The 246,509-nt window shown below is 44.3% G+C and overlaps 5 protein-coding genes across 9 annotated transcripts; 3 read left to right on the plus strand and 2 right to left on the minus strand.

The window, feature by feature from the left end:
- Positions 1–63,317: 63,317 nt before the first annotated feature.
- Positions 63,318–80,351, minus strand: GFRA3 (GDNF family receptor alpha 3). Its single transcript, XM_066614295.1, has 8 exons — positions 80,235–80,351; positions 75,890–76,171; positions 70,793–70,888; positions 69,102–69,435; positions 68,525–68,634; positions 67,651–67,785; positions 66,216–66,346; positions 63,318–65,966 (listed from the first exon to the last, which is right to left on the minus strand). Exons 1-8 carry the CDS (start codon positions 80,275–80,277, stop codon positions 65,841–65,843), a joined length of 1,257 nt encoding a protein of 418 aa, XP_066470392.1. The 5' UTR covers positions 80,278–80,351; the 3' UTR covers positions 63,318–65,840.
- A 13,264-nt stretch (positions 80,352–93,615) lies between these two features.
- CDC25C (cell division cycle 25C) lies at positions 93,616–116,727 on the minus strand. The gene is made up of 16 exons (XM_066612949.1): positions 116,537–116,727; positions 111,201–111,298; positions 109,262–109,295; positions 106,816–106,882; positions 105,979–106,068; positions 105,665–105,752; positions 103,292–103,309; positions 102,237–102,355; positions 99,847–99,927; positions 99,354–99,509; positions 99,010–99,111; positions 96,034–96,123; positions 95,673–95,771; positions 95,432–95,565; positions 95,197–95,308; positions 93,616–93,756 (listed from the first exon to the last, which is right to left on the minus strand). Exons 1-16 carry the CDS (start codon positions 116,725–116,727, stop codon positions 93,616–93,618), a joined length of 1,620 nt encoding a protein of 539 aa, XP_066469046.1.
- Positions 116,728–125,269: 8,542 nt separating this feature from the next.
- On the plus strand, positions 125,270–145,116 carry FAM53C (family with sequence similarity 53 member C). Of its 4 annotated transcripts, none has more exons than XM_066616685.1 (5): positions 125,270–125,288; positions 131,665–131,928; positions 138,116–138,173; positions 142,686–143,413; positions 144,687–145,115. In XM_066616685.1, the coding sequence occupies exons 2-5, from the start codon at positions 131,851–131,853 to the stop codon at positions 144,957–144,959; spliced, it is 1,137 nt and encodes a 378-aa protein (XP_066472782.1). In that variant the 5' UTR covers positions 125,270–125,288; positions 131,665–131,850; the 3' UTR covers positions 144,960–145,115. The 4 variants fall into 4 exon arrangements, with proteins under 4 accessions (XP_066472782.1, XP_066472781.1, XP_066472785.1 ...); XM_066616684.1 differs by lacking the exon at positions 125,270–125,288 and adding an exon at positions 125,396–125,550; XM_066616686.1 differs by lacking the exon at positions 125,270–125,288 and adding an exon at positions 136,390–136,562 and having other exon boundaries at positions 131,858–131,928; positions 144,687–145,116.
- Positions 145,117–147,702: 2,586 nt separating this feature from the next.
- Positions 147,703–168,927, plus strand: LOC136640253 (C-terminal-binding protein 2). Its single transcript, XM_066615233.1, has 9 exons — positions 147,703–148,038; positions 151,426–151,580; positions 152,268–152,412; positions 155,913–156,119; positions 158,695–158,909; positions 163,080–163,210; positions 163,324–163,451; positions 163,973–164,093; positions 164,573–168,927. Exons 1-9 carry the CDS (start codon positions 147,990–147,992, stop codon positions 164,739–164,741), a joined length of 1,320 nt encoding a protein of 439 aa, XP_066471330.1. The 5' UTR covers positions 147,703–147,989; the 3' UTR covers positions 164,742–168,927.
- Positions 168,928–169,918: 991 nt separating this feature from the next.
- Positions 169,919–233,033, plus strand: KDM3B (lysine demethylase 3B). 2 transcript variants are annotated; one of them, XM_066616047.1, is made up of 24 exons: positions 169,919–170,194; positions 187,489–187,656; positions 188,220–188,333; positions 189,759–189,864; positions 191,390–191,514; positions 193,239–193,307; positions 193,846–194,421; positions 195,162–196,407; positions 198,453–198,654; positions 202,483–202,697; positions 206,499–206,651; positions 207,472–207,579; positions 207,859–207,986; positions 209,086–209,368; positions 210,290–210,546; positions 219,774–220,040; positions 220,819–220,990; positions 222,450–222,540; positions 222,629–222,759; positions 224,379–224,498; positions 228,031–228,170; positions 228,363–228,539; positions 230,790–230,924; positions 231,821–233,033. In XM_066616047.1, the coding sequence occupies exons 1-24, from the start codon at positions 170,024–170,026 to the stop codon at positions 231,899–231,901; spliced, it is 5,235 nt and encodes a 1,744-aa protein (XP_066472144.1). In that variant the 5' UTR covers positions 169,919–170,023; the 3' UTR covers positions 231,902–233,033. The 2 variants fall into 2 exon arrangements, with proteins under 2 accessions (XP_066472144.1, XP_066472145.1); XM_066616048.1 differs by having other exon boundaries at positions 209,089–209,368.
- The last annotated feature ends 13,476 nt before the right edge of the window (positions 233,034–246,509 follow it).

Consider the following 246,509-nt stretch of genomic DNA (forward strand, 5'->3'; position numbering starts at 1 on the left):
CAGGGGACTGCCGTCTGGAGCTCCAGGTGAGCACCGTGTGGTGGAGAGGTAAGTCTGGGTGGAGGAATACCAGGGTGGGGGGAGGGCAAGAGAAGGTGTGGCGAGGGACTGAGTGGGGCAGGAGGGGGTGGAGATGGTGGCAGGACCTGCTATCATATCCTAACATACCTCCTGGACCAGGAGACCTGATATGGGTCTCCTTGAATCTGCACCCGTTCAGGGTAAGCTCCCTTACCCCCAAGTAGCCCCAGTGCTGCTTCCCAGCCCATGGGATGCAGCGGTAGCCATTTTGGCACCGTTACCAAGAAAATGGTATTTCTTGGAAGTCTGTGTGAGTGACATAAGGAGGCTTGAACCCTAGGTTCTTGGCTTCATAGCAGTTTTCCAGCAGAGGGTGTGTCTGTGTGTGCATGCGTGCTGTGGCATTCATGTGATGGTTGTCTGTGCATTATCATTGGGGCATCTCCCCGTGGCTGGTGGTGGTGGCTGTTACTGTGTTATTCATTCCTGGGGGCCACTAGTGGGGTACCACTTGTACCCCTGCCCCCTATTTGATTCACTTTGGTGGCAGTTCTTTAGCTGCCAGTGTTGGAGCTGGCTTGATTGTAGTGATTGGCGGCTTGCACATTGGGCTTGTTGACATCAGGCTGCCACTTCATGATAGGTGGGGTTTCCAGGGACACAGGTGGAGGTACTGGGGGAGCTTCAGGCTGGAATAGCCTGAGCTTCTGTTTCTCCCTCCTCTTTGTGCTAGACAGGCTTAGGATATGACAGGTGTTGTGCCTATGTAGCAGCAGCAGCTGTACAACTTTCGCTTAGGATTGTACCATACATAAACTTTTTCTTTCTTTGTAAAGCTATGGATGAGTGTGAAGCATTAATTGTGGGAAATTGTTTTTCATGCCATTCTTGACGTATCTTCTTTCCTGCATATGTTCCTATTTTGCCAGCACTCTCCAGAAGAGCAGTCTACAGTACGTCAGAGAGTGCTGATTGGTTTTGCAATCTCTGACAATGTTGAATGTCTCCATAGAGACTAAGGACTGAATATTATGGATTCACACCCCATCCCTTTGCTTCATAAACTTATGTTAATGTGGTTCCTGTCACCCCTTTAATGCTATCATAAATGTCATAAATTAACACTATCATGATGTCATAGGTGTGTGAATTTGGGTCAGAGATCCCCACCATTAAAATAAGAACATTGATTAGCATGATGTCACCAGGCTGTCTCTATAATTATCATAAGGGGGGGGGATATTTTCTGATTCTTTGAAGAAGCTATTGTGGAATTTCACATATTTGCCTGCCTCTAAATTGACTATACAGGTATGTAACTGTTTTCCCTGTCTGCTCTGCTGTTACTGAGCATTAGCTACATATACAGTATCTTATTTGTAAAGCATGTTGTGATTCACACCCACATTAATCTAGGGTCTCTTCTGAGGTGGATGTTGTTTTGTGTGATTCTGATCAGGGATCTTGGTGTCACATTTAGCTGCATCAAAATCTATCTTCAAAGCAAACAAAATCAGGTACTTAAAGCTGTCTTAGGGACACACTACACATTAAAAATATATGTGGGACCTTCCTGTTTGTTTTTTCTCACACACAAAAAAGTGTCAAATGTAAATGTCCCCACAAACAGCACTGAACTAATTGTGTATGGTGCTGTTATGGCAGAATTGGGGAAGTACCTGCAAGATACATATATCTGCAGTGCTGTAATCTGTTTTTAAACCAAAGGATGTCTGCAAAAGCAGCTAGCTAATTTCATTTCCCCCTTTGTGGAATTATTCCACAAAGATGTTGGTGATACCTGTGCCACCATCAATAGCTTCACTGATGGATTGTGTTTGGGACATGCCACTGCTGTTTTGAGAAGCGACCTGCTCAATGAATTCTCACAGTTGAATAGGTCTCCTCCCATAATTGCAGCCACACATCCCAAACAGATTTAATCAGTAAGCCACTACTTACTCTTTAATTGTGTCACCAGTGTTTTCATCAACAATCTATATCCCCATCTCATACATGCACAGAGCAAATGCCATTGTGAGATTAGCCAACATATGGCCCAGTCCGATTTGGATGCTGTGCCCTTGTTGCATGGATGCCAGCACAATGCTCATCACATCCTAAGACCAACCTGGCAATGCCACACCAATGCAACATGGGCCAAATGCTAAACCTGTCCTGAAAAAGCACTGGCACAAAGTAACACTCCCAACATCCATGGAAACACCCTGTTATCCATGGGTCGGTGTCCTGATGGCATCATGTCATTTCAGTGACATCGGTGTGTTATCACTGTGACATCGGCCAGTCATCTGTGTAACATCTGAGTGTCATCTCCGCAATGTTGGCCAGTTATCCATGTGACATCTGCATGTCATTGGTGTGATGTCCAAGAAGCCAATCACTTTATTCAATGAGCCTTAACAATGAAACCAGAGAAGCGCTACCAGGTGAAATGAAAAGGGTGCTGGCCAATGAGTAACCAATGCTTGGGGGATACCTCCCTGCCAATCAGCAGGAATGAATAACACAGTCACAGGCACCACCTCAACCATGGGAAGATGCCCCAAGAACAGCCCCCCCCCACACACACACGGATGCTACAACACACTTCCTGCTCCACAGGAATCACTCACAGTAGCATCAGCAGCAAAGGGGCAAAAGCAACAAACTGCTAGGGACCCTTGTACCCCAAGTTCAGGTCCCCTCATCCTGCCCATACAAGAACATATATCCAAGGAATACCGTCTGAGCAGAGCAGAACACAGGTAGGTAGATCCCCCTGGAAGAGGAAATGTGAAACAAACACACAAGCCCTTCCATAATAAGGGTTTGAGTCCCTATGAGTGTATTGCTAGCTGGAAGAAACCCTTTTGCCAGGGAAGGGTCTGGGAGGATTCACAAGGGGAGCCTCAAGTGCACTCCTGCAGAGTAGGATGCTCATGGCTCCCTGCACAAAGGCACAGGCTGGCAGCCAGGTGAGATGGGTTTGAGCCCTGCCAAGGTCTGTGCCGTAACTAACAAAGCATCCACCTTTTGCATGACTGGCCAGAAACTCCCATGTTTTCCTACCCGACTGCCTGACAGCCAAATCCTGAGCTTGCACCACAGGTGGTGAACGTTGCAAGATGTTCACAGCCCTCCACCAGATCCTGAGCCTCCGTTTCGGGCCACCAGCCTGACATGGAGGCTCTTGATTCTACAGTGACCCAGTGGTGTCTGTTAGAGTTTTTATACGATCTCTTGCTTCTCTCATGTGGCCCATGTTAATTTGCCCCTAGTTTGCTTTTGCTTTGGTCCCAGTTCTATCTTGATGGATGATATCTTTCAGCTAAAAGAAAGAGAGAGAGAGAGAGCTCAATAAGTTTTTCTGGGGGAATAACATAGACCTGTGAGGACCTGTGTGGTTATAGAAGCAGACACAGAGCCTAGGTGGAACCCAGAGCAGAGCTGAGTGTTAGTAGGATAAACACTACTAACTTCACTTCAGCAGCTGGGCTTCCAATCACGAAGGATGATTTTTCTAATTTTTCAAGCTGTTTTCATCTGCAGGTGGAACCAGCCCATATGCTTTCCCTGTGCTCCATTCCATTACTCACTGCTGAAGGAAGACTTTATCAGTCACAATTGTGTTCTGCTCTCCTTTCAAAGTCTTCATTGTGACATCTTGTAATAAACAGAATATTCAAGGTGGAGAGGAGAAAACCTAGTACAGATCTCCCGTCAATCATGAAATCCACTGGATGGCCTTGAGCAAATAATCTTTTAGCCCAAACAACCTCATGGGGTTGTTGTGAGGGTAAAAAGGGGGGAAATGCCATGTGAACCGCTCTGCTCAAGTCCTTAAAGGAAGTCTGGGATACAAATGTGAGAAATAATCAATCAATCAATCAACAGTATTTATATACCGCTTTTCAACTAAAAGTTCACAAAGCGGTTTACAGAGAAAAATCAAATAACTAAATGGCTCCCTGTCCCAAAAGGACTCACAATCTAAAAGATGCAAATGAATACCAGCAGACAGCCACTAGAACAGACACTGCTGGGGTGAGGTGGGCCAGTTACTCTTACCCCCCCCCCCCAAAAAAAGGAGCACCCATTTGAAAAAGTGCCTCTTACCCAATTAGCAGGGGAAAATTCATGGAGTTATCCCATTTTTGCTTCACAATAATCCTGCGAGATAGACTGGGCAATGACAGAGAGCCTGCCCAAGATCACCAGTGATTCTCACATTCAGACTCATTTTGTTATCAAAATGGAGAAGCCACCTCACACCCTACTTCTGCTCCAACATATTTTTTCCAATGAGAATCCAAATTAGGATTTTTGGATAATAGCTAAATTAAGCTAAACCATGATCAAAGTGTCTGTCTAGGGCTTGTCTGTTATGGCTGTGCCTAAAAGAGACTCATTGTGTGGGTCAATGTGTCTGTGTCACAGTATATGCATATACTCTGTGTGCACCTGAAAAAAGACACATCTCTTCATGCGTCAAAATGGTTCTGAGAATATATAAGCCTGTGTGAGTGGGTGCTTATGAGAGCACAAGTATGCTTTTTTTGGTGCTGTCTTGCCCTCCAGACAATGTAACATTGGCAATATGCCCAGAATGAAAGTGGCTCTCCAGCCCTACTGCGTGTCATAGGATCACTGTACCCTTCAGTCTCCTGCCCAAAGAAGCTAGAAAATGGCATGTTAACTTGGCAAAGGGACAAAGAAGAGGTAATTTTTACTCTGTGAGCTTTAGGGGATTGAACTTATAATCATCATTATCTTTGTGGGTAACTCACTTATCAGTGTGCCAGCTTTACTATTCCTTTGTTCTGAATAGTTATTAGGTAGCTGGTTAGAAGGTACTGCTGGCTAGTGAGTGGCAGGCATGCACCTAGAGCCGGGGGGGGGGGAAGCTGATTTAACTGATGGACAAGTAGATATAAATTTATAAGGCCTCTTTTAGCAATTCCCCTTGGACAGAGAAGAGTGCTCATATTATTTTTGGTTCCAGTTAGTGAGCAGAAGATGGCGCTTTGGGCTTTTCCTTGAAAGCTGGAGTGAAAAGGGTGAAAGGCTACTGATTGCTAAGAGTTCAGTAATCCAATTTCTCCAGACTAGCTTCATAATGAGAGCTCATAATTCATTCTGTCACTTTGCTGTGTAATAGATGCATCTTTTAAGTGACACGCAGGGCTGGCTTTTAAAGCAGCAGGCTAATTAAATAGGCTGTGCATGAAGCTGATAACATCTGAGAGAGCTGCAGATTAACTTAGCTGACATTAAGCGAGGAGCCGTCGTTGGAAAAGCAGAAGTTAGTTCATCACATCATTGCACCGCAGCTGACTTTAGGCTAATAATCTCTGCTCTCCCCTGAAACAACCAGCTAGCAAGAGAATGACCGAGAATCAATAAAAAGATGAAGGCTAATGTGCCCATTACATGAATAAATTGCTAAGATACAACAATCATTGGGCTATAAGGGTTTATTTGTAAGGTTAAAGACCCCAAGCCCATGGCGCATGGGGAAAGAAATTCAGGCCATCATAATCCTCGGGAGTGGCAAAGAGCATATTGCAAAGTGGACAATACTGCAGACTTGTAATTATGGGCAAATTTTGATCCCAAGAGGACTGGGAAAAATCATTGTCCTTTTACAGTAGCAAGTAATGCACATTTAAGTCTGCATTATGAGTGTTTTTTTGGTTAGTTGTCTTCATTTTAATGGATCTGACAGAAGCTTCTTGTGTTTCTAAATTCCACTTCTGTCCAAAGACAACTAGATTATGCTTCACCTTTGGTTACAGTGGTAGGCTTCTGACTGTGGACATCAGTGTTTTAAGTCTTCTCCAGGCAGTATATTTCACACTTCATCACAGGCTTAGCACTAGATCTTTCCCACTCTGATCATGTTTTAGCTTAATTTAGCTATTATCCAAAATCCTAATTTGGATTCTCATAGGAAGAAATACATTGGGGGGGAGGTGGATTCTCCATTTTGATAACAAAATGAGTTTTTGAAAGATAGGCTGCTGCAAATATCATTTCTATAAACTTTACTTTGTCTTTGGTAGAAATATTTTGAAACTTTTAAAAACTCTGTACAAAATGACACCTCTGTAGTTTATATATTTATCTTATGGGATCTGCGAAGGCACACAGCTTACCACCCAGCTCTATCTTATGTTTGCTCAGAAGCAAGTCCTGCTGCTTCTAATTGGCCTGGCTCTCTAATAAGTGTGTGCAGGATTGCAGCCTAAATCTAGACACTGAGATGTTAATGTCTTCTGTACTGCAGGAGAAAGGCAGGATATCATTTTAAATAAATGACCAACATTTTAAGGTGCTGCTAGCAATCCTACAGGATGTAATCCTTTAAATTCTGTGGTGATGGAAGTAGCGATGAACAAAAATAATCTCTGGCAAAAATAATCTCACCAAAATCAAATTGAGTCATGTTTTTGAAACCACATTGGGGAGCAAAACAAGATTTATATCTGGGTTCAGACTACCATTCTGCAAGCTAGTATGAAAGTCAGCATCATGTATGACTCTAGAAGAGGCTAGACAATGGTGACCTCTGGGGTTAGTAGGAGGTCATGTCATCTTATGGCAACATTTTGGCATGAATAATTTCTACTGCCCTTGTAAATTCCAAACCTCAGAAACAAAGTTCAGAGATTTGTATACAAGCCCTGTTGCACTAGAGCTCACACTTTTTTGGCTCGAGAGCTACTTTGAAACCCAGCAAGGCCTGGAGATCTACCAGAGTTTTTTTTACAATGTTCGCGCCATCATAACATATAACATTTATGTGTACAATGTATGTTGGTGTACCTTGAGCCCCACTGAGTATAACAGAACTTACTCCTGAGTAGACATGCCTAGGATTAGGCTGTGAGGCTGCAATCCTAGCCACACTTACCTGGGAGTAAGCCCCATTGAGTACAATGGGCCTTACTCCCGGCGTTTCCTCCCAGAGGCACCTGAAGGGGGGGGTTGGCACTCCGCGATCTACTCATTTTGCCTCGCGATCTACCGGTAGATCGCGATCCACCTATTGAGCACCCCTGCACTAGAGCAACATCATGAACAGCAGAATTATACCAATTATATCTTACTTTCTAAATCACAAGGCCAATTTTCTGCTCTTCTTTTACTTGAAAAACTTAGCATGCCAGGGCCAAACACATTATTAAAGTAATGTGTAAAGTCATGCACATTGGGGCAAAAAATCAGAACTTCACATATAGGCTGATGGGTTCTGAGCTGTCTGTGACAGATCAGGAGAGAGATCTTGGGGTGGTGGTGGACAGGTCGATGAAAGTGTCGACCCAATGTGCGGCGGCAGTAAAGAAGGCCAATTCTATACCTGGGATCATTAGAAAAGGTATTGAAAACAAAACGGCTAATATAATGCCGTTGTACAAATCGATGGTAAGGCGACACCTGGAGTATTGTGTCCAGTTCTGTTCACCACATCTCAGAAAGAACATAGTGAAAATGTAAAAGGTGGAAAAGAGAGCGACTAAGATGATTACTGGGCTGGGGCACCTTCCTTATGAGGAAAGGCTATGGCTTTTGGGCCTCTTCACCCTAGAAAAGAGACGCCTGAGGGGGGACATGATTGAGACATACAAAATTATGCAGGGGATGGACAGAGTGGATAGAGAGATGCTCTTTACACTCTCACATAACACCAGAACCAGGGGACATCCACTAAAATTGAGTGTTGGGAGGGTTAGGAGAGACAAAAGAAAATATTTCTTTACTCAGCGTGTGGTCGGTCTGTGGAACTCCTTGCCGCAGGATGTGGTGACGGCATCTGGCCTGGATGCCTTTAAAAGGGGATTGGACAAGTTTCTGGAGGAAAAATCCATTATGGGTTACAAGCCATGATGTGTATTGTGCAACCTCCTGATTTTAGAAATGGGCTATGTCAGAATGCCAGATGCAGGGGAGGGCACCAAGATGCAGGTCTCTTGTTATCTGGTGTGCTCCCTGTGGCATTTGGTGGGCCGCTGGACTAGATGGGCCTATGGCCTGATCCAGTGGGGCTGTTCTTATGTTCTTATGTTCTTAAAGTAACAATTGCTAACTCTCTTCTTTCATTCAGCTTCCTGCCTTTCCCAGTTCCTAAGTATTGCTAAAGTTTGTTCTTTTTTGCCTCCTTCCACCCACCACAAATACACTGATTTAGGGTGCAATCCTAACCCCTTATGTCAGTGCTTTCCAGCACTGACATAAGGGCAATGCAGTCTGAGGTAAGGGAACAAACATTCCCTTACTTTGAGGAGGCCTCCGTGAGTGACACCCAACTGCAGGATGCAGCACATGTCCCATTGGCACCACTATGCCAGTGCTGGAAAGCACTGACATAAGGGGTTAGGATTGCGCCCTTATTCTCATATTTCCCAAGTTGATTACTGGAATTTTCTTTTCTCTGGTTTGCTTCTTTCTCAGCTTCATCCTCTCATGTCTGTTTTTAATTCTGTTTCCTGGTTTTTTGTTTTTTAAACTATATCTCATCTTGCCCATATTTCTCCTTTGTTATGCTTTCATTGCTGGTGTCTGTTTCCTTACTGGACTCAGTCCAAGTTACTTCTTGTTGTTTTTAAATCTCCTTAACGCCTTCTTATCTGTCTTCTTGTGCTCTCTGTATTTGCTTTCTCATTGTCTTCACTTTACTAATACTTCTCTTGCTTGAAATTCAGGTTTCTCCTTCTATTTTATACATCTCTCTCTCTCTCTCTCTCTCTCTCTCTCTAATGGCACTCTTTCCTGGAACTCACCCCCCAGCCCCAGACATCTACCCATGCAAGTGTTCAGGGTCTGAAAACGTCTACTTCCTCCCCTGCTCTTTAACTTGATCTCTGCTTCTTCTCCCCTTTCCTTTTGTGTCCCTCCCCCTTTCCCAATGGCCTTGGTCCTTTTATTTAAATAAATGTAAGCATTGGCTTATTATTAGCAGAGTTTATTCTTTTTAACTGAATTACAATATAGCAGTAGTGAGTGAAGCACTTTATTATTATACAGCAAAGTAAGACACCCCATAAAAAACATAGGAGAGACCAAAGAGTGTGGGCTGGCCAGCTGTGCCTGCTCATTGGCCCTAAGCCTGCCCCTACCCCGACTCGGTTCAGCCTGGCAGCACGTGTCTGGCCACCAATGGTGGGGCTGGATGGATGTGGTGATTGACTCCTTGGATATCACACCGATGACACACCAACAACACACTGACATCAGGGTGCTGCTCCATGGATGATGGGTTGTGTTGGGGTTTTGATGGCGTGTTCAAAATCCGAAACGCTCCCTACAGACAAGTCATCCCTTAATTGTTTCCAGGCCAGATTAGTTATTATGCTACGGAATGAGTTTTTCGTAAAGCTGGAGTAACTCCTTTGTCTACCTTTTAATCCAATTTACCAGTGACCCCTAAGGTGCCAGGATAAGGAAGGGATGAACAAGGATATTGAGCAGAGTTTAAAACTTCTGAGCCCAAAACAAGCCACTGGAACTCTCTTTTTCTCTTTCATTGGTAATATCTTTAACTTCATAGTAGTTCAGCGTATTTGAATGTGCTGCCTGATCTTCTTTCCTTCTATGCAATTAATTTAGTGCAAAAGGAATGGTATTGATGCCTCAAATATGTACATACTTACTTGAGAGTAAGCCTCATGGCATGCTTCTGACTAAATATGCCCAGGATTGCACCCTGTCTTTATTTTCTCACTGAATGAGCATGCGTCAGCAGGCACACACTAGTGTATTCATTGTTACCAAAGAGGTAGAATTTGGAAACCATTGTGCATATGTGAGTGTGCTGTATATACAACTGACGGACATTATTATGAGCATGCAAGAAATGTAGAATCAAGGCTGGGAGATAAAACTTTGTTTTGCAAAAACATTCCAAATAACATTTTTCTGGAATTATATCCTTTCTATTCATTGTTACTGGTGCCTAAGTAAGTAGAATGAAACTCCTTACTGTATTTCCCTAGGCCTAGATCAATTTCCCTCATTTGTTCTTTGGCTACTATTGTTTTCTGAAAGGCCATGGAAGGTCACACTGGAGTTAACTCAGCCTGTTAGCAATTCCAGCTAGTGAGGTGAGTAATGAGAATCCCTCAACTCAAGAGCAAATACATGTCAGAACCTTGAGCTATGAATCATTTGTCAGGATTGTTTAACAACCACACAGAGTGGCTGTCGTGTTCCTAAACCTGAACAAAATCATAACAAGCAACATCAATCTATAACGCCTTTCCAGTTTTCAATCTTACAGGACGTTGCCTTGGAGAGAATGTTCAAAAGATAATCGTGGAGCTTTTGAAAGCTTCTGACACTCAATACCAAAGTCTTATGCAAGTTCCTTCAGAGCCAGTGGAGTGAAATGGCTGGGACCTAGATGAGGTTATCTTGGCAAATGTGTGTCCCAAAATTAGTGCTTGGGGAGAGACAAGACTGGGAAGGGAGGGGTCATTTCTAGGGCAGAACTAGCAGGCTATGGGAGAAATCCCTTTCGATACCCACTAGTTCTCACCTTCAAATGTCTCCCAACACCATTTTATACCCCCCCCCCCCACCATGTGGCTTGCTTCTATCAGAGCCCAGGTGAAAAAAAAGTGAAGAACTGTCCCAGGGAGGAGGAAGATTGCAGAGAACAAATCAAAGCAGGTGAGGTGAGGAACAGGTTACATCTTCCCTCTTGCCAGTGTTCCCAAATGGGAACAGTATTCGTTGGAGGCGGATAGGCAAATAACAGACAGGAGAATTCAGAGGGCTTCGGAAAAAGCTTTTAGTACATTTTCCAAAACGGGACCGCCAAAAAGATATGGCAGACCCCGAAGAGTTACAATGATGCCCGTTTTATAGAGCATTCTGGATAGAGGAGGGGTATGCAAGAGCACAAAGAGAGAGAGAGGTAAACATCCTTGGGAAATTAACAAGTAATCAGACAAAGAGCAAGATCAGCATTCTTATAAGTTTGGAACGCTCTGTTAGGAAGCACGGCACAATGTGCATCGACAGTTTATTTACATACGGGATGTCCATAATTGAAGGTTTGGTAATCAATTACACCACTTTACCCTAGTCCTTTCAGGGTCTCACATCCTTGGTCTATTTGTTTATTGCCATCTGTTCTTCCTTGGAGGCCCATACTAGGCTTATCTTGTTTAGCGAGCTTGTTTCTGAGAAGGATGGTAGATGCTGACTGGTAGCATTCCTGAACAAGGGTCAGAGAGAGGCTTAATCCAGAGAAGCTGGGCTTTGAAAATTGGGCCTTGAGGGTATTTCAGTGTTGTGAGCTGGGCATTTTGGGGACACCAGTCCTCTCCTGCAGATGCCCACTGATATTGAGTTGTGGGCTGGGAAGTGCCTGGTTTAAATCTCAACTCTGTTCTGAATGAATTCACTTTACTTGCCTAACAGCACAGTCCTATTTTACTGAGTAGGCAGCATAATTGTGCTTACTAAGAAGTAAGTCCCATGGCGTTCAGTGAAGCTTACTTTCTAGTAAACGTATTTAGGATTGCAGTCTTTGGAAAGTCACAACCATGCCCCCCAACACACTCAATATGCAATACAAAGATAATAATTCTGACTGCTTTGTGAGATTGTTGGAGGAATCACTTGTGCTTCAAAAATCCTAAAGAGGATATCGGTGCCAAGTATTATTAGATACATGCCATTGAATTAGCACTTGTACTCCATTTATTCCATTGGGACATGCTCCTGGTCAAAAAAGAGCTCTTGACTGTTCCACAGGACGACTGACAGGGAAAATGTGGGCTTCTGCTTCTGCTCCCATAACAATGCTGTAGCAATGAGAGAAATTGTACTTGCTCAGCTGAGGGCACAAGAGTACGTTTCCTGGGCAAGGAGCCATGCAAGTCTTTACATGTTTACTCAGAAGTAAGTATTACACTCAGAGTTGCAACTCTAGGGTTGCAACTCTAGTCTACATAAAAGATCAGCTGGCACTGTTGCCCTTGATGTACACATGCAATAGCAGATGATATGTTCTTCCAAGATATCAATATAGTGAAGTTGATATTATGCATAATAGATGCAGTCCACTGTGGCTCGTTCGCAAATTACTCTGGTAGGAGCAAACACTTGGATGAGTAATCATCAGTCAATAAATAAAACATCTACCTTTCTTTTTTATGTTTTCAAACTTTTTTAGATCTATACCTGAAAAAGGGCTCTGTGTAATCTCAAAACTTTAAAGGCTGGGTGGTCCAGGAAAGGTATAATCTCATTCAATCTATATGTCTTAGAAATATGATTCATGCACATATAAATGAACGCACATACCTATATAGAGTCTTCATAAATCAATCTTGGCCAGGCAATCACTATTTAAAAAGTAGTATTTTCAAATAGAAAAGATAAAACCTAGGAACAAAAAGCACATTGCATTTTGCTCAGAAAATGTGAACAAAAAGTAGGCTAGGTAAAATAACAACATCTGTATCTCATAATCTTTATTAAAATTGTTAGTAATGAAAAAGTAAACTGCAAAGAGACGCCAAGAAAGGAGAACGTCTGTTAACAAGATAAGGGAATAAACACCAATATACAAGTTTTGAGCAAAATTAAACCAAAAGTACAAGTAATTTTAGAGGCAAGAAGCTCCTTTTCTGAGCAGAGCCCTGCAGAAGAGTTTCATGTTGAAGGAACCAGGGATTCTGTCCTGACCACGGTTTCCAAAGCAGACTATTAAATGCTGTTTTTCTAGGTCTGTCTCTTCCCCTTCACCCTTCTCTGCCTGCCCCTGCCAACCCATGATCTTATAAATCAGGAGCTTTGCATAGCAAACCACAGAGGTCATTTGATTGGCTGTTGCCAGGATGAAGTTTCATGTGACCAAGGCACACATGTACTGTATACAAAGTCCTTAGTGGCGGTGATGATTAGCTGTCTGAATCTCAAACATCTACTATCTAGAAAGCCTGTTAACATGAGTAATAGAACACAGAGTTTGACTTTCCAATTATTTGATGCAGTGCTATCTCGTCTCCAGCCCTTAGGGGACAATCAATGATAGAATACACTTAAGGGAAAGCAGGGAGCAGCACTGATTGAAAACAGACCCTTCCTTATTACAGAAATGGCAGAAGCAAACCATTCATTGTAAGAGTTTATTTATTCCTGTCATCTTTTGCTGGCAAAAGGTGCTAGGCTGTTAGCCCTTGAGACAATTCTTCCATCTGCAAATCTCTAGCTTGGGCAGCAGGAGCAATATTTCATTGCCATTTCCAAAATAAGGATTACTTCTGCAACTGATAAAGAGACCTTGTCTCCATGGTTTATTCAGCCTTTCTAGTGAGATTGAGGGCAGGAAGCCAGTCTGTACAGGGTACTAGGCAGGGTTCTATGAAAAAAGCACACACAAGAATTACCCACAGAAAAAATATCCTAACCTTTACCCTTATTGAATTCCTCCACCCTAACCCATTTAGGCAAAGTTTGTGTGGGCTTTTTTCCATTTGGGATTCTTCTGGTTACCACTAGGCAGACCTGTGAACTAAGGAGACAGAAAATTTCCTTTATATAGTAAAAATTGTCTTGCATGGAAGACACCAGATAGAAATGGTTAAAAAAAAAAAAATTTGTTACCTTCAGTGTGAACCATAAATTACTCATCTAGAAATGGAAACTAAGAACATAACATAAGAACAGCCCCACTGGATCAGGCCATAGGCCCATCTAGTCCAGCTTCCTGTATCTCACAGCGGCCCACCAAATGCCCCAGGGAGCACACCAGATAACAAGAGACCTCATCCTGGTGCTCTCCCCTACATCTGGCATTCTGACTTAACCCATTCCTAAAATCAGGAGGTTGCGCATACACATCATGGCTTGTACCCCATAATGGATTTTTCCTCCAGAAACTCGTCCAATCCCCTTTTAAAGGCGTCTAGGCTAGACGCCAGCACCACATCCTGTGGCAAGGAGTTCCACAGACCAACCACGCGCTGAGTAAAGAAATATTTTCTTTTGTCTGTCCTAACCCGCCCAACACTCAATTTTAGTGGATGTCCCCTGGTTCTGGTATTATGTGAGAGTGTAAAGAGCATCTCCCTATCCACTCTGTCCATCCCCTGCATAATTTTGTATGTCTCAATCATGTCCCCCCTCAAGCGTCTCTTTTCTAGGCTGAAGAGGCCCAAACGCCGTAGCCTTTCCTCATAAGGAAGGTGCCCCAGCCCCGTAATCATCTTAGTCGCTCTCTTTTGCACCTTTTCCATTTCCACTATGTCTTTTTTGAGATGCGGCGACCAGAACTGGACACAATACTCCAGGTGTGGCCTTACCATCGATTTGTACAACGGCATTATAATACTAGCCGTTTTGTTCTCAATACCCTTCCTAATGATCCCAAGCATAGAATTGGCCTTCTTCACTGCCGCCGCACATTGGGTCGACACTTTCATCGACCTGTCCACCACCACCCCAAGATCTCTCTCCTGATCTGTCACAGACAGCTCAGAACCCATCAGCCTATATGTGAAGTTTTGATTTTTTGCCCCAATGTGCATGACTTTACACTTACTGACATTGAAGCGCATCTGCCATTTTGCTGCCCATTCTGCCAGTCTGGAGAGATCCTTCTGGAGCTCCTCACAATCACTTCTGGTCTTTACCACTCGGAAAAGTTTGGTGTCGTCTGCAAACTTAGCCACTTCACTGCTCAACCCTGTCTCCAGGTCATTTATGAAGAGGTTGAAAAGCACCGGTCCCAGGACAGATCCTTGGGGCACACCGCTTTTCACCTCTCTCCATTGTGAAAATTGCCCATTGACACCCACTCTCTGCTTCCTGGCCTCCAACCAGTTCTCAATCCACGAGAGGACCTGTCCTCTAATTCCCTGACTGTGGAGTTTTTTCAGTAGCCTTTGGTGAGGGACCATGTCAAACGCCTTCTGAAAGTCCAGATATATAATGTCCACGGGTTCTCCCGCATCCACATGCCTGTTGACCTTTTCAAAGAATTCTATAAGGTTTGTGAGGCAAGACTTACCCTTACAGAAGCCATGCTGACTCTCCCTCAGCAAGGCCTGTTCGTCTATGTGTTTTGAGATCCTATCTTTGATGAGGCATTCCACCATCTTACCCGGTATGGATGTTAGGCTGGCCGGCCTATAGTTTCCCGGGTCCCCCCTCTTTCCCTTTTTAAAAATAGGCGTGACATTTGCTATCCTCCAATCTTCTGGCACTGTGGCCGTTTTGAGGGACAAGTTGCATACCTTAGTCAAGAGATCTGCAACTTCATTCTTCAATTCCTTAATAACCCTTGGGTGTATGCCATCAGGGCCCGGTGACTTATTGATCTTTAATTTATCAATGAGGTCTGAAACATCTTCTCTTTTAACCTCTATCTGACTTAACTCCTCGGTTAGGAGGGGCCGTTCGGGCAGCGGTATCTGCCCGAGGTCTTCTGCCGTGAAGACAGATGCAAAGAACTCATTTAATTTCTCTGCCATCTCTAAGTCTCCTTTTATCTCCCCTTTCCCTCCCTCACCATCCAGAGGGCCAACCGCTTCTCTGGCGGGTTTCCTGCTTCTAACATATTTGAAGAAACTAGAAATTTCTTCCTCACTTGACAAGCATTAAGTAAATGCCTTCAACCATCCCAATTACTATGTTCAGTTCTAATCATTGTGAAACATTTTTTTTACTAGTACGTTTTGCTGTACAGTTTTTGACAGTAATTATTTACATATTTCTCTTGAGCACTCCAAGAGTATTGGCAGGTGCACCCTGAAGAAATAATCTGAAGTCCAAAACAGTGACCTCTGGGAGCATAAGAACATATGAAGAGCCCTGCTGGATCAGGGCAAAGGCCCATCTCGTCCAGCTTCCTGTATCTCACAGTGACCCACCAGATGCCCCAGGGAGCACAAAAGACCACAAGATACCTACGTCCTGTTGCCAGTCCCTGGCATCTGGCATTCTGAGGTAGCCTACTTCTAAAACTAGGAAGTTGCGTATACCCATCATGGTTTATAATCTGTGATGAACTTTTCTTCTAGAAATCTGTCCAATCCTCTTTTAAAGACATCTAGAGCCATGCTGACAAATTTCCATTAGCTCACTTTTCCACTGTAACTGCTACAACAGGTCAAACTAAAGGTTTTATTAGGCACAACTGCAGTTACAGGCACAAATGCATGTGCTTTCCCTCTCACAGGGGCATAGGAATTATAGCCGACCAATTGTTTTATTAGTTACAAGCATAAATGCTGCCAAATGTATAAGTGGTGGTAAATTTCAGAGGCTGGTCAGACAGAGCATGCAGCAGATTTATGGGTTGACTTACAGGAATATACTGCAGTATCTACCCTGTGCAGACTGCTTTTTTGCCAGTGCCTAAAGGCTATTGTGTGGGCTCCAGACTGGATACCATGGATTGGACTCTTCTTGCTACCTCCATGGTGTCATCTGGGAAGCAAGGGCAGTGAAGAGGCCCCATTAGCCTCAAGCAGCTGTAGCTTCCATGCTTGAATACTTCCCTGCATGTCACACAAGGAGGAAAAGAAGCAGTCAGCACAGGGATTGACACAGTCACCATGGCATCAAAGTGCCTAGCATTTAGAATCTGGAAGTATCCTTAAGAGACTATATTTGAGATCAAAAGCAAATTCAAATAAACCTGAGATTTTAATTCAGTTCCTCGAGCTCTATGTATAAAAGTCTGTCTGCACCAGCTCTCTTTGTCAAATGTATTTTTATTACAGTTTTTCCATTATTCTACTACTTCATGATTGACATGAATATGTACAGTTTAGGCTGAGGTTAGCATGTGAAGCCTGAACCAAACCAAGTCAGTAACGGAGAACTGGCTGGCAGTTCCTAGCTGCCAGAATGTGAGTAAACAAACAAAAAGATTGTTGTCTCTCCTTTGCTGGCCAGAAAGAACAGGCCACAAGAATTACAACCCATTGGAATGTTTAACACCTCAGTAGACTGAGGGGCGCCGGAAAGTAATGCAGCCATAGATCTCCAGTTGGGAGGGGTAAGAACTAGGAGGGCTAGCAACCGGACCCACTCCGAGAAGGTTCTGTCCTCAAAAGTTTCTGATTGGACAGTCTAAATAAGTATGAAGTCACCTCAGTACTATTAGCATAAGAAGTATACTAATGAGTGCCCCAAGGGGTGTGGCCGCTTCTTCTTGGACAGAGTTTTTGGGTGCAACATCCTGCACGCTGTGAGCTCCATTGTCCACTATGGGCATCTGGCCTCACAGGTAGCCTGGAGCTAAGAGATCTACAAGAGTAACTGACCCAGGTGAGAGATAGGGATTAATAGAGATAGCCAGCTAGCTTTATTATTTTATTGCTGATATGTTTCCTAGATGTTTATGCCTCTAGCATTTTCTGCCTTATGTAACCTTATGTACTTAATAAACTAAAATCTCTTTTACTAAGTTGTTTCATTGCCTGTTGGGGACAAAGGTTCAGAATCCTGCCTAGCCATTCAGCAAGCTACCAAGTGCTCATTAAGGTCTAGTAACTTGAGGACTGAAGCTTTAATCGGAGAAAGAGCTCAGTACCTGCAAGGAATAGAGTTAAGCCTAGAGGGTCTCAGTGTCCCTGGACTGAGGGCACTGGCACATACAGAGTGGTGGCAGTACTACTGGACGGGGGGGGGGCCTTGAGGGCTTTAGGGTTCGAGAACCAAGAACTCTGAGCACCCCAACCCCCCCCTCAAGTTTGCGACAATGATTTTCCTGTATTAACACATGTTTCTCCTTAGGACTTAGGAATGCCAAAGTTGTGCCATTATATCTGTGTCCCCACCTACACACATCAATATTTCCAAGGTGGTGTGCAAAAAAGAGTGGGGAAATATGAGATGTCCCCACTACATGCAAGGTCAGACATAGACCGTCCTCTCAGAAAACGATTGTGAAACTCCTCTCAGAAGTGATTGTGAGGAGCTCCAGAAGGATCTCTCTAGACTGGCAGAATGGGCAGCAAAATGGCAGATGTGCTTCAATGTCAGTAAGTGTAAGGTCATGCACATTGGGGCAAAAAATCAAAACTTCACATATAGGCTGATGGGTTCTGAGCTGTCTGTGACAGATCAAGAGAGAGATCTTGGGCTGGTGGTAGACAGCTCCATGAAAGTGTCGACCCAATGTGCGGCGGCAGTGAAGAAGGCCAATTCTATGCTTGGGATCATTAGAAAAGGTATTGAGAACAAAACGGCTAATATTATAATGCCATTGTACAAATCGATGGTAAGGCCACATCTAGGGTATTGTGTCCAGTTCTGGTCGCCGCATCTCAAAAAAGACATAGTGGAAATGGAGAGGGTGCAAAAGAGAGCAACTAAGATGATTACTGGGCTGGGGCACCTTCCTTATGAGGAAAGGCTATGGCTTTTGGGCTTCTTCAGCCTAGAAAAGAGACGCCTGAGGGGGGACAGGATTGAGACATACAAAATTATGCAGGGGATGGACAGAGTGGATAGAGAGATGCTCTTTACACTCTCACATAACACCAGAACCAGGAGACATTCACTAAAATTGAGTGTTGGGAGAATTAGAACAGACAAAAGAAAATATTTCTTTACTCAGCGTGTGGTTGGTCTGTGGAACTCCTTGCCACAGGATGTGGTGATGGCGTCTGGCCTGGACGCCTTTAAAAGGACAAGTTTCTGGAGGAAAAATCCATTATGGGTTACAAGCCATGATGTGTATGTGCAACCTCCTGATTTTAGAAATGGGCTATGTCAGAATGCCAGATGCAAGGGAGGGCACCAGGATGAGGTCTCTTGTTATCTGGTGTGCTCCCTGGGGCATTTGGTGGGGCCTCTGTGAGATACAGGAAGCTGGACTAGATGGGCTTATGGCCTGATCCAGTGGGGCTGTTCTTATGTTCTTAAAACAAATTCGCAGCTGATATTTGCAAGACATCAGTGGAAAAAGTGGAAACAGTGTTACAGACTTGCCTTAAAGCTACAGAATCTGAGGTTTGACAGAACATTCATGTTGCTTAATGGTCAGCAGATGTTTACGGGAGTTACTTGTTAGGAGATGGTTCTCTCTGGAATGTTGGAATGGGAACAAACATCAGAGTTTGGGGAAGATCACACACAAGCTGACTGGAGAGGTGAATATAAGGAGTAGGTGTATGTGACGAAAACTGTAGTAAGTTGTTGGGAACAGAGAAGTAGAGAAACAGAGAGCGAGCTGGTAGTTGGCAGAAGGCATCTTGGAACACAAGGTCTCTTTCTCTGGAGAGCTGATGCAAGGTAGCTACTGCGGCTGCTGTTTTGTTAGAGCATGCGCTGCTTGCCTCTTGGTGTCCTACTTGTAGATTTGTAAGGAAAGCAAATATTACTAAAATACCATATGTCTCCAGTGCCCTGTCCTCCAAAGGAAACTAGCATTCCTATGCAGCCCAATCCCATGCATGTCTACTCAGAAGTAAATCCCATTATAATCAATGGCACTTACTCCCAAGTAAGTGTGGATAGGATTGTAGCCTAAGTGATACTGCCAGATGTCCAGGAAAGGAAGATGTGCTCAGCAGGCAGGGGAAGCACAGAAGAGGAGCGGCTCTGTGATCACTGAATTCAGGCTCAGGGCAGCTCAGGTCACATGGGAGTGGGAAGAAAGATGGGGTAATAGAGCCTTCCAGCAGATGGAAGGGGGCAGTGAGCACGGGGGGGAGGGGCGCAGTGCCAGGCTGCTCCACAAGAGTGAAGTCCGGGGAGTTGCTCCCCTGCAGCCCCCCCTTAGTGACACCACTGATCTAGTACTTTATCCGGTCCAATTCCAGTCTCACATCATCTAAGCCATCAAGTGGCAGCCCGTTCCTCAGGTGAATTCTATGCTGTGCAAGAATTTTTGTGTGTGAAAAGTCTCCCCTTGATATAGGGGCTGCTTGGAAGCCAGTTCATGGTGTCCATGTGTGTGTCACGTGTTGGAAGCTCAGCTCAGGCCAGGCCCACATGAATACCTGTGCAATGCCTGGCCAAGGGCTGGGCTGGCAGGTGGGCTGAGGAGGGGGTGGTCTGTGTGCTGAAGTCAGGGCAGGCAGGTAAAAGACGGAGTGGCGGACTCCTGGGGTCCTCACTCCAGTGGCGCTTATTGCCTGGTAGGCCAGTGGCTCCCTCCAGAGACACATTCCAAAGCACCTGTTGGGAGGGAGTTTCCTCCTCCGACGGCTCTTGCGTTGTCTTGGCTGCCACCAGGGGTTGCGCTCCTTGTTACCTCTGCTCTGCCCAGGCGGCCCAGTGGGAGTGAGGGAGTGTCAGCTGCCAGCAGGAGGCGAACTCCAGATCACAGGAGCCTGGACCTCATCAGCTCTGCAGCCCCTCAAGGTGAACCACTTACCCCCAGCCTCTTCAGAACTCCCCTTTTCTTGTCCGGAGGCTGTGAGGTCATGGGGGCAGGGCCTCCTTCCTCCAATAGACTCTGCTCGTGCAAATGAGGGTGCTACTGGCATCCAGGTTGCTGTGACTGCATCCCTTGGGGGCAACCCCCAGATCCACTACCCCCTGGAACTTCTTACCACCCAGGGAACTGGGGAGAATGCAACAATATGCACAACAGTGTGTACAATTATTGCTTTAATTTAAGGGCTTTCTGACAATACAGGAGGAGGACCAACACAAGGAAAGATATTTGACCAGAAGGATCACGTGAAAGGTAGTACCTATTTCATGGGAAACTAAGTTTTTTCCCATGATGAAACATTAAATCAGGTATAATAAATGACAAGAAAGGCTGTGACTGCAGACCCTTCATGCTGTTTTCAGCAACAGTTTGCAAAAATGAGCTGGTGACACAGACATACCTTATTACCCTCTCTCTTTTGACAGAAACTACCAGGGCTGGGAAACTGACTCAGATGACTTGGAATCAATCGCAAAAATGTGTGATTTGGGGTGACTCAGCGACTCATGAGTTGCACACATGAAAGACTGAAAAAGACCCAAATCAGGACCCCCCCCCCCCGACTCGGCACTCATCCCCATGCAAGCGAACTCGAGTCTACCCATGTCTGGGGCAGCTTGCTTACTGTTTTCCTGGCATGAAAAAGCTTGTGGGGCCAGCTTTCCAACCGGGCGAGCAGCAGGGAGTGCCAACCAGGAGGCAGAAAAGAATTAATGCATCCAAGCAGGTGGGGGGAGGCAGGAGAAAGCTCTTTTGCTCATCTGTGATAGGAAGGAAGGAACGGCTGATCACTGACTGGATACAGGATGGGCAGTCTGGTATTTTTATTGGCTGAGGGAGAGCAGGAGGAGGAACCCAAGGGGGTTCTGGTCTTACATTTGACTGGATGGGGACAAAGGAGGTGGGGAAGCGGGGGGGGGGGGGGAGGGAGGCAGTTCATAGTGATCACGCTTTTCACCATTGCTGGTGTGTAAGGGGAAGCCTCATGGAATGACTGCAGTGGGGATTACTTCTGAGTAGGGCTGCAAAGGGTTGGATCATCCTGGTAATCCTTGCAGCTGCTGTGTATGATCCTCCTCCCTCTTGTCGCTTCTGTCCCTGCTCTCGCACAGTCCCTCCCACCCTGTTTACAGATGGGTGGGGACATCAGGGGAGTGTGTAAAGATAATTCTGACACACACACACACCCCTAGGCGGCAGCCCCATTTTTTCCACAGCTGGCTTTTTAGTGGGGGTGACTCAACTTGAGTCCTTTAGTGTCACTAAAGGGTGACTTGGCGACTCAGAAAGTGCCCGTTATGACTCATTTTCGAGTTGAGTCGCGGTGACTTGGCAATTCAACTTGAGTCAAACTGCGCTGGACGTGCCCATCCCTGGAAACCACCTTATCACATTTGCTGAAGATGATTTTTTAACTGTCAGTCCGTTAACCCACAGGAGTGCTTCAACAATTATTTGGTCATAGAAGACACCGTTGTAAACCACTTACTTGTGCGTCATATAATTGATTGCAATGGGCGTAGACACAACTGCCATCCTGTGCATATTTACCTGGGAGTAAGCCCATTGACATTAATGTAATTTACTTCTGAGTAGACATGCCTAGGATTGGACTGTAAGGGTGCAATCCTAACCCCTTATGTCATTGCTTTCCAGCACTGGCATAGTGGTGCCAATGGGATATGTGCTGCATCCTGCAGTTGGGTGTCACTCATGGAGGCCTCCTCGAAGTAAGGGAATGTTTGTTCCCATACCTCAGAGCTGCATTGCCCTTATGTCAGTGCTGGAAAACACTGACATAAGGGGTTAGGATTGTGCTCTAAGTGGCTCAACAGATTCATTAACCTGGCTAAATACTCTCAGGTTGCAATGCTAGGTTGAAACACTTGTGCAATTCAGACACAGTTGCATCAAGGTCTAATTATTCTGCCTCCCACTCTGCCTTTCTTTTTTTAATCTCCACTTTCGGCATTTCCTCTCAGCACTTAATTCCAGGCAGCTTATGATCTGACTCTGACTTCAGTATTACAACATGATGACTTCATAGTGAGGGTTCAGTGTGTTAAGAATGCTGTAAATCTTTCCTTGCTTGGGTTCATATGACTCTCAGGTGAGATGAATATCACTGCTAATAAATTGAGGCTGGATAGCTTAGCTATGGGAGCTATCTCTGGGGCATCCTGATTCATGTAGCATCAGAACAGCCACCTTTTCTTACCCAAGAATCCATTAGCAAATGCACAACGCCTGAGGGGGGACATGATTGAGACACAAAATTATGCAGGGGAAGGATAAAGTGGATAGAGAGATGCTCTTTACACTCTCACATAACACCAGAACCAGGGGACATCCACTAAAATTGAGTGTTGGGAGAGTTAGGACAGACAAAAGAAATTATTTCTTTACTCAGCGTGTGGTTGGTCTGTGGAACTCCTTGCTGCAGGATGTGGTGACGGCATCTGGCCTGGATGCCTTTAAAAGGGGATTGGACAAGTTTCTGGAGGAAAAATCCATTATGGGTTACAAGCCATGATGTGTATGTGCAACCTCCTGATTTTAGAAATGGGCTATGTCAGATGCAAGGGAGGGCACCAGGATGCAGGTCTCTTGTTACCTGATGCGCTTCCTGGGATATTTGGTGGGCTGCTGTGAGATACAGGAAGCTGAACTAGATGGGCCTATGGCCTGATCCAGTGGGGCTGTTCTTATATTAACACCTAAAGCTAGCCAGAAAACCATCTTTGTTACCATCACAATTGCATGCAGTGAACTCCCTCTAAAACCAAATTAGAATTCTTGGACTCAAATCCAGCCTCCTCCCCAAGGGAGTATTTAAATCCCTGCAAGGAAGAAAACAGTTTGGTAAATGTTACTTTGGAACAGAACTGAGGGTCATTGATTGGAGATGTTACATGTGCCAAGCTCTGCCCTTGTGTTGTGCAGCTAATAAAGGCACAAGGATGCTCTTCAAGGCCAGAAACTGGCAGTCAGAGTTCCATCTGCTCAGTGCTTTAGCCACCATAAATCCAAAATGTGGAACTAATAGAGAGCTCAGAGTGGTGGTCTGCCTTGCTCCACTCAAAAACAGCAGCCTTCTGGGTTCTGGCACACCACCACCTAGAGGCTGTTGTGCATATATCAGTCACACCACACCAAGGACCACCCACATGATAGCACACTGCCTGAAGAACTATAGTTGCTCCAGGCATGCAGCGTTGGCCTTCTAGAATAGCATTAGGAACCTGGCATTTTATTTATTTATTTATTTATTTAAAATAATAAATAAATAAATAAATAAATAGGCACAGGCCTCTTTTTAACTCCAATAGTCACCAAGGCAGCTTACAATTTCAATAAAGACAATTTGAACAGCCACATAGAATAAGTCATGGAGAATTATCTTTTGTAAAAAGCCTGCCTTTGTACAAAGGCTTTGTAAAAAGCCTGCTTGTTAACACAAACATTATGTTAACAGTGTGCTTCTAAAAAGCTGTAGGCAGGACTGGCCCATCCCTGAGGCTGGCTGAGACAGTTGCTCAGTCAGCAGCTTGGTGGGGGGTACCCACCTCCAGCTGCCTGTTCACTTCCACTGCTTCTCCTTCTCTTACTCTTTCAATTGGAAAAGGAAGAGGTGGAGCAGAAGAGGAAGTGTAGAAGAGAGATGGGCTAGACTAGACTAGACCATCTCTGCTCTAGCTTACCACTTTCCTCCACGCTTCCACTCCATTCCCCTCTTCTTTTCCCAGTCCAAGGAACAGGCGGAACAGAGGGAGGTGTTTTAATACCAGGTAAGGGGGGGGGGGGAACAGCATTTGGTGCACCGCCTGAGTGGTTAGAAGGGCTTGGGCGAGCACTGGATATTGTTTTCACAAAGTGAAAAGCCAGCATCAGTGAAATCTATTGTTCTTCCTTTTCATTCCCAAGGAACTATTAGGAAACTGGCAAGTTTGCACAGTTCTGCCCAGTCATTGAGCTCCCTGCTGAGGCTATTGTATTTGATCAGAGTTGGGCAACTAAAGGCGCAGTCCTAACCGGTAGTTATGGCAGCATAGGAGCCCCTGGAGGGTCGCAAACGTGCCGTAAAGCACATTTGTGCCTTCATGGGAGGAAGCTGCGGCGGCGCATCTAGATGCACTGATGCATGGAGGCCGGTGGAAGCCTCCGTGGCAGCTTCCTCCCCGCCACTTGTGCCAGCGCATCTGCACCGACACAAGCGGCGAAGGTAGGTGTGCAGGGCAGAGAGGAGGTGGGAGGGGGGTGTTTCTGGGCAGGGGGGCGGCGGGTGATGGGTGGCCCCAGGGGCAGGCACGCAGGGAGCCAGGGGGTGGGACCCAGCAGTTATGCCGGATCCCAACCCCCGTCCCTGGGGAGAACAGAGTGGCTTCAAGCCACTCCATTCTCCTCAGACTTGCGCCACCTCCAGAGGTGGCGCAGGTCCAAGGAGACCCATTGGGGCCAGCAGCCCTTACCCAGGGGTAGGGGGAAGAGCTTCCCCTTGCCTCTGGCTGAGCCGCTGCTGGCCAGAAACCCACGTTGGATGCAGCACAAGCCTCCTGGCTTACCTGCTCCAGCAGGTGTTTGGATTGTGCCCCAAGAAAGGCATGAACCAAAAAGTAAATACTGTACTGTAAGTGCAGCACAACTAAATAAAAGGAACAGTGGCAAAAAAAAGAGGCCACTCTCTTTTCAGTTTGTACAGGTGCAGCCTATTTATCCACTGATTTTTTATCTGATTTGTCTCAACAAGAATGGGGGTGGGGTACTGAAAGTCACACACACCTTTGCCTCCTTTGCCCTGCGCTGGTGTCTCACTCTGTTTCCAGGCAGCCCAAAACACTGCAAAAAGGCTCCGCCTCACCCAGGCAGGGAATAGCCCTGGAAGAGGCTCCCCTTTTGAAGGAACAGTAACATTCCTGGAGCCCCTGAACCAGCCAAGGCTGAAGAGGGGAAGGGGGGGGGGACCAAAAACCTCTGTAGCCAGAACATGTACAGCAAGGTGGAGCTCTCTCTCTCTCTCTCTCTCTCTCTCACATACACACACACACATACACACACAGAGGCAGGTGCAGTAGCAAAAGAGGGGATTGCTTTAAAAAACCCTGGGAGTGTTTGCCAGCCTTGGAGAGACAGGTGAGGGTGAGCAGAGAGCTGGACTACAAGTCCCAAAATGCTCTGGGGCAGAGGAGTTTCCATGATGGCTGTGGCCAGGGAGGGCCACAGGAGCAGCAGCAGTGAAGAGGAGAAGAACCTGCTGTGCTGTCGGGAGGCTGCCTGGGACACAGAGGACATGGCTTCCCAAGCAAGCTCAGGATCCCACCTCTGAAAGGGGAAGGAGGGGAGGGGATTGAGAACACCTGCCTTAGTTTCCTACCATCCAGAAGTGTCAGGCTGCAGGCTGTATTTGCATTACTCTATGGGATTTAGCACAACACGTTTTTTGTTAATAGCGCCGAGTCACGGAACGGAACTAACGCGGATAAATAGGCTGTACCTCTACTTATGAAAGGCATTAGACTGTCAGCATCCATATTGAGACACCCAGAGCTGTGAGTAGTCTGGGTGTGTGGGGCAGGCCTCTCAACTGTCTCCCCTCTAAGCTACCCAATTCTAGGACTGGGAGAGTGACACAGGCTGTCAGTTCAAGTGGGGCAGAGACGGACATAGTCCAAACAGGCAGACCAGTTCAGGCAAAGCAGGAAAGAGTGACCAGAGCTGTATAATTAGGGTCAGGCAGAAAAAAAAAATCTAAAGCAGCAGTAAGTCACACTCGAGGTGAGGCACTGGAACTACCTGCTAGAAGTGCTGGTTTGAGACACACACATGAGCATCTCATGTGTTCTGCGCAAAAGTTCAGATATCTGGCAAAGAATATGATATCCTGAAAATATGTTTTGTTTTTCTAAGTTTCAAGCCCTTCTGATCATAATAATGACTTCAAAATTAGTGTAGCGTGTTTAATGAAGTTTTAGAGGCTGGGGATGCATAGTGTGGGTGAACAAAGGTTTCAACAACCAAGAAATGGGGCTTCCCCCAGGCAAGACAGGCATGTTGCAGAGGATGCTGAGGTTCAAGTTCGTTCTCAAGATGTATCATTGGCACTTATAAAAATATTGCAGCTCAAACCAATTGTTTTGATAGTTTGGTCTTCCTGGAAGTTAGAAGCCTGGGCAGCTCCTTCTCCTTCTCTATTGGCTCTTGTTGCCCTGATCTTATTGCCAAGTTATCCTATTCTCCACTTCCTTTTATTGCTCTATTCTCCTCTCCAGCCCACACAGCCTTTTCTTTTTAAAAGCAATGGATTCACAAACACTGACCTGAAGGCCAGCAATCCCCACTCCTGGCCCACCCACCTCCCCAACATGCTGGAGGCAATGTGTTTCCATGTTCCCACCCAGAGCAGCTGTGGGTGGACTGACTCCCTCATCTCAGCTACTTAGCCATGCTATTTACAGTGCTTCAGACTTGGACTGTGATGTTGTGAGTGAGTCTCCACCTAAGAAAAGGGGCAAAGATTACAGTGTAAGGTGACTCATCCTTTCCCCTTTCCCCTGTGTGATTAGCATAACAAGAAGCTGGTTTTTAGCCTCTTTTGGGTGAAACAGAAAAAGACATTATCTGAAAAGGGCCCAATCCTATCTGATTTTCCGGTGCTGGGGCAGCCACAAAGCAGCCCCAATGTAAGGGAACAAATGTTCCCACCCCTTAAGGAGGCCTCTGTGACTGCCTCCCCACCACAGGATGCAGTGCATGCCTCATTGCACTGGCATTGGCAAATTGGATAGGATTGGGCCCTGAGAGTGGAATATGAGCTAAGAGGCTAAGCTAGCAGCAATTTCCTGATGTAGAAATGATTCTCTAGACAAATGATGTTACCTATTGTTACTTGTGAAAAGGATTGTGCAACCTACTACCATCCAATACTCAGCCCATATATATGTAAACAAAGCAAATACAGTGGTGCCTCACAAGATGAATGCCTCGTACACCGAAAAACTCGCAAGACGAAAGCGTTTTTGTGATTTTTTCTGGTGACTCGCAAGACGAATTTTCTATGCCGTGCTTCGCAAGACGATTTTTTAAAATTAAAAAGTTGAAGTTTTGTGCTTGAAATTTTTGAAATCCTCTGTACAGTATGTATGCCTTTAAAGAGCACTTAATAAACACTTTGTAAACCAAATTTGACTTTGTTCTGACTTTTTTTGCCCATAGAAACGCATTAATTAAATTTCAATGCATTCCTATGGGAAACCGCGCTTCGCAAGACGAAATTTTCGCAATACGAAACGACTTGTGGAATGAATTAATTTCGTCTTGCGAGGCACCACTGTATTACAAAGACATCATAAGCCTTTAGTGATCAATCTCCCTCAAAGTCAGTGCTGCCTCTAGTGGAAATGAGAAGCTAATGGTTGCCGTCTCTCTTAGAGCTGGGGAAAAAACAAGTAAATCCCCCATTAATTTAAATAAATGCACATTTAAAACTGCCTACTGTCTAGAATCATAGAATGTTAGAGTTTTAAAAAGTCCATTGAGATCATCTAGTCTGACTCCTGACTTAGTGCAGGAAAATACAACATCCCTGACAGGTGGCAATCAAATCCAGTATCAAGACTGAGCAAAACCAAAATTCACTCCCTCCCAAAGGGGAAAAAAAAACATTTGACCAGTCCAGCACTGGCAACCATGGCTGAATATCATGAGTTTCCCAGAAATCTTTGGATGGATAACACCCTAATGATGAGATGAGACGCTTTCAGCTAAACTAATTGGCCGTATTGGAATTCCTATTTTTATTGGCCGCATTGACTCAGATAAAAGATAAGATGGTACCATGTACATTCTCATCATGAAGCAGTAAATCAGCCAATAAGGTTTATATGCTGTCAGTACATTAGCAGCAAATGTAAAACTTATTTCCTGGATGTTGCTGTGTAAGATGCTGTATTAGGCAATCTGAAGAAAATTAAGTCATGAGTGTTGCAGTCTACAACATCAGCGTACACATTTTATGACAGTCATTGGGACTGTCAGAATGGATCAGGCCTTTCAGCTGTATTTTTAACTGTGATCTGAAATCCTTTCAGTCAGTCTAGAGAAATGGAACTTTGATGGTCAAAAAATCAACTAAATATGATTACTCTGAAATGCAAGTATCTCACAGAACAACTCTGGGCTGGGTTCATTATGTTCAATGGATTTGCCCTAGCGAGATTGTTGGAATCTAAAGCCATGTTAGCTTGGGAAGTAGTTGCTGGGGAACTGGGGCGAAGTCCTACATTGGACCCTCTGAACAGAACAACTTTGGGCTGGTTTCATGATGTCCAATGGATTTGCCCTATTGAGATCATTGGAATCTAAAGCCATGTTAGCATGGAAAGTTCTTGTAGTTGCTTGTGGTTGCTGGGGAACCTGGAGCAAAGTCCTGCATTGGACTCTCTGATGGACCCAATTGTTACTCCGTCAATATTTTTATTCTCTTTTATTTCAAGGCATGTATGCAATACACATATTTATGTGTGTACCTGGTACTCAGTGCCTGCCTGGAGAGCATGAGCCAGACCAGTCACATGTGAATTGATGGCAAATGGCCCCACAGGCCAGGAAGGCCACACTCTTTATTAAATCCCCCCCCCCACACACACACACACAGATCAAGCTGAGCTCTACCTGCTTCAAATTCAAATGGAGTCTTAACAGGTCAAAAATTCCAATGGAGCTGATTGGCTCAAAATCCTGTTGGAACAGGAGATTTTAACACAGCCAACTCCTAAGAGCTCCTGACATTAGGGAAAACAAGTTTAATAAAACTAAAGAAAAATCTCTGACTTCAATGATCTTCACCAACCCCATGACCAAAATTCAAACAAAGAGGCTTGTTTACAAGCCTGTGGACCTCTAGCCAGTGCACCTTCAACTGGATAGGAAGGGAGGCCAGCACATCACCCCCATGATGTTCCCATGTAGTGGGAAGGGCAACAACCCAGGTGGTGTGGTGATGTACCATCGCTCTGCCCCGCTGGTCTTTTGGCTATACTTTTTGATAGAATGCAGATATTGCAACACAAGTTTTTTCATTGCGTTCTGCTGTAAATTATGCATCAAATGTTATATAACACAATGTGATACAAACTGTGATTTTAGCAATTTTGGTCACTAGTGATGTCACCCCCCCCCCACTGAGGGTGTCGCCCTACTAACACTTTATCGGTTCCATACTTTGTCATAATAACATCTCATTGGCTCTTCGAACAGTCTCATTAGTTTGTATGAATTAAGGAAATGTATGTTTTTGTTTTGTTTTTTTGTTAGATAAGACAATTACATTTTTGTTCTCTGGTTTTTTGGCCATAACTTTTGATAGAATGGAGATATTCCACTCCAGTTTTTTTCCATTGCATTCTGCTGTAAATTACACATTACACATGATATTATTCCTACAATTTTTACAAATGCTAAAATCGTGATTTTAGCAATTTTGGTCGCTAGTGGTGTCACACACCCCCACCGTGCGTGTCATTCAGTGTGGTCCACACCCCCTGCATTTCCCTAGCAGTGCCACTGCCTAAGGACTTTGTTCTCTTCCCTCTCCTTTTCCTGCCTCTTCCTAACACCAGCTCACACTCTGGCTCAGTTGTGTGTGAATTGTTCAAAACAGCTTTCCCCTCTCTAACCATAAAGAGATAATTAGCAAGGTTATCTAGATGGCATTCTCTTTCTTTCTTTCTTTCTTTCTTTCTTTCTTTCTTTCTTTCTTTCTTTCTTTCTTTCTTTCTTTCTTTCTTTCTTTCTTTCTGCTGAAACACATGGCTGTGCCATTAGCCACTACACAGGATCACTTACATGAAGTTGTTTTCCCCCCAGGTGCTTGTGTTAAACATGTTTTTAATTGTGCTGGTAACACAGTACAACTTCACTGTCAGGGGGACGACGACTTTTAATGCACAACCTCAGTAGATTTCCTGCCACTAGGATAGGAAATTGGCACCCCAAAATCCAGGTAAAGCTGAGGTATCCTTCCTCATGCCATAACCCTGCCTAGGGTAAGCCCTCAAATATGCTGATGTATGGGAAGTTCAACCGTGCTCACCAAATGCAAATTGTGAGGCAGCACAGTTGCCTTTGGATGCTCCAACCTGCTGGGATTGCACTGCCAATTGCAATGGCCACAGAAAGGTTTCAGTGTGGAAAATATTTATTATCTGCCACAGGGCCTAGGAGAGGGGGTGTAAAGGGGATAATTTGTACCTGGGCCCAAGGTCAAAAAGGGGGCCCAGAAAGTTCCTGGGACTTGACATTTTCCTATCTCACCTGAACTTGCTGCCAGCGCATAATGCTGGGGTACAACCATGTGCATGCAGTATTTGCTGCTGCTGCAAGCCATGCCCAGGAATGCATCCAAGACTCCTTAACACAGTGTCAAATCTGGGAGGAAACTGGCCTGCTACAGTAGCTCTTTGGCTTGTGGATCCCATAACCATGAAGAAGTGCATAGAAGCTTAGGGACCCAGCTGTGGGGCTACAGCTGCTGCAGAAGTTCATTTTGATCCATTCTAGTGTGAGCCTAAATAGGATGATGCTAATTTTCTGCAATCGGTTTTCTATATTTCAAAACTTTTAGAGAAACTTAGGAGTGTGTTTGGTTTTCCATATTACTTTATCTAGCTGCCAGTACCACATGGTCAGGTAGACCTGAGCTCTGCATCAAGAAGCCTAGTAGACCTGAGTTCCAAAGACTATTGTGGCTGTCAGCACCCTCCCTTGCCCTATTTTGCCCCCCTTGTTCTGCCTGCCCCCATTGCCCCCCTTCCCCTTTGGGAAGGGGCCCAGAAGAAACTTTGTACCCCCTGACAAAATTCATCTCATAGGCTCTGATCCACCATAATCTGTTGAAGGGCTTAGCTGAAGGTGAACAAACGCTGGGCGTATTAGTTGAGCTGGAAAATGTGTATGGCAACTTAACAATTATAAGATGAGGTCTGTCAGTCAGATTTGCTGTACAGTGTTCCAAGAGCAAGGAAATGGGAATCAATGCCACCTATCCAGAATGCCTGATACCAGAATCTAAAAAGATTAGGCGTTCAATAGGACACAGTGTGGAAGCAAGCAGATAAGGAACTTCTGGTTGTGGAACCTGGCTGGGGGCAAAACAAAAACCTGAGAAGCATCTGCAGGGGATAATTGGTGGCAAGCACCCTGTCAATTTTAAGAGGGAAGCAAAGAGCAGAACTTTTAAAAAGTACGTTTTAGCATGTTGACCACAACCTTTATGTAATCTATGGGTTTCCAGATTTTATGAATAAGCTACAGGAAAATAAATAATAAACTATAGGGCTGTAGGGAGCATTGCAACACAGATCTGAAGCCTAGCAGTGGCTCAGTTTAGCTGTGGACATCTGGAGATCTGTCTGAGCTGAACATAGTTGCCCAGTGGGTGCCTTACAGGGGTTGAAAGCAATTCAAATAAACCTGCAAATAGACATGTTTGGTATGTTATTTTGGGGGGGGGGGGGCTCATTTTCTTTTGTGGTACCTCAAAGACTTCGCCATTTTATTATAGCATTTCTGGATTAAGGTTCACTTAATCAGATGCATAAAGTATTCTCAACACAAGACACTGCGGTTGGATTAGAGCTGTATGCAGATGCATGCTATGGAACAATGTGTCTCAAACTGTGGGTCAGGACCCACTAGGTGGGTCACGAGTTAATTTCAGGTCGGTTCCCATTCATTTCAATAATTTATTTTAAATATATTAGATGCTGCCATGGTATGTGACTGCATTTGGGGAAATGTTACTGACCTGTACTTTTAACAAGCTACTATGTATATTCTTTTAACAATGATAGTAAATAGGACTCACTCGTGGGTAAGTGTGGGTAGGATTGCAGCCTAGGATTGCTAAAAATTTGCCTGCTTGATTCTGTCACTTCCAGTCATGACATCACTTCCAGTGGGTCCTGACAGATTCTCATTCTAAAAAGTGTTTCCCAGTGCTAAATGTGTAAGAACCACTGCTATAGAGATATGCTTCCAACTGAAAGGACTACATTTTTATTTTTTGAAAAAAAGCCATGCCTAGGAGGGTGGGGGGAGAACACACACCTAACATTTCTTGCCCAAAAGAGATGTTTCCAGTTGGATACCATACCTGCCTCTGTAACACTGGTTTGTGTGCAATCTAGTTAGACCATAAGATGCTCACTTACAGTGTTATGAAATGATTATTGAAAATGCAGCAAGCAGCAGTTCTTTGTTTACTGTTGGGGAACCCCATAACAGCATCTTATTTAGCTAATGAAGAACAGAATGCCAGGTTTGATACCTATGGATAGGTGGTATGGAAATTTCCAGACAAACAAACGTACAGCTGAACTGGGCATTTCTCCATTCTTGCCACCAACAACCAATTATGTTAGGTACAGGCCCGGGAAAACATATCTTGTGTTGGATGGTGTAATGGTTTGGGAGTTGAACTTAGACCTTGAAGATTCAGGTTCAAATCCCAACTCAACCATGAAGCTTCCTGGGTGACCCTGGGCCACTCACTCTCTCTCAGCAAAAACCTACCTCACAGAGATGTTGGGAGGACAAACAGAGGGAAGGAACTATATATACCACCCTGAGCTCCTTGGAGGAAGGGTGGTATAAAAATGTGATAAATAAAATAATAAATACTATATGTTACTTGGGTTGTGATGGGGGTAGGGAGGGAATATAGAGGGGCAGTTGCTGCTCTGTCTGTCTTCCTTCCCATAACAGCTAGCTTCAAACACTCTCACTGACTAGAAGTGAGAATACCCACCATTTAAACTCTTAAATTTCTTTGCTGGAAGCTGAGGTGTAGAGTTGTATGTATCCCCAGCCATAATTGTACTTACAGTTATGTCAACGCAACAGATGCTCGTTTTGAGGTGGAATCTTTTAGTATCAGTCATGCCCCTTTGCATTTGGATAGAAGCCCAAGGGCCCCAGCAGGCTTTTAGCTTTCATTAAAATGAACCCATTTTCGACACAGCTTTTAGTATGGTCAGAGGATGGAAGTGAAAAAAGCTTTGTTGATGCATCATTATAGGGAGAACTGCACTTTCTGAAAGAACGAAAAAGTACTCTTTATAAGGACTGTAGATGATATTTGATGATTGCAATGACTTTGAGCCAAGAATAATACTTAAATGAGCATAGAAGAGCAAACAAGATAACTCTTACTAATAATCTGAAGGCTGAAATATAGCAATATTTTTTCAGAAATATTTTTGAAAAATAGCAATTTTCAGAAAAGAGAGATCTAGGAAAAGAAGACAAGTCCTCCCATCAATGCATTACCCCATAACTCCACCAAACCTTGTTGTATACCCCTCCCCAGCTAGTTTTAAAACAATATTCTGAGGGACTAAGGGCCCAATCCTGAACTGGGCCAGTGCTGGGTGTCGCAAACATGCCGTAAAGCATGCTTGTGACACCCTGCATTGCCCAGCCCCAGTGTGCTGAGCCCAGTGCTGGCTGGACGCCGCTCAGAGCTAGATAAGAGCTCTGGGTGGCGCTCAGGGCTTTGGGGAAGGGGGAGGCATTCCAGGGTGGGGTGAGGAAGATGAAAGGAGACAACAGTCCCCTTCTCCTGAGGAGATCATTGGCAGCTGCCGCAGGGCCACAGGATGCAGCGGTATCCGCTTTGGTGCCACTCTACCTGGCAGCCACCTTTAGGGTTGGGCTGTACCATAATCTTTGTGTCCAATTAGACTTTGGTCTACCACCATTATCCTTCCAAGAGGTTGACGTTAACAATCTGTAACACTTAAGATCTAGGTTTCGGAAAGATAACCAGGTCCTGGCTCTATACTAACCAGTGGGAGCCATTTCTTGGAACAGAACCAAATAGGTTGGCTCTTTCCTGATCAAGAGTCCAGCTCTTCTAAATTATTTTTCTCAAGTGAAAACCCACAGAACTCTGCAGAAATTGTTGTTCTAATTTGTGGTCGCTGTCATGTGCTGTCTATTAAACCACACATGCCCTGTTCCCGATAGGCTTCCTTATTATTGTGTCTAGCACCATTATGGAACATGGAGTGGAATTGTGGTCGGGGTTCACTTCACAAGAGTGCAAGTTGATTCTGAGTAACTGCATTTGCCTTGCTACACTTATATGCACCATCTGATTCCCACTTTTTGTGCATTCAATTCCTGAAAGCCAGATAAACTACTAGGAGCCCAGCAGCCACTGTGACTTTTAATCTATAGATTATTTTGAGGGGATTTGGTTGGGTTTTTGGGAAACTAGTGCATGGTATGTGCTTTCAGGCCTCTGCTGTGTGTGTGAACTCCTGACAGGAGTCTTAATACAAATAACCTGAAATTGCTAGTGGTATCTAGATGGATGAGAGCCAGGCATCACAGCTAGGGGCAAAGAGCAAACATCCACCCTGATTGTTTTTTTTTGTAGTTCTGAGTAACCAAACATAGAACTGGCCTGTTAGGCAAGTGTGAACCTCTTCAGTGTTACCAAATTGCCTATATGGCCACATAGTTTACTAGTTTAACTACGAGTTTACAACCTGAGTTGATTATCATAAACTATCTAAACTCTTGTATCACTAAATGGACGCTAGTAGATAAAATCCTATCTGCAATTAAATTGCCAGTCTTTTAAGTGCTTATGGACAGTGGCAGGGATTGGCATCTTTGGGTAGCTGCCAAGGCCTCACCACCTGGGAAGATACCTGCTACCCAACCCTGACTCAACATCTTAAGAACATAAGAACATAAGAACAGCCCCACTGGATCAGGCCATAGGCCCATCTAGTCCAGCTTCCTGTATCTCACAGCGGCCCACCAAATGCCCCAGGGAGCACACCAGATAACAAGAGACCTCATCCTGGTGCTCTCCCCTACATCTGGCATTCTGACTTAACCCATTCCTAAAATCAGGAGGTTGCGCATACACATCATGGCTTGTACCCCATAATGGATTTTTCCTCCAGAAACTCGTCCAATCCCCTTTTAAAGGCGTCTAGGCTAGACGCCAGCACCACATCCTGTGGCAAGGAGTTCCACAGACCAACCACGCGCTGAGTAAAGAAATATTTTCTTTTGTCTGTCCTAACCTGCCCAACACTCAATTTTAGTGGATGTCCCCTGGTTCTGATATTATGTGAGAGTGTAAAGAGCATCTCCCTATCCACTCTGTCCATCCCCTGCATAATTTTGTATGTCTCAATCATGTCCCCCCTCAAGCGTCTCTTTTCTAGGCTGAAGAGGCCCAAACGCCGTAGCCTTTCCTCATAAGGAAGGTGCCCCAGCCCCGTAATCATCTTAGTCGCTCTCTTTTGCACCTTTTCCATTTCCACTATGTCTTTTTTGAGATGCGGCGACCAGAACTGGACACAATACTCCAGGTGTGGCCTTACCATCGATTTGTACAACGGCATTATAATACTAACCGTTTTGTTCTCAATACCCTTCCTAATGATCCCAAGCATAGAATTGGCCTTCTTCACTGCCACCGCACATTGGGTCAACACTTTCATCGACCTGTCCACCACCACCCCAAGATCTCTCTCCTGATCTGTCACAGACAGCTCAGAACCCATCAGCCTATATCTAAAGTTTTGATTTTTTGCCCCAATGTGCATGACTTTACACTTACTGACATTGAAGCGCATCTGCCATTTTGCTGCCCATTCTGCCAGTCTGGAGAGATCCTTCTGGAGCTCCTCACAATCACTTCTGGTCTTTACCACTCGGAAAAGTTTGGTGTCGTCTGCAAACTTAGCCACTTCACTGCTCAACCCTGTCTCCAGGATAGATCTTGGAACCCTGTCTTCCAAGATAGATCTTGGAAGAAGAGTAGCAGCTCTGTGCCTGCCTTCTCTCTTTTGGGAGAGGACTGCAGATTCAGCCCTTTCTAATGATGCCTGGGAGGGGTGCTCATCACGATACATTGCTGAGGACCTACCTCTCCTCCCCAAAACCTGGAGCCATCCCCAAAGGTGCCACAGGACATTACTGATTGAAATCTGTTCAAGTTCAAAGAATTTGGGCTGCAGTCCTAACCACAGTTGCTAGGAAGTAAATATTGCTGAACTCCAGGTAAATCTGTTGAGGATCAGCCATAAGTCATCTTAAATTTCAAGTGCTCTGGTTTAACTGGTTTGCAGATAGAGCACTTCATCACATTTTAGATGCTGTTAATACTGTCACACAACAAATATGAACTGATTTAACTCTAATGCCCGGGATCATAGTTCTGAGGGTGAGAGGCTACTAGAGATCTTGAATGGAGAATTCTCTGGACTTTCCCAAACTAGAGTTCCCAGAAGAAGCCATGACCTTTAAAATAATATAAGACAATGTGTTTGCAGTGTTGATAGATACAGTACTTAATGTTTTTCTCCAAAATGTTCTGGCCGTTGCTTGCCTTGAGTATTTTGCTACAGAACACGAGCCATAGCTTTGCATTGAAATACTGAGATGAGAGTTTCTTATTCTCAACTGGTCTTGGAATCATGTACTAAAGGTCAGCCACATGATATTCTCCTCCTGTTCTCTTATCTTTCTATATAACTAGAACTGATATAATATCTTCTAAAGGGAAACACTTGTAATTTGGGTTTAGTTCTTTCTTAACCGTTCTGATAAAAGATAATGGCCCAAAAGGTATACCTAGACATCTAATGACATAAATAATTCAGTTTCAGAGACATAACAGTTAATAAGCACAGCAAATGAAAGAAGCCATACAGTAAACCTCCCAGGAGTCTTAGCTTTCATTGAGTGGCAGGTACATTAACTGGAGGTGATTGGACTGTATCCAGCCTGTTCATAAATGGAGCAGTCAGTGAGTCCTAGGAGCCCGTTGCAAGAATGTAAACACAAGATTTATCCCAGGAACATTTAATTAAACTGGAAGGCAATGGAAGTTACACTGTGTAGCTCATCCATTTCAGGGAGTGCTGCATGGCGCTGGATGAGTGGATGGATGAGCTGGATGGAGCATTGATAAGCAATTCACATTTGTCAAGTTCACCCTTAACATGCAGTCTGCATCTCATGGTTAAAAGCAGCAGGCTGTACATCACAGCTTTGGGGATATGTTTGTTAATCTGAGCTGCGTTTGGTTGATTTAATAAAGGGATATGTAGCAACTCGCAAAGTGATGCATCTTGCCATTTTACTTACTTACAATTGATGTTGTTGTTGTTATTGTAAGCCTGTTCTAACAGCACTTCCACTTCCACCACTCTCAAGATCTTGCAAGAATCTGAACAATTATAGATAGAGGGAAATAAGAGTGCATACACATCCTTGAACATGGACAACAATTTAGCCTCAAGTTTTTATTTTTGATGATGACTTTGCAGTCCACCCTGGACCTTCACTTCTGCGTAAGTGTCCTCTCTTCTCTTCCACTTGGCCCTGATAGCAGGTGCATATTGTTGCTTCCTCTGGAGGTTATGGCATGTCATGGCAACAGGCTTCTCATCCTTTGATAGTTTTTTAAAAGAGCAATTTTCAGAATGTACTGCTTTTCTCAGACCCATGAGCCAAAATATCTCTCCTTCACATCCATTAAAAATCCAGGAGCATAAAGCCCTGCCCTCCTTCCCACCTGGTCACTTTATGGCATGCCGTATTTGTCAGTCCAGGTAGCTTATAGCACAGCATTTCTCAACATTTGTCCCCTGCTGTCCCACCTCGCATGGTTCACCTATTGGAAGTACCACCAGAAGTATCTGGCAGTGATGTCGTTGCTGGTTACTTCTGGATTGGGAGGCGAGATGCAACATGATCATCACCAGTAAGAGGCTCAGGGTGGATGGGATGGTTTTTTCTAGTGCACAGAAAGTGCACACTGGAGCTATGCCCTCTGAGGTGAGCCTCCTATTGCTTCTTATCACATTGCATTGCTGGTCTCACTGTCAGGTGGTGGGGGTCTGAGGGTTCCACAAGTACCATTGGGCACCACCTAAAGTACCTCCGGTGGTACTAGTATCACTGATTGAGAAACACTGGTATAACACATTCTTGAAATAATGCTTAACTTTTGTATAGCTCTTTCTGAGTGTGCAAAGTACTTCAAATGTACTGGCTTGATATTATCCTTATAACAACCCTGTAAGGCAAGCATGTGTTATTATCCCCAAACTGCAGCTGTGGAAGCTGAAGCTAAGGTCAACTAGTGAGTTCATGCCAGAGGTGAGATTCAAATGGAAGGAATCTTGATTCACAGCTCATGGCCATTACGCTACACCAGTTCCTAATTAGTGCTTGCAGAATGACAAGTATTTATTCACAAACTGGTAGTGCATGACTTTTGCATGTGGAAGGGCCTCGGGTTTAGTCCTCTGACAGCAGGGATTTTCACCACATGGAGTTCTGAACTTTGCCACGGCCATGATTTTGCAGCAAATCACACTCCATGTACTATTTGAAGGAGAGAAAATAACTTCCATTGAAAGCTAATTGAAGCTTCTTTTTTCTCTTTAAATGGTTAAGGGTGGTGTAATTGGAAGTGAAACTGCTGTGTGGACAAAGTCCTAATGCCCCTCACTACAGTTTTATTCTCTTCATGCCCACTGTTTAAAAAAGCAACGCTACAAGACTCTGCCAGAAAAAGATGGTAATGGGCAACCCAGTTCTAACCAGTGCTGATACAATGAGGCCAGTGTGGCTGTGCTACATCCTATACTGGAATTTATTAGGGCACATTTGTTCCCTTGCCCCAGGGAAAGTCCCAGCCTACAATGGGTCTACTTGGACCTGTGCCTGCTGATTCGCTGGTGCAAGTCTGAGTTGAGCCATCTCAGGATTTCAGGCCCAAGGAGGGTGATAGGATACAATGTGCATGGTAACCATTGATCCTGCCCCTTCCAGGGAACCAAGTTGCCTATCCTCCACTTATCCCCACCCTCCCCATTACACAGCAGCCCACCTCCCAAGCCCCGCGCCTTGGGCAAAGGTCTGCAATGGAGCCCCCACGGGCTACCACCGCCCCCCCACGCAGAAATCCGCTCCCCCCACTCACCTGAGGATCATGGAGCCTTGCGCAACCTCCACCTGCGTTGGAGAAACCTCTGTGAGGTTCCCCGACAATTTGAACTGTGCTTCCAGAAAACCGGAAGCACGGTTTCCGCCTCTGTCGGGAGCCTCAGAGGGGCTTCTGAGGGTCCTAGCACCTCGCACCTGGGGCTTTGGACCTTGCGATAGGTCCACAACTGCCTTAACATCTCCTCCCTACCCTTCCCCAGTCCCTGTGCTGCTCAGAGCAGCTCTTATGTGCTCCAGCACGTTCCTTTTGTACTGGCACCAGAAGGAGAGTGCAGGCCTTCCTGCCGGTACCCCTGTCTTCCACATTTTTGCAACATGCTTTATGGTATGTATGTGATAGCACACGCTGGCACAGTACCATCATAGGATTGTGCTGTCATTTACAGTGGGATGCTCCCAATGGAGCATTTTGCTGTTGTCCAATGAATTTCAAAATGGGTGCTTCTTGAACAGTGAAGTATTTGAATATTAGGGACAATGTAACATTGGCAATTGAGTAGCAATGAATTCCCAATCAAAAGAGGGGAACGATAGGTGGTTGATGAACAAATGCTTTGCCAGTTTCCTTAAGTGAATGGTTTACCAGGACAGTACTCTGATGATCACCAATTATCTGTCCTACCCCAAAACGTACCTGAAAGAGTCATGTGTGAACTTCTGAAGTCCTGACAGTTTCTCCTGTGCTGAGTTTCTTCTGAAGAGAAAGAGAGGGCACAAGATATCAATGCATGAAGAAGGGCAAGATGGAATGAGAAGGAACCAGTTCTGTCATATGATTTTTCTTGTGGGGAATGAGGTTTGGATAGAATCGCCATCAAAAATGTTTGCACACTAAAACTTGAGGGGAAAAACAGGTGAGGAACCTCTGGTAGAGGGAAGCTCTGCTTCTGCCTAATGCAGATGTCAGTTAATTAGAAGAGAAGGTTATATCATTAGTGGCCAAATCGATACAAAAAAGATTAAGAGCTTGGACAGCAAGCTCCTGTGCTTTCCAGTACAGCACCCGGGGCTGTATTTAGCTAAAACTCAATATACATTAGCGAGGCAATCAATGTAGAGTTGCACAGGGATGTCTTCTTGAAATGCTTTAATTGGACTCTTTCTAGAATTATCAATGCTAAACAAGACGTCAGCTTTAAGCAGAATTGCTGTCATATATGATGGGCAGCCTGAAGCCTGGGAAGCCACATTCGCTTTAATGGCAACTTTTCCCTTCTTTCTGATGAATATTAATAGTGATTTTCTCCAACTTGGATGGCCTTGAGTGATTTGACAAGCATGCTTGGAAAGAAAGCACCCAGAAGTACTAGCAGTGCCCAGTTCTGCCACTTTCCTTGCCAAAGTCATAGCCAATCCTTTTCCCATACCAAATTTTCTTCTGAATAGATAAAACAACCAACTAGACTGTCCATCTCTTATCCTTGATTTATGTTCTGAAAATAACACAAATCAAAGTGTAGAACCTGCCTGAAATCATCAGGTCAATAAACAGAAAATGCCCAATCAATAACATCCATGATTGGCTGATATCTGACAATGCAATATTACATACTGCTCCACAAATGGTGTAGTACTAATAACACAGGGCTTTCTCTTAAAACATTTTCCATCATGTTTATTCAATACAAAAGTGCCGTGCAAAGGTTTAGACAACTCTGCCATCTACTCTGCACCCAAACTTACTAATCCTGTGCTAGATACTTCTACAGCAGTAGGTCGGCCCTGTCTGATCTGAGGAACAGCAACTAGACTCAAAACACAGGAACTAAAATTTCTCACACATTGTTGTATAGAAAGAAGCATTTCTGTGGAACACCAAACAAGGAATAGAAATCCAGACAAGCACCAGCTTTAACTATGTATTTATTTTATAAATAGCCCGATCCTTACGCGGGCTACATAGTCCTTTATGATCTTGGAGCACAGGTCCACTGTCAGAAATGGCCATACCAAAGATCAATTTCATTCAGGAAACTTTGGAGTTGGGATGTCACTACCTGCTTGATCACCATTCCCCAAAACAGGAAGTTAGAACCTGGCCTGTAATTTTTCAGTACGGTGGAACCCAGGGTGGATCTTTTTAGGAGGGCGTAAAAGTATCACCAATATCAAAGCCTTCTCCTCCCTCTGTGATGAATATACTAGCCTAATTATGTTATTATTGTATGTAATGAATTGCAGTTTTCCTTCATGGCACATGCCAATCTGCATCACTCTTCAAGTTTGCAGAATCAAACAGTACATTAACAACCATTCCCAATAGAAATATTGTCACCTATGGTATTCATGTACACTTTCTTTCTGTCCCGTTATGATCTCTGGTCAAACGAGGTTGCCACCATTTTTGTTGGCCCTGCTCCTATGGCTTTAACACACAGAGAAATGTAGCATGTGAACTTTTCCTACTACACTTCCACACCAGGCAAAGCTTCACCATAATGTGTGTGTCAGGCAGGCTATTGACCAAGGCACAGGTGCATTATAGTTTATTTTTTCTCTAGTCACCTGTGCCCAAAGTCAGAAAGCATTGGTAGGAAAGCAGTCCTCTTCTTCTTCTCTTTTAGCGTTTATCCCGTGTGGTGGTGGCAGTCCTATTTTAAACTATTCGTTGGTTCAGTAAAAGACAACCGTTTTATGTGTTTTATGTGCCATTTGTTCTATAGGACCTCATCTCTAGTTAGCTCCTTTAAAAGAGATACAAGAATGGAAGGAGTGCAAATATGAAAATTAACCATGATGAAATCACTCTTTTATCATGTTGTGAGAGAGCACGAAACAATATGCAGGGGGCATGACTCTGCGGTTTTGAAACATTTCAGCTTTGTCTAAACAATTAAGTAAATGAGATCCTTGGATAGAATATACTAGCCCTCTTCCTGTCCATTATCACGCCACAGTTTCCAGTAGACAATGGAGTAAAGGTGTGTCTCGGGAGCAATTCTGAAGAAAGCTTCAGTTGATTGCAGATTTGATGTGGAAGGTATTTTTTGCTCATCTAAAATAAAGCTCAGAAGAAAGAGAGCAAAACAAGGAAATGGCTTGTTGAGTCATCGCTTTGGGCAGCAAATATTCGGGGTGGCACATGTTGGGACAAATGTTTTGTTCAAAATGTGCTACTCGTAACTTCTCCATAATAGCGGCAACCCCAAAGAAGAGCCTCCAGGGATACACTGGGGAGACTTCCTGGAGTGATTGCAGTACTGTATTATAGTGGGCAGCCCTGATTATTCTGCTACCTGATGCAACCACTTCCTGTTGGCCTTATAGATGGGTCAGCCCTACCTTCCAGGGGCTTGACAATCCCCCCCCCCCCACTTTTGCAATCCCAGGCAGGCAGAAAAATTAAGAGATATAGTACTATTATTTTGTGATGAGCTGGTAGGTCACATTGTGCAAGGCTGCCTTAATGCACATACTGTATGGGGGGGGCAGGAATAGCTGAAATATTTTTACCAAGTGCAAAGCCCTTGAGGGCTGCTGTACCTTTAAGATTTGCCTTTTAAACATTCTACCAGATGTGACTTTTCCAATCATTGCAGCACTAAGATGGGAATAAAGGCACCTGGCAAAATTATTTTTCTGTAGCTCTTAAAGCTAGAGGAGACATTTCAGGATCTGATGCCTGGAAACTTTAAGGAGATGAGGGGGTGATCTTTCTTTTTTTTAATTGGTTCCAGGCCTGTGCCTTTAACAGCCACCTGATGTGACTCAGTGAAGCAAATGAGGCTTTTTCCATCACAGGGAAGAGGTCGTCACTTGGGGGTAGAGTACAGGCATTTGTGCAGAAGGCTGTGGCTTCCATCCCTGGTACCTTCAGGTAAGGCTGGAAAAGGCTTCTGTTTGAAACTGTGTGGACAGTAGCACCTGCTGCTGCTGAAGACACATTAGAAAGTAGCGTTCTGAGGGGGAAATGAGAAGAGTGCTGTGGAGTTGAACAGGCATTTTTTATACTGAGAAAGAAGCTACAGGATTTGTACGAATCTCCAGAAAATTCTATCTTCAAAGTTACCATGAGCTCAAATCAGTGGATGGACAAGAGGTTCCCCCCCCCCAGGAGGTAGCATCCAACTTGGTAACTACGCACCCAGTTCTCTTATTGCAGAAAAATGTAATTGCGCAGCTGAATTACTCCAGCATTGTCTAGAAATAAGCTGGTATTTACCGAGCACACAAAGGTGCTTTATTACACTTACGCTTGAAGATATTGCTCGATTAACCCTCCCCTGTGCTGCTTTTCTTCTCCCTCTTAACTGATGCCCTTGGAAACTGCAAGGCGAAGATCCGCTGCTTCAGAGGCATTTGTGAAGGGCTCAGAAAACCAAGAAGAAAGTAGTCCTGGTGATGGGAGACACTTCTCCGTCCACATCCTTTCTGATAGCAAGATATGAAGGAGGTCAGGGCTTCTGAGTACAGGAGCGAAGGGGATGTGGGTCACCACTGCTTGTCTTGTAGGCATGAGAAGAACTGGGGGTACACAGCCCCTGTCCTCTTTTGCATCTCATTGTCTGGTGTCAGCCAGTGTTTCTCTGAGGTGCTTACTCAAGCTGCCTAGGGCTACCTGCAGCCCAGTAAGGCTCTGCTTAAAATAAACTTTTAGATTCAAATCTGTAGAAGCAGAGCAAATTTGCTGGTCCGGCTTTCTGATAATCCTTGAACAGTGTGTCTGTTTGTTTTGTTTTCATTTAACTATGAAAAAGAACTTAAGAGAGTCTTTGAAATAATTTCCTAGCAGAATTAAATGTTTAGCTGTATAATCATATCCTGTGCTCTACAGCATAGGATAAGCTTTGCCTGAGGTGTGTTTGTTTTGTTTGTTTATACAGTGATTTATATTTCTCCTTTAGGCCATCTAAAGGATAGGCTCAGTCCTATCCTTCCCCCTCTGGTGCAGCTGCAAAAAAACAGGCACAGTATATTCAGCAGGAAGGGGGGGAGGATTGGATGACTCCAGAGGCTAAAAGGGATTTAAATTGCCTTACACCTCTGTAAGCCTCCCCACCTGCAATGGGTCTCCTTGGTCCTGCTCTAATGATTTCACTAGTGCAAGTCTGGGGAGAGAAAGGGGGTGGGGAGTCTGCAGGAAAGGGCAAGAGGTTCTGGTGCATATCATTATCACCATATCCACTCTCCCGCAGCCTCCCCACCTCTTCTCTGTCCAGTTTTGCCCTCTCCCCTGCCCTCCGATCACCCTCTTCCACCTCTGCGGCTGACTTAGTAGCTCCAGAGGGCAGTGGAAGAGAAAATGTTTCTGGCATCCTGGCAGGGTGTTACTGAGTGCACTGCCACAACGCACTTTATGGGACTTTTTCAGCAGCACTGGTATAACGTGCATTCCACTGACACTCACCACCCATAGGATTGGGCTGCGAGAGGCCCCCACAGTGGTTCACATAGTATAAAATTCTGTAACATAATCCATAAAATCCAAAATAAAACAAAGAAAATCAGAGGAATAGGTAATGACAGTAGAAAAGGAACAATAACAATGATCAACTAAACTGGCAGTGCAATCCTATGTATGTCTACTCAGAAATGTCCCATCATGCTCAGTGGGGCTGACTTCCATGAGGCAGCCTCTGTTGGTAAAACATTAGCACCGAAACACCTGGCATAATGAAAAATCTGATTAAATGTCACCATTGAAGGGGCTAGAGGGGTGGTTGTCAGAATTGAGAGTTTAAAATGTAAAAGCATGTATCTATACCACTGACTCCCTACTTCCGTGCTGAAGATTGGAGCAGAGGGTCAACTAGATGTGAAAAGAGCACAGCATTCATGCACCTGCCCTGTTGACCTATAAAGTGGGTGGATGGGAGGAAAATGAGATTGCAGGAGAGAAACAAAACCCGTTCCTCTCCTCCATCTTTCCTTGCTGCACTCCACTGATCGAAGCAGTTTCATCCCAGTCCAGCTCCAATGCTGGAAGTGAACCAGGCAGAGAGAAAATTGCCTAAAGCAGTGAAGTGCAGTGAAGTAAGGAATGGGAGGGGTAGATTTCACATGGGTGCATATGATGTGATACTCCCTGGAGAAAGCATTTGCTGCTTACATGGTGTGGCAGGCAAGGCACCTGCCTTAATTTTTCATTTCCATGCTCTTTACTGCATGAGTGAGTTTGTGCCCTAATGACTCTCTTAAATCAAAAGGGTCTCCCCCACCCCATTCGGTAACAGTTTGTCTACAGGAGTAATAGGGTAAATAAAACCCTAGAATGTTTAATTTTGAAAGGAGCAAACCCCATTCACATATTGGAAAACCGTTCATCAGATTTTCATCTGGTAGGATTTCAACTTCAGTGAATAGAAATCACGGAGAATATTTTGGATTTGACAAAACAAAGAATCTGGCTGCCCCAGTTTGGGGGTTGTTTACCCAGGGTGCCAGAGCCTGGAACACCACTTCATTCTGCCTCTGTCCTGCCACCTCTACACTACAGAACAAACCCTTAAGGCCCTTAACTGTGATCCTCACACACTGTTGTCAGACCTGGACATGCAGGACTTCCAGATTTATTTTCAAGAACAGCATGAACAAAGGAGCTGTCTCTGTAAATGAACTGGAAGCCCTGCACTTCAGGATTTGATGACAGCATGTGAGAAGCGCAGTAAGAAGAATGATCTGCTTCTTGCTTGAGTGTGTGGGAAGCAGACCATTTAGGCTTGCATCAGGGGCAAATTGGAGGGAGATGGTGACAACAGACTTGGGAGGAACAGGACCCTGAATCTGCCATCCCCTCAGACTCCTCACAGTTTTCTGCTGATGCAACCTGCATCAGCTGGCTTCATGGACAAGCCAGCCCTGTGTTTACCTTTTGGTGGGCCTTAAACACAAACACAATGGGCCTTAAACACAAACCCTGGCCTCTGAGCGGCCTGCTTGGAGGCAGGCTGTGCAGCATGGCCTTTCCCAGTTTGAAGAGACACCTGGCCAACAGTCTGAGGCCAAGAGGCAAAGAAGGAAGGCCCATAGCCAGGGAGACAGACCAAGGACAGACTGCACTTGCTCCCAGTGTGGAAGGGATTGTCACTCTCGAATTGGCCTTTTCAGCCACACTAGATGCTGTTCCAGAACCACCTTTCAGAGCGCGATACCATAGTCTTTCGAGACTGAAGGTTGCCAATAATAAACACAATGTGTGATTGTTTGATTGTATTTTCTTGAATCTACAATAAAGTTCTGGAATATCTAAAAAGCTGCGCATATTTAATTCTCAAGTCCAACCGTCTGGATTTTTGTTTTTGTTTTAAACTAGGTGGCAATTAGTATTTGAGATAAAATATAACTGCTCAGTATCATTAGGTCAACTCAACTGCAGATGACATTCCACTTTCCAATACCAGGGCACTCTGGTTTGCAGGTTTAATTCAGTACTGTTGCTGCATCCTTATTGGGAGATTCTCAGAGCTTACTGCATGTCCTCGCTATTTATCTAGCCCTGTGAGAACCAAACTGGGAATTTTAGCAGGAAACCAGCTCTTCTTCTCCTCAGCAATGTTACCGTTGCCCAAAAGCTTCATTGCTAAAATAAGATCAAGTCAGTCTTGGATCCCAAATACCTTGTATTAATTTATTTCCTGTTGTGAACAGGAAATAAATATCTAAGAAATAAATAGCCACAGTCCACAATTTCAACATACTAAATGAAACTTTGAAGAAAGTAGAAATTTGTGCAAAATGTGCAATGAACACATCCATTCAAAGAATGACACAAACATTTGAGTAACCTCTTTGAAGGAAGCAATGTTATGTGGATGTCTTTAGCTGGATGCAGTCTTCACTGATAGTTTATTGGTTTTCAGATTGATTTTTAAGATTCAAGGGGCATGCCTCAGTGGCAATGTCTGAGATGCAGCCTAGGAATAGTGCAGCTAACAGAGTTGCTTTAGCCCTAAGCTTGCCAGGTTCACTGTGGGAGAGAGTTCACACACCTTTCATATTTATACAGAGGAGAGCATTTAAGAATGCAGTTTCCTCTACAATATTATGTCTTGATTTGAAATATTTATATCCCACCCTGCCCCCCCCCCCGACAACAGGGCAGTATCATGATGGGAAAAGTTGTACATAACTGGAATTTTCTATTCTGTGTCATATGATAAAGGAACTCTATGATGCTGTTAGCATGTGTATACATGTAACCTTGGGAATAAAACAGGTACAGAATTGGCTATTACTCCCCACTGCAACTGTGCATACATGATCACTCATTTTCCACTGAGTAAATTGTGAAGTTGCGTAAACCTATGCTGTGTTAACGAAATACTAGCTAATGTCTCCAAGTATTCCTTGGATGGTATGCTTACTGACATGAAGGTTTTGGAATCTGCCAGAGATGAGATGATTGGCTGCTGTTCAGGTCAAGCTTCTGATTAGCAATGTGCTTAATAGCTTTGCATTGATGACAGCATGACAGATGAGAGAAACATGACTATAGTCACCTCAATGAAATCATTTCTCTTCTGCATCAAAGGATGCTTTGATGGCAGGGAGAGGGAGTAACTCAAGGTGTCTGGTTGAACATGTCCTTTTCACCAAACACAGAGAGAAGTGATCAGTGAAAGACTATTTTCAGAAACCCACAAATACCCTCTGCATACCACAATGTGTGGTGCTGTGTGTCTGGGCTGTAGGTTTGTGCCTCCTTTTGCACGTCTCCTGCTACTATTGAATGAAGAGTTGCAAACGGAAGCAAGCTACCTTGTCTGCACAATGCCATTAATAAAAAGGAGCGACAGACTTATACATACTCGCAGAGTAAAGAAGATGATGGCATTGAGCCAGTGCAAAAATTGAGGACGCATCCTTCTTTGTTATATCTGCACAACCTTGAAAAAGTTGTGCATAGGGATCCATGAGAATAGACGATCTTGGACAAGAAACCATTTTTCATCTGTTTTGTTATGCAGTCTGCTTTGTGAACTTTTTCTGTTGAGAAGCAGTATAATAATAATGAGTGGAGCAAATATATTGTGTGAACCAGCTTTTAGTTTCAGTATTTAAGAGACAGTTATCACCCTATGGCCATTAGAGAGCAAAGTAAACCCCTGGAAAGCCAGATTTCCAGTTGATTCTCCCTCAGGAAGAAAAGTACAGGAGAAGTACCTGCAATGCCATTTTGCAGAAAAGTTGGGTATATATTTCTGTAAGAATAGTAACAACAATGGCTGGTAGCCTCTGGAATTAAGTGGTCAGGTATCTATTTCTTCCGGCTCAACAGGTAAAGATTCTGGTCTTTCCCTTGCCTCTATCCCCCCCCCAGCATTTTTCTTTTGCCTAATTACTAGGGCTGCAATCCTATCCACACCTACCTAGGAGTAAGTATTGGCTATAATGGGACTTATGTCTGAATAGATGTGTATAGGATTCGACTCTAGGTGCCATAACGTCCATGTTGAGAAAGAAGATACCAAATAAATCCCCAGAATACTTTTTGAAAAAAGAGGATTTATTATGTTTCTAGTGATGAATAAATAACTGCACAACTGTGTGATTCTTGCAAGAACCATTTTTAAGGGGAACGAAGTAGGAAGATGAGGAAAAATGAAATGACACAAATACATCCATGGGCAGCACAATGGTCTCAGAATAACTGAGGTAAGGACACATGAGATGTGCTCTCGTACAAAAAATAAGTAGATACAAATGTACTATAACCAATGAAAAATTGTTGAATTTGATCAAAGCAAAATGAGGTGGAGGCACATCCTGGAATGGTCCAGGATTTGAAAACTGACAACATTGCATGTCACCCTGGAATTAATTTCAACAGAAGTTGTGGTTCTAGCCACAAGGTTTAATTAAGTCAAAGCAACTTGGGATGCTCAGAAGACATTTAATTTTTAGCACTTTGTTGTATGCCCCTAAGGCTGACAAGCCTCACTATTATGTCAGATGGGCACTGGGCTTCTTGCCATCTTCTAAGGAGGAAGTTTGCTCGAATAAAATTTGGCACATTCCATCTTTGGATGCGACCTGCCAAGGTTTTTTTAAAGAACCAGCTTGAAGTCTTTTTATTGAGGTTTTATCTTGGGTGAATATCCTGAGGGATGATTTTGACAATGATTTTGTAGGTCACAAATGTCATTAGTGTTCATGCTGATGTCCTCTGTTTTTTGCCGTTGGTCTAGTTGGGGGCAGGTGCATGCATATCTCATAGGACACATATAATATGTCACAAAAGTGTAAATTAATTTGGTATATTTTATAGAACTAGTTTAAAATAATCTGACCAATAATTCCTTTCGTCTTCATTATTTTTTTAGTGTAACTCTTGTCATTGGTTCTCTAATGACCAGGTTTTCACAAAATTAGACAGAACTTTAGACAGACAAGTGTTTTGGAATAGGGGAAAGGAATGAGGGAGGGACAAGGCTGAGAGGAGGTGGGACTGGCGGGGGCCTGCTTCACTGAATCCTAATCCTTATGGCAGGCTTGGAAGGCCAACACAGGGCTGCTCAAGTCTGCACCATCGATTTAGGGCCCAATCCTGTCCAACTTTCCAGCACTGCTATAGCCGCAATGTAGTCCCAAGGTAAGGAAACAAATTACCTCAAGGAGGCCTCTGTGACTGCCTCCCCACCACAGGATGCAGCACACGCTCCATTGGCACAGCAGCGCCAGCACTGGAAAATTGGATAGGATTTGGCCCTTAGCTGGTGCAGACTCAAGTGGCCCCATTGAGCAGGTTGGGGCTTTACTCAGGGTAAGGGAACAAATGTCCCTTGAGTCCCTTGGGGAGAAAGGCGATCTAGAAATTAAGTAAATAAATGTCCCTTTCCCCTGAGGAGACCTCCAGCCTGCTCACATCCAGCATAGGATGCAGCAGTAGCCATTTGGAGCTGCTTCTCCTGTGCTGGTTAGGATTGGGCCATTAATTTAAAATATATTGAAAGCAGACTTTCAAACTTTGCTAAAAATCTCCTCCCTTTATCCCTATCAGTGAAGTCTGAACTGTTCTGCACAGACTTGTTCTGTGAGAAAATAAGTCGATAAAATGGAAAATTAGGAGCTGTGGAGAAGTGACTTTTTGCAGTGAAGTGATTTGAAGGCAAGTCTTTGTGCCATATGACATTAAGCATGCCTGTCAGAAGAAGCATACATTCCAATTAACACAACTTCTGGCTTTCAATCACCACAATGAGCCGTTCAGGCCATTCTAGACCGCCGGCAAGCGACATCCATAATTGATAAACCAATGTTTATAGAGCCTGACTGATGGCCCCTGTCATCAACATGTCAGCTTCTTAAGGTGCTAACAAATGGCTTTCTGCAGAGTTGTGATAGGCATTTGTTTCTATTGCAGAATTCAAGTCCTCCAAATACAGAATTCCAGGAACTAAAGCTGCAATCCTACACAGGTACACACTTTCCTGGTAGGAAACTCAATTGAACACAACATGACTTACTTTTGAGTATACATGCATAGCATTGCACTTCAACGATCCAATCCTATGGGGAACTTCTGCCGATGGGACTACCATTCCATCAACAGAAAGCTTTCTCCATCAGTGTTGCAGACACAGCACCAATACAAGCAATGGGACCACCAGATCAAATAGCTGGTGACAATGTGTGCCACCCACCACTGCCAGAGGTGGTATGTTGGCAGTGAGGGTGGGCAATGGATGTGGAGCAGAAATAATAAGGTGTTTTGTGGAAGAAATTGGGGATCATGTTAGGAAAGGGAGGGGGTGGATCTGCTAACAGTCACACATGCCAAATCTTATCCCTGGTGTTTATGCCCACTCCTTCCCCCACTCTCCTTGAACTTACACCAGCTATATAGCTGGTATCGGTCTGAGGAAACCCATAGACCATCAGAAGTCTATGCAGAGGTAAGGGGGAAAAAATATTTCCCTTTAGCTGTCACAGGCTTCCTGAACGCTCCCCCCCTTTCCATGGTGCCCTGTGTGCTTCAGTTGGGGTGGGGGTAGGATTGGGTAGTAAGTGTGTTTCCTGGCTTTATAGCTTCAGAGTTTTGACAAACATCCTTGGACCGTGTTGCTTAACAGGGATGAAATGCCAAATTATTGGCATCATACCAGACTGAATTATTTTATTTATTTATTTAAATAACGTATACCCTGCCCTTCTGCCCCTGCAGGGGCCACCATGATATCTGCCAACAATTTCTCACTGCTGTTCCAGAAACTTCTGCATGCTAACAGTCTGATTGATCTGACTTATTTCCTTCAGTTATATAAAACCCCTATTGTAAAGAAAGGTCACATTCTTGGTTGAGTCCCAGAACTCTGAAAGCTGACTTGATGGGATATTCACTCTTGAGCTTTTTGATCCCAGAACAGACTTATGCAGTTCTTTCAGAATCTTCACTGGAGTGCTTGTTCCTTTGGAAAGCAAATGGAAAACATGGCGCACCCATCCGTTGTATGTCTTCTTGAACTCTCTGAAGACAAATGCTAAACCAACATGGTGGGACCATGGTAGCTGTAGATGAATTGCCTGTCTGAAAATTATATATCCCTCGTTTCCTTAATGAACAAATGCTGGAAAGTCATTGCTAACCTCATTTTTTCTGCTCTAAGGGCTGTAACCAAGGGAGGCAAATCAGGTTTGTCTCAAATAGGACTTGAGTCCAGTGGTGTCGCTAAGGGGGTGTGGGCCCCATTGGGTGACGCATGGGGGAGTGCAACACCACTACTGGCCAAAATTCTTTAAATCTTGGTATTTTCAAATAACACCGTCATGTTATATATAATTCAATGTGTATTTTTATGCAGAATGCAATGGAACAAACTGCATTAAAATATCTTTATCCTATCAAAAGTTATAGCCAGAAACCAGAAGAGGATGGGACGATGCCCAGGGCATTGTCCTCCCACTTCATGGGAGGAGGTCCATCATGGGGGTGACATGCTGGCCTCCTGTAGCAGGTGATGCAAACCCTAGTGATGCCACTGCTTGAGTCTCCCTGCCTTGCCTTCCTCCTCTTAGCAACAGCATTGCCCAAGAGCAGCTTATGTCATTTAAGAAGAGAGATGAGATGGAGAAGATAAACAGATTGTCATCTTGGTCCTGCTACCACTCAGCCACTTAAGTTCACAGATTTAAAAAACCTGATTGGGCACAATCCCTCTATTCACCCATTCTCTCTTCCTTTCTTTCTTGCTTGTTTGCATTTGTTTTTGACCTTGAACAATGTCTGGCTGCTTTGCAGTCCTGTATGAAATGTCTCAAGCACTGAATGGTTCACCTGCGTTCTTTTCTCTTCGTCTCCACCTATCATTGTTACTGAAATCTGTACAAGCACATAGAAATTTGTGTACGCATTTAAACAAAGCAACCCTAAGCAATGGCAACAACAACCCAAAGGGGGATGAAAAACTGCAGGGCTGGGGGAGGCATATTCAGAGCTGTGCGTACTCTGCAATTAGGAGAGGGGGAAAGCCATAGAACATTAGATTTTTGCAAGCTTCTAGCCTGTATGGCTGTGAAGATGTGCAATGCCATGTGGGCATTGCCTGGTCAAATCTCAGAAGCTAAATAGGGGACTGATCAGAGGGCAGGGTTTCAGTGTCTTGCATAGTTTCTTGTACCTCCCCCTGATGATAAAAGCAGAATAATTTAAGCAAAAGAAGAGAAAATACAAGCTGCTTATTTAGCATAATTTAGTTCAGCAAATCCAACTGCAGAAATTTGGCTTAACTTGGGAGTATAATGTTTATGTAGGTACGGGCCCACCTTTCAAAAGCTGAGTAGAAACACAATGCTGGTGTTGAACTGAAGTTTACGTTTGTAGAGGAAGGACTTCAGTGATCTGGCCCCAAGATCACATATCAGTACTGTCTACCCTGGCTTGTTCCTGTACTGCAGGCTAATTGAGCTTTGAAAGGTTTGTTTTTTGTTTTTTTTCAAAATCGCATTCATCCTCCATCTCTCTTTGCTTAATTTCATCTCATTATTTCCTAGTTACACTCCTTGGAACGCACCGAATAACAGCACTTGAAGCAGAACGACTAGGCTTGATTTAATTTCTGATCCATCACTCCCTTCTCTTTGAAGAGACACATGTGCATAATGAATCCTGTCACTCTGAGTTAATAGTGACCCAGAGTCTAGCTGCAGGCCTCAGTGGCAACAACGACATATTCCATTAGGCCGGGGCATGGTGCTTGCAGAAGAGGGGCTTTTTCCAGACCTCAGAACCAACAGACAGAAAGTAGCAAGAGGAGTGGGGAAAGCACAGTGCAGAAATAGTGCAGTGTTAGTAATGAAGAGTCAACTTTAATTTAGGAAAAAGTTAACAATGCTTTGCCTTGTGAAGCACCTCTATCTAAGGGCTGATGTTTAGCTGATTCATCCTGTTTAGTAAAGCGACAAAAATTGTAGAAAACTGAACATTGCTTGGAATAATCAAGGCTATGGAAGTCTGAGGGACATCTACATAACTCAATTACTGGTGAGTAACACAATTATAGCAAGTTAAGAGCCCAATCCCGAGCTCTTTAGTGCCAGTGGTACAACTGTAGCGTCGGCGCTGGGTGTTGTAAATGTGCTGTAAAGCATGTTTACTGCATCCTCTGTAGATGGACCACCAGTGCCAGTCAGTGCTGAGCCCAGGGCCGGACACTGCCCAGAGCAAGGGAAGAGCTCTGGGCGACAGTAAGCTTTGTCGGGGCGGGGGGAGGCTTTCCAGGGCAGGGAGAGGGTGGAGTGGGGTGGGAGGGGATGGGACTGGCGAAGCCTTACTCCACCAGATCTAGTGCTCCATGTTAGGCTGAAAATAGCCAGCGCAGACTAGAGGTGACCCATTGCGGGGCCTGCGCCCTTCCCCCAAGGAGACTCTGGTGGCTGCTGCAGTGCTCATAATGGTAGCCATTTTGGCGCCTTTGCTACTCTGGGTGCCGGGCAGCTTTGGATTGGGCTGTGGAACTAATGCAGACAATGATAAGAAATATGACATTGAAAAAATATAGAATAGAATTTCAATAGAATGCAACTGAAATCACTCAGCAGAAAAATCTCAGATACAAGAGAAAAATCATATTTCTACAAAGTTTCTCTAAGAAGAATGAAATGAGGCCAAAGTCAGAGAAACTCTTTCATCATGCTATGAGATATTTGTAGAACAACATATTTAGGGACAACAGTGAATTCTTAATGCTGCTAAATAAAACCACAACAGAAGCAAGAAAATGCCTTAAAAGCCATTCATCTTGTCACACACTGAGATCTTTTCCAGCCTGTGCCTGTCCTTGTAAATGCCAACATTTACTCATCATTGATGGAAATGAAGATGAGCTTGAGCAATTTACAGTCTTTAGTGGTTCTTAAAATGGCAATTCAGCATTCTCAATCACAGGGAGGATCTTTCCCTGTGAACCCTGTTTGTGTGTCCAGAAAAAAAGCTGTCCATAGAGAGAGGGTGGAACTTGAGGAGTGTGGTGGCAGCAGGAGGAAGGTTTGCTGGTGTGCTCACATTGTCCCCCACCACATGTTCTTGTACACACAATCCACAACTCCTGGACAGCATTTGATAAAGACATTCAGTTCTCCTGGGATTTGCTGATAGTAGTTGGCAACCTTCAGTCTCGAAAGACTATGGTATCGCGCTCTGAAAGGTGGTTCTGGAACAGCGTCTAGTGTGGCTGAAAAGGCTGATTCGGGAGTGACAATCCCTTCCACACTAGGAGCAAGTGCAGTCTGTCCCTGGTCTGTCTCCCTGGCTATGAGCCTGCCTTCTTTGCCTCAGACTGTTGGCCAAGTGTCTCTTCAAACTGGGAAAGGCCATGTTGCACAGCCTGCCTCCAAGCGGGCCACTCAGAGGCCAGGGTTTCCCACTTGTTGAGGTTCACTCCTAAGGCCTTCAGATCCCTCTTGCAGATGTCCTTGTATCGCAGCTGTGGTCTACCTGTGGATTTGCTGATAAATGTCAAGAAAATCTGTTTACCACAATTTAGGACATTTTTCACCCTCTGTTCAACTCCAAGGAGGTCCCCAAAGAGGCTCATAAAGATTAAAATGCACAACGCACTGATTAAAGTCCTCCTAATATGGCAGCTGGTGCCTGATATGAGGGCCATGATATGCATAATATGTGAGAAAGAGAGGCAAGTGCACACAAATCTGTTGGTTGCCTGGTGCTTTTCTGTGAATTCCCCTCTACCATTGGCTGAGCTGCTGTGATGTCATAGACTAGCTCTTTACTAATGTTTCAACTGCTGAAGAGAAAGGATCAGTCACAGAATGGTGACAAACAATGCACCTTGTATGAGGGAAATGGAGTTGGATGCTTAGGCACAAGAGAAATGATGTGCTCTTATCAGTGAGGCAGAGGGTGCAAAGGCAGAGATCTCTGCCTCTTCTCCCTCGAAGAGAGAAGAGAATCAGGGAGAGTTGTGAAGGAAGGTGGGAAGAGGGCAGGACCCATGGCAGCTAATGGACAGGACCATCAAGAAGGAGGGTGACGGAAGGAATTGTGGCAGAGTAGGTAGTCGAGAAACAGAAGTGTCGATAAGAGAGGAGGGGAGTTAAGGGGCCAGGTTCAACAGGCAAGAGAATGGTGTAAACAGGAAAGCAATCATCAAAGAACCAAGAAGCCAGGAAGAAAGAATTCCACTCACTCCCTTGAAAGAGCTAATCAAATCATTAAGTGCAAGTATCATATATAGTAAGGAAGATCACCTAAAGGTTTTGTTGTTCTGCATGCCTGCTAGACCAGGCTCTTCCTACTTCAGTTGCTGTCTAGACTAGCAAGAGGCTAGCAAAAACCAGATTTGACAGTGCGTGGTTGCCTGATACGTGTACTCCTGTTGCAGAGGCTGAAGCAAGCCAGCATAGTGGAAGCCCAGAGGCAACTACAGTACTGTATTGCTGCATGAAGAAGTCATCTATCAGTAAAGAATAAACTGGGTTGGGGAGTAGTAAAGATGGGTTGGCGAAGGGGTGGGCAGGTTAAGGACAAGGAGGACAAACATGAAAGAGAAGTAATAGAAGACCAATGCAGCCAATTGAAAAAGGGGGGGGGGATAGTGACATTGTACTTGTTTAGCTAGAGGACCAAATGTCAACCTCAGTCATGTGCTAGAATTGTTGTCTCTAAAAAACAGATGAAGGTGCTTGTGGGAAAGTGGTAGCTTCTCCCCAGCTGTCTCCACTAAACCTTGTGTTTGGATATGAGGGTATGTATTGCTCTGGAATAAGCTCTTCAGAAACACCAAGCTCCAAAGGCAAAGAGCCTTTGTCTAGCTATTTGTCTAGGAAAAATAGCCACTATAATTTCTCATTTTGGAAAAAGGAATGGAACCCCCTCCCCCCAGCAATTCTTTCTTTATTGCCTTGAATACATAATGGATCCCTAGGGATCTCTGACAGAACCAGTTTCTCAGAGCCACTAGCACTTAGCAAAATTGACTTCAGTTAATCAAAAGATTATTTCAAAATCCCTGGGTTTTCTGACCGCTAGTCTGGGAGGCTGCAAAATAAACTGTTATCTCAGCCATTTAGAATTCAGGGAAAACCTACCCCATAGGTCACATCTGCTTGGCCTGTATTGGAATGCTGTGGAGGGGGTCAAGTGAGTAACAGTGGGAAGAAGAGAAATACAGCATCTGGAATTTGTTTCCTTACAGCAGAAAAAGACTAGCATTCATCTGCAGTTAGACAAACCAGTTGGAGGGATGCAGTGCCAGACTCTGGGTGATAATCACCCTGAATCCACTTGTAATCTGCTGCTGATGCAACCCGCATCAGCTGGTTTCATGGATGGGCCAGTCCTGCCTACTCTCTATTTTAACTGGAAAATCTTGGGAATAAGCAATGGAATTACTTTTTCTCCAATTAAAGTAGCAGATTGGTAGTATGACTGGGACTGGAACTGAGTGGGCCCCCCACTCCTTGCCACAGTTTTACCCCTCCCTCTGCTTGCCATTTTAAAATGGCAATTTTAAGCCACAGGGTCACATCACAAGTTCCAGGTAGCACCTGCCTTAGATGCAAGTGGCCACAGTGAGGGCCTAATCCTATCTAATTTTCCAGTGTCGGTGCAATCGTGCCAGTGGGGCATGTACTGCATCCTGTGGTGGGGAGGCAGTCACAGAAACCTCCTCAAGGTATGGGAACATTTGTTCCCTTACTTTGGGGCTGCACTGCAGCTGCACCAGTTCTGGAAAGTTGGATAGGATTGGGCCCTGGGTTCTTCATCTTCTACAGTGTGATCTCAGCATTGCAGCTCACCATGCACATGTACCTAAAAGCAAGTTCAGCTCCGAAGCACCTGTTTAAAGTGCAGATACATAAAAACACACTTGCAAAACTGGACCAGAGGTACAGTTGGTACCAGTAGTGGTACTAGGTTATTGACAGTATTCATAGCCATCTTATCTCCATTCAAACTGTATCACTGGAAAAGCTGCAAATTGTTCAACCTCAGAATTCACCCCAGGGGAGAAAAGGACACATTTGGACCTAACAATGGCAGGACTTTCCCAAATCATTTGCACTGTTCTCCAAACATTTTGTTTGTCATCATTCGCATTATCAAAGGGAGGAAGAGGCCCACTCAATTTCATGCCAACAGGTTTAAAAGATATTGCACAATTTTTTCAGTGGAATCAATAAACAAACTTCACCACATACAAAATGCTTATTAGGCTTTTTGTATATTTACCCTCAGAACCCATTGAAGCAGCACAGGCTGAGATAACAAATTCAAGGCCACCAGGGAGCTTTAAGAAAGAAGTTGACCCTGGGTCTCTACTGTGTATACGTTCTCAGCATTATATCCACTGCTTCACACTAGCCCCCTGGACAAAGAAAGGCTGCCAGATATCACCTGTGGGCACAATCGTAACCAGGTCTACTCAGAAGTAAGTTGTATTTTGTTCAATGGGGCTTACTCTCAGGAAAGTGTGGTTAGGATTGCAGCCTTAGATGCTCAATACTGTGCCATTGATTTTGTTAGTGCTGCTGTGGTCAATTTGTCTTTCCCTCCTCTGCCTACTGCTCTCTTGAAAGTACCCAGGATCACAACAGGTAATAAAGAAAGCATGGAGGGGGAGGTGCTAACTCAGGCAGAAACAAACCACACTGTCAATGAGAAACCAGAGGTTTATCAAGGGAAGCATCTGAAAAACTGACTGAGAGCCATTGCCAGTAAGGTTGCCAACTTTTTTTAAACCATCCCTTCCACACTCATGCCTTCAATAGTAACCTGACACCTCGACAGATTGACGGAGTAACAGCACAATCCTATCTTGTGCTGGAGTAGGCAGGCCAGTGGGCCTGCACTGCATGCAGTGCAAGTTTGGGACCAGAATTGGCGCAACCCCATGCCACGCTGCACTGGCCCTAACGGGTCTTCTCAGATCTGCTCCTTACCACCCAGGAACAGGGTCAGGATCAGGCATAACCGCCAAATCTTGGCCGTACCTCCCGCACCAGGAATGCCTGCTGCCTGCCTGCTCTCTGTCCCAAAATGCCTCCTCCCTGCCCTGTACATTCCCCCCCCAAACCCCTGTGTTGGCCAAGCTCGGCTGACACAAACTTATCCTACTGGGCCTGGATCTGGTGTGGGGAGGCCAACGCAACTGGTTGCACTGGCCTCTAAAGTCGGTGCAAACATGCCTTATGGCACCCAGGTTAGCACAAGTGACATGTGCCAGCCTAACCTGGGTGTTAGGATTGTGCCCTTAGTCTGACAGATTAAGCTCTCCATTCCTTTACCTCCATGCCTGGGAAGGATCCCTGCTAAATTTCTGCATGTCAGGCAGCCATTACAGGCACAGGAGCAGGGCTAGTAAAAAAGCTGGCAATTCTAATAAAGGGCTAAAACTCATAATAAAGCTCAGTTGGTAGAGCTGCCGCCTTGTATGCCTGAAGATCTGAGGCTGCCAGTTCAAAACAACCGGAAGTACCCGAGAACTGACGACATGCTGATATACTGATGAGCTGACCCTCGGTGGCAGAGAGGAGTTGCCCTCAAGTGGAGTGTGGGAGGCAAAGGGCTAGAGCAGGGGTGTCCAAACATTTTGGCAGGAGGGCCACATCATCTCTCTTACACTGTGTCAGGGGCTGGGGAAAAAAAGAATTAATTTAAATTTAAATTTAAAATTTGAATAAATTTACATAAATTAATTTATTAGAGATGGAACTTATATTAATGAATGAAGGTCTTGCAGTAGCTCAAGGCCTATAAAAGGCCTTGCACAAAGCAAGACCAGCCTTTCCTTCACTGCCACTGCTGCATCACAGATGTGAAACAGCAAGTAGCGGAGGGAGCCCTCGTCCCACAGCTCAGGTGAGAGGTCAAATAGTTGTCCTCATGCTGAGAGCAGTTGCATCTGGCCAGCATGGGCTCCAGCAAGTCTCTAGAAGGCCAGAGGTTCATTGGAGACTGGGGGCTTCCTGAGGGCCTGATTGGGAGCTCCTGAGGGCCGCAAGTGGCCCCCGGGCCGGGGTTTGGGTATCTCTGGGCTAGAGAGTGGCCAGACCAGGAAGGAATCCATCTGGAACATGGAGTTCTATTAAAGACGAGAACTATTCAATTATAAAAATCCCTGCGGGGGTTTAGAACAGCCTGCCTATGTAAACCGCCTTGGATTAAAGTCTGAGGAGAAATCTGACAACCAAAGAAAGGCAGTATATAAATACCTGTATAAATAAAATAAAATAAAAACACACTATGCTGGCAGATAGTACAGGAAACCCAGATTGCTCTACACTGATTATCTGAGCTTAGGCTGCACTTTTCTGGCATCAGTTTGTATTGATGAGATGTAGCTGATGTTTCATTCTGCTGAAGGTTAACATACTACTAATTAGCTCTGATTCAGTTGTGCGATCAATAGAACATCCCTCCGTTCTTCATTTGTGTACATGCTTCAAATGGACGCTCTTTGGCTTGCCTGTACAGTATTCTGCCCACTTGGGGATGAATTCTAAACTTGACATTGTATTTTTCTATGCTGCAAAGCTTGCGTTTTACTAAGACAGAAATGACCGCGGCATCTTCCCACCCAAAGCTCCTTTTGCCAAGCCACAATTCCTGTCAACTATTGTTAGATTTAGATCCACATCTGACTTTATTATATCACCTTTACTAATAGTATGTTTTAGAAAAATAAATAATTTGAAGAAGTCTGAGTGAAGACCCTGCCAGGAATTACCCTGCAGGAAGCTGACGGATTGCTTCATCTTGCATCAATTCTTCTGCCCATAGGTAAAGGCCTAGTTATCTATATCATTTATCAGGTTCACCATTTCAGTACAACTGTTTAAAAGTAGGACAGAGTTCTGGTCCTACCTTAATTAGACAATAACTCATTGGCTCCAAGTGAACCTTCATCTTCTAATAATTTTGTACACAATTTAATGACATTAAACATATTTTGAGTGGATGAAATTGCTCTAAAAGCCTACACTCTAGTGCTCTAATATTAGGTTCTTGGCATCCATCCCTGTGTGTGTAAAGCAGCCAGTTTGTTGACCAGGAATTCAGACTCATTACAGGGCAAATTAGCAGCCAGCTATTAAGTCTGATTCAAGCATGTAACAATTACTGATCATATCCTCTTGGTCTGTGGATAATGGAAGTGATCAGCTGCAAATGGAAAAAAGGAAGGGCTGTTTGTTCTGTTTGCTTGTGGGCACCAAGGAAAAAGCACCAGCGTGAGGTAACCTCTCTTGACCCCCAGGCTTTGCAAACAAAAGACCCAAATGGGGAAAGGCATCCTGGAGAAGCATCTCCCTTAGAGACCAAAGTAATCTCATGCTCCTAAGGCAGGTTTTGCTCTAACAGAGCAGGAGTTCAACCACAGTGGCCCAAGGGCAAAAATAATTAGTTGGTGCAACTATCTACCACAGGGCTACTTCACTGAAATAACTGCAGGGTGACAGTAAGTATGGATTAACCTGACTGATCCACAGGACTTTAACTGCTCTCTCGCAGGCACAGGTTCAAAACAGAGGGCTCTTGAGGGTCCTGCAAACAGAGAAGCCACAGAGCCAGTTCACACAGCCAAGTTCATGATGTGGTTCAGTAAAACTGTGAAGAAATGAATGTAGACACAACAGGCAACAGTTTCTTCAGTGTCAATACAACATCTCTGGAAAAAAAAAAATTGTCAGTGATGCACAACCTGACTCAGGACACACTTCGAGACAGAGGGAGGAAAAGCTCAGACTACCCCTGGCAATTCTCCATCCCTATCTACCTTAAGGCCAAACCATTTAAGTGCCATTTGTCCCTGTATGTTAAACAACAGCTTTGAGAGAATCTGATCAGGACTGGAATCGTCCAGAACAAGAAAGGGGTGTTTAATTGTTTCCCCCCCTGCCACAATCCTAATAAAAATCACACCCTGAAGTTGCTATTACACCCCAGAGGGAAGCATCCATTGATGCCAATGGAAACAATGCCAATTTTTGTCAGGTTGGAAAAACCATCCTTGCCTATACTTGATTCTCCTCCCTTCCCTGGCAGCTCTTATGTAACTTGAATATAGCCAAGCTATATTTTTAATGCAATGTGAAATTGGACTCTTACAGCAAATCACATGAAATATTTGGAAACAGTGAGCATAAACCTTTGGGTTGGTGTGTGAGTCAAACAACATGCCTACTCCCTTAAGAAAGGCAACAGTAGAATGAGTGGGTATAGTGCAATCAGGGTACTATGCTTCCTGTGCCTAGTTATATAAACACAATTGATTTCTAACAGTGTAGGCCACTTGGAAAGAGCATACTATCTTGGACTGCATATACTTCCCTGGGAGCAAGCCCCACTGCACATAAGGAAATTTACTTCTGAGTAAAAATATATACTGTAGATCAGTGATTTTCAACCTTTTTCATCTCGCGGCACACTGGCAAGGCACTAAAATGGTCAAGGCACACCATCAGCTTTTTGATAATTGACAAGGCACTCTGTGCTGTCAATGGGGGCTCACATCCCCCAATGGTCCTATTGATAAATGACCCTCTCCCAAATTCCCGTGGCACACCTGGGGACCATTCATGGCACACCAGTGTGCCCCAGCACAGTGGTTGAAAATGGCTGCTGTAGATGCTCACCTATAAGGCAATCTCACAGATAAGGTGAGGGAAGGTTTTCAGCCAACAACCATAGAACATTCCATGGCCCTTGGATAAGTTGGGGGAGGTAAAACTTAGGGAATGGTTCTTGTGAGGAGCTATAGCTTCCCCAGGAGCCTGATTGAAAGGGGGAAAGAATCTGAGCCACATCACAGTTTTTGAAGACGTTAACAAGGTGTTTCTGTAGTACTGCGTGCCATTCCCCCCCCAAAGCAACAGAATTGAACACTGCAGTGAATTGCTTAAAAAAAATCCAGACCTGAAACTGCAGAAAATTTGCACTTTTATAAACCTTCCAAAACAAATGAAGCACCAATATAAAGCACCATAAACAGCTTACCTCAGCACCACATCCTGCTTCCAATGCTGCCGGACAACTTTTTATACTGTTCACTGTTGTTTTAAGAGGCACTCCTGTATTTGGAGCTAAGAAGCCTGCTCAGAAGACTCTACAATGGAGCCTCCAGAGTGTTTGTAAGCTGTCAGCAATCACTCAAAATGTACCTCAGAGGCTTCACCGATCTTCCGCAGGCACTTTTAAAGCCCTTCCAGGCTTCTCCTGGCTGCCACAAAATGCCTGAACGGCCCTGACCCCGCTGACCCGCAGGTAAAAGAAGATGAGATGATCTAGGCTTGATTTATTGGCAGAAATTTCTCACCTTATAGGTGATTATGGTAGGCTTGCACAGTTAATTTCATTTTCATACCTATCGTAAGAGTTGTGACATCACGAGGTAGAATTTAACATTTAGTTCATCAGCTGCTGAAGATAAAGGACAGAGACTCCCAGTATTGTAAGGTAAACTTTATTGTGGATATTATGGTCTGAGTCATATTTGTAAAATATTAGAATTTACATTACGTCAGCTCTGAAAGCTCCTGATTCCTGTTTACCACAAGTCCTAAATTGTGTGTTGAAGACACTTGAGAACATTGTATATTGCACTGCAGTATCCCATTTTGTCAGGGGCATGAGTTGCTGACATACTCAGTATACATTTAATATAAATGTTATCACCATATTAATTTGGAACAATGCAACAATGAAAAGTTAACAAAGACTCACCTCAGTTACAGATACTGGAAATGTGACTCACAGTAGAATGCACAGAAATAAAGATGCTGGAACATGATGTGGACCACTATAGATGTAACACCCACAAGTAAATGGATAGAGCTCAAAAGAGCCGTTTTCCCCACTTGCATTTACATATATGCAAAGTCATCTGAGTGATAGAGAGGTCTGTACATACTTCCCTACCCCCATCCAACCCCCCTCCTCCACTTGGTGCAAGTTACTGGCACTCTGAGGCAGGAGGAATTTGTATGGATGCAAGAGGGCGGGCTAGATGGGGATAGGGAGGCACACACATGGACCTAGGAGGTTTCCATTCTTTCTAACTGTCCCTCATGCTGCCTGGCTGGTGAAAAGTACAGGAAAGGGGTTCTACTGACAGCTCCGATCCCTTCATGCATGGAGTCCTGCCATGAACTGGACTGTGCCCCTGAAATCATTTTACAATAAGTACTCTTCCTAACAGTTCACATGTATGTTAACATGTTAACACAGTTCACATGTAACAGTTTAGGTATGAACTATCATGGACAACTGTAAATGAAATTTACAGTTACCCACAAAAGAAGTTCAACATTAGGTCTTTCCATGACTTTCCATTTAGGACTTGTCTATCCAAGGGAAGCATTGCGGATCACTTCGTGTTGAGAAACTTATCAGCTGGTTATACGCCATACATTTCTAACCTCATTCCAAAGTTTGTATTCCCACATTTCAAATACTTGGGGGCAACTAATATCTTGTTCCAGTAAAGGTACTGTCAACTCCAACTGTTAAAAAAGTCCACAAAGTCTTTCTATGCCACTTGTTAAATTCCTTACATTCATTTTTAAAAAGAAGCCATGCCTCTAAATATACTTGTACACTACAAACAGAATTTTAAAGGATGGAAGCAAATTCTCTTGTAATTGCCTTCACTGGTGAGTGGAACTATAATAATTACTGCAGAATGGATTAGCAAGTTTACAAAAGTTATACATCACAGTTCAATACTGAAGTAAATGTACACAGAAATATGGCAGATCTACACTGGTTAGCAGTATAAGTGCCCCTTAATGTGGCAACAGTAAGAAGAACCCATTCCTCTATGTACAAACATGCGAGAGGCAATATTCCCACTGCTAAATTTGATGGAGCAGAATCAGAACAGTTCACACACAGAACGGCTATGGCCCAATATTTGTACATACGTATGACTGCTGATTTTGGTAGCCATATCATCATACCCAAATGTACTCATTATCTTTGCATTTGAGAGAGAAATAGGATGAAGTACTGCCTGCATCTTCCACAACCAAAAACCTGCAACAGAAGTAGTTGCTAGAAATAGCTTTCCACTTGTTCCAAAAATCTAAGCAGCCAAATGACCGGGTGGTGGTTATATGCTAGAGATGTGAACTATTAATCTGTACTCAGAAATTAACATACCATTGCAGTACAAAAGAACAGCAGAACATCAGATACACTTTTACATCCAGAATTATGAAACTATAGATAAAAAGTCCATGAATGGAAAGGCATGTTAAGGGATGCTAAATCATTCCAGAAAGTCTTTGCTCTGTGGCTCAAGGCACTTGGTGTGCCCAGGAATCTGTGATGGCTAAAACCTCAGTAAACCTGCATGTGGATTCCAATGGAAGCTTGGAAGGTTCATACAATATTCGACAAGGAAGATTGTGTTACTGAGATGAATACAGTACAGCAGAGCTCAGACAGGATATATTTCTCATTTGTGGTAGTAACAGATGAAGACAGGTTGGGCAGAAAGGGACCAAGTACAGAAGCTACAATTCACCATGTTTTGTATGCTTAAAGAACTGTGTACAATGTGGTCTTGAAAGCCCCCAAAGGATAGAAAGTCTGGATTTTTCAGACAATCCTGAAGCTAGAAACAGCATTTCACTTGCTAGGCTATGAATGTGTTGGATTCTTCTCCTTCAATCAGAACCAAAACAGTTTTGAACACACTAAAAACATTTACTCTGAATTCAGTTTTTATAAAATAGTTTCCTAAGATCTCCCATCTGCCTGCCTTTTTCCTTGGCGGCACTGGAAAGTGAACTGGCCCCCCCATGCCAATTTGCATAGAAGAGCGAGTGAAGTGGTACAGTCCTGGCAGAAGGGTACATACTGGGAAGAGGCTTGCAAAGATCTGCACTTCCTCTTTGGCATGAAAAAATGTCCAGTTTCCCTTCTCTGGATGGGAAGTTACATAAAGGCAATGTCAGTTATATGCAGCTAAAGTGAAACAAGTAATAGAACAAAAAACGTCACGGTCACAGTGAGTGAGGAAAGCTGAGCAGAATTAGAAAATGATATTCCATTGGGCATAAGAACCTCTGGCTTTATCTTCTCTGCATGTTCCTAGAAAGGCAGAGAGAGAGAGAGAGAGAGAGAGAGAATTTAATGCCTGATTGGATACATTTCATTTGAGTCACACTATCTCAGCTGTTGGATACCCCTTCCTTCACAGCTTTCTACTGTGAGATCTAGGGACCTCCCTTGTGTCAAGATGACAGCCTCCTTGCCCAAACTGCTCCCACAAAAAAATTCACTGAACTGACAATCGGTAAAAAGGTCAACTTGTGCATGAACTGGCACAATTATTCATACCCAAACCATTTTTGCAGTGAGAACTGTGCTGGTGCCATCTCCCTGGATGTTTATGGAAGGTGTGAACTGCAGCTCCTCCTGGTACTCTGTATTCACCTGGTCTAGATTCATCTGAGACTGGATTGCATTTCCTGTAAAGCAGAGATTGTGAGAGGATCAGAGTCCCTCCGTATGAGTGAAGTACAAATTTAAGGCCCGCAGGTGGTCACTTGCACCTTTAGGTAGTAAATACGCTTAACTCAATAAATTATAGGATATTCCTGCATTAGTTCTCAACAATGCTTTGAAAAGAGAAAAATATATTTTTTCTGGCTCCCCTTTGGTTGTGCAAATGTCTACACTTTGCTTGATCTACATGAAATGCCCCATTGCTAGAGTTTCAACAAATGATCCACTACAAGTTACTCCTGATCAGTAATAAAGTGCCTTGTTGTTCACAGAATCTGCAGCTGTGCCACAGGCTTCAAGATTTGCTGGGGTTGTTGCTTCTGTGCAAAGTGCAAGGAACACAAAGTAGTCAGAATTCTCTATTGCCAATATTTGTAGGGGCACAGATTTTCCTCCCTGCCAGTAGGGAGAATAGAGTGGTTGGATCAGTGAGAAAGAGCTTGGGGTGTGTGAAGAGCTTATCTAAAAACAGACTTAAAACAAATTAAAAAGTGAGATTAAAATTAAACATTTAAATGAACAGGTTTGGTTTTTATTTGATGTCCTCTGGATGCTTTTACAGTCATACATTATTTAAATCTTAATAATGCCCAGCATTGTAAAGGGAAGTTTTGACCAGGATAGGTAAAGAGTGGAGGTCCTGGACCCAGCTGTAGCTGGCATCTAATTTTATTCCCTATCAATCAGCAGGATCAAGGAGCTGATGCTGTATCCTGCAGATACCTGAACTTCTGATCTCGGAAGCTAAGCAAGGTCAGGCCTGGTTAGTACTTGGATGGGAGACTGCCTGGGAATACCGGGTGCTGTAGGCTTATACCATAGTCTTTCGAGACTGAAGGTTGCCAACCAACCAGTTAGAACAATTAAAACTGTAAATGCTGAAGTTATTAAGAACACACACACATATGAAGAAACCTGCTGGATCAGACTAAAAGGTTCAACTTGCTCAGCTGCTGATGTATCCAAATTCTTTTTTAAGCCAGTGGCCATCACCACATTTGGTGGCAGCAAGTAAATTTTGCACTGTGAGAAGAAACACTTTTTGTCTGTCCTGAATCTACTGCCACACAATTTCACTAAATACTATAAACTTCCAGTCTTATGAGAAAGAGAGACTACTGAACTAAATGGGTCCAATGATATTAGGCTGCAGTGCTTACACACTTACCTGAGGCTAAGCCCCACTGAACCACAATGGGACTTACTTCTGCGTGAACATGCATAGGATTGTGCTGTAAGTCAGCTTCATATGTTCCTGTACACTTACTGAGGCATTTGTTGCTGGCAAATGAGCCGAGGATTTGGTCACAGTCCTCCTTCCGATTGCCACTGTTCTCACAGGAGCACCATAGCGTGACATCAACACTGGAATTGCTGATGTAATTGGGGGTCATGGATGTGCCTATTCCAAGTACCAAAAAGACAAGATCAGCTCATGTGTAGTCAAGGATGAAGGAGACTAGATAGAGAACCATCAGGCTAGGCGTGCAAAGGATTTCTTTCGGGCACAGAATTCAGCATCCTGAGAATTTCAACCTTCTTTCAACAAAACACAAGTCTATCAGTCATCACTTGGGGAGAAAAATCTAAAAACCCTTCTCTTAATTCTCCTTGTCAAGTCATTCCATGCTTTAAAAAAAAATCAAAATGATTTGAAAAGTTCAGTATAGAGTAAATTATGCAAAATTAAGCGCATGCATGCAAATATATTTAATGTATAGTATGTATTCTGATTACAAAGTAATTACAAATAGAGACATCAACAATATATCAGGGGTGAACAGCCTCATATATTGGTAACAAATTGTAAGAAATAAGCTCTACCTCGCTGGATTAAAGTCCTAGTCCAGCCAGATAACACATAAGCAGGGCACAATGATGATAACGATCTGCTGTTTTTGTCCCCAGTATATTTATTTTGGGAGTTGGGGTTCCATTTAGCTATCATAGCTAATAACCATATATTAATGCTACTGTTGCACCCTCAACCTTACAATAATTCAAGGAATAGCAGCTCACATTGTCCTTTTCTCTTTCATGCACCTTAAAAGCAAGGTATTTTATAGCTTTTCCTCTAGACATGTCTAAAGGCATAATCCACATCAAACTTCCCAATGACTTCCAATAGGCTCAATACATACCAATCATCCCCATGTAAGCTTCGAGGCATGCAGCATGGCTGGATTGAGAACAGCCATCAGAGGAAGTGCCTGAAGGCCTGCAATGTTCCTGGAAGTCAGCCAGCCGGGATCTGGTGGAAGACAGACTATCAGAATTCGGCCTGTCTCTCATCTATTCTGTATGCAATATGTAAAAGTACATATTTATATGTATCATTGGGCCTGACTACACATTCCATAACTGTGAAACCCTTACTGCTAAATAAGGCACCCAGCCTTATTATAGAACTGACTGCTCCTGGCTCACAAACAAGTAACTGGAGAATAAAGTGGTTCCCAAATATACAGAAGTTGCCCATCCTTGAGCCAAGTGACAGTGCTTCTTTTCTCTTTAAAAACAGCTACAGACAGCACTGTAAAAGTAGAATTTTGATACAGTCCAGCACTATATAAAATGTTAGGCTCTTGCACAAAGGCAGTTAAACTCTAATGTGAACGATGCACTTCATGAACTAGGAGAAGCAAATAAAACAGTATTGTGCACACAAAACCCTTAATTTATTTCCAGTTTGTCCTATGCCTTTGGCGTTAAACCTACTTGCAGACATTGTCCCTCAGGCACGAATCCAACAGGAGGAGGCAATTTGGTTGGGTGCTACTTTGAAAAGAGCACTCTGGGACAATGGTGTTCCGGCGTCGCTCCCCACAAAGTTCATCTTGACAGGGACAGAAGAGAAGCCTCTTGGTGAAATCCATATTGACCCTCTCAAAGAAGTGTCTCAGTCCTCTGTGGCATTTGCGCAGATCACAGGGGTGCTCTGCAGTGCAGGTGGAGACATACGATGTGCGCAGACGCACACACTTGTGGTCCAGGTGGCAAATTTGAGCAATGTGCAAGCAAGCACTAGGGTTGTCCCCAGCTATACCTGGGCCTGAAAAGTCACAGAAACACAAGGATAATATAACAAATTCAAGAGATGATTTCTCAGGGGAGGATTAGTGCTAAAAGATACATTATCCTGAATGCATAATGTCACCTGATAGGGTTTTAGTTTTCTTTATAAACAAACTAGTGCTGGGGTGTGAAACATGGCAAAAGGATGGGGGGGGGGGCTTTAGTACTTTGCCCTGCTGTGATTTTGATCCCAATTTACCAGTACTCCCACTTCTTCAAGTGAAAAAAGTCTTGCTGCTCACCTTTCACTGAATTTCTTTCCCCCACTAAAAATAGTGTAGGGAGGCATGATTAGGATCAAAGCCAACACAGGGCAAAGTGCTAAAGTTATCCTATCTCCCCACTGCAGTTTCATCTTTTGTGCCCCTCCCCCCATCTTTTAGAAATAAAATTAGAATTTCATCAGGCCATTTTACACACTTAATTTAAGTTACAGTTTGGCCCATTAAGAAGATCTCCACAATTCAGAGATCCATTTAAATAGGAAATCAAGAGGAGCAAAACAGCAATGGTGCATTTAAAAGCATTTCGCACCCAAATCTGTAGTACCGCAGGCACTCAAGTATAAGTCGATCTCACAGATAAGTCAAGGGCAGGTTTTGAGCCAAAATCATGGACTATCCTATGACCCTCTGATAAGTTGGGGATTAAACTTAGGGGCACGTCTGACTATAGTTTTGTCTAATTTTACCCGAGGCCAGATCCTGAAAAATAATCTACCAGTAATTGTTACCCAAAAACTATACAGCCTCTAATTTATTAAAAATATAGTAGAAGATCATAAGATACATTTTTATTCATTAACTTTTTTAATTTGGGTATTCACAACCTTTTTGTAAGCACTATCGGAGTAAGTGTACTGTAAACATACCAGTAGAACCATTAATCAAATTCTTCTTTAAGGTGCCTGGTGTGTTAAGCCAGAGCCTCTACATATAACACATAACCAGGAGTGTGCAATTCAATCCACAGTGGAGAGACATGCAACAAGGAATGAGCATGAGCAAACACAGCTACACTTAGTTGCAACCCTATTTACTCAGAAGTAGACCCCACTGCTTTCCACGGATGAGGAGATAATCTAAGCTTGATTTATTGGCAGAAATTTCGCACCTTATAGGTGAGTATCTATGGTATTTCTTGAAGTATCTGGAAGAAAGGTTTCAGCAAAGTTTCTTAAGTCTTAGCTGTTTTGCCAGCAAGCTAAAAAAAATTCTACATGATGATTAGCATTTATAGACAAAGCAGAATGATGCCAGACTATTCACTAATATTTTTCCTCTACTCTTGTAAGTGGCTCCAAAGAAAGAGAAATGAAACAAAATGAGCTCTACCTGAAACCAGAGTTGCAGCAAGTTTACTGTACTTGGACTTGGACAGTTCTTCATTTCCTACATCTTCGTATGGAGATGCCTCAAAACGAAAATCACCTGTGTTAGGTGAAAGATACATTCATATCTAAAATGTGTATCCAAATGTTCCCAGACATTTAAAACAGACACCAGCTTCAAGGACTATATTGTTTTCTCTCATTCTAGTAAAATCTCTCATCGAATTTATTTTATAATGACTCCCTCTCCCTATTTCTTTAGCTGACATTGCCCTCTTCAGCACTTTTTCCAGATTCTTCTATTCTGAATGAGTGACGTTGACTAGGTGGACTCTTTTCTTCCCCAACTCTAACTGTGCTTGGGTCAGATTAATGTGGACTGAGGATTTCAAAACAATATTATTACTAACAGAAGGTAAGATTGCTCAAATCTGATCTTTCTAGAACACAGTTAAGTGAAGCAGATAGCACTCATCTTTGGAAAATTTTACAAGACCTCACCTGGTCTGCAAATCAAGAAACTTTGCTAAATCTGAACTATGCAGATTTAGCCCTGATTTTAGAAATGGGTTATGTATCAGAATGCCAGATGCAAGGGAGGGCACCAGGATGCAGGTCTCTTGTTATCTGGTGCGCTCCCTGGGGCTTTTGGTGGGCCGCTGTGAGATACAGGAAGCTGGACTAGATGGGCCTATGGCCTGATCCAGTGAGGCTGTTCTTATGTTCTTACCAAAACTGTTAGTGAACTCCTAATTAGATTTTTAAGGTGGTTTTTCGGTTTGTTTTTGGTCAATGATCTAAGCATTTACAGACAGAGCAGAGTAATACGTACATGTACAATTCAGTCAAAAAAAGCATAAAAGGTTTAGCATCTTAATATGCTCAGTATTAGCAAACATTCAGGGGTTTTATCTAAAACAATGGAAATAGTAAAATATCCTGGTTTTTAATTCATTATTGTTCAAAGCATTAAGTGCAGAGTATGGGGTTAAGATATCTGGACTAGGAGCCTACATCTCCCTCATAAGAACTTAAGAAGAGCCCTGCTGGATCAGGCCACAGGTCCATCTAGTCCTGCTTCCTGTATCTCACAGTGGCCCACCAAATGCTTCAGGGAACACACTAGACAACAAACACAACCTGCGTCCTGGTGCCCTCCCCTGCATCTGGCAATCAGAGGCAGCCTGACTCTAAAACCAAGACCTTGCACATACCTACTATGACTTGTAACCCATAATGAACTTTTCCTCCAGAAATTTGTCCAATCCCCTCTTAAAGGCATCTAGGCAAGATGTCATCACTACTTCCTGTGGCAAGGAGTTCCACAGATTAATTACACACTGGGTAAATAAATATTTTCTTTACTCTCCTAACTCTCCCAACACTCAACTTTAGTGGATATCCCTCTTCTTCTGAAGTTTTAATGTTGACACTAAAAACCTTTCCTTTTTGAATGAGTATGGGGTTTTGTGCTCTGTGTACCTGTATTTGTATGGTTTTGCACAGAATTTGGCAAGGGCTCTGATTTCTTAAGGAATTCAGGTTTAATTTTAAAAAAGGTCTGGTTCTTATTACAGAGAAATATCATTTAATACATTGGAACCAGTAAGACATTATGATTAGTGCTGCCAGGCTGCATCCCTGTGAAGGTTCCCATATTCTTAGAAATCCAGCTCTTCATTTCCATGGAGGCTTGCACCATATCTCTTATGCAGACACATCCAGTGGCCTGTACAAGCACAAATGTCATTTATCTGTGCCTCTTTAAGCCACTGGAATATGTATGTAGAGGTGCACTGTTGAAACAGGAAGAACCAGGTTCTGCTGTCTCCTCTGTTGGTCTCTCTCTTTCACTTCATCACAACTTACGGGAGAGGTACAGTGCACGCTTCCACAGAGACAAAGGACTGGCTTCATATAGCACTATTTCCCTAAATGGAAAGAAAAGAAATGTAAAGTAACAAGTAATTAAATATTCTGTGCTCCCTCCAGAATAAAAGAATGAGAGCCTAATCTATGCATGTCTACTCAGAAGCAAGTCCCATGATAGTCATTGGGGCTTACTTCCAGGTACATGTGGATAGGACTGCACCCTAAATTAGGGGAAATTCACCAGCCATGCCAACAAGGGAAGCAACAAAACTAGTTGCACCTGCAAACAAGATTCAGCATTACAAAGGACCCCTGCTGAATGGAACTTATTTATGAGTAGACATATAAAAGCATCTTAGCCATGGGAATGGGAATTTCTAGATAACAAAGCACTATGTTAAATGCCAAGTGAAATTTCTGTTGTAATTCCATGTCCGGCTAATTGTGAAAAAGCAGTGCCTCAGCAGCACTGAAGGGCTCTAGTGTGGAAACAATCCTGAAGGCATGCAGGGGAGAGGGGTGCAACAGGCAGAAAGAGGAAGAATATACTCCTTTCCAATATTTGTCCTTGTTTTGTCCAATACTTTGTCCTCTATATTTGTATGATGTATTGTTTCAATATATTGTCTCTAGTCACTTGCCTTCCCAAACCTGGCAGATCCATCTGACAGCCAGTTCCATGGGCACAACAAACAGAAAAAACAAAAATATTCAAGGCCACTGCTGCTGTTTCCACAGGACTTCCTAGCCCTAGGAAATCTTAGTATTGCAGCACTGGTAGATCACTGTGCCTGCCCCCTACATGGAGCCAACAATGGAAATCAAAAATGCAGTGGAAACAGCAGTTTCTTCCACCCACTGACTCCAAGGAGCTGGAAAAGAGAAAGATCCAGGAGAAGCTGCTTCTAATGCCACCACCTTCAGGTATTTGATGGAAGCAGCTGTACCTTCCTGTTCCTCTCCAAGGAAAAGGCAGGTGAAGAGAACAAGAGTTTGAGGCATGGGCTGATGGCCTAGTGGGCTTCCTCCCTGCCCAAAACTCTAGTGCTCTCCAATAGCTGCTGAGCACTGAAGATGATGCGTCTGGAAGACAAGGTCAGTTGGACCCAACTATGAAAACCAGAGTGCAGCAACTTTGGTTAGGTGGACAGAATAGGTGACAACTTAGCAGTCCCCCTCCAACTTAATCTGTTTCAATTCTTGCTCCACCCCCCCCCCCCACATATGATAACATTGGCCTTATGGTTCAAGTCTAGTGCACATGTATTCACTGTGCACTGTTCACTGGGCAATCACGGAGTGCTTGCAGGAACCAGTCCTCAGTGCATTAGGTCTGTGATGGCAAACCCTGCACACTGGGGTACACATGTGTTCACAAACAGGTATCTGATGCACAGTATTGTTTTCTGACAACCTAGATAGTTAGTGGCTACTGTCAGGGCTCCCAGCAGTCTAAAGTTTGCTGTTTCCCTGTCCTCCCTCACGGCCCCTTGTTCCTGTCCTTACTTTGTGAACTTTTTTTTCCTTTATGATCTTAGCTGTTGCTAAAATAAACCTCCAACTTCTGCAATCAAATACACTAATTACATAGGATTATACAAAAACAATGCAACCTGCATTATGTATTGTGAGTATGAATGAAAACTGGGTTTCCATAGTGCAAAATTTGAGTGAACAAGGAGGAAGAGGGGAAGCATACCCAGTCTTGCAGTAGCATTTAGCATATGCTTCTTTTCAGTATCACACAATACTCCTCAAGAATGGTATACAAACTCTTTTATCCAAGGACAATAACAACCGCAATGTGTTTTCAAACCTCAAAGAACTCCACATCAGGAAATCTCTAACAGTACTGCAGAACCTATGTTTTCTTACTGTGTAATAGCTGATTCACAATGTCCTACTCCTTCTGTCAAAAATGTCCATAGGATGTTTCAGGTTCAGTTCCTGGAAACTCCAGTTAAAAGGGCAGACCTCAGGTAGCAGGCCTGGCAAAGGGTCGCTGTCTACTGCCAGTCACACAATCTTGAACTAGTCAGGCCAATGATCTGACTCTGTGCAAGAATGCTTTTATTTTAAAATGGTTTACTCAATTTTTCTTAAAATATAACTCAAAGCAGCTTGTATCAAACACTGAACAATACCATACTGACTAAAACAAAACGGAATATCAACAATGAAAATAAAGACAAAGCACATAGCCAACCCAGGAAAAACTCATAAAACAAACAGAGCAGAACACGGGCACAGAAAACAGTTTGTCTCACAGGCCCTGTGAAAGAGCCAGGTTTTGACCTGGTGTCTGAAAGCCCACAATGCTGGAGCCTGGCAGACCTCCCAAGGGACAGCATTCCACAACCAAGATCGCTTAGCTCCTAGACAGGGTCACCTGGAGCAAAACCTCAGATACAGAGAGAAGTACATGATGTTTGAGAGCATTAGGTACTCAGATTCCAAGCCATTTAAGACTTCAAATGCTGAAATCTTAGAAACTAACAGATAACCAGTGGGTAGATCATACAAAATCAGAACTACATGCTCCAATAGAAGGGTTCCAACTACCAACCTAACAGCAGCATTTTACATCAGTTAACCCTTCTGAATGATTTTCAAGGGCGGACCCAGCCCTACACAGAACACATTACAGCAGTCAAGCCTTTTTAGTTATCATGAGTCAAGGATTCTCTTCTCACAGGATAACAGCTCAGCTCAGGGTTGAGTACATGCTCTGCATGTAGAAAGTTCCACATTCAACCTCCAGGTAGGGAAGAGACAGATTCCTGTCTGGAATCATAGAAAGCCACTGAAATAGTCAGACCAACAGTCTGACTAAGTATAAGGGGGCTTCCTGTGTTCCAAGATTTCAGGTGTTGTTTAGGAGCACACAATTAGAACTCCCAACTTGTCTGCTAGTAATTCCGCAAAACAAAGTGTGACCAAAGCTTCCATCTCTTTCCATCTTCCAACCCCTACTAATTGGGTAAGGGGCACTTTTTCAAGTGGGTGCTCCTTTGTTTAGCAGGGGGAGAGTAACTGGCCCACCTCACCCCAGCACTGTCTGTTCTAGTGGCTGTCTGCTGGTATTCCTTGGCATCTTTTTAGATTGTGAGCCCTTTTGGGACAGGGAGCCATTTAGTTATTTGATTTTTCTCTGTAAACCGCTTTGTGAACTTTTAGTTGAAAAGCGGTATATAAATACTGTTAATAATCATCATCATCATCATCTCACCTGGTGTTAAGGTGGAGTGAACAGACCAGTAGATGCGCAGGCATTGCTCTTCCTGCTTTCGTGTGCGCCGGTGACACTTGCATCCTTGAAAATTATAGTTTTTAATTACTGTTTCTGCCTCTAGGCATCTGTTTCTGGCTTCATGGCCCAGGGACAAGAGATTGCTCTTAGAACAGTTTTCCAGAATCCGATAGGTGTCATTGCAGGCAGGGTCAGCAACACAAAGACTTTCAGCTGTTATGCAGTTATTTGGCTGTTCAGGGGACAGAGCAAGGAAGCCTCCTGTTCAGGTAGAGGAACAGCATTAGCATTTCATACATTGATACTGCAGTTGGCCACTGCTCTCCCTAATTGCACGTTTCTAAGGAAGCATGTTCTTTTCTTCTCAATAAATTAATCTGGAATTTTTATAATACTTTGGTATTGTTTTAACACACATTACCATGGGTTAAAATGAATCATCATTCAATTTCAAAAGCACTATCTCAAGACCATTTAAAATGGATTAGCTCATAGTTATGCTTTACCTATCCTTTTGTTCATATTACCAGGATAATGAAATAGAGGGTACCTTGCATTTTATTTCACTCTTCTGGAGTATATTTGTGGGAGAGTTTATGGAACTCTAGATTTATCTGTGCTTGCTACCTTAATCTTTAGTAAAAAGAGAAATACCATTATTTGCAATAAATGCTTTTAGAAAGAGAAGAAAATGCCCACACTTTAACCACTCTCTTCATGGCAGATTTTGTTTGTTGTAATAACATTGTCTGTCTGAAATAGAATGATGGTTTGGTGCTGAATTCTGCTGGAATTGACTTTTGGGTGAAAAAATATGCGACTCCTGGACACGTGTGTGTAGGATGGCTGATCTTCCAATCTGTTTGAGTCCAACACTCATCTCAAACACACATCCTCAGATGTCAACTGCAGACAGATTTCATGGTATCACCTCTGACACCTCACAACAGTCAGCAGTAAATGAATTTATTTCAGATCTGTCCAGTTGCTACAGTGGTCTCTTATCTGAACATCAGGGACAAGGAGATGGCAGCAAAATGAGTGATAATTGAAGGACAGGTGCTCTTAGCTCATTCTTGGGACATAACACAGAGGCAAAACTGTTTTTGAATTTCTGCCATATATAACCTTGGGCCTGTTCTTGAATGCTGGTGTTCCTGCTGACCATTACTCTCTCTTACTTTTTAGGATTTGGCTTTACAATCTGCAGTCTTCATTATAGGTTAGTTATAACTTTTAACCCCTTGCTGTACTTATTACAAACTTGCAAGGGGCCTTTCTGAAATTATAAGCAATTCAAAAAACCTCAGGGCAAAAAAAAAATAAGGCATTGTACTAACTTTATACCAGGTATTTTATTTTGAAGTAACTATGCTGGGTGACATTCAACATAGGAAATCAGTCAGTGTTTGTCCAAACTTGTATAAGAGAATTCATCCACACACTGTAATTGACATTTCACGGTTAAACACAACTAATCCATGATTTCAATATGACTCAGAAGTCAGAGACTTTGTGGTCACGGCTGGTCAACAGAACAAACTATCTCATAGAATCATATTTTTTATTTATAAATAATTTATACATTTATTTATAATCATTCACATGACAAACTGAGGTGGCCCTCAGGGTGGCCACCATAAATGTCTTTAAAATACATGAGCTGTAACCATGAAAACTAACATGTGAACAGTTTAGAGAAGTTGCAAGACTTCTATGAGATAATCATTACCTCCACAATATAAAAGTAACATTACATACCACTGACTATCATATTATCCATTACTAGTACCCTTTGAGAAGCAAAGAGATGAAAAAATAACAGAAATGGTTTAAAACTGATTTCTTGAATAATTTCAACGTAGGAGTGAATGAATATTGACAGTTCTAAGCTACTGAATTCTGTTCCCACACATATTGAAAATCAATAGAACGTTGCCAATAATTATTCTTTATTATTTGCAATAGGGAGTAACCACCACCTATCACGCCGCATATGACACAGGTATGATCTTACATATTTGCTATGGGTAGACCCTTTGTGAAATATTTTCAGTAGTATATACTCAAAATGTGTGTAATTTCTACATTCTGCATTATAATTTTGGTAATTTCTGCTTTGTTACGCATTCCTTGAGGAAAGATATTTCCTTCCCTGTAACAATGTACATATATTGCAGACATACATGAAGCAGTCTAGAACTGTCTTTCCATAGAAAACTTATACTGAATCAGGTCATTGGTTAATCTCTGGGTCAATACTGTCAACACAGGCTGTTTCCAAGACTCTGCCCTACTTGGAAAAGCCAGGGATTGAACCAGGGAACTTCTGCACGAAAGAGTATACTCTACCACTGAACTATTATCCTTCTACCTAAGTGAAAGACATCAGCTCACTGCCCAAGTCCAAAAATGTTAATTGTATTATAGCCTGGAATGAATCACATGCAAATGTTTTTAACACAGGGTAGAAAGCAAAATGGGGTTCTTGCTCATGACAGAATACCTTTGACCTGTGCATGTGTCAATGTTGTTAATGAAGAGAAAAGAAAGAAAAAAGCTATTCTAGCCAGTATGTATTTTATATTTTGCATACAACTGAAAACACCCCCCCCCCCCAAAAACAGGTTTTGATAATATTAGCACATATTAATTTGCATTGTTCTGGTGTCTGATGCAATGTTAAAGCATGCATTTATTGACAAATGACTCTCTTCCCAGGCTCATTGCAACATTGAAAGCAGAAGTGCTCCTGTTGGATGTACCCAAGGACCACCTAATTTAGCATCTGTATTCAATGATGGTCACCCAGATCTCCCTGGGAAGCTCAGCAGAAGGGCAGACAAAACTAATGTCTCCTGTTGCTTGCCCTTGAAACCTCGAGCACAGGAAGAGAGGCAATTTTCAATCCAAAGGCATACTCCAGCCAATGTGGAGTGGCAGGTATAAGCCAAAGCCGACAGCTTTCCATTCAAAGGAGCTCTCCGAAAAAGACTGCAGCAGACTTAAAATGCATGCCACTATATGAGAACAAGTGGTGACCCTTGCAGGCTGCAGCTGCCAGCTCTAGTCCTTTGGGGACGAAGCACCCCTGGTGCCTGCAACTGACTTGGCACAAACCCGCCCAGGAAAGTTGCCCCCTTGACTTAGAGCCCAACCCTACGCCTGTCTACTCAGAAGTAAGCCCCATTATAGTCAATGGGGCTTCCTCCAAGGAACGTGTGGATAGGATTGCAGCCAGAGAGCCCAAGCCTATGCCTGTCTACTCAGAAGTAAGTCCCATTCGCGTCAACGGGGCTTGCTCCCAGGAAAGTGTGGATAGGATTGCAGCCTTACTACTCAGGTCTAAACCCTCCGCCCGGATCGCCTTCCCTGCTGCAAAACAGTTGCCTCCAAGCGACAGACTTTCCCCTCCAGTTAGCAAGCCATTCGCGGGATGGGACGCGAGCGCTCTTGCCTGCCCTAAGCCCGACCCGGCTCTCCAGGCGCCCAGTCTCCTCGCCTCTGAACGCACTCCACGAGGGGAGCAGACGGGCACCAACGGTCTCCGCGCGCCGCCGCCTGCAGCTCTGAGAACAGCCGAAACGCTGCCTGCCTGGCGAGGAAATCTGGCCAGCCGCGCAGTCAGCCGCCCTCCGACGGGGGCAGGGTCGCGCCTCCGCGCCCTGCCACGGAACCGGCCCCGCGTGGGGTGCGCGGAGGTTTGCAGAGAGCCCGAGGCTCGCTTTGCCTTTGGCAAGGGCTTCGCGCGAAGCAAGGCCAGCCCAGCCCAGCGGCTGAGAGCCGACTGCGCCCTTGCGGTCCAATCCTAAGCATGTCTACTCAGAAGGCAGACTCATTGTGTTCAGTGAGACTTACTCCCGGGAAAGTACAGACAGGAGTGCAGCCTTAGAGCCCCATCCCATGCATGTCTCTAAGTAGTCAATGGTGCCAGGAAAGTGTGGGCAGGATTGTAGCCTCCACCCGCCCCAGGAGCGCTGAGGGGGCAGGACAGACGTGCCAGTGCCGGGACAGGCGAGCGAGGCATGCAGCCAGCCTGATCCCCGCTGAAGGGGCGCGCTACTCCCCGCGCCGAACGCTCCCGGGGGCAGCCAACCCAGCCAGCCGCCCCCTGGTGCCAAGCGCCCCGCGCAGCGCAGCGCAGCCCCACGGAAAAGCAGGCACGGGACCGGGCTGAGCGGCACTCTTCCGCACTTTTACCTGGGAGTAAGCCCCACTGACTCAAATGGGACTGACTTCTGAGTAGACATGCCTAGGATTGGGCTTGGAGGCTCCCTTCCCACCCAGAGCCGCTATCGACGGCGCTGGCTCCCCACCCAGTTACCGGTTCGGGAGAGCAGCAGCCCCAGCAGCAGTGGGAGCCCCATGGCGGTGGAAAGCACGGCAGGCGCGGCGCGTTGCAGGTGGAAGGCGCTCCCGCATGCCCCGCCGCTTCCGCGGGGACCTGGCTGGCTGGCTGCCTCCCTTGCTCGCCCGTCCGCACGGCTGGCAGGTGCGCGCGCGGAGGCAGAGGAGGAGGAGGCGGGAACTGGGCGCGAGGGGCGGAGCGCTGCTGGAGGGAACCGAGAGCGGGGCCTGACTGCTCCCCTGGTCTGGCGGGGCTCCGGAGGAGCTTCTGCGGGTGCCTCTGCAAGGGCTGGGAAGGCGGCGGCGGCGGCGCCCACCACAACCCCTTCCTTTTCCACGCGCGCACAGTGCCCGCACTAGCTGCTGGGGGCTGCACGCGCTCCACTGCGCTTCGGAATGGACTTGCACGGGGGAGCGCTGCAAATGGCGCACTCAGAGCCCAAGCCTGTGCATGTCTACTCGGAAGCAAGCTCGATTATAGTCAATGGGGCTTACTCCCAGGTAAGAGTGGATAGGCTTGCAGCCTCAGAGCCCAATCCTAGGCATGTCTACTTAGAAGTACACTCCATTATAGTCAATGGGGCTTACTCCCAGGTAAGTGTGGATAGGGTTGGGCTGTGTATCTAATCCACAATTTCTGAAAGAGCATCTCTGCTTGCAGTCACTTTTTGCCTGTGCTCTGGGCCAGAGGCATCACTAGAGTTTACATCAAGTCAGTTGATGCCAGAGCTCATAGTGTCACGCCTATGATGAACCTCCTCTTGTACCAGACCATACAGAATAAATTGCAATCCCATACACACAGCCGCCTAGATGCAGTGGCGTCACTAGGGTGGGTGTCACTCCCATTAGCTTTATTTTAATATAAGAGTACAGGTCACCCAACAAATCAATAACCAACAAAAAAACCACAGGCCAACTTGATGGCACTCGCACAACTGAATAAGAGCCCAATTCTTTGCATGTCTACTCAGATGTGTGTCTCCTTATAGTCATGGAGCTCACTCTCAGGAAAGAGTGGCTAGAATTGCAGCCTAAGGGTTCTAATATTGGCTCTAATATATGGAAATGAAAGCCAACTCATACTAACACCTTATTGGTTTCTTGCTGTGTCATACTAACACCTCATTGGCTCTCAAAAGAATCAGTCTCATTGATCTGTTTTGTTGAAGAAATTCACTTTTTGTTACATATGGCAGTTGTGTTTTCTCTTTCTGGTTAATTGGCCATAACGTTTGATAGAATGCACATAATTCAGTATGGTTTATTTCATTACATTCTGCATGCAATTACTGTTCTTGACTCCACCGTAGAATATCTGTGGGTTAAATTACCAGGCTTGTGCAGCGATGTAATACTGGGGGTATGCTATCGTCCTCCAGACCAGAAATCAGAAGGGGACCTTGAAATGAGGAAACAGATCAGGGAGGTGACAAGGAGGGACAGGGTTGTAATCATGGGGGACTTCAATTATCCTCATCTAGACTGGGTCAATTTGTGTTCTGGTCACAATAAGGAGACCGGATTTCTTGACGTGCTAAATGACTGTGGCTTAGAGCAGCTAGTCACAGAGCCCACCAGAGGACAGGTGACTCTGGATTTAATATTGTGCGGTACACAGGACCTGGTTAGAGATGTAAATGTTACTGAGCCATTGGGGAACAGTGATCATGCTGCGACCCGTTTTGACATGCACGTTGGGGGAAGAATACCAGGCAAATCTCTAACAAAAACCCGACGGGCGGACTTCCCTCAAATGAGGAGGCTGGTTAGATGGAGGTTGAAAGGGAGGGTAAAAAGAGTCCAATCTCTCCAGAGTGCATGGAGCTGCTTAAAACAACAGTAATAGAGGCCCAGCAGATATGTATACCACAAAGAAAGAAGGGTTCCACTAAATCCAGAAGGGTGCCCGCATGGCTAACGAGCCAAGTTAGAAAGGCTGTAAAGGGCAAGGAAGCTTCCTTCTGGAAATGGAAGTCTTGCCCTCATGAGGAGAATAAAAAGGAACATAAACTGTGGCAAAAGAAATGTAAGAAGGTGATACGGGAGGCCAAGCGAGACTATGAGGAACGCATGGCCAGCAACATTAAGGGGAATAATAAAAGCTTCTTCAAATATGTTAGAAGCAGGAAACCCACCAGAGAAGCGGTTGGCCCTCTGGATGGTGAGGAAGAGAAAGGGGAGATAAGAGGAGACTTAGAGATGGCAGAGAAATTAAATGAGTTCTTTGCATCTGTCTTCATGGCAGAAGACCTCGGGCAGATACCGCTGCCCAAACGGCCCCTCCTAACCGAGGAGTTAAGTCAGATAGAGGTTAAAAGAGAAGATGTTTCAGACCTCATTGATAAATTAAAGATCAATAAGTCACCGGGCCCTGATGGCATCCACCCAAGAGTTATTAAGGAATTGAAGAATGAAGTTGCAGATCTCTTGACTAAGATATGCAACTTGTCCCTCAAAACGGCCACGGTGCCAGAAGATTGGAGGATAGCAAATGTCCGCCTATCTTTAAAAAGGGAAAGAGGGGGGACATTTAAAAAGGGAAAGATGTTAGCCTAACATCTATACTGGGTAAGATGGTGGAATGCCTCATCAAAGATAGAATTTCAAAACACATAGATGAACAGGCCTTGCTGAGGGAGAGTCAGCATGGCTTCTGTAAGGGTAAGTCTTGCCTCACGAACCTTATAGAATTCTTTGAAAAGGTCAACAGGCATGTGGATGCGGGAGAACCCGTGGACATTATATATCTGGACTTTCAGAAGGCGTTTGACACGGTCCCTCACCAAAGGCTATTGAAAAAACTCCACAGTCAGGGAATTAGAGGACAGGTCCTCTCATGGATTGAGAACTGGTTGAAGGCCAGGAAACAGAGGGTGGGTGTCAATGGGCAATTTTCACAATGGAGAGAAGTGAAAAGCAGTGTGCCCCAAGGATCTGTCCTGGGACCAGTGCTTTTCAACCTCTTCATAAATGAATGAGCTGAAATGTCTGCGTGACTTCCTCTTTGCCGACGATGCAGCTGTCACTACCCACTCTGCCAAAGATCTCCAGCAGCTCATGGATCGTTTTAGCAAGGCCTGCCAAGATTTTGGACTGACAATCAGCCTGAAGAAAACACAGGTCATGGTTCAGGATGTGGACTCACCTCCCTGCATTACAATCTCTGAGCATGAACTGGAGGTTGTCCATGACTTTGTGTACCTTGGCTCAACGATCTCCGACACTCATTCTCTCGATACCGAGCTAAACAAGCGCATCAGTAAAGCAGCTACCACGTTTTCCAGGCTCACAAAGAGAGTCTGGTCCAACAAGAAGCTGACGGAACATACCAAGATCCAGGTCTATAGAGCTTGCGTCCTGAGTACACTTCTGTACTGCAGCGAGTCATGGACTCTTCGCTCACAACAGGAGAGGAAACTGAGCGCTTTCCACATGCGCTGCCTCCGACGCATCCTCGGCATCACCTGGCAGGACAAAGTTCCAAACAACACAGTCCTGGAACGTGCTGGAATCCCTAGCATGTATTCACTGCTGAAACAGAGACGCCTGCGTTGGCTTGGTCATGTCGTGAGAATGGATGATGGCCGGATCCCAAAGGATCTCCTCTATGGAGAACTCGTGCAAGGAAAGCACCCTACAGGTAGACCACAGCTGCGATACAAGGACATCTGCAAGAGGGATCTGAAGGCCTTAGGGATGGACCTCAACAAGTGGGAAACCCTGGCCTCTGAGCGGCCCGCTTGGAGGCAGGCTATGCAGCATGGCCTTTCCCAGTTTGAAGAGACACTTTGCCAACAGTCTGAGGCTAAGAGGCAAAGAAGGAAGGCCCATAGCCAGGGAGACAGACCAGGGACAGACTGCACTTGCTCCCGGTGCGGAAGGGATTGTCACTCCCGGATTGGCCTTTTCAGCCACACTAGACGCTGTGCCAGAACCACCTTTCAGAGCGCGATACCATAGTCTTTCGAGACTGAAGGTTGCCAATACAATACATAAATGACCTGGAGACAGGGTTGAGCAATGAGGTTGCAAAGTTTGCAAACGACACCAAACTTTTCCGAGTGGTGAAGACCAGAAGTGATTGTGAGGAGCTCCAGAAGGATCTCTCCATTCTGGCAGAATGGGCAACAAAATGGCAGATGCGCTTCAATGTCAGTAAGTGTAAAGTCATGCACATTGGGGCAAAAAAATCAAAAATTTAAATATAGGCTGATGGGTTCTGAGCTGTCTGTGACAGATCTGGAGAGAGATCTTGGGGTGGTGGTGGACAGGTCGATGAAAGTGTTGACCCAATGTGCGGCAGCAGTGAAGAAGGCCAATTCTATGCTTGGGATCATTAGGAAGGGTATTGAGAACAAAACGGCTAATATTATAATGCCGTTGTATAAATCGATGGTAAAGCCACACCTGGAGTATTGTGTCCAGTTCTGGTCGCCGCATCTGAAAAAAGACATAGTGGAAATGGAAAAGGTGCAAAAGAGAGCAACTAAGATGATTACGGGGCTGGGGCACCTTCCTTATGAGGAAAGGCTATGGCGTTTGGGCCTCTTCAGCCTAGAAAAGAGACGCCTGAGGGGGGGCATGACTGAGACATACAAAATTATGCAGGGGGTGGACAGAATGGATAGAGAGATGTTCTTTACACTCTCACATAACACCAGAACCAGGGGACATTCACTAAAATTGAGTGTTGGGAGAGTTAGAACAGACAAAAGAAAATATTTCTTTACTCAGTGTGTGGTTGGTCTGTGGAACTCCTTGCCACAGGATGTGGTGATGGCGACTGGCCTGGACGCCTTTAAAAGGGGATTGGACAAGTTTCTGGAGGAAAAATCCATTATGGGGTACAAGCCATGATGTGTAAGTGCTACCTCCTGATTTTAGAAATGGGCTATGTCAGAATGCCAGATGCAAGGGAGGGCAGCAGGATGAGGTCTCTTGTTATCTGGTGTGCTCTCTGGGGCATTTGGTGGGCTGCTGTGAGATACAGGAAGCTGGACTAGATGGGCCTATGGCCTGATCCAGTGGGGCTGTTCTTATGTGGTATTATTCATAAATACAAATTTTCAAATGGCTCCCATAATTTTGACCACTAGTGGTATCACCACTGCTGAGGTTGTCACCCAGCGTGGTCTGCACCCCACCCCCCTGCACTTTCTAGTAATGTCACCGCTCTGGGAGTTATGACCTTCCCACTCACCTTGTATCCAGCTTGCAATCCTCCATTTCCTTCTGATGGCAGAATGTCATTTGATGCATTGCCACCCTGAGAGTAGGGGCAGGTTTAGCTTTCTCAGTGCTGACTGATGTCAAGAAATTGCCAGATTCTTCCTGGCACAGGAAGAGCTGAGCCTTTAAGAGCCTGATGCTGTACATGTCTACTCAGAAGTAAGTCCCATTATAGTCAATATTGCTTACTCCTAGGTGAGTGTGACTAGGATTGCACCCTCAGTCACCATGATGTCACTTCTGTCCTGCCTCTTAATCTTAAATGTGTAAGGATAGGCTGCAATTACTCAGAGTATGCTAGTGGGCACCTTTAGTTATCTTCACTGTGGCTGTTCTAAAACTCAGCCCTGCTATTGTCAATAGCTAAAATAAATTATGGAAATGGGTCTTGGCACAAATTAAACCCTACACAGGAATATGTGTTAACTTGGCTCTTGTAGATGCAAAGAAAGCAAAGTGCTCTTTAGTGACTATATAGACAGCATCTAAGCTCCACTTACGTTATGAGATGGGGAGGGTTCTGTTCACAATCTAAACTGTCTCAAGTGAGAAATTGGTTGTCACTAACTTTCATTGAGAAGAATGGGAAGAACCAAACTCAAAAAGCAAAAAGGGAGGCAGAACTTTTTCTGCAGGAAGCTATGCAAACACTTCTCTGCTCAGATTAATACTTAGAACAATGTGGTCCTCATTACAGGGGCAGTAACAGACAGCCACAGCCACAGCATGCATTAGCACCTGTACCACACAGAATTATTAACCCCAAGTAAACAGCCCAGCAAAAGCAAATGTCAACAGTTGAAGGGCTCAAAACACAGGCACTTTTGTTTCTTAACATCTGTTCATCATCTACTACAAAAAGCACAGCCCAGAATTCAGTGCAGGATGGTCAGAGAGTGTGCATACATGTGTGGCTTCCCTTTGTTTTCAGAGTGCAAATGGGATGTACTGTATGTTACTTCAGACGCAGGGGTGTCCAAAGTTTTCGGCAGGAGGGCCACATATTCTCTCTGACACTGTGTCGGGGGCCGGGGGATAAAAGAATTAATTTACATTTGAAATTTGAATAAATTTGCATAAGTTTACATCAATGAGTATATTAAAGATGAACTTATATGAATGAATGAAGGTCTTGCAATAGCTCAAGGCCTATAAAAGGCCTTGCACAAAGCAAAGCTGGCCTTTCCTTTTCTGCCGCTACTGCATCACAGATGTGAAAAAGCAAGCAGTGGAGGGAGCCCTCATCCCACAGCTCACGTGAGTGGTCAAACAGTCGCCCTCACGCTGAGAGCAGTTGCCTCGGGCCAGTGTGGGCTCCAGACTCATTGGAGACTAGGGGCTCCCTGAGGGCCACATTGAGAGGCCTCGAGGGCTGCAAGTGGCCCCAGGGCCGGGGTTTGGGCACCCTTGTTTCAGAGTATTGTAACCTTGAGGTACTGTGGCCGTGAAATGAATAGAGAACCATTGCTTGTCATGAAGCTAAACTACAATCTGAACTTCTTTACACCAGTGTTGTTGATTCATATGGAGACTGTCACTTGCAAAGACAGAGCAACTGTACAAACAATATTCCAATATTTCCATCATGTATCATGATGAGAATTACTCTCAAAGTAGCACCAAGAGCCAAAAACAGCAGAGTCACAATCTGTTGGCCAGGTGGAGGATTATGCTGCCACCAGAGCTTCTATTTACACTAGAACAGATCTGGGAAAGATACAAAGCTTCTGTGAACCACTGGACAAGCTGCTGATTATTTTCTAGCCCCCAGCTCTAACAAACTGGTTTCTTTATAAAGAAACTAAATAATCTTTGCATTAAAAAAAAAAAAAAAGCACAAGGACGCTCTGTGTATACTTTTTCACTAACCATGCCAGCTCATGGCAGCATTGACCAGGGCATGAGTACTGTGAACATAGTTTAAAATATTATAGCAGGAAGCCCAGTTTTTCTTCCCTCAGAGAAGTTTCTCTGTCAAGTGTTTGTTAGTACAATTTCCATGTTGGATAATAACATGAATATTCTGTATATTTTTGAGAGCCTGGTATTTTAATCTGGAGCATTTAATGCAGTTTAAGTTTTGGGCCAAATGGAATAGGCATATGTTTTACCAGTTAAGTTTGAACTGCAAGATCTGAAAACCCTTCATATAAAAGAGAAGCAGCTATTCGTGTTGCAAGATATTATTCTTTTCTGTCTGCTTTCCCTCTCTTCCACAGATCTTGCAGTTTGCAGTTGTACATTAGGTTTAGCGGCACTGCCTCACTCCGTGCTGGAGGCGCAACTCACATGCACGCATACTGGCAAACATACAGAGAGAGATGGGCCAGTGCACCAGGGCTAGCAGCTGCTAAGAGGACTAGTGCACTGCAGTTCCCATGATAACTGAGAGCCTAGAACAGAAAGCAAGCCTTCCAAACCAATGTCATTTTAAAGGCATTATAGGACTGAGTGCCATAAAATATGCTTTCCACCACCATTTAGAAGCAATCTGGTGTCAGCTGTGGCTGTTAACAAACAGAATCACTGTTCCATGCAAATTCAGGGAGGGACAAATGGCAAGAGCGAGTGATACAGGGCTAATCGCTCACACTGCTATTGCTTTTTTGGATAGGCACAGCAGAATTGCTCCCCTATCTATCCTTATTGCAGCATGGACACCTGGAGAGGCAGTAACTTGGGGCAGGTGTTTGCCATTTTCTTTACTGGCATAACCAGAAGCTTCTGTAAGTTTCCCAGTAGAGCAGAGGCCTGCCCTTCCAGCAGGACTTTGAACTTCAACAGAATAATTGTTGTGCACACAAAGTTGGCATTTCTGAAATGGAAGTACATCCATCTGTCCCTCTGAGCAACTGAGGAGCACTTTTGTTTTAGTGATCCAGTCATCACACATAGGGTTTATTACCATGCAAGAGCAAAGAGGATTCTATATGCAAATGACTGCACATGTATGCATGTGCTGAACCCAAATGAAAGGATAGCACTGCTACTATTCAAAGGAAACATAGAAAGAAATCAGGCTGGCCACATAGGCAGGGCCTCCTGAGACTGGATATGAAGGACTTCTGTAGGAAGCACACCTCCATTTTGTAGGCTGAATTCTTCAATAGAGCTTGTGCTGGAGAGCTTCAGTAGAGATTAACAGCCCAGTCCCTTTGGGGCTGCTGCCCCGGAGTATAGCAGTGCTGAAATGGCTGCTTCTGCAGCATTCTGAGAGGCCAGGGAAGCAGCTGGAGGTCTCCTCAGGGTAAGGGAACTTTGGTCTCCTTACCCCATGTTGGGCCCCAGCAACTCCTATGGGTCTATTCAGATCTGCCCTAGCTCAATAGCTGGTGCAGGATTGAAGATCCTGTGTCAGGCTCTGAGGCCCAGGAAGGGGGATAGGATATGGTGGCAGCCAAGGCTGTCATCCCCATCCCCCTCCTGAACTTAAACCCTCCCATGGCCAGTTCTCCCCCCCATGTGTTCCTGCTGCCCTCCCCCACCCAGGAACGCTTCCCCACCCCTCAGTGGAAACGTACTGCTTTCAGGTCCAGGTAGGCTGCCAACTGGTGCAGAGGCCCAGCACTGAGTTGTAATAGTCTCCCCGCTAGCACCTGTTCTGGCTGCTACAACATGCCTTATAGCATTTTTGTGACAGCCGTTGCTGGGACAGTGTACAGCTGACCAGCACTGCCCTGCATTAGGATTGGGCTTTAAGCCTGCAGTCCTGTGCACACACATCTGCGAATAGGCTCCATTGAATTCAGTGGCTCTCTTCTGAATCAACATTTTAAAGAAATAATCTGACTGCACAATTCTAGTATCAAAAGAGGGGGGGAAAGCCAAGGATTAAAAAAAAACCATGGGAAAAGAACAGAAAAGAACAAAAGAATAGATACACAGCAGACCTACTACTTGGGTATAAAAGACTGAGAGCCCAATCTTATCCAGTTTTCCAGGACCAGTGTAGCCGTGCCAATGGGGCGTGCGCTGCATCCTGTGGTGGGGAGGCAGTCACAGAGTCCTCCTCAAGGTATGGGAACATTTGTTCCCTTACCACAGGACTGCATTTGGGTTGTACCGGTGCTGGAAAGTTGGATAGGATTGGGCCCTAAGAGCCCAATCCTAAACAATGCACTTCAGCTGATCACCAGCACGCACTGTCACAAACATGCCATAAAGCTTGTTTGCAAGCCCTTAGTGCTGGCTGAGAGCCGGAGCTAGCTGGCGCTGGGCTGGCGCCAGTGGATAGCCTGTGCTCTGCCACTCCATGGTAGCCCAAACCACCGGGTGGCGGAGAGGTACATGGAGGCATGGGGGAGAGGGAGGGGATGAGGCATTCTGGGGTGGGAGTGGGGCAGGAGGGAGCGGGATCGGTGAACCACAGCTTCACCAAATCCTAAACTCTGCGTTGGGCTACGTGGCCTGACACATAACCCTTTGATTCTGTGGCAGCTCCAGAGCTTGAATTGCACACTGCCAGTTGTGTGTCCTATGTAGAGCCTCTAAGTTAACACATCAGGCACCTTAAAGGAGGATTTGATTAATGGTTCTACTGGTATTTTGTTTACAGTGCACTTTCTCCAATAGCATTTACAAAAAGGTTATGAAGAGCTAAATTAAAGTTAATAAATAAAAATGTATCTTATCTTTTACTAGATGCTTGAACATAAGTTGAGCTCAAAACTTGCCCTCAACTTATCTGTGAGATCAACTTATACTCGAGTATCTACAGTGCTTCCTAGTAAATACATTTAAGATCAGGGCATTAAAAGGGACAAAGCAAAAGTGAAGGTGAGGAAAGGGCTTGATGAGGGAATAGCAAATGCAGGAATGGTAATAGGAGTAGTTCTAGCTCTAGGAGGGAAGACAATATTAATAGCTTATCTCACAATGACTTGAAGTGTCAAGCAGGGAATTGTCAAAGCAGGTTCAGTTCTGCAGTGCACTAAATGACTTCAGTTAACACTGATGTATGAAAACGCACTCTTCCAAAAGAGGACTACTGGACACAGGCATTCCTGGGGGGGGGGAACGGAACACGCTAAGTTTTCAGGTGCCTGAACAGTGGTGTAGCCAGAGCCAGTCATAGTTGCAAAAGCAAAGTGGAGGAGACACCTCCACTTTGCTTTCACTGACTCTGAAGGCAAGGGAGAGGGGCTGCTTTACACCAGGGTTCAGGTGCCTGAAAAACTTAGCATTTTCTCCCCCTCCAGGAATGCCAGTGCTACTGGACCAAGAGAACAAACAGCTCCTAATATCTTGCACATTCTCAGAAACATCCCACAATATTGCATGGCTAAAAGAGACACCAGTAGGTCTTCTACAATGTCCAGCATGACTCAAGGACACATTCACTATCAACCTTGAGAAATTCTTGCCTTATTAGGCTCTTCTGCATCATTCATTTCAAGAGACCCCAGGGAACTTATACCCGTTCATATTACTGCAAGGTGTTCCCAGATGTTGGAGGCACTTTTGGCCCTATTGAAATGCAGCACTGATATGAGCGTATGAGCAGCTTCTCCTTAATTTTTTATGCTTGTATGAGCACAAATTAGGAGACCTCAAAAGAAGGTAATTGATATCTGAGGCACCATATGACTGCAGTTTTCTGTTTGGAATTCATTTTGCTTCACTGGAAGTGATTTGCACAGAAAATTGTGAACAAAATAGTAACAGGTAACTGACCAGCATATCCTAGAAGTTGAGATCTGCATGGTCAATGGGACCAAGAAAAGGCCAAATGACATACCATCTTCTGCTCCAGTATTTCAAGGAGGAAGACATGCAAGGAGGAATCATCTTCCATAAACCATGTGGTTACCAAATACATTATTGACTCCAAGAGAAGAAAGATTCTGTTATTTGGGGGAATCAACTTTGAAGCTTTGGTCTGTTCATAACTCTTTCAAGCCTTTGTCATGAGTTGGCACTCCAAATAAGAAAATTGAACTGCTTGCTGTAGCATCGTCAGAGAGTTCTGCACATCCTTGCAGGGGTTACCTGTGTTACGTACTTCTGCTGTCTGCTTCTTTCTGAAAATTGCTACCCAGAGCTGAGAGTAAAGGTCTTGGTCTGAGTACTTTGGCTTAAGTGTTCTGGTAGCGCCATCTGGTGACAAATCAAGCAGCTGATTTTTTTTCCCCATGCACAGAACTCTTCCCCCCCATACCTCTAGTGAATTTATCCAATTTGCAAGCTTATTCAGCAACCCAAATTGGAGAGTCTCATTGCCCCTATTATTCTATCTGTCTGCCATAAACAAATTATCTTCCCATTCTTCCTTCCATGGCAGTAAAGTTTCCAACCAAAATATCCCTATATCTTAAACTCTCCTCCCAAGTTTGCATGGAAATCAGTTGTAGGAGAGACATGAGTTTACCGCATTTGAGCTCAAGAACAAGACTTCTTTCCCTCTCCTAGATATGCACTGGTGCACCTCTATTGTGGCATGATATTCAGAAAGCCAGTGTGGCATTGTGGATGTACTGCTGGAATGTTTTTCTTGGGCAGTCTCAGCTGAATCCATCTCACTAGGCTGCTGAGAGGGTAAAAATGATTGGGGGAGGAGAAACGAGTTTCCTGGAGGAAGGGTGGGATGAAGAGGTGGAATAATTCACCCTCCCCCCCAAGGATGCCACAGAGAAGCAGCATCAAGCTTCATTTCACTTTTGTCCAGGTACTCACTGATTTTCTGCACAAACTTACTTCTTCCTCCCAAATTTGCAGGCTTGATACTTTCCCCCTCTACCCTTACTGAATGTGTAAAGTTGCATTTCAGCCCCCATCATTGTATAGGCACAAGCTTTTTCACCACTGCCCTGGATCAGGGCTTTTCAGTCTCCGTGCACGCACACATTTCCAAGTGGTCAGTCTGTAATTAGAGATGGCTGCTGTTCACAGAAGTGAATGATACCTCCCAAGGTTGTCTCTGCAGCAACTGTTTGCTGCTGTCTCTTGATCTCTCCTCTGCTCTGCACTCTACCCTTCCCTTCCCTGACTGCCCCATCTTGCTGCAATCGATCTGCTGCCACTCCAGGCAGGATCAGGCCAGGTGAAGCAGTGTCACACCATCCCTCTGGTAGCAGGGCCATATGCAAAGTTGAAAAGCACTGCTCTGGACAGAAGCATCAAATTACAGGATTTGGCATGGGTTACACCAGTGATTTTCAACCTTTTTCATCTCTTGGCACACTGACAAGGCACTAAGATTGCCAAGGCACACCCTCAGGTTTTTGGCAACTGACAAGGCACACCATACTGCCAGTGGGGGGCTCACATCCCCATTGGCCCTACTAATAAATGATCTTCCCCAAATTCGTGTGGCACACTTGTGGACCACTTGCGGCACACTAGTGTACCATGGCACAGTGGTTGAAAATGGCTGAGTTACACCAACAGCTTGTGTGATTTTCTATAGCAAGTCTAGCACCCACTTTTTATGTCACTCTTCTGTATCTAGATGCTTCCCAACTAAGCACATTCAGAAGAGAGCACATGACCTTCTGGACAATTAAGAAATAGTTTACCAGACTTATTTAGAAGAGCATCTTCCAGGTAAGTGTTTGCTTTCACCATCTCCAAGCACTTATATCCAGGAGATTAAATGTATTTTCCCAATAATGTATTAAAATGGCTGCCACACAAGACAAGAATAGGTATGCAAATGAACCACAGACAGTTACATCATCTAGAACAGTTTATTCTTCTGTTAAAAAAAAAAATCAGACATTTAAGTGCAAAACCCTAAAGCAGCATTAAATAGTAATAAAGTCTTTTGTTAGTATCTCAGTTTCAAATAGGCTTATAAAACAACCTGGCCTGTTACCTTTGGACAGCACCTGGGAGACCACCTTGGATGCTGGCCAGTCCACTCTGAGTAAAATGCTTTCCCCCACATTATAGCATTGCCCATTCCACTGGGTCTCTTTCACTCAGATGTGTAACAAATGGGCACAATCTGACCCAAATGAGGCTTGTGGAAACAAGGTACTCCTTTCTGTACTCTCTGTGCTCTCCACAGCCCTACAATGGCCAGGTCTGCCCAGTCCTGGCACGCTCCCTTTCCTAGTCTCTGTGTAGCGTAAGCCATTACAGAGACCCCAAACTTAGAACAGTCCTCTTGGATACTGCCTCCAACCTTACAACTTCATGAAACGAGCAATTTGATCCCTCCTTCTCCGTTCTTCTGCCCATGTCTTGCTTTTGGTGCGGAATTTGAGCATCTCAGCCTTGAAGTCCTGGTGATGCATGGGACAGTAGCTCTGGGGCTCACACAGCTCCTGAGAGAGAAGGAGTCACATCAGCACATACCACCCAATTTGGTGACACGGAAACCAATGAATTCATCACAAACTAAAGACGTCAAATTGCAAATTAAAAAAAACAGCAGGTTGTTAGCCCTTAGTACGGGAAACCATCCTGAAGTGTGCCCTCCCCCATTAATAGTGATTACAGAGAAGGGACCTTCTCTGTTGTGGCACCTTTATTGTAGAAGACTCATGTCAGATGTCTCCCTGGTATCCACATTAATATGTTTTAGGAAGTCTATTTGCTCAATTAAACAATAATTGATGCATTATTGGTTACAGTGATGAGGCCACCAAGGCTTCTGCATCTGATCTTCCCATGCATTCCTTGGTTACCTCCCAACAAAACAAGAAGGATTGGTGCCAGGAAAAGACTCCCAAAGGAATGTGAGCCTCTTCCCATTCCTTGGCCTGGAAACCAGTTGCTATTGGAGCAACTTGGGGTTGGGTAGGTCAGTTGTTTCCCAACATTTCTTAGCACCCACACTTGCCCCATGTATGGAGAGCCGTGAAAGATAAGTCAAGGAGTGAGGGGCAGGAGCTCTCAGCTCCGACCAGAAGGAAACAGACAAGTAATTTATAAAAATATCAAAAGAGATTACCAATACACACAAGAGGCAAACATAAGAAAGGGGATGGGAAAAGGTCAAAGACAGGCACTTGAATTTAGAGGTAAACTGAAAAGAAAAACCTTAATGCAACTAACTAGACATAGCCCCACCTAGAGTGTTAGCTGCTGTTCCTCTGCTGTCCAAGGACTAGTCAGCAATGTACAGGTAAATCTCTGCTAGTGCTGGAACACAACATTCACTGGTTTGAAATGACCAGCTCCTTTCATTGGATTTTGCGGCAATTGAGATGTTACCCTTCTGATTGGCTAATCTGAAAGTGGGAAACTTGGGGTCAAACTCTAGAGCCTCTTTTTGGTCACAGTCAGGAGAATGAACTTGACTAATCAATAGGTGTGAGCTAAACCTAGCATAGTGTTGTCTGTTTCTGCCTGGAATATGACTTTGCTAGCATAAGCCTCTGGTATGTCCAATACACATCCTTTCTGGTGGATGTGCAAGTTATGGAGGTCCAAATGCAAACACTAACCAAGCACCAAAGCCAGCACCAAGTCTGACACACACACACGCACGCACGCACGCACACCCCTATTATAGTAGAGCAAAAAGCCCCATTACACCATTTGCTATTTAACCAGAGGGTTTTTTTGTTATATTTTACAATATTTATTGCTTTTTGTTATTCTAAGCCCCCTTCTAAGTTCTTTTGAATTCAAAAAGTGGGATTAAAAATACTTTGCATTTTTTTAAACTGCTGTTGCAATCTTTTTATTTGCTGAAAGCCCCCAGACTTTAAAGTGATGCATTCCTATGCAGTAGCCCTGAAGTCAAAGCTTGCTATTACCTTGTATTCCAGAAAGAAGTTCTTATAGCCACCCTGAAGGACATACAGTTCAGGATAGTGGAGTGCAGGATACTCATTCATGGCCCGGTCTTCTTTTCTCAGATACCGACACCTTCAGACAGCAAGTCAGTAGAAAGTCAAAGGGAAATCATCTAAGCAAGGAGCCTCCAAAAAAAATGTGTTTCTTCTGGCCTACAAAAGTTGCTCTCTGATATGTTCTTGAGACCACACTCACATTTTGGGACCCCTTTCAGAAGAAAATTCACAGTGGAACACAAGGATGAGGCGCTTCTGTGGTGTTGATGGGAGAAGGGGCTTCTTTAGGAACAATTCAAAGAGATCTTCTTGCTTATGAATATTCAGAGCCCCCTGTATTGGGGAGAGGAACGACATACGTAGGGACAACAGCCCTCATGCAACTCCCAATAGTTGTTTCCTTCCCCAAATATGGTTCATCAAGCACATAACTCCCTCACCTTGACATGCCCCCCACGATACTCATAGGGATAGCGACAGTCAATGATGCAGTACTTCTCTATAAGGCTCTGGAATTGATCGTGGAGCAGAGCTGCCACCTACAAGCACAGTAAAACAGTACTCAACTTCAGCTGCAAGGGTCACGTCTTCCATGCCCTACAGGGGCATACTGCCTGTTAGGCCAGTTAAACAGATGGGAACAGATTATTACACAAAAGAATGTTTAAAGAGACAGACAAAATTATTTTGCTATGGGAACTTCAGCTAGATTCAAGAGCAGGAGGATAAAGGAAGGGAGTGCAAAGCCAAAGTGCAGCGGGCAAAACAACTGAGCCAATGACACAGAGGGGTCAAGGGCACAAACAGCAGCAAGGGACCACCACTCACAGTTTCTGAAGTGACGTATCTCAGGTCCTGGTGCCTTCCTGCTACCATTGGCAATGCATACACCTAGAGAGAGATGCATACACAACCACATTTCATTTCTGCCCATTAACAGTTCTGGAGGCCCCTGGTTTTTCCAGGTATATAAATTCTGGCACAAGGCTATGCTCTTGAGTACACTTAAGATTGTGTGACGCCCCACTGAACTCTGTAGGATTTACTACTGAACTACAAAAGTTCAGGCTGCAAATGTTATGGCAATACTGAACATACCTTTTGACTTCCAGTTCATAAACTATACTCTGAAAAGCAGCCCAATCGCCTCTTAGTTCTTATGCTAGACTGCAACATTACAATGAAAAACTTAGAAGAAAATGGTTAAAACTGAAAACCAATATACTTCTACCAGAATTATATAAGTTGGGGAAGAACTTATATTCAAACAGCCAGAAGCAGACTAATGTAGATTAGGCCCCCAAAGGGCAATAATGTGGGAATGAAGAGGTACTTCAGAGTACAACTGTAACCATTTTGCTGAATGATTTGCCATAGTTGAGGGAACACCATTTGTTCTTTTCTCAAGTTAGTTTCCAGTTGATATGTATATGCCCTGACATTATCCATAATTTACTTTTCTCTGTAATCGTCCCTTTGGATTTGCCACTGTAGGGGTGACCCGAGGGAGAAGACGATCCCTCCCCCCACATAACTACACAGCTGTGAATGTAAGTGTGTAATCTGCGTTGTATTGATCCTTACTTCCTCTCCCCCCCCCCCCATTTCTTCTTGTCTCTTTTTTTAGACTATGGACCCTTTGGGATAGGGAACTGCCTCACTCCTTTCTTTTGCAAACTGCTTTGAGAACTCTTTGTTTAAAAGTGGTACAAAAATACTTTGAAAAACCAAAAATGAAAAATAAAACTGCTACAGCTAAGAGTTCAATTGCACTGTGTTGACTCAAGTACCATAGGTATTGGTTGCTTCGCTCTGAAAGCAATACACTGGTTAAAGAACAGCAAATGGTAATCATGTTGGTGGCCCTGAATAGCTGCCCAGGTATGCTCTAGTTAATTTGCTGAGAGCAAACACTTGTGAGTTAGGGAGTTTGTTTTGGTTGCTTGAATTCATTTTAAAAGTTTCAGGATTATATGAAAAAAAAATGAGAATGGTACAATATATTGGAAAGCAGTAAGTATTTAAAGGAATACAGAACTGAACCAAGAAGGATCTGCAGGAGTACAGAAAATTTATTCCCCAACTATTTCTGTGCTGTGCTATTGCGGTGCTTACAACTATTGCTTTTCTGAGCTTACAGCAGGCAGAGCCCATATGTTTTTCAGCTTGTATGCAAAAGGCCATGACTCCCTAGCATTCTCAATCATGGGGAGAAAGGTTCCCAGGGTACAGTGTTAGTCAGTGCAGACAAACACTGTATACATGGAAGGCTGGGGGTGGGGCTTCATGAGCACATAGGTAGAGGGTGGGGCTTGCCAGCTTCCTCTTAGAACCCCACCTCATCCCCTGCAATTTTGTGCAATTGTCATCCATGCAGTTGTAGATCTGAACAGGGTTTCACTGGAATATTATAGTACAACAGCAGTTACACTATATTGTGTCAATTGCAACATTCAGTGTCCATCAATCAGTACAGCAGTTCCTAAGGCTGCAATCCTAAACCTGCTTTCCTGGGAGTAAGTCCCACTGAACACAATGGGACTTACTTCTGAGTAGACCATAGGATTATACTGTGAGCATTTTAACATGAACACCTGTGTTTACAATTGTAAAGATTAAAGGCGCACAGATTAACAACTTCCCTAAAAATCTAAAGCACAAATTACACAGCAGGAGTGCTGAAAAACTTGTAAAAATAGGGTACTCCAGCAAAACTTGCTGAAGAGTTAAAATATTACAGTCTAGTGAAGACTTCCACTTTAGCAACCACTGATCTGCAGTGACAGAGGCCTGTGCCACACACAGTGACACATGAGGGTGACCTTTCTTGGGTGAAACTCCACATGCCAAAACATGTAGATTCCCATTCAGCACTGGTGGGGGCTGGGGATAAGAATAGGCCCTCAGTTTGGCTGTACTTGTCGTAAGAGGCGACTAAACAGCCACCGGGTAGCTGGGACTCGATAGCCTGGGAAGGCAGCTCATCTGAGAGAAGGAAAACTCTGATCCCAAACCTCCACTGCCTTGTGGCTACATCCAGTTATGGAAAAGGCTTCAGGAGTCAACCTCGAGGCAAAATCTGGAGCCGGAGTCCCTGAGGCAGTTCACGGCTGAACACAGTCACATTCTGGCAACTCCTGCAACGCCGCTGGAACCAACCGTATTGGCCTCTGCCTTTCCATTGGACCATTTCAGCGACGTGAAGAGGGGGGATTTGTTGCATGGGTAACAGCCTATCCTCCATACCTACTTTACCCAGGCTTCGCGCACTGGAGAGGACACTCTGTTCCAGAACCACCATTCAGAGCGTGACACCCTAGTCTTCCGAGACTGAAGGATGCCAACACACTGGTGGGTTTGAATCATGCCAACACAAACTTTCCAAACAAAGGGATACCATATTGGTATAGTTAAGATCTGGCTCAACAGCATGAGCTGCAATCCCACAAAAACATAATCGGAGCTTTACCTACACAGTAACCTTACAAGCAGCTCCCCAGATGGGTCCCAGAATCAGGACACAGTAAATGCTGCCTGCTGACATAAATTCAGTGCTACTGTACTGCATGCTCTGCCCCTACCCCTGAAGAGCAAGCATTGTAAAAACAGTGGCTGTTTAACATGTAGAAAGACTGCATCTCTCATCACTCTTCAACAAGCGGAGACATTCCTTACATCAGTCAATATCGAGGTCTCTCCGTCTTGGAAAACCACTCTCCCCCTGTCCCCCAACCACCAAGATCCATCCTTTCAGCTCAAAAGCTGGGAAGAACTCACAGTGGAGAAATCTCCAATCAGCTGCCTGAGGCCACAGTCTTGATCAAGTGCTCTGACAATCTCCAGATCAGAAAGAGAAGCTGTCTTCTTCAAAAGTGCAGCCTATAAACAAGGTGGTAATCATCAGCAAGAAGTAAGTCTATGGTTAGCTGCCTTGGTTGTCTGTCCCCACATTGACACACTGGGATTTACAACACCTACATCCTAACAGTTGACACCCTAAGATCTCTTGACACAAGCACCAGCCTGGGGTACTAAAGTCAGAATATAAATAGAGTTGCTATTTTGCCCTAATCCCAGCATTCAGGTCCTGGAGTTTGTACTTAAACCAAACAGGAACTTACACCAATTGGCTCCTCTGAGATTGGACTAGGTTTTCGTTTCACCTTGATGGAATTTTCATCATCTTGGCCCTTGACTGCCTTCCTGCAAAGTATAGGCCTATTCAGTTTTTCTGGCAGCGATGGAGAACGGAAGAGGCGGCTCTTGTTCATGGAGACCTGCTCAGAGCAACAGGTAAACAGGAAAGAAAGTCTGGAATATGGAAAACCAATCCAGCGCAATCGCTGCAGTGCCATCACTGCTATCAGTGCTTGGCAGCTCCCCTTAAGGCGGAATGGCCTGCTTCCAGTTGCGACCCACCAGTTTGGAAACCACTGCAATAACCCATCTGCTCATGCTTATCTTTGTCAGTTATTTGTGCCCTAAGAGGTTAAAAGGAAGACATATCCATTCCCTCTTGGAACACTTGGAGGAGAGCGTGAGTTTCTTGTTCAGAGCAATCAACCAGGTAAGAGATTGGATTTCCTATGCAGAACCTTAAAAACCTACACTCACCTCACTAACATTGATGTCCTGAGTAAGGAGAGGCCCAGACAGCAAGACAGCCATGCTGGAGAGGTGTCCAGCAGGTGGTTTCTAAAAGGAAAAGTACAGGTTGAGCCTCATTATTCACGTGGGTTCTGTTCCAAGCATTCACATGGATGGCAAAAAATGCACTATAGCAAATCAATTTTAAAAAAAGTTTCTTTGTTCTTTCCCTAAAAACAGCCTTGCTGACCTTTTGACTCTAAGATAAGAGTCATTAAGAAGACAGTCCATCAACCAGACCTCCTCCAAGAGCTTAGAAAGCTTCACTCAGCCCCTCCCTTCACCAATGCATAGTGATCCCCTTCCTTTCACTTGCTCAGGGAGAAGGGAGGGGTCTGCTAGAGAGAGAAGGATTGATGGATTGTCAGCCAACTGCCCTCTCTCTCATTAAGGAGGCTATTGTTAAAGGACTGTTCAGTTTTTTAAACTGATTTTAAAGGGGTGCATTTTTCCCCTTCTCCAGGGATCAGCACATTCCTTCTCATTTGCAGGGACCATTTGTGTTGAGTCAAATCCATGTATAAATAGGCTGGACCTATACAGCAAAAACCATCAATACAGAATACTTCATGGCACTGAATATGAAGATTAGGAAACAAGAACTGCTTTTGTTCCCAAGACGACAAACCAACCTGCCCTTCAGTTGCATTGATGTATACAAAATTACAGTAAACCAGAAATGAGGACTACTGTTTTTTAGTACCACAACATGTCAGAAATTCCCCTCGCCTTCTCCGTTTTGTGATATGAAGCAGAATGTTTCTATGGTGGTTTGGAATAGCATTGTGAGGTGACAATCAGCAGAAGTAATTTGGATCAGGATCTGGAGAGTTTTAACTAGCATTCCAGTTATTCATATGAAACTGTCTGTTGGCAAAGTACAATGCACAATTTTAGCAGAATTTAGTAGAAATTTTCCATATCACATAAAAAGTACTGAGCAGCAATGAGCTTGGAACAGATCTATTTCTGGACTGCAAGGAACCCTCATTTTATCATTTTACTGCTATTACTGCTGCTGTAGTAAATTACACAGGAGATGGCAATGGATTGAAAGTAAACTAGGACAGAATTTTGGATAACTGTATTAAAAGGGTAATTGAATATTGGAACTTCTGTAGGGGTTATGGATGTAGGAGGAGATTGATCACCATTCAAGGATAGATGCACTCTTAGTAAAATACACCTAAGCTGTTCAGCACAGGTAGGATTGCTTAGCAATAGCTGAAGCAAATTCAGTGATCCATTGTGGAAACCAGACTATTGCCAGTCTTTGGATCAGTGGCTTAGCTAAGGGGGTGCAGGGAGTAGCAGTCGCGCCAGGCAACAAGCTTTAGAGGGGCAACAAGCTGAGCTTGACACTAGTGGTCAAAATTGTGGAAAAAATAGCTATGTATGAATAATACCATCATGTTATATATCATTGGAAAGATGCAGAATGTAATTAAACATACCACATTAGAATATCTGTATTCTATCAAATGTTACAGCCAATTAACCAGAAAATGAAAACACAACTGCCTTAAAGAACAAAAAGTGGATTTCTTGAACTCAAAACTGACCTATGAGACTGATTGTTCTGAAAGCTAATGAGATGTTATTATGATACAGCATGCAACCAATAAGGGGTTAATATGAGTCAGCTCTCATTTCCATGTATCATAACACAGCTGCTCCTGCTAACTGGTAAAGAGGCACTTTTTCAAGTGCTGATCCTCTTATACTTAGCAGGGGGAGAATAACCATCCTCTTCACCCCAGCACAGTGTCTCTAACCAATAAGAGGCAGACTTTTTATTTATTAACTTAATTAAATTTGATTTTGTCATGGGGATCCCATGGTAGCAGATAGCAGCTATGCCACTAGCTAGGGGGAGGTGGCAGACCAAGTGGGTGGTGAACTGCTGGGGGGGAGGAGGCAGGTTTCCCCCCCATTTGCACTTTTCAAAAAGCCCAGGCATGATGTCACTTCTGGTTGTGACATCACTTCTGGGGCATCATTTTGAGCTCCGCACCGGCTACACATTCATTAGCTACGCCACTGCTTTGGATAAAATCCATAGTTAAGCAATTAACTTTTTATACATTTCCCTACTTAACAAGAGAGAATGTTTCCATTAGGCCTATTAATTTATGAGTTTCTCAGTGAAGTTACACACAACTCCATGACTTATCTCCTTCCAACCCCCCCCCCCCCAGCTAGTTCGCTCCAGGCATATCCATAGTTTTGCAATACGAACAGATCCAACACTGCTGTCTCAAGGCACTATGGCCATCCATGGCTGACAACATCTACTTTTCCATTTTCTAAGATTCCCAGATTCAACACATGAGGAAATCATCTCACATCCTTCTCACCTCAGTCTCTTCCTGCTCCTCAGGGCAGAGCTCTGGAAAGTCACCCAAGGCCTCAAGCATCATTTGTGGTCCGACAATTGGGCTGCCAAGATCTTTCATCTCATACTCTTCTAGACCTGCTGTTTCCTGCCAGGAGAAAAGATAACCAGTCTCAGAGGGGAAATCCACTGTTTGCCACAAGCATCATGATGATATATTCATGAGCTATAATAACTTATTTTTTATGCAAATGCTTCCACAACATGCCTATCTTTGTGACCTTGCAACCTGCAAGGGTATCTGCATCCTGAAGTCTGGTATCAGGAAAACAAAGGGCGAGAGTGAAAGGCTTCACATTCAGAAATGTTTAACAAGGAAGCATGTGAGAAAAATTAACACAGCTGGCAAAGGCGGGAGTGAACACACAAGGCATGCACAGCTAATATCTATATATAGTTATAGATTAGCAAATATATAGCTATATAATAGTGCTGCACATGGATAATTTTTTTGGCAAATGAGCTAACAAGGCCAGCCAGCCTAATCAGCTTTGGGGCAGGAGGACAGACACCCAGTCATTGCAGAAGAGCCCAACACAGAGAGGGCAAGAGAAAGCACACAAGAAAGTGGCAACCTGCTTTGCATGCATGAAGTTTCTCCCAGGAGAACGTGGTGATGGAGGCTTGGTTTGAAGCAAGGAAACTGAGGAAGGGAAAGTGTGGTATGGCTCAAAGGATGGGACTCTACTGGATCCTGAAGCTGGAGAGAGCACTTTGGGTTGAGCTGCTGTGAAAGAGGAGAGGCAGTGTGCAAGGATAGTGAAGTTCCTTTGTCCAACTAGGGAAACATTCATACTGCTCTCAAGACACTCTTCCCCAGTGCTTGGTCTGTCTAAGCAATACTGCAAACATCCCATAATGACAGAAGAAATGCAAGTGATGTTTATGGGACTATGCAAGATCACCTAGAGCAGTGGTTCTCAAACTTCTTGGGAGTTTTATTCCCAGGGTAAGACTTTGTGGGGGAGGGAGTGAGGGCAGTGATGTGATCCCTTGGGATCCCCCAGGAAGTCACACAGCCCTCCACAGAGCTCCCTGATGCTTAGAAAGTTGAAAAAAGCAGGCACAAAGAACTGGGGATTGCATCACTGCCCTCCCCCCGCCCCTTTAAAGAACAGGTGGGTTGTGACCCACCAGTTTGAGAACCACTGACCTAGATCAGGGGTCGGCAACCTTAAACATTCAAAGAACCATTGAGTTTGAGCCATTCTGGAGAAAAGAAAACCTCGGGAGCCACAAAACCCTTTTGACATCTAAAATGAAGATAACACTGCATATATAGTTTTTTTTACCTTTATGCTATGTATAAAAAAACTATAGTGTGTTGCATTTTTGAAATGAATGAACTGCTGCAGAGAAAACAATATGTAACATATTTTAATGTTACAAGATCACCATAATCTTAAATTTAGAATTACATATAAAAAACGAAAGAGCTAAAATAAAATACATTTAAATTAAATACTAATTTATTTTCCCAGGGCCTGCCCTAGCCAATTTGGTGCTATAGGCAAGACTTGGGCTGGTGCCCTCCCTAGCAGAAAATCCTGACCAACAGTAAATAGTCATCTTTGTGTCTTTTCCACAGTAATGTAAGAGGTACAATGAAATACAAAATCTAATGACTAGTATTTTTCAATACAATAAAGAGATTTATAGTTATTACTCCCCCTTGTATGTCCCAATTTATAATGCACTCCCCTCTTGTATATGCAACTTTTATAATGCGCTCCCCTCTTACAGGTCCCATTTTTATAATGTAGCCCCTTCTTGTAGCTCCCTTGTAGGTGCTGGGGCACCTTCCTTATGAGGAAAGGCTACCGCGTTTGGGCCTCTTCAGCCTAGAAAAGAGGCGCCTGAGGGGGGATATGATTGAGACATACAAAATTATGCAGGGGATGGACAGAGTGGATAGAGAGATGCTCTTTACACTCTCACATAACATCAGAACCAGGAGACATCCTCTGCCTGTCTCCTCAGAAGTCAGTCCCAGTAGAGTGAAGGGGCTTCCTCCCAGAGAAGTGTGGACAGGCTCCTCTGCCTGTCTCCTCAGAAGTCAGCCCCAGAAGAGTGAACGGGGCTTCCTCCCAGAGAAGTGTGGACAGGAATGCAGCTCACCCTGCTCCTTCCTGCCCATTGCCTCAGCAGTGCTGCGTCTCCCGCGCTTCTCCGGCCAGCCTCGCCTATTCCGTTCAGCCCCCTGCCTGCTGCAGGGCGAAGGAAGGAAGAGCGCAGGGAAGAGGTGCCCGGCTGCCCCCCCCCCCCGCACCTGCTTGCAGTGGGGTGGGGAGAGCAGGTCCAGGAGAGCACAGCTGCCCCTGCCTGCCTGCCGAGGAAGGAACTGCTGTGCGCGCACAGGGGTGCGCTTTGCAGGGAAGGAGCTGCAGCTTTGCAGGGAGGAGCGGCGCCCCGCACTCACCAGCAGCCGCCCGCAGCACATCGCGCCAGAGTGAGGCGCCCTCGGGGCTGGGCTGGCTGGGCGGAGGCCAAGGGGAAGGCACCCCGCTTCCAGCCCCCACTGGGGAGCTGCATCAGAGGACTGAAAGAGCCGCATGCGGCTCTGAAAACACAGGTTGCCGACCCCAGACCTAGATGAACCAGGAGTTCTCTTCAGATCCCTATTCACTCCCAAAAAGGAGACAGGAAAAGACAGTTTCTGCCAGCAATATTCAGCTCTATGAAGATTATGCCCCCAGCGAGGTGACAGAGCCTATGGGCTGCATGCAAAAGACTCAACAAGGAAGGCAGGAATGGAAGTTCAGGAGAGTGATGTGATTCTCTCCTCTCAAGTGCAGGGGGTACTCCTTCTAAAGGGTGGGGGAGTTTATCTGAGAAAAGGGCACTGACCTCAGGGTGTACTTCAATGTGAAGACTTCAGATTCTGAAGGGAGGGTAAGTCTGGCCTTTTTGTGGGTTAATGTGTTACTTTTGATTTTGCTACTCAAGAGAACAGGCAGTTGCTTTAGTAAGACTACTAATTTTAAGTCTTATCCTGCTCCAAAGGCACCTGCTTGTTGAGAAATATTCTGAAAGCCTGGTTCTCTTTATGTTACAGGCCAAGTGGTTCTAACAGTTGATCTAGATCCACTTGCTATATTAGTTTTCCTGCTTGTCTTTTGATATGATATGCCTGTAGGTACTATTTTTTTTATTAATATTCATTGAAAATGGATCAATATGTCAGAAAAGACACTTTTGTAGAAAGGAGATTTATAACATCATGCTATTCAAATTACCATATATCACTGTCTAGGATACAGGATGATTCCTCAAACCAACATTGACCCGTATTAAAACATCTAGAGCAGCCAAACACCTAATATCCACACCCAGACCTAGCTGAAATGTCAGACTAGCTATATTTAATATCAGTTCATCAGCAAAGCAAACAGTAGGTCACCTGCAACTGTGGTGGTCTCTTCCGCCTCAGAAGTGATCTGGGCATGTGCTCCCCTAGGTGCTTAAACAGGCCATCTTCCTGGGAGAAGAGAAGGAATAGTGCTGTGAGTTAGCCTTATTGCTAGAATCAAGAACATAGGTACGTTTCAGAAAAGCTAAAGCAAAATCTTCACCATGAAATGGAAAGGACATGACTGAATGCTTTATCTCTTGGACTAACAGGGACGTCCTGCTTCTGCCAGATCTCTTGGCTAGCTGCTTATGAATACTTAAACAAAACCCCATTTGCTGCAAGAGGCACTCACATTCTCCTTGTTTGTGGATGGACTGCTGATCTCATGGCTAACTCGGCGGACACAGCTTGGAGCATTCGGTGTACTGCACAGTACCTGGGACTGAAACACCAAGAGAGGAAAAATAAAAACACACTGCAGCCCGACATCCGCATGTTCCCTACAAGATGAGCAAATCTCATTCTGGCAGGAAGTAAATGCTCACCTGGGACAATTGGGCACATGGCCTCCTTGAGACTCTGCTGGGAGAAAGAAACAGCAAATCAGAAAGCTGGGCAATGCCTATTTTGCCTTGCCAATACCCAAAAGAGGTGTACTGATAAGACAGCACTATGCAGGCAGCAACATTTTTTCCCTATTGCTTAGCAAGAAGAATTGAAGCAGAATCTCCTATGCTTGCCCAAGACTAGTTAGAGAAGTGGGAATTCATTTTAATAATCCAGTCTTTAGCTTGTTAACAGGGTGCATTACTCTTCTGCACACTGGCTGTGAGCTCGTTAACTATGTACTTTTCATACTTCTAAGATCTGGGGTCAACCTGTAGAAGAATGAATAGCTTGGCAAACACTTAATATGCTGGCATGCCTGTATTTTGGCAAATGAGGAAGAACAAACAAGTGCAAGTGCTTTATATGGCTTTTTTGCCTATATGATCTAAGTATATGAGTAGCAGTCATGGAAATGCCACCCCAACCAAGGAAAGAAGATTAATGAGGTACATGAGAATCTGAATATGGACCAGAAATGCCAGAGGATTGGAATTTCCTAACTGAAAGCAACCAGTGAAACATGCTCATGAACGTACAGTTGGGCTGAAAGACTCAGTTGTCAAGAAGCCTCATTCCCTACCTTGGTGACCAGTAGGCATGCAAGTAAGCTGTAAATTGCTTTGAGATCCTTGAAGAAACAGCAGTTTCTTCAAAAAGATTTAAAATAAAAACAAGTATACCAGACAGGGGCAAGAGGTCTGGTCTAGAGGGTAGACCCTCCGTTAGCCCAAAGATAAACATCAGAAGGTCGCCCGTTCAAGGACACCGGCAGCTCCCTGAAGGGCTGAGAATGGGGAGACTTTGAAGCAGCTGAAAAGCCAAGCTGAGTGATTCCACCTGCTCTTGGTGTGAGCAAAAAGTGTCTTGGCTACCCTCCATGTGAGAGATGGAGCTGCTTGTCAGCCTGCGTGGGAGAACTGGAGGCCAGAAGTGAGACCAAACCAGGAAGATCCATTGGTTCTTGAAAGAAAGAACCTCTATAATTGTAAAAATCCCCTTGAGGGATTTAGATATGCCTGCCTATGTAAACTGCCTTGAATAAAGTCAGAGGAGTAATCTGATGACCAGAAAGGCGGTATATAAATACAGAGTTAATAATAATAATATTTATAATGCAGTTCCAATGCATTACAGTGCTCACAGCATTGATCAAATTAGTTGTCACTACACCAAGACAGGGTTTCCCACTTGTTGAGGTCCATCCCTAAGGCCTTCAGATCCCTCTTGCAGATGTCCTTGTATCGCAGCTGTGGTCTACCTGTAGGGCGCTTTCCTTGCACGAGTTCTCCATAGAGGAGATCCTTTGGGATCCGGCCATCATCCATTCTCACGACATGACCAAGCCAACGCAGGCGTCTCTGTTTCAGCAGTGAATACATGCTAGGGATTCCAGCACGTTCCAGGACTGTGTTGTTTGGAACTTTGTCCTGCCAGGTGATGCCGAGGATGCGTCGGAGGCAGCGCATGTGGAAAGCGCTCAGTTTCCTCTCCTGTTGTGAGCGAAGAGTCCATGACTCGCTGCAGTACAGAAGTGTACTCAGGACGCAAGCTCTGTAGACCTGGATCTTGGTATGTTCCGTCAGCTTCTTGTGCAGGCTGTGCAGCATGGCCTTTCCCAGTTTGAAGAGACACTTTGCCAACAGTCTGAGGCTAAGAGGCAAAGAAGGAAGGCCCATAGCCAGGGAGACAGACCAGGGACAGACTGCACTTGCTCCCGGTGTGGAAGGGATTGTCACTCCCGGATTGGCCTTTTCAGCCACACTAGACGCTGTGCCAGAACCATCTTTCAGAGCGCGATACCATAGTCTTTCGAGACTGAAGGTTGCCAATACAATATACAATACACCAAGAAAGGCATACACAAAGGAATCTCAGAACTGTCAAACTGTTTGATAGAAAGTGAATGAAATGCATCAGTGTGCACTTAAGGAAAAAATCAACACAGGAGAGAAATACTATTGATTTCCCAATAATGTTTTGGGTTTTAGTTTTTCCCAATGTTGCCCCTCAAACCCTATAAAAGTCAACACCAGAGGTCCTGGAGGCCTTGGCAAGCTGCTGTATTTGACAGGATCCCCAGAAAAAAAAAATGGTTTGCCTAAGTGCCTACATATTTACATACTTTGCACAATACTATATAGTATGGCATAGTTCACAGTATTTCCTCAAAACCCTCACTCATACTCAGAAGAGAAAACCTGATGGGCAAAGAACGCCTTCACACTTGTTATTCTCTGCTCCAGAAACACACTGATATTTTAAAGCCCAATGAAATTAGATCACCAGTTCCCAAACTTCTTAGTGCTGCAACTTAGTCTTTCGAGACTGAAGGTTGCCAATACAATAGTGCTGCAACCCACCTTGTCCTCTACAGTGGGTCGCAACATAATGCTCTTGGAAGCACTGCAATGCCTTATTATTGGGAGGCCCCGAGGGAGTCATCTGAGCTGCGCTAGGCCTGTGACCCACTCTATAGCTTTCATGGGCCTCAGAATGGCCTGCAGAAACAACCAGAAGCTACTTCCAGTTTGTGAATGCCACTTCCAGTTTGACCAAAAGATGCTTCCAGTGGCTTCCTCAGGCCATTCTGAGACCAAAAGAGTGGGTCATGGGCCTGACACAACCTAGAAGGGGCCTCCAGGACATCTAAATAAGACACTGTAGTCAGAGCCGAACTTAAGAGCTGTGGGGCCCAATTGGAAACATTTTTGTGAAGCCTCAGGTTTGCAGCAAATTTCAAAATACAAAGAATATAACACACACTACTGACTTTTTAAGAATTCAGAAGAAAATTAAAATTGTTGCTGTCCTCTATAAAACGTGAAATGTGGTATTACGTGTCTGCTGCAATGTGTTTTTGCATGTATTTGACAAGAGTTGATTACCCTGGCACGGAAGAAGGGACTGAGGTATGGGGCCCAATTGGCTTATAACAAGTCCTGATTGCAATGCTACTGGTAGCACATAGGCTTGCAACCTACAGTTTGGGAAATGTTGAGCTAGATGAATATGGATGCAGTACTTACAGCTTATCCTGGGGTTCTCTTGAACCTTTCAGACCTGCAACAGACAAATGGTCAGTAAAAAAAACAAAGTGCACTGAGGCTTAACACACAACTGACAAATGATGGAACAAAGACAATCCAATATGAGAAAAATTCCTAAGGCAGTAAGGGCCCAATCCTATCCAATTTTCCAGTGCTGGTGCAGTTGTGCCAGTGGGGTGTGCACTACACCCTGTGGTGGAGGGGTAGTCAGTCACTGAGGCCTTCTCAAGGTATGGTAACATGTGTTCCCTTACCACGGGGCTGCATTGTGGCTACACCAGAGTTGGAAAATTGGTTAAGATTGGGCCCTAAGTTAACCAGAAAGATAATAAAGATGAACATCAAGAAAATCTCCAAAAGATAATTCACAAGTTCAAGCAAAAATATCCCAGTATTTCAGATTCTACAGCAGATCTGTTACTGATGGATATTCTAGGTTTCCAAAATATATCTAGGTGCCTGTTGTGGGACTCTGCTAGGTACAAAACCACTGAAGTCAAGTTTGCCAAAGACACTAGCTAACTGACACAAGATTCACTCTAATCAGAAGCAGCCTGACATTGAGGCTATTTGATTGCAAGGAAAAAATACCATCAGAAGGACTGGACAGAACATAATTGGTACATTTAACCCCCATACTAAGGAACCACCTGCATGGGAGTTTCCTATGCTATTTGCTTGATGCTTTAGCCTTGAAGCACAAGTGCAAAATGTGGGGGGGGAGGGGGAAGGAAACTTTTCTCCTGTGGTGGCTCAGTGAATCCTGTCATGCAAATGGCTCACGTTGGTCCCACAACTGAACACAGACAGAGCACCATCTGCCACTGGATGGGTGGAGGATCAAAACTGGCTGGAGGCAATTATAGGGATTCAATGCATTTAACAGGCATATGACACTGCCTTATAGCAAGTTCAGTCCTTGGTTCATTTAGCTCAATACTGTCTACTCTAAACCAATTGCCAGCTGCAGGGTTCCAGACCCGAGTCTTTCTCGGCCTTAACTGGAAATGTCAGCAACTGAACCTGAAATATGTGTTCCTTTACTAAGCAGTGACTCCCCTTGCCACTTCAAGCACACACACACCCCACCTAGAACTTTCTGTGATAACCTTTCATTCAGAATCCAACAGGAATTTTAAGGTGGGCAAAATACTTTCCTATCAGGTTGCACTGTGGGTCCTGGGAAACTCTTTGGGCACTTTCCTTCCTAGCATACCATGAAGAGATTGTGAATCTACTGTACGTATATACAAGACTAGCTCTGGGAGCCTTAGTAGGGGCATGCCATGCAACTCCATTTGAATGCAGATGTAAGGTAGTTTTTGAACTGAACCAATTAAATGGTTATGTCAGCGCTATTCAAGGTGGTTGTCCATGGACCAGACCAAACAAATTTCTAGGAAAGAAACAACAGTAATAATATGGCACAGATATAGTAGTGGTCCCTGGCACGTTGAGAAAATATGCCAGTCCTGGCACACTGGAACAAAATTTCCAGTCCTGGCAGTTTATGGTTTATGTCATCTACCATTCCTTACACAATGTTATCTCATAATTTAAAAAAAAAAATGAGGTCCAGAATCAGGGATAGGACAATGTAGTAGCTATTTTAATAGCATGTAGCAGCACAACTCCCACACTGGAACTTCTAAACATGAGCTTAATAATGAGCACGTTCTGTAAGTCAGGTAAGATACATCACTTGGATCTAAATGAGCCCCATTAAAGAAAAAAGATCCAAATCAACTTAAGCCCAAGTATTATAAAGTGGTTTCAACGTTCAAGTTAATAAAAAGGATGGAAACAATGAAATGGTTTGACAGGCTTAGAATTTCCTTGTGCATTTGTTGCTTTTCAAACTACCAAAGAGTAGCAATAGATACAGAATATTAATTGTACTGCTGACAGCAGTTCTTACCAGTTTCCAGTGTTCCTGGGGATTGACTGAAGTTGAAGGCAGTTTCCTCTTCCCCATTACTGAGATTGGACAGATCTAAGCAGCGTCTTGGTGTATCCCTGCAAAAACAAAGAAAAAGGAATGGTTCAGAAAGGCATGCCTGATGCATCTCTCTCTCTCTCTTTCTCTCTCTCTTTGACAACCATATCAAAGATTTAGCTAATCTGTTTGTATCTGTTGCATGATTATTCCAAAAGTTTTTCTGTTCTCTGCATGCTGAGTGTTTCCAGAAGAGGTACTCAAAAGGTAACCCCCAACAAAGGTAAGTTAGGATTTTGCTCTGAAATGGTGCCCCAGAACTTTCATCAGAGAGGACCTGACTTGCACTTTTAGAAGGAGAGAAGGAAGGCACATTATTTTAGACTCACTGCAAGAGCATCACAGCCCTTCAATATCACAACAGTAGATATGAAAGGAGCATAAGCAAGTACAGTATAATTTTGTCCTAGCCTTGCAAAAAGAGTCATTAATTCCATCTAGAAAAGTTATTTCTTGCTTAAGCATGAGGAGCAACATCCATGTGGAGTTTAATGGATGCAGCACACAATTCAATTGCATAAAGCCTTACAATGCACTGTGGAGGGCACCAGAAGTTAATTAATCTCTTTAGAGCATATTCGGAACTACGGAAGTCTGAGTCTCTCTTCAGAAAACTGAAGCTTTGAATATTTTGGTCTGTTATTATACCATGGGAAAAGAACACGCATGAATAGAGTCATCAACTGACTAAAGGCCCAATCCTATCCAATTTTCCAGTGCTGGTGCATTCCTGGCAGTGGGGCGTGCACCACATCCTGTGGAGGGGAGGCAGTCACAGAGGCCTCCTCAGGGCCAGGGAACATTTGTTACCTGACCTCAGGGCTGCATTGTGGCTGCACCAGTGCTGGAAAGCGGGATAGGATTGGGCCCTAAATGTTCTCAGACAACATTCTTATTTGATTAAAATTAAGTACTAAGAGAAAAAAATATACAAAATATTTGAGTACAAATTATAGTTTATTGATATTGTATTGGCAACCTTCAGTCTCGAAAGACTATGGTATCGCGCTCTGAAAGGTGGTTCTGGCACAGCGTCTAGTGTGGCTGAAAAGGCCAATCCGGGAGTGACAATCCCTTCCACACCGGGAGCAAGTGCAGTCTGTCCCTGGCTATGGGCCTTCCTTCTTTGCCTCTTAGCCTCAGACTGTTGGCAAAGTGTCTCTTCAAACTGGGAAAGGCCATGCTGCATAGCCTGCCTCCAAGCGGGCCGCTCAGAGGCCAGGGTTTCCCACTTGTTGAGGTCCATCCCTAAGGCCTTCAGATCCCTCTTGCAGATGTCCTTGTATCGCAGCTGTGGTCTACCTGTAGGGCGCTTTCCTTGCACGAGTTCTCCATAGAGGAGATCCTTTGGGATCTGGCCATCATCCATTCTCACGACATGACCGAGCCAACGCAGGCGTCTCTGTCTCAGCAGTGAATACATGCTAGGGATTCCAGCACGTTCCAGGACTGTGTTGTTTGGAACTTTGTCCTGCCAGGTGATGCCGAGGATGCATCGGTGGCAGCGCATGTGGAAAGCACTCAGTTTCCTCTCCTGTTGTGAGCGAAGAGTCCATGACTCGCTGCAGTACAGAAGTGTACTCAGGACGCAAGCTCTGTAGACCTGGATCTTGGTATGTTCCGTCAGCTTCTTGTTGGACCAGACTCTCTTTGTGAGCCTGGAAAACGTGGTAGCTGCTTTACCGATGCGCTTGTTTAGCTTGGTATCGAGAGAAAGAGTGTCGGAGATCGTTGAGCCAAGGTACACAAAGTCATGGACAACCTCCAGTTCATGCTCAGAGATTGTAATGCAGGGAGGTGAGTCCACATCCTGAACCATGACCTGTGTTTTCTTCAGGCTGATTGTCAGTCCAAAATCTTGGCAGGCCTTGCTAAAACGATCCATGAGCTGCTGGAGATCTTTGGCAGAGTGGGTAGTGACAGCTGCATCATCGGCAAAGAGGAAGTCACGCAGACATTTCAGCTGGACTTTGGATTTTGCTCTCAGTCTGGAGAGGTTGAAGAGCTTTCCGTCTGATCTGGTCCGGAGATAGATGCCTTCTGTTGCAGTTCCAAAGGCCTGCTTCAGCAGGACAGCGAAGAAAATCCCAAACAAGGTTGGTGCAAGAACACAGCCCTGCTTCACTCCGCTTCGGATGTCAAAAGTGTCTGATGTGGAGCCATCGAAGACAACAGTGCCCTTCATGTCCTTGTGGAAAGATCTGATGATGCTGAGGAGCCTGGGTGGACATCCGATCTTGGGGAGAATCTTGAAGAGGCCGTCTCTGCTGACCAGGTCGAAAGCCTTTGTGAGATCTATGAAGGCTATAAAGAGTGGCTGTTGTTGTTCCCTGCATTTCTCCTGCAGTTGTCTAAGGGAGAATACCATATCAGTGGTGGACCTGTTGGCTCGGAATCCACACTGCGATTCTGGATAGACGCTCTCTGCAAGTACCTGGAGCCTCTTTAGTGCAACTCGGGCAAACAGCTTTCCTACAAATCTAAGGAGAGAGATGCCGCGGTAGTTGTTGCAGTCACCCCTGTCACCTTTGTTCTTGTACAGCGTGATGATGTTTGCATCCCTCATGTCTTGAGATACTCCACCTTCTCTCCAGCAGAGACAGAGGATTTCATGCCGCTCAGTGACGATGATCTCTTTGCAGCATTTTAGGACTTCAGCAGGGATGCTGTCTTTTCCAGGTGCCTTGCCAAAGGCAAGGGAGTCCAGGGCCACATGAAGTTCTTCTAGGGTTGGTTCACTGTCAAGCTCTTCCAGCACAGGCAGGCACTCAATGTTGTTCAGTGCTTCTTCGGTGACTACATTTTCTCTGGAATATAGCTCTGGAATATAGCTGATGGGACTCGTCAGCCTAGGAAGGCAGCTCATCTAAGAGAAGGAAACTCTGACCTCAAACCTCCACTGCCTTGTGGCTGCATCCAGTTGTGGAAAAGGCTTCAGGAGTCAACCTCGAGGCAAAATCAGGAGCCGGAGTCCCTTAGGCAGTTCATGGCTGAACACAGTTTATTGATAATGAAATACAAAAAGCCTTTATTAAGTATTAGTGTATCAATTTCTCTTTGTACTTCAAAAACCATGGGAAATTGGTCACCTTGATTTCCATGCCATATAAGCAGTAAAGACTTTGCAGTCTTGTATATTATGCAGGTTCTATAAATTAGGCTTTATGCACCCACGCTTTACCTTGGACTTTGAGCACAACATTGGGGTGAGAATGGAAGTGTAGAGGCAGAAATTCAACAGGTAAAGCTTCCTAATAATTTACTAGAGATATATCTGATGAATGAATGCCTGATAGTCAAGATCAGGGGTGGGCAAATCCTGGCCCTTGGGTCATTTGCAGTTCTTGGGGACCCCAAATAGGACCCCTAGGGAGCCCCCCCATCTCCAAGGGACATTTGGCTCACTGGAGACTTGCAGGAACCCTCACAGCCGTTTTATGACAGTTCCTGCCACCTGTTCTCAAAACTCCACGAGTATCTACAGGCTCCACAATGTTGAGGACCCCTGCTCTAAAGAGTTCAAGTCAACATATGCAGTTCTTCACCCATACATCCTCATACATAACCCTATAAGATAGGGTTGGGCAGAGACTGGCCCAAGTTAACTCAGTAAGATTCATGGCTGACTATAGTTTGGAACCCAAGTCTTCCTAGTCTTAATGTGACATTCTAATCTCAAAGTACTTCAAACTTAAGCCTGTCCTTTCCATAAAAATCTAAGGTGTGCAATGCTCACCAGCAACTTCATTATTTTTCAAAGATAGTTGTGAGTGTTACTTGAGGAAGTGAGCCATCACATTTCTCAGATTAACATGCCATCAGGTTTGGCTCTACCGGTGAAAAAGAAAAAAATCAACTCATGTAGCAGAAAGGGAATTAGCACTTATTCAGAAGACTTTGCGAAGGTTTCCAGATAACCAGAAGACAGCCAGGCTAGATATCTGAAAACCAACCAAGGATAGATGGCCAACACCCCCTCACCCACCCACCCACCAGAAGAGAACTATTCCAACTGCCAGTTGCCCAAGAACTGGGAGAAGCTGTAGAACAGTTGTCCCTCAACATACCACTTCACATGGTCCACCTGTTCAAGGTATCACTGGAAATAACTGCCAATGGCATCATCTCCAGTTCTGGGTTGGGATGCAGCAAACACAAGTAAGAGGCTCAAGGTGGACAGGAAGGTTTTTTTGAGTACAGAATAGCATGCTTTGGAGCCCTGCCCATTGAGCTGGGCCTCCTACCTCTGTTTGTTGTGTTCCTGCTCTCAGTGCCGGGTGCCAGGTGTCTAGGGGTCCAGCAAGTACCATCAGGCACCACCTCAAGTAGCACTGGTACCCGTACCACTGGTTGAGAAACACTGCTGTAGAAGCATCAGCCAAAGGAGATCCTGGTTGTTTTTTACTGTTCTGGAAACATTTTGATCGACATAGTGTGCAAATACATAAATAATAGGTTGAGAGCCATCTTGAGCACCTCCCTTGCTGCTGGAAAGGCAGAATGTGAGTATTTTTTTAAGAACATAAGAACCATCCTAGGAAAGCTTGGCTTGAATCAAGCCAAAGGCCCATCTAGTCCAGCTTCCTGTATCGCACAGTGGCTTACCAAATACCACAGGGAGCACACAAGACAACAAGAGACCTGCAGCCTGGTGCCATCCCTTGCATCTGAGATAGCCCACTTCTAAAATCAGGAGGTTGCACATACGTACCATCGCTTGTAACCATGATGAACTCTTCCTCCAGAAATCAATCCAATCCCCTTTTAAAGGCATCCAGATCAGGTGCCATCACCACATCCTGTGGCAAGGAGTTCTACTGACTAATTACATGCTGGGTAAAGCAATATTTACTTTGTCTGAACTCTCCCAACAACACTCAACTTTAGTGGATGCCTCCTGACTCTGGTGTTGTGTGAGAGGGAAAAGAGCAACCCTCTATCCACCCTCTGCATAATTTTGTGTCTCTCAATCAAATCTCTTCTGAGGCACTTTTTTTTCTAGACTGAAGAGCCTATTTAAAAATAAATAGATGAACACATTCCAGCACCAGGACGCAGCTTCCATTACTTCCAGGCAGCCCAAGCCTATGCATGTCTACTCAGAAGTAAGTCCTATTAGAGTCAATGGGGCTTACTTCCCGGAAAGTGGGGAGAGAATTGCAGCCAGTGAGCCCAATCCTCTGCATGTCTACTCAGAAGTAAGTCCCATTAGAATCAATGGGGCTTACTCCCAGGAAAGTACAGGACTGCAGCCTTACCCGGCGAACATGCTGAGGTTCCTGAAGCCGCGAGCCAGGCTGGAGAGCGGAGTCAGGGGCGGGGAAGGAGTGAAGGGCAGTGAGAGCTCGGCGTCCCGGAACAAGCCGAGCATCCTCCTGCAGCCGGAGCGGAACCCGAGGCGCCAGCGAGGGGAGTCCCCGGCCTCCGCGGGAGAAACGTTTTCAGACATGATGCCCCGCACAGAGGAGCAGCCGCCGCCGCCTGCGGAGAAGGCAGGGAGGGAGAAGCAGGCTCAAGCTCGGCAGTTGCAGCTACTCCAGCAGCGCTCCAGAGGCGGCGGTGTCAGCTCCTCTTGCCTTAAAAAGGCTTCCCCCTCTCACCGGGAAGGAGCAAACTTGAATGTCAACACCGTTCTAAGAACTCAAACCTGCCGCCCCGCCGCTGACCAATCAGCGACGCCGCTCCGGTCGCGTGCCAAAGAAGCCCTTGCTCGGCATTCTACAGCTTCCTTATTGGCTAGCTCAAGCCCTGTATGTCAGCGAGTACCAGAACGCCGATTGTGAGAGAATGTGGCGGGAGGGCGGGACCCAATGACGTCACTTGTTTATTGGCGGACCGCCGCGAGGGAATCCCCGCCTTCCTTTTGTGCCGGCTGAACCACCAATAGCGTGACGAGTGGCCGCCCTGGGGCTTCTGCTGCGCGATAGGCGTGTCCCAGCCCCGCCCCGCCCCTCCTGCGTACTGGAGGGGGATTTAAATGGTGGGAGGGGTGCAGTTGCTCCCTGCAGGCATGTTATTACTTGAGCATAAACTATGCAGCCTGGGAGTTACCTGCTGGATGCCTGGGTTCCTGAGGCTAGCAGGTGTCAGCGGGCTTGGGGGATGGAGGCGGTGCTGGGCTTCCCCAGAAACTGGCTGCTACTGGCTGTTTCCTTCTGCTCTCTTGGCCCCCTGAGTGCTGGGGGTTTCGCTGCACAGTGACTTGTTTCATGGTTATAGACTAGAGCAGAGCTGTCACTCCACCAGGGGTACTTGTGCCACTCAGCTTGGTGGTACTGGAAGTGGTGTCTGGTGATGCTCATGGGGCCCCAAGAGCCCTGCCATGCGGCAGTGAGGCCAGCAACACAATGCAACAGGCAACTGTAGGAGGCTCAGCTTGGTAGGCAGAGGTCCAGTGTGCGCTCTCTGCATGCTCCAAGAAAGCTTTCCTGTCTGCCCTGAGCCTCTTCACACGTTAATCTGGCCTCCTGCATCTGGAAGTAACTGGTGACGACATCATTGCTAGTTACTTCCAGTAGTACTTCCAAATGGGTGGATGATACAAAGAGGTACAGCAGGGGTCAAATGTTGAGAAGCAGTGGGCTAGAGCACTTTTGCAACCGCCTTTTTCTAGAGTAGGAAGTTCAATCCACCCAAGATGGCCTGCTCCTGCTCTCTGCACCCTGCCTACAATGCTGAAGTTCTTCTCTAGTAGGCCCAATGGAGCTGTATCGGCTCCCTCGCCTTGTGTTTTTTGAAACTTACAGAAATGCAGGCTGAGATAACCACTACACTGTTCTGGTGTTGTGTCCTGTTTTGCTTTGTTCAGAAATGTGACTTTGTGCTGCAGGTATGATGCTGCTACAGGAGTTTGCTAGTTCTGTATTATGAATGGGATTAAAAACTGTCAATAAAGAGTAACTGGAGGCATTTTCCCCCTTATTATTCAGGAATTTTGTTGTGTAATGCTTGGAGGTTATTTGGCAGGTATATAGTGGAGGCAGGGCATTTGTAACATCAGTTTCCATCTCACTCTTTGCTCTCAGTTCTCAGCTGTCTGGTTTTTGGGGTTTCAACTATGGAGACCTTGCTGCTGGAATATCATCTGTGTTGGAAAGAGGCAGGTAGACAATGCAGTATAGGATGACCATGAAGGGGTGTGTGGGGAGGTGAAGCCTGTTAATAGCAATGAGGGAGGCTCTTGCAAGCATCAAAGGTAAACTGGCTTCTTGTTTTGGTGCTATGTAGCATTTGCATTCAGGAAGGAAGTTGGGAATTCTGGGGTAAAGATGGTTGTAGTTGTAGGATATGAGCAAGTAACAAATACTTAAAGGATTTTTTTTTGTCTTTGCTGGAAGAAGTGTTTAATCATGAGTGGTTCCCAAACTTTCTAGAGGCTGCTGTCTGACTTATAAATGCCAAGGGATGTGGCTATAATGGTGATTAGGCAGCAGTGCTCTCCCCCAGTAGCAGCTTGTTTAACCCATGATGCACATAGCCTAATCTGCCTTGTCAGTTTCACAATCTAACAAAAAGTATAAAAACCTCCATAGGTTTGAAATACCATAGGAATGAAATATTAAGTGCAATAATTAAAAATCATAAAGAATTGTCCAAAAGAAACCATTGAAACAAAATGGGGAATACAACCACAAAACCCAGAAGCAACTAACTTAAGAAGGGAATACCAAGTGGAAAATGAAAGTCTTCAGCCATCACTGGATAAGGCTAAATTAATTTCCCTTATGTGTCTAGTTATAAATATACTGTAGTCCCCTTTGCTAGCTACTTAACTTTTTTTAGGTATCTTGTTCCCTGTACTTACTGAAGAGTAAGTGGGTGTGCCTTCCATGGACCAAGATTCCATGGCAGACCTGGTATAAATACCAGGGCATCCCTGTGCTTGAACTTGTAACTAAGTTGAAGGTGTCTTGGAATTGCCTAATTAGAGAAATTGAACCTTCCTGGTCTTTTAATCCTTCCTCTTTACCCATCCTAGACAAGCAGTTTTGGCTGCCCAGTTGGTAGGCACATGCCAGTAGGAGGTTTGGCTATTCTACACTTGGAAAAAGATTCCATATGAGTTAATGGTGTTTTCATACAAAGGACATGAGTTATTGCAGGAGGATGTCCTAGCAGATTTTAGGCTGCTGAAACAAGGCTTATGTCTGCCAGTTTTCTGTCAAAATAAATGCATGAACCTGTCAGGAACACGGCAGCCTCCATTGTGTAGGGAGTGCATGGTATGGATACCATTTTGTTTTTAAAATAACAGCGTTGGAAGCATGCTAGTAGCATGCTGGAAACATCACTTCCACATTTTTTTCTAGCTAAAAAAGTAACATAGCCTGACACAGAAGCTTGGGGGGAGGGGTTAGAAGTGCTCAAAAATAAGGGAATTTGGCAAAGCAAAACAATATATTAAGGCATTTGCCACACTTGCAAAATGAACTAATTGTGGGGAAACAAAAAGCAGTGTCTTGAGTCGATTATTCATGACTGTGATGGTATTGATTCTCATGAAGAGACTGAGATAGCAAAGAAAGGCCCATAGCCAGGGAGACAGACCAGGGACAGACTGCACTTGCTCCCACTGTGGAAGGGATTGTCACTCCCGAACTGGCCTTTTCAGCCACACTAGACGCTGTTCCAGAACCACCTCTCAAAGTGCGATACCATAGTCTTTCGAGACTGAAGGTTGCCAACACTCAGCATCATCAATCAATGCCAGCTTATATGTAATATAAATCGGATTGCAAATGCTAACCCTTTCTTTTTCACCCAGATTGTCGTACAGTATATAATATAATAATATAATAATAATATACAGTATTTATATACCGCCTTTCTTGGTCTTTATTCAAGACTTTATTCAAGGCGGTTTACATAGGCAGGCTTATTAAATCCACGCAGGGATTTTTACAAATTGAAAGAAGGTTCTCTCTTTCAAGAACCACCACATTCAAGATGTTACACTCCGATCTGGTTTAACATTCTGGCCTCCATCCTCCCACGCTCCGAGCAGATGGAACAGCTCAGCTGCAGCTTGCCAGCTGCTTCAAGGTCGCACGGTGCCGGTGGCCTCGAACTGGCGACCTTGTGGATGTTAATCTTCAGGCAAATGGAGGCTCTACCCTCTAGACCAGACCTCCTGCCCAGACCTCCAGTATGGTCTTGCATATCCAAAGTCAACGGGAATTTTGATTTATGTTGAAACAAGTTCAAATTGTGGTTCTCCATACTGTGCAGGTTTGAACTTTGAATAGCTGCTTTGCTTTTGAGCATCAGCTGTTACCCCTTGGTGAGAAATCTTTTGCCACATGCAGATTGAAGGAATCGGTCTGTTTCAGGTCTGTTTCCAAGGAGGGGAAAGGGGGGGGGAACCCACTCTTATGTAGTTCTTCCTTGGGAAGAGTGTGCTTTGGGTTTCTCTTGATTGCAGAAGTTTTTTGAGAGTAGTTAGATTTTACTCCCCCCCACCTTTTTTTTTAAAGAAAAGGTCCTATGGATTCCAAAGGACTATCTCATAAGTAGTATATAATTAAATAGTATATTGTATGCTAGAATTGGAAGAGTTTGTCATGCTTGTAGATTACTAATTGTGCAAAATAAAGTAATCCAAACTTATTTTCTTGGGTCAGGTCATTATCATCTCAGGTCTTGTCTCCTGGAATGAAGCTGGTCAGTGTGGGTGTGGGCACAAGGCCAGATTGGACAAGAAAATCCAGTACAGAATCTAGGTGAGTTTTATTAGTGATCCATCCAGCAATAGCTTATCAGGAGCTTGAATTGCTTCTGTTGTCACTAGTATTGGCTGTCTTCTGCAGATATGATGTTGAAACGGATGAGGCCATCTTGAAAAGGCGACAGAAACAGATTGACTATGGGAAGAATACTATTGGCTACCAGCACTTTGTCCAGCAAGTCCCCAAGTGAGCAATGCTTGCTTTTTTATTGACAGGCTCCTTACATAGCAAAGATTTAAACTCTACTATAGTAGTAGAGTTTTTAGTACTGGGACCCACTTTTTAGAATGACAGTTTGTCAGGACCCACCAGAAATGATGTCATTAACCAGGAAGTGATGTCATGGCTGGTAGTGACATCATCAAGCAAGAAAATTTAACGTCCTATATGACAAATTCAAATCAATTAAGAAATTAAAAGTTTACAATAAGTTTTAAAATTTATTCAAAATAAAGAAGAACCCTCCTAACCCTCTGAAGCATTTGTTGATCTGTTTAAAAAAGCAATTTTCCATACACCCCAAAGACTGCAATCCTATCCACACTAACCTTGGAGTAAGCCCCACTGACTTGTTGTTAAGTTGTGTCCAACTGTTTGTGACCCTATGGACCACAGCACGCCAGACCCCCCTGTCTACCACTAATTTCTGGAGTTTGTCCAAATTCATGTTCGTTGCCTCCACGACACTATCTAACCATCTCATCCTCTGCCATCCCCTTCTCCTTTTATCTTCAATTTTTCCCAGTCTCAGAGTCTTTTCTAAGGAGTCCTCCCTTCTCATGAGATGACCAAAATATTTAAGCTTCAGTCCCACTATTTAAGCCCCACTACTTAGGCTGAAGCCTCAGTGACAATCATTGTTAAAGCATATACTTGTACATAGTAGCCTGTTAAATGTACAGATCTGTAACATTTCCCCAAATACAGACACATATCATGGTAGCATCAAGTCTAATATATTAAAAATAAAATACACATTGAAATTAATGGGGACCCACCTTAAATTGGCTTGTGACCAACTTATTGGGTCCTGACCCACCATTTGAGAAACACTGCTCTATTACTTTCCCTTCTAAACTGTGATGATGGCTGACAACATGAGCCATTGGAAATGTTGTAATGGTCTACCCTTGGTTTTTACTTTGGTAGGCAGTGCTAGACTGAATGCAGCTTTAGTGGGGGAATGCAATTAATTTTCCCTGCTTCATTCTAGGACTGCTCGGCAATCAGGTGTTCATCCATGTACACCAAATAAATATAAGAAATATAGTCGCCGCTCTTGGGACATGCAAATCAAGCTGTGGCGAAGGGCGTTGCATGCCTGGGATCCACCAGAACTGAACACACAAGAACTTGAGAGGGAAGTGCTTTGCTAGTTTTTCTTGGTTCCTTTGATCAATTTGAGAGGAAAAGTTTTCTGAAAGATGGAAGACATGCACACATCCCGCAAACAAAATCCAAACAGTTTACAGTGGGCAACTGGCCAGTGGAGTTTATTTTTTGAGGGATCTATTCTTAATCTTGGTTTCAAATTGGGCAACTACTTTATTGTGCAAAAGTCTTCATATCCACTGCCAGTAACCTGCTGACCCATTTATCAAGTCATCTTGACACATTGTTCAGGAATCTCAGACCTAGTCTGTGTTCTCCTTCATATTTCATATCTCCATGGAGACAGAGCTAATTGTCAACAGAGCTGTCCTACTCCTCAGTAAAAGGCTCCTCAGAGTAAATGGCTCTTATGCCCATCAAAATCCTTTGTACTCGGTGAAATACAAATACCAGAGGTGTGCGGTTATCTTATACATGCAAAGTGCAAAGAGATGCAGGTGTGGAAATTAAGAAAATAACTATCTTCAGTTGGTTTGAACTGTTGCCTTCTAATAGATGTGTTCTGGCAGCTGGTTGAATCACGTGGGTGGGTGGGAGAGTTCAGCCTGTAGTTTCAGCTTACTATCAGTGATGAAGATAGATCTTGCATCTATTTCCCAATATGGGTACGATGTGAGGTGACTGCAGCAGGGAGCATATTTTTTTACTCTGAGGTATAAAATTCAAATCAAAACCTTTACTGGCATAAACCAAGGTATAAAATTAGCTAATGCTATTTGCCTCGTGAGTCAGTGTGAATAAAAGTGGTGTTTGTTCTCAAGGCAGGAACTGGTAACTGAGATGGGTCCTCTGCATGACCTTTCAAATGACTGGCTTGGTACCCAAGGGACCCTGGAAGACCTGTGTAACGAAGCCCCGAGAGGACAGGTATTTAGGTTATGTCTATCTCAGATAATCCAACTAGGTCTGCCATGAGAGTCTGCTGGAGAAATGTGAATTCAGCTATGACTGCCTCCTGAATTTAAATAGCTGGAATGACTAGAGGATTTTAGTCTTCCAAATTTCTAAAGTTGCTTGGGAATAAGTAAAGCTTCATAAGACTAGAAATCCCACTGAAACTGCTATCAATGAGGAAAGTAACTCCATGGGGGGGGTTAGTTTCCAAGAGAGGTAATTTTATTTAACTAGTACTTTCACTTATATTTCATTTGATTTCACTACTACAGTTCTGTTTCTTCTTAGTCTGCTGGACTGTCATCTTCTGACCACTTGTCTGCTTGGCTGTCTCAGAATGATCCTTCCAGTTGTGACCATTTTCAGGAAGATGAAGAAGACTGTCCATTCTGCTCCTGGTTGTGGATGTGATCTCCTGGCTACCTTAAGCAGCTGATGCCCTTGAAGAGGCAGTGTCTAAGAGGAGGAAAAAATGGAAATGAATCTCAAGTCTTTTGCCGTGTTCTTAGCTTGGTGTGATCTCAATAGTTATATGGGATGTATCCCACTTCCTTAATTGAATCATAGGGTTTAGGGCCACAGTATTCAATCTTCGTACATGCAGAATACTAAGTATCTCTACTTAATTCACTCATGGGTAATTCAGAGTCTTGACTATTGGTCGCTGTTATTGTTGAAGGGTAGGTGATAGATGAACAATTAATAGTGAATTTTACAAAAGTAGAGTACTTGTTTACAGTCTTCTGCATTGCAGATGGCCTGGAGAGAACAGTGGCAACCAACACTATAAAGGCTGGACCTAAATTACATGGAAGAATGAACATCCTATCACTGGGCTTCCCACTGAGTCAACTAGTTCAGATCGGTTTAACAGGAGAACAGTGGGGTGATAGCCTTGTTTTGTACTTGGTTCTGAGAACAGCAAGTTGCTTGGATGGCTAGATAGCAGCTGGGAATGTCTTCTCAAACTTGGGTGTGGTGAATTTGTAAGCATAAAGACTGGAATGGGATGAAATTGATAAAGGGAGGCATTTATGCCTTTTCATCAAACACAAGCAGTTTAGTCCTCTCATGTTAACAGTAAAACTTGAATAAAGTTACACCAAGGAGCTGTCCCTTGCAGTGTGGGAAGGCTATGGGGGTGGGGGGGAGGACTGATTATGACCTAAGTGTATGACTGACTATTCATTTATGATTTAGCATTGAGTATACAATGAGCATGGCCTAGGGTTTGCTCCCTAAAAGCAGAGCTTGAGGATGTGGTTATATGCTCCCCGGCAGGCAGTTCTGCAGTACAGACTGGTTTTGATCTGTCCGGAGCTGTAGTGGGGTAGCAGAAAGAGGTAGTATATTATAATTTAGTTTTTCTCTCTACTGTACTTCCACCTTTGCTATAGCTTTTCTAAGCAATTCAAGAGAACATCTACAGTCCATACCTATATAGATATATATATAACGTATAAACAATATAGTTTCTTATATTGGAGGTAGCTCCCAAGTTACCCCCATTCAAGGCATGACTTGCAATGTAGTAGCTCAGTGGAGAATATGGGCTCAGGTACTCTTAACAGGGGCAGACATTATGCCTTAGATATGTTTTAGTAGCCCATTACTCTAGATGTACTTCAGAGTGTATCAGCTGAGCCCCTCCACTGAAATCTATGCTGTGACTGCCTGGCTGGGATGAAAGTCTCCCCTGGAGGTGGAAAATGTGGAGGAATGAGCCAGAGGTGGGGTAGAATACCCTTCTCCCAGAGTCCTGCTCCGAACTACATGTCCCGTCATGCTTTGCCCGATGGTACGCTCCATAGGAGGGGAGAAGAGTATGGTGTCAGCGAGCAAGAGCCCGAACTGTAGCAAGCGAAGCCTCAGCGTTCCACCGCGAGGAAGCTTGTGGTGGGCAGGCAGTTCCCCCAATGTAGAATAATTGCCCCAAGGGCCACTCCTAAGCCGTTTGGTCTCCCCCTTTCTTTCTGCGCGGGTGGTTTGGCCTGAGCAGGTCGGTCCACTCCCGAGCGAAGGGGGAGCGGGGGCTCCTTTGGGGGGTGGTGGGGCCGAGAGCCCGAGCCGCCAGGTTAGGGGGGGCGGCAGCTGGACAGCGGAGGGAGGGAGGGGAGCTGGTGGCCGGAGACTTCAGGGACGAGAGCGGCTCCCACCGGTGGATGGTCGGTGCCGGTGCTGTTTAGAAGGGGGGGGCGCGCCTGCTCTGGCTGCGGCCCCGCGAGGAGGTGCTGGAGCCACCGCCACCTCCAGCTGGCGCGGTGGGTACCAGAGACGGTGGTGTGCGGTGAGGGGGAGCTGCGGGGGTCGGGGAATGCTCGGGGAGGGGGCTGAGCTGGAAGTGTGTGGGGGTGTATTGGGATTTTGGTGGCTGCAGGTGGGGGGGACTGTCTTTGTGAGGCATCTGGTGTTAGCATCAAGGGAGCAGTGAGGGCGAGGGGGGTTTGTTTGCCTGTGTGTGGGGGGATTGGTGGTGGGTACCATGGGGTTGGTGGGGGGTCAGATCAGGATGTGGGTTTTGGTGTGGGTGGGGAGGGGGGTGAATGAATGGGTTTGGGGGTTTGTAGTGGAATGGAGGGCCTTGGGGGGGAAGTGGATGGCTGGGAGGGGGTAGGAAGGTTCTGCTTTGTTAGGTCTTGCATCCCCTGTGGATGCATTCCTAGAACTAGGTTGATGGTGGGACCCATTCCTTGAAAACAGACACACACAGTTTCAGTCTCCTTGCATGGTACACAATCCTGTCATGGAGGCTTACTTACACCGGGTTTCCCTATCGCAGAAGCTGGAGGTCGCTTAAGGCCTGCGGGTGTTTTGTGTGGAGTCAGTGGGTAGCAACTATAAATGAAATGATGGAGGATTTGTGAAATCATGTGGGATGGGATGGGAAACCAAGGCAAGGAGGAAGAAGGATACTTGACTCAGCCACTGGAATGCCGGGAACTTGCAAAGAGAGACTTTTATCTGGGCTTTCTCAAGCCTTGTGGCCTGAAGCTATTGAAGTAAGTAGGAGTGGAGCAAGATGCAAAGTACTGTAACCAGTTGCCCAAGGGCAGGAAACAAAGGGCAAGAGGAATTTAGCAACATTTTTAGTGGGGAATTGCCACAAGGCGCTTGTCAGTACTGTACCAGGTTTTTATTTCTGTACATTTCTTTCCCACCCTATCCTTAGTGCTCAGGGCGGATTACTGTGAACCCTTTATTTTTTCCTTGCCCCAGCCCTGTCCTAGTGGAGAGATAATGACTTAACCAAGACTATCCAGCAGACTTCATATTTGATCAGGAGTCAGCCTTTCAGGTCCAAATCCTGTACTCACTGTACCTCTGACTTAAGGGCCCAATCCTATTCAATTTTCCAGTGCCAATGAAACTATGCCAATGGGGCATGCATTGCATCCTACAATGAAGGGAGGGGGGAGTTGCAATGGCCTCCTCAAGGTAAGGGAAATGTTTGTTCCCTTACCTTGGGGCTGCATTGTGGTTGTATCTGTGCTGGTGAATTGGATAGGATTGAGCCCTAAATTAGCCAGAAATAAAGTTTGGGATAAGGTGAGAAAATGGTTGATGACAGAAGCTCCCTCCGCAAGAATTTGCAGAATATTTAAGCCCAATGAGAGACCTTAGACACGTACACTGAATGGCAGGAGAAAGATTACTTGTTGGCAGAGTTCATATAAATTGAAGTGGAAAAACTTATGCAGTGCAATCCTGTACATGTTTACTGAGCAGTATGTTGCATTGATTTTGAAGGGATTTGTTCCCAAATAAACATCCATATTCTTCAGCCTTAGTAGATTTGGGATTGAAATTTAGGAAATGTGGGAACTGGGCATCCTTGTGGATATCTGTGTAAAGGTGTAGTGTTAAAAATTTAGAATAAGAAGTAGAGTGGATAACATTTTTAAAATTGTTTTATATGTATATCTAGCACCAGCATACATGGTGAATGTCCTCAGCAAACAATAGTGATTCCTGCTGTAATTTGAAATAGGTAATAGGAAGGACAGTGGAAAGTTGGGAAGAGGGTTTAAGGTGTGCAAGCATACTTGCTTATTGCAAGATTCTTGCAATAAGACAAACATCAGCTTCATTTAAGATTCTTAAATGACCTTTTCCCTTCATTGTACAGTATGCTATCCATCTTCCAAATATGTCAGCATCTTTTGCTTTAAGTTGATAACACTTCTAAGTTCCTATATTGCCTTGTGCTCTCTCCTCATTATAGGAAAGATTTTTTTTAGTATTTTACACTTATTGTATGATTTCAAAAAGGGTCTTATACAAGACAAATTGTAGATGAAATAAAGAGGATCTAGAAAACTTTGAGTCTATACAGGAACGTGTCCTGAAGTAGGGATGTAACATAGAAAACTTGGCATATAGCCATGGTTTTCAAAGAACACTCCCTGACTTTTCCCAGCTCAGTTCTTATTTCTTGATCAGACTAGAATTGGACTACCAATTCTTTTCTGGTTTTTTATGTAATGTTCTCACCCCACCCTGTCTACCTTGTTGAATGCACATTTTCTTAGTCTTCCACTGATCTGTCTCTGCCCTCTGTGGTTTTGGGATGAGGTTTCCTGATACTTCTTGTACATGTAAGAGTCATTTCCCTGTGTGCTAATAAATACAGCATATGAATTCTAGAGTCTGGGTTGCCAATAGAACTGGGAGCTTTGATTCCAAAATGGGATGAATTTCCACAAATAGCTGGATAATGCTTGTGAAGAAAAAAGAAGGATCTTAACAAATGTGAGTTAGTCAACATGAGAATTACTGTACTTTCCCAAGCTGCAGGCTTAGGGTGTTGGTAAGACTTGGTAGTTGGTGTTTGTCTGGATTCAGAACTGCTTCATCTGGTAGATTACCTGGTTGGCTTGGGGCAAGTCTGGCTTTTTCTGACATAGCAGTAGGCTATGCATGTGTACCTGGAAGTAAATCTAATTAAGATCATTGGGACCTACTCCCAGTAAAGTGTGTATAGATTTGCAGATTTAGGATGCTAAAGCACATACTGAAATCCTATACATACTTACCTGAAAGTAAGTCTCATTGAACTCAGTGAGACATAGGATTGCGATGTTAATGTGCTACCTGGTATTTTTTAAAATAGTTTTAGATCTTTAAATAGTTTTTAGATCAACTTGCTTTCCCTAGTTTAAGAAGGAGCACCATAATCTGCTCTGAGCGTGGGAGGATGGAGGCCAGAATGTGAAACCAGATCAAGAAAGTAACACCTGATTGTTGTGGTTCTTGTAAGACAGAACATTCTTTCAAATTGTAAAAATCCCTACGGGGATTTAATAAGCCTGTCTATGTAAACCGCCTTGAATAAAGTCTTGAATAAAGACCAAGAAAGGCGGTATATAAATACCTGTATTATTATGATTATGATTATTATTATTATTAAGTAGACTCCCTTACTTTGTAGAGATTAAAGGCTAACTTTCTTGGCTTAGAAATGTGAACTGTGACACTGAATGTCCCTGAGAACAAAGACTATACAGGAGAGATTCTTGTAAACTCTTTTTTTTTTTTCTACAAAAAATGGAAGAGGTTTGATAAAAGAGAAAATGGACAAATTTCTAAAAAATTTGGAATATATTGTCACAGAATGTTGAAGCAGAGAATTCATTTATCCATTGCTTATCTTTCTCCTGAATGATTCCTATTGATGCTGTCAATCGGAATCCAAAGCTGAGCATTTGTTCCTGTTAAGAACTTCAAACTGGGATAAATATTGTGATGGCAAATAATCAAGCACAGTTTGTAGTGGTCTTTGTGATGTCAGGTTTGTAGAGTGATGGAATGGGAGATTAAGGGCCCAATCCTATCCAATTTTCCAGTGCCGGTGCAGCAGTGCCAATGGGGAGTGCACTGCTTCCTGTGGTGGGGAGGCAGTCATGGAGGCCTCCTCAAGGTAAAGGAATGTTTGTTCCATTATTTTTGGGCTGCATTGAGGTTGCACCTGTGCTGGAAAGTTGGATAGGATTGGGCCCTAAATCAGGTGGAGCATGGATCTGATTCCGACTCTGCCCACAGTACTAAGTTCTGCTTTCCCATCATGGAACTTTGTAATTTTAAAAGCTTGTATTGCAGTTTCTATGTGTTTGCAGAATGTTTGAACAATAAGGTGAATTAAGTGATACTTTGGTAATAAAAAGCTAGTTCTCTAGGATGTGACTGAGCCATAGAAAAAACCTCTAGTTTGACATGGTTTAGGTGGAGGAGACAAGCAGACAGGCTTCTGATTGGAGCTGAAACAAAAAGGGAAAGGAGGAGAACACAAACTACTACAGTACTGTATATTTGTCCATAGAGCTTGGGCTTTTTTTTTTTTTTTTAATTTAGCACAGCACTTCTAGCAGTTAAGCACTGGTGCTTCCTTGATAATGCTGTGTATATGGGAAAACCTTTGATCTGCATCTTTTGTGTTGCACTAATAATAGTAGAATGGCTCCAACTCAGTTCCCATGGAAAATGGAAGCAAGGATGAACTGATCCAAGTAACTGAAGAAATCAGATGGCAGAGCTGGGAATGGAATCCTGAAGTCCTGATTCTTAGTTTTGAACTCCGGGCAATCAGATGTAGTCTGTTTGGGGCTTGGTGGGATTGCTGAAATCAGTAAAATTAGCATAGATATGCAACATGTGAAAAATGAACCAGCATGCTGTATTGGTTAGAATGTTGAACTTCAGCCAGGGAGACCTAGGTTCCAATCTCCTCAGAGCCATAAAGCTTACTGGCTGATAATGAACTAGTCACTTTCCCTCAGCTTTATCTGAGGGTGGCTGTGAGGATTAAAGGTCCGTGTATATGATTTGTTACCTCTGGGAAAACAGACAAGGATAAAAATATAGTACAGTCAGCCTGCATCCTGTGTGTGATAGACTTGAACAGATTCAAGTATGCGATTCACCACTTCCCATGTAAGAGAAAAACAGCACTTTATATAGTACACTTTAAAATTCCAGCACTTGAAATTTTCCCCACTATTCAACTTACTCTCAGTCTGTTTATGTCCCGGAATGAGCCTGAAACAGGAAAATAAAGTTGCTGTTCTCTCAGTACCACATGTCTTCTACTGTACTTTTAGTTCTTAATAATAATAGGACTGTTGGCAACCTTCAGTCTCGAAAGACTATGGTATCGCGTTCTGAATGGTGGTTCTGGAACAGCGTCTAGTGTGGCTGAAAAGGCCGATTTGGGAGTGACAATCCCTTCTACACCAGGAGCAACTGCAGTCTGTCCCTGGTCTGTCTCCCTGGCTATGGGCCTTCCTTCTTTGCCTCTTTGCCTCAGACTGTTGGCCAGGTGTCTCTTCAAACTGGGAAAGGCCATGCTGCACAGCCTGCCTCCAAGCGGGCCGCTCAGAGGCCAGGGTTTCCCACCTGTTGAGGTCCACTCCTAAGGCCTTCAGATCCCTCTTGCAGATGTCCTTGTATCGCAGCTGTGGTCTACCTGTAGGGCGCTTTCCTTGCATGAGTTCTCCATAGAGGAGATCCTTTGGGATCTAGCCATCATCCATTCATAATAATCATCATCATCCATAATAATAATAATAATAATAATAATAATAATAATAATAATAATACAGGTATTTCTGTACCGCCTTTCTTGGTCCTCAGATTTCTCCTTGGACTTTATTCAAGGCGGTTTAGGCAAATTTAAATCCCCAAAGGGATTTTTACAATTTGAAAGGTTCTATCTTTCAAGAAACCACAACATTCAGATGTTTCTTTCTTGATCTGGTCGCACATTCTGGCCTCCATCCTCCCACGCTCAGAGCAGATGGAATAACTCGGCTCAGCTTGTCAGCTACTTCAAGGTCGCACAGTGCCTGTGGCCTCAAACTGGCGACCTTCTGATGTTATCTTCAGGCAAACGGAGGCTCAACCCTCTAGACCAGACCTCCTTCTTAAAGAGATGGTGCGTATTTGTTGGACTTAAGGGAGTTTCAACTATATTCAATTTTAGCTTTACTCACCCACTTCACAACATGAAGTCCATAAAATGCAGGCTGACTGTAATAGTTCTGGATTGAACAGCAGTTAAGCCTGGCTTATAAATAGAATTGTTCTGCTACAGAAGAAAAGCACTGATGTTTGATAAGGAGGCTGGGAGTCTTATTTATCATATGGACTTTAAATCATATCCGTACTATGTACATGGATGCGCCTGGAGTTCTAGCTTCGAGAACATCACATATTTCAGGTCATATTTGTCTCTCATATTGATCTTACTGCCTATCTGTTGCACAAAAAGATAATATGAGGAAGAAAGCATTGCATTGTTCTAGTTTGTTTGGGGCAGTAGATCTGGCAAGAACAGGCAGGGTGTATGGTACATCACACATTAACATATCTGTCTGTTGCAGGGTTCCTGACTATGTTATGGAACTAGCTTGTGATGAAGACAACAACTTGGGAGGTGCAGTCACTGATGATGATGATGATGATGATGCTTGAACACTGCTGGACTTGCTGAGGGAGGCGGAAGGGTGGCAGGAGGCAAGAGCTGGAGTCTCTCAAGGGGTTCTGGTGTCAGGCTGCCATAGGAAGCCATGATCACCCTGATAACTGAGCAGCTACAGAAACAGAGCCTGGAGGAATTGAAATGCACATCCTTCAGCATCAGCCTGGTAAGATTTGCCTTGCTTTGCTGTGGCCTTTAATGTTAGGTTACTGTTCGAAAGATCTTTGCTTTTATGTTGAAGCACACTCTCAGTTTTGTAAAAAGACTGATGCTAGGCTGTAAGTGGCTGCTATGACCAGGATCCAAAGACCCATGAAACGTAGAGAGACTTTAGATCTGTTTTTCTTGGAACAATGTTTTCCTCTTGCTCCATGGCAAACTGCTTTTGAAACTGAGAGTAGGTTCAGAAACAGCTTGTGATATGATGTGAACAGTTTCTGATCAGAATCTTGTGTAAGGCAAAACCTCTAATGGGCTGGTACAAGTTCCTTGTGGAAGTCTAAGCAGCTGTTAGAATCTCAATCTGCTATTTTACATTTAGAGAGAATCAAGGTCATAGTAGGTTTTTTCCCCTCTGTATCCCTTTGCCACTCCCTTGCATCTGACATTCAGAAATAGGATATCTCTAAAACTTGGAGGTTGTATGCAGTCATCATAACTTGTAACCTGTGATGAACTTTTCTTAAAAAAGATCTGTTGGATGCCCTTTCAAAGGAATTTAGTTCAGGTGCCATCACCACATCCTGTGGCAAGGAATTCCACATATTAATTATGTGTGGATACAGTGGCGTAGCTATGCCATCTAGCCCCTGTGGGCCCAGATTTTTTAACACTTTCCCTAGCAGGCTTTCCAGGGCTCAGGAAGGCAGTGCACAGCCTCCCCGAGCCTCAGAAAGGCATACTACCCTGACACTTCCCGGCATGGCACCCATGGCAATTGACCCTTGGCACTCCTTAGCTATGCAACTGGCTGGATAAAGAAATATTTCCTTTTGTCTATTCCGATTCTTCCACTAGTCAATTTTAGCAGATGATCCCTGGTTCTGGGTGAGAGGGAAAAGAATGTCCTTCTCACTACTCTAGCAATCCCATGCACAATTTTATATGTTTCAGTCATGTCCCCCATCAGGTGCTTTCTTTTTTGAATGAAAAGCCCCAGACATTGTAGCCTTTCCTCATAAGGGAGGTGCCCCAGCCCACTATTCACTTTTGTTGTCCTCTTCTGCACCTTTTCAAGTTCCATTGTATCCTTTTTGAGATGTGGTGACCAGAACTGGACACAACTCTCCAGATGTGGCTTTACCATTGATTTGCACAATGGCATAATAATATTGGCATTTTTTTCTCAATCCTGTTTTTTTAACAAACCTGAGCATAAAATTGGCCTTCTTTGCCACAGCACACTTTCATCAAGTTATCCACCAGCACCCTAAGATCTCTCTCCTGATCGGACAGGACAGCTCAGAACCAATCGGCATATATGTGAAGTTTTGATTTCTTGCCCCAATGTGCATCACCTTACACTTACATAGAAGTACATCTGCCATTTTGCTGCCTGTTCCCCCAGTTTGGAGAGCCTTCTGGAGCTCTTCACAATCCATTCCTGGCTTCATCACCTGGAAAACTTTAGTGTCATCTGCAAACTTGGCCATTTTGCTGCTTATCCCCAGCTCTAGGTCATTTATGAACAAATTGGAAAGCACTGATCCCAAGGCCAACTGTTGAGGCACACTGCTTTTCAGTTCTCTCAGTTGTGAAAATTGCCCACTTACACCGAATCTCTGTTTCCTGTTTTTTAGCCAGTTTCTAATCCATAAGAGGACTTGCCTTTCTTATTCCCAGACTGTTGAGTGTTCTCAGGAGCCTTTGGTGAAGGACCGTAACAGATGCTTTCTGAAAATCTAGTTACAGTATATAATGTTCAAGGGTTCACCCACATTCACATTCCTGTTGACCTTTTTCAAAAAACTGAGAGGTTTGTGATGTTAGTCTTAACCTTACAGAAGCCATGCTGATTCTCCCTCAGCAAAACATGTCCTCAACCAATGATTAGCACCTCTGGAATGGATATGTATATTTTCTGGTGCGATTTATCATGGGCACCAATTGGAATAGTGTCCATGAAAAATAGCACACATTTCCCTTCCATCCCTGTCTCCTCATGGCCCCATCAGATGTTGTTTTAAAAAAAAAGTGTTCAGGATATGAAAGAATAGGTGCATATTGGTTCACTTTTTGGGGGGCATGGTGAGGGGGAAGAGAGATACTCTGATGTCTGTCCTGCTCTGCAGTGCCTTGAAATTAAAGAGCATTTTCTTTCTGTTAGAAGTAGAATTTAATAGACCAGGATCTGCTTTCAATCTCCTGTAGTCAATTTCACCATTCAATCCACTCAACTGTATGGAGTGGTGGAAGTGTTAAGAAAATGGTGCAAACAAAACCCACCTTGGCTTGTTACATCTTGTGCAATTACTACATTCCTGTTGCTGGGTTGGGTCTAATGCCATGTAGGAACAAGGAGGGAAACAACTCTTTTTTCTCTTCAGATATTATCACTTATACACTGTGTAAAATGAGAGATGACGCTCTACACAAGTTCTATAATGTATAGAACTCATTGCCAGTAATGATGTTTGCTAGGGCAATGCTACTCGAAGAGTCCACTGTCGCAGACTGGCAGTTCCCCCCCCCCTCGATGTGCTGTGGCACATAGACTGACCTTTCCTGCTTGCTTCTTGTGGCTTTTCAGAGCCTCTCACTAGGCTTGGTGCATGTCCAACTTGTGCAACAAGCCTTGGGGAAACTCTGAGTAGCTGGAAGAAGGAAGCACCAGGAGACATGCTACAGGTCAGCAGCCAGTTCACAGATCACAGTTTGAGAAACACTGTGCTTGGATACATAGATCTAAAACTTGCTGAATAGGCAGCAGTACATGTCCATATTTAGAGAGGTAGTACTTCTGACTATTGGATGCTGAGGGATCTACACAATATTGTCGTCATACCCTGTTTGTAAACATCCTTGCGCCATCTGGTTGGTCACTATTGAGAGAAAGTTCCATATCAAGGTAAAGTTCAGGGTATCATTGCTTTGACCTAACATCGCAATTCTTATGTTGTAGTAGTAGAGGGAGCAAATTTTATATATATAAAAAAAAAGCAAAGGTAAAAAGGGAATTAACTGGTGTGATCAGCCACAGAGGAAAGATGAGACTATGGCACTTTGAGAAGGAAAGCTTCAGATGATAAATAAAATTGAGTCTTAGCTTACTTGGATCACATAAACAAACCTATGATGTTAGCAGGTGCTTAGCCTGAGGCAGCAGCATGGATAATCATGTTCTGCTACCAGAAAATCCAGACTTTGTGATTGGAATAAATTAGAAGAACCTGCATATATTTCCTTCAGCCATGGAAATAATTACGGAAGGAGAGGCTACCTGCTTCTGCCCTCTTCCCACCTATTTCAGCTACTTTTACTCTTCATTCTCTCTCTGCCAGAAGAGAAAGCACAAGTGCCTGTGTTGTAGCTTTCATATCTGGGCAATAGGTTTATCAATCAGCTTTGCTATGGAGACTGCACCTGTGTGTCTCCCTCTTGTAGAGTTAGCACTAGTACCTCTTTGATGACCGAAGTGGGAGCAGGAGGCATGTGGTCATTATAGCAGAGTTACAAAGGATGCGTATATGGCACTCTTGTCTCCTGGTGTTGAAGGGTTATTGACAGTTCATTCCAGGGATGTCAAGCTCATTTCATACACTGGGCTGAAATTAGCATACATGGTGCCTGCTGGGAACTGGAAGTGATACCATTAAGCAAAAAGTGACGTCATTAAGCAGATGATGGCCAGAAATAAGCATTTTGTTCTAGCATAGAAACTCATTAGCTGCACATGACAGAAGACAAACTGTACAAATTTTGTTCATACTTTCAAGATATAAGAGAGCCCAATTATGCTGGAAGAACCCAGTTATAGTGGAAACTGGATAAATTCTTCTGGGGGCCACATTCGGCTTGCGGGCCTTATGTTTGACACCCTTGGTCTATGCTAATGAATAAGAGACATGATCTATCTCATTGTGTGGTTCAGTGCTGAATACAGCGTAGTACTTGTTAGCCAAACACTGAGTATGTCACTGCAAAAGGATAGTTTTGTCACGGCAAACGGATCGAGCATCTTAGGTGCTCTCCTGAGAACATTTGCTGCTTGCTGCAGGTGAGTGGCAAAATATGTTGCTTACTTAATGTGCAACTTTGTTCTAAATTACTCAACATGTTTTGAAGAGTTCTTTGGCAGAATTTGGAAAATAGTCTGAGTTTGGGATTTGTTTGTTTTGCAGATGGGGAGATGGAGGAGACATTTTGGGATGTGCAGGACAATGAGCAATAATTGAAAGAGAAAGATTGGGAGCTATAGGAAGGAATTGACTGAAAATACTTTGCTGTAATCGCTGCTCCCTACTTTGGGTAGGGAAGCCCTGCCCAGCACACCTCTTTTAAAGGTGGTAATTAAAGTCTGCCTATCTAGTGCCATCTTTTTCTATAATCATGAAAACAAGAATGTGGGGTGTTTGAGATTTTTTGTTTTAAACCCTTTTGGTCCTGCATTTGTTTATCTGCACTCTAGACAAGTGAGGCAAAACAGAGCCTGAAGCTTATCACCATGTGTGGACTGTGGTGTGCCCTGAATTAGTGTTACATCTGCTGCTGCTTCTGCCTCTCCTCTGAACAGAAAAAGGGCAACATGACTCTTGCCATTGCATGACTGAGAGCAAAGGAGGAGCACCGTCTCTGGGGAAGGTGATAGAAAGAGAATGAAATCTGGGGTGGGGAATCTGTGAAACTTTATTCAGGCCTTCTACTACAGCGATTGTCACTTCCAGAGCCTGAACTCTTTTCCTTAGTTGTGTGTTCCATGTTTTAGGACTTTTGGAAAACCTTCACAAATGAAAGTGCTCTGCAGTTTTTCAGGTCTCCCACCAATTTCTATTTTGTATACCTGTGTGTAATCTGCCTTGACTCGCAGTTACCCCAACCCAATATTTAATCTAAACCAATTTTGGGTCCATAATTCTAACGGGAACAAAATCAGTTGTACAAATAAATGCCCTCTAGAAACTATTCCTGTTATCTAAAAAACATGGCCTGATTTGGAAAACTGAAGGCAGTGCTTTTGTGTGTCCAACTTTAATTTAAGAGTGAGTGAGTGAGTGAGTGAGTGAGTGAGTGAGTGAGTGAGTGAGTGAGTGAGTGAGTGTTTCCTAATTTCAGTTCTGGAATGGTGGACATGATGTCTGGACATTTAATAAGTTAAAAAAAGTCTCAGCTTGTGCTTTCTGGGGGAAAAAAACTCACGTTCTCCATACAGAGGTTTGATTTTATGAGTTGTAGTCTTCTAATGATGGAATGTAGCCTAATGAAGCTTTCGCAGGGAAACTACAAGCAAGAGCTTATTGTTGTCTAACCAGATGGATCTCTGCAGGCTAGACAACGTTCCTTAGAGCTGAAAGGGCCTTCACCTCAACCTTAGATGTTTTCACTCACTGGATAATGTTAGAGAAGTATTGCTCTGTCAATATTTGGAATAAAATACCTTGGAAACTGGGGGTAAAGATGGCAAGAACAAACCTTTCATATAACTCTCTTGGTGCTCTTGTGATTTTGGTGAGGTGTTTGTCCACTGTCAAAACAGGAATTGGGGGTAGATAAGAATTTTAGCTTTCTGTGGGTGGGTCATATGGATGGGTCATAGTATGGCAGTGTATTTAATGTCTGGCTCTTCTCTATATTGAGAGAATTAGCATAGAGACAAATATTACATCCTTGTTCCAAACAGCTTTCAGTTGCCAAACAGTGAAACAACATGAAAGAATGAGGCTTGGTGGAAATTTGGACTTACTCCATTGTTATGATTTAGAATTTTTCAGTGTCTTGGTCTGTCTTGTCACACATTTCTGATGAAAAGTCAGATGTGGCTTTTTTGTTTTGGGTCTAGTATAGGTATGGTGTCAAGGGGGAAGTTAAAAGAGAGCAAAGCCTTATGTATGTGTATGAGGACAGCACCATGTAAATACCGGCTGGTCACACATGGCAAATCAGAGTTTCTCATTGATTATTTTGTCCTTGCCCGGTTGTCGTCATTTCAAATCAATGTTCAGATTAAAACCAGACCCGGGGGGGCGGGGCGGTGGTGGGGGCAGGAAATTCAGATAGAGTACCATATTGGTTGATGAAATCCTATAGCTGGTATCTGTTTATTATTTTTGGCCATATGGTGGGAATTGGAGCCAAAGGTGCTTGTGAGATGCTGGTCCTTGCTGTGATGTGGTGACTCCTTGTGTTTCCCTCCCTAGCCTTTGCCTGATCATGCTGATGTGGCCAGCTGTGGCAGCCCCTTCCAGATAGCGCCTGGTAAGAGCATCTGGCTGGACTTCCACCTTTTGTGGCTACATCCATTTCTCGTTTGTCCTTTTATCTTCTAATGTTCTCTCTATGTACTTCAATGCTAATAAGATTAGCCTGTTTTCTGGACTTGGAGGCCATCTATTTTGGAATACTGTCTCTACTCTTAAATGAAAAGTTGGTTCAAACATAGAACCAACTCTGGGTTCAAGTTAAAAGTTGTCAAAATCAAGGACAAGCAAGTATCCCACTAAATAATAAGCATGACTATTTTCAGTAAATAGATGACATACTTCTGAGGAACGCACAAGGCTGTAATCCTGTGCACACTTACCTGGGAGTAAATTCCACTATGTTCTGTGGGGCTTACTTCTGGGTAAACATGAATGTAATTGTGTAGCAAATCACATTTGTGTTCTATTCTACCTGTAAAGGAAAGCAGAAGTGTGGTTCTACTTAGCAGTTTTAAAACAAGGCCCTTCTAAGGTTCTTCTGTAATTTTGCAGTATCTATATCAGATGCAGCCTCTATTGAAAGGTTGCACAGGTGTTCTGGTTGGGTTTTTCATTTTACATATTACTAATAATTAACTCAAAGTAAAATTAGGCTGTAGCAAAAAGTATTATGGTGGAAAACCACTGGGGTACGTAACTCCATTTTAGCAATTGAGTCATGGATGTGCATGATTATTAATATTAATGTGGCATCCATTCACCCTGTATGGATAGTCATATTTTTAACTGAAAAACAGTATATAAATATGAATGAATATGCAGGTAGAATGGATGCCTGGTGGAAGAGAAAATTATGCTCCATGGTTTTAATTTAAAATTAGAACCCCCTTTTACAGCAATGCTGTTGGCTCAAAGAAAATGCTGGGATAGTGCATACAGTAATTAGTCTCAGCTGTGTGTCATAAAACTGCATGCACTGTCTTCAGGTTATCATGCTAACTATGTTCCTAGCACCTTAGCAACTCTTAAACACAGCAAAAAAAAAAAAAAAAAAAAAAGTTATTTTGCAGTCTATTCAGGAAATTTCCTCAATGTGTTCATAATACTGAGCTTGGACTAGAATCACTCCTAGGCAGTCATTCAAAAGTAACACCTTCATTTGCAGTACATTTTCTTCTTCAGGCACACTTCCCTACAAGAGAAAAAGAGAGAATTCCCTCCCAAAGTGAGTCATTCTTGCAACTGTTGTGGTCACCTAGGTTAGAGCCATGGTGTTCAGCAATCTAAGTATGACTCCTTTGAGCTTAGAATTAGAATTAGAATTTTAATGGCTTGTATGTGGATGGTAGGGTAGAGGGGGAGGAAGGTTTTTGTTTTTTTAACCCATTTCTATTCCACAGGTGTACACATTTGATCCCTGTTGTGTATGTGCAATGTTGTGCAGAAATGGCTTAAACCAGTGATTTTCAACCTTTTTCATCTCCCAGCACACTGTCGAGGCACTAAAATTGTCAAGGCACACCATCAGTTTTTGGAGAATTGACAAGGCACACTGCACTGGCGGCAGGGGCTCACATCCCCCAGCGGCCCTACTAACAAATTACTCTCCCCCAAACTCTCGCAGCACAACTGCAGACTATCTGCGGCACACCAGTGTGCCATGCCACAGTGGTTGAAAATGGCTGGCCTAAACTATCCTTTAGCAAGATAAATGACTTAACTTTAAATGTGTTAGCTAATCTTTGTTTGAGAGATGGGGCATTATTCACCTGCTTACTTTAGGATTTTGGAATGGGTAACAGTTCAAGGAGTGTTTTCCTGTGTACAGTAAAATGTAGGTGCAGTGACTCATGAGATAGAGGCTTCTGAGGTACCTGGAAGGCAATTTTTAGGCAACATGAGCTTATGAGAGCCAGAGTAGTGTAGTGGTTTGGGAGGTAGACTTTGACCAGGATGATCCAGGTTCAAATCCTCCCTCAGCCACAAAGCTTCCTGGGTGACCTTGGGCCAGTCACTTTCTCTCAGCCTCACCTAACTCACAGGGTTGTTGTGAGGACAAGAAGGAGGGGAGCAGCTATGTAAACCACCCTGAGCTCTTTGGAGGAAGGGTGGTATAAAAATGTGCAAATAAATGAATAAATAAATGAATGAATATTTATTTATTCATATCAAATATATGAAGTGGGTTATTAAGGTATAAATATCTAACTTGCAAGATATGGTAGATTCAAGGACACAGTCACATTTCATTTCATGTGTATTATAGTTAGTGTTAGTCTTTATGCATCACAGGACTCTTGTTGGTTTTCCCTATTACAGGTGATAGCTATGCTTTTAGAGCTCAGATTGGGTGTCTTCCTGTGGGGTTTTCAGGACAGCGAAATCCATCCCTTCTTTCTTGTCTGAAAGCGCAGTGTTGTGTTTCACAAGTCTACTGTCCTATGTCTACTCCTTTCCTTTTTGGTGTGGCATGTTTTGTTCTAGCTTTTGCATTGGTGGTCGTACTTCAGTTTGCAAGTATGACACTGATATGGCATTATTTGGATAAAATGGCCCATTTTTACAAAAAAAAAAGCCCTGTCTTGTTGTTAGAGGCAACCTTGAATCAAGTTCACGGATTTCTTCTCTGGTTTTTACTCCAAGGCTGTGTGTGTTCTGGCTTAGATGGTCACTTGTTGAGACTGCAATCCTATACCTAGGAGTAAGTCTCATTAAACACAATAGGACTTACTTCTGAGTAGATGTGCATAGGATTGTGTTAATGATTGTTACCCACTAGCTTTGATTACGTCTGCAGCTGTGTAAAATGAGAAAAGGAGTTGCCAGAAGAATTATATAATTGAATTAAGACCATATTTCTGGGGGAAACAGCAATGTTGGAAGTGCTACAGTCGCTCCTTGTCTTATGTGCAGTTGGCCTGCATGAATTTAACTACATATGGTCAACAAACAAACAAAAAGACCGAGAGGAAAAACAACAATTTAAACTGTGAAGGCAATTTCACTTACTGCATACAGTGGTATCCACTGGGGATCTGATCTGTTCCTACACCTCCCATAGATAAGTGAATCCGCAGGTCTAATCCAATATGACCTTTGGATGCAACCAGAACTTGTTGTCTGGTTGTGCCTGGAGGTGTTCCGAGGCCTCAGAAAGGCCTACAGAGGTGCCGGAAAGGCACTTCCGGTTTTATGAAAACCGGAAGTGCCTTTCTGGCACTTTCTGAAACCTGCAGAGGCCGCACATGGCCTCTTTGGGTCTCAGAAAGCCTCCTGGACACAGCAGCTTAGGTTGCATCCAGGAGCTCAAATCCGGCCCTCCACTGTGGGTTTGGAATTTGCAGTGAGTTAAATCCACAGGTTTCGAATCCACAATGGGGCATACCTGTACGTGCCTGAGAATGAGCCTGAGATCAGAAAATGAAGCTGTTGTTCCAGTCCCTGTCTGTTTCTCAGTTTTTAAAGGGACAGTATATATTTTCTAGTGTTGGGGATTTGCAGGGTAATTTTGAGTATAAGCAATGTTAGCTTTACATGCTGGCTGTGGAGTGTAACCCTCTCGTAAGTTGGAAGCGACTGTACGTTTTGTAATGACTGCTTTTCCCAAGATACATAGGAGTATGGCTGCAAGAGCTAACTACTTGCTAGTTATGGAGACACACTTCTTCCAATTATTTCATTATGTTTGTGAAGAATGGAAAGGAGAAAACTTCAAAAGCAGCCCTAAATCCTCAGTCATACTAAAAATGGAACCACTTGAATGAAGCAGAAAGTGTTAATACTCCAATTACTCTTCAGCCTCATTTGGATCTTTGTAACTAGTACTCACAGTTGGTCAGATAACTGTTTTCATTGTTCAGGTCCTCTGAGTGTGGCACTGTGAAAGTTCTGAGGCAGGATGCCTTTTATCTTTTCACCGGGCATGCCCCATGTTTAAGTGGGATATTACCTTAAAACAAAATTCCATTGTCCTCACCAGATTTATTCTTGCTTTCTGGTTCATAAGTCTTCTTACCATGCTAGAACAAAGACACAACTGCTTCTTGAATTCAGCGACCTCTTATGCATCACAGCAAGAAATGGGATGAGCATGATGATGATTAGGAGTCTTAACAGCACAAACCTAAGCATGTCTACTCAGAAGTAAGCTCCATAAAATTCAGTGGGGCTTAATCCCAGGGAAATGCGTATAAGATTGCAGCCGAAAGGAGCAAATGGTGATTGTCTGGAAGAACATCCCCATCATGGTGTTGCTGTACGTTACTTGAGAACAGTGAAGAATAAAGATGATCAGACCATCAATTCTACTGGGGAAATTAAAAAAGAAAAAAAAGGAACCATAATACTGTAATCGGGACATTTTTGATCTAACAGTATAGATAGAGCTATTGTTTGGAGCGATTCTGTGTTGGACACAATAGTTGTGGAATGTACTGACACTCAGAGGAGTGAAAGTAGTACCCAAATACCTCACATGTGAGTAGTACCCATGGGTATTGGGATATGGACAAGGATGACAAACTAGAGCCCTTGGTATTAACTTTTATTCTTGTGATATTTCTTGCAGAGGGAGCTTCATGGAGAGACCTTACTTCCTGTCCAAAGATCCATCTTCAGGACAGCACAGATCTCTACCAACACTCCAGTTTGAGCCTTCCCCTGCCTCCCTGCAGCCTAGACAACAGCCCTCAGAACAGCCTCACAACCCAAACACTGGCCACCAACTCACTAGTCCCAGAAAAGGCTTCTGTGCCCCCCTCCAAAAGACACTGTCGTTCACTCTCAGTGCCCGAAGACCTTTCCCGTTGGCAAGCTGTCTGGAGACCCCTGGGCTCTAAAGTCTGGACGCACATCAAACGGCGGGACAACAGTGGAGGGGACACTTTGGCAGTACGGCCACAGAACCTAGCCCAGGGAGTCATCAGACCTTGCTTCAATCCTGCCCCCAATGCCTCTCACCATTGTGTTCAGGATGGTGCTGGTGGGGGCAAGAGCCCACCTTTCTTCAGTCTGGCCCTGTCCCGAGAATCCCCTGCAAGCGTACCATGGGAGACTGGAGAGACTTTGCAGCCCTACCCTTTGCAACGACGTTTCTCCCTCTCACCTGTCAGATTCCTTCCCTCCCTGCGAAGTTCTACCACCTCCACACCAGAGCTTCTTCGACACCAGCACAGCCTCCCTCGCAGCCGCTCACAACCCTGTGACCTGGACACCAGGAAATGTGGTCTTAAGCGGCGCCATGATGAGGATGTGAGGTGGCACAGGCCCTCACTTGATTTCTATAAGATGAATCAGGTAGGTAAAAAAAGCAGACTGAGGATGTAATAAGAGGATTGTTCTCTTGGTATCCATTCTTGGCATCCATAACCTCTGCTAACTGAGTAAGAGGCACTTTTTTTTAAGAGGCACAAAAGTGGCTGCTCCTCTTTTTTTAGCAGGGGGAGAGTAACTGGCCCTCCTCACCCCAGCAGTGTCTTTTCTAGTGGCTGCCTGCTGGTGTTCTTTTGCGTCTTTTTAGATTGTGAGCCCTATTGGGACAGGGAGCCATTAATTATTTGATTTTTCTCTGTAAACCGCTTTGTGAACTTTTTGTTGAAAAGCGGTATATAAATACTGTTAATAATAATAATTCTTAACTGTTGCCAGTTATATGCTACTATTAAATGGCTCAAGAACATTGCAATGAATAGTAGGAAAACCTGGAAATCACATATAGCATGAAGCGTTCTGGACACAATGCCAGCATAACATATACTTTACATTTTTTTTTATAGTGTAGGGTTAGTGGCTGCACAAACCACAGAAAATGACAAAGACCCTGCCCCAAGGGCTTGTATGCTTGCATTACCAGTTTACCTGTTGCTGTATGATTCACATATGAGCAACAGTAGTTTGGGTATTAAATTAGTGCTGCAAGATCCTATGGTGCAAAGAATTGGAACAGAAATAGGTGGATAGGGCACCATTTTTGAAAGCACTATTCTCTATACTCTTTGCAAATGAATTTTATAGCCACTGCTTTTCTTCTCTGCCTGGAGCAAAACAAAGAAAAGCAGCAATAGATTATTTCCCACTGAAATGCAAAGTCAACAGTACTGAAAATAGCAGGACTAGGCTACTACAGTCTAAGAAGGCAGATGAGAATTAATGCATGGTTGGGGGGAGGGGCTATGGATTTAAATGAGGAAGGACATGAGTTAGTGGCCACTGGAGGTGCAATTGTTGTAAAGCGTGGTTCAGGAGAGTTTTCCTAGAATAACCTGTCAGCAATACTTGACTCTCGCATGACTGTTTAGGTCTGTAATTAAAGCAGTGTTGGAAAATTCAGGCATGTGGCTCAGCTTCACAATTCCATAGCCAACACTTAGCCTACAGTGGCAGTCCTCCTCTTTGGAAGCCAGAACCTGTTTTGTCTCCATAAAGGGAGTAAATGACAACAGTGAATTAGAGTGAAAAGTCCTCTAGCACAACTGATCATGAATATCATTATAAACTCTTATTAGAACTATGCCATGAAGTTAAAGATGAAATGCATGTTACTAAATATCTCTGTTGTTTTGCTTGACAGAAACCATTTGCAGGAGGTGCCTGTCAGTTAGACAGATCTGAGGAAGGTGGCTATCCATCATGGCTCTTGGCCTGCAGCCCACAAGCACCCTCAGCTCCCTGCAGTCCCATCAGTAACTGCATCCAGGTGCTGAGTGAAAGTGAAGAGGAGGAAGATGAAGAGGAAGCAGCAGCAGAAGCATCAAGGCGACTAAATTGGAATTTAGCCAGCAAAAGGACACTCTTCCAACCAGACTTTAGCGATCTTGACCTAAGCTTGATTGAGGAGAACTAGGGGTTTGATGTTTCTTTGAAAAACAGACTTGAGCATCAGCAGCAAGGAGGCTGCACTCCTGACTGAGGGCAGGGGAGTGGGGTGGGAGTAGAGGGAAAAGTGACAGTGGAACTGATGGGTTTTTGTCTGCTTGTTTCTTTTGTATTAAAAAAAAAGAAAAAGAAAAAAGAGGAAAAAATGGAAATTGTCGAATGAGAGTTTTATGTCTTTGGGATGGATGAAGAAGCCCTGCCAAGAGGTGAAAAAGAAATGACAACTTTTGCCAGAGATACTGGCCCCAACCCCTCCATATGTTCCCATTTTGTGTTGTTGACATGCCCCTTGGTCCTCCAGTCCTCAGGCTTTCCTCCTAAAGCAGCTCCCCCCTGGACTGCCCAAGGGCCGAATGCAGCATTTAGAGTAACCCTTCTACCCTTTGAACACAGCTTACTGTTCTGCCGGGTTGCCACATAACTTCTACTGTGATTGGGGGGATAGGAACACTTTGGGCAGTTGTATCTGCCCAGATATCCTGTCGCATAGCCTGCTGAGTCGCCAGGCAGCAGATATGACTGCCCAGAGTGTCCCTGTTCCCTGATTGCAGTAGAAGTCATGAGATGACCCGGTGGAATGATAAGCTGTGATTTGAACAGGGTCCACTTTTTTGTTACACAGTGGTTGTGAATTTAGGATCACTGCCCTAAAAACACATGTATTCCACGTAGACTTCTCTCCAAGATGCCATGTAGAATCTTTCATATATAGGGCAAAAATGGTGGAGGTAGGTATGTTCCCATACAAATAAAACAGGCAAGCTTACAGGCTCCTTGTGGGCTGGTTAGTTTTACTTTAGCCTTCATAGTGTTGCAGTGCTCGGAAACAACGTTTTCTGTAAAAACAGCATTATGTTCATTGGCTGAGCGCTTGCTTTTTGTCATTCTGAGTAATGACATTCCGCTAACAAATGAAGCTTTAAATTCTATCTCTATTTCTGATTGTATAATTTGCCAGAGAGACAGAGGGCAATTTGAAGAAATTATAAAAGAACTAGCGTATACCTGGCTGGAAAATAAGAGAGACCATTGCACAGATAGTCACCTAAACGGCAGTCCTCAATTGTTTAAGGTCCAGGAGCCCTAAAGTTGAAAGGTTGGCTATCCCTGGTTTGCGGGGAGGGAGTGATCTGGCATAGGCCTACAACATAGTGTTGGCCTTCAGCAGGAAAAACCACCACTACTGTTAAAAGGTTGCATAACACTTAACAACAGGGATATGTTCTCTGATGCCTATTGTTATGTGATTAGGTCGTTAACCTAATTTTTCTCCAGCCCACAGGTGTGGTCCCTGTTGTATATATGCAACATTGGGCAGAGATGGCTTTGTTGCAAGGTAGAAAGAAGGCAGCTCAAGTAATCTCCTTACTCAGGAGTGAAAGTTTGCAGGCTTTATTTTATTGCAAGCAATGGGCATCTCAAGGGACTCATGTCACAAAGCATTGAGAGCAATTTCCCAATATTAACTGGACCCTTTATAGCATTCTGGCTTCTTTGTTTGAAAATTTATATTTCCCATTGGCTTAAGTTTGACATCAAAGATGGGGCTGACGCTTCATAGGCTATAGATAACTTTAGAGACACCTGATAGGCTTGTTTCAGGTTAGTAGTTGGCAACCTTCAGTCTCGAAAGACTATGGTATCGCGCTCTGAAAGGTGGTTCTGGAACAGCGTCTAGTGTGGCTGAAAAGGCCAATCCGGGAGTGACAATCCCTTCCACACTGGGAGCAAGTGCAGTCTGTCCCTGGCTATGGGCCTTCCTTCTTTGCCTCTTAGCCTCAGACTGTTGGCCAAGTGTCTCTTCAAACTGGGAAAGGCCATGTTGCACAGCCTGCCTCCAAGCGGACCGCTCAGAGGCCAGGGTTTCCCACTTGTTGAGGTCCACTCCTAAGGCCTTCAGATCCCTCTTGCAGATGTCCTTGTATCGCAGCTGTGGTCTACCTGTAGGGCGCTTTCCTTGCACGAGTTCTCCATAGAGGAGATCCTTTGGGATCCGGCCATCATCCATTCTCACTACATGACCGAGCCAACGCAAGCGTCTCTGTTTCAGCAGTGCATACATGCTAGGGATTCCAGCACGTTCCAGGACTGTGTTGTTTGGAACTTTGGAGGCAGCGCATGTGGAAAGCATTCAGTTTCCTCTCCTGTTGTGAGCGAAGAGTCCATGACTCGCTGCAGTACAGAAGTGTACTCAGGACACAAGCTCTGTAGACCTGGATCTTGGTATGTTCCGTCAGCTTCTTGTTGGACCAGACTCTCTTTGTGAGTCTGGAAAACGTGGTAGCTGCTTTACCGATGCGTTTGTTTAGCTCGGTATCGAGAGAAAGAGTGTCATAAGTGGCAAGGTCATAAGCACTAAGAAACCCTCCTGTGCCTTTCCAGGCTCTGGAGCTGGAGACGTGGAGTTGCGGTGGGACTTCTCAGTGCTCCAGCCCCGGGTGGAACTGCTTGCCACGGACTTTCTAAGGAGCAGAGAAGGCCAGCGGGCTTGGGAAAACCCGAGCACCAGAAGGGAGGCTCACAGCACGCCTGGGTCCGCGCACTTTGCACACAGGAGCGCGTGCCTCCCCGTCCGAGGAGCGCGGCAATGACACCGCTGGAGCGCTAGGGGTGCTAGAGAAGCGGCGGACCGGAAGCGGACGGGATGTCCAGGGGCGCTCCAGGCGGCGCTCTATGGTCGCGCAGCCCGTTGCGCTCGGCTTTGACGGGCGTCCTCGGCGGACCGAGCCCGGCCCTTCCGCTTCCTCTCGGGAGGCCGGTGGCGAGCCGCTGTCGGGGGAGGGCCGCGGCAGGGGAGTGACGGGAGGCTCCGAGCGGCGTCCTCCGAGCCGGCCTCGCCTTCACCCGCAGCTGCAGGGCGTGGGCTGGCGACGGGGGTGTGCCGGCCGCCGCCGCCGCCGCCACCTGGGCGGGGACGAGCCCTCCTCCTCGGCCGCGCGCTGTCTTTGTAGCTTCCTCCTGCCGCCTGCGTCGGGCGCGGGCCCAGCTCGGCCGCCCCATGGACAGGCACAAAGTGAAGCGCCAGAGGCTAGACCGCATCTGCGAAGGTAACGCCCTCAGGCGCAGGCAGGCAGGCGGGCGGGTGGCTCGGCTCGCGCAGCCACGCAGGCGGTGACAGAAGGTGGCTTGTCTGGAAGGGTCTCGGCCCCCCGCCATTAAGCGACGCTGGGGCCGCTTTGCCGTTGGGAAAAGCTCATTCATTTTTATTTTTCACGTCTTTATGCCCCCTTCCTCCAAGGAGTTCAGTGGTGTACGTGGTTCCTCCCTCCTTTTTTCCTCACAACAGCCCCGTGAGGTAGGCTAGGCTGAGGGTGAGTGACTGTCCCAAGGTAAGTGCTGGAATGGTGGCTAAATCCGCCCAAGTACTGAAACCCCAACAAGTGATGTAGAGACTGGTTGGCTAGTAGGAATCCTTCCCCCCAGACAGAGAGAGACACACACTGTGGGAATCCTTCCCCCACAGACAGACACACGCGCACACGCACCCTGTGGGAATCCTTCCCTCACACACGAACACACACACACAAACACGCTGTGGGAATCCTTCCCCCGAAGACACACACACACTCTCTCTCTCTCTCTGTGTGGGAATCCTTCCCCCCCCCAGACAGACGCAGACACACTGGGAATCCTCCTCCTCCAGACAGACAGACACAGTGGGAATCCTTCCCTCACCCCTCACCCCCATAGAGAGAGAGACACACACACACACACACACAGTGGACCATTTCTTGTTCTTAGTAGTACTTGTCTCATTTCATGCAACTCATTTCAAGTGGCCCAACGGTTTTGTGTGCATCATCTCAATAACCACAATACCCCCTGCAAGGCAGGCCAGTTTTATCATCATCTCTTGAAGACAGATGGGAGAAGGTCTAAGATGTTGGTAGTGGAGGCACAGTCTGAACGGAAGACTTCTTATTTCACAAGTAGTGATGCCTAGATTTCCCAAGCATCTTATTTCCCAAGCATCTTGCCTAGATGCCATTAAGAGGGGATTGGACAAACTTTTGAAGGAAAAGTTCATCACGGGTCACAGGTCATGGTAGGTACGTGCAAGCTCCTGGTTTTAGAGGTAGGCTACCTCAGATTGCCAGATGCAGGGGAGAGCACCAGGACACAGGTTGTGTCTTGTTGTGTGCTTCCTGAATTTGGTGGGCCACTGTGAGATCTAGTCCAGGAAGCTGGACTAGATGGGCCTTTGGCCTGATCCAGCAGGGCTGTTCTTATATTCCCAAGTCCCCCCTTCCCTCTATTGCAGGGGCGTCCAAAGTTTTTGGCAGGAGGGCCACACTGTCTCTCTGACACTGTGTCGGGGGCCAGGGGGGAAAAAGAATTAATTTACATTTAAAATTTGAATAAATTTACATAAGTTTACATAAATGAATATATTAAAGATGAACTTATATGAATGAATGAAGGTCTTGCAATAGCTCATGGCGTATAAAAGGCCTTGCAAGGCCAGCCTTTCCTTTGCTGCCACTACTGCATCACAAACGTGAAACAACAAGCAGTGGGAGGGAGCCCTCATCCCACAGCTCACGTGAGAGGTCAAATACTTGCCCTCATGCTGAGAACAGTTGCGTTGGGCCAGTGTGGGCTCCAACAAATCTCCGGAGGACCAGTGGCTCATTGGAGACTGGGGGCTCCCTGAGGGCCGCATTGAGAGGCCTTGAGGGCCGCAGGTGGCCCCAGGGCTGGGGTTTGGGCACCCCTGCTGTATTGTAATGAGATAGAATGCTCCAAATACTGTAGTAGCATTTCCTTTAATTAGGAGGTCCATTAATAAAGCAGAATCAAAGCTATGGGTGAAAGATTAAACCATAAGATTCTGTGGTGTATGTTGAATTCCCGGAAAGCAGAATTTTGACTAGTATCAGAACATTAATACGTTGATATAGGGAAGGGCATAGAGAAGGATAACCATGCAATATTACAGTGTGGGGAAGGAGAGGTTGGTATTTTCCTGTAGTCAGGGCGTGTTAAAATTGTTCTGCAGGCGGGGTCATTAGGAGAGCCAGCAGCTGGCATGCTTCTTCTTGGGGATTCCCAGTTCACACTTTCAGAACTATGATCTTGTACACTTTCAGAAACTGTTATTGATGCTTCTGGCAGGTGCATCCTGAGCCTTCTAGAACTGTGTAGGAAGTTGAAAAGCAGCCTTACTGAAAAGTACAGAAGATTCTTCAGAGCTCTCTCACAAATTATCTGCTTATCTAAGTGCACATAGTGAGATGATACAGTGGCACTTGAGTGGTGGATCTGGCAAGTTTAGTTGATAGGGAGGCATTGTTTCTTTTCTGGGGCCAAGTGGCTATTTGCAAGGCTGTTCTAGACATGACAGAAAAGAGAGAGGACACTTCATGTGCACAAGTGCAAATATGTGAATAAGTGAAAGTTCAGGGAGTTGTGAAGGGAAGGATTATGTTGCTAACTCAGCTATTCTTATACAACTCTTAACACTCACAATGGTTGCATCATCGTGTGATTAATTCCTTAATTGCCTGAAAATTATATTGGGATGCTCAAGGATGTAAGGTGGTGCCATTGGTGTGGTGACCTAAAATTCTACTGTACCAGTCACCCCAGACCTATTTACCATCTTAAGGACACACAGAAATCTGCTAATATAGATGCAAGTGTTTTCCCTCTCCCTCTTTTTTGGTTTATATTGCAGTTGATCAAAGAAGCAAGATGCTTAACTATTCACTCCTTTCTAGTCTGCACCAACATTGATATGATTAGAGCACAGACTTTACTGTCATCTTCCCCCCACTGTTAATTAGGGAATCTGGGTGCTAGCTTTTTGGAAACATTTTGCTTTTCTGGAGTCCACCTTCAAAACATTTTTTAGGTTGTTCTTTCTGTTTCCATTTCCCCTTATTCATGGTCATCATAGGAGATGCAAAAATACTGCACTGTCAAATACTGATAGGCATTTGAATACATTGACACAGCTATTCTATCCTGCCTCTTCTGTCTTTTCCCCCTAATTACCTGGGGCTATGATACAGCTGTCATGTTGCAGATTATTCTTTGCCTCTCTGTCCCCCACTCCTGATCCACTCCCTGGATTTGTTTTCTTCATCTAAAGAAATCTTTGAAAATAGCTCTTTTTCTATTTTTCTGCAGATAACTCCCAAACTGCATACATGTGTGAATCAGTTATAAGTGTCTGACTTCATGAAATGTCTCTGAACTGCCAGACTTCAGAATGATATACATAGTTCACCAGCCTGTCTGGGCCCAGTGGCATGCATTAAGGCAATGTTTGCATACAGATCTGGACATGGAATTCCAAGGAATCTGTCTGAAAGCATAGACCAACCCTTACAATAACTCTTGGTCTCTGTATTGGTGCTACTGGATATGTACTGACATAAGTATTCTTTCTTGCTCGTATTTGCAACTGATTCAATTTTTGTTCCTTTTAGGAATAAGGCCTCCTATTGGTAATGGCCCAATGCCAGCACGTCCGCTGGTTGCCCTTCTGGATGGCAGAGATTGCACTGTAGAGATGCCTATTTTGAAGGATGTTGCCACAGTGGCTTTCTGCGATGCACAGTCAACTCAGGAAATCCATGAAAAGGTAAGTATGCTAAAGCTGCAATCCCATGCACTGTTACCTGGGAGTCAGTTCCATTGGATAATGGGATTTTTTTTCTGAACAGACATTTAGAGAATGCTATAAATGAACAAATAACAATCTCCTTTTCCATGAAGAATTGGGGTTATGATTCAGGGTTCCTCAAAGGTTGGCTTGGCTTGGCTTGGCTTGGCTTTTACAGGCAGCCATTATTTGTCATCCTTTCCCTTCCCAAACTTTGCAGAATCAAGACCAGCCTGAACTGCAGAGAATTTGGGGAAGAGAGGTGTATTTTCTTTCCCTCTGTGTTGAGCTTTTGCAGAAGGCATAGTTTGCACCTTACAGTTTCTGCTTTCTGCAGAGAAGACCATCAGGAAAAGAACCATCCCTTTCCTCTCAGTTTATAGTGAACTGCAGATAGCTTAGGAAAAAGGAGAGGTGGTTTCTCAGAAGGCACAAACACCACCTCACAGCTTTTACCAATAACCCATGAGTAATGGAGAAGAAACCATTTCCGCCTTCTCTGTAGTTCACTTGGGGGAAGGGATGTTTTATCCTGGGACAAGTGCAGCATTACTTGGTAGACTGGGAGGGGACATTTGTTACTGGCAGGTGGGTTTGTAGAACCCTGATCTGACCAGTTCTGATGCTGTGGAGCAAGCATTATTTTGTTGTTCTGTCTTCCCATAGGTGCTAAATGAAGCTGTTGGGGCTCTGATGTACCACACCATTACCTTGTCGCGCCAGGACCTGGAGAAATTCAAAGCTCTTCGAGTCATTGTGCGAATTGGCAGTGGCTATGACAATGTGGATATCAAGTCAGCTGCAGAATTAGGTATGATGATCCCAGTGCAATATTTAAACTTTAAAAAGTTAATACCTAGCATGAAAAACACATGCTACCTCTTTGTTTTCAGTTTTCTGGGTCTAAGCTGATGGAATGCTGACTGCTATAAAAGTATGTACGCATTTGCAGAGCAGTTATAGTATCTTTTAATTTTGTGTGCTTTCACAAGGAGCAACAGGGTGTAGGTTGCAACTATTTTTGTTCTTTACAAATGTAGAACTGAGGCTGAGAAATAGTGATTTGCCTAAGACATCACAGAGGATGAAGTCAAAATTGGACAGTGGCTGGACTCAAGCAAATGGCACATGTGAAAACGAAGATGGCACTGATGTCTCCTACTAATGCTTTTTGTCTTCTGTTTCTTTTGAAAACAGTAGCTTAGCATTCCAATCCTTAACCTGTTGATTTGGGGATAACTCGCTGATTTCAGCGACACTCATTTCTCACAAATGTGCATATAATTGAGGAGTTAAATTATTCAGATCAGTGGGCCTCAGAAAACCTACACAGTAACTAAACAAAGTATACAGAATAAGAACATAAGAAGACCCATACTGGATCAGGCCAAGGCCCATCTAGTTCAGCTGCTTGTATCTCTCAGTGGCCCAACAGAGGCCTTGGGGAGCACTCAGGACAACAAGATACCTGTATCTGAACAACCAGATACCTGGCATTCAACGATAGGTTACCTCTGAAACCTGGAGGTTGCACATAATCATCCTGGCTTATAATCTATGATGAACTTTTCCTCCACAAATCTGTCCAATCACCTTTAAAGACTTCTAGGCCATGTGCCATCACCCCATCCTGTGGAAAGGAGTTCTGCAGATTACTCACTGGATAAAATTGCTTGATTACTCTTCTTTTGTCTGTTCTAACTCTTCTGCCAGTAAATTTCAGTTGCTGTTCCCTGCTTTGGGTTTGTACAAGAGGGACAATTTCCCTCTCTCCACTCGATCCATGCATAATTTTATATCACAGTCACGTCCCCCCTCAGGCACTTTCTTTCTAGAGCAGGGGTGTCCAAACTTTTTGGCAGGAGGGCCACATCATCTGTCCGACACTGTTAGGGGCTGGGGAAAAAAGAATTATTTACATTTCAAATTTGAATAAATTTACATAAATGAATATATTAGAGATGGAACCTATATGAATGAATGAAGGTATTGTAGTAGCTCAAGGCCTATAAAAGGCCTTGCACAAAGCAAGGTCGTCCTTTCCTTCACTGCCACTGCTGCATCACAGATGTGAAACAGCAAGCAGTGGAGGGAGACCTCATTCCACAACTCATGCAAGAGGTCGAACAGTTGCCCTCACGCTAAGAGCAGTTGCTTTGGGTCAGCGCAGACTCCAGCAAATCCTCAGAGGGCCAGAGCTTCATTGGAGTCTGGGGCCCCCATGGGCCGGATTTGGGGTCCTCGAGGGTTGCAGATGGCCTCCGGGCCAGAGTTTGGGCACCCCTGTTCTAGAGTGAAGAGCACTAAATGCTGTACCCTTTCCTTGTAAGGAAGATGCCCCGACCCACAAATCATTTTGGTCACTCTCTTCTTCTCCTTTTCCACTACATTGGGCTCTCTGTATCTGCAGGGATCCGTTCCAGGCCTCCCCCCCTCACAGACAGTGAAATCTGGGGGGGGGGGCACTCCCGCAAACTGAAGTGCCATTCAGAAGCCTCCAAGAGGCCTTCTGAGGTATGGGGAGGTCACACGTGGCACTTCTAGTCACATCTGGGAGGTCTCAGAGGCTCTCCAGCTGTGGGCTCAGCATCCGTGGATATTCAAATCTATGGATAAGGAGGGCCCACTTTATATCCTTTTTGAGATGTTAGCAATCAGAACTGAACACAATGCTTCTGATGTGGCCTCATCATTGATTTGTACAATGGCATAATAATATTGGCTGTTGTATTCTCAATCCTGTTTTTTAATTATCCTGCACATGGAATTGGCCTTTCTTCACAGCTGCCGCACACTGGGTTGACACATTCATTCAGGGACCAGCTAACTCTCAGTTTACTTTACATTTACAAATGGGTCAAGGAATTCACCCCATATTTTTGTAGGAGCCTTACTTGTGGAGCCAAACATTCCCCTTAGCAGCAAGATCAAGGAGATCAGTCTCCTGCTGGTTATCAAATGCAATTTTAATTTCAAATACTCATTATCAAATGCAATTTTAGCTTTTCAGTGTTGAGCCAGCAACCACATGGCAACCAGCCTCCTTGGTTGGGAGACAATTTTCATATAACAGGGAAATATCCTAGTAAGGAGTTACTATAAAACTGCGGGTGGCCTTATTGGACAAATTTCACTTTAGCCATCTGTCCAGAAAGTGGATTTATAGCATATGCCAGAAATGATATAGGTCAACCTTGGTTTCTTGCACATGAGTCTGCCTGACGTATAAGCTTTTTCAGGGTGGATCTCTTGAGGGTTCCACCACTGTTGAAATTCCTGATATGCAGAATTCTCACCCTCTGGATATACCTATATTGTTGTCATGCTAATTGGCCTAAAGCCTCTTGAATTTTTGTTGTGCTCTAGCTTTGTATCTTTAGTCTGTACCATTTTTGGTGGTGAAATCATGGCAACTGAATACCAAAATAAATACTGTTGAGCTATTTAACTGTAGTGGCTCTTGAAATAATGTACTCTTAAAGACGCTTGTGTAATTTTCAAGAAACAATTGTGCAGAGGCTATCTGTTGGGGATGGGCCATAGCTTAGTGGTAGAGCATATGCCTTGCATGTTCAGTCAGTAGTATTTTCAGTTTAAAGGATCTTGAGTAGCAAGACTGAGCAGACCTCTGCCTCAGATGTTGGACAGCTCCCTCCTGTGAGAAAAACATACAATTGACCCTCAGCATCCGTGAGCGTTCTGTTCTCAAAACCCCCAGGGATGCTGAAACCCATAGATAAGCAAATTTACAGGTCTGGGCAGTCAGATCTTTGGTTGGATTTGGAGGTGTAGGAAAGGCACTTCAGTTTTTTGTGCCTTTTCTACACCTCTGGGGGCTTTTTTGAGACTTGAACATAACAGATGCAGCCTCTCTGGACCTCAGAAAGACTCCTGGATGTGTCTGGAAGACGCTTCCAGTCATGCCTGGAAGCTTAGGTGAGGCCCTCTATGTGTGTTCTGAACCTGCGGTGAGTTTGATTCATGAATTTGTAATGAACCAGCTAGATCATGGATCTGATCTTGTGTAGGGCAGCTTCTTATATATTCTTACAGCCTCCTTAGAACAGAAAGTGGTTTTGTTCAAAAGTTTCTACAGGTATAGAACTGGTGTTGATAGCAGAAACAGGATTTCAGGTTTAACAAAGTCAAGTTTGGGGTTCAGAAGGAGAGTTGACATAACAATGCTGCATAGTATGCTGTGATCAGTAAAACTTATCTGACTTTTACGTCTGGAGTGTTGGGATGTCTCTTTCTTTCTTGATATGTATTTGTTTGATTGTTTGAGAATCATACTAGCTTCTTTCTCCTCAGGCATTGCTGTGTGCAACATCCCTTCCTCTTCTGTGGAAGAGACAGCAGATTCTACCCTTTGCCACATCTTGAATCTTTATCGTCGGGTTACCTGGCTCCATCAGGCCATGCGAGAAGGAAACAGAGCCTCAAGTATGGAACAGATCAGAGAGGTGGCTGGAGGTGCTGTGCGTATCCGTGGTGAAACCTTGGGCATAATTGGTCTTGGTAAGAAACAGCTGTTTTTAATGATATTGGGAAATCAAACATAATAAAGTATGATTTGGTATATATGAGTTAGGAGCCTATATACACCTCTGGCTTCTTGAGGTGTCCTCCACCCCTTGCGCATGGTCATTCCTTCCCTCCTTTTCAGTTTGAGGCAAACCAAGGTTTCCCATTTCATCTGAACTGGCGAATTACAGTTGGCTTTTGCCCTGCAAATTGTGATCAGATTCTTGTTTCCAGTCCTGATTTGCAGGATACGCACAAGCCATAATTTGCTGATTCAGACAAGGTAGCTTGCCTCAGGCCAGTGAAGAGGGAATTGCTGCACATGAGGAGAGAAGGCAGTGCATGAACAGAAGTTCTTTGACTCCTTCAGGTAGCACCAAACCAACAGTCTAGTAGTTGAAACATAAGCCTAGTGTTCCCAAACTGGGTGTCGCAACAAGTCCCCATTGGCATCATGGGAGGTGTACCAGCCGAGCCGCTCGGCAGCACAATTAAGATGCGACATTTCTGTCATCAGGTTTTGTGGGTTCTTGACAGTGTAGTACTGGCTAGTGGTGTCAGAATTATGACACCGATTCTATACCCCTATTCATAGCTAGTGCCCAAAAATGTTGGCTCTCCCCTGCCACCAAAAAGGGGGACAGGATTCTGGCACCTAGGAATAAGAAAGAGCACTAGAAAATCATGTCTAACGGTTAAGCAGAAAGAAATGGAATGTCAGGTGCTGAATGACACTTGTGCTACTTTGCATTGACACACATGGGGATGATATAAGGAGCTGCCTTAGACCAGGGCTATCTGAACCCTGGCCTGGGGGCTGGATCCAGGGTTAGGACGAACCCATCTGCCCTGTGAGCAAACCTCACCGTTCTATCGGGTTGCCACGTGTAGTCCACCTCGATTGGGGGATAGGCACGTTCTGGGCATTCGCTTCTGCCTGGATATTCTGTCATACAACCTTCTGGGACGCCGCAACTGCCCAGAGCGTCCCTGTCTCCCATCAAGGAGGACTACATGTGGTGGCCTGACAGAACTGTAAGATGCGGTCTGAACGGGGGCTGCATTTCCATTGCACAACAGTGGTGAGTTGTGCAATGTCCCTGTCTCCTGTCTCCCAATCAAGGAGGACTACATGTGGTGGCCTGGCAGAACTGTAAGATGCGGTCTGAACGGGGGCTGCATTTCCATTGCACAACAGTGGTGAGTTTGGCCATCACTGCCTCAAACCATTTTCTGACTTGGTATACCTAGCCTAGTACTGTTGATTCTGACTGACAAGCACCCTTTCTCTAGCTGAGACACCTTCAGCAACCATGCTACCTGACAATTTTTAGTTGACAGTTCCAGAGACTGAACCAATATAACATTTTATATCTTTTTGTGTCTTGTAATTTTAGCTATTGTATTGGTATTCTGCCTCTGTTGCTTTATTATGTATTTTCATCATTTTCTTAATTTTTATGGTTTATTTGCTTTTATTGTAAGCTAGTTGCTTTGAGCACCCTATGTATTAGGGAGAAAGATGAGAAATAAATAAAACCAGGGGGCTCAAACAAGCAACTCAAATCTGTGAATTGCCGGACACACAGTCACTGAGATTGCCTGGAGCCCCCATTCAACAGGGCCCTACAACACATCTGTGTATTTTATCTAAAAGTCAATCCAGTCAGAGTGGATTTCGTTACTGTACAGTATTCCATTTCAGTCTCAAAAATAATTAGATAAAGATGAAACCTCTAAATCTGCGGTTTTCAAACTCTCTGGGAGTTTGAAACCTGCAGTAAGTCTTTGCGGGGGTGGGGGGAGGCAATAGGGACAGGGAGAAGGCAGCTCGGGGCGGCAGGGACTGGGATGCACCCTCCAGTCCCTGCAGCATCCGTCCCTGTGTGTGGGGAGCCCTGCGTGAGCACCTGCAGGGCGCCCCAGGTCAGGGAAAGGGAGAGTGGGGTGGTTGTGCTCCGCTTCCGCTTTTGTGGAGGCAGAGCAGATTGCCCCACTCTCCCTTTCCCTGACCTGGGGAGCCCTGCCAAAGACTGCGCAGGGCTCCCCACACCCCCAGGAGGCTACAGGAGGCTTGGGCAAGTGCACCCAAGCCCCTGCAGCCCCCCTGAGCGGTGCGATCCTGTGAATCGCACTGCTGCCTTCCCCCTGTCTCCTGGCTGCCCCCGCCCCTTAAGGGAGCAGAGGCCAGGACCCACAGGCTGGGGCGTCGCGACGCCCCAGTTTGAATACCTCTGCTCTAAATGCTTTCCGTGAGTTTTTATAAATCTCCTTGTCGCACCTATGAGTTATCATGTGAATTTGATGTGAGATCACATAATTTGTTAGTCGATTGAGAAATGATCACTGTGGTATCAGTGATATGGCTTGGGTTTCCTTGGAGAGAATAAACAAAAGTCCTTGGAAGAACCAATACCCGTGCTATCATCCTTTCTATTTTGAAAAGAGAGTATAGGAATTCTTCATGAACTCTGCCTCTTGGATCATTCCAAGTCCCCTTCCAGTACTTGGCCCTCTGTTAAGATTTTACTGTGCTATAATTAAGATGAACATGTTCTCTTTTTTTAAGGTCGAGTTGGGCAAGCAGTTGCTCTGCGTGCAAAACCCTTTGGCTTCAATGTTGTTTTCTATGATCCATATCTGCCTGATGGGGTGGAGCGTTCCTTGGGATTGCAACGGATGGCCACTCTGCAGGATCTGCTAATGCACAGTGACTGCATCACTTTGCACTGCAGTCTCAACGAGCATAATCATCACCTCATCAATGACTTCACCATAAAACAGGTGCAACCTTGCATTATGCTGGGAATACAAGTTACTGCTGTGAGGGTTGCCTCAGCTATTTGTCTTCAGCTCTCATGAAAGCTGGGACTGTGTGGATCTGGAGCTTGCATTTCTGCTGAGCATAGTTTGTTGTTGTATGTATGAATAGACTGATTCTGTGTTTAGAGAGAGACTGTAACAAGTAAGTGTTTGGTTTCAGTCTATATATAAAACTCTGTAACTGGCAGTACTAAGTCAGTCAAGAACAATGAAAGCAGAGTTATAACTTCTTCTAATAGATCTAGAATCTTTCCACCTCATGCTCTTTCCAGTTAGCTCATTTGTTGCTTTTCTAATGTTCTACACCTTTTGGATAGAACCGTTGAAATTTGTACTGTAGTAAGTCTTTGCTTATTTAATTGTAGGCTTGTTATGGTTCTCTTATATGGGCTTTCAACAGCATTTCTCCTTACCTGCCTCTGTCCATTGATTCATATACTGGATGGTCTCTCTATTCACTAAGAAGCAAAGTTCATTAGAAGGAAAAGTTGGCCAGTGGTTGGATAAGAGACATCTCCCACCCTAGAACCAGTCTTTCTCTTGCCTCTGTTTTGAATGCTTGTAGCTTTAAGTGTTAGATCTCCTGCCATATTTAGGATGAAGTTTAAATTTGTCTGTGGACCACATAGAAGAGCAAACATCCCTGAGAGCACTAGTCCCGGATGGACTCAGTTTGTTTCTTGCCCATAGTTCTGGAGTGCCAAAGGATGCTACCAGCTTTGCAGCTGTCTTGCATCTCCCATTCCTTTGTACTATAACAATGGCAAAGAAAAAAAAGTTGAAGGAGAGATATATATAGTGCCTTGTGATTTGGCTTTGCGGCCTAAGCCCAGGCACTATCTCCTCCTTTCCCAAGTTTAGACAGTAGCCCCTTGTCCCTATTCCTCACCTTGCATGTGGCGTCGCTGTACTTCTCTTTTGGAGTCTTCTACTCTGTATTGTCTTTTCTGCATTAACCCTTCAGCCTGAGTGCCCCCCCCCCGCAATCCTCCAACTACTGGCTGAACAGACACGCTATATTTGGAGGATTTAATAATAATAATAATATAATAATATACAGTATTTATATACCGCCTTTCTTGGTCTTTATTCAAGACTTTATTCAAGGCGGTTTACACAGGCAGGCTTATTAAATCCACGCAGGGATTTTTACAAATTGAAAGAAGGTTCTCTCTTTCAAGAACCACCACATTCAAGATGTTACGCTCCGATCTGGTTTAACATTCTGGCCTCCATCCTCCCACGCTCCGAGCAGATGGAACAGCTCAGCTGCAGCTTGCCAGCTGCTTCAAGGTCGCACGGTGCCGGTGGCCTCGAACTGCCGACCTTGTGGATGTTAATCTTCAGGCAAATGGAGGCTCTACCCTCTAGACCAGACCTCCTGCCCGACCAGACCTCCTCCTTAATCAGTCATTTTATACTCAATATAAAAGAATGCAGGCTCGGCATAATGCAACTGTGGTTGTTTATGGTATAAGCAGCCACAGTTGCATTATGCCAAGCCTGTATTCTCATTTCTTTACTGTTTGCAGCTTGTTTGGATCACAGCAGCATGGTTGCTTATGGTATAAGCAGCCATGCTGCTGTGATCCAAACAAGCTGTAAACAGTAAAGAAATGAGAACTTTCTTACATGTAGCTTCTCCTCCTGCTCATTTGCCGTTTCCTACTTGGTGAATCTCCTTTCCATTCATGAGGAGGCAGGTTTTTTGGAAGAGAGATTTGGCTAAGGGGTGAACCTTCTTCCCTAGGGTCAGTTACTACTGACATAGCAATGAACCTTCCCAATCAATGAATTATCCATAAACTAGTTGTGTAATAAAGGATACTAACCAGAATGCCTCTCCTGCCTGCTCCCTGCAATAATCTCATATAAAAAATGCACAAGGCTTAGAGTTGGAGCAGTTATGGACCACTGTTGAGTGAGCAAGCGGGAGCATCCTGCCTGCCTGTCTGCCACCATATAGTGCCCCAGATATCTAGGACTGAGAAACATTGCCTAGACTCAAGGCTGCAGTACTTTCTGAAGAGCTTTCAGCTAAAGCAAAAATATCAGTTCTGTAGTGTTTGATGAAACTGTGGAGAAACAAGCTAAGAGTGCTCCTGGCACAGAAGCAATATCATGCTTTCTTCCTGAGGTTAGAGCAGAAAGGATCACTCCGAGGACAAATGAGGGGTCAGACTATAACATAATATTGTCCTTGTGAAAGATGTAGAAGGCTGATTCAGCAGGTAGAGACAACTCTGGAACCCTGTGTGGCAAATGATCATAATATTACATGTTCTCAGAGGTTCTCTGGTCAGGGCTTGGAAGACAAGATTCGGTTTCCCCATTTCCACAAGGGGAAATATTTGAATGTCAGGCAGGGCCAGTGTTGTGGCTTTCTTATAAACTCTCTGATATGACAGCAGGAGCTGGGAGGCCCTCTTTTGCCACAGACAGGGTGATGCCTAAAGCCACCAACTGTCTTGGTCTCAGGATTCAGGCCCAGGCTAACCTGGAGACATGTCAACATGATAGGGACTGAAGAAAAGTAATGATTAACTCTCCTGTGTCAATATAACTGACAAGAGCAGACTCCGATATCCAGATAAGTTCTGGAAGGAGAATCTAGCACTGTAGGAGAAATGCCCAGGCATGCTAAGTCCTGCTTTTTCAACCTCAAGGAGAAGAATCACAGAAGCTCCACTTTGGGGTCCAAAAGGGCCAGATTCAGAAAATCCAGCCTCAGTGGTCTCTAGACTTCTGGACCCAAAATATATTGGCAAACTAGGGTCACCTGGGACCAATAAAAACCTCAGTTTCTTAGCAGGTATCAGTGATAGAAAGTCATATGCACTTTGCCCAATCTAGGTCCAATGCATCAAATTCTTCTGTGTTTTGATCTTTGGTTCTGAAGAAGAAATATGAGTACCTGTTGTCTCAAAATATTTTGTGCAAATATTTTAGTGATTTTATTATTTTACTTGAGCACCCAGAGTGTTTTTAATTTGGACCTTTGGGTCATCTTACCACTATTCAAGCTGAAACGGAATCCTGATAAGACAGATATTCTCCTGGTCCAGAAGTCCAAGACTCGGGTATTGGACTACCATCCTGCTCTGAATGGGGTTGCACTCCCCCTGAAGGAGCAGGTGCACAGATTGGGGGTGATCCTGGATCCGCAGCTGCTCCTGGATTCCCAGGTGGTGACTGTGGCCAGGGGAGACTTTGCTCAGCTTCGGCTGATTCACCAGCTGCGACCACATCTGAGTCGTTCAGACCTGGCCATGGTGCCCCATGCCTTAATGACATCCAGATTAGACTACTGCAATGCGTTCTATGTGGGGCTGCCTCTGAAGACAGTCCGGAAACTACAATTAGTGCAGAACGTGGCCGCCTGTGCAGTTGCTGGGGGTCGTCTGTTCAACTCATTTGGGCCGCTGCTTCGGCGGCTACACTGGCTGCCAGTTTGTTTCCGGGCTGAATTCATAGTGCTAGTTTTAACCTTTAAAGCCCTATACGGCTCGGGTCCAGGGTATTTGAGGGACCACCTCCTTCCATACAGTTCAACCTGTCCTCTCAGGTCATCAGAGGGGGAAATTCTGACTGTGCCGCCACCAGTGAAGGTGAGGGGGATGGCGGCAAGAAAGAGGGCCTTCTTGGTGGTGGCGGCTCACCGTCTGTAGAACTCCCTCCCCCTGGAACTGAGAACAACTCCCTCTTTAGAGTCCTTTCGGCAGGGGCTTAAGACCTTTTTATTTAAAGAAGCTTTTTAATGCTGATGCAAGGGGGCATGGCTTTTTATTATTTTTATTTATTTATTTATTTATTTATTTTTAATTTTGGGTTCCAAGTTTTATTGTTTTTAAATGTTTTATTTTTATACATATTTATATATTTTGTTTTTATATGATTTCTTTTGTAAGCCGCCTTGAGTGCCCTTTAGTGGGACAGAAAGGTGGGATATAAATTCTATAAATAAATAAATGTTCAGCTAGTATGTGAAGGAAAATACTTCCAATATGATCTCTCCTCATTCACAGTGACTGTCTAATGTTAAACTGATGTTCATTTCAAATGTAGTCATATTCAGGCTGTCATGTAGACATTATTTGTGCTCAGTAGCCTTGCCTATATTTGTCTCTACAGATGCGTCAAGGTTGCTTTCTGGTTAATACCGCTCGTGGGGGACTGGTTGATGAGAAGGCTCTGGCTCAAGCCTTAAAGGAGGGGAGAATCAGAGGGGCAGCCCTTGATGTGCATGAGTCTGAGCCTTTCAGGTAACAGCTACACTACTGCTGTTTAGTATTGGCACTTTTCAACATTGTACTTCTCTCTCTCTGGATTACTGGGGAATCATAACCCAAATCATGCCTGTTTCTCTGCATCACAGCTTTGCAAATGGGCCCCTCAAAGATGCTCCCAATGTGATCTGTACTCCTCATACAGCCTGGTACAGTGAACAGGCTTCCATTGAGTCCAGAGAAGATGCAGCTAAAGAGATCCGAAGAGCCATCACAGGTAATAGGTAGTGAGCATTGCTGGCATAGCTTCCCTGGATCAGATCTTGGTAGCAGGAATTTTTGTCTTGGTTTTTTAAAGTTGGGGCAGTTGTGGTGGAGTGAATATCAAAGAATTTTTTGTTTTAGTTCTTTAGACCTTTTAGAATATTTTGTTCTCTTATCCCAACTGTTGGCAGCTAGTGTTTTGGGGATATTTGGTGCCAGCTGAGTATGGAATGATACTGTGGAGGATTTTCTTTTGAGTGTGTGTCATCTGGTCCTTCACTTGACTGGAAGTGAAGTTCTCATAAGCTTCACACTGAGGAGTATACAAACAAGTTTTCCTCACACTGCACCACTCAGATACATTGTTCATGTGTATGTTTTTGTGGTGTGGATTTTTTGGGAGGCATCCTTGCTGTTCTGTAATAACAAGTCCCATTATTTCCCTGTTGGGGAAACCTTGCCTTGTGCTTATTGTGTACAAATACACTTTGCCACTGGTGTATTCTACCTCTGTTTTTCTTGACTTTGTCGTAGGTCACATGCCGGATGCTTTGAGGAACTGTGTTAATAAGGAGTACTTGCTTTTAGCAGCTCAGTGGTCCAGTATTGATCCTGCAGCTGTACATCCAGAGCTTAATGGAACTGCAGCTTACAGGTGAGATGCATGCATTTACCAATAGCTTTTTGCTTATACCTGTGCTTTCATAGGTATACCAGTGCACCAGGCCTATAATTTTTTGCATGCAGCTCTTTGACTGAGAATAGATCATTCTGGCAGCAGACTGGACATCATTGCTTTTCTATATATTCGTTTTTGAGCAGAGAACACCAACCTAAATGAGCCGGAGATCTTCAGAACCTTGCCCCCTCTGTTTAAATTGGCTTATGACTAGGGGCATTTGTTTTATCATGTCTCTAGCTCTGCAATAATTAGGACAAACCTGATTGCTTTCTTGCCAAAGATGATCTAATAAATGCTGAGTTACAAGGCTGATCTGGGATTATTATTTTGCACCCATCCACTATGCTTAATTTTTGAAGGCTTTTCACACTATGGTGGGGGGAGTGTTAGCAAAGAAATCTTCACTGGGATACTAAGTGGTCTCCAATTGCTGTGTTTTCTTTTTGCAACAGGTTTCCTCCAGGAGTAGTGGGAGTTGCAGCTCCTGGGTTATCAGAACCATCAGTAGAGGGGATTGTGGCTCATGGCATTCCCTCTGTATCTCACTCTGCACCGCATACCCCTTCTCCAGGAGAATCAAGCAAATTGGAGCCTGACAGAGAAATCTCCACTGACCAGTAGTATCTCTTTTGTCCTTTTCATCCCTCATAAGAAAGCAAGGAGGGTTATCCTGTTTTTAGGACCTATTGTGACACCCCCTGGACTATTTCCTGTTCACACTGGACGGGAGAATGCATTTCATTGTTGGCAAATTCTAGCTCTTGCCTTTAAACAGATACTTTATAACAGATTTAGTTTAAATCTCTTGGTGAATCTCTTTCCTTGTCTGGGGCAATGAAGCAGTGACTCTTCATCCTCTTGGTAATGTTTAGTTTGACATGCAAGTTCCCAAGCACCTGCTTCTACTGTGAAATGCAGGAGAAATAGTACCTGGCTGAACACTGAGAACTTGAGTGATTCTGGAACAAGACGTGTGAGTTTTTAAGCTGGCTTCTTACTTTGAGGATCAGCTAAGTCTCATGTACAGGTAACAAAAAGTGATCTATTGGACAGAGAAGCTGGGGGGATTTGCCCTGTTTGGTAGGAAGAAGGGGAGCTGTTGCTCACTTGTGGGCACTTACTGTTTTGATCCTGCCAGTATACTTTTAATGTATGTGGTTGGTGGGTGATTGGCTCCCAAGGAGGATAAGTAATAATTACTTATCTAGAGTAAATATGATTTTCTGCCTGGAATCTAATTGGTGTTCGAAAGGTACACAGAGAATTGGTGAAATTATCATGACAGTCAAGGTGTTTGTAATATTACAGGAAGGTAGGTTCAAATGGGATTTGGGCCCAGCTCAGGGAATGAGGGCTTAGCTCCACATAAGGAAGTAGGAGGAGTTTCACAACTCAAAGCTTCAGGTTCCATAAATGCCTGCACGCTCGTAGTGCAACTTTGCTACATGAAGATGACTATGTTGAAATCCTAGAACTTAACCTAGGCCCCAGGTTTCTGACCTGTTTCTGACCCGTGTAAACGCTAGGATTGTTCCCTCTGGCTTTGTCTAGTGTGAAATGTTCCAGGTGTGTGTGCTGAATTTTCATGTTTTTTTCTTCAATTCTTTTCTCTGAATTGAGTCCTCCTTGTCTCGCAACCCCTACGCCCCAACAAAACTCATTCTCAGAGCTCGCAGATAGCCACACAGAGTTGTCTTGAAAAATTTAGTTGGGCTATTCTATAATAGTTTATAACTTTTTTTCCTACACCTGGATGTTTTAAAGAAAGCATCTATTTTGAGGCAGAAATAGGGTTGTAAGTTGTGTATTTTACAGAGAAAAGTTGGTTTCCAGGCACAGTGTCCAAACATGTATTTTATTTTGAAACAATAATATTCATTATTGCTAGAAGTTAGCCCTGTCATATTGGATAGACTTTGCAGAACCTTTTGACCATGAAAAACAAAATTATTTATCCAATTTGCCTGAATATATAAGGAATATAAAGGAATTTATATTCCGGGAGAGTGGAATTCTGATTTTTCTCTTGTTTTTCAAACACAAATGTTAGCCAGGCAATCTGGAAACTGGATGAAGTAGAAATCCTAGTTTAGATCTGTACATGCAGCTAAGAAGTGAATTATGGGATAACCTGTTTGCGAGTTTCCAACAGTTCTCCAGACTGTCTGCGAATGTTGCAGAATTTTTTTTCCAATGCCAAGTGCTGGCAATTGAGCAGTTCCTTTAAATGAGAGGGAGGTGCTGAGGAAGAAGGAAATCTCACTTTTGTGTTGTCCAGATTTGGTTCTTTCTTTGAGGTGATAGATGGTTCCCTGATAGTATGTACTTTGTTAGAATGTGAGTGGGAAGTGTTTGGTGTAGTGTAGGCTCTGGTAATAGGGGAGGCACAATAGCTTTATAATCCCTTGGATGATCATGACCATGTTTTAAAATTCACATACCTCTTTGGTTGCTCAGGGTTTTTAGCAGTACATACATTATAGTGAGGGCACTAAACTGATGTTAGTGCTAACTGTATGGGGAGCCTTCACCTATTTGGGGCAAAAGGAACAATTTTGTTTTTTTAATCTAATCTGTGTGCTAATCTGCTGTAAGCATCCTAAAAATATCAAATGAGACTGATTTGGTTTGGTGCAGATGTGACATAATGCTGGCCTACCTTTGGCTAGATTTTAAAGGATGGGTAGTGGGCAGTGGGCACACCCTTCCCTCCTTGTGTGTGAATTTGCTCTCCCCGTTCCAAAAACTAGGTTTAGAATGTCCTCACTTCTGTGTTAATCAAGGTTAATGTTGATCATACATAATTCTTAACTAGGATAAGGGGGGACAGAGAAATCTATGTGAGAGGGGAGACTGAGCACATGATCCCACAAAGTGCTGGTGGCCTGTTAGGGCCAGTCTTTGCATGAGTTCTGCACCAGCCCTTAGAAAGATGTGCTCCCTGGTTGGTCAACTGGTCAATTGTAGGGGCTGCATGTGCTACTTTTCCTAATGTGGACTGGAGGGAGAATGGAAACCTCAAACTACAGAACATGTACAAATTTTTGATGCACTTGGTTCCCCATAACAACATTGTGTGCAACTCCAGAAGGAGAGAGATCAGGGCAGTGTGTATTCTGTGCCAACTTCTACCCTGTTAGAATTTCTCATTCACAATCAACAATGTAAACGGTGCATATATTTCTGCTTCCAGTAGGCTTTCATCATATTTGGGATGTTTTGCTATGATATGATGCAGGGAAATGAAGGGTGAGAAGGTTAAGGAGATTGGGATTAGTGAGTGAGTGGGTAGGAAATAGTGATGGAGAAAGAGCAGGGAACTGGAGGGTCATACAAATCTGTTGCACTGCTTCTTAATTTCTGGAATTTTACTAGATATTGGCTATGCATTTTCAAACTTATTGACTACCACCATAAGAGCAGGAATATTCTTTCTTTAAAAAATGAAAGCTGAGCTTCTCAGGATATTGTTTGATTACAGATTTTATGTATATGTGCATAATACACACTGCCTGGGGAATGGGGAAAGATGCCTCTTGATCATTTATGGTTCTTGCCCTGTTTGGAGATATTGGTGTATTTCATTGACCTGTATGCAATCCAACAAATATCAGTGCAGCTTTGTAACTGCTGCTTAAGTTCTGGCAACCCATGAGTTGAGCATCCCTGCTGTTGTACAGAATCAGGAAATTGATTGTCCCAGTGTTGCATTGTATTACAAACACAGTATATCAGCAATTTATTTTTCTCAACTTGCTGCTGGCAAGTCCTATCTTCTGTTTTGTAAGATTTTTAATCAGGATCCTCACCTTTAAGATTGCCTAGAATCAGTTCATCTTGCCTGTTTCAGGGAGTAGTGTAAGATACACATAATTAAAGGTGGCAGCCGTATATTAGTAAGCAACATATTTTTTACACATGAATACCTCTAAAGATTTATCAGGTAAAACCTCCAAAAGGAGAGAAATTTGGGAAGATCCCAGCTGGCTAGCACTGAGCCTCTTGTTTTTTCTAGAAACCCTGCTTGCTGATATACATGAAATCATGCTTAACAATGGTAGGGTTCTGTCAGCTTCTGGATGCTGGTGAACATGGTTTAAGCCTTAAGCCTTCAAAAATAACCAGTATTACTCCAGGCCTGCATTTGTCAATTAAAAAACTTTGAAACTACCAGAGCAGGCTTAGTTAATCAAGCTTCTTTTTCAGAAAGCAAGACTGGCCAGGTGCTTATGGAAAAAGTACTCCAGTTGCACATCATTTTGATGGGCAGAACTAGCAGCTGCCTTGAGAAAGGGTGAATCTTGAGTATTAATACTAGAGTCTTCTGACACCAAACAATGGTTCAGTGCACTCTTCTCATGTGTATAGATGTGCAACTCCGTGCTCCAGATTTTATGCATGCTGGGGGAGGAAAGAAATGAGATAAATAAAAACCTCATTTTTAAAATTGCCTTCCTTCAGAATTAATGTGGAGCTTAATCCCAAAGAATGTCTTTTCCTAACATAGAGGCAGGAGTGCCCTGGGTCATGCCAAGCTTATTTGCAGGAGGAGCTCACTCTGTCCTAAGGTATATTCTGCTTGTCAGGTTTGCTGTTGCTGACCAGCTTTTTTTTATAGAGGACTCAGAGTTTCAGAAATATATTTTTGTAGACAATAACTAAACTGTGAAACTTAAAATAAAGCATGTAAAAGCATTTCCAACAATGTTTCTTGTACAGATGTTTCTCCCTTCAACTCTCTCCTGGCTTTTGTTAGAAGTTTGACAGTTTCTTGAATATATTTTAATAAATATTTCCTTTATGGTCATGCAAGTTGTCTCATTTCATGTGTGTTGTACCTATTGTGTACTTGTCTAATACAGTATTCTTGCTTGTTAAAATGTTTCCTCTCTGTGGAATTAGTACACACGATGCATTTATTCCTGAAACAAGAGGAATTTGGTAAACATAAGGAGCAGAGTCTAGGCCATTAGGTAGAACTGAAAGGCATGTTGCAGATAGAAAGCCCTTATTGATGGGGTGCCCCTACAACTGAATGTATAAATTACCACCAGGAACTTGAGCACTGAGTGTCTTTAATTACCGAGTGTCTTTAAATGTAGTTTTTTCTACAGTTGGCAACTGGAAACTTGCATAGGTGAACAGTTATTTTGGTTGAAAGCTATTCAAAGCATAACATTGCAAAAATCAACAAAACACTTAAAAGTTGCAGTGAACTGAATGTAATGCTGCCCAGCTTTCTTCTCTAGATTTTCCTTCCATGCAGTGGCTCATCTTCATCAAACACAGAGAAAGTAGCTTTCTGTGGAATAGTTTGTGTGTTGATGTCCAAAAAATCATTCCTGGCTGCACCGCCCCCCTCCAGCTATGCCACCAACCTGTGCAAGCCCGTAGCAGTGGTGTCTGCAGAGCTCAAAGGGTGAACAGGTCAGCCCTTTGGTGCCTCATAGCAACTAAGGCGCGATGCTAAGCAATTCAGCCTTCCTTCTCCAGCAGCCGAAGGTGTACAGTATCCCTTGTGTGCACTGCAGTGGCCCTTGAGCAAAAAGGTCGTGACCTCCTGAGGTGCAGGGAAGGAGCCTTGGAACGCGGTGCAGGCAGGCGCGCGATAGCTGACAGCTCGCGCCGCACCACCAGACCAGGAGTGCGGGCGCCGCAGTGCATGCCGGGAGCGGAGAAGTAAATAAATAGAGGTGAGTGTGGTGCACGCTGGGAGCTCGAGACGGGAGGGTCGGGGAGGCGCGGGGTATGCTGGGATCGCAGAAGAGGCTGGCGCGGGGCACGCTGGGACCAGGGCGGGCTGTGTTCGGGGGGCCCAGCGCAGGGCTGTCGCTGGCTCGCTCGGGGTCTCCGTCGGCGACCGTTGGCCTCGAAGACGCGGAAGGGGCTCCTGCCCGGCGGGGATGGCGGACGCGACGTCCTCCCCGGTGGGGAAGCGGCTGCTGCTGCTGCTGGTGGCCGGGCCGGGCGGCGGTGAGGCTGCGGGGCCGGAGCCTGGGCCTGCGCTGCCCTCCCGGGCCTGGAGGAGCGGGACCGTGCGGGCCATGAGCGGGGCTGTGCCCCAGGACCTGGCGGTGAGCCCCGCGGACTGGGCGGGTGGTGGTGCCTGGACTGCTGCTGGGACTCTGGAGGGGGGAGGGGGCCGTCTTGCTCTCCGCCGGCCGAGATAACTGGAGCCCTCCCCACCCCCACCCCCACCCCTTATCTAGTGGCCGCGCTGCTGCTGCTGCTTGTAGGCGGCGGGAGCGGCGTCAGGAGGCTCCTTCGCTGCTTTGGGCCTCGGGTTTCAGGTGTCGCATTCCTGACGGTTCCCCTTGTCCACCAGAGCGTTGCGTGTTGAAGAGTGCGAGGGGGGCTGGTTTAGTGTGTGTTCTGAGGGGGCTGGAAGGGCGAAACTCTGCTCCCGTGTGCCGTTGCTGAAGAATGTTTATGATGGGTTGGTGGAGAGGGCTGTGGAAGCCCTTTGCTGGGGTAGTCCCTCTCCAGCTGCAGTGCGTTGCAGTGCAAAACAGTTTCTCATTTTCTGGCTTGGCTTCTCTGTTTCAGGTTCTGTCAGGTGGACACTTGGGAGGTTTCTCCTTGGGGTGCTTTACTAGTCACTGAAGTGTCCAGCAAAGTTGTGGAAATGCAGCCTTCCAAACTAATCTGTTATGATGTTTCATTCCCCCCCCCCATGGGATTGCATAGAAGGCATCTAAATTTATTAAAGTGTAGACAAAACGCTTCATCCAAGGTTCCCAAGCGTGTAGCCCTAAGAATTCTCTTTGAGGGGATGTTATGCACTGGTTTCCCATAGATGTGTAGCCTTCTTGTTGGGAATGTAGTTGTGAATGGAAGCGTGCTTTTGTGGTCTTGCCACTGTTGTCTACGCATGTCATCCAACGTGGTGTATATGGAAATCCCACACCACTTGGATCTTGATTGTGCAGGTGCATTGTGACTTCTTGTTCAACTTCTTGCAGGAGTAGATGCCCTGAAAAATAATACCTAGAAGTTCCCAAATCAACTTCATGCAGGAGTAGTAGATGCCCTGAAAAATAATACTGAGATGTTTCCAAAACTGCATAGAGACCCTACCTGTTTGTCTCTCCTTATCTCCTGGAACCTACTGACCTGGCTGCCTGTCTCTTCTGGTGCTTGAAAGGCTCTTCAGATCTTAAGAGCAGCCAGAGCTATTCTGCCTGATTCTTCTCATTTTATATATTTTAAGACATTCCTACCTTGCCTTGGGCACTACCTGAGGTGATTCACAATATAAGAATGTAAAAAAAAATAAAAACACAGTAACAAAAAACAACTAAAACCTGCAAGAAAACCATTTAAAACACAGGCAGCAGAAAACTACGCTAACTACGGTTTTTAGGGCATCTCCATGTAGAGTTCCTTACTGTAATCCAGTTTCTGTGGGATCAGTGCATGGGTCAGTATAACCAAATCTGACTGACCCAGGAAAGGATGCAGTTGGTACACCAGCCTAACTTGGGCAAAGGCGCTTCTAGCTGTAGCAAGCACTTCTGGGAATGCAGAAGCAAGGCTGGATCTAGTAATAGCCTCGCACTGCAAGCTTGGTCATTCAAGTGGAGTGCATCCCCATCCAGAACAGTCTGAAAAGCCATGAAGGAGCTACAAGTTTTCTGAGCAGTAGGATCCTGCAAGGATTTAATTTCAGTTTGTTCTCCCTCACCATAGTTAATTTTGAAAACCTGGCAGAGTCAGTTGGGCTACTACCTTTGTGCTTGGTAGCAGAGGTGTGAATAGGTACAATTTATCAGTTAGTTGTTGATTGGTGAATGGCAGCTGTTTTATCCTGTTGAATAGGAAACTCCCTTCTGTGGTAATCCCCTGAGGGCCGGGGATAAGAATAGGCTCTCAGTTTGGCTGTACTTGTAGTAAGAGGCGACTAAACAGGGTAGATGGGACTCGTCAGGCAGCTCATCTGAGAGAAGGAAAACTCTGATCCCAAACCTCCACTGCCTTGTGGCTACATCCAGTTATGGAAAAGGCTTCAGGAGTCAACCTCCAGGCAAAATCTGGAGCCGGAGTCCCTGAGGCAGTTCATGGCTGAACACAGTCACGTTCTGGCAACTCCTGCGACGTCACTGGAACCAACCGTATTGGCTTCTGCCTTTCCATTGGACCATTTCAGTGACGTGGAGAGGGGGGATTTGTTGCATGGGTAACAGTCTATCCTCCATACCTATTTTACCCAGGCTTCGCGCATTGGAGAGGACACTCTGTTCCAGAGCACTATTCAGAGCGCGATACCGTGGTCTTCCGAGACTGAAGGATGCCAACTGAACTCTGTGGTAAAAGAAGGAGCCCTGTTTGGGTTGGAAACTTACAAGAAACAAGGAATAGAAAGGCAGCTGACAGTGTCCTTTATGGAGCAGGGCAGGGGGAAGACTGAGTTCTGAAAACTTTCACTTACTTGATGCTTTATAAACAAGCCTTAATGATCTAGAGATACAACTTGAAATGTGGATAAATATGCAGCTGACACACTATTCAGTTCAGTGAAAACCAGAGTGGAATGATGAACTTGTGAAAATGATTTGCAGTCTAGGTGGCAGAGCAAAAGAAAGTTTTATTATTTTGTGTTAATAGCAGGAGGCAACACACTTCAGAATACATTACCATAGCACTGTAAAAACACTGATAGTATATTAGTTGCAATGAACTTTGGAAAAGCAGTTTATAAATAAATAGATATAAATGCATGCAACAACAGTCTCTATTTTGAGAGAACTTTTTTCAAACTCCCAACTAAAGGTATTTAAGTGTCGGATATTGTCCATTCAGCAAGCCTAACATAGGCAAGCCACATGGCTATTGTGCTGTCATCTATACTGACTGTATGTGAGTCAGCTGCATTAGTGAAGATGGCAACCTGAAAGAGTGATTTTTGGGGTAAACTCATCTGTGAGTTGATGGTACATGATTATCCTTTCCTCTTCTTGTTAAGCTATATAATGCAGTGGTTCCCAACCTTTTTTCAGTTGTGAACCACTTGGCAGCCCATTTCCATAAATTGTACCCTTCATATTAGCAAAATATTTGTAATCAATGTGGTTGCTGTTATTTCAAATGTATGTTGTAACTGTAAATCAGTGGTTCCCAACCTTTAGGAACTCGTGGACCACTGGGGCAGAAGTTGGAATCATTGTGGACCACATGTGGCTGTGGGTAGTCTGGTCTCCGCACACTCTTGGGGTCTGTCCCCCAAGCACTCCTCCACAGAGAGGGCAGGATGGACTGCCCATAGCCACAGCTGACACTTCAGTGGTTATGGTTGTGGGCATTCAATTCTTTGCCTTCATTGGTGGTCTGTGGGAGACTGCTTGCTCAGTGAGACACTGGATCAGAAGTCCCCCCCCCCCAGAAATCTTGTGGACCACTTCTCAGGGTCTTGTGGACCACTTGTGGTCCACAGACCACAGGTTGGGAATCAGTGCTATAAATAAATGGCCCAATAATGGGATTAAAAAGCTGGTTTTCAACCATTGATCCATATCTGATAATACATGAATTGAAAAATTTAATTTAAAACTTAAAATGATGTCAAACTACAATACATAGTGGAGGAACTTGCTCACTGAACACTGCTCACTGGACTGACTGAAGTGTCCACTTACCACTCACACAGGTATCGGCCTGACAACACTCAAATGTTTGTGAAGCAGAGGAGATGGAGAGCTGAACCTGGGAAGGGGCACACCTCTGTGCATGTGCACATATTTGCAACACACTGTTTAGGGAGGGGCTATTTGGCCACCATGTGCCAAAATAAAGCGAGGGAATGTGGGCTTTTCTCAAGGTTAAATAATGAAGAAAAACCACAGCACCATTTGTCATTTTGAATGAATTTCACAAGTTCTGATTTGCATCTTGTCATACGTTGATGTATGTACCTTTCCCCACCGTTATTGCTTTTTTTTTTTGCATGCCCCAGGTTGGGGAACCACTTGTCTAGTGTGAAATCGGCACCTAGAAATGTTTGTGGTGTGCTGTGCCTGCAAAAAGAAAACACAAGTGTTGAGAGTGATTATGGAACAACAAAAATGATTATTGAACAGCAAGCATTCATAGAAGTACCTAATATTATCTTTTAAAATGTAAGGTGAATTATTCATTGTTCTGTGTCATATGGAGAAAGCAAGTGAGGAAAAATATTAAGTGTTTGCATGTAGTTTATAAAGAGATCATGAACTCATGGAAATTTTAATGTAATGTTGAAGTTCTTTGCTAGATCAGGCTAATGTTTTGCCCAGTCCAGTAGCTTGTTGAAGATCCTTCTACAGGAACACAGAAAATAGAGAAATTAATAATCTGAAAGTTTAAAATGTACATAAATCTTGATCTTAGCAACTTAATTCTCTAATTATCTAGGCAAATACCAGTATTCTGTGATTTCTATGGTTCCATTAGTGCTTGCTTATTGGCACCATAGACACGTACTTGTATTTTGCTTGTCTCAAACAAGTTCGCTAAGTTCTTTTTTTAATTCTTGCTTTGTACCTTGGATAAAAGCAACTGTGTTCTTTTCATTTTTCCACATTATATATGTTAGACTCTTTGCTTAATTTTTTTCTTTTCTGAAATGAAAAGTTCTGAACAATAGAATATAGGTGTCTTTTCCCAATATGTTTCACTTTTATAATTTAGTGTTAGACTCTTCGCCCTTTCTGTTCTTGCCAACCTCAGTCCTTTACATCTGTGGATTATGGTAGACCATCATTTTTTGTGTCATGTTGGATACCTTCTTTTTGTAAAAGTCCCTGGTAAGGTTTTTTGTGGTGGGTTTTGGACTCATCTATGCATATTTCAAAGCTTTAAAACAATTCCTATGAAGGCGGTCATTTTTATCACAAGAGATCTCTTGATCCTTTTTATATGCTATTCTACCTCACTGTTCAGCATTAGTATGCCTCTGAATACCAGTTGCAGGGGAATAATGGCAAGAGCCCATATGCCTTTCTCTCTTGCATGTGGAATCCCTAGTAGCATTTGGTTGGTCACTGAGCTAGGCCTTTGATCTGATCCAGCAGGGCTACTTCATTGATATTTGACTGGCAGCTTTCTTATAATTTTTGGAAAGCATCCTTTTAAATTGCTGTCTCATTTGGTATTTTCAAACATTATATATTGAGATTGTTCTTAGAAATAGATTATGTGCCTAATCTGGTTAGGGGTTAAATTTTGTGTGTGTGAAATCTCTGTTGCTTTGTGCTGAGGCCCAAAATAGTGTACAACAACAGAGTTTTTGTAAGCTTTCACAAATACTAATCTTTTTGATTAGTATCTTTCTTTCACAAATACTAATCTCTGGCATTTTGGGGGAACATGTCATATAAGAGGAGAGTTCATATAGGCCAGTGATGATGAACCTTTTGGGCTTGGTGTGTCAAAAATTTGGGAAATGCTTAACTTGACTCTGCTGTTTGACCCTCCCTCTCAAACAAAAGAGAAATAATTCTTTATGCTGCTTCTCTCTGAAATGAAGCACATGCTACTCCTGTTTACTTCAAACAGAAGTATTGGGGAAGAGAGGCTACTCATGGAGCTTCCGTAAGTAGGCAGATAGGTGGACACCGTCCCACTGTGACTAAAGGAGAACAGGCACCTGAGCTCCATTTCCCTTTACTTACCGGAGCATCATGTACAACTTCCCTCCCTCCTTCACACTGTTTCTCTTTGCTCAGAGGATTGAGTGGGGGGGGGGGAAGAGGTGGGAAGCTTCTGGCAGGTCTGTAGCAGCGGCATTTGCTGGCCATTTGCTGCGCAAGTGCATGCGCAGGAGAGGGTAAGAGGGTGCGAAAGTGAAGGTGGGAACTGAGGAAACTATCAAATGTGCACCCTGTACTTTAATAGTCTCCAGGGCAAACTCAGGGGCAGGCAAGCAATGTGCTGGAAGTGCCAGCCAGTGGCTTGTTGATGATCTCATGCCACAATCCTAGTGTAGGCACCATCGGGGTAGGGACCAATTTGGTGCAGTCAGCTAAATTGGGTTAAAGCCAGCCCTGGGTGCAGGGTCTCATTTTTCTTATATTTTATTCAATATGTTTCTTTGGTAACTCAAATAGGGAGAATAGTTGATGGTGGATGCTGATGTGTCACCCAAAACATCAGGGCATGTCAACTTTGACACTCATGTCATAGGTTTGCCTTCACTGGTATAGGCAGTCAACCCCTTTCAACAACTTTTGAGTTCAGTACTCACACAGATATATCACATTTATCACTCTTACATCTTATTATATTTGATCCATACAATGTTAATGTAGAGGTTATGGAGAGAGATTTTATCTGGGGCTGTTTTTTCTAGAAATAATTTAACTTCAGATTTTTCTTTTTCCTGAAGATGAGGCAGTATTTCTTCATCTTATTTGTAATTGTATTTCTCATGCATTCTGAAGACATCCAATCTGCGTCTTTAGCTTTTTTGCTTCTGCAGTAAACTACTGGTTTTGTTGAGTTATTGTGCTAAAACATTTCACCAGAGTTCAGTGACAGCCCGGTTCTATACATGTTTACTTGGAAATAAACGCCACTGTGTTCAATAAGGCTTATTCCTAGGAAAATGTCTATAGGAGTGTAGCCTTAGTGTAGTTATAGATGCTGCAATTACTTGTTCATCCATGACTTTTAAAAAGTGACTGGATTTCCCATGCTTGGTCACCCTTTGGAGAGATGGACTGGAAGAGAGGAGGTCTGTCAGAGAGAATTCATGCTAGTATTTAGGAAATGGAAGAGATAATAATAGTAGTTCTGTTAATAAATGTAGCATGGTGTTGTTTGGTTGCAGTATCTAAAATACTTTTCTTGAGTAAGTTGGTCCGTCATATCCATGGGACTTGTACCCGTAGTTTCAACCAACTGTGGTTGCATCCTTTACTGGTACAGACCCATCTGAATATCTTTGCATTCTGAGCTCTCTGGCATCTCTGATACTTAGATTTTGCCATTGCTGGACTTGTGAGTTCTTCTGACATTCTCCAGGCTTTTAAAATGGACATCATTATTTATTACAGTGTTGTCAGTTTTGGTAGTAGTGTCACCAACTGGAATAACAAGGGGACCCCCTGTACTATATCTGCAATATTTATGTTGTAGTCATTAGTGAGAATACACAGGGCTATGAGGGGTTTGCTGTTAAGTTTGTTTATGCAATCTGGTAAACCATATTCTAGGCATCTTCATACTAAACCAGGAGACAATGGAAAGTTTAAGTGAGCTAGTTTTGGCACATAGCATTCTGAAAAAATATATTGCTCCAGAATCACATTCCCAGCAGGTGTCATAGCTCCTAATCCCACCAAAATTAAAGTGGTCCTGGTGATGACAATGATTAATGTGAGCCTAAAGAGCTTTACATCTGTGTACTCCCCCCCCCCCCAGCTTGGACAAAGAGCTGTGATGGAGGATCCTGTTAAACCGCAGCTGAGGATGCTATCTGAACACAGGGGTGGTGACTTACTGATTATGATGTCTGTACCAGGGAGCAGGAGGCACACAGAGCTGTGATTTAACAAACTAGGATTCCTTTGCAAGGAAGGGTTAGAGGGAATGTGTGGGCTCAGTGCTTCTTTGGCTTGTATTTATGATAAAAAAATATTGTTTGTTGCAGTAACTCAACCAGACCAGTGTGAGGGAAAATTTACTGTAGACTTTTCTGAAAAGGGAAGGAGTTACTAGATTATCTCAACCAGACCATTGTGAGGGAAAACATACTGTAGACTTCTCTGAAAAGGGCAGGAGTTACTAGACCAAACCTGGTAGTGATATCTCAAATCCTTTGATTTGCTTCAGCCTGCAAACCAGGAAGAACACTTTTATACGAGGGTCGCCCAGAAAGTAATGCACCACATTTTTTTCTTCAACAATTATTTATTGAACACAATGAAACTTACACACAAGAAAGAATGATGTTTCTTCTACACTCCCTATTTTTCCATGTAATCTCCGTCCAGTTCTATGGCCTTCCTCCAGCGAGACACAAGGGCATGTATGCCCTGTCGGTACTACTCCTTGTTCTGGTCACAAAGCCATTTCTGCACTGTGTGAATCACGTCTTCGTCATCCTCAAAATGTCTTCCGCGAATGGCATCCTTTAATGGCCCAAACAAGTGGAAGTCTGAGGGACCTAGGTCAGGGCTGTAGGGTGGATGGGGTAACACAGTCCAACCCTGTTTAGTGATGTGTTCTGAAGTCCTCAAACTTGTGTGAGGCCGAGCGTTATCATGTTGAATCAAACATTCACCTGGGTTGTTATGGCGCCGAAGTCGCTGGAAGGGCTTCTTGAGTTTGGTTAATGTCTTCACATAAGCTTCAGAATTAATGGTGCTGCCTCTTGGCATCACATCAATGAGTATGACGCCCTCACAGTCCCAAAACACAGTGCTCATGACCTTACCGGCGGGAGCAGTTGCTTTGAATTTTTTCTTCTGTGGAGATTGAGGATGACGCCATTCCATCGACTGTTGTTTTGTTTCGGGCTCAAAATGGTGAACCCAGGTTTCATCACCTGTCACAATCCTGGACAAGAACGCTTCCCCCTCATCTTCAAAACGTTTCAGCAACTCAGAAGAAATGTTTTTTCTGAGAGATTTGTGGTCCACCGTAAGACAGCGCGGAACCCATCGTGCACACACTTTTGAGTAATCAAGAGCACGGATGATTGCATCCACACTTCCTTTGCTGATTGACAGCTTTAGCGCCAACTGCCTAGTCATTATGCGTCGGTCCTTGCGAATGAGCACATCAGCAAGCTGCGTCTTGTCAGGTGTGACAGCCATGGATGGCCGCCCCGAACGCTGCAAATCTTGGAGCTCTGCCAAACCGCCTTCTAATGGCCTCACCCTCTGTGCCCAGCGACTAACTGTACTTCTGTCGACTGCAGATTCTCCATAAACTGTACACAAACATTTGTGAATGTTCCCAACAGTTTCTTTCTCTGCAGTGAGAAATTCAATGACGACACGCTGCTTGTAACGTACATCACTTATAGACGCAATTTCGAAACACTGCTGCAGCTACGCTATCTGTCTGAAGAACCCAAAAATTTGTGTGCGCACTCCTGAAAATTCAAATAATGTATATCTAAAGTTTCGCATTCGTACCATTACTGTAGGCTGAGAAAAAAATGTGGTGCATTACTTTCTGGGCAACCCTCGTAACTGAAAAGTCAAAGGCATAAGAAGAGCTCTGCTGGATCAGACCATGCTGAAATCTGGAGGTTCCATTCAGCACTTATGGCTTTAGGTCTATCAGTAGCTGTCAATTAGTCCAATTCTCTCTTAAAGCAATCTAAGACAGTGATCATTGTCATATCTTGCAGCAGTGAATTTCAGTAATCAGTTACGCACTGTGTAAAGCACTTTTTTTGGTCTCTCTTTAATCTATTTCTGGTCAGTTTCCAATTGGTGATTAGGTTCTAGTATTATGGGAGAAAGAGGAAAAGTTTACTCTGGTCTCTCTGCAGTCATACCTATGGGTTTTGTACCTGTGCGGATCATGGTTCAGGACTTTCTAGAGCTAGTTTGTCAGGCAGCACAATTCTATCTTCACCGGCGCTGCTTGGTGCAGCAACACCAAAAAGGCTACCACCAGGGAGGCTGCCAGAGACCTCCTTGAGGGGAAGGGGCTTTTGTCCCCTTATCCTGAGGAAAGCCCCAGATCCCACAATGGGGTTATTTGAGTCTGCGTCAGCTATTTTGCCGGTGCAGACTTGAGAAGCTCTATGTGGGGCTTTGCTTGTGGGCATAGCGGAGGCATCTTCCTCCACTGGTCCCATCCCCTCCCAGGCCAGTCCCTCCTTCCCATCCTGTCCACCCCCCACGCCGAAACACCTTCCCGCCCTGAAAAGCTGCACCACCACCCAGTGGTGCTACTTACTGCCAGCGGCTTGTTGTGGGCATCTTAGCACAGGCCCAGCACCAATGTTCCCTCTTCCTGGGTGCTGCAAATGTGCTTTCCTGGGTGCAGCAAAAGTTGCTGCCACCACCCAAAGTTAGGGAACTCCAGGTGGAGGAAAACCCTCTCTCCCGGGTTAGCAGATAGTCCCAGAATTCAGAAGTCTCCTTAATACCAGGCAACTGAAGGCAGGTGGTCCAGGAAGAAGGAGCAGTGGCTCCTTCCTGAGGCAAGGCAAACAGTAAAGCAAAAGAAATTTATTAAAATACACTGAAAATATACTAAAACAATGAAAAGGGAATGAAAGGGAAGAAACAAGGCACTTGTCCAGATTCGGCAGCTGCACTAGTAGCAATGTGTTGGGCTAAAAGTAGGCACAGAGGTGTGCTGAAATAAATTGAAACAAAAATGCATCTTTCTGAGTATTTTCCCTACTCCTAGGTGCTTAAGACTAGTCCATGATCTTGGTCCCATTTTGGAGGCTGACCTTTTCAGTTCATCTGATACTCTGGATAAGAGACCAGGGCAGCTGTACAAGGAACTATGGGGGACCTTTTTTATCATATCTGGTCATCTTAAATTTAACTGTGGGAGGGGGTTACCTGAGCCCCAAGACTTTTGTGCTTTCAGGGTATCAGATGGACTTCATGGCCCATGATTTTATGAAATCATGATTTCTTGACTCAAAATTAAGTCCCTTGCTTGCTAGTCAGTTGGAAAAGAAGAGGATCAAACAACAATAGAGGAAATAAGGCTACTGTACCCAAATGACTTGGCAATACTGTTAAGATGCTGATTGCATCCATACAGGATAAATGATAGAAAGGTGAAAATAGGGAGAAATCAGGAATTTTCTCCCCCCTCCCCCCTGCTTCCTGTTGTTCAACAAGATACTAATCCATAAGGGGACCTTATCCTATGACTGCAATATGCACATTGAGCCTTTTTGTCAAAAGCAATTCAAGGATAGCTCCAACTCAGAACACCACCCCTTTGTATTAATTGCAACTTTGCTTGAGAGGCGGAGCTGTGTAATCTTGAGGCAGTGCTTGGATATAAAAGAACTCAGCTGGACTTTGGCCTTCATTGAAATAACTCCTGCTGCTGGTTTCCATGTGTGAGCTAGCCAGTTAAGTACCTTTCCATGTATAGAATGACCTGGAAGTGAACTCGCATTATTCTGAACATGAGAGAGATTGCGTTCATATATGGTTTGGTTTGTTGTTGTTGTTGAAACTGAAATGAATGCAATTCAGCATTAGCTCTGTTCTTGTAAATTTGTGGAGATTTGCTTCTTGAGTTTCCTTATAGGTAATTTTCTAGGAGCTTACAGACATAATAAAAAATGCGAAGATTTTACTTTTGAGGTTTTTTTCTGACTGTTAGATGATATTTCTGTCTATTTAAAAGATATATACTCTTTTTCTAATACTCAAAGCAGTGTACAGCAAGAAGGTAAAACATCCAAATAAAAACATTAAAAACCAATTTAAATAGTTAATTGAAATGATACAGAGCAGATTGAGATGAAACACAGCTCAAAGATAATATAAAGCAGCAACAGGAATTAAAAAGGGGCCCTAGGTAGTTTCTCACTTCTCGAAAGCCAAGCAGTACAAATAGATCTTTAAACCTGCTGGAAGTCATGTAATCCAGGGGCTGCCCTCAAGTCTTTGGTATCTGATTCCAGAGACAAAGTACCACAACCAAAAGGCCGCGCTCCTTGATGCAATCTTCTTCACTTCAGATGACAGTAGTATCCTAAGAAGAGCCCTCCCTGATCTTAGGGGAGATATGGGGAAGGCCTGTCTGTGAGGTACCTTAGTCCTATGCTGCATAGTGCTTTAATGGTCATTACCACACATTGAATTGGGTTTGGCAAGGAACGAGCAACCAGTACAGCTGTTGGAGCAGCGGTGTAGCAAACTGCACACCAAGCCCCGGTGATCAACTGAGCCACTGCATTCTCTGCAACTTCCAAACTGTTTTCAAGGGTAACTCCACACAGAGTGCATTATAGTAGTCTAAACGAGATGTCACTAGGCCAGTGGTTCCCAAACAGATGGGTTGCAATCCACCAACCAGGAAAGCACTCAGCCGGGGTGGGGCGGGGAGATGGCAGCGGCACAATCCTGGGAATTTTGCAGGGGCACGATCCCCCCTCCCCTGCAAAAACCTACTTCGGTCCCATAGTCTGAGTAGGACTTTGGGAACCGCTTTTCTATGGTATTGACCACCAGATCCAGATCCAATTGATTCAGGTACAACCTCAACCAGCGTGCCAGCTGAAGCTGAGCAAAGGCCCATCTGGCCACAGACACTACCTGAGCATCCAGGGACAGCGGAGGATCCAGGAGGACTCCCAGGCTGTGAAACTGCTCTTTCAGAGGTTCTGCCCTATATAGAGCAAGCTGCAGATCTAGTATCTGTATAGCAGCCTTCTGTATCAAGAGGAACTCTGTCTTGTCCTGATTTAATTTCAGTTTATTAACCCTCACCCAGGCCAAAACCATTTCCAGACAGCACCCCAGAACTAACCATTTGGATTACCTGCCCAAGCCTGAAATGTTGGGTGTAACTATCAGGTGAATAAGTTCTTGTGACATTTGCCAACCCCCAGTTCTTCTTGACTTTACTGCTCCTTGATTATGCTGTTGGTGCCATTTTCTACTGACATTTAAAGGGCTACCGGGTCTCTTCCTTCTTGTTGTGTTAAAGAGCACATGTGCACTGTCTTGATTGCCAATCTCCACACTAAGCAGTGAATAGCACTGAGCCCTGAGTCCAGACAGTGGAGGTTGCATGAGCATCTTTTTCTCCCCTACTTCTAAAGAATCAGTCTTTTAATGCTGGACTATGCATACAGTCTCCATAGCCTTACTGTAGAAGTTGTGTGCATCAGTTGGTCTGTCTCTTAGGGTGCAATCCTAACCCCTTATGTCGGTGCTTTCCAGCACTGGCATAGTGGTACCAATGAGATGTGCTGCATCCTGCAGTTGGGTGTCACTCACAGAGGCCTCCTCAAAGTAAGGGAATGTTTGTTCCCTTACCTCAGAGCTTCGTTGCCCTTATGTCAGTGCTGGAAAGCACTGACATTAGGGGTTAGGATTGTGCCCTCAGCCTTCAAATGTTGAATGCTAGAAGAGGCCCACCCACAAGCAGGGAAGACGTGTTAAATCACCATAACATGGTTCTATACTACTACAGAATAGGTGTAAAGTAACTGTGCACGTAACTTTATTGTTATAGCAAGTACATTTTGCTTCTTGGGAGTGAATACTACCTTTCTGAAGGAACAAGCATGAGAACAATAGCATGTTAGCAGCAACCTGGCATAAGACTGCCTCTTTCCTATGTAGCATCTAATAGTGAGGCTTGCAGGACTTTGGAAACAGGGATAAGTTGTCCAGTCAATTGCAAGAGTGACTTTAATGTTTAAGATTGAGCATTTTTGAGACCAATAGCCACAGAAGCTGAATCTTGTGGACAGTTGCACAATTACAGTGGCCTTCTATGCATCTCTTTATGTGATTTACTGGTCCCTCCCTCACCACTGAATGGTGGGAAGCTCAGTTCAGGTATCACAACCCCCCTTTTTTTTGCTGATGCTGATAGGATGCAAAAGATCCTATTTTTTATTTATTTTTAATTTGTATTGTCAGAAATTGTTAATGTAATAGGTGAATATTGCTTAGAGAATGCTTGTTTTGTTGTGGTTGAAATCAAGCTCTTTCTCTTACAAGTCTTTACGTGCTCATTTGTGAGTAGCAACTTACCAGTTTCTGCAATTTGTCTGTATGGTTTCCTTTTTCTCCCTTGAAAAATGTTTCTTCTGCTTCCAGAATTTCACCTTCAGTGATACAGCATATAGCAATTATATTCATGCATACAGTCCATAGTTCAACCAAGTTGGATTGGTTTTTGCTATCCTTATGAATAGTTTATCAGATCTTCTGCTCTGTGACACAGATATGCAAGCAGGCTGGTAATTCTTTAGTATTCCAAGGCTGGTGCAGTCTACCTTCTGGATTTGCCTAAAAATGTTGTGCTGAACCTCTTGGGATTAGTAATTAATGTTTTAACCTTGAGAAGCAGGCTGTATATTGAAATCTGTCCTGGCACATCATGATAATTTATATAGAGAGAGATGTCCTGACTTAGTCACTCAACCACGCCCAGCCCAAACCCCTGGACTTAGAAACATGAAATTCGAGGAGTATATTCCTTTCATGATGTAAGCACCCACTAAGAAGGACTTTTTAGAAATTCAACCCCTAAAGGGGTCAAATGTGTTTTCCTGTTAGGCTTAGCTGACTTTTCCCCCTGTGCTACTGCCTGAGAAGGGCCTGTGGTCTCCATGGCAACTCAGGCCAGGCCGGCCCTTTCAGCTTAATCCTTTTTAAGACTAGGTGCTGTAAATAACAGCTGAGGGTGAACTATAGAACCCTTCCTAACACTTAGGGCTGACTGACTTTTCCCCCTTCCTGAGAGAGGCATGTGGTCTACATAACAACTGTCTATGCTAGGGGTGTCAAACGTTTCAAACCAAGGGCCGAATAGCATTCATGATGCCTGCTGAGGGCTGGAAATGATGCCATTAGGCAGGAAATGATGTCATTAAACAGGTCATAACGAAAAAGCACTTTTTCTCACTTAGGAACTCATTAGCTGCAAATGACAGAAGAGAAAATTTAGAAATCTTGATCATATTTCAAGATATGGGAGAGCCCAATTTTTCATGTGGGCTGCCCTTTCAGAAGTAACACCTCAGCACTGCTCAGCAGATGAGAGCCTGAGGGCCAGATAAAAAGCTTCTGCAGCCTGCATCCGGCCCCCTAGGCCTTATGTTTGACACCCCTAGTCTATGCAGTCTAGCTTCCTTCAATAAGAGACATAGCTCTGCTTTTCCCTGTGTTTCAGTAACAGGAGAGTTAGGAAGGGGCGCCTGCTCAAGAATTGTGTGGTGCAGTGTAGCTTCCCTCACAGGAGGCATTTTCTCTTGACTGTAGTTACTGTAAATCACACCTGAGGGCCCCTCAGTTTAACTCAGTATGGCATTTAGTTTTTAAATATTAATGGGGAAATGCTGCCTCACACTATTGTCCCCATTACAGGTCCCTCTTTTATCTTATGTATGACGCTCAGCTAAAGGCTAGGGAGATGCGTGAGCTCATCCTGAGGCACATGGTGGACAACTGGGAGGAGTTCTTCATAATGTCCCAAAGCAGCAAGGGGGACAACTACAAAAGGTCTAATGAGAACCTCATAAACATGTCCCGACCCTTTACTTATGGTGATTTATGTGAGCTGGTGGTGGCTAGGCAACTGCTCAAGTTTGTCTTTGAGGTTTACTGCAATGGTGAGCTCTTTGAGAGTCTCAGTGCGGAAGGTCACCCCATGAGGAGGTTACACATTACGCAGGACTTTCTAGGGAGCATTTCGATTGTCACCTGCCACATGAACCTGAGGAACACACCACCTCTCCCTTAGCCCAACTGCGCTTCACACCTGTAACAGCCATCACCTCTGCCTGTCCTCAAGAAGGCTCCTGGCAAACACTGTGCCAGATACACCAACACTAAAAGGAGGAAACAACTTAAGGATGTGGCAGTGAAATGTGTAGAGAGTAATCCTGTGGTGAGCTGTGCTGCTGTGGCCAAGTACAAACAAAATAACGCTGAGGTGCAGAGAGCCGTAGTGGCCAAGTACCAGCAACATCACCCTGAGCTCCAAAGAGCTGCACAGTCTCTGTATGATCAAAACAATCCTGGAAGACAAGTAGAAAGGTGAGTACTTCTATGGAAGGTCAGGGCTCACTCAGGCATCGCATATGATCCTGGCATGGCTTGTGAGAGAGACAGCACAGTAGTTCTGGGTACCATGAGCCACAAGTGTGAGTACTGCAGTGTCCTCAACTGAAAGGAGGATGCCCTAGCATGTGCTGCAGTGCTGGCAAGGTGCAGCTTCCACCCTTTGAACCTTTACCCAAACCTCTCTACAGCCTAATAATGGGCAGCCATCCTGAGCATGTTCACCTCATAGACCATACTTGGAAGTATAATGCCTGCTTCAACATGACATTGTTTGGGGTTAAGCAGGTTCTACGAGATGGCTTCATACCAACCTCCAAAGTTTAGGGGCAGGTGTATCTCTTGGAAGGAAATTTTTGCCAGCATCTTCTGGCAGACTCTGCCAGTAGTGCCAAGGGGAAATTGAGATGATGAGATTAAGGCATGTGCCACCACATCATATCTATGGCCCCTCATCTGGAAACTCTCAGGAAGAGCAAAAGGGTCCAGTTGAGAGGCAGTATCTCTTCTGTGCAATTCTCTGAACTCCTACTCAAAATAGGGGATGGAGAATACCCCAAGTCCGAGGGAAAGGTTACCATCCCTGCATGCCTGGTCTCAGTAGTGACAAACCTAGCAGACATCACAGCCAGAATGTACACTGATTATTGCCAATATCAAGGAGAAGTCCGTGGACTGGCTGTGTGGGCGTGCCATTCTGACCCCCAAGAATGGCAAAGCTACCATCATTATTCACACTCTACTTAACTCTCTTGAAGGGTCAGAATTGAGTACAGGTCTGTGGACTTGGTGATGCAGCTACCCTGTGAAGTTCCTCAGCATCCTCAACCCTCCTGGCTTCCCAACTCACAAGCTTCTCCTCAAAGTGAGGGCTCCAGTGATGTTGCTGTGGAACCTCAGCCCGCCGAAACTCTGCAATGGTACCAGGCTACAAGTGAAGGCCCTCCACAGAAATGAGGCAACAGTGTTCACCGGCTGTGCATGGGGGGGCGGGGTCAGTGTTCATAACACGCATACCATCAGAGTACCCCTGCCTCCAGAGGGTGCTGGGGGTGAGGTGTGGGGGTCCACAAACATCCGCAGTTAACTTAAACCATGGATATGGTGTCCGCGAATACAGGGGCTCCATTGTGTATATGTTTGAGTGATTTAAAAAAAACAAAACTTGTGTTACAAAGGAAAGGGAAAACTGACATGTACCAACTGTTGCTTATATAAAGATATTAGCCTCATTTGTTTGAATGATGGAAGCATGGTGAGAAGTAGGCCATCCAGAAGTGCTGGCTTATTGCCCAGAACTTTTGGTAAATATTAATGTAATTCATACAGACTAATAGTACAGTCTTTTACATGTTTAGTCAGAATCTCAGTAATATCTTACCGTGTTCTGTGGACCTTGCTCCCAGATAAATATGCATGGAATTGCATCTTTAATTGCAGAAAATGTTCAGTAACCTAGAAATGAAATCAGTGGGTTTGAAGTTGGGAATGTGTGGCTCTGTTTTTCTGATCACTTCGAACAGTTGTCCTATTTAGGTTGTTGCAGACTGCCCTTATTTTGCAATAGGTTTTTTTTTTCAAAACACACATTTGAGTGGTATGATGTTACCTACACGTGTTTGAAGGACACATTCTGGAATCTCTTGCAGATATTCGTGGAATTTGACCGGTGCAATTGGCAGCAGCATGCCTGGGTAAAAGTTCATGCTGAAGAAGTGATCGTTTTGATGCTAGAAGGGTCACTTGTTTGGGTCCCTCGAAATGACCCAATTGTACTTCAAGAAACTAGGGTGTCAGTTACACATTGGCCTGCGCTGGTGAGTCTCTGCACTGGGCTTATTCTTGGTCAGAAGCAACGTACTTAATTACACAGACTGGATGGTGGATTGTTTCTGTTGAGTGATTAAAAAAATTATTTGTCCAGACTTCTCAGTATTTGAAATATGGATCTGGGCTATTGTGGAATGCTTGCTAATGAATTTAAACTTGTAAAATTAAAGTTGTTTTATCAGTTGCACTATATTGTCTTAAGCAATTTATACCTTCAAAAGCTAACGTGCATTGCAGTTGCATCTGTATTTATCTCAAGCTACAAAATAACCATAGGGCAGTCCAGGGTGGGTCAGAGGCTTCTGTGGTAAATCTCTACTTTGCTAGAGAGTTTGTGTTTAGTTCCCTTCAGCAGATTACTGAGAAATGTTTCCTCTTTATTGTTTGTTCTCCAAAAAATGGCAGGAGAAAGTAAAAGGGGTGAAATGTTTAGCGCACTTTTAAAAGACAGAAGGCTTATTTGGGAGCTTGTAAATCTATGAGAGCATCTTATTTCAAATAAATGTGCTGCTATCTATTTTCAGGACTTAATTTTTGTTCTTATTTACAGACTTTCACTCCTTTAGTAGATAAGCTGGGTTTAGGATCCGTGGTTCCAGTAGAGTCTCTTGTGGACCGAGACTTGAGATTCCTGTCTGATGCCAGTGGATTACATCTTTTTCAGGTATTTAGAGATACTCTGAAACTGGAGTTACAGATTTCATTTGTTGGGCTCTTACTAAAAATATAGAGGGCAGTCTAATTTTGGCATTTGAGTGTACTGGTGGGCCCCCATTTCCATGGGAGATCTATTCTGGTCACTCCTTCAGATATGGAAATCACAAATATGGGGACACACTATGAAAATAACAGCCCCCTCGCCCGTTACATCACCTTATTACATCAGCCACCCCGCATGATTATTATAGTACCTTATTTTTTGTGTAGCTGTGCTGCAATGATGGGTGTTTCTTGCTTAAACATTCTTGCTGACATGAATAACCAAACGTGCAGGCAACCAGCCTGCATGCTAGAGGGCAGTTAACAGGCATCTGGACAGTTCCTGCTTCCTGGTAGTCTCTCTGAAGCATGCAGGCTAGTTGCCCGCACGTTCGGTTATTCATTTCAGCAAAAATGTTTAAGCAAGAAACACCCGCCCTTTCCATGCAGCTATACAAAAATTAAGACATTGTTATAAGTGTGCGGGGCGGGGGGGGGGGGCTGATCTGTGAATAACTGAATCCGCAGATACAGGGGTCCACCTGTATTTCTCCTAAGATTTCCTTCATCATTTCAAAAGAGCAGGGCTGTACCATAACTCATACACAGTTGTTATTGGCTGGGATCCAGAGAAATCTGCAACTAGTTTGATGCCCTTGACTGTCTCGGGTTTGTGTTTCTCAGACAGCTGCAGCTGTTGTTTGGGGGACATCCCCCCTGCAGTTTTCTGTGGCTCATCACAGCCCATTCCAGAGGGTCCTGTGAACCTTAAGAGCAGCTTTTGAGATGTGCTATCATGGAGAGGAGAGGAAAATTTGTACTCATGTCATTGCACACATATAAGTTAAGATGTAACCCCTTGTATTTAAGTGCCATTATAGTGAGTTGAAAAAAAATATTAAATGCATTACGGTTAAATGCACTGTGGACTGCTTTTCATGCTCTGTTTTGCTGGAAAAGCCTGTTCTACATGAATCTTGGTAAGTTGCTTTCACCATGAAAGTCAAAATGCCAGGGCATTTTTCCAAATTACTTTATAGGGGCATGCACTGAGTAAAAAGAGCTTCAGTGCACTCTCTGACCTTGTAGACCAGTTTCTGAGTGAAGATGAAAAAGCATTGCAGACATTATGAAATAAATGTCTGCTTGGGGTGCTTTTTATTCTTTTGCCTGCAGCTGTGTGTGGCAGAAAATTTATATGAAAATTTATATGAAGCATTTGAATATGCATGAGTGAAAGAGCAGAGCCATGTAGAACCAAAAAGACTCTCACTCATAACATTGTGAGAAGATACCACAGAATAGGAGGCAAAGAAATCACTTAATCATATAACTACACTTTTGTCCATCACCTGGCAACTTTTTTCATATTAATTACTCTTCTTGGTAGGTGACTACAGAAAGTCAAAACCAAATTCTCCAAGAACAGCCTCTTTTAAGGGAAGCAGTCAATACACTGATCAATGATCAGAAGCTTCAGGAGATATTTAGCAAAGGTAAGACCAGCTGACTTGAACTTTTGAAAAGCACTTTTAGTTCTTATTGTGTGGTAGAAAAGGACACAGTGCTTGGCAGTTAGCAATGGCTCTTTGTTCTCTTACTGTACTCTTCCTGTGGATCACACTGGGATTTCCTAGAATTAGACTGGTTTCTTCACAGCCATCACCCTTGTGAAGTCCATAGAGAAAAAGACTATCTTGGAAAAGCATCTGAATAGTAGAGCCCTCTAATCTGAGTGGTGTCCCCTGCAAGAGCAAACAGATGACTTGGGAAGTGTGGCAACCTGCTTTCTTCATGAATGAACTGGAATCAGGCAGGTTTAAAATAAATATTTAAAAAATTAAAAATGAGTTTATTAAAGGGCTGTAGTAAGTGAAACACTTTCTACTGACATTAAACTGAACAGTCTCCTTATTCTAATCCAGTGTATAGGTTAATCCAGTTGGATGAGAGTAGGCATCTCTACCTGCCCCTTGACCTTGTCAAGTGGGCTTGGAGCAATCAGCTATTGCATGCCAGTCCCAGCAGGTGGGCTGGCCCTGATCTACTGTTCTGGGGTGGAAGTCAGATAATCCCTAAAAGGACTGGTCTGTCCTATATGACCTCTGCAATGGTGCTAAATTCAAAGAATTTCAAGACCTTGGCTACTGTAGCAGTGTGTCTGGGTAGGTTTTTAGGAGGCTGAGACATTACAGATTGCCCTCTGGGGGCATTGTAAGGGTTAAAGAAAGGGATTTTTTACCACATTTGGGATTTACATTCTGCTTGCTTGAGCTGCTGCTTGAGAACATTTCTACTTTTAAAAAGGTCAGTTTCTCATTAGTTTTCAAGCTCCTCAAACTGAGAATACTATGGTGAGTGTATCTTAACCAAAGTTGACTTTGAGGGTGTCTCAATTAAAAAGTCCTAATAAAATAAGCCCCGGGGGGCTGGGGATAAGAATAGGTTCTCAGTTTGGCTGTACTTCTTGTAAGAGGTGACTAAACAGCCACCGGGTAGATGGGACTCGTTAGCCTGGGAAGGCAGCTCATCTGAGAGAAGGAAAACTCTGATCCCAAACCTCCACTGCCTTGTGGCTACATCCAGTTATGGAAAAGGCTTCAGGAGTCAACCTCGAGGCAAAATCCGGAGCCGGAGTCCCTGAGGCAGTTCACGGCTGAACACAGTCACGTTCTGGCAACTCCTGCGTCGCCGCTGGAACCAACCGTATTGGCCTCTGCCTTTCCATTGGACCATTTCAGCGACATGGAGAGGGGGGGATTTGCTGCGTGGGTAACAGTCTATCCTCCATATCTACTTTACCCAGGCTTTGCGCACTGAAGAGGACACTCTGTTCCAGAACCACTATTCAGAGCGCGATACCATAGTCTTATGAGACTGAAGGATGCCAACAAGATAATAAAATAAATTCATGTACTGGTAAAAGAGATTTGTGCTTTTAATCCAGACTTGTAGAGAGACTCCTTGGTGCAGTGGCAAAGATTTGACTAATGTTATTCTCATGTGGGAAATCTTTCCCAGGTCCTTACAGCATTCAGGGTCAAAGAGTGAAGATATACCAACCAGAGGAAGAAAACAGCTGGGTCTCTGCAGTTGTGAGCTGTCAAGATCCTATTACCCGCCTGATGGAAGTGGTTTTAACTGAGGTGTGAAGTGTGGATTTTTTTCTTGTACTGATTTCAATGCATGATTTCCTCATTTCACTGAAGCTGTATCTTATTTGGATGGTTCAGGTCACATTATTGTGTGGCCTATCAATACATACTATAAAAGCTGTTTATTTCAGTGTTAATGTTATGAAAAGCAAATTTTCTAGCTTTCATGGCTATAGGCTGGAGTGCAGAAGATCCAAGTGGCTAAGAAATGTAATATTTTCAAAGAGCAGAGCACAAACCACTCTCTGCTCTTATAGATTTTTCTAAGGCCCAGATCCTAACCCACTTTCCAGCACTGGGGAGATTGGCAACCCCCTTCACCTTTCAAAGTGCCTTCCATTCACAGAACTTAGGTTGCAACCCATTGTTGATGAAATTTAGACAGCGAGCCTATTAAGTAGCTTTATCACGAGAAGGTGATGTGAACAAATGTTTGATCCTTTTACCATCCAGTGAGCCTCCACAGTGAACAGTTGGTTTGATTTATATAGAAAAAAGATAGTCACAAAATGTGTGCATGATTATCATTATGCAGCACTGAACTTTCCAGTGATGCCTACTCTGTGGCTAAAAGGAGAGGTTTTTTATAGGCCATTCACTTATATTTTCTAGTCCACACTTCATTTCTTCAAATATTCTAAATTTTCTGACATGGAAATTTAGGATAATTGATGCAAATTTAACCATTTGCAGCATTAATGATCTGCAGCATTCTAAGCACATGATTTTGGTTTCCTGATTACGGTGGGTTGGAGCCAAAGATGCCTTTCTGCTTGTGAAAAGTTTCATCCATTTTCAGAACAGTTTTCTACCTTGAGGAGTTTAAGAAAAGTGAATCTAAGTCAAAAGACTTTCTTCTGCTTGTGGAATCATGAGAACTTTATACAACCTACCTTTACAGCACTACACATACAATTGCAACAGTATTTTCAGAACAGCACTTTTGGCTCTTTCCTTCTGCTCTTAATTCATTGGTTCCAACCCATTGTGTTGCCATTTCTGAGGATAGGTAATGAAAAATGTCTTCCAAAATTTCTTGGCAGCTACCTGATTTGACTATTGCCAAGGATGTGCAGAAAGCCAAAGAGTTTGAAAGGTGGATATTTCCTTCCGTAAAGTCTCACTCCTCGGTTTTATGGTCCCCTATGTCTAACCTGGAGATTCTTTTCTTTTCTTCTTTTTTTGGGTGGCATTTGCTAGTACATCCTTGTACTGAGGAATTCTTATTTTTCAGAAGTTCATTCAGGTTCATACAATGCTGCCTCTGTAGGATCACAGGTGGCTTTAGAGCAGCGGTTTTTAGCCACTGTGCTGTGGTACATTGGTGTGCCACAAATGGGTTCTCAGTTGTGTCATGAGAGTTGGCGGGCACTGCATCCTGCAATTGGGTATCCCTCATGGAGGCCTCATCAAAGTAAGGGAATTTGTTCCCTTGCCTCAGAGCTGCATTGCCCTTATGTCAGTGCTGGAAAGCTGGACATAAGTGCTGGACATAAGGGGTTAGGATTGCACCCTTAGTGGAATAAATAAAGGTTAAATAAAGATTAAATAAAGGTTAAATATGAGGAAAAAATGACTGATTGAGATGTAGATGCAAAGGGTGAAGTGGCTTGGAAAAGAGAAGTGAAGGAGGAAAGCTAAAAGATGCTTTATGACTAACATGTTACCAGTCTTTTAATATTGTCTTTCTCTTGTTTCCTACCACATAAAATCAGACTGGTGAAATCAAGTCAGTGGATCCCCGATTGATTCATGTAGTGATGGACAATTCTCCTTTGAATGAGGTACAGTGTTGCACCTGGTCACAATGCATTAATCTTTAAAAGTTTGTCTTTATAGAAAATGTTATGTTCACTTGAACAAACCTCTGTAGCGTTTTGCTTATTTAATGTTTTGACTTGAGAATAATCAAATGAATCTGAATTTGTTTTGGACAGCCTATTATACTGATGACTGTTGATTTTGAGATATGTTGAAAGCAGTTCTCTCCAGACCCCACAAAGTGCCTCCGTGCGCCCCCATTCCTTGCTGTGTCCAGCTGCTTCTGGCTTCCAGTCTCCAGGTAGAAGCTGCTGGATGTGGCAAGGAATGGGGGCGCATGGAGGCTTCCCCATTGAACAGTAAGCACCATCTGCACCGGGGAAGCCCTTGCTGGTGTGCAGCGGTCTCCATTTTGTTCTCCATTTTGGTGACCGCTGGTTTAAAGAGTCTTAAACTAGCTATTGGCTGAATGGCTAGTTTATCTACAATCTGTAGATAAGCAAGGGTGATAATTATTTTGGCTGCTACTTTGTAGTGATGTTTGCTTTTTATTTATTTCAGGGAGGTTCTCTAAAGGCAGCTAAATCCTCAAAAGGGAAAAAGAAGAGAGAGAGCTTAGAAGGGAAAGATGGACGAAGGAGAAAAAATGCTTCTGATGCTGGGTGTGATCATGCTACAAAGAAGCTAAAGGAAAGGGGTGAAGTGGATAGTAATGGGAACGATGGAAGTGATGCAAACAGGGGTGCTTGGAAGGGGAGTGCCAGCAGCGATTCTGCTCTGGATCCAAGGGCCAAGCAGCAGCCCTCATTTGTTCCTCAGATTAACCGCAATATACGCTTTGCCACATACACCAAGGAGAATGGCCGGACTCTTGTGGTCCAGGATGAACCAGTGGCTAGTGATGCTCCAATACCCTTCACTCCCTTTTCTTCTGCTACTCACACACTGCTGAGTGAAGCAGGAAGTCAAGAGATGACAAAATCCTTAGAGCAGGCTAACCAAGGTCTGGTGCCTGCTGCAGCAGTAATTACTACAGCTGGACTTACCCCAACTACTGTGCGGATCTCTGATACTGGCCTATCAGCAGTTACTGGACAAGAAAAACAGAAAACAGGTCGTTTGCAGGCCCAGGGAGAGGTAAGTTATCTACATTCACCATAATGCCTTACTATGTTCAAAACTGTTCCCACACATTATCTTGTAATCCTTGCAATACCCCTGTAAGGATGCATATAGAAACACAACTTGCAAATATTCACTTTTTTGGCCTAATATAAAAACTGGCCTGTGAGAATGAGGGTCAGAAAAACTTTTTTTGAAATTTATGGTGATTTTATATGAATTTGGAATGCTGATTCCAAAAATGGTATCAGTTTTGCCCTACCACATCTAGTTTTGGGCAATACAGCATAGTGTCATTAGTGAATGGTTGAAACAGCTAAAAAGGCAGAGCAAAACTGATGCCGTTTTTAGAATCGGCACCTCAAATATATGCAGGAATAGGTCTGACAGCAGACAGCAAAATGTATGCTGGCCTCTAATTAATTGATGTAGAATATTCAAAATTCTATTGTAGTAACTGTTAGAATCTTGTATGTCTCATTCCTCATGGGATTAAGTAAGTAAGTAAAGCTGGAACAGAGACTGCAGATTCTCTTAAAAATGACAGACAGGCAGACATGGTTTATATAACAGCATAGAGAAACCAATTAGAAAAGCAAGTGGCAATATACAGAACGGCAGCCAAATTTTAGAATGGCAGCTTGTATTATTTTTCTGTTACGTGCATCTTTGTTAGAAATTCTGATCAGGCTTACAAGAATGCAGTAAACCTTTGAGAGAAGAGCATAATTAGCTGATATCTCATTTTGTTTCAGAATCCTCAAAGTTCAGTGTTGACTTCTCCAGGATTTGGAGTGACACACTCTGATACTTCTCAGCCTTTGGTGTTTGACAGTGGGCGGAGCCAATCCAATGGAGTACAGGCTCCAGAAAAGAAACCTGTTGGATTTCCATTTGGAAGTAGTGCCAGTCATGAGGTCCAGAAAGACTCTGACTTGTCAAACAACTTGTTTTTTCAGTGCATGTCCCAGAATCTTCCCTCAAGTAACTACTTCACAGCCTTATCAGAGAATCTGGCTGAAGAGCCTGCTAATCAGGACTCTTTAAAAAAAAGTTCCGAGAGCCTGAGTTTGGGCATCTGCAAAAGTAAAGGTCTTGCAGGAGAAGCAAAACCCGGGACTCAGTCAGGCAGTTCTGTGGACCGAAAGCTGCCAGTGGAGTCTATGCCCACCCTTACTCCAGCTTTCTCACGTAACCTGTTGAGTACTCGACCGCCAGATAATCATGAAAATCTTTTTCTGCAACCCCCCAAACTATCACGAGAAGAGCCCTCAAACCCTTTCCTGGCATTTTCAGAAAAATCAGAACTCAGTCCTTTCAGTAGCTTTGCATCTTCATCTCAGCCAGGAGTATCCACTACTACACCTTCAGTTCTTGGTTCCAAGGCTGCTTCTGGCTGGCCAGATTTGCACACCTCAACAGACTCTCTAGCTAAACAGAAAAGCCTGTTTATAATGACTGATTCCTCCAAGATGTTACCCAGTGCACCTAACTCAACTCTTTTTGCTGGTGTTCAGAGCTCATCTACTCTGGGAAATGGCCGTTCCAGCTCACCTATTGGCAGCCTGACACAGCCTATTGAAATGCCCACACTCTCCTCCAGTCCAACAGAAGAAAAGCCATCTGTTGGGCCTGGGCAGCAGGACAATCCTCTTATGAAAACTTTTTCTAATGTGTTTGGCAGACATCCGGCTGGCTTTTTCTCTTCCCAGGCAGAATTAGCTCTGGAGAACAAAGCCCCCTTTGAAACTGTGAAAAGGTTCTCTCTAGATGAGCGAAGCATGCCATCCAAGCAGGATTCTGATTCTAGCACCAATAGCGACCTCTCTGATATGAGCGATTCTGAAGAGCAACTGCACACCAAAGCTTGTCTGAAGGGAATCCCAGAGCATCTGATTGGGAAGTTGGATCCCAATTGCGAGCGAAATGCTCAACTGCTAATGGGCAAGGGAAAAGGGAAACAAGCTCCAAAGGGCAGGCCTCGTACAGCCCCCCTTAAAGGTGAAGGTTTAAAAGGCAGGGTTTAGATATTTGGGGAAAGCTGAAAATGATACATTTTGTTATGTATTTGTATGTCTTAGGGTAATTGTACATATTGCACACTTGACATTAATCTTTCCTCTGTATAGCCTGCATGACATCATGAAATACATTTTTGGGGGGTTCTCAAAAAGAGTTTTGATAACCATGAGTTGAATTTGTGCAAAAGTATAAATTTAGGATACCATGTTACTCCTAGTGACTACATTATTCTAGGAAAGGAACTGGTGCAGTTTGTTAGTGGGATGTGTCTACATTTCTACCCTAATCTAAATTCTATAATAGGGAAATAAAGAAGTTCAGAATAAATTATGAAAGTTTTCTGTTTGTGTAAACTATATTTTTTCATTTATTTCAGTTGAGATTGTTTAACACAGGGGTGTCAAACATAAGGCTTGGGGGCTGGATGTGGCTCACAGAAGCTTTTTATCCAGCCCTCAGGCTCTCTGCTTCTGAGCTGTGCTAAGGTGTCACTGCAGAAAGGTAGCCCATGTGATAATTGGGCCCTCCCATACCTTGAAATATGATCGAGATTTGCATATTTCCTCTTCTGTCATTTGCAGCTAGTGTGTTCCTAAGTGAGAAAAAAGAGCTTATTTCTGGTTATGACCTGTTTAATGACATCGTTTCCTGCCTAATGACATCATTCTGACCCTCAGCAGTTGTCGTAAATGGAATTCAGCCCACTGTGTGAAACAAGTTTGACACCCTTGGTATAGCAGGAATATGAATGGCGTAGGGAAAAAGGTTCATAGGAGATATGTGTGGGCAATATTTGTGTAGGAAAAGATAGCCTGGGTACAAAAAGGACAAGGAAACTGTTATTGTGTGGGATAAAAATATCACTTGCTTGTAGAAAGCTCTGTAGTAATTTCTAGTATATCTCCCATAGTTTTGCAGGTATTATGTTCCTGTAAAATCAAGCACTGTGTGAAACAGTGCTATAGAGAGACATTCCTGAAGTGCAGGAAACTATTGCTGATTGACCTGCACTTTCTTTTTAAGGCCTTGGGAATTGATGCATGAGCTGAATGGAAATTTAGAGAAGATGACTATATGAAATGTATTTTGCTGTTTGCTATACTCAAGCGTTTTTCAACATTTGTCCCCCACTGCACCACTTCTCATAGGCCACCTATTCAAAGTACCACCATAAGTAACTGATGATGATGATGTCATCACCAGTTACTTCCGGATTGGGAGGCCAGGTGCAACATGGCAAGCAATGGTAAGAGGCTCAGGGTGGATGGGAGGGCTTTTCAGAGCATGCAAAAAGCGCACGCTGGAGTTCTGCATGCCAAACCGAGCCTCCTACTGCTACTAGTTGTGTTGCATTGCGGGTGTTGCTGCTATGCACCAGGAGGTCTGGGGAGAATCCCATAAGTACTACCGAACACCACCTGAAGTACCACTGGTGGCGCAACTACCACTGGTTGAGAAACACTGCTGTAATCAGTCCTAGATACTGCTGTGCCTTAAAACTCCTAATTTACCTACCTACCTACCAGTCCTTGATCTTCCCATTTGGAGGAAGAGATGGTTGTGGCCACACAGTAGCCAAATAGCCATCAAGAGTGCTGCACTTGATATTTGGAAGGCCTTAAATTAAAGGTAGGGATACGCAAGCCTTGCATAATCAACTGTGTTTGTTGAGGAGAGCATAAGCAGGATGAGGGAATGAGATTACACCCACTACCACTCATGCCTAATATTTACATATTGGACATTCCACTTACTTTGGGCACTTTGCATATTTAGACCTCTCCATGCAATCTGTACATAGATGTTGTGGTATGAAGATTGCACAGATCAGACCTACCTGTTTTAGCCCCTGTACAAATGTGATATCCCATTCAGATTTCAGGCATAGAAAATGACAGTGCTGCTCCTTCACCATGCATAGAGTCTATCAGGTAACCTCTGATTACGTTTTACAGGTTTCCAGATTAAGTACTACCTCCACTATAGTTTTATTGAAGTAATGTAATTGTTTGGTTATTCCATAGTTGGCCAATCCATACTGAAAGACATGAGTAAGGTGAGGAAGTTGAAGCAGTCAGGAGAACCATTCCTCCAAGATGGATCCTGTATCAATGTAGCCCCTCACTTGCACAAGTGCCGAGAGTGCCGGCTGGAACGCTACCGGAAGTTCAAGGAGCAGGAGCAGGATGACTCCACTGTGGCCTGTCGCTTCTTTCACTTTCGAAGGTAATGAGGCTCCCTCCATATCTTTGTGTAACAAGCACCAGAGTGTCTCTTGCCTTTTAAATATTTAATGGCACAATTTCATAAACAATTCTGTCTCTTGAGAGTCGTGGGCACTTCCTACATTACATTTATAGCTTCTCAGATTTGCTTCATCCTTGAAAGCTGACCTATAAGCTTGCAGCAACATCACAGCATGGATAAAAAACTGTGTTTAGAAAGGAATCAACCCCCTCAGATTTTAAATTTTTTATTTTCCCTTCTAAGATCAGTTTTGTGCCACTTAAAAAAAAACTTGGTTTATTATGAGATCTGAATGTAATATGAAAATGTTAAATTACACTCAGGTACTCAATGTATGACTGTATATCAGACACCTAGAGTTAAAGCTTGATGTTTTATGTTAAACAGGAAACACAGGAAATTTATTTCTGAGGCAAACATTATAAACATGATACTGAAGGTCATGCATATGTTGTGGCAAATCAAGAATATTTTACTTTCAACCAAATAACATCTCAGCCGACTTTTCCATCTCATGGAGAGAAACTTCCCTGTAATTATCACTCTTGCTTCTGGGCAGATCTGTGCATATGGTCTGCAATCTAGTACACCTAACTCTTCTGAGTTGTGTTTCTTATGTTCAAGGGTGGTGATGTTCCATAATGCCAGAAGCTGTGGTTCAGTGATTTTCAACGTTTTACATCTCATGGCACACCAAAAAGACACTAAAATGGTCAAGGCACACCACCAGGTTTTTGACAATTGACAAGGCACACCATGCTGCCACTGGGGGCTCACATCTTCCATTGGCCCTATTAATAAATGACCTCCCCCCAAATTCCTGTGACATACCTGTGGACCACTCATGGTACACCAGCTGAAAATGGCTGTTGTGGTTGATACTCGTAGGTAGTATAAAGATTTTCAAAACGAAAGTATTTTGTTTTAGCAGTCAGTTGATATGTAGGAAATGCAAGCATGAATGGCAAACAGGAAATTGGAACAATTGCTTTTTTTGGCAACTTTATATTTATTGATATATTTATTGATTAAATTATTGATTAAAACCATATTAACATAAATCTATCCTACTTATTAGATGGATTGGTTTTCAAGGGAATAGTTATGCAGGCATTTTGGAAATCTGTATTTTTTTTTAGTTGCTAATAGATGACTTTATTGCACAACTTCTCTTTTCCAAACAGTCATATCTTTTGTGTATTTCTCAAAAACTGTGAAGAGTTAAGATGTAAATAATATAAGCAAAAGGTTAAGTTGCTAAGCAGGAAGCTCATGTTGTGGAAAATGTGGCCAAACTAGCTTGGAACCAGTTCTGTTAGAGTGGCAAAGATAAGTTTATTCATTAAAACCATGCTAATGGATATATCCATCCTATAGACTTGAACCACACCTCTCCTTACATGTGAGTGCATGTTTTACAATTCAGTATCTGTTAATTCATTTGTGGAGAAGCAGTGAAAATGAAGCATGTAGGTTAATAATATTGTTCATGCATACTGAGATCTTTCTGGGTGATGTGTTTTTGTTTTGTTTTTGAAGACATTACGACTGCTAAAGAAATGGAGATGGTTTGTACTGGAGTGGAATGGTTCCCTGTTTGCTTAGAACCTTTCAAGCCTACAAGTTGACTTGGGAGGAGCTTATAAAAAAATTGCTTATAAAGAAATTGTTGGTTTTTTAATAGTTCAAACTCTTAATTTGGGTTATATCACTAATTGAAGGTTCAGCTGTGCAAATGCTAGGAGCTGAGCAACACTTGAACCAGGGATCAAGAGGACCAAGTTTTTTGTACCATGCCATTCCCTTCCTCCATGCTAGCTAATTCTGTTCTATACGTTTAAAACCTAGCTAATAAAAACTTTAGAAGAGCCTTGCTGGATCAGGCCAAGGACCCATCTCGCTCAGCTCATGTGGCCCACCAGATGCCTTATTGTCAGGATATTTTTTTCTGATGTTCAATTGGAATCTCTTCTCTTGCAGTTTGTACCCATTGGATCTAGTTGAGAACAAATTAGTTGAGATCAAATTTGTCCCTCCTTCTATAAGACAGCCCTTCAGGTATTTGAAGAACACTATCATATCCCCTATACCATTGGTGGTCAAACTTGCCACCACTGCGCAATGGAAAAGCAGCCCCCATTCAGACAGCTTCTTTCTGTTTCACTTTGGCACCACATGAAGTCCCCCTCATTCGGGGGACAGGGACGTTGTGGGCTGTCACGTCATCTGCCTGGCATTCTGGAAGGCAGCTTAACAGGATGTCCAGGCAGATGCAACTGCACAGACTCCCGAACAAGGGGGACTTCGTGTGGTGCCAAAGCAGAACAGAATGGTCCACTCACAGCGCAGATAGATTTGATCAAACCTCAGATCTGGCCCTCAGGCATGGTTCAACCAACCTTGCCCTATAGCATTCATGCTAGTTTCTAACTAAGGTCTGTTTCCTGTTAGCGCAGCAGAAACCTGTGTCTTCAGGAACATATTGATCAGTAGTGCTAGTTTCCAGAAGAGTGATAGAGAGAACGCCCTTCCTTCCTCGTTTTTTGATGAGAGATAAAGAGTGGTCTCTATCAGCAGTGTGCTTTTGGCCATTTTTTCTGATGCCTCAAATTAATTGGAGTTTTCTTTAGCATGCTTAACTTATATTTAATAAAACTTTTTTAAAAGCCCACAAATTTTGCAAGCTGTGTAAAGATCACAGATTTTTTTTCCCCCTGCAAGAATCACAAGTGCAGGTTGATTACCCTTTATTTGGATATGTGAAATCCATACTATTCCGAAATCCAGACAATTTTGTCCAAGGCTTTTTTTAACTTTCTGTAGTCCAGTGTGTACACTGGAAAGTCTTGTGTTTATTCCCACTTACAGTGCAGGTACAAGCTGTAATTTCTGTTATCTGCTCCTGAAATGAAATATTTGATTTGGAAAATATGCAGTAAAAGCATACCAAACATCTAGAAGTTAAAAGTAATTCTAAGCCTTATAAGACAATATAATAGGATACACTTCATTACACAATTTAAATATGAAATAAACTTAGGAAAAAGCTACTGAAATGGTTAACATACTAATTTTAGCATTCCTAAAGAGATTTGAATTGGTTTTATAGGAGTTTCCTTTGTAGAAGGGAAAAGGTTAATGTCCAACCTTTCAACCAATTAACCTCTCAGAAAGGTTTATTACAACAGTCCTGGTTTTTGCCACTTGCCTGTTTACCGCTGATGTCCTTCACTTTTGTGTAAATGAGTGGTTGATGTGGGGCTTCAGTTTTTCAACATTTTTCACCTCAACTCTGCAATCAGCACTTTTTTCTGTTCTTACTGTGTCTCAGCAGCTTCAGCAATGCTTGACATGCTGAAGTTGTTTCTTCTTGGTGATTGGCTTATGAAGGTCACTGTCATCTCTTCTTGGGATATACCAGGAAATTGCTGTATGTGTCATAAGGTCATTTCCTGGCATGTTCTAAAGATGAAAAGGTGGCACCTGACAAGACCTAGCCACCAGGAAAATTATTGGTGCCTCTGATGCTGTCTGGAGTGGAAAAACAATAAAAAAAATTCCTGCCATCAGCGACGGGGGAAGCCTTTGCCCCAGCATGCAATCTCAGATTTTTGCAGGCAGTTTTTGCAGAGGTGGAGGACTTAATGACCAGGCTGAGTTGGAACTTTGAAACTACCCAAACTGATTATTGTAGTGATATTGTATTATATTTTGTGAAACAATGCAATTTATGGGATAGAAAATTTTCTATTTTTGTACCACTTGTTTGCTGTGCTTTTTTTACTAGCTTATCCTGTTCTGTTTCAGACTGATATTTACTCGGAAGGGTATATTGCGAGTGGAGGGATTCTTGAACCCCCAACAGAGTGACTCTGATGCGATGAGTTTATGGATCCCAACTTCTTCCCCTGCAGAGGGGATTGATCTGGAGACTTCTAAATACATTCTGGCCAATGTGGGGGACCAGTTCTGCCAGCTAGTTATGTCTGAGAAGGAGGCAATGATGATGGTGGAACCACACCGTAAGCTGCTGGTTTTTTAACTTTGGGGGGGGGGGGAGACAAGAGTTGCCTTTCTCTGATATGAATTTGTCCAACAGATGAACAAAGGAAGAGTTTTGTGCACTGTTTTTTTATCTATCACTTATATGTATCACATGCACATTTATGAAAGTGTGACTAAGTTTTCACTCAGAACAAAATATATTGAATAGAGTAGATACATAGAATGTTAAGAGGTGAAAGATATATTAGAGGTCATCCAGTCCAACCCCTGTGCAGTGTTCACAACTGCTACACTGACTTGAAACCACTATCCTATTTCCCCTTAATTTTTTCTTCTCCAGGCTTAAATATATTAATAGCTCAATCCTGACTGCACAAATCTCCTGGGCCATCCCAGGAGTGTCACAAATGTGCCGTAAGGCACATTTGCGCCTCCTTAAGAGCAGGCTAGGCTGACACGAGCATCATCATCATTATTATTAATAATATAATGTTGACAACAACAGTATTTATATACCACTTTTCAACAAGAAGTTCACAAAGTGGACAAGCACCAGATCCCAACCAGGACTGAGTGAGTTCATGCTAGCTGAGGCAGGTTGGCATAGGGGGTTGGAGATGGTGGTGGAACTGCCTATAGTTTCCTGGGTCCCCCCTCTTTTCCTTTTTAAATATCGGTGTGACATTTGCTATCCTCCAAACCATCTATCACATCCCATCACGCTACCATTCCCAATTTCTTCTACTCTGCCTTTGTCTTGTTGTTCTCTAACCTCCCCATCCTCGTCCCATAGGGATGAGGAGTCCTGAACCGGATGCCCCTTGGCTCCTGTCGGCCTTCCCCCAGGGATCAGTTTAAAAGCTGCTCTGCCACTTTTTTAATGTTATGCGCCAGCAGTCTGGTTCCATTCTGGTTCAAGTGAAGCCCGTCCCTCTTGTACAGGCCCCGCTTGTCCCAAAACGTTCCCCAGTGCCTAACGAATCTAAACCCCTCCTGCCTACACCACCGTCTCATCCATGCATTGAGGCCCCTGATCTCCGCCTACCTAGCTGGCCCTGCGTGTGGAACAGGTAGCACTTCAAAGAACACTACCTTTGAGGTCCTGGCTTTCAGCTTCCTACCTAATATCCTAAATTTGGCCTCCAGGACCTCCCGGCTACACTTGCCCATGTCGTTGGTGCCGACATGCACCACAACCGCTACCTCCTCCCCAGCACTGTCAACCAGCCTGTCTAAACGAGAAGTGATGTCCGCAACCTTCGCACCAGACAGGCAAGTCACCATGCGGTCCTCACATCCATCGCAAACCCCCGTCTCTATGTTTCCAGTAATCAAATCCCCCACTACAAGAAGCCCTCGACCCCCCTTCTGACAAGGAGTATCCCGAGTGCGTTCAGATACGGGCCTGTCCCCTGGAGAAGGGGTCCCCCCTAGGGGATTGTTTCCCTCCTCTCCAGGATGACGTCCTCCAGCCCTGAGACTTCCCACCCGGGCAGTTGAGGAGCTGCATGCCTGAGGTTGGGACGAAGCCTGATCGTCCCTGGAAGTCTCCCCATGGTCCTTCTCTGCCTGCCTCTGCTTCTCCAGGTCGGCCACCAAGGCTTCAAGGGAGCGGGCACGTTCCCTGAGTCTCTGGAGCTCCTTGCACCGAGGATACACCCATGACATGCCCCAGAGGCATATAGTCATACATGTGGCACTTGATGCAAAACACTGGATAGCCCTTGCCCTGCTGCTGGCTGCCTGACTGCATAGCTTTTTTGTTGTTTTTATTTAGGGGTACTTAAACCCTACACTGGTTAGCAGCCCTCTTCTCAAGGGAAGAGAAGGGCAGTGTCTGGGGCCCTGGCTTCCTCGCCCTGCTGCTGAACTCGCCCAGATGCTAAACTCGCAGTCCCTTACCTGGCACTTTGATCCCAGAGGCACTGGGTGTCCCAGAGGCCATGCACACTTCTGCAGAGAGGCTCATGTGGTGGCAGGCACTAGCTTTATACCCCTAGCTAGCTCCTCCTCCCTCCCTCCTTGCTGATTGAAAGGGGGGCTGGTATTCCCAGGTGAGATTACAAAAACTCAGGAAGATAAAAGCCTGTTGATGGGCTTAAACCACTCTGCAGGCCCCTGAATGGGTTGCTTGGATTAGCCTAATGGGGCTCTTATCACCTCCTAAAGGTCAATGACTATGCTAAATTGCCCTGTCTGGTTGGGAACTGCCCCTTCCTAGGTTCTTACCCTCCTAGTTCAGTTCTCTTATGCTGGACTGTTTTTTAACCTAAAGCTAGTTTTTATTTGTGTTTATTGCTCTCACCTAGATCCTGTGTCCCAATTTACTGAACTGTTTAGATTATGTTCTAACTTAGATTAAGTTTAATTTGGGTTAAGTATAGGGTTAATTTAAAACAAAATAGAAAAACTTGCTTTTCACTTTATCCTCCTCTGTTTTATTTATTTTTCCAAGTTCCTGACCCTTGGGCTCTTACTCACGAGTAGGACTCTGCTCCTGCTCAGAGTAGACCTATGTACATACCTACGTATTTATTTTTATTGCCCTCACCTAGCTCCTGTGCTCCACCTTGCTGGACTTTAGATTCCCTCGCTTAGGTTAGATTAGGTGCTAACTTAGGTAAAACTAAATTTCAGTGTTGATTTAAGGTTGATTTAAAGTTAGAAGACAAGGAGTTGGAAAGACAAAGAGTTAGAGTACACTTACCTTCTCCTTCTTGTTGTCGTCCTCTCCTTCTCCAAAACTCAGAGGTCCACTTGCCTTCTTCTCGCCCAGATGCTAAACTCGCGGCGCCTTACCTGGCACTTTGTTCCCAGAGGCACTGGGTGTCCCAGAGGCCATGCGCGCTTCTGCAGAGAGGTCTGATCGGCCTTACATGGGTTGCTTGGATTTGCACCAGCAAATTTGCTGGCATGGATCCAGATAGCCCCATGGAGTGGCTGGTGCGTGACATGGGATGAGGGGAAAACTATCCCCTTACCCCAAGATGTGCTTTAGCTGGCACCTAACTTGTTCTGGATGCAACGCAGGCTACTCAGCCTGCCTGTTCCAGCACAAGTTAGGATTGGGCTGTAAGCTATTTTAACCAGTCCTCATAGGACTTGGTCACCATCTTAGTTGCCCTCCTCTGAACTGCTCCAGCATAACATTCCTTAAGATTTTCCTTCTCCAGTCATCTCCTTCTTATGTGATGCCCTAAACTAGACACAGTATTCCCAGAGAGGTTTAACTAGCCCAGAATAGGATGGAATTGTTACTACTTGTGATCTGGACTCTGTATCTCTGTTAATGCAGCTTAGCAGTGCATTTGTTTTTTTCCAGCCGCATCACACTGCTGGTTTATGTTCAGTTTGTAATCCACAAAGGTCCCTAGATCTTTTGCACACTTGCTGCTGCCACAATTTTTTAGGCAAGTTGGTCAATTAAATTTAGTAGAATGCTTCTAAAGTGTGATTAACCTTATATGCCGAACTTATGGTTGCATCATGTGCTGTTTGAATAACATAAAGTATCTTTTACCAAAAGCATCTTGCAAATATTTCTGAATCCAATACAAAGATATGCAGTTTGACCTGTTTGTTTCCTGAGTTCTTCAAACTGCAATCTCTCACCACCACTATCATCCTTGCTTGGAAAAAGAAGTGGGAGGGAAACCACCTCCACTTACATATGTAAATATATTTAAACCAAATTGTGAACTGTTTTGAGCATGTCTTGTAAAAAAAGCAGCACATAAATAAAATGTTCCCAAGTTTTGAAAAATGGCTGTAACGTATAATTTGTTAGCATGTATGTTTTTGAATTGTTTGCTTTTTAGAAAAAGTGGCCTGGAAGAGAGCAGTACGTGGTGTGAGGGAGATGTGCGATGTATGCGAAACAACACTATTCAATATTCATTGGGTTTGTCGCAAATGTGGCTTTGGGGTTTGCTTGGACTGTTACCGTCTCAGGAAAAATCGTCCACGCAGTGGTGAGTACCTGACATCTTTCTGAGAATGCTGTAAAATGTAGAGAGAAAGGTATGCTGTTTGGGTGGATGGAATGTTTTTTGAGATAGTTAAGCTGACTGCTTTGCTATGTTGTTTGATAGGAGAAGTGTTACAGGTTGGGAGTATTTTCCACTATTTACTCTGCTGTGACTCGTACTGCCTCAGTGCATTGTTGAGAATAGAGAGTTTCTCCCTGTTTTCAACTTTAGCCATGCCTCTCCAGGAACTAGAGCAACATACAGTTGGCCCTTGGTACCCACAGGGAGTTCATTCCCAGACCCCCTGCAGATATAGAAACCTGAAGCTGAATCTGTGGGTTGGGGCCATAGAGGACCTCTGGACACAACCAGAAGTGCCTTTTTTCGTGTCCAAAGGTATTCAGAGGCATAGGGAGGCTGCACGTGACCTCCCTGCGCTTTGGAAGGCCTACCCAGGCCTTCTAAAATGCACTTTGGTGACCCTGCGTAACTAAAATGCAATACAGTAGGACAGAGTTCCATACATAGTTTGAGAGCACTTCTCAACAGGAAAATGGGGAGTAATGTCAGTGCTAGGTTTGTTGCTTCTGGTGTTAATCTTGCATTGTTACCTGTAGTATTCAAGCACTTTCCAGTAGCATGTTAAGCACTGCACCTGATACCCATTATATGCTCAAGTTGTAAATTTATTGCATACAGTTTTGTCTTATAAAGGCTGCTCACAAAACTAAATTTTGACATGTTTGTGTTTCTGTTGAATTAGTCTGATGCTACTGCAGTAAAACGTTTGGAAAATTAAAAGATTTGGCTCTTTCCATTTCAGAGACAGAGGAGATTGGTGACGAAGAGGTTTTCTCATGGCTGAAGTGTGCAAAGGGGCAGTCCCATGAACCAGAAAACCTCATGCCAACACAGATCATTCCTGGCACAGGTAATACTTTGCAGATTAGCTGAAGCTAATTAAGGCAGTTGTTGAGATGTGATTCTAATGGTATTGCTGCAGCAAAGGACAAGCGTAGTACAGTATCTGGTTCCATAATACAAGGTCTAAACAGAAGCTGGTTATGTGCAGTGCTGTCAGTCACTTGAGGGACAATATAGGTATCTTGCTTTTGAAGGCCTAGACTCTTTATTCTCAGAGTAGATACTTGCATTTTAAGAGCTTCAATTTTTGTTATGGAATTTCATGCCAGTATTTCTAACTTTCCAGCACTATATAATATTGGAGACATGGTTCATGCAGCGCGTGGCAAATGGGGAATTAAAGCTAACTGTCCTTGTATTAACCGGCAGAACAAATCTGTACTGCGACCTGCTGTCACCAATGGAATTTCACAGGTATGTGAACTAAGAATATGGTCATATTTTGTGCTTACGTAATCTGTATAGAACTTTGGGCCAATCCACCCCATTCCACCATCCCCCACCCAGAAACACCCCCTCCCTGCCTCTGGACAGCCTGACTGCTACTCTCCCTTCCCCTCCACCACCTGGCACCACCACCACCTTACCTTCACCTGTTGCTGATGCATCTGATGCAAGATGCAGAGCCTGCAGGATGGTGAAGGCTTTTCTACCAGCACTGCTTACTCACTGGGTGCCGAAAAACACTTTATGGTGTGTTTACAACACCCAACGCTGCAGCCCCTAGGATTGGACTCTGAGTGCCATAATTCTTCCACCACCTGGCCAAAGATTATGTCTAAACTTTTACTTGTTACTGATTCTTAGACTATGCATTTGAAGTCTAGAGTCTCATTTCTATTACCTCTATAAGGTAATCATTGTCAAAGTGCTTCATACACACAGCCTTTAGTTTCTGCCTTAATTTAATGATCAACAAACAAAATCACGATTTAATGCAGAACTTGTGCATTTAATGCACATCTGTGCATCCTTTGACATAATGTAGTGCTTGAATATTTGGTGCCTTGAACTTGTGTAACTTTTTTAGTTTCTAACTGTCGTGTTAGGACAGAGTCTGGGAGATTTATGAGCAGTCTCTAAAGGATCAGAACGTAGGAGGGGGCCAGGCAAATATTTAAGTAAGCCAGTGTATGTGGCTTGAGTCTTATCTGACTCCCAGTCCGTCTTTTGCCTTCACCCTCTCCCTCAGTTTAATGCTTCCCTTCTTCTAGATCTGCCCTTCTAATCTCCTCTGTTAGCCCAGTTTTTGCTGAGAGAACTGATTTACTACCTTGTTGGATCTGGTTAGTTAGAACTCTACCTATAAGTTGTGAGAATGTTTCAGATATCTTTGTGGGCTTGGTGCTAATGAAACAATCATCATTGCTGTTGGAAGGTTTCATCCTACTCACAACCAGTCTTGAGCAGTAATATTGTGAACTTTAAAAAAAAATTTTTTGTTTTCTCTTGGTTAGTTAAAATATATTTCCAAGGCTACATTTGAACTTCTTTGTGTCTTTTCCTGTTTCAGCAGCTGCCCAGTATGAATCCTGCTGTACCAGCATCTGGAAATGAAAGCACGTTCTCTAGTGGGTCAGGGACAGCGGAGGGAGGGCAGCTGGATACTAATGCTGTTCCTAAGTCTGAAGCTCCAGAGGAAAAACCCGAGGAGGCTGTAAAGACAGAGGTTCCAGCACCCAGCAACAGTAGTGAAACAAAATCTAACAAGTCCCTGTGTCTAGAAACAAGTCCCTCTTCAGCACTGCACTGGCTTGCAGATTTAGCAACACAAAAGGCAAAAGAAGAAACAAAAGGTGAGCTGCTGGAAGATTTTAATTTTGTTAGAAACCTGGTTGTCATTCTGCAGAGAGGGGGATAAAAACAACGATTTTTGAGAAGTTCTAGATGTACAACAGTGAATTACCATGCCTGGTTGGATATCTGGTAAATGTGCCATACCACACATACACATAACATAATATGAACTCTGCTGGCTAAACTGTCCAACTCATTTTTGGCTCTGCTTAAATGGATGTGTTGCATTTGTGAGTTGAACCATGTTATAAGCCAGCTCGAATGTTGCTGTTAGTACAGCATCAGCTGGTTTAGTATGCAAAGGTAGGATTTTGTGTGTTGTGGATGCCACCCAGTGTTTTCAACATATTGTAGGTTTATGGCACACAGCAACATAGATGTGCTTCTGTGTTTTGAAGAAGATTACCAGGATTGCATAGTGAGACCTCCCTATAACTATTTTCCCTCACATGCTAGGGCAGAATCCTCTATGAATTCTGGAAGACTTGTCTCCTAAACTGATAGCCAGCTAGAACATACCTAAACCTTTGAAGGTCACAAAGACAACTGTGGCCCTTTGACATTCGCATATTGCATTCCAGGCTGACTAGAATAATTGTCATTTATATGACCACAGGCGTTATATTCACAACTGAAGAATGATCAAGCATGCATATTATTACTATTCCTGCAACCTTGCTTTGCCTTCATCATCTTTTTCTCATCCCTTCTATTTTTTCTGATTAAATAGCTGAATTAGTAGCTTATAAATCTTATGTCATAAGATGCTCCACTTACAGAAGTTCTTGTAATTATAGTCATAAAACTCTCTTACATGGCTGCCCAAATACTTCCATGGACATGGTTTTAAATATATATAGTGTATTATCACTTTGTGCCATCTTACATTTTTCATTTTCCTTGGTGTTTTGTTTTTCCAGAAGCAGGATCTCTGAGATCAGTGCTCAATAAAGAATCTCAATCACCTTTTGGATTGGATTCCTTCAACTCCAACGCAAAGTCCTCCCCCTTAACTCCAAAGCTTTTCAATAGCCTATTATTGGGCCCAGTTGCCTCAAGCAACAAAACAGAAGGTTCTAGTCTTCGTGATTTGCTTAACTCTGGACCTGGAAAGCTGCCTCAGGCCTCAGCTGAAACAGGGATCCCTTTTCCTCCTGTCTTTCCAGGCGCTTCCGCAGTAAGTAATATTTAACTATATAGGGCAAATAAGTATAGGTTGAGTCTCATTATTCGTGAGGGTTCCATTCCCAGGACTCACCTGGATGCAAAAATGCACTAAAGCAAATCAGTTTAAAGAACAAAGGGTGCAGTCCTAACCCCTTATGTCAGTGTTTTCCAGCAGTGGCATAGCGGTGCCAGTGGGACATGTACTGCATCCTGCAGTTGGATGTCACTCAAATTAAGGGAGTGACAAAGTAAGGGCCGCCTAAAAGTAAGGGAATGTTTCACCTCAGAACTGCATTGATCTTATATTGATAATGGAAAGCACTGACACGGGGTTAGGATTGTGCCCAAAGTCCCTTTGCTCCGGTGGTTTAAAAACAGCCTTGCTGACCTTTTGAAATGCACACAGAGGCAATCAGTCTCTCTCCAGGAGCTTAGGCTTTACTAGGAGGCAGCAATCCCTCCTTCACCAGGAGCCCTAGTGAGGGGGAAAGAATTGAGGAGGTGATAATCGCTGCCACTTAACCTTCTTTCATGTGCTCAGGGGAAAGGGAGGAGTGAAGCCTGCAGAGAGAATGACTGATGATTGTCAGCTGGCTGCCCTCTCTGGCATTATTAAATGACTGTTTCCCTGGAAGATGAAGGGGTTAATTCTGTACTGTGTGGGATGCCCCTCCCTCTGCATAAGACAGGACCGGACTGCTGACATCTCCTCCACCAGGGGACATCCTGGTCCCAGTCCAGTCCTGACACGATAAGGGACAGATCGCGTGTTTGCTAGCTCCATAGAGCTCAGCATTCTACTTTTCCTCCTCCTCCAGAAGACCTCTCCTGGCCTCTCTCCCTGCTCTTTTTCTCCCCCATCGCCCTTCTCTACCCAGTCCCTACTCCTGGGCAGAGATTGGGCCCGCCTTGGGGGGGGGGGTGCGTGGGCTGCTCTATGCAGGCCCTACCTCGCAGGTGGCAGTCACTGAACCAGCCAGAAGAGCACCAACCCTTCAGGGTGCATCTTTTACAGCGGGGGGAGGGGGTAGGCAACCCCATGGGCGAGTGCTTCCCTCTGGCACGCCACTGCAGGGGTAAGCCTTCTCCCTCTCCCCCCTGCCTCAACCTCCAGAGCTCTGGAGGTTCCTCCAGCATGCATACCACCGCGCGTGGGTCAGGAGAGGCGCCACGCAGTCAGGCGCACCTCGCCTCTCCCTCCCTTCCTCCAGCACAACAGAGGCCGCGGAGCATTCCCTTCCCGCCCAGGCCGTGAGGGAGAGGCTGAGTGCAGGAAGAAGGGGCAACTGCATACAGAGCACCCCCACCCCACTTTCCTCCTGCGTGGCTCTGAGGCCCCAGTTCCTTCCTGTGCCAGCCCCAGGTGCACACGGGGAGAGAGGCAAGGTGTGCACAGCACTCCTCCATCCCTCCCGGTGCGGCTGCAAGCCCCGGGGGGTGAGAGAGAGAGAGAGAGAGCGTGCCACAGTGCGGGCTGCAAAACGCCACCTGGGCCCCCTCCGGTACCATCCTAGACCCCGGAGAGCCTCCCACCCTGGTCTCTGGCTGTGAGGGGGAAGGCTACTTGCGAGTAGAACAGCAGGGCAACCAGCCAAGGAGCAGCACCCCGGCACAAAGGAGCACCTCCAGCCCGTCTATATGAGTAAGGGGATGGAGGTGCAGCCACTGGCAAGCATCCCATCCATGGGACTCCTGGGACATGGTGAGGGGGCAGATGGTGGACCCCAAGGGGGGGACAGCCCCAACCCAAGCCCTTCCAATGAAGAGGGACAGACAAATTCCCCCTTCCCCTGGATTTTTCTGCCATGGTCAGGGAAGCCATGGGGGGAATGTTAAAAAAGGAACTGCCTTCCCTCATTAAAAGGGCTATTAAGAAGGCTAAGAGCTCCAGGAAGAGGGATAGGTCACCAAATTCCGTATGCTCTTCCCTCTCCTCCTCCAGTGAGTGCTTAGGGGACTCCCCCCCCCCAAATCTAAACGCAGAAAGAGGGGAAAGAAGCCCAAGCTGACCAAGAGAGCAGCACAAGAGCGCTCTAAGAGGTGCTGGGAAAAGCCAGGGGGAGGTCCAGATCCCCCTCCGCCTCCTTATCCTCCCACACATCTGGTTTTGAGAAGGAGGAAGGGGAACTCTCTGGCGATGATGCTGATAGTGAAAGCATCAGTGATGATGCTGATGCCCCAGAAGGTGGATAGGCTCTACCCTATAGACTTGTTCCCCAGAGTGATGGGCAAGGCTTCCCAGTCACTAAACCTTGCTCCTAAGGGCGACGCCACACAGAATCAGGAGGGGGGGACCTCAGCTTGTTCCCCAAGGGACCAATCAAGCCCACAGTTGTGCCCTTCCCAGAAGCCTTCCAGCGCATGCTGGATGTGGAATGGGCTAATCCTAACCACTATAGACACAGCTCTCAGTTTATAGACAAGCAGTTATCCTTCCCCTGGGGGCTAGGGATAAGAATAGGCCCTCAGTTTGGCTGTACTTGTTGTAAGAGGCGACTAAACAGCCACCAGGTAGTTGGGACTTGTCAGCCTGGGAAGGCAGCTCATCGAAGAGAAGGAAAACTCTTGATCCCAAACCTCCACTGCCTTGTGGCTATTTCCAGTTATGGAAAAGGCTTCAGGAGTCAACCTTGAGGCAAAATCCGGAGCCGGAGTCCCTGAGGCAGTTCATGGCTGAACACAGTCACACTCTGGCAACTCCTGCGACGCCGCTGGAACCAACCGTATTGGCTTTTGCCTTTCCATTGGACCATTTCAGCGACGTGGAGAGGGGGGATTTGCTGCATGGGTAACAGTCTATCCTCCATATCTACTTTACCCAGGCTTCACGCTCTGGAGAGGACATTCTGTTCCAGAGCCACCATTCAGAGCACAATACCATAGTCTTCTGAGACTGAAGGATGCCAACAATGAATGAATGATACCCTGCCAGACAAGGTACTCCAGTCTTCAAAGGTTCCAGTGGTGGATGCTCCTGTGACAGCGCTATCATCCAGCGCAGTACTTCCCTCTGAGGGGGAAGGGGGTCCCAAGGATTGTAGTGACAAGAGAATTGAGGGCTCCCTCAAGCACAACTTTGAGGTCACCTCCCACACCCTGCGTGCAGTAGCTGCCAATTCCATTATGTCCAGGGCTACCTTCCTTTGGGCGGAGGAATTGGCAGCTTCAGAACATGGACTGTCCAAGAGGGCAAAGAGCTCTTTAAAAAAGATAGCCTTGGCAGCTGCCTTTTCAGCAGACTCATTGCTAGATGTGCTGCAGTTGACTGCAAGGGCCGTGGCTTCTAACGTGGCTGCAAGGTGCCACATCTGACTACATGCCTGGGATGGCAGTGCAGCCTCTCAGTCTAGATTGGTTGGCGTACCTTTCCAAGGGGGTAAGCTCTTTGGACAGGCCCTGGATCCCCTCCTGGTGGAGGCCAAGGATAAGCGCAAGGTGCTTCCCTCGGTTAAGAAGGAGCCTAGATAGGGAAAGTCTAGTACTTTTCTCTCCTTCAGGTCCAATTTTAGATTACGGGACACGCCCAAGTCCAGGGCAAAGTGGGTCAAATCCCGCCTCTTCCCCAGAAGTAGGCCCTAGAGTGGCCCTGGCTCAGGACAAACCCATAAGCTAGCCATTTTCAACCACTGTGCCGTGGCACACTGGTGTGCTGTGAGTGGTCCACAAGTGTGCCACAGGAATTTGGGGGAAGGTCATTTATTAATAGGGCCAGGGCCAGTGGGAGATGTGAGCCCCCACTGGCAGCACGGTGTGCCTTTTCAGTTGTCAAAAACCTGATGGTGTGCCTTGACCATATTAGTGCCTTGTCAGTGTGCTGTGAGATGAAAAAGGTTGAAAATCACTACCCTAAGCCCTCCAGGGACCCCCGGGGGGCATGGCACCAAGCTTGGAGACACCCCCTGCCCTATGGGGGGGGGGTGCCTCCTTGGCTTTGTGGACTCCTGGCGGGCTATCACCTCCAACGCCTGGGTCCTTCATGTGGTTTCCCAAGGCTACGCACTGGAGTTCCTCTGTCCCCCCCCAGAGTGTTTCTGGCGGGTCCTGGTGTCCAGGGACCCCTTAAAACACCAGCAGAAGCTGGATGCCATCCAACACTTGCTGAACATCAGGGCAATAGAGAGAGTGCCTGTAGCCCAGAGGGGTCGGGGGGTGTATTCGTTATTCTTCCTGAAGAGAAACGGGGAAATGAGGGCCATTTTGGATCTGAAGTGGCTGGACCGTTTCCTGAAGAAGAGAAAAGTTCAAAATGGAAACTTGGCATTCAATTATAGCAGCGCTTGAAGAGGGAAGTTTCCTGTCTTCTTTAGATTTATCCAGTTCCTCAGGTTCCTGCCAGTTCCTCAGGTTCTGCTACGGGCATTCATTTTCAATACAGATCGATGCCTTTTGAGTTGTCAGCAGCTCTGAGGGTCTTCACCAAGGTCCTGATGGCCCACCTCTGACAGCAGGGGATAGTGCCTTTTCCTTACCTGGACAATATCCTCGTGAAATCTCAGACCAAAGTCCAGGCACTGAGGGACCTACAGGTCACCATGGACTGCCTCCGCAGACATGGCTTCTTGATCAACGAGAAAAAGAGTTCGATGGTCCCTCAACAGCAGTTTGAGCACCTGGGGATGTGGGTCGACACATTGACCTTCCACATTTCACTCTCTCAGGAGAGGCAGAGATCCTTGGAGACTCTGCTGAAAGCCATCATGGGGAAAAAGGAGGTGGATATTATGCAACTCACCACTCTACAGGGACTCATGGTGTCTTGTCAGGATGTGGTGGCTTCGTCCCGGTTTCACACCCATCCCCTCCAGTCAAATCTCTCCCCCTTCCTACATCTGGTGGAGAGGAGACAGCATCGCCCCGTCCCTGTAACACAGCAGTTAAGGGATTGCCTGAAGTGGTGGTTGGCCCCAGGGAGGCTATCACAGGGGGTCAGCCTGGAGTTCCCATCTAGGACTGTGGTGACCACACGCCAGTCTCCTGGGGTGGGGAGCACACCTGGAGGACGAATTTGCACAGGGGCTCTGAGAACTGAGGGAGTCCCAGCACAGCATCAACTGGTTGGAACTGCAGGCCATCCGACTGGGATTAAGACAGTTCCACAGCAAGATTCAAGGGCCCCACATGCTGGTAAGAACGGACAACACGACCGCAAAGGCCTACGTAAACAGGCAGGGAGGCACCAAGTCTAGGCAGCTGATGCAGGAGGCCTCCAAACTCTTTCGATGGGCGGAGAGCAACCTAGCCTCCTTGCGAGTGGAACATCTAGCAGGATAGAAAAAACATCACAGTGGATTGCCTCAGCTGGAAGTTGATCAGCAAGACCGAGTGGCGTCTCCACCCAGAGGTGTTCACCATAATAGCCGTGAGGTTGTCCACCTGATCCTGAACCTGTTTGCAAGCAGTCATTCCATGAGCATCAGGAAAACCAACACTCTGTCACCTTTACTGGCTCGTCCCCAAGCAAGAAGGCCTCAGTGGCCTCCCTGGCAAGGTGGCTAAAGGGGACCATTGTGGAGGCTAGATAAATCAGACCTCATTGATAAATTAAAGATCAATAAGTCACCGGGCCCTGATGGCATCCACCCAAGAGTTATTAAGGAATTAAAGAATGAAGTTGCAGCTCTCTTGACTAAGGTATGCAACTTGTCCCTCAAAACGGCCACGGTGCCAGAAGATTGGAGGATAGCAAATGTCACGCCTATTTTTAAAAAGGAAAAGAGGGGGGATCCGGGAAACTATAGGCCAGTCAGCCTAACATGCATACCGGGTAAGATGGTGGAATGCCTCATCAAAGATAGGATGTCAAAACACATAGACGAACAGGCCTTGTTGAGGGAGAGTCAGCATGGCTTCTGTAAGGGTAAGTCTTGCCTCACAAACCTTATAGAATTCTTTGAAAAGGTCAACAGGCATGTGGATGTGGGAGAACCCGTGGACGTTATATATCTGGACTTTCAGAAGGCGTTTGACACGGTCCCTCACCAAAGGCTACTGAAAAAACTCCACAGTCAGGGAATTAGAGGACAGGTCCTCTCGTGGATTGAGAACTGGTTGAAGGCCAGGAAACAGAGTGGGTGTCAATGGGCAATTTTCACAATGGAGAGAGGTGAAAAGCGGTGTGCCCCAAGGATCTGTCCTGGGATCGGTGCTTTTCAACCTCTTCATAAATGACCTGGAGACAGGGTTGAGCAGTGAAGTGGCTAAGTTTGCAGACGACACCAAACTTTTCCGAGTGGTGAAGACCAGAAGTGATTGTGAGGAGCTCCAGAAGGATCTCTCCAGACTGGCAGAACGGGCAGCAAAATGGCAGATGCGCTTCAATGTCAGTAAGTGTAAAGTCATGCATATTGGGGCAAAAAAATCAAAACTTTAGATATAGGCTGATGGGTTCTGAGCTGTCTGTGACAGATCAGGAGAAAGATCTTGGGGTGGTGGTGGAGGACAGGTCGATGAAAGTGTCGACCCAATGTGCGGCAGCAGTGAAGAAGGCCAATTCTATGCTTGGGATCATTAGAAAACGTATTGAGAACAAAACGGCTAGTATTATAATGCCGTTGTACAAATCTATGGTAAGGTCACACCTGGAGTATTGTGTCCAGTTCTGGTCGCCGCATCTCAAAAAAGACATAGTGGAAATGGAAAAGGTGCAAAAGAGAGCGACTAAGATGATTACGGGGCTGGGGCACCTTCCTTATGAGGAAAGGCTACGGCGTTTGGGCCTCTTCAACCTAGAAAAGAGACGCCTGAGGGGGGACATGATTGAGACATACAAAATTATGCAGGGGATGGACAGAGTGGATAGGGAGATGCTCTTTACACTCTCACATAATACCAGAACCAGGGGACATCCACTAAAATTGAGTGTTGGGCGGGTTAGGACAGACAAAAGAAAATATTTCTTTACTCAGCGTGTGGTCGGTCTGTGGAACTCCTTGCCGCAGGATGTGGTGCTGGCGTCTACCCTAGACGCTTTTAAAAGGGGATTGGACAAGTTTCTGGAGGAAAAATCCATTACAGGGTACAAGCCATGATGTGTATGCGCAACCTCCTGACTTTAGAAATGGGGACTCTTCACTCACAACAGGAGAGGAAACTGAATGCTTTCCACATGCGCTGCCTCCGACGTATTCTCGGCATCACCTGGCAGGACAAAGTTCCAAACAACACAGTCCTGGAACGTGCTGGAATCCCTAGCATGTATGCACTACTGAAACAGAGACGCCTGCGTTGGCTCGGTCATGTCGTGAGAATGGATGATGGCCGGATCCCAAAGGATCTCCTCTATGGAGAACTCGTGCAAGGAAAGCGCCCTACAGGTAGACCACAGCTGCGATACAAGGACATCTGCAAGAGGGATCTGAAGGCCTTAGGAGTGGACCTCAACAAGTGGGAAACCCTGGCCTCTGAGCGGTCCGCTTGGAGGCAGGCTGTGCAACATGGCCTTTCCCAGTTTGAAGAGACACTTGGCCAACAGTCTGAGGCTAAGAGGCAAAGAAGGAAGGCCCATAGCCAGGGAGACAGGCCAGGGACGGACTGCACTTGCTCCCAGTGTGGAAGGGATTGTCACTCCCGAATCGGCCTTTTCAGCCACACTAGACGCTGTTCCAGAACCACCTTTCAGAGCGCGATACCATAGTCTTTCGAGGCTGAAGGTTGCCAACTGTGACTGTATGTCAGAATGCCAGATGCAAGGGAGGGCACCAGGATGATGTCTCTTGTTATCTGGTGTGCTCCCTGGGGCATTTGGTGGGCCGCTGTGAGATACAGGAAGCTGGACTAGATGGGCCTATGGCCTGATCCAGTGGGGCTGTTCTTATGTTCTTATGCTTACAGAGCACTGGGGGTAGAATCTCCCGAGGGTATCACAGCGCACTCTGCTAGGGGGGACAGCAACTTCTGCAGCTTTTGAAGGAATGGCCTCTCTCGAGGACATCTGCATGGCAGCCAGTTGGGCCTTCACCAGGCACTATAAAATCGACCTTGCCGCCTCGGCTGAAGCCGCCTTTGGTAGGAGGTCCTGTAAAAGTTTTGCAGCGGTATGGTGCGATCTCACCAGGCCCACCCAGGTGATATGTAACTTTGGCATATCCCACACAGTACAGAATTAACCCCTTCCTCTTCCAGAGAAAAATGGATTTCTTACCTATAAATATCCTGTTCTTGGAAGAGGAAGGGGTTCATTCTGCCCGCCTCCTTCCTGGGTGAGATCCCCTGACTGCAGTCCCTCCGCAGCTTCCTCGTCGGCTGGAGGGTGGTAGTTAGGACACCCTGCTGCCACGTTCCCTACCTCTCTCCCACATTATTTTCAAGACTTGCTGATCTCAACCAGCAGTAAAAAGCAGTTCTTTTTTACTTTCTACTGTTGCAGAGACAGTCATGCAAGTGATTACAGGTATAACCTAATTATCCACAGATTTTCTGTCTCAAAGCTGATGGCCCTTTAAATTAAAGGAAAAAATGGAATTCTTACCTGTTAATATCCTGTTCTTGCAAGAGGAAGGGGTTAATTCTGTACTGTATGGGATGCCCCTCCCTCTGCAGGAGACAGGGCCAGACTGCTGATGTTGTCTCCTCCACCAGGGGGCATCCTGGTCCCAGTCTGGACTTGAAGAGCAAGAACCATTATTCCTGCAGAGCACCCTGGAAGCCTACAGCACCACCTGGTATATGCGAGCTAGGGTTAACAGTCAAATTATAGGTTTGTGAACTTTGGCATGCAGCAACATGAGCATGCTTCTCAAATGAGTAGGTATTGGTTGTATTTCAGTGCTTTTTGCGTGTACGACAGTAACACTTGTACGATACTGGGTTTCTTCAAGACCTTGGTTTCCCATTTTCTGTCACTTTTCTTTTTTCTTTTTTTTTTAAAGCCACTTTAGTACAGTGAGCCCTAGGGGATCGGTTTCAGGACCCTGTACGGATACTGACTTCTGCAGAGAATCAAATCTGTGGGTATGGGGGGGCCTGCCAGCAAACCAGAGGTGCCTTTCCAAAGCATTTGGGAGGCCTTCTGAGACTTGGGGAGGCCCTGTGAACGACCAAACTTCCGGTTGCATCCAGGACGTCCTTGAAGCCTCCAGACGTGGTTTCAACACATACCTTGGTCCTGAACCTGCAGATAAGGATGGCCTACTGTATGTTCATCTTCAAGAGTCTGATTGGTTGAAAGATATGATCATATGGCTCACCATACTAACTTTCCACATGATTTAAGTTGCTGTGTCAATTTGTATCTTCCAGGGGGCCAAGAACAAAGCCACTTTGCCAAACTTTCTTGATCATATTATTGCATCTGTGGTGGAAAATAAGAAGATGTCTGATGCTGCCAAGCGAGCAGGCAGTGTGGCAGACACACAGAAAGAAGCAAAAGAAATGGTAATGGGATTAAATGTGCTGGATCCACACACTTCCCACTCCTGGCTCTGCGATGGAAGACTTCTGTGTCTTCATGACCCCAGCAACAAAAACAACTGGAAGATATTCAGGGAGTGTTGGAAACAGGGCCAGGTAAAGTTAATCTGAATCTCTGTGGCAGTGTTAATATTGATCTCAGAGTGAACTGGCCACTACATAGGGATTGATGGAAGGTTTAATCGTTAATTTTCTGTAAGGTACAAGGTGAAAATAGTGCGTTTGTATGTGTGATGAAAACACAGAAATTGACACTAGGAACAAGGCTCAGTATGCTGAGAACTTCAACCTTCAGTTAAATAAAAACCATAGATTTCTAGTTCTTATTGCTGGAAAATTAGACTAGAAAGCTTGTAGGTAATCCCTTGTGAACACTGGGAATTGAGGCCACTTAGTAGGATTGATGGCAACATGGAGGTGGGGATGCAATATCTTGCATTACCTTCCTCAAGACTAGCAAAAATGGAGTAAAGTAAGTAGATATGTGTAACATAAGTAGATATTTTGTAACACAAGAACATAAGAGTAAAAGTTTTATAGGCTCTAAAATTCCATTTTTATTTGCACAGAAGATGGGCTATGTATTACTATGAGTACATAGCTCTTGTAAAGGAATAAATGTGAACATGTTACAGGCTGTGGTGTGTCTCATTTTCTGCATTCTAATTCTGTGCAGCTCCTCACTCTGGGCTATGTAAATGTTGCAGTTTTGCTAACCAATATGCATTCCTGCCCTAACTGTCCTTCTGTGGTCTCATTTATCCATATCTCGTGAATTTTAAATGGCACAAATAACTCTTTGAGCGTTGCTTTCAGTGTCTTCTGAGAATTGTTATAGTGGAATAGAATAATCCCTTATCTTATTATTCCACAGCCTGTTCTAGTTTCTGGTGTTCATAAGAAACTGAAGCCTGAACTCTGGAAACCAGATGCATTTAGCCAAGAATTTGGAGATCAGGATGTAGATCTGGTCAATTGTAGGAACTGCGCCATAATCTCGGATGTGAAAGTGCGTGACTTCTGGGATGGCTTTGAAATCATTTCTAGTAAGTTCTGTTTAATGGTAGAACATCTAGGTCTTAATCTTTTTTCATTTCAAAGGTACTTCTGAGAAAATGTATTGAGCTTATTGGTGTGAGTTTTTTTAATAATCAGTGCCTATAGGAGTATTTATTTCCCACTGCCATATGACAAATCATTACAGCATACGTTCCTTCCTAAGCAATTCATTTTTATAAGGGTGGAGATTTTTCTCTCCCATCACGGAATGCCTTCTTTTATCTCTATAGTTGCTGATACAGGAAATACAGCGCAATCCCAGCTTGCGCTGGAACAGACAGACCAGTTGGTTTGTGCTGTGTCCAGTGCAAGTTTTGGGCTGGCTGAGGCAAGGGGAAAAAATTCCCCTTACCCCTGGGAGAGCCGCAGCAGCCCCAATGGGGCTACTCAAATCTGCGCCACCTGAAGAGCTGACCCAGGCTGCCCAGGAATGAGGTTAGGATCCGGTACAAGATCCTAGCCCCGCTCCCTGCCCTCCTCCACCCTGAAATGCCTCCTCCCTGCCCTCCCCTTGGTCCCCCCCCCCGACTCCCATGCTGGCCTGGAAAGGCCAGTGCAAACTCACCCAGCCTGGGGCTCGCATCGGAAGGAGGCAGAAACATGCTTTATGGCACATTTGCGACCCTCTTAGGCCAGCGCAGGGGACTTTCACTTGCCCAGCACCAGTTCAGGATTGCGCCCTAAGTTGAATGAATTTGCGGTTAACTTTTTTCCCCTAATAGTTGTAGGACTTTGAAGTAGCGAGATCCAGTTAATTTTCCTTTTTCTACTGCCCCTTTATAGACTCTTTTGTCAAATTTTAAATCTACTTTTTCATTTGCATATATCTGGGTCACTACATGAATTTAAGCATGCTTAATGATGATTGTTCCATAATTAACAATATTAACAAATTCTTAATTGCTATTAACAAATCATTAATATTAACAAATAATCCTTGCTACCCAGCCTGGCATCTTTTCCAGTGGCCATTGCTGGCTTTCCTTCTTTTTTTTAACGTTATGAGCCCTTTAGAGACAGGGAACCTTTATTTTACTGTGTAAACCACTTTGTGAACTACGCTTGTTGAAAAGCGGTATATAAATATTCTTAATAATAATATACCGTTTTTCAACAAAAAAAGTTCGCAAAGTGGTTTACAAAGAAAATCAAATAACTAAATGATTAAAACAACTAAGCAGTTAAGAAGGTTCTCACAAGTGACAAAAAGCGCATGCTTTATTCTTCTCATTATAATGTGGGAGAAGATTAGCCTGAGAAATGGTGAATTGCCCAGCATCATGGCTGAGGGGGGATCTGAACCCAGATCTCTCTGTTTTGCTGCATTCTCTTGAATATCCCTTACAGACTTAGTTGCTCGCCTTTCCTTATTTTGTAGACTTGAGAGAAAAGTCAGCTAAGGGCGGGAGAGCAGCATATAAGCCTAGTGAAACTTCTTTTTTGCAGAGCGCCTGAGAGCAGATGATGGACATCCTATGGTCCTCAAGTTAAAAGACTGGCCTCCAGGAGAGGATTTCAGAGACATGATGCCTACAAGGTAAGATCCTTGTCACACTAGGTCTGTGATACAGGAAGTATGCCCTTGTATTTTATCCAGCATCTAATATGGTACATACTGTTTTTAGGTTTGAGGATCTTATGGAGAACCTTCCTCTTCCAGAGTACACTAAGAGGGATGGAAGACTGAATCTGGCATCTAGGTTGCCAAGCTACTTTGTACGACCTGATCTGGGTCCCAAAATGTACAATGCATATGGTACGTAGGGTTGGGAGATAATGTTAACTTGTTCCTATTTTTAGTTATATTGGTCCTAAAAGCCTTCATGGGTAAGTTTCAACTAGTATTGTCCAGTACTGTAGATATGATTCTTGGAGAGACAAAACTCTGTGCACAATCCCTTGATCTTGCCCATTTTGGCTGTTAAAATCTGATTGGCTCCTTGGAGTTTTAATCAGACTAGCAACCTGTTGTTGGGGTGGGGCTTGTCATAGGTGTCGAGCAACTTTGTTGCATGTGCACAAAATATTAAAACTTCATTAAGCAAAACATTCCCCTAGCCAGTCAAAAAGCAACTTCGACTCCTTCCCCCATCATAAAAAGGGTGCAGAAAGAGAAGTGGGAAATTGTGCTCTGACACAAACTCAGAAGTTGGTTCCATTGTGTCCAATGGGGCTTACTCCCAGGAAGTGTGCAGGTATGCATACACAGTCATGTTTAGAACTGAGATTTGTCTGTTTCCCTGAGTGAAAGCATGAGGAGCAGCTGCTTAGATGACTGTGTGCCTGCTTTGGGGCGTGGTCCTATGCCTACCATACATCCTGGCAAAGAAAACAGAACAGAAATCCTGCTGTCACAGGCAAGAGCAAGTCAACTCCTGGCCTCAGGGTAAAACCCTTCAGAGCTGTGACCCCTTTAGCTGGCAAATATACTGCCAGAGGATGATTTGTGTGGCCTTTGCCAAGAAAAAAACCCCGGATTGCAGTTAACATGTGGTCGCAAACCCCACATGTGCAGAAACACATGGATGTGTTTTCCATTCAGATACCTGTATGTCTGGGGTGGGCCTTTGATACAGTTACGGGGTTGTGACAAACTTCAGCACTTCCAAATTTGCCACTGCATCACTGGTGGTGACACTCAAATTTTGCAATCTGCATCCACTGAAATTTGAAGGAGAAGGCCGTATATTTGTCTGTATTGAATGATGCAGTTATAAAGAGATGTGGGCCATACATCTAGCTCCTTTTTTTAGTTAGAAAAGCAGTATATGCGTTGCATCCTAGGGGGCACGAGCAAAAGGAACTCACACAAGCAAACTGCCCTGCCTCTTCTCAGCATAGTGGTGTCCATGCCACCCCCCTACCCCAAAAATCCATTCCAGAGAATTGAGTGACCCTTGTAATGGGATGCAGAGGGCTGTAGGGTTAAAGGAGAAATTGGTGAAAATTGTGCTGTCAATGGAAGTGCAGTCCATTCATCGATGAGACAGTATAAAACCCTTATAGCTAGAGTGAATCACCTTTTTCAAACAGATGCTAAATTATGAAATAAATATTTCCTTTCTTCAGTATGCATTTTGACTTTAACAAATGTCAGCAAAGTTTTTATTTTAATTTTCTGCTGAATAATACCTTTGCAAGCTTTTTTTTGCTGCTTTATTTTTAGCATGTAAGATTAGTAAAGAGATCAGATGCTGCTGTTAGAATTATTATAGTTAAGGATGAGTATGCCAGACAGATTGAATAGGTCTTTGAAAATGACATAGTAGAAAGCACCTCTTCCACACCAGTGAAAATAAGTTGAATAACTATTAGTATCACGGCAAGTAGGTTCCAAACCGACCATCCATTTGGTGGATTACTGTTTTTACTTAGGGCTGATAACTGCAGAAGACAGAAGAGTTGGTACAACCAATCTGCATTTGGATGTATCGGATGCTGTCAATGTCATGGTGTATGTTGGAATCCCTATTGGAGAAGGTGCTCATGATGATGGTAAGCTTTCTTTAGAAACTGCATTTCAAGGGCTAAACAAAGGAATCCTAGCCTGGACGCCTTTAAAAGGGGATTGGACAAGTTTCTGGAGGAAAAATCCATTACGGGGTACAAGCCATGTTGTGTATGCGCAACCTCCTGATTTTAGAAATGGGTTGTGTCAGAATGCCAGATGCAAGGGAGGGCACCAGGATGAGGTCTCTTGTTATCTGGTGTGCTCCCTGGGGCATTTGGTGGGCCGCTGTGAGATACAGGAAGCTGGACTAGATGGGCCTATGGCCTGATCCAGTGGGGCTGTTCTTATGTTTGAAAGATCATAGTCAAGTCTGTACCACTGCATTTCATTACCTTTTGTTTTTATTTGTCCATGTGTTGCTCTTATATATGTGCAGAGATTTTCAGAGGAGGAATAATGAGGGATAAATGGCTAGTTCAGATTGCAAGCTGTAATGCCTCCTAATAAGTAAATTTATTGTTTAATTAATTGGCTTGACTTGAACCTAATAGTGTATGGTGTTCTTGATTACACTGCACAACAAAGTTTTTGCTTCTTGAACACTGTTGGGTGTTCCTTATAGATTTTTGGCTGCTGATCACGAAAATCACATCCAAATTTGCCCATCGCATACCGTTTCATTGAAATCTTCAGTTTTGTCATGTTATTTCTTATATTTGTGTCCAAAAATTTTTGTTTCTTTAAGAGACCTATGAAAAATGTTTTGTGCAGTCTGGGCATGTCCAGGCATGAAATCAGGCCAGGTTGGAAGCTGTTCTGTGGAAGTATGCAGCCTTGGCATGCCTGGGCAGGCCAGAGCCAGCTTGACACTTTCTCAGCAGGCTATATAAGTGGCTTGCATACACAGATGCTGCTCATTGGATTAATATAGACTTTATAGTGTGTAGGTATTGTTTCAAAATATAGCATTGCCTCAGTAGCGCTGTAACAAGTAAGTTAGATGTTATAGACGTTTTACAGGACGATTGGTGTCGGTCGATATGTCTCGTCAATGTCGTAACAGACGCGATACATTCTGCTATATTTGTGGCGAGTATACGCTTGTTCATCAGAGACGCTCACTGACTGCTCTTGTGAAGAAAGCATATCATCTGTACTTCGGCAGTAAAATTGGTGATCAAGACAAGGAATGGGCGCCTCACATTTGTTGTGCAACGTGTGCTGTCTGTCTGAGAGCTTGGCTCAGAGGCACTCGAAAGACAATGCCGTTTGCTGTCCCGATGGTATGGCGAGAACAGAAAGACCATGTGACGGACTGTTACTTCTGTTTGACTAATGTGTCTGGTTTCTCTGCCAAAAACAAGAAGTCAGTTGAATACCCCAATCTGCCTTCAGCAATGAGACCCATGCCACATGACAACAGTCTTCCAATTCCAAAACCACCAGAGGAATGGACCTTAGACAAACCAGATGAAGAAACTGAAATGCAGGGAACTGGCAGTGACATTGATCCGGATTTTGAACCGTGCTCCTCAGGCGATTCACATCTCATAACACAGTCAGAATTAAACTATCTGGTCAGAGATTTGGGTCTGTCAAAAGCAAAAGCCGAATTGCTGGGTTCGAGACTGCAGGAATGGTGTTTGCTGTCACCAGGTACGAAAATTTCTGTTGGACACTGCAACGTGATGCACCGGGCATTGAATGCAAACGAAAATCAGGAGCAAAACACCTTTAATTATGTTGAACTTAATAGCGTATTAGAAACATAAACACGATTAAATACGCTATTGCCGGTAAACAGTTAACTGTCTATTTCTCAGAGTTCCTATGTGATGCAGCAAAACCAAAACTATATTTGTGCATACCCACCAGGTACCTGTCACAATCAGCAAAAACTTTTCAAGAAGCAAAACTTTTCACAAAAATTGTTGTGCGGTGTTATAGCTGTCAGGTGATATGAGAAATGTAGTTCTGCTTTGAGGTACTTATTAGGAAAAAAGCATGAATATGGAGTTCTCATCACAGGCACCACCATGCCATAAAGTGCAAGCTGAATCAGCTGTTTGAAGTGTTTTCTGGGATGGAGCTTCCTGGAATGGAGCTTCACCACTTATAGCTTCCTGATATGTGGTATAGACATATTTTTTGACTCTGCTAGTATAAATACATTGCCTTGTACGTTTCAACTGCATCTGTACTAATGAAGTGCTGTCAACAGAGTACGTGTGTCTAGTTGCTGCTTTCTCCAAATATTGCTAAAGGTGATGTAGTGCTTTAGACCAGTGGTGGGCAAATACTGGCATGCGGGCCATTTGTTGCCCTCGGGGCCCCCCAATCCGTCCCCCAGGTGGCTCCCCATCTCCAACAGGCACTTGGCCCGCTGGAGACTTGCAGGAGCCCTCACTGGCCTGACGGAGCTGCTCTTCGCAGTGGCATCGAGGAAATGGCTGCCCTTGCAGAGCTCTTGCACGCTTGCACAAGAGTTCTTCAGAAGCCCCACCCATTTGACAAACAGGAGGAGTTTGTTGGAGGCCACAGCTGAGGCCACGTGTTGGATGGGGTTGAGAAGTCACGGGTCTTTTTGAATATGCTGCTTGAGTGTGCTTCCTGCTGGGGGGGGTGAGCGAGCCAGCGGGCACTGAGGGGAGAAGTTGCAACTCTGTTTGAATGTACTGCATAGGTGTACTTCATGTCAGGTGAGCTGGTGGGTGCTGAGGGAAGACGTTGTGCTTCTACATTTATTTGCTTTGGTGCATTGGGGGGATTGCTGAGCAGGAGTGAGTAGTGTGGGTCTGTTCATGAAGGGGATAATGTCCTGGCTTCATTTTGCTTTGGTGCATTGGGGGGTTGCTGAGTGGGAGACAGAAGCTTGTGAGATACTTATTCCATGTTAACTTACCACCGCTGTGTTTGGGTGAGTGTGCTAAGTCATATGTTTCTGCCTAGAAATATGCGTAGTAAAATTCATTCCTTCATATAAGTTCTTTTCCTAATGTATTCATTTATGTAAATTTATTCACATTTGAAATGTAAATTAATTTTTCCCCAGCCCCCCCCAACAGTGTCAGAGAAATAATGTGGTCCTACTGCCAAAATGTTCACCCACCCCTGATTTAGACCTTCGTGACTTCCTAAGGGCGCAGTCCTTACCCCTTATGCCAGTGCTTGCCAGCACTACGTAAGGGCAATGCAGCTCTGAGGTAAGGGAACAAACATTCCCTTACTTTGAGGAGGCCTCCGTGAGTGACACCCAGCTGCAGGATGCAGCACGTGTCCCATTGGCACCACTATGCCAGTGCTGGAAACCCCTGACATAAGGGGTTAGGATTGCGCCCTAACAGATTCTTTTATCAGATTATTTTATAAGTTGGTTAAATATATTTTGAATTAGTAATGGAATACTGTAAGCTGCCCTCAACCTGGAAGAAAGTTAGGGGATAATTTTTCAAATAAATTTCATGTGGTTTGAAGTTTCTTTGCCAGTCACTGACTTGTCATGCAAGCGTAAAGTTTGCTTCTTGCATTTCACTGAAAAGGTATTAAACTTATTAATGAGAACTGTTTTCTTTTCAGAAGTCCTGAAAACCATTGATGAGGGAGATGCTGATGATGTTACAAAACAGCGAATCCATGAAGCAAAGGAGAAGCCAGGGGCACTATGGCACATCTATGCTGCTAAGGATGCTGAGAAAATCAGGGAGCTTCTCCGGAAGGTATGGTGGTAGGGTGCTTTCAGCAATGGGACCATATTGGATTGTGGTGTAGTATTCTGCACTTACTGATCATTGTAAAAATCATGTTGTAATATCTTCACTTTCTGGAGATGGGCTTAGATAACTTCTTATGTATGAGTAAGTATAGGATTCGGGAGTAGACAAAACTAACGTATGATATCATTACATTAGGTCGGAGAAGAACAAGGGCAAGAAAACCCTCCAGATCATGACCCAATTCATGACCAAAGCTGGTATTTGGACCAGACCCTACGTAAGCGTCTGTATGATGAGTATGGAGTGCAGGGCTGGGCAATAGTGCAGTTTCTGGGAGACGCTGTATTTATTCCTGCAGGTGCCCCTCACCAGGTGAGTCTGGAGCGCTTAGGTTCCAAGTGTATGGTAAAAACTTAATTTATGGGCTTTGTATGAAACATGTTCTTTATGTAGTGTGTCAAAAGCAGCAGAACAACTGGAAAAATAAGACCGCCCATATATTTTCAGAAATAGTGGTGCATTATTAGAATACATATGGATATGCTATTAAAGTAAGAACACTGAAAATATGTGGACAGTGTCAATAAGACAAGATTTTCAGGAGACAAAATAGGACTGAGAGAATCAGTTGTCAAAGGATCAGCTTTCATTAATTCTTGGAGTTTTATGGAGAGAGGTGAAAAGCGGTGTGCCCCAAGGATCTGTCCTGGGACCGGTGCTTTTCAACCTCTTCATTTGATTTTAGACATTTAGACATTGATTTTAGACATTTGGTCGGTCTGTGGAACTCCTTGCCGCAGGATGTGGTGCTGGCGTCTACCCTAGACGCCTTTAAAAGGGGATTGGACAAGTTTCTGGAGGAAAAATCCATTACGGGGTACAAGCCATGATGTGTATGCGCAACCTCCTGATTTTAGAAATGGGTTATGTCAGAATGCCAGATGCAAGGGAGGGCACCAGGATGATGTCTCTTGTTATCTGGTGTGCTCCCTGGGGCATTTGGTGGGCCGCTGTGAGATACAGGAAGCTGGACTAGATGGGCCTATGGCCTGATCCAGTGGGGCTGTTCTTATGTTCTTATGTCCCTCATGGCTACTATTCCAAAGCCCCAACTTCCATATCCTTCTCTCATAATTTCCCCCTAGTTCTTTAAGGGGAAAAAATTCACATTTATTGTTCTTGCAAACAGAATTATGAAAAATAACATACTGACAAATGCCCTGAACAAGTTAGTTTGAATTCTTAATTTGAGATTCTTTTTATGCGAATAAAGGTGGAATGAATGAATGAAATGAATTTGGGATTCTTTGAAGAAATTTTTTATAGGGTGTTTTGGGTGCACTAGGGGTTGGTTGCATCTGCTAGCAAGGATTCAAGAACATTGACATACCTGGACCTGGGTGAAATTTAATACTTGATCTAGTCACCTGCCGTGTGCTCTCTGATCCTTGAAGCTTGCCTGTTGGATGTGCATTCATGTTTCTTTTTTTTTGTGATTTTACAGCATTGAATTCATTTCAATTGTGATTCAGTACTTTCACAAATGCTGTTGTGGGTATTATAAATCATTGGTTTTTTTAAAGAGCAAAGAACAGTTTGTATAAGCATTGTAACATTTGAGTATATTCTAATTACCTCTCCGTGCATTCCAGGTTCAACAGTCGAAACAGTTACTTAGACCATCGTTTTGGGTGCTAGTGACTAATTTTATTTTTATATTCTGTCTTTCAGAATCTCTTTGATCTGATTCTTTGAGATTCTTAAATTGGGGTTTTTAGTTAAGATGTGACTTATCTTTTGCTACTTATTCATCTTTTGTTCAGCACAATAACTCCAGCACATTCTTGTCCTCATTCCAAATGATCTTCCCTATATCTGACTCTATCACAAAGTTTTAGTTGTTTGATTTTCTCTTTATGAATATTTTTTTGAAAAGCTGAATATAAATATTAACTTTAAAAGTTAGCATCTCCATTCCCTTTGTGAAGAATACCTTTTTATTAGCATCTGAATTGTCTGTATGCATTGTCTAGCTGCTTTGAGTGCCCGGCAGGGAGAAAGCAGGGTATAAATCTTGGGGTGGGTGGATGAATGGATGATGGTGTGTGTGTATGCTCTTGATTTTATTGTCCTCTTGAATAGCAAAGAGTCTTGTAGCACCTTAAAGATGTTAAGTGCTTGGCTTTGGCATAAGCTTTTATGGACTGCAATCCACCATTAGATGAAGTATACTCCAGTCCACAAAAGCTTGTGCTGAAATGAACTGATTAGGCTCTGAGGTACTACAGGTTTCTTGGTGTTTTTGCTGCAGCAGACTTCATATGGTGTTACTTTAGACATTACTGTCATTTTAGTCTTTCTTCAGGTGGGTTGTCTCACTTACGAAACCCTGGAGAAAAACATTACAGCGTCTCTGCAGAACCTGACATGTACTGCTGTTTGACATGAGAATTTTGTTTGAATTGGAATCAATTAGCAAATTTGTTAATTGGTTTTTTCATTTTTTCCTGTCAAGCATGATCAGAAATGCATTGAAATAGTACTTTCCTATCTTATTTTTGTTGTAGGTAGCAGCATTTTAATATGCTGTCTGACTACCCAATCTTTTGTCGGTTTTTATAGGTTCACAATTTGTATAGCTGCATTAAAGTAGCAGAAGATTTTGTATCTCCAGAACATGTGAAACACTGCTTCCGTCTGACCCAGGAATTCAGGCATTTGTCCAATACTCACACAAATCACGAGGACAAGCTGCAGGTAAACATGGGTCAATCTCTCGGGCACATCGCATTTGGGAAAAGGGGATACATAATGATTGCAAAAATGCCTGTGGTTGAAACTGACTGTAAGATGATGTAACAGTAAACCACAAAAGGAGATAGTTGACCTTCATGTTACCTAATGGAACCTGTAGGCATACTTTCACCCTCCTATTCCAGACTTGTTCCAGGAAAGCACATTATATTGAAAGTCTGAGTGTAGTTAAATATGTTTTAAAACAACAAAAATCCTTTCATTGTGAAGATTATTGTAACAAAGTTCAATATTCAGAACATGTACAAGTTTGGTTAAACGTGCAGTTGTGTTGATGATCTCCTGACTTTTGTTTAAACATAACATAGGATGTTGTGCATATGGGAATTGAAGTGATACAGTCTGTATAGCTTCTTTATAAGAAAATTAAATAATAGTACAGGTGAGCTCCCATATCTGCTTATCTGTTATCTGATGTTTCACTTATCTGTGGATACTTGGATCTGGGGGAACACCCGCACCCCCACCCTCATTACAAATACCTTTGTTTACTGTAGTAGCACTTGCAGTGCGGGTGCTTCTTGCTTAACGCTCCTTAATTGAAGAACTGAACATGCAGGCAAGCAGCCTGCATGCTGGAGGATGACTAACAGGAAGCAGAACAGTTCTTGCTTCCAATTAGTTGCTCTGTAGCATGCTAACTTCTTTCCTGCACTTTCAGTTCTTCAGTTAATGGGAAGAGCACTTCTCGTTTGCATGAACTTTAAAGAATTATTAAAGTATTATTGGCTCAGATACCTTTTCACACTGATTCCCTGTGTCTGTTTAACCCTAAATGTAATGCATTAATATAATCCTTTGACAATAAAGAATTTTCCTGTTGGTTTTTTTTTACACAGGTGAAGAACATTATTTACCATGCAGTGAAAGACGCAGTTGGCACACTGAAGGCTCATGAATCCAAACTGGCTAGGTCGTAGGAATTGGTGATTCCAAATCCCCCTCTGGAGTCATTTTTTTTTGCTCACAGTATAGAAGGGGAGTGCACATGCTTGCTCTGCAGGAGCCAGAGGCCTCTCACTTAAGAGGTGCTGTGTTGCTCGTTACACTCTCCAGCCACTGTCTTCTATGCTGCCTCAATCCTGGAACATCTGAAGGAAGGTCACTATAGCATACATAATTCCTGACTAATGAAAGGTGCTGTGTCCCTTTCCTGTGGCCTTTTGCAAAATAAATTGCATGGAAGCCACATGATGTTCCTAATTATGATTAGAAAGTGTGAATCTTTTTCATGCCTAGTTAGTCTTTCCAAGAAGGTAGAAAGAATGATATGAAGATGGACATTCTGTTGCAGACTTAAGTAGCTAGCTCTGAATGAGTATAAACACCAGGAGCCCAGCTACAATCATATTGACGTTAGTCTCTCAGTCCAACACAGGCAAAGGAAAAAAGATAAAATATTCTTCATGCTCCCCCTTTAACTGTTTTCTGTACACTGTAGAAATGCAGAAACATAGCAAGAAACCACGGTTTTTCCCAGATGGCTCCAGAATTTAAAATGGTGTATTTAGTGAAAAACTAGGTTTGTAGTGAAACAGTATTTCATGAAAGTAGATATTTTTAGAATTTGAAATACCACAGCTTTTCCTGGATTACAAGGAAAGGCATATTGCATTTAGTCTTCCTTTAAAAAAAAATAAAATCCAAAATAGCACAATTGGCCAGAGGAGAGCTAAGAGAAATTGACTCCCAACTCCAGTTTCTGCAAAGGTAGAAGTCAAGGGGGAAAAAGAACTTTTATGTTTTGGAGATGTTGTACATCTCTCAAACCAGGCAATAGTTCACCAGTTGTCAGGTCTAGATTGGGACTTCTACTTCCCAGAACTAATTTTCAATATCAGCTTTGTCCAGAAATATTTTCAGTAAAATGTTCCTGCTTGATAGAGTTGTATTCAGAATTGTCACCATTGAACTGATGGATTCCATTGTTTGACTGTACATTTGGACTTATATCTACCTTCTATCCAGCTGTACTGTAGTGCCACCTGCAGGCCTGTTAATATGTTCACGGTTATTTCATTTTTTTAAAAATAAAAGTCATTTACTGTAGAATCTTCTTAAACTTACCCTGTATCTGTGTAACAACATTGTGGGTGGGGTTGAAAGAGAAAAGGAAGCACATGCGACTCTCAGCTCTGTTTGAACTCCTGCTCTTTCACCTCTGTCTTCCCCATGCAAATTCTGGAAGCTACTTTTATGCATATTCCTTGAAAAAGCAACTCTAACATTTGCTGTGCCGTTTCCCTTCAATATCCAGAAATTGAATGTCCTACTTAGCAAGGTGGCGAAACTGAAAATTGGTTGTGCCAGCCAGTCATAATCAAGCCAAGAGTATGCTTTACTTGGGCTTCTGGATCAAAGGATCCTAGATATGGTTCATTTTGCAATTCAGTCTTAAATAGCCAAGTCAGAATTAATGCATAAATAGTTCTAACAGGACAGTGTTTACTGCTGGAAAAGTTGCATCAAACAGTTGTGCATATTTTGCAGAAGTTGCTTCAGTCATGTTACTACCAGTATTCTGTACCACTGTATAGACCTCTTCACCGGCTGCATGGCAACATGGCAGCTTTTCTGGATGCACAGTGGTGATAATCATACGTTGTCACCAGATTTCCAAGAACACTAAGCTGCATGGAGCTAGGCTGGGGTTTGTGCTGCGCCACACAGCTTAAAGGGAACAATGGTTACTACATAGATAAGAAAGCCAAATGCAACTATTATAAAACACGGGCACTCTTACTGCCTATTAAAATTAAATGCTGGAATATTTCATCTGGTAACCTTTATTGAATAAACTATCACAAGGCATGACCACCACTAATTTTAATGGCTTCAAATATAATTTTGAAAACATGGAAGAAGAAACTTGCATATTCAGAAACTGTGTACTTTTGCATACCACATATAGAGGTGGTCTGGGCCTAACTCAACTTGTGACCAGAGAGGCATCAGGCTATTCATGGGTTTAAAAGGAATGCTGGGCTGGACAGATTGCTTTGTCTGATCTAGCAGGGCTCTTATTCTTCATCTGGTTCCATGGTTCTCAGGTTGTGGGGCAGCCCCTCTTTGGTAGGCACAGGAGGAGAGGAGCCCCTGAGGCAGATAGCACTTCCTTCCGATGGCCAAAGACCTAAGTGGATTGAATTCACCTAGAAGAGTGCCTTCACTGATGCACATTCCGTTTGTTGATGCATATCTCCATACATGCAGTGGACGCATGCCAGAAGTTGTAGACATTTATTACTCCCTGGCACACATCAGTTGGGTTCCTGGAGAAGAGTGAGAAGCAGGAATGAGCAAGACAGTTTCATGAGTCCACGAGCACACCCATCAGGTGCATTCTTCATGAGAACTTTCCACAGAATCATACAATAGTTTCCCTGGAATTTTTTAACCTTTTCTGCCATAAACTTTGTGACTCTGGCATCGGTGAATGACAACTCCTTAGTCATTCTGCTTTAATTATACTGCTTTAATTGCCATATATACCTGCCTTCAAGGCAAGAAAGTTTGTCCAATAAATCAAGCATAGATCGACACCTCGTCTTATCTGTGGGTCACTCAGTGGTCAGGGCTGTTCAGGCTGTTGCAGCAGCCTGGAGGAGCTTTAAAATTGCCTGTGAAGGTCTGTGAAGTGCATGAGGAACATTTTGAGTCATTGCAGACAGCTTAGAAATAGGCAGCTTTATTTACATTTGTCAGAGACTCCATTGTAGTGTCGTCTGAGCAGCCTCCTTAACTTCAAACCCAGGAGTGCCTCTTAAAACGACAGTGAACAGTATAAAAAGTTGTCTGGCAGCAATTCAAACAGGGTGTTGTGCTGAGGTAAGCTGTTTATGGTGCTTTATATTCATGCCGCTTTTGTTTTGGATGGTTTTAAAAAAATTGCAAATGCTTTTCTGCAGATTCAAACCTGGATTTTTTAAAGCAATTCAATGCAGTGTTCAATTCTGTTGCTTGGGGGGGGGTGGCACACAGTACCCCATAATCTCCTTGTTAATGTCTACAAAAACAGTGGTGTGACTTGGATTCTTTCCCTCCTGGCTCCAGGGCAAGCTGCAGCTCTTCCTCACAAGCACCTTTCCCTAAGTTTTACCCCAAGTTATCTGAGGGTCATGGAACATTCCATGATTTTTTGACTGAAAACCTGCCCTCACCTTATCTGTGAGATCGACTTATAGGCAAATATCTGTGGTGGGTGGTTGTTGTGGAATGACATATTTTCTGTCTGGGCAGTTCAGCCATTAGTTTGACTGATGAGAATGTATTCATTGGAAAATAGAGTCATGTAGAATCTGCTTCCTTTCTCTCTCTAAAGGTCCATGGTGTTCATTTCACACATTCTTGCCCATTTGTGTTTCAGTTCACTCTTGTACCATTTCCCTTTTTTTCTCTCACACTGAATTTCTAGACTTCATAATCTCCGCCTTCTCCTTTTTTCCTGTCTGGTTTTGTCCCAACAGCTTTTGAACTGTCTCCTGTAGTAAGGGTTTTAAGCAAGAACTGTGGAGCCATCTAAGCTTCAGGGCAAAAAATGCTATTGGAAATCACAGTGGCCACAGTTTGAATTGCAAGCCGTATTTGTGGTTTCAAGCTGTCCTGGATTCCAGCTTTTTTCCTCTGTGTTCTGAGTACTAAAAAGATTGTTGCATGCATTGCTTATGATTTTAAAAGGAAAATCTCTGCTTCTACTTTGATTCTGAATAATTAGAAAAAAAACAAACTATACACTTGCACACCTTTATAATAGTCGGTATTGTGATAGCCACAATGCCTACTATTAAAATGTTACATATAGTACCAGAAAACACAGGTCATGGTTCAGGATGTGGACTCACCTCCCTGCATTACAATCTCTGAGCATGAACTGGAGGTTGTCCATGACTTTGTGTACTTTGGCTCAACGATCTCCGACACTCTTTCTCTCGATACCGAGCTAAACAAGCGCATCGGTAAAGCAGCTACCACGTTTTCCAGACTCACAAAGAGAGTCTGGTCCAACAAGAAGCTGACGGAACATACCAAGATCCAGGTCTACAGAGCTTGCGTCCTGAGTACACTTCTGTACTGCAGCGAGTCATGGACTCTTTGCTCACAACAGGAGAGGAAACTGAATGCTTTCCACATGCGCTGCCACCGACGCATCCTCGGCATCACCTGGCAGGACAAAGTTCCAAACACAGTCCTGGAACATGCTGGAATCCGTAGCATGTATTCACTGCTGAAACAGACGCCTGCGTTGGCTCGGTCATGTCGTGAGAATGGATGATGGTCGGATCCCAAAGGATCTCCTCTATGGAGAACTCGTGCAAGGAAAGCGCCCTACAGGTAGACCACAGCTGCGATACAAGGACATCTGCAAGAGGGATCTGAAGGCCTTAGGGATGGACCTCAACAAGTGGGAAACCCTGGCCTCTGAGCGGCCCGCTTGGAGGCAGGCTGTGCAGCATGGCCTTTCCCAGTTTGAAGAGACACTTGGCCAACAGTCTGAGGCTAAGAGGCAAAGAAGGAAGGCCCATAGCCAGGGAGACAGACCAGGGACAGACTGCACTTGCTCCCAGTGTGGAAGGGATTGTCACTCCCGGATTGGCCTTTTCAGCCACACTAGACGCTGTTCCAGAACCACCTTTCAGAGCGCGATACCATAGTCTTTCGAGACTGAAGGTTGCCAATACAACATAGTACCAGAACTGGAAGGACATAAAATTGCTACCACATTTAGGGCCCAATCCTAACTGCTTATGTCAGTGCTTTCCAGCACTGACATAAGGGCAGTGAAGCTCTGAGGTAAGGGAACAAACATTTCCGTACTTTGAGGAGGTCTCCATGAGTGACACCCAACTGCAGGATGCAGCACATGTCCCATTGGCACCGCTAAGCCAGTGCTGGAAAGCACTGACTTAAGGGGTTAGGATTGTGCCCTTAGTGTCTTATAGAAATGCTATAGGCAAAATATTGATCTGAAATCCAGTTATTTATATCTGAGCCCTGAATTTTTTTGAAAGGAAATAACCCTCATTACTGTTGATCTGGGCACCCATTGAAATGTAGTCCCCCCCTCCCCCTAAGAGCTGCTACTGCCTGGAGAAGGAACGTGACAAATTCAGCAGAGAAGGTTGACAGCTTTGACGGTGTTGGTTGTTTGGGCAGGAGGTCTGGTCTAGAGGGTAGAGCCTCCATTTGCCTGAAGATTAACATCTACAAGGTCGCCAGTTCGAGGCCACCGGCACCGTGCGACCTTGAAGCAGCTGGCAAGCTGCAGCTGAGCTGTTCCATCTGCTCGGAGCGTGGGAGGATTGAGGCCAGAATGTTAAACCAGATCGGAGTGTAACACCTTGAATGTAGTGGTTCTTGAAAGAAAGAACCTTCTTTCAATTTGTAAAAATCCCTGCGTGGATTTAATAAGCCTGCCTATGTAAACCGCCTTGAATAAAGTCTTGAATAAAGACCAAGAAAGGCGATATATAAATACTGTATATTATTATTATTATTATTAATGCACCTTCAGGCTTGAAGGCTCTTGTGCTAAATGCTAGGTTGGTGAATGGCAGGAACCTCAGAGATAGGACTAGGCTTCTGTTAGTAGTGTACTGAAAACCTGATGGCACAGTGCTTTTCTGTCTGAGCTGGTAGTGTGGGTTTTGGAAGTTATTTTGGAGTCCCTGTAGCCATTTTCAGCCATTTTCACTGTGCCGTGGCACACTGGTGTGCTGCGAATGGTCCCCAGGTGTGCTGCACCCCAGGTGTGCCTTGTCAATTGTCAAAAAATTGATGGTGTGCCTTGACCATTTTAGTGTCTTGCCAGTGTGCCCTGAGATGAAAAAGGTTGAAAATCCCTGGCTTATTGTCTTGAGAATAATGTCAATGTGAAGCCCCTACAGTGGGAACAACTCAGAACTTCAGTCTCCAGACAACCATGGACCTGTCTCGATTAATATCTGGTCCCATTCATATATCAGGGCATACTGTGGATTTGGTCTATGAGGACAGAATGTGAGCAATCTGGGTGGGGGTGTTTATGACAACTTAATCAGGAAAAGGCTCAAGCCTAAACTTTTCACTGTGTTAGAAATTTTGAATGTCTAAAGAGTGTTTTTCTCCTGGAAAAGCATTAAAAAGTTTAATTTTTGTTGTGATCCTATGTTGTTAGCATCCTTCAGTCTCGGAAGACTATGGTATTGCGCTCTGAATGGTGGTTCTGGAACAGAGTGTCCTCTCCAGTGCGCAAAGCCTGGGTAGAGTAGATATGGAGGATAGACTGTTACCCATGCAACAAATCTCCCCTCTCCATGTCGCTGAAATGGTCCAATGGAAAGGCAGAGGCGAATACGGTTGGTTCCAGCGGCGTTGCAGGAGTTGCCAGAACGTGACTGTGTTCAGCCATGAACTGCCTCAGGGACTCCGGCTCCAGATTTTACCTCGAGGTTGATTCCTGAAGCCTCTTCCATAACTGGATGTAGCCACAAGGCAGTGGAGGTTTGGGATCAGAGTTTTCCTTCTCTCAGATGAGCTGCCTTCCCATGCTAACGAGTCCCATCTACCCAGTGGCTGTTTAGTCGCCTCTTACAACAAGTACAGCCAAACTGAGGGCCTATTGTTATCCCCCAGCCCCCAGGGGTTAGCCATACTATTATGACTAGTAGCCACTGATAGATGTACCTCCTCATGAATGTGTCCAACTTTCCTTTTAAAACCAATGGCTACTAGCCTCTGCTTCGAACCTTGGAAGCAGACAACAGCAGCAGCAGCAGCAGACAACCTTGGAAAGCAACAACCAGGTGAAAGTGGATAGGGTAAAGATGAATGGTTTGGCTCACCCCAATATAAGGTTCATTACCCTGAGGCTGCTTTGGAGGCAGGTCATGGAAGAACACCACATTCCCTGTATAGAATCTGACCGAAAGGATTACAATCAAGTATAGACAATGGACCACAAAATGCTAGGAAGGATGTGAAGAGACTGGTCCATCATGCTAACTGAGGCAGGTATAGGCTGGTTAGGGTCTAGTTTGGAACCCTCATGCCATTTTAAAGGTAATAAGAGAAGGAAGCATCTCAAACAAACCCTTCCAACAATCCTATTGGTATGAAGATTCTTCTAAAATAATAATTGAAGAGAGAAAAAGAGTGTATTCCACTTATTGGCAACATTTTCAGTGGATTCCATTGTTGTAGATGCCACATCTAATGATCCCCTAGTCTTAGTTTTTCTGTTCTGGTTTCGGGTAAGACCGATTGTTGTGATCCACTAAGACAGCAACAGATGCATACCATGAAACTGCTAACTGTGTGATGACTGGTCTCTAAGGCTGCAATCTTCTGCACATTTACTGTCCCACTGAAGTCAGTGGGACTTCTGAGTATACGGTACATATATAGGATTCTGCATCAAGGAGCAGGCACTTAGGCTGAGAGCAAATTTAATAGCCCTTTAGTATAATATTTAATTGTAATAATGCTGTTACCAATCTAGGATATAAGCAAAGCATTTAATATTCTGCATAAGTCATGAACAGAAGCTTAGGAAAGAAACAAATCCTATAAACATTAATGAAGTTGCCCATATGAAAATGTCTGGGATTTCTATAATGAATACAACTTTCATCTACACAAAAAGTGTGTGAACAGATGAATTGGTTAGCCTGAGTAAATACAGTTTCCTTCCTGGAACTTTTCATCTTCTACTGATAAAATTTATAGTTGTGGTCTAACCTCCATAGCACACTCAGAAATGAGGAGAGGAAGTTAGGGGTTTATGGTCTCCCAAATCGTGTATACTCATTACAGGGACAAAGCTTAATGCCTTCCTTAAGTTTGATCAGAGGCTTATGCAATTCTAGTTCATGAACACCTCCTTTTAGGCCTAAGAAAGTCTTTTAATATTAAACATTTATATAGTGATTTCTGAACATGCGAAGTATTTCACATTTATTATTCTTAAAGTTGTCATTACCATTCCCCTGCCAGGTGAGGAAGTATTCTTATTACAGCTGGGGAGCTGAGGCTGAGAGAGGGTGGTTTGTCTATGGCCACCTAGTGAAATCCAAAGCAAAAAACTACTGATTTGCAGCTTGGACACGTGACATATTGGTGCACTTCCCCACAGATAGCTGAAGTTGCATATTTACCTGGGAGCAAGTTCCATTTAACTTAATTGTACTTACTTGTGAGTAGTCATGCATAGGATTGTGCCATCAGTGTACAGTACTATACTACTAGCATCTTCATTTGTCACTTGAAATACACCAAGCAGTGTAACTTTTTTAGTCCTCAAGAAGTGCATTGGGAAAGTTATTGGAAATATCTGTCTTGGTTTTTCCTCAAGCATCTTTTAATGTTGGTGGTCTGCAGTTTCGTGTCACTTATAGTTAGCCTCGTAAACTCAAGCCACTGCTGACTTTATCCTGTGTGTGTGTGTGGTTTTTTAAAATTATTTTTTGCCATCCTGTCTCTTAGCTCTCAGCCTACCCTATCGTGTCAATACCACTCGTGTTCTGTCCTTGGAACCAGTATGAAGTTCTAGTTCCAGCCAAAATTACTACTGTATTTAAGCAGAGGCCCTGCTGGATCAGGCCACAGGTCTATCTAGTCCTGTTTCCAACAGTGGTCCACCAGCTGCCTCTGGGAAGCAGGAGAAAACTGTCTCTTTCCCTCTATTGGTCCCCTGCAACTGGTATTCAAAGGCATACCACTGTTGAACCTGGAGGTAGGTCATAGCCATCATGACTAGTAACAATTGAATAGAACTTTTCTCCATGAATTTGTTCACTCTCCTTTCAAAGCCATCACCATAACTTGTGGCAATGAATGACACAGACTAATAATGGGCTGTGTTAAGAAGTAGTATTTTCTGTCCATCCTGAAACTTGTTGGATGATCCCAATTCTAGCATTGAGAGAGATGGAGAAAAACTCTGCACCATGCATAAACAATCATGTTCCCTCTGCCCCTTAATTGCCTTCTTTCAAGCTTTATAAAGTCTCAACATTATAGTCTTTCCTCACAAGGAAGGTGCCCCAGCCCTCGGTAATTTTGGTGGCCCTATTTTTCACCTTTTCCCACTGTACAGTGTCCTTTTGAGGTGTGATGACCAGAACTGTACGCAGTATTCCAAATGTGACCATGCCAAAGATTTGTATATGTACTCAGATGACAAGAAACTGAAAGTTCTATGCTGTTTCATTTTCTTGGCATATGGAATGTTTATAAGACATCATGTCAGCTCAGCCAGCAGGAATCGGAGCCTTGATTACCATTACCACATTTCTTAGCACGTTACAATATAGATAACTGACTGGGAACTGAGGGCCTAATCCTTTTGGGCCTAGTGCTGGCAGTACACCTGTACTGCCGGCGCCAGGTGATGCAAACATGTCATAAGGCACATTTGCGGCAGCCAGGGGGGAGGGGCTGCAGGAAGAGAACACTGCAGGAACAGCTGACAGTAAGTACTGCTGCTGCCTGGTGGTGGGGTGTTTCAGGGTGGGGGAGGACAGCTGAACTGGGCAGGGGAGGATCAGGTCCAGGGAGTGGAGACAGCGGCAGCCTCTGCAGCTGTATCCTGTTGCCCTTCCCAGGTTAGGGAAGCCCGACATGGGCCTCCTCAACTTCATCCGCTCAAAGAGCTGAAGAGCAGAGCCAAGGAGACCCAATGGTGCCGCAATAGCCTTACCTGGGGAAAGGGACCAAACCCTCCCTCCCTTCAAGGAGACCTCTGGTGCTAACCCAGCACCCATAGGATCCAGTGGTAGCCATTTTGGCACTACTGGAGCCCTGGGTGCTAGGCTGGATAGGATTGGGCTGTGAGTCCGTCTCTTCAATGGGGATTAGCAATCCTCTGGCCTAGAAGAGAAGTTGCTCAATCCTAGACACAGTCCCCCTGCCCTTGGACTGCAACATTTTGACTTGAGTGATACAGGGGCAGTGATGACCCAACTCTTTAGCATATATCTGTCTTACGGGTGTGTCTGGTTCCCACTGTATGTAGTTTGTGGCCTAGAGAGAAACAACATTGTGTTTTGGCTCTACTGTGTGTCTAAGGAGCAGATTGCTATATATGGGAGTGGAACATCATGGAGGTGAAAGAAGAAAAAAAAAAGTTTCTGGTGCTTTAAAAAAAAAATCCCTATATAACCTATAAATAAGCTGTACCCATTCCACAGCCTTCATTGAAATTACACTCAGCCAAAGTGTACAGGTGCATAAACACATGCTCCAGGGTTGCTTCCTTTTTTGAATTCATAATCCCAGTTAAAACTGAAGTAGGCAGGGAGAGGGAGGTTAATTTCCCTGCCCCCCCCTTCATGTGTACTTTTCTCCCTGGAAATTACCTGATGAAATGGTCATTTGCTAAGTGAGAAATCCATTCCTTTACTGTCCAAAGCAGGGGTCTCCAAACTTTTTAGCCAGAGGGTCGCATCAAATATCTGGCGTGGTGTGGAGTGACAGAAAAAAAACTTAAATATAAAATTTAAATAAATTAGAGATGAAACTTAGATGAGTGAATAAATGAATGGACTCATTCATTCAACCTCTCTGGCCCTCAGAACACCCTCCAGTCACAATCAGGGCACAGTTCTGGTCATGTTCAGTTGAGTGGGCCAGAGGCTTTCAGGAGACAAGAGGTTGGCTGTGGGCCAGAAAGAGGCTTGCTGTGGGCCGCATCTGGCCCCCGGGCCGGGGTTTGGAGACCCTTGATCCAGAGGATGGCAAACCTTTAAGTAGGCATATAGTAGATCAGTCTTTAAGCTTCTGACTTGGCTTATTAAGTATTAAAACAGATGGTGAAAATTACCTGCACTAATTTCTGGTGAACCTTTAATAAGCAAACTTTGTTTAAAAGTTATCAAACAATGTAAAGATTGTTTTAGAAGGGGTTGGGGAAAACATTTTCCCCTTTCATTGTCCTTCCTGGATTCACTGAGCTGCTGTCATTCTCTGGCTGAGCCAACTGGCAATTACATTTTTGCTGAATAATCCACTCAGAAGCATTTAAGCAGGCTAGCAATGAGTAACTGTTGCTTGCTTAGTGATGAAAACACATCAGAATACTGTGGCCTTCAGCGCTCCTCATACAGTGTTATGATTTTTCTGTTTACAGCGCAGGCTGTTGGCTAGCTTAAATGTTAAGTAAAAGATTTAGGCCCCTGGAATGCTTTGAAGATTTCTGATGAATTGATTCTCTTTGTTGTCTTTTGATAGACATTTTCCAGTTTCTTTTTCTATGGCTCAGTTGCCCATTTGGAAAATGATTTGGTAGCATTTCAATGATTTAGTAGCATTTGGTAGCTTCAACTTTACTTTTTAAATTCATGGTTAAACATTTGGCCAACTTTAGAAATATTTGGTATATCTTTACATCTGTGACAGAACAAGAATATTCAAGATAAACACCAGAGAGCCTTTTTTTCTCCTTGAAACAGGGCAGTACAACATTTGGCAGCCAGGGGGGCATGACCCTTGCAAGACCCCCAGCTCTGCTGATCTGGAAGTAATTGCCGGTGACATGATGATGTCACTACCAATTACGTCCATGTTCTGAGCCTGCCAAAGTCATTCGACAGGCTCAGAACACAAATGGAGGAGGCAGAGGTAGCAGAAGGGCATTTCACTCTCCCTGCTGCACCATCTCAGCTTTTTCTTCTCTAAGTTGGAACAGTGTGGCAGGGAGACTGAAAGCTTCTGAAGTGGGAGGAGGCAGTGGGGGGACTGCAGTTAGGCTTCAGGAGCTGCCGAAAAGGGCCTCGTGGGCTGCATATGGCCCACAGGCCTCATGTTGGACCACTATGGCTTTGAACAATTTTGTAACTAAGTACATAAATTACTCAAGAGGCATTTAAAGAAAAGTACAGGGCTGATAGGAAATACATACACATTTCCTGAATTTGAGAAAACAATTCTAAAAGATGAGACCTGGAATTGGGGATACATAACAAGATGGCCAAGTCTGCGGATAACACAAAACATTTCCAGCTGGTGAACTTCAGAAGGGATTGTGAAGAACTCCAAAATGATCTCTCTAAACTGGGGAAACCGGTAGCAAAATGGCAGGTATACTTTAATGAAAGTAAGTGTAAAGTAATGGACATTGGAGCAAGAAATCAAAGTTTCACACACACATTGAGTTCTGAGCTGTCAGACAGCTCAGGAGAGAGATCTTGGAGTAGTGGTGGACAGCCCAATGAAAGTGTCAACCCAATGTATGGCTGCGGTGAAGAAGCCAATTCCATGTTGCAGTGATGTGCGGTGATGTCCAGGCCTGGGGAGGCACAGCCATATGAATAATCTCCCTCCCCTGAAGCTCAGCCTCAGTGCATCTCACCTTCCTTAAAACACACACACTCTCTCTCTCTGGAAATAATTTTTTTTAAACTCACCCTCCCCCACACAGAGCTAGAAAGTTCAGCAACATGCCCCCGGATAGCTCCCCTTGTACTTTAAAGAGCTGGGTTCTTTGTGCAGGTGCCCTGTTTTTTAATGGCTTTAACCCATTTTTGCCTGCTCACAGGTGTGCACATTTTGTCTCTTTTGTGTATATGCAACATTGGACAGAAATGGTTTAATAGAACAGTAAAGGCAGCTCTTTCTGTTGCCTCCCTGTGACTGCTGATGCAGACAACCTGCCTTTTTTCACTGGAAGCCAGTCACTCTGTTTTTGATTGGAAGTCACCCATGATGGCAGCCTGACTGAGACAACTCTGCCTGTTGCCTCCCCAGTGATTGCTGACACAGGCACCCTGCCTGTTTTTCATTAAAAAGTCAATGAATTGGTTGCTGGCTGCTTCCCTGTGTAGTGTAATGTGTATGTGTTTGTGCGCTGCTTAACTCAGTGAGTGTGCAGGAGAAGAAAGGAGTAGTGCAGAAAGGCAAGGTACTTTTTCTTTTTACTTGTTGGGTCTGTGTGCTTTTTTTGTTTGTTTTTAATTTGTGAGGTTCTGCCTCCCTTGACTTCACCTCCCTGTCATGCTTAGGATCGTTACAAAAGGGATTGATAATAAAGTGGCCAATATTATTATGCCATTGTACAAATGGATAATAAGGCCACATCTGGAGTATTGCATCCAATTCTGGTCAGCACTTCTGAAAAAGGAGATAGTGGGGAAAGGTGCAGAACAGAGAGTGACAAAAATGACTGGTGTGCTGGGGCATCCCCCTTATCAAGAAAGGCTACAGTGTTTCGGGGCTCTTTACTCAAGAAAAAAAGTGCCTGAGGGGGAACATGACTGAGGGCGCAATCCTAACCCCTTATGTCAGTGCTTTCCAGCACTGACATAGGGCAATGCAGCTCTGAGGTAAGGGAACAAACTTTCCCTTACTTTGAGGAGGCCTCCATGAGTGACACCCAGCTGCAGGATGCAGCACATGTCCCATTGGCACTGCTATGCCAGTGCTGGAAAGCACTGACATAAGGCTGCTGTTTTCAAACTCTCCAGGAGTTTGAAACCCGAAGTAAGTCTTTGCGGGGGCAGGGGGGAGGCGGCAGGGACAGGATCACGTTGCTCAGGGGGCTGCAGGGACTGGGATGCACTCACCAGTCCCTGCAGCAGCCATCCCTGTGTGCGCGGAGCTTTAACTCTCTTCCCCCTGTTTCCTGGCTGCCCCTGCCCCTTAAGGAGGCAGAGGCCAGGACCCACAGACTGGGGCGTCTTGACTCCCCAGTTTGAATACCACTGATTAAGGGGTTAGGAATGCACCCTGAGACATATAATGTTATGCATGCGGTGGATAGAGTGAGTAGAAAGAAATTATTATCCCTCTCGCACAATACCAGAACCAGGGGAAATCCACTCAAATTAAGTGTTGGGAGAGTTAGGACAGACATAAGAAAAGATTTATTTACCCAGCAAGTAATTAATCTGTGTTACTCCTTGCTGTAAGATGTTGCGATGCCTAGATGCCAACCCATTTTTGTCTGGCCCACAGGTGTACACATTTGGTCCCTGTTGCGTATATGCAACCTTGAGCAGAAATGGCTTAAAAGAGAATGGGACATGGAGGAAAAATCCATTAGAGGTTACAAGCCATGATTACTACATGCAGCTGCCTGCCTGCCTGCCTGCCTGCCTGTGACTGAATGCTGGATGTAAGGGAGTGGCCACAGGGATATCTTGAGTGCTCTGTGAGGCATCCGTTGGCCACTGTGAGATACAGGAAGCTGGACTTAGATCTGGACTTGGCCTGATCCAGCAGGTCACTTCTGATATTCCTGTGGTTAATGCTTACAGTTCATAAAATGGAGGCCATGCATACCCCTTTGTGCACTGGCCCTGGTCTCTCATTCAGTGTCTCATGTGGGGACTGCCTGCCCGCCTTGATGTGCGTGTCAGGACCAAGATCAGGACCGACTGTGTGTACCTGGGAGAGGGAAAGTACCAAGTTCAGTTGCCTCTGGTTTGCTTTCTAGCTGCTGTGCCATCTTTTGCCCACCCCAAGCTCCCTTTGCCTTTCTGCCTGCTATTTGATGCCCTTGGTCAGCCCAATCCTATGCTTGTCTACTCAGAAGTAAGCCCCATTAGAGCCAATGGG

The sequence above is a fragment of the Tiliqua scincoides genome, chromosome 2 (genome assembly GCF_035046505.1).
Source record: "Tiliqua scincoides isolate rTilSci1 chromosome 2, rTilSci1.hap2, whole genome shotgun sequence".
NCBI classification, from domain to species: Eukaryota; Metazoa; Chordata; class Lepidosauria; order Squamata; family Scincidae; genus Tiliqua; species Tiliqua scincoides.

Excerpts from the sequence above, each read along its gene's own strand:
- GFRA3 (XM_066614295.1), bottom strand. The coding sequence starts at position 80,277 with ATGGGGCTCCCACTGCTGCTGGGGCTGCTGCTCTCCCGAACCG. Across the intron at positions 69,436-70,792 it reads TGCTGCAACTCTGGTTTCAG|GCCCAGGTATAGCTGGGGAC; the intron begins GTAGAGCTCATT and ends GTGACTTTTCAG. Across the intron at positions 66,347-67,650 it reads TGCCAGCAACAAATGCCTCA|GAAATGCAATCCAGTCTCAG; the intron begins GTAAGTGTACAG and ends TCTGCTTTACAG.
- CDC25C (XM_066612949.1), bottom strand. The coding sequence starts at position 116,727 with ATGTCTGAAAACGTTTCTCCCGCGGAGGCCGGGGACTCCCCTCGCTGG. Across the intron at positions 95,566-95,672 it reads ATCGTGGGGGGCATGTCAAG|GGGGCTCTGAATATTCATAA; the intron begins GTGAGGGAGTTA and ends TCCCCAATACAG. Across the intron at positions 93,757-95,196 it reads ACTTCTTTCTGGAATACAAG|GAGCTGTGTGAGCCCCAGAG; the intron begins GTAATAGCAAGC and ends CTTCTCTCTCAG.
- FAM53C (XM_066616685.1), top strand. The coding sequence starts at position 131,851 with ATGATCACCCTGATAACTGAGCAGCTACAGAAACAGAGCCTGGAGGAA. Across the intron at positions 131,929-138,115 it reads CATCCTTCAGCATCAGCCTG|CCTTTGCCTGATCATGCTGA; the intron begins GTAAGATTTGCC and ends TTCCCTCCCTAG. Across the intron at positions 143,414-144,686 it reads ATTTCTATAAGATGAATCAG|AAACCATTTGCAGGAGGTGC; the intron begins GTAGGTAAAAAA and ends TTTGCTTGACAG.
- LOC136640253 (XM_066615233.1), top strand. The coding sequence starts at position 147,990 with ATGGACAGGCACAAAGTGAAGCGCCAGAGGCTAGACCGCATCTGCGAA. Across the intron at positions 152,413-155,912 it reads CAAGTCAGCTGCAGAATTAG|GCATTGCTGTGTGCAACATC; the intron begins GTATGATGATCC and ends CTTTCTCCTCAG. Across the intron at positions 156,120-158,694 it reads CTTGGGCATAATTGGTCTTG|GTCGAGTTGGGCAAGCAGTT; the intron begins GTAAGAAACAGC and ends TCTTTTTTTAAG.
- KDM3B (XM_066616047.1), top strand. The coding sequence starts at position 170,024 with ATGGCGGACGCGACGTCCTCCCCGGTGGGGAAGCGGCTGCTGCTGCTG. Across the intron at positions 189,865-191,389 it reads TCAGGAGATATTTAGCAAAG|GTCCTTACAGCATTCAGGGT; the intron begins GTAAGACCAGCT and ends AATCTTTCCCAG. Across the intron at positions 207,580-207,858 it reads ACAGATCATTCCTGGCACAG|CACTATATAATATTGGAGAC; the intron begins GTAATACTTTGC and ends CTAACTTTCCAG.